The 230,417-nt window shown below is 50.8% G+C and overlaps 14 protein-coding genes, 1 long non-coding RNA gene and 2 other non-coding genes across 25 annotated transcripts; 7 read left to right on the forward strand and 10 right to left on the reverse strand.

Moving 5' to 3' along the window:
- The first annotated feature begins 14,477 nt into the window (after positions 1-14,477).
- On the forward strand, positions 14,478-67,803 carry LOC122383613 (guanine nucleotide exchange factor DBS-like). The gene is made up of 22 exons (XM_043370214.1): positions 14,478-14,544; positions 31,563-31,774; positions 39,013-39,126; positions 42,047-42,163; positions 49,861-49,986; positions 52,103-52,254; positions 53,894-54,014; positions 55,769-55,882; positions 57,178-57,372; positions 57,710-57,919; positions 59,127-59,303; positions 59,641-59,778; positions 61,141-61,326; positions 62,018-62,209; positions 63,118-63,243; positions 63,589-63,677; positions 63,965-64,070; positions 64,381-64,503; positions 64,824-64,954; positions 65,218-65,404; positions 65,765-65,900; positions 66,326-67,803. Exons 1-22 carry the CDS (start codon positions 14,478-14,480, stop codon positions 66,508-66,510), a joined length of 3,204 nt encoding a protein of 1,067 aa, XP_043226149.1. The 3' UTR covers positions 66,511-67,803.
- On the reverse strand, positions 67,688-73,472 carry LOC122383273 (PCI domain-containing protein 2-like). The gene is made up of 8 exons (XM_043369540.1): positions 73,226-73,472; positions 72,625-72,788; positions 71,673-71,819; positions 71,251-71,370; positions 69,618-69,835; positions 69,190-69,290; positions 68,701-68,900; positions 67,688-68,461 (listed from the first exon to the last, which is right to left on the reverse strand). Exons 1-8 carry the CDS (start codon positions 73,259-73,261, stop codon positions 68,236-68,238), a joined length of 1,212 nt encoding a protein of 403 aa, XP_043225475.1. The 5' UTR covers positions 73,262-73,472; the 3' UTR covers positions 67,688-68,235.
- Positions 73,473-73,766: 294 nt separating this feature from the next.
- Positions 73,767-76,432, forward strand: LOC122383275 (nucleolar protein 10-like). Its single transcript, XM_043369553.1, has one exon. The coding sequence runs from the start codon at positions 73,917-73,919 to the stop codon at positions 75,978-75,980; it is 2,064 nt and encodes a 687-aa protein (XP_043225488.1). The 5' UTR covers positions 73,767-73,916; the 3' UTR covers positions 75,981-76,432.
- A 534-nt stretch (positions 76,433-76,966) lies between these two features.
- LOC122383283 (deoxyribodipyrimidine photo-lyase-like) lies at positions 76,967-123,510 on the forward strand. Its single transcript, XM_043369564.1, has 10 exons — positions 76,967-77,183; positions 77,365-77,482; positions 77,655-77,780; positions 77,973-78,175; positions 78,534-78,692; positions 87,453-87,651; positions 95,320-95,512; positions 111,739-111,820; positions 120,900-121,059; positions 122,796-123,510. The coding sequence occupies exons 1-10, from the start codon at positions 77,091-77,093 to the stop codon at positions 122,963-122,965; spliced, it is 1,503 nt and encodes a 500-aa protein (XP_043225499.1). The 5' UTR covers positions 76,967-77,090; the 3' UTR covers positions 122,966-123,510.
- Positions 88,747-88,818, forward strand: Trnat-cgu. Its single transcript has one exon. It is a non-coding gene; the product is annotated as a tRNA-Thr (tRNA).
- Trnap-ugg lies at positions 90,094-90,165 on the reverse strand. The gene has a single exon. It is a non-coding gene; the product is annotated as a tRNA-Pro (tRNA).
- On the reverse strand, positions 91,344-93,543 carry LOC122383291 (cytochrome P450 3A24-like). The gene has a single exon (XM_043369576.1). It carries the CDS (start codon positions 93,394-93,396, stop codon positions 91,927-91,929), a length of 1,470 nt encoding a protein of 489 aa, XP_043225511.1. The 5' UTR covers positions 93,397-93,543; the 3' UTR covers positions 91,344-91,926.
- On the reverse strand, positions 99,117-100,414 carry LOC122383329 (larval cuticle protein 65Ag1-like). Its single transcript, XM_043369643.1, has 2 exons — positions 100,078-100,414; positions 99,117-99,679 (listed from the first exon to the last, which is right to left on the reverse strand). The coding sequence occupies exons 1-2, from the start codon at positions 100,084-100,086 to the stop codon at positions 99,281-99,283; spliced, it is 408 nt and encodes a 135-aa protein (XP_043225578.1). The 5' UTR covers positions 100,087-100,414; the 3' UTR covers positions 99,117-99,280.
- Positions 105,585-106,822, reverse strand: LOC122383322 (larval cuticle protein 65Ag1-like). Its single transcript, XM_043369634.1, has 2 exons — positions 106,559-106,822; positions 105,585-106,121 (listed from the first exon to the last, which is right to left on the reverse strand). The coding sequence occupies exons 1-2, from the start codon at positions 106,565-106,567 to the stop codon at positions 105,723-105,725; spliced, it is 408 nt and encodes a 135-aa protein (XP_043225569.1). The 5' UTR covers positions 106,568-106,822; the 3' UTR covers positions 105,585-105,722.
- Positions 123,511-123,878: 368 nt separating the features above from the next.
- On the reverse strand, positions 123,879-129,345 carry LOC122383298 (replication factor C subunit 5-like). Of its 5 annotated transcripts, none has more exons than XM_043369597.1 (8): positions 129,323-129,345; positions 127,969-128,109; positions 127,500-127,627; positions 126,857-127,019; positions 126,233-126,392; positions 125,612-125,823; positions 125,136-125,213; positions 123,879-124,392 (listed from the first exon to the last, which is right to left on the reverse strand). In XM_043369597.1, the coding sequence occupies exons 2-8, from the start codon at positions 128,066-128,068 to the stop codon at positions 124,220-124,222; spliced, it is 1,014 nt and encodes a 337-aa protein (XP_043225532.1). In that variant the 5' UTR covers positions 128,069-128,109; positions 129,323-129,345; the 3' UTR covers positions 123,879-124,219. The 5 variants fall into 5 exon arrangements, with proteins under 5 accessions (XP_043225532.1, XP_043225524.1, XP_043225541.1 ...); XM_043369589.1 differs by lacking the exon at positions 129,323-129,345 and adding an exon at positions 129,277-129,316; XM_043369606.1 differs by lacking the exon at positions 129,323-129,345 and adding an exon at positions 129,124-129,301.
- Positions 129,346-133,194: 3,849 nt separating this feature from the next.
- On the reverse strand, positions 133,195-138,303 carry LOC122383337 (degenerin del-1-like). The gene is made up of 2 exons (XM_043369650.1): positions 137,995-138,303; positions 133,195-135,027 (listed from the first exon to the last, which is right to left on the reverse strand). The coding sequence occupies exons 1-2, from the start codon at positions 138,239-138,241 to the stop codon at positions 133,784-133,786; spliced, it is 1,491 nt and encodes a 496-aa protein (XP_043225585.1). The 5' UTR covers positions 138,242-138,303; the 3' UTR covers positions 133,195-133,783.
- Positions 138,304-144,334: 6,031 nt separating this feature from the next.
- On the forward strand, positions 144,335-148,650 carry LOC122383347 (acid-sensing ion channel 3-like). Its single transcript, XM_043369656.1, has 2 exons — positions 144,335-144,606; positions 147,069-148,650. Exons 1-2 carry the CDS (start codon positions 144,360-144,362, stop codon positions 148,313-148,315), a joined length of 1,494 nt encoding a protein of 497 aa, XP_043225591.1. The 5' UTR covers positions 144,335-144,359; the 3' UTR covers positions 148,316-148,650.
- A 6,076-nt stretch (positions 148,651-154,726) lies between these two features.
- Positions 154,727-166,740, reverse strand: LOC122383356 (suppressor of fused homolog). 2 transcript variants are annotated; one of them, XM_043369677.1, is made up of 10 exons: positions 166,615-166,740; positions 164,790-164,951; positions 164,279-164,371; positions 163,697-163,875; positions 163,222-163,450; positions 162,697-162,899; positions 162,249-162,399; positions 161,720-161,866; positions 161,178-161,385; positions 154,727-155,752 (listed from the first exon to the last, which is right to left on the reverse strand). In XM_043369677.1, exons 2-10 carry the CDS (start codon positions 164,894-164,896, stop codon positions 155,681-155,683), a joined length of 1,389 nt encoding a protein of 462 aa, XP_043225612.1. In that variant the 5' UTR covers positions 164,897-164,951; positions 166,615-166,740; the 3' UTR covers positions 154,727-155,680. The 2 variants fall into 2 exon arrangements, with proteins under 2 accessions (XP_043225612.1, XP_043225603.1); XM_043369668.1 differs by lacking the exon at positions 166,615-166,740 and adding an exon at positions 166,271-166,368.
- Positions 166,741-167,073: 333 nt separating this feature from the next.
- On the forward strand, positions 167,074-199,619 carry LOC122383386 (GRIP and coiled-coil domain-containing protein 2-like). The gene is made up of 11 exons (XM_043369740.1): positions 167,074-167,294; positions 167,662-167,747; positions 168,589-168,730; positions 169,260-169,378; positions 190,044-191,123; positions 193,934-194,041; positions 194,260-194,433; positions 194,758-194,925; positions 195,202-195,597; positions 195,890-195,997; positions 197,121-199,619. Exons 2-11 carry the CDS (start codon positions 167,742-167,744, stop codon positions 198,408-198,410), a joined length of 3,591 nt encoding a protein of 1,196 aa, XP_043225675.1. The 5' UTR covers positions 167,074-167,294; positions 167,662-167,741; the 3' UTR covers positions 198,411-199,619.
- On the reverse strand, positions 170,079-176,733 carry LOC122383367. Of its 4 annotated transcripts, none has more exons than XR_006256831.1 (3): positions 175,291-176,733; positions 174,509-174,673; positions 170,115-170,656 (listed from the first exon to the last, which is right to left on the reverse strand). XR_006256831.1 is itself a non-coding variant. In XM_043369692.1 (3 exons), exon 3 carries the CDS (start codon positions 174,473-174,475, stop codon positions 170,732-170,734), a length of 3,744 nt encoding a protein of 1,247 aa, XP_043225627.1. In that variant the 5' UTR covers positions 174,476-174,673; positions 175,291-176,444; positions 176,567-176,583; the 3' UTR covers positions 170,122-170,731. The 4 variants fall into 4 exon arrangements, 3 of the variants coding, with proteins under 3 accessions (XP_043225650.1, XP_043225627.1, XP_043225637.1); XM_043369692.1 differs by having other exon boundaries at positions 170,122-174,673; positions 175,291-176,444; positions 176,567-176,583; XM_043369715.1 differs by lacking the exon at positions 174,509-174,673 and having other exon boundaries at positions 170,079-170,656.
- A 139-nt stretch (positions 199,620-199,758) lies between the features above and the next one.
- On the reverse strand, positions 199,759-224,930 carry LOC122383381 (CUB and sushi domain-containing protein 1-like). Its single transcript, XM_043369727.1, has 18 exons — positions 224,170-224,930; positions 215,987-216,101; positions 212,904-212,962; positions 211,851-212,060; positions 210,328-210,543; positions 207,921-208,199; positions 206,906-207,055; positions 206,442-206,618; positions 205,994-206,173; positions 205,345-205,698; positions 204,915-205,088; positions 204,429-204,639; positions 203,967-204,099; positions 203,449-203,698; positions 202,946-203,122; positions 202,023-202,202; positions 201,050-201,287; positions 199,759-200,822 (listed from the first exon to the last, which is right to left on the reverse strand). The coding sequence occupies exons 1-18, from the start codon at positions 224,261-224,263 to the stop codon at positions 200,381-200,383; spliced, it is 3,639 nt and encodes a 1,212-aa protein (XP_043225662.1). The 5' UTR covers positions 224,264-224,930; the 3' UTR covers positions 199,759-200,380.
- Positions 221,925-223,572, forward strand: LOC122383396. The gene is made up of 2 exons (XR_006256832.1): positions 221,925-222,984; positions 223,272-223,572. It is a non-coding gene; the product is annotated as an uncharacterized LOC122383396 (long non-coding RNA).
- Positions 224,931-230,417: the final 5,487 nt, after the last annotated feature.

The raw sequence follows: 230,417 nt of genomic DNA on the forward strand, positions 1-230,417 counted from the left end.
CGAAAGGTCAGGTCAGGTCACGATAGGTCACCCCAGGTCACGAAAGGTCAGGTCAGGTCACGATAGGTCATGCCAGGTCACAGGGGTTGCTTAGGTCACAACAGGTCACCCCAGGTCACGATGGGTCAGGTCAGGTCTCCGGTTAACTCGGATCATGCAAGGTCACAGGGGTCGCTTAGGTCACAATAGGTCACCACAGGTCACGGGTCACGATGGGTCAGGCCAGGTCACAGGTCACCTTAGGTCATGATAGGTAAATGCAGGTCAAACTGGTCACATTAGGTTAGGGCAGGTCAATTAGGTCACGATGGGCCAGGTCAGGTCACTGGGTTGACCTCAGGTCACGGTGGGTCAGGCCATGGCACAGAGGTCACCTAGGGTCACGATAGGTCAAGTCCAGATCAAGCTGGTCACGTGAGGCACGGTCAGGCCATTGGCGTCGTATGAGGTCACGATGGGTCAGGGTAGGTCACAAAGGTTACATGAGTTGAGCATTGAATCTGGAATCCAACATCAATCCTGCCGCTTTGCCAGCTATTTGAAATCAATTCAGAAAGCTTGAAAGTATTCCACTCACCTGTGCTCTGCCAGAGAGTAATACAAAGCCTACACCACAGACCTGCTTCGTTTCGCTGCAACCCGTTAACTGTAACCCATTCGCTTAAATCCGTTAGCTGTAACCCCTTCACTCTTTGCCTTTGTCGGCCTTGAAAGTATTGAAAGTTATTGCTTGAAAGTATTGAAAGCTTGAAAGTATTCCATAAAATGTGCATCAACACATGCTACATTACAACTCTTGAACACACAAATACTTAAACACATCAATCCTGCCGCTGTCTTGCCTCGTGTTCTGCCAGCTATTTGAAATCAATTCAGAAAGCTTGATAGAATTCCACTCACCTGTGTTCTGCCAGAGAGTATTACAAACCTACACCACAGACTGCAGTGCCCTGTCTGTTTCGCTGCAACCCGTTAACTGTAACCCATTCGCTTAAATCCGTTAGCTGTAACCCCTTCACTCTTTACCTTTGTCGGCCTTGGAAGTATTCAAAGTTATTGCTTGAAAGTATTGACAGCTCGAAAGTATTCCATAAAATGTGCATCAACATATACTACATTACAACTTTTGAACACACAAATATTCACACTGCCCTAACCACATCAAATCTGACGCTTTGTGAAAAACCCGAGCTCACCAGTGTTCTGCCAGCCATTTCAATTTGAAATCAATTCAGAAAGCTTGATGTATTCCAGAAAAGGTGCATTCAACATTGATCAGCAATAAATCTGGATATCATTTGTCCCATTCGAAGACAATGTTACTAAATGAACTTGAAAAAATAAGGCCAAATTGCTTTCATTGTATTGTAAAAACACCTGGCTTATCATTGCCTATCAAATTGTATATACATTCTATATAATGGATGACGTCACCGGAGGAAGAAAATCCAGCACCTGATTGGCTGCCGGCGGCTGCTTAACGTTGCGTGACGTCACCGGTGGGCACCGGACGTTGCCTTTTTGCAAGATACTTTTTCGCCTGGTTACCAACGCTCAATGCCGCCAGTTAAATTAGGAAATGAATTGCTTTCCGGTGTAGAAAGCGCCCAATCGGTCACTTTAAACTTGATTACATAATTAACAGATAATTATAAACCACCCTTTAGCTCCTAATCGCACAAAAATATTCAAATCCCTCTCTCATCCTCTCAGCGCGTCGCTCGCCATGGCCGCCGCGGCCGCCGGCAGAACGGCGCTGTCTTACCAACGAATTTCTGTCAATTTCAACGAACTGATTTTCACGAAAACTATCCCACAGCATTCACAACACTCACTTTTACGTCGTGGATTACTTTTCTGGACACTTGCACTTGATTTTCTATTTATTTGCGAATTTTCAAAACCGCGTATCTTCCGCTGCATTCGCCGGCCGAGAGCAACTGAGAGAATGGTGGCCGGCCGTGCACTGCCTCCATCACATCGAAATGATTACTTTACTGCACAAATCGGCCTGGCCCAGTAATTTAAACTTGATAATTTAATTAGAGGAATGTTTTAAACTATACTCAACGTCTCTTTAATCGTGGAAAGTAATTATTTCGCTATTATCTATCGAACGACCCGCCGCAATGGCTGACGCCGCCGGCCGCCGCTTCGGCTGGCTTCGGCAGCGGCCGGATCCGAGGGATCTGATTGGTCGAGCGCTCACTTGGTAGAGAGCTCTGATTGGTCGAGCGCCACTTGGTAGGCATTTTCTAAATAAAAAAGCATGATGTTTTTCAATAAATTTTCTTTACAGAATCAATTGAATGTACTACTCGATGAGAATAAAAAAGTTTTGTACGACAAAATATTTGTATTTCGTGTCGTTTATTTACGCTAGCTAGTATATACCAACGTTGGAATATTCGTTATCCTAGGGGAGGGGAGATGGAATCGAAATTTATTTTGTCTTTCTGAGCGTCGCAAACTATTTTAAATAATCGTAGTTGATTTTCCAAACACATGTGACACGGTCATTTGGCTTTATTTCAGCCACACTCGTTTCCACTCACCTGGTGTCTGGTAGGACTTGGTAGGATGGTGTATAGCCGAATCTCCGGGATCGGAAGAGGCGTGGCAGATAACTGCTCGAGAATTCAGCCGCTTAGGACGTCTTTCTGCGTAATGTTAAGTGAATGCGTCTGTCACGTCCTATCTCGCAGGCCCCAAGAGAAAAACCTCGCTTAAAAAACTGACCGCTTCAAAAAACCCGCAATCCTACTCAAATAGTAAGTAAACAAGATATCTTGGCTCGCTCCGCGTCGCTTTGACCATAAAAAGATTTGGGAGAAAATTTGGGATCGAATGGTGTTTTTCCGGTGACGATCGGACGTCTAGAAGCTTCGATATTGGCGAAAAACTTGCTGAACTTGCAAAAGTACTTGGTACTTGCCAAAGTACTCGGTACTTGCCAAAGTACTTGGTACTTGCTTGGTATTTGCATAAGTACTCGGTATTTGCCAAAGTACTTGGTACTTGCTTGGTATTTGCATAAGTACTTGGTACTTGCTTGGTACTTGTAAAAGTACTTGGTACTTGCGAAAGTACTTGGTACTTGCTTGGTACTTGTACTCGCCCCCCCCCTTGTTCCCCCGACTCTACTCCCACCCCTACACCCTCGGGATAATTCCGGGTTCGTCGGGTAGAAAAACTTGCCACTCTATCCCCCCCCCCCCCCAGAGCCATTTGGTATCGATCGGTGTTTGTCCCGTGTCAATCGGTCGTCAATAAGCCGAGATATGCACGGCGACTTATTTCAATCGGCGCCGATCATAATCTTCAGGACGGAGGTACCCACACTCATTTCTGGCCGTATCTCACTTTTCCGAGATCTACGTCAAACTACGTATTTAAAACTACAATTCTACAGCCGAATCTTCCAACTGGGGGTACCTCACTCACAATCGCACGTGATTCAGCCGCATTCCTGTGAGGCGCGCAATGTTGAAGAGATATGTGTGCACGCAGATATCTCGCAAGCCCTAAGAGAAAAAGCTCGCTGCAAAAACTGAGCGTTTCAAAAAACCCGAAATCCTACTCAAATGGATATTTAAACTAGTGGATCCTGGCTTGCTTCGCGGCGCAAAAGGTTATGAAATGATGAGGCAGAAAATTTGGGATCGAATGGTGTTTGTCCCGTGTCGATCGGCTTTCTAGAAGCTGAGATAATCGCAAAAAACCTGTTCGACTTGCAAAAGAACTTGGTACTTGCTTGGTGTCTGGAACATTCAAAAAGTACTTGGTACTGGCTTGGTACTTCCAAAGGTACTTGGTACTTATTGGTACCGGGTTCGCCGGGTAGGAAAACTTGCCACTCTACTCCCCCCCCCAGTTCCCAGTTCCCCCCCGAATTTGGTATCGATCGGTGTTGGTCCGGTGTGAATCGGTCGTGAATAGGCCTTGTTTGTCATTTCTTCCTGGGATTAAAAACGTCTCTGGCATGGCCGGCACTCGGTGATGACGTCACGGTCACTCCTGTCTTCATCGTCATTGTTTGTCATTTCTGGTCTGGATTAAAAAACTCAGCTTTGTGTCATTTCTTGCTGCAATAAAAAAATGTGACAGACACTCTCAGTCAGATGAGCACCAACACAGGTGCTGCCATCTACCGGGCGCCGTCTCCGCGCTGTGATCGGCTATATTTCTTTCGGGACGCGTAAATGGCGAAAGTTTATTGGTCTCACCGGGGCTATTGAAGATGCTCTTTGTCACGGTATCATTCGTTTTTATAAAAAAGCTTTGTGTGCGCCGTATCGAAGGATAATATGGGTAGGCCGAAGGTAGAGCTTCAAATCCTACCGATAGATGGCGCAAACTACAGTTGGTAAAATCGGGACCTGTTTTTCACGAATGGCTGGTGCATGTTTGGAGCTAAGGCAGAAGCGTGCATAGCGTAGAGTGGCCAACTATGTCACGATGATATCTAGACTGATAACAGTGTCGTACGTTGGTCGTGCTCACTACAGGGCGCCGCAGAGCGTCGAACGGAGAGAGGAACTCCTCACCCGGTTAAAATATAGTCTGAGATTCTCGTTCCGAAACCATCAAATCCTCGCCAAATAGTAATTGGACAAGATGTCCTGCGCTCGCTACGCGTCGCGTTGGCCATAATATGATTCGACGAAAAATTTGGGGTCGAGTAGTGGTTGTCCCGTGCCGATCGGCTTTCTAGAAATTGAGATATTCGCGAAAAACCTGTTTAGGCTGCAAAAGTTGGTACTCAGTACTTGTTTGGTACTTGGGAAAGTACTTGGTAATTGCTTGTTACTGGCAAAAGTACTTGGTACTTGCTTGGCATTTGCCAAAGTACTCGGTACGTGCAAAAGTGGTACTTGCTTGGTACTGCAAAAGTACTTGGTACTTGCTTGGTGCTCGCAAAAGCACTTGGTCTTTGCAAAAGTACTTGGTACTTTCAAGTGATCGATCGGCGCTTGTCCGGTGTCGATCTGACATCTAGAAGCTGAGATATAAGTAACAACGAAATGCTGTCAGCCGCCAGTGACGTCATATGAACTGTCGGCCACCAGTGAAGTCACGGCGATTGTCTGCCGCTTCGCCGTTTCTGTGGCCTGGCCGCTGGAGTCGGCCGCCCGCTAGGTGGCATTAGATGCGCCCACCAGTTAGCGGCACCTGTCAAGCGTTCCGGCCGTCGGCCAGCTTGCAAAAATACCTGTAATGTGATTTGCTTTTGAGTTTGGCAACGGTATTGATCGTTGGGGCTTAATCCTTACCAAAAGGTGAACACAGATGACTGTGTCGGGTTTACTTAGACTTTATCCAACAACTTGCGTTGAAGTTATTGCTTTGTTATTACTCTTCTTAAAGTTATTTAACTAAACAAAGATCCGCATGAATTCGTCTGGAACCGTGCTGCCATCTAGCAGCCGACTGCTCCGGCCGGGCTGTGACAGATGCCGCTAGGTGGCAGTACCGGTCCGGCGAGTCGCCGGCGCTCGGCGGCGGTCGTGACGTCACAGAAGGAGGAGATCGGAGAGCCGGCAAAAAACACTCGTATCTCTCGGCGGCAGCGTGTATTGAGAAAAAAGAGACGAATATTGCAAATCCATCACATGAGTTGATCATGCACGGCCGGTGGCCGGCATGCACTGCCGGTGGCCAGGAAAAGTTGTTCTGATGATTGCATTGAATCGCTTGAAAATATTACGGAAACTGAGAATATGCGCTGCCGGCGGCCGGCGAAATACCCAAGAAAAAGAAGGTAAATAAGCCGCACGGCTGGTGGCCGGAAAAACGTTAATCATGCGCCGTCGACAGAATGTTATCTAGCCTGAATGATAGCTTGCAGGCGTTCCTTATAAATAACTTATTTATAAGACTAATCAACTTGGACGTTTCAAGATCGTACCAACATGACGATCGTTTGCACAAAGTGCTGACCGGAATAGTGAATACTGATTATTCCATTGCGGTTCCAATGCGGGCGTCTCAACAATCTCCGTTAAAATTGTAGCTCTTTTATCATTCTCATTCAAGTTATTCGCGTTTGTTTGGTTTTCAATACTCATGAGCGACAAATCTGACATTTGCCATGTAGCGGCGGAGGGCAGAGTTAGTCGCAGACAGACGCCTGGCCGCGGACAGACGCGGCTCGCTGCTGAAAAACATCGACGGGCCTGCCATCTACCGGGCGCCGTCTCCGCGCTGTGATCGGCTATATTTCTTTCGGGACGCGTAAATGGCGAAAGTTTATTGGTCTCACCGGGGCTATTGAAGATGCTCTTTGTCACGGTATCATTCGTTTTTATAAAAGTGCTTTGTGTGCGCCGTATCGAAGGATAATATCGGTAGGCCGAAGGTAGAGCTTCAAATCCTACCGATAGATGGCGCAAACTACAGTTGGTAAAATCGGGACCTGTTTTTCACGAATGGCTGGTGCATGTTTGGAGCTAAGGCAAAAGCGTGCATAGCGTAGAGTGGCCAACTATGTCACGATGATATCTAGACTGATTACAGTGTCGTACGTTGGTCGTGCTCACTACAGGGCGCCGCAGAGCGTCGAACGGAGAGAGGAACTCCTCACCCGGTTATAAATATAATCTGAGATTCTCGTTCCGAAAGTCATCAAATCCACGCCAAATAGTTGTGGAACTAGTGGATCCTGGCTTGCTTCGCGGCGCATGGAATTGAGAAATTGTTGGCAAAATTGGCCAGTTCGAGTGATGTTAATTTCGAGTAATTGTGACATCTAGAAGTCTAGACATACGCAAAATGGTGATTTAGTGGTTAATTTGAGTTCAAAGGGGTCAAAAAGGTCATTTGAGGTCACGATAGGTCAGGTCAGGTCACGATAGGTCAGGTCAGGTCACGATAGGTCAGGTCAGGTCACGATAGGTCAGGTCAGGTCACGATAGGTCAGGTCAGGTCACGAAAGGTCACCCCAGGTCACGATAGGTCAGGTCATGTCACGATAGGTCACCCCAGGTCACGAAAGGTCAGGTCAGGTCACGATAGGTCATGCCAGGTCACCGGGGTTGCTTAGGTCACAACAGGTCACCCCAGGTCACGATAGGTCACGTTAGGTCACCATAGGTCATGTCAGGTCACGATGGGTCAGGTCAGGTTTCCGGTCAACTCGGATCATGCAAGGTCACAGGGGTCGCTTAGGTCACAATAGGTCACCCCAGGTCACGGGTCACGATGGGTCAGGCCAGGTCACAGGTCACCTAAGGTCATGATAGGTAAATGCAGGTCAAACTGGTCACATTAGGTTAGGGCAGGTCAATTAGGTCACGACGGGCCAGGTCAGGTCACTGGGTTGACCTCAGGTCACGGTGGTTCAGGCCACGGCACAGAGGTCACCTAGGGTCACGATAGGTCAAGTCCAGATCAAGCTGGTCACGTTAGGCACGGTCAGGACATTTGGGTCATATGAGGTCACGATGGGTCAGGGTAGGTCACAAAGGTTTCATGAGTTGGGCATTGAATCTGGAATCCATCACTTTTTGTTCCATGCCGATCTGACGTTCAGAAGTTGAGATATTGGAGAAACACCGCATAAGTACTTGGTAGGTACTTTGTATAAGTACTTGGTAATTGTCAGAGTACTTGGTACTTGGAACTTGGCAGGGCATAAGATTTGGAATCGATTAGTGTTGGTCCCGTGTAAATCCGACTTTTGTGTCCCCGCCCGCTGCTTGCAAACTCAGGCCAGCCTCCAATGACGTCACTCGAGGCCGCTGGACAAACAGCCTATGGAGATTCGTGGCGTTACGCTGTGCAGCAATTGAAAACAAATCAAAGAGTCAGTATGCGCTGAAAATAAGCCTTACTCGCTACTTTATCTTTTCAATTAAAGAAAACATAAGCTGCTACCACAGGCCCACACTTAAAACCTTGTCCTAACCACCTGTCTAGTACTCGCGCGCGCCACTTACTGCTAAGTAGGTACCTACCTAACCATGCTGAGAAATGAATTCAGATTGCATTCGGCTTATTTCAGCACAATGTCTTCGTCTTCGTCTTCGTCTTCGTCTTCGTCTTCGTCTTCGTCTTCGTCTTCGTCTTCGTCTTCGTCTTCGTCTTCGTCTTCGTCTTCGTCTTCGTCTTCGTCTTCGTCTTCGTCTTCGTCTTCGTCTTCGTCTTCGTCTTCGTCTTCGTCTTCGTCTTCGTCTTCGTCTTCGTCTTCGTCTTCGTCTTCGTCTTCGTCTTCGTCTTCGTCTTCGTCTTCGTCTTCGTCTTCGTCTTCGTCTTCGTCTTCGTCTTCGTCTTCGTCTTCGTCTCGGCTCGGCTCGGCTCGGATTTCTACAATTATATTTATATAAATTTATACCTATATATAGACAATTTTGAGCTTACCCCGAAAAAATGATGTAGGTATCCATTTAAAAGCATTTCAGAACAATAAGCTTCTCAGTTTGGAATGTTTTATAACCAAGCTCAATTTAGCATCATTTTATGATAATATTTTCGAAAATCTTGCCCACATACCTTTCTATATTCATGTGCAACAATATTTGAAAACTTGGGAACACCGGCGCTTGATTTTCTACTTAAATACTAAAACTGCGACGTTGGAGCCAGTCATCATCAGAGCCAGATATCAACTGTCATAGTAAAAAGAGGACAAACGCCATACTTGAAAGTTAAATAATTAATTAAAGCAAAATATAATCTACATTTCATCTCCTTACCCCACGAAAATCTTGAAAACTTTATCCTATCCACAGTGTACTGAATCACTGATCTTCTATTTATGTCCTTTCCGAGATCAACATTGCACAAAACAAACAACCGCGTCGCCATGACAACCATATCAAAGTGATAATTTTATTGCACGAAAAAGCCATACCCAATTATTCAAACTTGATAATTAAATTACAGAAATGTTTTCAACTACATTTAACATTGTTTTTACTTTGAAAAGTATTAATTTCGCTCTTTATAAGTCTCGTCCCCTTCATGACGGCCAATCAGCGCGCTTGGACGAATGACGTCACATGTGCAGCCCGCCTATGCCGGCGTCGCGCTTTGGCTGTGGCGACACCGGTGGCGGTACACGACTCTCTTACCAACGAATTTCTGTCAATTTCAACGAACCGATTTTCACGAAAACTATCCCACAGCATTCACAACACTCACTTTTACGTCGTCGATTACTTTTCTGGACACTTGCACTTGATTTTCTATTTATTTGCGAATTTTCAAAATCGCGCACCTTCCGCTGAATTCCGGCCTATGGCCTGTGAATGGCCGGCCGTACCTCTCCATCACATCGAAATGATTACTTTACTGCACAAATTGGCCTGGCCCGTTAATTTAAACTTGCTTATTTAATTAGAGGAATGTTTTAAACTACATTTAACGTGGTTGCAAGCGTGAAAAGTATTAATTTCGTTCACATCTAGCGCCGGTGGCTGTAATGGCGGCCGTTTCAGACGCGTATGGCCGGCGCGGAGTGGAGATCCAGTCACAACTAACGGCCTTGGGATGAATTCTGGTATGGATTTTGCTAAATTGAAAAGTATCATGTATGGCGCCATTTCTTCTTTACAGATGTTTTAGAATTAATTTGTTGATTTGAATAAAAGAGTTGTGCTAGGCAAAATATTTGTTTTTATCGTGCTTATTTTCGCAACCTAGTATATACCAGCGTTGGTAGCTACCAAATCGAGAGAGGGGGAGAAGAGGGAGATTTGAAATTTTCGTTTTTTTGACGGTGGCAAACAACTTGTAAAAATCGTCTCGTTTGATTCCATCACATCGGACATGGTTATACGGCTTTATTTCAGCCACACTCGTTTCTACTAACCTGCACGTCTGGTCGTTTCTGCGCCGCTGACGGAGCCCCAGTCGATTCCGCACGTGCCGTAGGACGTCTTTCTGCGTAATGTAAAGTGAATGCGTTTGTCCGAGCCTATCTCGCAAGCCCCAAGAGAAAAACCTCGCTGCAAAAACTGAGCCCTTCAAAAAACCCGCAAAGCTACTCAAATAGTATTTAGACAAGATATCTTGGCTCGCTTCGCGTCGCGTTGGCCATAAAATGATTAAGGAGAAAATTTGGGATCGATGGGTGTTTTTCCGGTGACGATCGGACGTCTAGAAGCTTCGATATTGGCGAAAAACTTGCTGAACTTGCAAAAGTACTTGGTACTTGCTTGGTACTTGCCAAAGTACTCGGTACTTGCCAAAGTACTTGGTACTTGCTTGGTATTTGCATAAGTACTCGGTATTTGCCAAAGTACTTGGTACTTGCTTGGTATTTCCATAAGTACTTGGTACTTGCTTGGTACTGCGAAAGTACTTGGTACTTGCACTCGCCCCCCGTTCCCCCGACTCTACTCCCACACCTACCCCCTCGGGATAATTCCGGGTTCGTCGGGTAGGAAAACTTGCCACTCTACTCCCCCCCCCCCCCCACACACACACACAGAGCCATTTGGTATCGATCGGTGTTTATCCCGTGTCAATCGGTCGTCAATAAGCCGAGATATGCACGGCGAATTATTTCAATCGGCGTCGATCAGAATCTTCAGAACGGAGGGACCCACACTCATTTCTGGCCGTATCTCACTTTTCCGAGATTTACGTCAAACTACGTATTTAAAACTACATATTCTACAGCCGAATCTTCAAACTGGACTTGCCAAAGTACTCGGTACTTGCCAAAGTACTTGGTACTTGCTTGGTATTTGCATAAGTACTCGGTATTTGCCAAAGTACTTGGTACTTGCTTGGTATTTCCATAAGTACTTGGTACTTGCTTGGTACTGCGAAAGTACTTGGTACTTGCACTCGCCCCCCGTTCCCCCGACTCTACTCCCACACCTACCCCCTCGGGATAATTCCGGGTTCGTCGGGTAGGAAAACTTGCCACTCTACTCCCCCCCCCCCCACACACACACACAGAGCCATTTGGTATCGATCGGTGTTTATCCCGTGTCAATCGGTCGTCAATAAGCCGAGATATGCACGGCGAATTATTTCAATCGGCGTCGATCAGAATCTTCAGAACGGAGGGACCCACACTCATTTCTGGCCGTATCTCACTTTTCCGAGATTTACGTCAAACTACGTATTTAAAACTACATATTCTACAGCCGAATCTTCAAACTGGGGGTACCTCAGACCGTGGGAACGACTCGGCTCAGCACTGCCGCACGCGCATTCAGCGGCGGCTTGTCGATTTTTCGAGTGTCGGCTGCCGATCTCCCGAGAGCCGGCCACCTGTCAGCCGCCGCTCGGCTCTGTGTTAAGCATATGGGGACGGCGAATTTCTCCCGGAGGGAAGCACCTCGCTCACAAAAGCACGTGAATCAGCCGCATTCCTGTGAGGCGCGCAATGTTGAAGAGATATGTGTGCACGCAGCTATCTCGCAAGCCCTAAGAGAAAAAGCTCGCTGCAAAAACTCAACGTTTCAAAAAACCCGCAATCCTACTCAAATGAATAACTAAACAAAGTACTTGGTACTTGCTTGGTATTTGCATAAGTACTTGGTACTTGATTGGTACTTGTAAAAGTACTTTGTACTTGCTTGGTACTTGCGAAAGTGCTTGGTACTCGCAAATGTACTTGGTACTGCACTTTTGTATGTTTCGACTACCTGGTCTGTTTTGTATGTTTTGAACGTTGTATGTTACGACTTCCATGTATGCTTTGATAAGTGTACGCTGCGGTCTTGTATGCGCTAGACTGCGGTTGTACCGCTAGGTGGCAGCAGCCACCGGTCCGGCCGCCCCAACTGCGGTCCAGGTGGCAGCAGCTGCCGGCAGACTCGGCAGTTTTTCCCGTCGTCGGGCGGTCGGCGGCGAATCTCCGCAACGGAGGGACCGCCAGCGAGTTTGTCACGTGAATCAGCCGCATTCCTGTGAGGCGCGCAATGTTGAAGAGATATGTGTTTCCGCGGGTATCTCGCAGGCCCTAAGAGAAAAAGCTCGCTGCAAAAACTGAGCGTTTCAAATAACGCCAAATCCTAGTCAAATGGATATTTAAACTAGTGGATCCTGGCTTGCTTCGCGGCGCAAAAGGACATAAAATTTGGGATCGAATGGTGTGGAATTGAGAAATTGTTGGCAAAATTGGCCAGTTCGAGTGATGTTAATTTCGAGTAATAGTGACATCTAGAAGTCTAGTTATGTGCTAAATGGTGTTTTAGTGGTTAATTTGAGGTCAAAAAGGTCATTTGAGGTCACAGGGGTCAAATAAGGTCACTTTGGGTCAGGTCAGGTCACGATAGGTCACCCTAGGTCACGATAGGTCAGTTCAGGTCACGAAAGGTCACCCCAGGTCACGAAAGGTCAGGTCAGGTCACGATAGGTCACCCCAGGTCACGAAAGGTCAGGTCAGGTCACGATAGGTCATGCCAGGTCACAGGGGTTGCTTAGGTCACAACAGGTCACCCCAGGTCACGATAGGTCACGTCAGGTCACCATTGGTCATGCCAGGTCACGATGGGTCAGGTCAGGTCTCCGGTTAACTCGGATCATGCAAGGTCACAGGGGTCGCTTAGGTCACAATAGGTCACCACAGGTCACGGGTCACGATGGGTCAGGCCAGGTCACAGGTCAACTTAGGTCATGATAGGTAAATGCAGGTCAAACTGGTCACATTAGGTTAGGGCAGGTCAATTAGGTCACGATGGGCCAGGTCAGGTCACTGGGTTGACCTCAGGTCACGGTGGGTCAGGCCATGGCACAGAGGTCACCTAGGGTCACGATAGGTCAAGTCCAGATCAAGCTGGTCACGTGAGGCACGGTCAGGCCATTGGCGTCGTATGAGGTCACGATGGGTCAGGGTAGGTCACAAAGGTTACATGAGTTGAGCATTGAATCTGGAATCCAACATCAATCCTGCCGCTTTGTCTTGCCTCGTGTTCTGCCAGCTATTTGAAATCAATTCAGAAAGCTTGAAAGTATTCCACTCACCTGTGCTCTGCCAGAGAGTAATACAAAGCCTACACCACAGACCTGCTTCGTTTCGCTGCAACCCGTTAACTGTAACCCATTCGCTTAAATCCGTTAGCTGTAACCCCTTCACTCTTTGCCTTTGTCGGCCTTGAAAGTATTGAAAGTTATTGCTTGAAAGTATTGAAAGCTTGAAAGTATTCCATAAAATGTGCATCAACACATGCTACATTACAACTCTTGAACACACAAATACTTAAACACATCAATCCTGCCGCTTTGTCTTGCCTCGTGTTCTGCCAGCTATTTGAAATCAATTCAGAAAGCTTGCTAGTATTCCACTCACCTGTGTTCTGCCAGAGAGTATTACAAACCTACACCACAGACTGCAGTGCCCTGTCTGTTTCGCTGCAACCCGTTAACTGTAACCCATTCGCTTAAATCCGTTAGCTGTAACCCCTTCACTCTTTACCTTTGTCGGCCTTGGAAGTATTCAAAGTTATTGCTTGAAAGTATTGACAGCTCGAAAGTATTCCATAAAAGGTGCATCAACATATACTACATTACAACTTTTGAACACACAAATATTCACACTGCCCTAACCACATAAATCTGACGCTTTGTGAAAAACCCGAGCTCACCAGTGTTCTGCCAGCCATTTCAATTTGAAATCAATTCAGAAAGCTTGATGTATTCCAGAAAAGGTGCATTCAACATTGATCAGCAATAAATCTGGATATCATTTGTCCCATTCGAAGACAATGTTACTAAATGAACTTGAAAAAATGAGGCCAAATTGCTTTCATTGTATTGTAAAAACACCTGGCTTATCATTGCCTATCAAATTGTATATACATTCTATATAATGGATGACGTCACCGGAGGAAGAAAATCCAGCACCTGATTGGCTGCCGGCGGCTGCTTAACGTTGCGTGACGTCACCGGTGGGCACCGGACGTTGCCTTTTTGCAAGATACTTTTTCGCCTGGTTACCAACGCTCAATGCCGCCAGTTAAATTAGGAAATAAATTGCTTTCCGGTGTAGAAAGCGCCCAATCGGTCACTTTAAACTTGATTACATAATTAACAGATAATTATAAACCACCCTTTAGCTCCTAATCGCACAAAAATATTCAAATCCCTCTCTCATCCTCTCAGCGCGTCGCTCGCCATGGCCGCCGCGGCCGCCGGCAGAACAGCGCTGTCTTACCAACGAATTTCTGTCAATTTCAACGAACTGATTTTCACGAAAACTATCCCACAGCATTCACAACACTCACTTTTACGTCGTGGATTACTTTTCTGGACACTTGCACTTGATTTTCTATTTATTTGCGAATTTTCAAAACCGCGTATCTTCCGCTGCATTCGCCGGCCGAGAGCAACTGAGAGAATGGTGGCCGGCCGTGCACTGCCTCCATCACATCGAAATGATTACTTTACTGCACAAATCGGCCTGGCCCAGTAATTTAAACTTGATAATTTAATTAGAGGAATGTTTTAAACTATACTCAACGTCTCTTTAATCGTGGAAAGTAATTATTTCGCTATTATCTATCGAACGACCCGCCGCAATGGCTGACGCCGCCGGCCGCCGCTTCGGCTGGCTTCGGCAGCGGCCGGATCTGAGGGATCTGATTGGTCGAGCGCTCACTTGGTAGGGAGCTCTGATTGGTCGAGCGCCACTTGGTAGGCATTTTCTAAATAAAAAAGCATGATGTTTTTCAATAAATTTTCTTTACAGAATCAATTGAATGTACTACTCGATGAGAATAAAAAAGTTTTGTACGACAAAATATTTGTATTTCGTGTCGTTTATTAACGCTAGCTAGTATATACCAACGTTGGTATATTCGTTATCCTAGGGGAGGGGAGATGGAATCGGAATTTATTTTGTCTTTCTGAGCGTCGCAAACTATTTTAAATAATCGTAGTTGATTTTCTAAACACATGTGACACGGTCATTTGGCTTTATTTCAGCCACACTCGTTTCCACTCACCTGGTGTCTGGTAGGACTTGGTAGGATGGTGTATAGCCGAATCTCCGGGATCGGAAGAGGCGTGGCAGATAACTGCTCGAGAATTCAGCCGCTTAGGACGTCTTTCTGCGTAATGCAAAGTGAATGCGTTTGTCCGAGCCTATCTCGCAAGCCCCAAGAGAAAAACCTCGCTTAAAAAACTGAGCCCTTCAAAAAACCCGCAATCCTACTCAAATAGTATTTAGACTAGTGGATCCTGGCTTGCTTCGCGGCGCAAAAGGTTATAAAATGATGAGGCATAAAATTTGGGATCGAATGGTGTTTGTCCCGTGTCGATCGGCTTTCTAGAAGCTAAGATAATCGCAAAAAACCTGTTCGACTTGCAAAAGTACTTGGTACTTGCTTGGTACTTGCAAAAGTACTTGGTACTTGCTTGGTATTGGCAAAAGTACTTGGTACTTGCTTGGTATCTGGAACATGCAAAAAGTACTTGGTACTGGCTTGGTACTTCCAAAGGTACTTGGTACTTGCTTGGTACCGGGTTCGCCGGGTAGGAAAACTTGCCACTCTACTCCCGCCCCCCCCCAGTTCCCCCCAGATTTTGTATCGATCGGTGTTTGTCCGGTGTGAATCGGTCGTGAATAAGTCGAGATACGCAAGGTGAATTATTACCATCGGCGCTGATCAGAATCTTCAAAACGGAGGACCCCACGCTCATTAACTGCACGTCAATCGGCCGTGTTTCACTTTTCCCAGATCTACGTCAAACTATACGTATTTAAAACTACATATTCTACAGCCGAATCTTCAAACTGGGGGTACCCTCGCTCATTACTGCGCGAGAATTCAGCCGCATTCCTGTGTCTTTCTGCTAATGTTAAGTGAATGCGTTTGTCCGAGCCTATCTCGCAAGCCCCAAGAGAAAAACCTCGCTGCAAAAACTGAGCCCTTCAAAAAACCCGCAATCCTACTCAAATAGTATTTAGACAAGATATCTTGGCTCGCTCCGCGTCGCGTTGGCCATAAAATGATTAAGGAGAAAATTTGGGATCGAATGGTGTTTTTCCGGTGACGATCGGACGTCTAGAAGCTTCGATATTGGCGAAAAACTTGCTGAACTTGCAAAAGTACTTGGTACTTGCTTGGTACTTGCCAAAGTACTCGGTACTTGCCAAAGTACTTGGTACTTGCTTGGTATTTGCATAAGTACTCGGTATTTGCCAAAGTACTTGGTATTTGCTTGGTATTTCCATAAGTACTTGGTACTTGGTACTTGCGAAAGTACTTGGTACTTGCACTCGCCCCCCCCGTTCCCCCGACTCTACTCCCACACCTACCCCCTCGGGATAATTCCGGGTTCGTCGGGTAGGAAAACTTGCCACTCTACTCCCCCCCCCCCCCCACAGAGCCATTTGGTATCGATCGGTGTTTATCCCGTGTCAATCGGTCGTCAATAAGCCGAGATATGCACGGCGAATTATTTCAATCGGCGTCGATCAGAATCTTCAGAACGGAGGGACCCACACTCATTTCTGGCCGTATCTCACTTTTCCGAGATTTACGTCAAACTACGTATTTAAAACTACATATTCTACAGCCGAATCTTCAAACTGGGGGTACCTCAGACCGTGGGAACGACTCGGCTCAGCACTGCCGCACGCGCATTCAGCGGCGGCTTGTCGATTTTTCGAGTGTCGGCTGCCGATCTCCCGAGAGCCGGCCACCTGTCAGCCGCCGCTCGGCTCCGTGTTAAGCATATGGGGACGGCGAATTTCTCCCGGAGGGAAGCACCTCGCTCACAAAAGCACGTGAATCAGCCGCATTCCTGTGTGGCGCGCAATGCTGAAGAGATATGTGTTTCCGCGGGTATCTCGCAGGCCCTAAGAGAAAAAGCTCGCTGCAAAAACTGAGCGTTTCAAAAAACCCGAAATCCTACTCAAATGGATATTTAAACTAGTGGATCCTGGCTTGCTTCGCGGCGCATGGAATTGAGAAATTGTTGGCAAAATTGGCCAGTTCGAGTGATGTTAATTTCGAGTAATTGTGACATCTAGAAGTCTAGACATACGCAAAATGGTGATTTAGTGGTTAATTTGAGTTCAAAGGGGTCAAAAAGGTCATTTGAGGTCACGATAGGTCAGGTCAGGTCACGATAGGTCAGGTCAGGTCACGATAGGTCAGGTCAGGTCACGATAGGTCAGGTCAGGTCACGATAGGTCAGGTCAGGTCACGAAAGGTCACCCCAGGTCACGATAGGTCAGGTCATGTCACGATAGGTCACCCCAGGTCACGAAAGGTCAGGTCAGGTCACGATAGGTCATGCCAGGTCACCGGGGTTGCTTAGGTCACAACAGGTCACCCCAGGTCACGATAGGTCACGTTAGGTCACCATAGGTCATGTCAGGTCACGATGGGTCAGGTCAGGTTTCCGGTCAACTCGGATCATGCAAGGTCACAGGGGTCGCTTAGGTCACAATAGGTCACCCCAGGTCACGGGTCACGATGGGTCAGGCCAGGTCACAGGTCACCTAAGGTCATGATAGGTAAATGCAGGTCAAACTGGTCACATTAGGTTAGGGCAGGTCAATTAGGTCACGACGGGCCAGGTCAGGTCACTGGGTTGACCTCAGGTCACGGTGGTTCAGGCCACGGCACAGAGGTCACCTAGGGTCACGATAGGTCAAGTCCAGATCAAGCTGGTCACGTTAGGCACGGTCAGGACATTTGGGTCATATGAGGTCACGATGGGTCAGGGTAGGTCACAAAGGTTTCATGAGTTGGGCATTGAATCTGGAATCCATCACTTTTTGTTCCATGCCGATCTGACGTTCAGAAGTTGAGATATTGGAGAAACACCGCATAAGTACTTGGTAGGTACTTTGTATAAGTACTTGGTAATTGTCAGAGTACTTGGTACTTGGAACTTGGCAGGGCATAAGATTTGGAATCGATTAGTGTTGGTCCCGTGTAAATCCGACTTTTGTGTCCCCGCCCGCTGCTTGCAAACTCAGGCCAGCCTCCAATGACGTCACTCGAGGCCGCTGGACAAACAGCCTATGGAGATTCGTGGCGTTACGCTGTGCAGCAATTGAAAACAAATCAAAGAGTCAGTATGCGCTGAAAATAAGCCTTACTCGCTACTTTATCTTTTCAATTAAAGAAAACATAAGCTGCTACCACAGGCCCACACTTAAAACCTTGTCCTAACCACCTGTCTAGTACTCGCGCGCGCCACTTACTGCTAAGTAGGTACCTACCTAACCATGCTGAGAAATGAATTCAGATTGCATTCGGCTTATTTCAGCACAATGTCTTCGTCTTCGTCTTCGTCTTCGTCTTCGTCTTCGTCTTCGTCTTCGTCTTCGTCTTCGTCTTCGTCTTCGTCTTCGTCTTCGTCTTCGTCTTCGTCTTCGTCTTCGTCTTCGTCTTCGTCTTCGTCTTCGTCTTCGTCTTCGTCTTCGTCTTCGTCTTCGTCTTCGTCTTCGTCTTCGTCTTCGTCTTCGTCTTCGTCTCGGCTCGGCTCGGCTCGGATTTCTACAATTATATTTATATAAATTTATACCTATATATAGACAATTTTGAGCTTACCCCGAAAAAATGATGTAGGTATCCATTTAAAAGCATTTCAGAACAATAAGCTTCTCAGTTTGGAATGTTTTATAACCAAGCTCAATTTAGCATCATTTTATGATAATATTTTCGAAAATCTTGCCCACATACCTTTCTATATTCATGTGCAACAATATTTGAAAACTTGGGAACACCGGCGCTTGATTTTCTACTTAAATACTAAAACTGCGACGTTGGAGCCAGTCATCATCAGAGCCAGATATCAACTGTCATAGTAAAAAGAGGACAAACGCCATACTTGAAAGTTAAATAATTAATTAAAGCAAAATATAATCTACATTTCATCTCCTTACCCCACGAAAATCTTGAAAACTTTATCCTATCCACAGTGTACTGAATCACTGATCTTCTATTTATGTCCTTTCCGAGATCAACATTGCACAAAACAAACAACCGCGTCGCCATGACAACCATATCAAAGTGATAATTTTATTGCACGAAAAAGCCATACCCAATTATTCAAACTTGATAATTAAATTACAGAAATGTTTTCAACTACATTTAACATTGTTTTTACTTTGAAAAGTATTAATTTCGCTCTTTATAAGTCTCGTCCCCTTCATGACGGCCAATCAGCGCGCTTGGACGAATGACGTCACATGTGCAGCCCGCCTATGCCGGCGTCGCGCTTTGGCTGTGGCGACACCGGTGGCGGTACACGACTCTCTTACCAACGAATTTCTGTCAATTTCAACGAACCGATTTTCACGAAAACTATCCCACAGCATTCACAACACTCACTTTTACGTCGTCGATTACTTTTCTGGACACTTGCACTTGATTTTCTATTTATTTGCGAATTTTCAAAATCGCGCACCTTCCGCTGAATTCCGGCCTATGGCCTGTGAATGGCCGGCCGTACCTCTCCATCACATCGAAATGATTACTTTACTGCACAAATTGGCCTGGCCCGTTAATTTAAACTTGCTTATTTAATTAGAGGAATGTTTTAAACTACATTTAACGTGGTTGCAAGCGTGAAAAGTATTAATTTCGTTCACATCTAGCGCCGGTGGCTGTAATGGCGGCCGTTTCAGACGCGTATGGCCGGCGCGGAGTGGAGATCCAGTCACAACTAACGGCCTTGGGATGAATTCTGGTATGGATTTTGCTAAATTGAAAAGTATCATGTATGGCGCCATTTCTTCTTTACAGATGTTTTAGAATTAATTTGTTGATTTGAATAAAAGAGTTGTGCTAGGCAAAATATTTGTTTTTATCGTGCTTATTTTCGCAACCTAGTATATACCAGCGTTGGTAGCTACCAAATCGAGAGAGGGGGAGAAGAGGGAGATTTGAAATTTTCGTTTTTTTGACGGTGGCAAACAACTTGTAAAAATCGTCTCGTTTGATTCCATCACATCGGACATGGTTATACGGCTTTATTTCAGCCACACTCGTTTCTACTAACCTGCACGTCTGGTCGTTTCTGCGCCGCTGACGGAGCCCCAGTCGATTCCGCACGTGCCGTAGGACGTCTTTCTGCGTAATGTAAAGTGAATGCGTTTGTCCGAGCCTATCTCGCAAGCCCCAAGAGAAAAACCTCGCTGCAAAAACTGAGCCCTTCAAAAAACCCGCAATCCTACTCAAATAGTATTTAGACTAGTGGATCCTGGCTTGCTTCGCGGCGCAAAAGGACATAAAATTTGGGATCGAATGGTGTGGAATTGAGAAATTGTTGGCAAAATTGGCCAGTTCGAGTGATGTTAATTTCGAGTAATAGTGACATCTAGAAGTCTAGATATGTGCTAAATGGTGTTTTAGTGGTTAATTTGCGGTCAAAAAGGTCATTTGAGGTCACAGGGGTCAAATAAGGTCACTTTGGGTCAGGTCAGGTCACGATAGGTCACCCCAGGTCACGATAGGTCAGTTCAGGTCACGAAAGGTCACCCCAGGTCACGAAAGGTCAGGTCAGGTCACGATAGGTCACCCCAGGTCACGAAAGGTCAGGTCAGGTCACGATAGGTCATGCCAGGTCACAGGGGTTGCTTAGGTCACAACAGGTCACCCCAGGTCACGATGGGTCAGGTCAGGTCTCCGGTTAACTCGGATCATGCAAGGTCACAGGGGTCGCTTAGGTCACAATAGGTCACCACAGGTCACGGGTCACGATGGGTCAGGCCAGGTCACAGGTCACCTTAGGTCATGATAGGTAAATGCAGGTCAAACTGGTCACATTAGGTTAGGGCAGGTCAATTAGGTCACGATGGGCCAGGTCAGGTCACTGGGTTGACCTCAGGTCACGGTGGGTCAGGCCATGGCACAGAGGTCACCTAGGGTCACGATAGGTCAAGTCCAGATCAAGCTGGTCACGTGAGGCACGGTCAGGCCATTGGCGTCGTATGAGGTCACGATGGGTCAGGGTAGGTCACAAAGGTTACATGAGTTGAGCATTGAATCTGGAATCCAACATCAATCCTGCCGCTTTGCCAGCTATTTGAAATCAATTCAGAAAGCTTGAAAGTATTCCACTCACCTGTGCTCTGCCAGAGAGTAATACAAAGCCTACACCACAGACCTGCTTCGTTTCGCTGCAACCCGTTAACTGTAACCCATTCGCTTAAATCCGTTAGCTGTAACCCCTTCACTCTTTGCCTTTGTCGGCCTTGAAAGTATTGAAAGTTATTGCTTGAAAGTATTGAAAGCTTGAAAGTATTCCATAAAATGTGCATCAACACATGCTACATTACAACTCTTGAACACACAAATACTTAAACACATCAATCCTGCCGCTGTCTTGCCTCGTGTTCTGCCAGCTATTTGAAATCAATTCAGAAAGCTTGATAGAATTCCACTCACCTGTGTTCTGCCAGAGAGTATTACAAACCTACACCACAGACTGCAGTGCCCTGTCTGTTTCGCTGCAACCCGTTAACTGTAACCCATTCGCTTAAATCCGTTAGCTGTAACCCCTTCACTCTTTACCTTTGTCGGCCTTGGAAGTATTCAAAGTTATTGCTTGAAAGTATTGACAGCTCGAAAGTATTCCATAAAATGTGCATCAACATATACTACATTACAACTTTTGAACACACAAATATTCACACTGCCCTAACCACATCAAATCTGACGCTTTGTGAAAAACCCGAGCTCACCAGTGTTCTGCCAGCCATTTCAATTTGAAATCAATTCAGAAAGCTTGATGTATTCCAGAAAAGGTGCATTCAACATTGATCAGCAATAAATCTGGATATCATTTGTCCCATTCGAAGACAATGTTACTAAATGAACTTGAAAAAATAAGGCCAAATTGCTTTCATTGTATTGTAAAAACACCTGGCTTATCATTGCCTATCAAATTGTATATACATTCTATATAATGGATGACGTCACCGGAGGAAGAAAATCCAGCACCTGATTGGCTGCCGGCGGCTGCTTAACGTTGCGTGACGTCACCGGTGGGCACCGGACGTTGCCTTTTTGCAAGATACTTTTTCGCCTGGTTACCAACGCTCAATGCCGCCAGTTAAATTAGGAAATGAATTGCTTTCCGGTGTAGAAAGCGCCCAATCGGTCACTTTAAACTTGATTACATAATTAACAGATAATTATAAACCACCCTTTAGCTCCTAATCGCACAAAAATATTCAAATCCCTCTCTCATCCTCTCAGCGCGTCGCTCGCCATGGCCGCCGCGGCCGCCGGCAGAACGGCGCTGTCTTACCAACGAATTTCTGTCAATTTCAACGAACTGATTTTCACGAAAACTATCCCACAGCATTCACAACACTCACTTTTACGTCGTGGATTACTTTTCTGGACACTTGCACTTGATTTTCTATTTATTTGCGAATTTTCAAAACCGCGTATCTTCCGCTGCATTCGCCGGCCGAGAGCAACTGAGAGAATGGTGGCCGGCCGTGCACTGCCTCCATCACATCGAAATGATTACTTTACTGCACAAATCGGCCTGGCCCAGTAATTTAAACTTGATAATTTAATTAGAGGAATGTTTTAAACTATACTCAACGTCTCTTTAATCGTGGAAAGTAATTATTTCGCTATTATCTATCGAACGACCCGCCGCAATGGCTGACGCCGCCGGCCGCCGCTTCGGCTGGCTTCGGCAGCGGCCGGATCCGAGGGATCTGATTGGTCGAGCGCTCACTTGGTAGAGAGCTCTGATTGGTCGAGCGCCACTTGGTAGGCATTTTCTAAATAAAAAAGCATGATGTTTTTCAATAAATTTTCTTTACAGAATCAATTGAATGTACTACTCGATGAGAATAAAAAAGTTTTGTACGACAAAATATTTGTATTTCGTGTCGTTTATTTACGCTAGCTAGTATATACCAACGTTGGAATATTCGTTATCCTAGGGGAGGGGAGATGGAATCGAAATTTATTTTGTCTTTCTGAGCGTCGCAAACTATTTTAAATAATCGTAGTTGATTTTCCAAACACATGTGACACGGTCATTTGGCTTTATTTCAGCCACACTCGTTTCCACTCACCTGGTGTCTGGTAGGACTTGGTAGGATGGTGTATAGCCGAATCTCCGGGATCGGAAGAGGCGTGGCAGATAACTGCTCGAGAATTCAGCCGCTTAGGACGTCTTTCTGCGTAATGTTAAGTGAATGCGTCTGTCACGTCCTATCTCGCAGGCCCCAAGAGAAAAACCTCGCTTAAAAAACTGACCGCTTCAAAAAACCCGCAATCCTACTCAAATAGTAAGTAAATAAACAAGATGTCCTGCGCTCGCTACGCGTCGCGTTGGCCATAATATGATTCGACGAAAAATTTGGGGTCGAGTAGTGGTTGTCCCGTGCCGATCGGCTTTCTAGAAATTGAGATATTCGCGAAAAACCTGTTTAGGCTGCAAAAGTTGGTACTCAGTACTTGTTTGGTACTTGGGAAAGTACTTGGTAATTGCTTGTTACTGGCAAAAGTACTTGGTACTTGCTTGGCATTTGCCAAAGTACTCGGTACGTGCAAAAGTGGTACTTGCTTGGTACTGCAAAAGTACTTGGTACTTGCTTGGTGCTCGCAAAAGCACTTGGTCTTTGCAAAAGTACTTGGTACTTTCAAGTGATCGATCGGCGCTTGTCCGGTGTCGATCTGACATCTAGAAGCTGAGATATAAGTAACAACGAAATGCTGTCAGCCGCCAGTGACGTCATATGAACTGTCGGCCACCAGTGAAGTCACGGCGATTGTCTGCCGCTTCGCCGTTTCTGTGGCCTGGCCGCTGGAGTCGGCCGCCCGCTAGGTGGCATTAGATGCGCCCACCAGTTAGCGGCACCTGTCAAGCGTTCCGGCCGTCGGCCAGCTTGCAAAAATACCTGTAATGTGATTTGCTTTTGAGTTTGGCAACGGTATTGATCGTTGGGGCTTAATCCTTACCAAAAGGTGAACACAGATGACTGTGTCGGGTTTACTTAGACTTTATCCAACAACTTGCGTTGAAGTTATTGCTTTGTTATTACTCTTCTTAAAGTTATTTAACTAAACAAAGATCCGCATGAATTCGTCTGGAACCGTGCTGCCATCTAGCAGCCGACTGCTCCGGCCGGGCTGTGACAGATGCCGCTAGGTGGCAGTACCGGTCCGGCGAGTCGCCGGCGCTCGGCGGCGGTCGTGACGTCACAGAAGGAGGAGATCGGAGAGCCGGCAAAAAACACTCGTATCTCTCGGCGGCAGCGTGTATTGAGAAAAAAGAGACGAATATTGCAAATCCATCACATGAGTTGATCATGCACGGCCGGTGGCCGGCATGCACTGCCGGTGGCCAGGAAAAGTTGTTCTGATGATTGCATTGAATCGCTTGAAAATATTACGGAAACTGAGAATATGCGCTGCCGGCGGCCGGCGAAATACCCAAGAAAAAGAAGGTAAATAAGCCGCACGGCTGGTGGCCGGAAAAACGTTAATCATGCGCCGTCGACAGAATGTTATCTAGCCTGAATGATAGCTTGCAGGCGTTCCTTATAAATAACTTATTTATAAGACTAATCAACTTGGACGTTTCAAGATCGTACCAACATGACGATCGTTTGCACAAAGTGCTGACCGGAATAGTGAATACTGATTATTCCATTGCGGTTCCAATGCGGGCGTCTCAACAATCTCCGTTAAAATTGTAGCTCTTTTATCATTCTCATTCAAGTTATTCGCGTTTGTTTGGTTTTCAATACTCATGAGCGACAAATCTGACATTTGCCATGTAGCGGCGGAGGGCAGAGTTAGTCGCAGACAGACGCCTGGCCGCGGACAGACGCGGCTCGCTGCTGAAAAACATCGACGGGCCTGCCATCTACCGGGCGCCGTCTCCGCGCTGTGATCGGCTATATTTCTTTCGGGACGCGTAAATGGCGAAAGTTTATTGGTCTCACCGGGGCTATTGAAGATGCTCTTTGTCACGGTATCATTCGTTTTTATAAAAGTGCTTTGTGTGCGCCGTATCGAAGGATAATATCGGTAGGCCGAAGGTAGAGCTTCAAATCCTACCGATAGATGGCGCAAACTACAGTTGGTAAAATCGGGACCTGTTTTTCACGAATGGCTGGTGCATGTTTGGAGCTAAGGCAAAAGCGTGCATAGCGTAGAGTGGCCAACTATGTCACGATGATATCTAGACTGATTACAGTGTCGTACGTTGGTCGTGCTCACTACAGGGCGCCGCAGAGCGTCGAACGGAGAGAGGAACTCCTCACCCGGTTATAAATATAATCTGAGATTCTCGTTCCGAAAGTCATCAAATCCACGCCAAATAGTTGTGGAACAAGATGTCCTGCGCTCGCTACGCGTCGCGTTGGCCATAATATGATTCGACGAAAAATTTGGGGTCGAGTAGTGGTTGTCCCGTGCCGATCGGCTTTCTAGAAATTGAGATATTCGCGAAAAACCTGTTTAGGCTGCAAAAGTTGGTACTCAGTACTTGTTTGGTACTTGGGAAAGTACTTGGTAATTGCTTGTTACTGGCAAAAGTACTTGGTACTTGCTTGGCATTTGCCAAAGTACTCGGTACGTGCAAAAGTGGTACTTGCTTGGTACTGCAAAAGTACTTGGTACTTGCTTGGTGCTCGCAAAAGCACTTGGTCTTTGCAAAAGTACTTGGTACTTTCAAGTGATCGATCGGCGCTTGTCCGGTGTCGATCTGACATCTAGAAGCTGAGATATAAGTAACAACGAAATGCTGTCAGCCGCCAGTGACGTCATATGAACTGTCGGCCACCAGTGAAGTCACGGCGATTGTCTGCCGCTTCGCCGTTTCTGTGGCCTGGCCGCTGGAGTCGGCCGCCCGCTAGGTGGCATTAGATGCGCCCACCAGTTAGCGGCACCTGTCAAGCGTTCCGGCCGTCGGCCAGCTTGCAAAAATACCTGTAATGTGATTTGCTTTTGAGTTTGGCAACGGTATTGATCGTTGGGGCTTAATCCTTACCAAAAGGTGAACACAGATGACTGTGTCGGGTTTACTTAGACTTTATCCAACAACTTGCGTTGAAGTTATTGCTTTGTTATTACTCTTCTTAAAGTTATTTAACTAAACAAAGATCCGCATGAATTCGTCTGGAACCGTGCTGCCATCTAGCAGCCGACTGCTCCGGCCGGGCTGTGACAGATGCCGCTAGGTGGCAGTACCGGTCCGGCGAGTCGCCGGCGCTCGGCGGCGGTCGTGACGTCACAGAAGGAGGAGATCGGAGAGCCGGCAAAAAACACTCGTATCTCTCGGCGGCAGCGTGTATTGAGAAAAAAGAGACGAATATTGCAAATCCATCACATGAGTTGATCATGCACGGCCGGTGGCCGGCATGCACTGCCGGTGGCCAGGAAAAGTTGTTCTGATGATTGCATTGAATCGCTTGAAAATATTACGGAAACTGAGAATATGCGCTGCCGGCGGCCGGCGAAATACCCAAGAAAAAGAAGGTAAATAAGCCGCACGGCTGGTGGCCGGAAAAACGTTAATCATGCGCCGTCGACAGAATGTTATCTAGCCTGAATGATAGCTTGCAGGCGTTCCTTATAAATAACTTATTTATAAGACTAATCAACTTGGACGTTTCAAGATCGTACCAACATGACGATCGTTTGCACAAAGTGCTGACCGGAATAGTGAATACTGATTATTCCATTGCGGTTCCAATGCGGGCGTCTCAACAATCTCCGTTAAAATTGTAGCTCTTTTATCATTCTCATTCAAGTTATTCGCGTTTGTTTGGTTTTCAATACTCATGAGCGACAAATCTGACATTTGCCATGTAGCGGCGGAGGGCAGAGTTAGTCGCAGACAGACGCCTGGCCGCGGACAGACGCGGCTCGCTGCTGAAAAACATCGACGGGCCTGCCATCTACCGGGCGCCGTCTCCGCGCTGTGATCGGCTATATTTCTTTCGGGACGCGTAAATGGCGAAAGTTTATTGGTCTCACCGGGGCTATTGAAGATGCTCTTTGTCACGGTATCATTCGTTTTTATAAAAGTGCTTTGTGTGCGCCGTATCGAAGGATAATATCGGTAGGCCGAAGGTAGAGCTTCAAATCCTACCGATAGATGGCGCAAACTACAGTTGGTAAAATCGGGACCTGTTTTTCACGAATGGCTGGTGCATGTTTGGAGCTAAGGCAAAAGCGTGCATAGCGTAGAGTGGCCAACTATGTCACGATGATATCTAGACTGATTACAGTGTCGTACGTTGGTCGTGCTCACTACAGGGCGCCGCAGAGCGTCGAACGGAGAGAGGAACTCCTCACCCGGTTATAAATATAATCTGAGATTCTCGTTCCGAAAGTCATCAAATCCACGCCAAATTGTTGTGGAACAAGCGGCTGCGCCACTTGCTTTGCTGCGTGGTAGGAAAAAATTGTGGCACTAACCAATTTGCTTTCGAATGGTGTTCGTTTCAAATCGATGTGTTGGCTAGAAGCATAGATATGGACGGAAATGTGAAGATAATGAAAAAAGAGCTGTTCTGGGGGCTTTGTTGGATGAAATTTGGCTGATACGGGGTCAAGATGGGCCAAAGGGGTCAGCCCCGGTCACTTTGGGTCAGGCCAGGTCACATAGGCCACCTCTCGTCCGATGGGATCAGCCCGGGCCACTGTTCTACTTTTGCCTCCACCACTACCCCTACCCCTACCCCCTACCCCTACCCCTACCCCTACCCCTACCACTACATCTACCACTACCACTACCCCTACCACTACATCTACCACTACCCCTACCCCTACCACTACTGCTACCCATACTCCTACCCCTACCACTACCCCTACCACTACCCCTACTACTACCCCTACTACTACCCCTACTACTACCCCTACCCTACTACTACCCCTACCCCTACTACTACCCCTACCCCTACTACTACCCCTACCCCTACCACTACCCCTACCACTACCCCTACCACTACCACTACCCCTACCCCTACCCCTACCTCCTACCACTACCACGACCCCTATCACTACCACTACCATTACCTACCACTGGGTCATGTCAGGTCACAGGATCCGGCAATAAGTATTACAAAAAAATCAGATTTTAAAAGAGCTTCTAGCCCTGCTCCAATTCTTGCTATTACATAACTCTTAATCGTATTTGTCGGAAATGGCGCTTTGTGGCATATGTGGCGCATTGCGACAAACGCGGCGCATTTTCACCCGGCGATTGAGCATGCACCTTGGCACCAAATTGTACCCTTATCGGGCCATATTTGACAAAACTGTGCGAGCTGCGGCAAAAATGGCGCCCTGTGACCAATGTGACGCATTGCGGCAAACGCGGTTCATTTGTACAATCTTATCACAAACTGTACCCATTTAGCAACAATCAACACATTTTTTCGCCACCATTTATCAAAATCAATAATTTCACCATCCTTCAATGCGAGGCACCCGCCACCGATCGGCATGCATTTAGTCCACAAAGTTTGTCGACCCCGGCTCTCAATGAAGATGTACGAACCGATCAAAATTTCATTGGCGTTCTTCCAGCGCGCCCCACGCGCGAACCGTGCACCTCAGCGAGTCGGAACCTAGAAAAGGCGCTGACCCGCTCTGTCACCTATAAGGTGTGCAAATTTCAACCCCCTACGATATACCGTCTGCCCTGTAGGCCGGCTAAATTGAACCCACTACACGGCGTGGCGGACAGACAAACAAACAAACAGATGGATCCTGTTCAAATAGTAAGATAGATTTACCTACACATGATATCTTTCGTTTATTTTGAACTGAAATGGCGTGATATTCCGCGATGGACATGCCATCGTCGTCGCAGTTTATAAAAATGACCGCAGCTCTGCCCGTCGTTTGACCGGAGGGCTCTCGCTATACCAAGTTGGGTTTGTTCGCTACAGGCAGCTGCAAAAAATAGTCCGCCCTTGGTCGCTGGTCCGTATAGCAGAAAGTTTTGCAGTCGATCGTAGAGCTGGAACCATCGTTTTCATCTGGCCGTATCTCTGATATGGACCTCGCGTCCCAGGCGCGACTGCCCCAGATAGGTCACCGGGCTTCCTCTTCGCACTATTTCCGCCTCTGTGGACCGTCGGAGGGGGGGGGGGGCTCCGGAACAATATCCGTCGCCCAAACAGCCGTCAGCAGTGACACGGAGCAGGGCGGACGGAACGCACCGACACCGCACACAGCGCGCCGAACGAGAGGTGCGCACAAACCGTAAACAGATTACAGCACCCGGCCCGTCGCCGGCTGCGGGCGGCTGCTGGGCGAGGGCACTCTGCGGCTGTAAGTGCAGCGTCGGAGGGATGGTGGACACCTGGCTGGCGCCGAGACTGTGAGGCTCCCCGGACTGAATCGGGTGAGCGGCCCGCCCCGGGGGTGGTCATGCACCCCGTGATTCCCCCCCCCCCTGGCACGTGCCTTCGCTCGGCCCCTTGTGACGTCACGGAGGGGAGGCGAGCAGACCGTGAAGGCACGCCGGACGCTGCCGCCTGACGCCGGAGGGCATGCAGGGCTCCAGGAACCACACAGTGCGGTACAGGGGTGAAGGGCATACACCGTGTCCAACACCTCGTGATAGCATACACAAAGGCAGGTAGGCGTCGACTAGCCAGAATCATCGCCAGGTGGCGCATATATCCTGACTAACTGGCCCCAGTGACAATGGGTAGCGGCATCAACAATGGGGAGCGGTTGCTAGAAATTCTCGGCCGAGTGTTATTTGTTTCGAGAACGAGACCGCTGATATGATGAGAATGTGGTTTACAGCGTTCCTTTATTCGTGGCCGCCCGTTTAGATCTCCCGGTGAGGTGTCCGACACAGTTCGGCGAAAGTGGAATTACTGTCATAAAACAAAATTTAATTGTCTGGTTGTCAGCATGCGCTATATGCGTCGGCCATTTTTATTTCATTATTTTTTGTACTTTGTGTATGGGCGTGGATGCTATCAATGACTGAATTTTACGTCCCGATGGCTGCTAACGTCACGAATAAATGCGCTTACAATTTCATATCAACCTATCATCTTGTGTTATCAACGTGTAACAAGCGCACTTCTTCACTCACTTTTGCACAAAGTTCTCCCGCTGGCAGGCATACCATTTTAGGTACAATACGCGATACGTTCGTTCATACATTAGCCGACGTATAGTTTTGCGTGCTATGAGTGACGCAATGTGATAGAGATATTGTGAACAATCTTTGAATGGATCTTACCGCTATTTTCTTTGATGTATTTTGTGCAGCCCAGCGGTTATGTATGACAAATGACCTTGCAATAAATCACACGGTGCGATAATATATTCCAACATCATCTGTGCCCATTGAGTATTTGACAAGGCACGCAGCATTTATTATGGTCCTGGCTGATGATCGACCTATTTTCGTATCTCCAAAAACCGCTAAATCGTAATTACACTGCAGTTAGGTATAATGTAGTTTTGGATCTGTAATATCCCACTATGAAAGAAAAGAATCTCTTTTGGATGTATAGTAACTAGACACTAGTATCGCTTGCTAACTTGATGTGCTAAAATCCCTAGTCTATCTCGCAATGTCGGCATCTAACGGACGCTATTTGCAGGACTGCTAAAGCAGATACAGCAAAGAAAAGGTCGTAGTTCACATAAGTTTTCGGACACGCCTGGGCTACAGTGCCAATTAACAAGCTCAGATCGAAATCGGCAAAACGTGACGAGATACACACCGATTACGTCTCTGCACTGTCACCATTTCCGGGCCTCGCTGTTTTTCAGAATGTGGTGTCTATTATGACTTATCTTATAGCTGCAGCTGAAAATGTGATACATATGATTAACATCCCAAGCGTTGCACCAAATGAACGTCTGATCTAGACGTCTGATCTAGATCTATACCGACTGGCCCACATCTACGCTAGGGGTAAGGTAGGGCTGGCCTACGAGCCGCATCTAAAAATGGAACCTGCGCTGCCGCGATCAGGTTATTTCACAGCCCGCATCCCCCGTTCGGTGCCACATGGGCCATTTTTCAAACGCCCCCAGCCCGCTCGGACGGCGTGACGTGGCCTACCAAACAGATTGGTGCTCATACCGGGCAGATTGAGACGCTAAAAATATTATTTATTTCGCAGAAATAACGAATAAAACGCGTTTAGTGTCCTGCTGGTGGTTTATGCGAGTGCTGGTGATGGCTAGTAGTTTATTCAAGCATGTCATAATTTTTAAATGATTTATTGGTGCGGTTGAATTATCAAATAGTTTTGATTATAAACAGCCAGTTGCATCTCAAATAGCGCTCGACAATGACCGGAGCTTGAACGTGATTTGTCGAGTCAATGTTCTGCGTTGTGAGAATACCAGGCCACCTAATAGTGATGCTGTCAGCACAACGTCTGCCTGCCTGACGTCTGATTCTGTCCGGCCAAGGTGCTGTCTGGGTTGTCCCGTCTGCCCACTATCTGATTGTCTTGTTTTACCAACGGTTATCTGACGCTGTCGTGTCTGGACGGTTCTTGATTGTCCTTTCCCTCAACCTGTGTCCAGCGTTTGATTCTGTCCCATCTCTCCTCTCCATAAATTTAGCTGGTTTTTGGTCTGTCCTGCACCAATCCGGTATCTGACTCTCCCCACCCCCGGCGTCTGCCCGATTCTGTCTGACTGCCCTGCCCCCTCCCTCAGGTGGCCGATGTTTGGGCTGCCCGGTGCTCACCCTGCCGGACCCGTCGGTCACACCGGACCCGTGCTGGGTGTCGGACGACGAGTACCGACAGCTGGTCATCTACCTGACCTCGGTACCCGTGCTGGAGGAGGCCGACCAGGGCTTCATACTGGTCATCGACCGGCGACAGGACCGATGGAGCTCCGTCAAGGCCGCACTGCTGCACATAGCCGTGAGTACTTAGCCCGCGCAGATGTCTTATGTCCGGCGTCCGGCCGTGTCCTATAACGCACTGCCGTGAGTGAGTAACCCGTGCGCGCTCTGTTTTCGGCACACATACTGCTGTGAGTACCCTTGCCGGCGGCATACGTCCCGTATTCGACGTGCTGCTGTGAGCTACACACACACTCGACAGATGTCCTGTGTCCAACGTACTTCCGTACACCGCTGTGAGCGCGCGCTGCACCCTGCAGATATATTGAACAGGCGGTGAGAGGACACATACTGGGGCACCGAGCGGAGAATGCTAACGTGCTTCTGATATTCACTGGGGCTTCCTTTTTCTTTGGATTGACCTAAGCTGGAGAAATTGATTATTGATTACCGTAAAGTGGGGCTATTTGAGACAGTGGGGCTATTTGAGACAGCATTTAAAATCGCTATAAAATGAAGAGCGTTTGATTTTTATGTGATATTTTTGCTCAGGATGGTGTGGAATCGAGCAGTGAATCGCCTGAGCAAAAATTAAGCATAAATTTCCAACGGTTTTTATTTTATAACAATTTTAAATACTGTCTCAAATAGCCCCACTGTCTCAAATAGCCCCACCTTACGGTATTGATTTTTACATGGCCCCACACTTCAACATGGCCCCATGTATTAATGGCCCCTGTTGAAGTGTGGGGCCATGTAAAAATTATGTATTAGAAAAAGTAAGCTTCCGTAATGGGCCGATATGAGACGGTGAGTAACGTTATAGTAGCGTATAGTATACGTTATAAGTAACGTCATAAGTCGCGTTTTTTCGAGCCGCAGTGATTTGTGATGAAGATACCAATGTTAGGTATATGCTTCACTTGGCTTTAACTTCGATCTCGTTCATATTCATCAGAACCCCGTACCTAGCTGGAAAATCTGACTTCCACGACTTGATTCAGAACCAACAGATACTAAGGGAAATAACTTCGTCATGATTTCAACTGGCTGCTCGATATTATCGTCAAAATCACTTCCAGAAACACTAAATCTCGCAGCAGTGGCACGATAGCGCTGCAAACCTATCAGTGGATACGGGTCGTTAAAATAATTCTACTAAATATGTTCGCCGTCTCGTCATTAATAATAGCTCTCTCCTCGATTGGCTTCAACGCAGCACTTTTTTTCATCGAGCTGTGTATGTAGGTTCAAAATACCTCAATAATCTAATCTCATATATATTTTAGAGAGCGCTATATTGCATCAGTTCGATATGAGCTAAACACTCCCATGCCGGTGAGAAAGTGAGATGGATAGCGGAACAGTTTGGCGGCTGCTTCTGTGACTCACAGTTTGCTCAGCTGTGCTGTGACAGCGAAGCCGTTCGCGCGGTTCGCTGTGGCGCTGCGTGACCTGTGAGCTCCCGATTGCACTCACCCTCGCTGCTGACTCATCGTTTTGGGGGCTGAATAATTAAATGAAACAGAACACGATAGGCCGGTTTCAATGAGGAAGCCTAACATCGAAGAGAAGCGCTGAATTTGAAGCAGCTTTCTGCGATCTCGTCGCCACATGGGTGCCCGTTTGCCCGCACTCCCCGTCTCCAGCTCCACGTTGTCTGCCGACCCGGCTGGTCACTGGCTGGCAGCCAACTTCAGCTAGTCCGTCACTCGGCCTCCCACCTGTCAAAACAGCAGGCCCTCCCCGGAACTGGACCGGCGGAGGATCGCAGTAAAGCCGGATTCATATGGTGCCGATCAACGCCTTATGATTTTATTAGTTATTGTCATTTTATTTCATTTTCCGTCATGCAATTTCCAACACTGCCCCTTCTTCTTCTTCGAGTGTTTACTTCGAGCACGAGTGCAAACACAATGCATACCTATATGACATAATGTTTGATGATTTTGAAGCACTGCCGATGCCGTCGAATCTCAATATCTTTCCATTCATTGCATTTGCGGTCGACCCTGCACCAGTTTGCAGTAGAAAATCCCGTTCTGTGTCGTATATAGATCGCCGTCCCGAGAACTTTGAATGCTTCAACCGAAATAGACACCGAAGTTTTGGAACTTGTGACTTGTCCGATTTCGCCCAGTTCGCCCACACTCAAGACGCGGTCCTATATTGTTGAACTTTCATAGTGCCGATTTTAATGGTTAACTACTCACCGTGCGATATGTTGCCGAAGTGAACTTATTTTATTTTATATTTTTTAAGGCTAGAACCAATTTGTTTGAGGACATGTGAATTGTGTATTGTGTAATGCATGTGATGTAAACAAGCTAATATACCTATCACTTTTCGGTCATCCGTTTTGGTTTGTACCATGACGGTATGGCCCGTCGATGCTGATGGCAACGCAGAAGTGGCTTCGTCGGGACGATGTTCAATCGATCATGATCAATGACGGAGCACCAATATGCCGGGCTGGCTCGACCTCATAGTCCCGGGTCAATCGATCGCCGTGGCCTGTGACACCGTTCTCGGCCTCAGCCCGGCCTGCCGGCTCGGCTCATAGGGCTGTGTCAATAGATCCTAACGGGCGCTCTCGGCTCCGTGGAACACCGCTGCGGCCTGCATGCTCCGGTTCCTACGCGGCCAACGCTTCCATTGCTTCCGCCATCGCCTTCCCCAATCCCCATTGCTATGGCCAAGGCCATCGGTATTGCCATCCCCAATCTCCATCGCTATTGCCATCCTCAATCTCCATCGCTATGGCAACCGCCGCCTTATTTCGTCATCCCTCAATGGCAGATGGCGGTTTCTACATAGTGCCTCCTCTGTCGCCTTGTAGGACGGTTTGTTCGTGGTCTCGGCGGGCCTGTCTCGGCGACGGAAACAGCTGCTGCTCTTAGCTAACCTCATCGGCCCAGCTGCGGTGGGCAGCGCGGGCGGCGGCTTCCCTGTTGGTCATGGAGCCTCCCCGTCCCGCCCTGCCCCGCCCCCTCCTCCCACAGCCCCTGAGGCGACGCCCCAGGGCACGGCGCGGCCGACTGACTGGGCGCCGGGGGGGGGGGGGGGGGGGCAGGGGTCACAGGGGGCGTGGTCGTTGACCGGCGCTCGGGGAGGGCGGGGGATGCAGCTGGCTCAGTGGACTCTGATGGATGGAGTCGGTAAGCAGAGTGGCGTATGGACGGAGTCGGCCGAGAAATATCGGGAGAAATACTGCACACTGAAAACAATTTAACCCAAGGCCCGCTAGTAAACCGGTGTTTTGCAGGTACCCCTATCCGCAACCATTTTTAACCACCCTCCAAGTATTACAGTAAGGTCCCATTGCAGTGTAGTCGTCCCTGCTCTCAGCGGACTTGTTCGCTGACAGCGGTTATATCCGCTCAGAGCAAATACGACTACACCGCAATGGGACCTAGCACTACTCCTGGGAGGGTGGTTAAAAATGGTTGCGGATAGGGGTACCCGTAAAACACCGGTTTACTCGCCAGCCTTGGGTTAAATTGTTTTCAGTGCACGGCGGCGAAAAGCTCACTGACGGAATCAAGATTCCTATGACTGAGACATGTATTTTTTTTTTTCAGGAAGGCGAGATAACTCAAACGATGACGGTTTGGTTCACTGATACTAAAACACAAACGTTTCTCTCGATCTCCTTGCTCTCACTCCCTCTCTTACTTTACCTTACCCCCAGTCTCCTGACCCTGACCTCCGGCACACTGCCATCACCCACTGCCCTGTCCCGCGCCGTCCCCCCGTATCCTGTCGCAGACTCCGACGTCTCGGTCACGCCGGGGATGTCGGTCAGGCCCCGGCGGCCGGCCGGTCTCAGCTAGTGACCGATGAGGGCGCCTCTCGGGCCCCATTGACCGGCGAGGGCGCCTCTCGGGCCCCCATTGTCGGCCACCAGGACCGGATGCCGGTATCGATGGCGGCAGCAGACGTCTGGCGCCGGCCGATGGAACCAGAGACGGACCTGCACGCCGAATGGTTTCCAGGGTGTGCTGGAGCGATAACGAAATATAATTGGATGAATGGATGCCCATAGAACATATAGGTATAGAGAGATAATCGGGTGGGATGTTATAGCTGAAATATAGTATATTAGAAAGAATGTTGGGCTTGTGAGTGATGATGACCAGCTGGGCAAACCGTGACTTCTCCGTAAACAGCTTACTCTGACCGCAGTCCCCTGAGCGTTATCTGCTGGCTTCATAACCCCAATGGCTCCGTATTCGGTGGTCATTGGGTCAGTGGTCACACGGCCTGTGCTGGGACGAATGGAACGAATAATTGATTCTGATCCAAATGCCTGCCTTTATTGAATATTTCATGCAGATCGTTTCGATATAACTAATCTCGCTCGGCATTTGCATACGATGAACAGATTTTGCCCGGGATCGACGCCAAGAGTTGGTCTGAATTGACCCGATACAAACTACTGTGCCGAGCAGCAGTCGTTACTGCACAGCCTCCGGTGGGGTTTGCCCCATTGCCATTGCTATACCCACTTTGAATCGACTAACAGACTTAACTTCATAGTTGGCGGAGCTGCGGGACCGAGGCCGGGGGCTGACCCGGCGGGGCCGCGGCCGTGACATTTGGACCGCGGTATAATTCAGCCGCGGCCGGGCGCGGTCGACACGTGAAACCCGCGGCCATTGTGTGCGGTCGCCGATTGTAATGTGCTCGACGCTGGAAGCTGAGTGACTCTGACGGGTCGGAAAGACATGTGACCCATTTGGGCCGATTCCCAGAGCCGTTGCATAAGAGATAAGTTCTCATGCGTTGTTTGAGTCGGCTCGGCTCATTCTCGTTTGTGCTGGTTTAAGTCTGGAGGGAGCAGTTTAGGTAACCTGATTACCCCGGCTGCCATGATCCTTGTGAAATATGTGGATTGTGGAAAGCCACCTGGGGCGTCGGTGGTAAGCGTTATGTCGGCTGGTTCTGTATGGTTTTCAGCTAAAGGCAATTAGCATCTTATAAAAATGCAAATTTCTCCTTAACCCGGCAGGCGGTGGGCCTACCAGCCACCTTCCGCGCGGTGGGGGGGGGGGGGCATTTTTGCCCCCCCCCGTATCTCCGAAACTACTGGACGGATCCAGAAAATTCAAACGGCGTTCGATAGCCCTGTCAAATTTGTTGAGGGAAACCAAATTTCATTGACCTCGGGGTCACCGATGACGTCACAGGTCAGGTCAAAGATAAAATGTTTCACCGTTCACGGGGCTTCTAGGGAAAGCGCTATAACACCGAGTAAAACGCATTTTGTCGAAAATCAGTGATAAGGCGTCAGTTGTCTAGTACATATGTTGCTATTAGACGTCACTGGTCATACCAGGTCAGGTCACAGGTCAGGTCACCAAAGGTCACCAAGGGTCACCACATGAGCCAACTTTACTAAGGTTATGCGATGCATGTTTTATGGCCAGTTTTTCATTTCCAACTCAATGGTGTTGGTTATAAGACCATCAGGTACGGTTAAGGTCACTTTCTGGTGGAGGTCAGGTCAAGGTCAGGTAAAAAAAGGTCAAATTTCAAAGTTGATATTTTTGCATAAAATGGGTATCTATTCGATGCAGCTCGTCACGGGGAGTCTAATGGTGGTCTTTGTTTTGCGCTACGAGGTCTAGAATTGCAAAAAAATGAGTTTGAAAATTTGCCGTCATCAATTTTGAACAGTTTTTTCACTATAACTTGGCCAAAAAAAGAGGTATCGATCTCAAATTTGGTATGTAGATAGAAGGTGGTAGGGACTATCACATATATATTCCGTTTTTTTTCGAAATTCAAAAACTTTTTGGATTTTTTGGCTATTATATTCAAAAAATCTATTTTTTAATTTTTGGGGGTCAAAATCCAAAAAATTCGAAAAACCGAAATAGCAGTTTTGTAGCCCTTTTGATTCCACACCTTTTATGTCTGAAACATTTTTCTGTATCTCTAAAGCTGTAGGCCTGACAGCTCTTCCCGCAAAGCCTTTTTTTGGGTCGAAAATGGCAAAAATGACGTCACTCTGACGTCATTAGCGGCCAACCTATCATAGCCTTTGGAAAAATTTTTGGTCACCATGTGCGCTAGCTGCTCCCGGGAGGGTACTGAAAGTTTGGTGACGATCGGCGCAGCGGTTCTCGAGATATATTGAAAAAAACTAAAGGGGGGGGGGGCAAAAAAATGCCCCCCACCGCCTGGAAGGTTAAAACAAATAACACGAAGTAAAAATATTCTGTTCCATCTCCGAATCATGACAATCTCTGGACGCTGATTTTCGCTGCCCTTCTACCCGAAACCGCTCCTGAATTTGGGTAAGCCTCTCCCGCTATCTGTTAGCCCCCATCACACACCGGCCCGTATCGGCGACCTTGACCGCCCGGTCGTGTTGTGACTGCCCACTTTCCCTGCCAGAGCGGGTCGGGTCGGGAGGGGTACGGTAGGGGATCACGTACTGTTACGCCCGCGGCACTGATCGGCTGTGGAGGGTCGCGGGCTCGCCTGGCGCCGCTGTCACGTCCCATCACCTCCATAAACCCCTTCAGAGTTCCAGACCTGTCACGGCGGTCGTACGTCAGACCCCCATTACCGGTCCTGGTCAGATGGGCGACCTGACGGCTAGAATAGGGAACAAGTCGCCGACTTTTTGTCATCGAACCTTTTTTTGCCTTGGTTTGTCTCGTTTTCCCCTTTCGATCGTCCTTGCTGGCTTGACCTAGCTCTCACTCTCTTCTTATCTCGATCTAGTAATAGGTCCACCACTTTGAGATAAACTCTCTCTGCGACCATTTAACGCTAACACAAATGGCTAAGCTCCATAGATTTGCCGACTGGACACTGTCCCCTGCTGTGAAACTGCCCGAGGACAGTTCATATCCCACAGCAGGGCTCGTCCATTTGGCGGCCGCTCGCTGTCTGTCGGGCTCGGTGCCTCGCGGCAGACACCCAGTCGCAGCGGTCGGCGCGGCGGGCCGCCGCGCCGCGCTGGTAGTTTTTGTGGGGCCCTGCAGCTGCTCCTTTACGTCCGCTCGATGGTTGGAGCTCAGATATATTGCGAGGTCTCTGAGCGCCAGATACAGGCACAAGCATCCTTGTCAGAAAGCTCGATGTTAGTAAATCAATTGTAGGTCAAAATTGATTGTCTAATGTCGCAGCAATATAGATCCGAATTATTCGTGCTCACATGCTCCACATCAATGACCACATCCGATCAAGACATGCATTTTCTTGAAGTGGAAGGCATGACACTGAACCATCATTAAATCTCCCTTGTGTTGACAATTCGAGTGCGACGCTATCGTAACTTGATGTCTGTCTGTCCCGTTTCAGACCTTCTTCCCGGGCCTGATCACGGCCTGCTACGTGCTGCGGCCGGCCAGCTTTCTGCAGCGCACCTGGTCCGATCTCAGCTACAAATTCAGCCGCGACGACTTCAAGTTCAAGGTCAGTGAGTCCGTGAGCGATCGGTCCCTCTCCGGCCGCCGGCGAGGACGTCACTCACGACCGTGATGTGACTGGGCCGGCCCGTCCGCCGTCCCCGTCCTCCCTCCTCTCAGCGCCTCCAGACGGCCTTGTAAGGTCACGAGGCAGTCTCGGACGCCTTATGTCGGCCACTGCTGATCAGCGATCCGTGCTACAATAAGACGATTGTGCAGAGCTACTCAGCCAAGACGGCGGGCGGTTTGACTGTGTGGTTGTTGTCGAGGCGTTCATTGTGTGGTTTTACGTGAGATGGCGGCCCGTGCCACGGACTTCGTTTTGGCAGGTCATCAGTGGACTGCAGCATTGATAAATGACCCAGTGACGATGTGCTGAAACGCAGATCCGACGGGGCGGCTGGCTGGAATCCATTGGCCGTGACACACATTTGGCGCCAGCGCTATGGTGGCTTGTTGTTTTACTAATCGTGTCTGATTCCGACCAGGTTCGTCGTGTCGTGGATTATGGGGAAGCGGACAAATGTAAAACCGATTGACTTGATGCTAAACGAGCCATTTTTGAACGGTTGTATTCACTTTTCATGGGTAGGTACTCAGTTTTGTGTAAATAATTGTGCCGGCCTTTCGATGTAATCGCACACCCAGCCCAGGTGCAAATACTAAAAGGAATTATCCGCTATAGTCACGCATAATTAGCCTTGCACCATTCTCGGACATAAGATTAACATGTCAAGGGAAAGTGCGTTCCATCGAGACTAAATGAGCTGCTGGCTGCTGCACGTCATCGCTTTATATGAATCAGATACATTTGAATTTCGAAAACCGTGCTGCATGGCTGCATACATGGATGGCTGCATCGATGAAAGAATAGTTTAACTTCGGCCGATTAATACCCCTTGAGGAGCATGAGCATTGAGCATTAGCGTTCTTTTCCCGAAGTCAGTAATGGGGAATACATTTCTGGACGCATGGACGAGTCAAGTATTTTTTATTGAGCAAAACTTCGGTATCTCGTACTTCGTAGGTCGATCTTTGTTTGATCAGGACCTCAAATGTTGCTATTAAAGGTAGTGTGCCAGCTTTCTTGGACCATATGGAGTTAATGACCCGGATAAGGAGAACCGGATTTTTAGAACTTATCCATACCTTCAAAACTTATGGAAACGTCTTAAATTCTTCAAATTTTGAGTACCCCAGTGCGAAATTCGCCCCGACGGGTTGTCGGTCGTACCCCAACCACATTTCACACCACTATGAACAATAAATGCACACACTAAAATCGCTATTACCGATAGGCTCATCCAATCAAGTTTCGATAAACCCGTTCATCATCATCTCCTGCGGTTTCGAACACGCCTGTTAGGTGGCTTCTGATGCTCGTCGAGGTCGGAATTTCCAAATACGCGTGGTGCGTCGGGCCGCGCGCTCTGACTTCGGCCAAGAAAAATGCGTCAGCTGATCATTGTCATTTCTGCCACTTGCGTGTGGTGTAATGGGGTCATAACTTAAGAGACGGCTGTTTCATATCAATTATTTTACATAAAATCATATTTCAAACCACAAATTAATGTTCGACAGCCAAATTTAAGAAACAATACCAATACAGGCTTACAGTTTAAGGCTCGACATTGTGTTGTCTACGATTAGACAGCTGATAACTCATTCCCGTACGTCGTATGGTCGTAACACTATAATGACCTTTGCTTATTGTCACAAGTGCGCCGCATTCGCGATTGTTGCCCGACGCCTGTTTGCAGGTGAGCCCACTACAGTTGTTATACATATCTAAAAACCGATAAACTTTTAGGCGAAAAAGGCACTATTCCAGGCCCATTTTTGATTTTTTTTGCGATATTAGGTAAAAACAGAATCTTCTTATCCTAGGAAAAATAAAACGGGAAATCTTTCAAAGGTGGCACACTACCTTTAACTAGCAAAGACATTCAAATTGTACCTATTTGGGATATTTTGAGCTGTGTGCTCATTTTTTTATCTAATGCGTATCCTTATTACGGAGCGAGCGAAGCGAGCGTAGTCTTTCCTTAGATTAACGGAAATTTCTGAGTATGAGCGGCCGGCCGGCCGACCGGCCGGCCGGCCGTGGTCACGCTTTTGCGAGGCTTATATCTCAGCAACCACTTGACCGATTTACACGCGGTAATTTTTGTAGGGTAGCTTCATTCCTTCTACCGAGTATTGGACTATTCCCGATGCATGTGGGTGACCCCTTATGCACGTGCCACGTGCAAAACGAAGAGGTGTCACTTTTGTAACTGTTGCAATATCTCGGTAACTACTTGGCCGATTGCGCTGAAAGTTGGCATGTAGGTAGGCACCCACTAGGCACTGCATATACATGTGCCAGAGTTGGGGTGCTGCTGCACGTGCGCACGTGCAGGGGTCGTTTCCAGATCTCGAGAACGGCTGGACCGATTGCGCTCAAATTTGGTACACGGTTAGGGACCGGTTAGTAGGGTGCCGTGCACAAGTCAGTTGGGACCCATTTTGCACGTGCGCACGTGCAGGGTGCCGCTTCCAGATCTCGAGAACGGCTGGGCCGATTGTGCCCAAATTTGGCACATCGCTAGAGACCAGTTAGTAGGGTGCCGTGCACAAGTTAGTTGGAGGTACCCCCTCGCAATTTCGCACGTGCAAGGCCCACCCTCTCGCTCGCTCCGTTAGTCGCCCCAAAAGGCGTTATACTGGTATTTTCATAGATTCCAAAGCGGTCCGTTTTGTTATAAAGGAACTAAGTTAGAAGTCATGCACCGGTGCGTTTTTCATTAATTCCTCCTTATACTGACTATATGTGCCTGTGTTGTATCACCCCCACCCCGTTGCCGTCTACACTGTCGCTGGCCTCCTCCCCCTCCCTGGTGGTGATCGACGCTCTCACCGTTTACACTGCCCCTCCCCTCCGTCAGGTGGTGATCTGCAGCTCTCTGGCCGAGCTGCACTCGTACGTGTCTCCCGACCAGCTCACCAAGGACCTGGGAGGCACTATCCCCTACGACCACGAGGAGTGGATTCAACAGCGGCTGGTACGTTACCGTCACGGCGCTACCTCAGCCTGTCCCGGCCGGATCGCTCCGTTTAAACTGCCGTTCATACCCGTCTCCCGAGCGGCATATTCCTAACATTCGGCACTTTCCCCTCCCTCACGGCCGTCAGCGCGTGTTGTCCTCATTGTCGCATGTGTGATTTGCACATTATTTCTTCGTGTATCGCTGTTTTCCTCTGAATTGTGTAGTGTACACTAAAAAACAAGGCAAAGTGTCAGTGAAGGTATAGTTCATGTTATTGTGACCACTGTACGGTTTTCCATATTGTGTTTAACATTCAATGGATAATATCCGGACTAGGATTATCGTGGAACTTCCCCTACAGTCATAACAGTCAGTCATAACGCCAATAACAGTCATCGATTGTTATTGGCGTTGTGGATCCTGAGACCTGAATGTGCGGTGGTATGGCGGTGGAAGGGAACCGTCCTACGCGCATCACGGCTGTCCGACCCATATTGCCGCATCATGCAATCAGTTCCTGTGAGCGTGATTATCCCACATGTGTTACGGGTCGGCGTCAAATCACATCTGTGCAGACGCGTAGCCTACATTCGGCCGTCACTGCCGGTGTGCCACAGGCCCACCCCGCTCCCCGTCCCATCTGCCCCGCTCCCCGCCCTGCCCTGCCCCACTCCTCGCCCCCTCTGCCCCACTCCTCGCCCTGCCCTGCCCCGCCCAGTACCGTCCGAGAAAACTGCATGCCTTCGCGTCCGGTCATGAATAGCCGAACTCCAATCAAGCCGTGGCTCATCTGACGATGACGACCGTTTTCGGCGCCCCGAGGACCTATGAAGTATCAAATAATAAAAGAAAAGCCACAGCTCTGATGAGGGCTGTTGTGTTGCCTCTTCACAGTGGCCTCGTGAGAGGCGGGCGGCCGAAAACGATCACCGGAACTGCCGGACATGTATTCTGGCCGCCGCACAACAAGATACCAAAAAAACCACGTGACCAACCCTACGCCGCCATTCTCCGGAAGTCCACCCCGGACTTAGTAGTGGGCCGATGCCGGTGACTAAACACGAGACGAGAGGGCGGTGAGCGTTCTTACAATCATAGTGCCTATCAAATAAGAAACTAAGCACGACTACAACGCGTGGGCATGAAACGTCTACATTTTACAAATCACATTGGCGCCGGTTCGGAATTTGCAATCAGCTGACACGACTTGGGTCTTCCCTAAAAATAACAAAGCAACCTCGCACAATTCTGGCGCAGCTGATACGAACACTGAACAGCGCAACTAAATTCACGACACAACACCACCCCTCTCTTTGAGGGAAAACACACCCTATGAAAACACCCAGGCACAGGTACGGTGCTGAGCTAAACTGTACACGCGCAAACTCGCCTAACCTACGGCGAGAAACGCTTCCGCGGCCTACGCACCCTACGGCTGCGGCGCGGGGCCGCATGCTCGTCAGAGGCGGCACCGACTGGCGCCGCTGGGACAGGACTGGTACCCCTGGGCGGCTCGGGACACACATCATCGGTAGGAGCGGGGTCCACGGTCACAGGGGCTGGGTCAGTAGGCTCGGGCTCGCCCCCGACTGGGTAAAAGGTCACCGGCACCTCGCGATCAGCTTCCCCCGGGCGGCCCGGTACCAGGCGCCTGGCATGCACCCGCTCACCTGTGGCCAGCCTGTAGCTGACCGGACCGGTCCTGCGGCTCACCTGCACAGAGCGCTGCCCCTCGACCCGGCCCGTCCCGGGCTTCCGTACTCGCACCCAGTCGCCGGCTTCCCATCGCGGGGCGGCCGTGGCGGTGCGGTCATACCGGGCCCTGTAGGTCTCCTGGTACGACTGGTGATGCTGCCGGACAGCTCGATCCTCGGCAGCACGGCCGGACGGGGTCACATCGGACGGGGTCACATCGAGAATCGTCCGCGCCTCCCGCCCCCTCATCAAAACAAAGGGCGACACTCCGGTCGCCGGGTGGACCGTGACCCGGTACTCACCCAGGAACTTTCTGACAAACGTCGAGCGCGGCTCCCTCGCCAAGCGAGCCGACTGGATGGCTTCCTTAACCGTCCGGTTCAGCCGCTCGACCATGCCGTTGGTCTGCGGCGAATAGGGCGAACTAAACGTCTGTTTGACGCCCATGCGACCCAAAAACTCGGCGAGTCGGCCCGACCGGAACGCAGGGCCGTTATCTGACAGTAGCTCCAGCGGCACACCTTCGCGAGCGAACACTGTCTCCAGGAACTGGCAGATACTGTCTGCCGTCGCGTCCTGGCAGAGCGCGACCTCCGGCCACCGGCTGTACATATCGACGAGCACAATGCCGTAGCGCTCAGACGACGGACCTCTCATGGGACCGATCACGTCCACCATGAGGCGCTGCCACGGTCCATCTGGGAGTGGGATGGGCTGGAGGGGCGGCCTCTCCCTCCGCACGTGCCCATCGTGCTGAGAGCAGACCTCACAGCTCTTCAGCAGGTCACGCACCTGCCGGTCCAGGCGCGGCCACCAGAAACGCTCACGAAGCCGCTGTTTTGTGCGGACCACCCCCTGGTGGCCCGCGTGCGCGTTAGTCAGAACGCGCTCGCGCAGCGCCGCTGGCACCACCAGCCGGTCATCGCGGAGCAGCAGCTGGCCGTGTACGGACAGCTCGTCCCGTACCTGAAAGAAACCAGCTGCTCGGGGGTCAACGTCCCTCTGGCGGGGCCACTGCCCGGACACGTACCCACGGACGACGCTGAGACACTCGTCGGCCGCCGAGGCGTCACTGAGCTCCTCCTCAGAGATGGCTGCTGCCACCGTCAGAGCTGCAATCTGGAGATCGTTATCATCCGGCCACCAGGTCTCGGCTACCGGCAGCCGTGACAGGCCGTCGGCCACGGTGTTCCGCTCCGAGCGGACGTACTCAACGTCGAAAGAAAACTCGAGCAGGCGGGCCTCCCACCGCGCGACACGCCGGCCGACGCGCGTGGAACCCTTGGGACCGAAAATGGTACACAGAGCCTGATGATCCGTGCGCAGAGTGAATTTCCGCCCCCAGAGATAGTGGCGAAACTTCTCACAGGCCCACACCACGGCCAGCGCCTCCTTCTCCACAGTGGAGTAGTTACGCTCGGCCGGAGAGAACGACTTAGACGCGTACGCGATGACCCTGGGCGACCCCGAGGCGTCGATCTGCGTCACACACGCGCCTGCTCCGACGTCGCTGGCGTCGGTCGTCAGCACCGTGGCGAGCGCGGGGTCGAACATACCCAGCGCCGGTGACTGACGGATGGCGTCCTTGACGCGCTGGACGGCGCTGGACAGCGCCGGCGACCACTCGAACTTGTCAGCGCGCAGCGCAGCTCGCAGCGGCTCGACCAGGTCCGAGTACCGCGGCATGAAACGGGCGTGGTAGCCCGTGGCTCCCAGGAAGGCGCGGAGGCCCTTCTCGTCCTGTGGCTCTGGAGCCTCCAGCAGCGGACTGATCCGCCCTGGGTCGATCTGCACACCGGCCGCTGAGATCCTGTAACCGAGGAAATCAATGTCACGGCAGCCGGTGGCACTCTTGGACCAGTTCACTTTCACACGGTGGTCCTCCAACCGCCGCAGCACCTGCTTCAGGCGAGCGTCATGCTCCGCCTGGGACGGTGCGTGGATGATGATGTCGTCGAGGTACACCTCCACCCCGGGGATGCCCTCCAGCATCGACGTCATCACCCTCTGAAAACAAGGGCCGGCACTCGCCAGACCAAAGTTTACACGGCGGAACCGGTACAAACCCTTGTGGCTGACAAACGTGGTCAGGTTCTGGCTGTCGGGATGCAGCTCCAGCTGGTGGTACGCGTCCTTCAGGTCCAGCCTGGAGAACATCAGCGAACCACGGAGCCGATCGAGAACGTCCTCAATCCTCGGGAGAGGATGACCATCCGTGATGACCGCCTGGTTCACCCTCCTCATGTCCACGCAGAGGCGGATGGCACCGTCCCGTTTCCTGCCAACGACCAGTGGTGAGATCCAGGGAGACGCGCTCACCTTCTCAATCACACCCTGGGCCTCCAGCTCATCAATCCGGGCACTCACTGCGTCCAGCACAGCCAAAGGCAGGCGGCGCAGTGGCTGGCGCACTGGTGGTACCCCTGGGTCAACTGTCACTCGGTGCTGGTACCCAAGGATAGCGGGTTGGGCCCCCGGAGAGGCTGGTAGCTCGTCAGGTGGGCTGGTGGGTTGGGCAGGCTCAGGAGAGGACACACAGGTGGGGTTGGTGGACACACTGCACACACGGTTGCCCACAATACAAACATCAAACACTTCCATCAGGTCAAGGCCCATCAGAGCGCGTCCTGACGGCACAACATACACTTTGACCAACTCTGTTTTCCCCCGGCATGACACATGAACACTTTTCACCCCCAGCACATTTAGCACGCTCCCCCCGTAGGCACAAAGGCTCTCCTCGGCTGCCCCGAGATCACCCTGCACAGAGTCCCTCGGCAGGATGGAAACTGGAGACCCTGAGTCCACAGTGAAAGTTACCTTGAGCCCCTCTACCTCAGCATCAAGGGTCAGCGGCACGGCACTAGCCCCAACAGCTAGCACCTGGACACTAGAAACCACACTAGCACCGCAGTGCTGGGCAAAGTGGTTGGTCTTACCGCACTTGGAGCACTTCCTACCGAACGCTGGGCAGCTGCGGTCACCTCTGCGATGTCCAGGGCGCCCGCAGCCCCAGCACTCAGGGCCTGCTGTCTGCTGCTGTGGTTGCTGCCGTCTCGGCTGCTGCTGCCTCCCCTGCGGAAGCTGCTGCCGTCCTTCCTGCTGCTGGGCTGGGACCGGGCCGGAGCGTCTGCGTCTGGACCCCCCTCGCTGAAACTTCTGTGGCTGCAGGGCCTGGACAGGCACAGGCACGGCTGGTCCCTCGATCACCCTTGCTTCTCGTTCAGCAGACTCCAAGGTGTCGGCCAGAGTCAGGGTCTTCTCCAGAGTCAGACCTGACCCTTCCATGAGAAGCCGCTGCCTCAGCTTAGAGCTCACGGTTTTCTCAATCACCTGGTCCCTGATAAACTCGTCCATCTGGGCACCGTACTCACACGTGCTGGCCAACTGGCGCAGCACGGAGACCCACTGGCTGGTGGTCTCACCTGGTTGCTGCCCCCGGCTGCGAAAGCGGTAGCGCTCAACACAAACATTCTGTTTGGGAGCGAAATGGGCCTCGAGGCGGCGCAGGCACCATTGGAAGTCGTCCTCGCTTTCCAGCTTCTCCATGGGTGGCAGATTCTCAAACACCCGCTGCCCCTCCGTCCCTAGACAAGTCAGGAGGACAGCTTGGCGACGTGCGGGAGGGAAAGCGTCACCTCCGACCGCACACAAAAAGTTCTCAAACATCCTGACCCACCGAGGCCAGGGAATCGCCGGCTCAGCTCCAGCGGTGGGCAAAAACGGCGCGGGAGCCGCCGCGAAATCCATGGTGAAAAATCACTGTTCGAAGTCCTCAGTCGCCAATTTGTTGTGTTGCCTCTTCACAGTGGCCTCGTGAGAGGCGGGCGGCCGAAAACGATCACCGGAACTGCCGGACATGTATTCTGGCCGCCGCACAACAAGATACCAAAAAAAACCACGTGACCAACCCTACGCCGCCATTCTCCGGAAGTCCACCCCGGACTTAGTAGTGGGCCGATGCCGGTGACTAAACACGAGACGAGAGGGCGGTGAGCGTTCTTACAATCATAGTGCCTATCAAATAAGAAACTAAGCACGACTACAACGCGTGGGCATGAAACGTCTACATTTTACAAATCACATTGGCGCCGGTTCGGAATTTGCAATCAGCTGACACGACTTGGGTCTTCCCTAAAAATAACAAAGCAACCTCGCACAATTCTGGCGCAGCTGATACGAACACTGAACAGCGCAACTAAATTCACGACACAACAAGGGCTTTCGAATTCCGACGTTTAATTAAGTCTTCCGAGATGGGCCCTTGGTTTTACTACTGACTATTTATCTCGAATACTCCTACAAAGACGAACGACTTCCGTTTGTGGTGTGGTTGAAAACGCCCTTGGGAAGCAGCTGTGTCATCGCTGGTTTTAGCGCGGCTTCCCGAAAGAGCAAAGAACAGCCAAAACATGCGCTCTGAAGCAGAAGATAAGTTGAGTGTGTTTGCTAGCTTAGCTAGCTCGATGACACCTGATAGCTCGAGCATACAAGGAAGTTAGGTGGAAGTGGATATCGACGTCTTTTACAACACCTGTCCAACTTTATGCTCGGATAATTCTGCTGACGTCCTTGTACACTTTTTGCTGATTGTGTGATTCGGATAAGAATGTCAGGGAGTGTTCGGTTCCGTCTTCTCCAGTGTTTGGCTAAGAACAGTGTGTCCCCACACCATTTGGCACACCTCACATGACACACCTATAATCCCTGGTAACATGATACCTAAGCTGATTACACGCTCACTATCACGAATTCAGTGGCCGAACGATCCTGACATCAAAACATGTAAAAAAGAAATGCGAGGAAATCTCGCATATAATTATAATCACTAGGGGAGAGTGGGGTGGGTTGTATCAGTTTTTACTCCGAGACCCATAACCTCGTAACTATCCGTGATAAACTCATTATTTCCATGCTATCTCCTTCCTTGATTCTTCTGCTTTTTTGTGCAAAGTAACTTTTCCGCTACCTCTACTAGTTTTTCTTCTACGGTCTGCCGAATAGAACAATGTTTTTGATACAACTTGCCCCATGCCTTGGGTGAGTTGTATCACATGGTGGGGTAATTTGTATCACTATTTCACGTTTCAGGGAGTGTGCTTGCTACTGGTTTTGAACATAACAACAACATTAAATGGGGTTAATACAATGTATATGCTCAAAGGCTTCACTTTTATTGGACCAAACTTAGGTCAATCCGAACGAAACATCGAAACGAACGAAACATCAACAGACTAAACGCAAAAGTGGCCCGTTAAGAGCAAAGCAGCCAACACATTGTGCCGAAATGGAACGAGTATTGACTAGCTACCTACAAACGCGAGCCAGGGCTTAGCTTTCGCGATCAAAAGCAACATACCTATACATGCATACATACATACATGTTACAACATACCCCACCCGGCTCTGATACAACATGTACCTCGCCGCCATCTTGGAAAAAAACATCCTCGTGCTCAAAAACAGCGGACAGCTGGAGAAATCCATTTTCACTCACGCAGCCTTAGAACCTACCCTCACCACCGCTACGGAGATCTTTCAAATTCGTGCACATCTAAATGCCCAAAACACACATTTTCCTGCAACTTATTTTTTTAGAATGACATTAAAAAAACATAAAATCGGCTCTCACCTCGAGACGCGTCCACCCAGCCACACGACAGAACAGGGCAAGATGGCGCCCGGAAAACCTCGTCGGCTGGTCGTGTCACGAGCGCTATCTATTGGATAAGTTTGGCACAATTCGCCCTGATACAACTTGGACATGATACAACTCACCCCGCTCTCCCCTATGTTTCAGTACTATGCCGCCCCTATAATCAAATCGCATCCTACACGGAGACCTGATTAGTAGCCTTGTCTCATGTGTCACCTGTCAGCTGACTGTATCTCCTGAGTGTGTCACCTGGCCTTGTCAACTGACCGTGCCACCTGACTGTATCACCTGTGTTACGTGACATTGTCACCTGGTTGTATCACTGTTGTCACCTGACCGTGTCACCTGACTGTGTCTCCAGGAGCTGGAGAAGTTCTCGCTGCGCTCGCAAGAGATCTCCGACTCGCTGGAACAGTTCCTGTCGCGGCTGCAGCAGACAGAGTTTCCGCACGATGTCGGCACCACGGAGAACATGCTCAAGAGCCAGGTCAGTCCAGGGTCACCCCGTCAACCGCTGCGATCCTCCCCCCCCCACCCCCACCCTCCAAGTAGTCCCAGTACACTGTCTAATCTTCCCGACCCCCTTCCAGCTTTGCTCAAGCTAATGCCTCAGGCTCCATGCCCTCCGGTACAGCATACCGGCAGGAGCTCGACGCTGGTGCCATCTAGGGGCAATAATGTAAGGTTATTCTTTCTATGAGCACTTGTTCGACACCCGCTTAGGAACAAACGGTGCTCACTGCTCAGTGTTGTCCCATTTGATGTTTTCAAGAGAAATCGCTATCTCCGAACTTCTCAGGACCGAAAATGCCAGCTTTAATGCTTACCATGATTGATTATATTGACTTACGATGATCTCGTGTGCCTAATTGGTCATATTTTCAAGTTCCGATCATTCTTACGAATGGATGCCTTAGTCAACAGTAGTCCTTACAGTCCTCTTCTCCCCTCTCCTCTTCTCTCCTCTCCCTGAAGATTGCTCTCTTCTCTTCTCCTCTCCTCTCCTAATCCGTCCCCTCCTCTCTCTCTCTCTCTCTCTCTCTCTCTCTCTCTCTCTCTCTGTCTCTCTCTCTCTCTCTCTCTCTATCTCTATCTCTCCCCGCTGCAGCCAATCTACCCTCACCGAGTGTCTTTTGCCGAGCTCACCTCTCGCTCTCCTGCCTACCGACTGATCCTCTTACACCCCAATCAGCCTGTCCCACTGACCCCTGCTGCTCTGTCCTCTCCTCCCTCTCTCCAGTCCTGGGAAGATGGTCACGCGGACGGCTTAGACCGGATACAGAGAGGATCTGAGATCGCTCGGAGCTTCCACGGCTCTACTTTGGCGCAGTGATGTTTGCGTCCATCTTCGTCCAACTTGCAGTCGATATGTCAATCTTACTCCACTGCACTGACCTACAACTTCTCTGTGAATGACGCATAAGCGTCTGGACGTTGGCCGAGGCATTATGGGCATTCAAAAAGTCGGGAGATGACTGGACGAAGTCGCCCGCACGCTGATGGCTGCTTTACCGCTGGCACAGAGTGAATAGCCCGAAAGGCCTCAGAAATGACCTCGGCGGCAAAAGCCATATTTCTAGCCCGTCTATGATGTGGTCGGTTTCCATGGAGACAAGACAAGGTCGAAGTCCTGCCATTAATGGCCATTGTGCGGGCAAGCCGTTTTAAAACTTGTGGAGGAGGCAATGTAAATTGTCGTGATAATTACATACCGTCGGCAGCCATGTAAGTCGAAACATTTCTGTCATAGCCCTCGGAATACAACTTGGTGAAATGGACACTACCTTATCGTAGTTCTAGTTAGTTTCGTAACAAGTCGAGACGGCACACAATCATGATGCGTAGAATACAACCGGCCGTCCGAGCCATTTAACGAGTTTGACCGACTTGGCTTCAGGGCAAACAATCATGGACAGCTCATTTTTCATCCGATTCTCTTTATCAAGTTCCCGCAAAGTTCAAGGTAACTTTTATAATTCTTATTTATCAGTTCGCACAGTTGCCGCATTTGTTTCGCTCGGTTGGCTGTTTCGCTCAGTTAGGGGAATGGTGGAGATACATTACACGGCCTTATCAGTTGCCGTAGTAGCGGTTCGGTCGGTTGGTTCGATGTATCACGGGTATATATTTCATGATCGGCTCGGCTGCCGCCCCGTCACAGCGCCTCCCACGGCCCAAAATAGTCGCGAGGCGGCGCGCCTGGGTGTGACGTCTGCTCATGAAGAGCTCTCAGACGGTCTGAGGGGCGGTAACAGCTGCGGCGATCGGTCGTCATTTCTAGCTCGGTCGGCTCCACTGGCGTCCGTCTTTGGCGGCATCCGCCTAACGACGGTCACACTCCCATAAACGGCACGCTCTGAGCTCGGAGAGCCGGCTCATCATCATGTCAGTCGGCGCCGTCGCCTTCTTATGCTGCCGTCGCCATTGGTGCTGGTGCCGTTGCTGCTGGTGATGATGGTGATGGTGATGGTAATGGTGATGTTAACGATGATGATGATACCGATGGTGTGAATGGTGATGGGGCGTATGATAGTAATGGTGATGTCACTTTTCCCATGACGCATGCCCCTGACAATTACGCCTTTATCGCCCCTCGCCGGCAGACCCAGGCCTACTCGAGCCTCAAGTGCGAGCTGCTGGCGGCTTCTGAGGCCGGCGAGACCCTGCTCTCTGAGATCCGACAGTCGGCGGTTCGCAGCTCGGCCGATACCGACTACTGCCCGGACAAACTCATCAACGTCACCGCCGTCCAGAGGTGGGTGGCAGAGGGGGAGGGGGGGGGAGGAAGGAGACGCGAGGATAAGGAGGGGGGGGGGAGGGAACGGTAACCCGACCTGGTAAGTCTGAGGCCGGGTTTGTTAGTCTCGGGTGCGTGGGAATAGAGCCTGTTTTCGTAAATGAGGCGGTGCTGTGGCGTTTGCGTATTTGTTGAGAAACATCTTTTATTGCTTTAGTTGCGTGCGAAGTTACATAAATGTCACTTGTCACCTGAAAATGTCACGTTCAGTTATTAATGACCTTATTAGTGATGCATCGTAAAGATACGCTACGCGTCGCATGGCTATAGGACACCAGGCAATGGACCAGAAACCGCTGCCGTCCCATAATTTTTATGCTTGCTTGCATGTTCAAGGTACAATTACATAAATCCATACCTTATAATCGCACACTTTTTTAGAGAATGGTCTTTTTCTATCATTTTGTGTGTACTCGTATGTGAAACCAGGACCGTACCTATATATCGTTCCCTTTTGTTTTACGGCTATTTGTGGTTTTCGAGCTCTCACAAACAAGGAAATAACTCACAGCTGTTTCAATTTAGCCGCTATCCGTTTTGGCCAAGCCATTGATCAGGCTCAACCTGTCTTCTTGCGAAATGGAACGTCGTATCTTGAATAACGCCTCCGATTGTTTTGTGCTGCTGTCGCATGCATTCATGGAACAGCGCTATTTTCCCTAACCGATAGGCCTGCAACTGACATGTTATTGGCCAAAAACCTATTCGATTGACTTCCATGGAGGGGTCGCCTGACGTAGCCTGTAGAGGGTGTGGCTGTTTCTAACTGCAGCCGCTAGTGTAACTAACCACTGCTTCAGTGGACGGACTGTGACCTTTTCCGCCGAGTTGACCCGCCCCGGCGGACCTCCGCTCGGCGGCTGTCGCGCAGTAACGACTCGAGTTTGTGGCGTGAACTGCGCCCCGAAATACTCCGGTGCCGCGTTAACGTCTGGTTCCCGGCCCAGTGGGCTAGACCTAGGTGGCGGGAACTCGTAAGATACAGACGTTACTTTTACTATAAGTATATATCCTCAGAGTCACACGGCCTCCTTCATTCGATGTCTTGTTAGAAGCGAAATGCATACCCGTGGCATACCCGTGGCGAAATACCCGTGGACGTACCAGAAAAAAATATGGTGCTCCTTGTCGCAACATCCCTTGCCATATGGATTTTATATTACTTTAAATGTGTGATGTAGCCTGTAGGGCTATGATAAGCGAACCAAATTTTCCTGTAGAGGGAACTCTGGTTTATATGCAGTCTATACCTACCAGAGAGAATTGCGACGCTGCTCGTCTACTCAGTAAAGACACGGCTCGACTTGACCTGGGTTTGAGTTGGTGGGTTCGTCACTGGGTCAGCGGGCGTTAATGAACTCCATCGTGACAGGGCGGCTGACACATTGACGGCGGCGACTTTGGTGGTAGGGAGGGAGCTGTCCTGAGACGTCCATCTCTCCCACCGTTAGTGGCTCTCAGTCGATATCTCCCGGCGTATGATGGTCATGTACCGGCGCTGACAGGCTGGGGCAGGATTCATCCTAAGGCTTCACCTATTAATAGTGGCCTCCCAGGTGATATTATCAGTCTCTGACGGTCGTCTGATTACCTACAGACTGCTGGTGCAGCTGGACGAGACGGCATGTCGGTTCGAGGGCTATTGGAGCGGATACGAGCGGAGGCTGCGCCGGTGGCTGCAGCTGCGCCGCTTCGACCACGGCTTCCGAGAGTGCCAGGTGAGCCGCTCGGGGCGTGGCGGGGCTGTGTGAGCCATAGTGTCAGTGGAGCTGAGATTAGTTCTGAGCGAGCCGCAACGGTTGTCAGGTGATGAGAGGTTTAGTGCCTGGTGGGCATAAACGGCAAATTATTTGTGATATAAAGAATTCTGGATGAGCATCGAAGTGCTATTATGAGAGATGGTATTGGATATCCAGGCCTAGATGATCCTCACTTAGAGCCAACTAATGATCAACCCGTGCCTCCATCTCATGCAGAGTTTGACATTTTGCTCCAGACCAAGCAATTCCTGAACTGTCTACGAATGCGATGTTCCTCTGCTGTTACCGCCTCCCCCTGCCTGTAACAGCGATTTATTCTGATGTTGAGCGACTTGTGTAGTTTAATTTGTCAAGTATCTGTTAACGGACATGGTGATCATATGTACGATATGTGAGGTGTGATGCGAACATAATATCGGTTGTTTATATCCATCTCGCGAACATGCATTTAAGTCACACGTTGAACTCCAAGACAGGGTCCGCATTCATTGAAGGTGTCCGATAAACCCTTCAACACAAACTGTGAACAACATGTTTGTAAATCAACACACCTATTGCACACTACTTAGGCGATGATGGCTGTCAATGCTGATGCCGAGTTATTCGCGAGCCTTCGTTTGTTTTCGTAACCGAATCACAACACTCGGGAGTGTGATAACGGACAACCGGTGGTCATAAGACATGTTATCTCTCTCCGTCTCTCTCTCTCTCTTTCTCTCTCTCTCTCTCTCTCTCTCTCTCTCTTTCTCTCTCTCTCTCTCTCTTCTCTCTCTTTCTCTCTCTCTCTCTCTCTCTCTCTCTCTCTCTCTCTCTCTCTCTCTCTCCCTCTCTCTCAAAGCCCTTCACAAGTCGTAATTCCCAGTTTGTGGGCCATCAACCAGCCGGGATGTCATCTCGAGTGCTCCTTCAGCCTGCTCTAACCCAGCGTTATGACTTATTACCTACCTATACCGTACGGCAGCCATGCCTGCGTCACACCACGAGACATCGTGCCGTGCCAGTTTGTGCCGTATAAGTGCCGTGCCCGTGCCGTGTTTGTGCCGTGCCCGTGCCGTGTTTGTGCCGTGCCCTTGCCGTGTTTGTGCCGTGCCCGTGCCGTGTTTGTGCCGTGCCCGCGCCGTGTTTGTGCCGTGCCAGTTCCGTGTTTGTGCCGTGCCAGTTCCGTGTTTGTGCCGTGCCCGTGCCGTGTTTGTGCCGTGCCCGCGCCGTGTTTGTGCCGTGCCCGTGCCGTGTTTGTGCCATGCCCGCGCCATGCCCGTGCCATGCCCACGCCATGCGCTGTCATTGATTGGCCGCTATGTTTACGGCCGTGACATGATCCAGGACCGGCAGTGGACCGTTACTGACCGACCACACACCCTTCCAGCCAGCGCCCAACACATCGATCGAGAACGAATGTGTGCCTACATGATGGATGGTCCTGATTCCAACGGCCTAATTCGGAATGCGAACCATGTTTCTACGATTATTGAAACAATTCCTGGTCGGACTCTGGGGAACACCGAATAGCTAGTACTTTGCACTGTGTGAATGTTTTACATGGGTCGGTGTAAAAATAACCTTGTCTCTAAGCTCTTCATCGTTAGTTTTATTTTCGTTTCTTTTTTTCCGCCAGCTGACGCAGCGCTGTCGAGTCCTCTCCTAGCTCAGCGCGATGTGCCACCTCGCTCAGTCCCGCCCCACCTCTCACCCTCCCCTCTGCTCCGCTTCAGACCGAGTTCGAGCACCTGCTGAAGCGCGTGACGGACGCGACCGACGTCGGCGAGTCGGTGGCGCACGTCGACCAGCTCATCAAGGAGCACGCCGCACTGCAGAAACGCTGTCTGGTACGTGCTGATTAATCTCGGGGGGGGGGGGGGGGGTCGTCAAACGCTGTGTGGCATGTGTGATGTGATAATCATTCGCAGGGGTGACGCCCAATAAAACGCTGCCTGCCTTCGAAGCTATAAGACAGGACAGGGATGCGGTTTTGCGATTACTGCTCGTAGTCGAAACACTTGGTCGTATCAAACCTCGTCTTGAATATTCTCACTGACGTTATGATCTATCATTCTTAGTACGTATATTCTCAAGAATATACAACTTTTACTTATCACCTACCAGTATTTCTGCCGAGTATCAATCGCTGGATGTTAGACTGTATCAGCCATACAGATGTAGTATATAGATACTCCCACATAGCCCCCGATCACCACTGCCCGGTTTGGATACAGCACCACCCAGCTGTCTGGCAGCCGGTGACCCGGAAGGGCGATTGTCTCGCGTGTCACCGGTGCAGTCATTCGCGTAACGCCCGTGTGAGCGCCGCCACCGGGTCTGGCTGGGTGATGGGTCAGCCACAGCTGTCAGAGGCTGAGACAGACCGCGCTGTTACCATGTGAGGCGGCTGGCGGACAATCGACAATCGGTCCTGTGGGTGATGGTCGCATATATGTACCGGTCACGCCCACTGCAGATCCTGGATACTGGTCCCAGGTCGAAATTAAAGACGGTGTAAGATAAGCCGTGTTTAAAGCTATGTATTTGTGAGGCTGGGGAAACGCACTGCATAGGTAAATACGAGATGAGCCTAGCTTTGACGCTCGGTAACGTCTTCGCGTAAATTATGTATAAATCGGCCCATGTGCTCCAATTTACGAAACAAGCCCTAAGACGAAGCGGAAGCTCGTTGCCCGTATCTAGTGTCGACGAGTGGCTGCTAATTGGGCAATAGACGCCGCTATCTCGCCGAGGCCTCCCCGCCCGCTGAACAAAATGAGCTCATTACGTGCTAATTAAACCTTGCGACACGGCCGGAAGCCAGAGAATGACTCCCGGTGGGCGCTACTAGGCGTGATATTGCTGACCGGCGGACATCAGCGGCCGGCAGACCCGGACGAGCAACTTTTGGTGCTTCTGATTAGCATGCGGAGCTTGATGACCACTCCGCGATGGTGGGGGGATGTTCCGGAGCGACCGGAGAGAAGCGCCTGGATTTAGACCACTTAGGTGGCGCACTTATTTGAAATCGTACTAAATCAATCCCTCGCTAGCTAGCTCTACGTATTTATTGTTCTAACAGTGTAGCGTCACTCACCACCCATAATCCGTCCCCTGACCTCTTCCTCTCTGCGACCCCCAGGAGACGCAGCAGCAGGCGGACGACCTGCAGTCGTTCGGCCGTGACCTGCAGCTGACCCCCGGTGACCTGGGCTGCGAGGGTGTCGAGGCGCGCTGCGCCGAGCTGCGCCGGCTCGCCGATCTTACCTCAGACAAAATGCAGACGCGCGCCCAGCTGCTGAAGAAGTGCCGAGATCTTCAGGAGCGCGTGGAACGGGTGAGTTTGTTACGTGTGGTGCAATGGATCCGGTTGTAATATCAATGGCTTCGACATGCATGCCGCCCGTGCCGGGCTTTACTCTATTGAAATAACAATACAGTCAAAGCACTTTTTATAGCAATGCTAACTTTAGGCATTTCAACCACATCCACTAATCCCTTTCTCGCTCCTCTTTCCTGATTCCTGCGACCTCTGACCCCATACTACCTTTCGTGGACACTGTCCTGACCCATTTAGTTAGCATTATCTAACACAATCTTACCCTACATGAATGTCCCTTATTGCCGGAGTTCTACCGCTACTTAACGCCCCCCCCCCCCCCTCCGTCCGCCAGGCGAACGCGTGGTGCGCGCTGGGCGTGGAGCTGCTCACCTCTCAGCAGATCGAGAAGTGCTGGACGGCGCCGGAGCTGGCCGAGCGCGCCCTCTCCGAGATCGACTCGTTCCTGGGCTCGGCGGCCGACCTGCACCTCCACTCGCCGGTCGAACTGCGCGCCGCCTTCCAGGACGTCAGCACGCAGCAGACCAAGGCGCTGGTCCAGCAGGTAAAGTATATAGAGACGCAGCAGACCAAGGCGCTGGTTCAGCAGGTAAATAGTAGAGACACGCAGCAGACCAAGGCGCTGGTTCAGCAGGTGAATAGTAGACACACGCAGCAGACCAAGGCGCTGGTCCAGCAGGTAAGGGAACGGTGGATCAAGGCGCTGGTCCAACAGGTAAGACACGTCAGCACGCAGCAGACCAAGGCGCTGGTCCAGCAGGTAAATAATAGACACACGCAGCAGACCAAGGTGCTGGTCCATAGGTGAGAGACGTCAGCACGCAGCAGACCAAGGCGCTGGTCCAGCAGGTAAAGTATATAGAGACACAGCAGACTAAGGCGCTGGTCCAGCAGGTGAGGGAAGCTTGGCCTGTTGGACTGATACCTTGGTCCAGCAGGTACAGGAAGGCAGCACGCATTACTGATAAAGGCACTGGTCGAGAAGGTAAGTGATAGTGAGAGTCAGCATGCGCAGACACCAGTCAGGCAGAGTATGGTGGCGGCCCAGTTATAGGTTAGGGTGCTGGACGATGGTAATTCCGACATTCTTCTGTCGCGATTCCGATCTGAGATCGGTGATTGAAGTCTATACCCTTTCTTGTCTCTGTGTGTTTGACTGTACTCCCAGCGGGTGGGCTCAGTTAATTTGTGGTCGTCTGGGTGTCTCGTGTGTTCTGTGTCGTCTCACAGTCGCCGAGCGCTGTAAGTTCTGCCGGCTGCACATTACGTGCTCCGGATTGATGCTGGTCGGACCCTGAAGTACCTACGGTCTGGGGAGACGGGGTCGTTAGTGGTGTTGGGACTCATTGAACTCGCTCTGAGAGCCGCTAGGGCAGAGACACGGCCGCTATTATGAGGGCCTGTGGTTTCGACAGGAACAGTAAAGCTACCGTTGTTTGGAAATGATGTAGGCTCTGCATTGACGTTGCTATGGTAGGTACCTATATGTAAGCTAACCATTGCGCTCAGTGCCCTGTCCTACTACTTGAACGACTGTTATTTGAAAGGACTTTCTGTTAAACATACGCGCATTAGCCGAACGTTTGTTTCTTTGATCCAACCGAATCTGAGCCAAGAGCCCTGGGTGAGTCTTAGCTGAGCTGTCGATATTCTGAGGTGGCATCCTATTCTGTTAGTCAGCGTTATGTAGGTTTGTGTCGCTGCCGAGCGCAGACAGTCGTGAGTTCACCTCCCCATGTCTCTGCCGACAGGTGCTACAGCGCATTGATGACGTTCAGACCATGTGCGACCGTCGGCGGAACAGCCTCCAGCGGTACACCGCTCGACAGAGGCCCGTGCAGACGGTCAACCCCGAGCCGGCCGTACCGCTGGACAAGGTCAAACTGAGGTCACCCAGGGGCACACGGCGGGCTCGGCGCAACGGAAAGGTCAGGACGAAGGCAACTGGTATTGGTGTGAAACCAGGGACTCAGGTGGAGGATAAGGACATTTGCTGTATGTGTTATTCGAATACTTTAAGCCAATGCTGATCTCCCGTCTTGCGTTAAATGAAAGGTCAACGGAAAAAGACCAATGGAATTGGATACTTACTTGTGACCCAACGTCAATATGAAAACCGATTGCAATTGTCGCTCTCGTTAGAATTTCTGAAGCTGTGAAGTTATGACTATCGATCATGAAGTATCACCGCTGCTGAATATTTCATCCCTCTCCTCTCCAACTCTCTAGTCGTCACCATCTGACCCCACCTCCCCCGTACCACAGGAGAACGTCAGCCCGTCGAGTGCGGAGGAGGTCGAGTCGCGCGACCCCGAACAGCTGGCCGCGCGGCGGCAGCACATTGTCACAGAGCTGCTGGACACCGAGAGGACCTACGTGGCCGAGCTCAACCAGATACTCAAGGTGAGATGACTAGGAGTGAGATAGGTAGAGGGTGATTTGTTTGTTTGTTTTGTTGGGTTAGGCCCTTTCGGTCCAATGAGACCATTTCAGAGCCGGGAGGATGATAGGATATAGGGGGAGACATTGGTCTGGGCAGGCACCCTAGTGAGTCGCCGGGGCTGAGCCCGTCCAGAGGACAGGCCACCCAGCCCCAAGGCACTCACTGCACCCGGCTACGGGGTGCGCTCCCTCGGGAGCAGCGGTGCCGCTCCAAGGGAGCAGCCCGCATGAGATAAAGTTGCCTGTCCAGCCCGGAGGGGGGTTGCGGCGTGGAGGAGAAGGATATCGGCAGTATCCTGAGGATAGAAGCACGGAACGGATGGTAGAGGGTGAGCTGGTGAGATGGGGTGGTGGTGTGGTGAGTGGTAGATATAGTGAGCAAGAGACATAGTGAGTGGGTTGGGTGAGGTGTGTGAGAGGGTGAGCAAGTGAACGTGTGAACGGGTATTGAGGGAGAGGATGGGATCGTTGGCGCCTAGCGGTGGAGTGGTGAGTGGATGAGATGGTAAGGTGGTGATCTGGTGAGCGGGTGAGGTAGTGAGCAGGTGATAAGTAGTGAGTGGTGAAGATGTGATACGAATTACGCACAATGATGCATTTGTTTGTGCATTGTCGGTGACCAAAAGGTCGCACCGGTGTGGCCTGTCGTTTCGACGGCTGGTTAACTTGCGGTGAATGCGTTTTATTCCGTCCACGATGCATTGCACAAGCAAAGAAATACGAGTTTAGGGGAGTTAAGTTGCTGCAACATAGCTTCAAACACGAACGTTGCACCACGTACTACGTAGTATTTCTTCAAGGGCGAGACAGCCACGTAAATATGCTTCTCAGCCATGAAGCAATGCAACTAACTAATCACTTGATCTTAAGAAGGTGTTGTAGAAGATCATGACTATTGTGTAATCCGATGTTTTAAGCCGACTATGTTAAGTCGCGGCAGCGTCTGATCTTGCAGATCAGACCAAGGCTGTGTCCTTGTATTATATCCTGTTTACCTTCACGGTTCACAATGTGTCGAACCTGGACCTTAGTTTCTGCCACCATGATCCCTGCTTCCAACCCTGGCCAATGTCTCTGATCTACCGACAAAGACGGACGCCTCCAGACTTCTGATCACTGATTCCAGCATCAGCTAGCTCTTTCTCTGACCCTCAAACCCGCTCCCTGCCCTAACTCTAGCTTCTGAGCACGATCTACCCAAGCTACTGAATCAGACCGATGTCAGCGTCTGAACCTACCGAGCTCGGGCGCTGTGAGTTCAATTTACCCCCAGCGCTGACCCCGACCCTCATCTCTGACCGTGACCGCACCGTGCCCCCACAGGGCTACCGTGACGAGATGCTGAGCTCTGAACTGCAGCAGCTGATGCCCATCCAGCTGTACGGCAAGGCGGACGTCCTGTTCGGTAACATGGAGGACATCCAGCGCTTCCACAGCTCCGTGTTCCTGCGGGACCTAGAGGAGTGCAGCTCGGCACCCGAGCAGATCGGGGAGTGCTTCGTGGAGCGGGTCAGTGACGGCTGGGTGTGCGGGGGAGAGGGTCCGTCACTCGAGTGGGGCGGCAGGGTGATCCTGCGGTAGGGTGTGTTATGGGTTGTTTCTAGCTTTGATCGATCGGGTTCAGAAGCTGGGTGGGGCTTGAAGGGCGGGTCAAATAAGGGGCTATGACCGTTTGAAAGTACGTTACCTGGAGGACGGAAGAGTGTAGGGCTGTACTGGACGGGTCGCTAGGCAGCACTTGGGCTGAACGGTGGTGCTGTGTACATAGACAGTTCTGTAGTTCTAAGACTATACTCTCCCGGCTGAAGGAAGGCCCACAGAGGAACGGACGCTTGGCGGCATGGTCGCTTTGAATGCGATCAAGCGGTGATAACTGGTCAGCTAGCACTTCCGAAAGGGATGTCATAAACGTGGGCCGTTCGGGCCAGATGGGTCATTTCCAGGCCTGATGCGGGCATTCAGGGATGTATTACCTCAGATCTAAGGTCGTCATAAGACCTCACCGTCCTGACACACGGACATTTGCGGAACCTCTTAGAGCCTGTAATACTGACCTGCTGATGTGCCTTGACAACTAACTTACCAGGTGACAGTTCATACGCCTGACACGTTGAACGTTTCTTTTGAACATTTACCTTTGCCGATGTTCTGAGCTGCTTACACAGTACAGCTGACCGCCCCTTGCCCTGTCACCCTTCAGAAAGAGGCGCTGCATCGTCTGTACAGCGAGTACTGTCAGAACAAGCCGGCCTCAGAGGACCTGCGACGCCAGATCGGCGACACCAACTCGTTCTTCGTCGAGTGCCAGCGGCGGCTGCAGCACAAGCTGCCCCTGGGCGCCTTCCTGCTGAAACCCGTGCAGAGGATCACCAAGTACCAGCTGCTGCTGAAGGTGAGCCGCTGAGCGTGCCGGAGGTGCTGTGTTGCTGGTGGTTCACGGCAATCTTAAAGTGACGCGTGAGGCGGGGATTGTTCGCAAGTTGCATTGATGCTGAGGTGAGCCCTTCATTCAAACGGGCCAAATTCACATTAAAACTGTCGATTCTCAATCAAAAGTTGGAACAACTCTCATAACAGGTCTGTTTCCATGGACCGTATAGATCCAGTTGTTGATATTGAGATAGGATCGATTATAATATTGCATAATATTGATAATATTGCGATTTGAGGATCAATAGCTGAAATACACCTGGAGCCAAGTAAGTTCGATCAAAGAGACTCTCACGGCGTCCCGGTGAGTAGCAGCTTCGTCTGTCTTTGTGCCGGATATAGCCCGCTACAGTCACGTGTCGGTCGGTACGTGCCGATGAGCCGGAGGGCTGAGCGTGTGGGCGTGGGCCGCACTCCCACTAGAGCACGTGCAGACGGCACAGGGGGAGGGTGGACGGTGATGAGACGCGTGCCGGCTGTTGGAGACGGGAGGTGGGCGGAAACGGAGCGACCGTGAACGCTCGGCCTACTACAGAAAAATCCGGCCACGGGGGTGGTATTGGTGCCTGCCACCGGTACTGGTAGCACCCTTCAGATGTGATGAAAATTGTGAACGTGATCGGCTTTGCTGAATGGGTTACGTAACTTCCGTTCGCTCCGAAGCTCTGTTCGCAAAGCCGTGCTATTTTATACTTTGAGACGGCGTCAACAAACTTCAATCACATTACAACTGGTCGTACTGAAGCATCTCCCTGCCTATGAATGTCTCATGACTTCGAATGCATATTTGATCGACGCTGAGCATCCCTGGATACGGCCCCGGACAGTCTCCCGCTCACCCCACTGAGACCCTACCTCGCGCCGTTGCAGGACCTGCTGCGCTGCAGCGAGGACCCCGACTCGTGCAAGCAGCTCACCGAGGCGGTCACGTGCATGCTAGACGTGCTGAAATGTGTCAACGACTCGATGCACCAAGTGGCCATCAGCGGCTTCCCGGTAAGTGCCGTTCCGAACCAGATCGCTTCTGATGTATGCTTTATTGTCGATAATGCCGCCCTTGATTTAGTTTTTGAGGAGGTTGTCGCCTTGTGGCTTGTATGTAATGCGTGGTGTTCGGCTATGATTTATCAAAAGTACCGTTTATGCATACAGTCGATGATATTCATATTGTTTTAGAAGTTGCTAAGTTGTATGTCAAGCTAATTTTTTTTTTCGCCAAAAATGATGTCGATAATTGAAACGGTCAAGCAACCATATCAAGCTTTTGTGCGTTACAAGATTCTTAGTGCGTTATAAGTGGCTACAGCCGCATATGATAGCATATCTTTCGCATTTTTTCAGGGCAACATCCTGGACCTGGGTCGGCTGCTCCTTCAGGGGTCGCACACGGTCTGGATCGAGAACAAGAAGGACCGTCTCCGGGACCTAAGGTGAGTGAACTTCGGAAAATGCTCTGCAGGACGCGGGTATTCCCTATCTTACTTGTTATTAATTCGTGCCATATGTTATTACATATAGTCGCGTTCCATTTAGTTTTATTCAAGGCCCTAAAAACAGTTTAATTGTTGAACCGTGTTATGAATATGAGTTGTAAGGCATCGTGAGTTTTTTCTTTGTTTAGCAGACTTTCACTGATTTATGTGACTTCACCGACGCTGCAAAGGCTCGTTCATTTTGCCTGGTTGGTTCTGCTCACCGTTTATGCCCCGTTTTACAGATTGAAGCCCCGCCAGCGACACCTGTTCCTCTATGAGAAAATGATTCTGTTCTGCAAGAAGAAAGGCGGCGAGAGGCCCCGGTACAGCTTCAAACATTGTCTCAAGGTAATGTAGATTACACTGATACAATCCGATTACCGTGCTGGGGAATGATAACGTGTTTGTCCGGCATGGAGTGTTAGCTGGCAACACACCTACCTACATCGTGGCTTATTTTGGTTTTTAAAGACCATGTAATTCCCGTCATTACACAGTACTTCTCCTGTCGACAAATAGGTGCGTACGGAAAACCCAAGTCATATCGTTTACTTAATGCATTGTGCAAATGTGCACTCAAACCGTGATCCATGTGGCTCCAGTGTGTTGTGACGTGCGTTTCCTCACCGTACTAATTAGTTCCCGTGCTGCCCACCAGATGTCTCAGGTGGGGCTGACTGAGACGGTGAAGGGGGATCCGAAGAAGTTCGAGGTGTGGCTGCCGGGCCGAGCCGAGGTGTACACCATTCTGGCCACATCGGTGGACGACAGGGAGACCTGGGTAGGTGCCGCCGGGGTGAGCGCCATGAGCTCCCTAAATTGGTGGATATATTATCAAGGGAGACCTGGGTAGGTAGCGCTGTGAGTGGGCCGAAGTTAAGCTTTTTTAGGTCTAACGACTGGCTCACTGAAGTGGGAGGAGGTTGAATGTTTCTAAAAAAATGTGTATTAATTTGTCCATGCTTGGCGATGTTGTCCTATCTTCAGATAGGGAAATAATCAAACGACAAACGACAAACGATGCCAATGCCTGTCGGTCATCTGTTCAGGCTGGTAACGACTCTCCCTCTGGGCTGACGACCGTGCTGACTGTGTCCACAGGTTCGGCAGATCAAACGAGTGTTGATGGAGCAGCTCGAGTTCCTCAAAGGAGAAAATATGAAACAGTACAAGGTCCAGAAGGGCAACAGCATGGGCAGCAACGGCACGGCCATGTCGCCCACCACACACAAGTGGGTAGATAATGGATTCATTTTTGTATTGTGCCGTTTTCATAATGATGAATCTGGACGTGTATCTGGTTTAACTTATGAAACTGTCAAATATGAACAGAAATAAGCTTCCACAGAATATCTCCTTATAAGGGAGCTGTGACAGGACAGGACCCATGAAATCGAAATAGTATTATAGCTGCTTCCATTATTCATTCCATTAGCATTAGTCTCCCGCTGTACACCCATCGGTTCAGTCTGAGACCTTCCCATTCCCTCCTCAGACCGCTGCGTCAGACGGCCTCCTGGGAGAACGGCTCTACGGACTCGCCGCCGGGCGGTGTGGCCGGCTCACGGGGCCGTATCCAGAGTGTCGACTGGTCGCCGCAGACATACGGCACGCCGGCAGAGGACGGCTGGAGCAGCGAGTACAGCAGCGACGACGACACCTACCCGGACAACGGCGGACAGGTGCGGAACCGGCGGCGGCGGGCAGCAGAGGGGTGTCTAGTCTAACGTTAGGAGCTGAATTCCAAGCGTCAGGGATCCAGAGCCCAGGGCCGGTGTCGTGAGACGGCTGGATGGAGCCTTTCAGGCATTATTTGGCTGGTGTGAATGGTGCATGGTGTGGTTTAGTTGATGATTTTGCTGTCAATAATCCCACGCATTTGTTTACTGCGCCCTGACAAGCGATCTACTCTAAAAACAGACGAATATCTCGACGTCGCCTCCTGCGCTGTCTCTCCAGTCCCTCTGACTATAATGCTGATTCCACAGCCCCTCTGACCGTCCGTGTCCTGACCGTTGATTCGCTTCTTCTCCCGCCGCCAGTACAACCGTCACAGCCGGTTCCTGGTGCTGGCCGACTACCAGGCGGTGGGCCTGTCGGAGGTCTCTCTCAGGGAGGGAGACACCGTGGAGCTGCTCAAGGTCGGCTGTGCCGGCTGGTGGTACGTCCGCACACCAGGTTAGTGCGCCGCGCCCCGCCGGCAGGGAAGGGACCGGTGGCCCGCGGTCGGTCACACGGGCTGGCTGGCTGCCATTCAGTCAAACAGGGAAGTGATGTCGTGCCTCGTGGTCGCATAGTTATTTCAGCTGGCTGTTCTTATGACTAAGTTCACTTGTGAGGTTATTTTTGTTTTGGGGATGTTTGAGTTTGCACATTACAATATATCTGTAGTGCCTTGCTCTCGTGGATAATAATCCCATGAACTACCTGGTTACGATTTCGTCTACATTCTTCAACTGTCCCGTACGCTGACCCATGAAGCATACCTTCCCTCTACCGGCTACAGGCGTGGCCACCGAGGGCTGGACGCCGGTCTACTGACCTGTAACCCATACCTGACCTGTAACCCATACCTGACCTGTAACCCCTTCTCCCGGTTACAGGCGTGTCCACCGAGGGCTGGGCGCCGGCCACCTACCTGGAGCGGCTGAGCAAGCGGCACTCGTGCGGTTCGCCATCCGTCAGCTCGGTGGAGAGCGGGGTGATCGAGATGCGGCCGGCCGCCAGCCGAAACTCGGTCGCCTCCAACCTGAGTGCCCCCAGCGAGGTCGACGAGGACCTCAAGTGAGCGCCGGTGGGAGAGGAAGACCGCGCCGGCGGCGGAGCGTCTTAGAAGGATCTCAGAGCATGGGAGACTGGCGCGGGGAGTGGCAGGGTCCGCCGAGTAGGGTTCGACGGCGAGCGTGAGCCAGTGCTTGTGTTCTGAGAGTGAGCTTCAAACATGCCAACTGGGAGGGAGGCGGACCAGCGGATGTGAAGATAGAGCGACGATGGACCTCAGGAGGCGCGATCCGAGGGTGGAGGCTTCCAGTGCTAAAGTTCGATTCGGAAACCTCAGGCGAGTCGCGACAACCGTGACGGACAGTCCGGTGTGGCATCTGAGAACCCACGGCTTCCTCCGACTCGCAGCCTTCCTGGGACCTGAGCGTAGCCTCCGACCGCCGGCACTGGGCGCCCATCCATGTCTTTGGTCTCGGCACGGGTAGAGGCCAGCCCCGCTCAGTCGGCCTGCTGCCGGGGGTGGCGAGGTGCGCCAGTAGACGCCACCTCACTGGTTCAGGGCCAAAGTTTTCAGGACGCGCGGTCCTGCGCCTGCCGGCTCGCCTTTCAGTCTCGTCTGCCCGTGGTCGGCGCGGACTCTGGGTGGTTCGGTGAGCCGCGAGGTGGCGTGCGGGTGCCAGAGATGGGGCGCCGCCTAGAGCTGACCTTTGTGATACTGTACAGACCGCGACCGTGCGTATTTGTGTGTTGTTGGTGAGCAGTTAACGCCTGTGATTTGTACTGTATTTGATGGTCCCGCGGCGCGGTGTCTGACCGCCGACACGCAGTATTTCCCGTCTATTCACCGCGCTGTGGCGCAGAGCGTTCACCCACGCCAGGTATTAGAACCAGGACAGGGGAGCCGACCACACACACCAGTGTCCCGCCCGCTCTGTCAGACCATTTGACCCATTGAGTGAATTGTGACACGTGTAACTACCCGCGTTTGTGACAGGCGTTTGTAGAGATTTGATGAGTTTTCTTGGATGTCCTTGAGATGCTGGAGATACTATACTCCGTCAACCTTCTCAGCTAGTTTACAGGCCTGTACATTCTCCTACTTCTTACGCCTTGTAAGAGCTTTGAGATTGCCAATAACGGCTTTTATGGAATTTTAGATGTATCCTGTCAGCCACGGTGTAAAAACAAAGCTTTAACCAAGTCATTGCGTTGTCTGCTTCACGTCTTACCAGAATACCATGATGTGAAGGTGATTGATGATGTATTACACTTGGCAATGTAATGATGTGATGTATGTCGCTCCAGTTTTCGCACAGTTGTCAACGAACACAGTGAGGCATAATACAATGAATGTGTGACACCAGTCTGTACGCACAGCTACTGAAGTGTCGTTAGCTGGGCAATATGGCCACATCACATAAACCCATGAACGTGACGTTAATGAGGAGATACGTCACAGCGACATCACAGGGACAGTGGTGAACACTGAACATCATCCCGTGGAACTGATGTAATGCATCAGTTCAGTCCACCTCCTCTCACACCCTACACTCGCCCTTCATCTTAGGCACAAGGTTCGGCCGGGACGAGGCATAGTCATTAGTCATACCGCTCAAGACAGGGGAGGCACGCCATCCTACGACCCCTTCAATGACACCCACTGTCCTACAGACCCACGCACCCTTCCATCTTTCACAGTCGCCGAGCCACCCACAGCACAGCACCAACCCCGTGCTATCACGGAACGGCACCACTCAGCACTCACCACTCACGAGACGGAGCTGCCCGACGCTCACGAGACGGCGACACCAGCGCTCAGTGCCGGGAACGGTTCCTTTTTGCTGAGCACCAGCTTCTGGTGGGCGTGGCTGATGTAGCCCTTCATGCGGCCCTCGTAGATGAGGTTAGCCAGGATGCAGGCAGTCTCGTCGGCGTCAATGTCGGCGTCGGCGCCGGTAGCCAGCAGCGCCGCCTGGAACTTGGAGATGTCGATCTGCACGGAGCCCGTCAGTAGGAACCTGAAACACGCGGTACCGATGCCTTACAACATGTGCAGCTGATGGACGGACAATGATAGGGCGGGTCATCGGTGGAAGTTGGGTGCGATATCATGTCGCAAATAGAGCCAGATCGTGAATGCGATACATGTTTTTTCATTCTAATCAAGATTAGAACAAAGCCACGGATGCCGTTTGGAACAACAGCCATTTGGAACAAACCATACGACGCAACGCTACACGCTCTGCTCGTCACTCACACTTTTTTGAAGAGGTTCCTGTATGTGATGGTGCGCAGTTTCTCCAGGATCAGGTAGATGCCGCACTTGATGAAGAACGCCTGGTGGGCGGCCATAGCGGCGGAGAGCCGGCGCGGGTTACCCTCGGTGACGGCCTTGACCACCTCGCTGAACTGCAGCAGGTTGTATTTGACCAGCAAACTCTCCTGGGGCATGTGACCCTGGAATGCAGACGGACAGACGTGTACAGCTCGACGGTAGGTGGTTGGGAGGTTGGAAAGCACAGTAACGAATAACGATCCATGATCGCAGCTCATCGGCGTGACGAGACTAGGGTGCCGGCATGCGTCATACAAGACTCCCGTACATGTGAAACAGTTCGAATCGAATATGCCGAATAGCCGTTTTAAACTCACTCCATCCGTTTAATTAGTGAAGTCCAACGGCATTTTAGAAGTTTTAAGACCGACCGAAATTATTGACCATCTCTAATCCTGTTTCGGCACTCACCAGCAGCATTTTGACGGGGATGAGGTAGATAAGAATAAGCCGCTTGTTCTTCTGGCAGTCCTTGTGGCAGCGCAGAAACGCAAAGTGCAGCGCCTCCTCGGCTGGTGATGTCAAAACATTGGGTCAGTGGCCTGCGGCACCAGAATCTCGCAAACGCGTAAGCATGACGAACAAGACGAGACATTACTGCAACATTATGCCACCATGCTCATTTCACTAAATTAGGATCATTCAATGAATGACGCACTTATGGAGAAGGTTTTGCGACATCGTACGTCCTAATACTCATAATAACGGACAACGGTCATAACACATCATATAACACACGATTTGTGATACCAAAACGACACAGATTAACATTGAATGGTTGTTGATATGACTCTATCCAATGCTGAAGCGTCCGCGCCGCCGCGGGCGCCCATACTGACCTGCCTTGTAGTCGCAGTCGAACATGGCCTTCCTGCCGGTGTAGTAGCGGTACGTCACCAGCTGGCTCAGCGAGAACTCCGTCTTGAACGGCAGCGACTCGATGGCGCGGATCAGCGGCTTGCACAGGTGCAGCTTGTTGACGCGAAAGTAGATCTTGAACAGTTGGTTGACCAGGTTCAGCATGCCCCACCGCTTCGTCTCGTCCATCTCTGCTCGCCTGCAGACGCGCGCACGCAGCGAAACACGTTAGCGAGATGGTAAACCGGATGGTAAAATAGCTGAGCACCGTCCGCCGTCACAGGCTTATACTAACCTGTCACTGCCGCGACCCAGCACTGTCTAGTTTCATCTATCTCGGTAGATGAGATTTGTCACTCCCCACTGCATATCCCTAATCCATTTCTTAACACTAGATGCCGGCAGCGCTCTTGCGTTGCCTTGGGCCAGAATTGGAGGTACGGTACTGAAGGCACACACCGGGCCAAACCACCGAAACCCAGACTGAGCTTGGACTGAACCTGAAACCAACCGAAACATCCCAAAAATGCTTGGAAGCACGTGAGATTGGTGTGAATATCTACCTACAGTAAGATATGCACGTGCATAGTTCATGTCCCAGGCACCCCACTGCAGTCATTTTCATAGCATCCTGTAGCATGTGTCTAGTTCTATCAGTGTACCGACTTTTGTGTCGCTATCTCGACGTTTCCCGTGATCAGAGGATCCATCGTCAAAACCGTTAAGCGCCCCCCGCACGCGCAGCTTGCACCCCTCGGATATTATCTCGCCGAAATGTCAAGATTCAATGCATTTTTTCTTATGACCTGCAAGTTTTGAACCAGTTAGAGCCGCCGTTTACCCTGCAGGCGTGGCAACGTACGAAGGGGTGCAATCGGCTTGCACGTGCATAGCTCATGCACCACAGAGTTTAGCTCAACCAAATGTGCACTATTTTGGAGGCCTTGCCTGGGACTACAATTGAACCGATTTTGAAGTTGATAGCTCAAAATTTCTTGGAGCCAGAGGACCTCACGTCAAAACGGCTTTCCGCCACCAGCACGTGCAGCCTGCACCCCTCGCAGACGGTGACCCCCCTGGAAACTGGTTCAAGGTGTTACCGATGTGTCCCGCCAGTGTGGCTTTGTCCGTGACCTCGGGTTGACCTGTAGCCTTGACAAAAAATTTCGTGTCACCGAAACTTTGAAGTGGAATAGCATGTGCCACGAAGCACTGAGCGAACCGAGGCCAGCATCAAAAGTTTACCTCGCCGGTGACGAGTCGAACGGTACCACGTTGGTCCCGATCGGTCCACACATTTTGACTCCAGGTCCAAAAAAGCTTGGACAAACTCACATACATACATACTGACAAACAGGCTCAGCCGAACTTTTTTTTCAGCGACCCACCAATGGGAATTTCCGGATGCAAAAGCATGCTATCGCATGCTTTTGATCCTCCAATTCTGGATAAGTCCATTCCCAAAGTGCCTTCTACTGAATACCTCTGTCACAGCTACAGTTCCACAGTGCCTTCGCTATCACATGTCTCCGTCAGTCTCTCACAGTGTCTTCGTCCGCCCTAGCTCCCGCATGGTCTCCGTCACTGTCTCTACAGCAGTGTCTCCCAACTCACGTGTCTCCGGCGCAGACACGGAAGCAGCTCATCAGCCCCTCTGCGGCCTTCTCCAGTACCTCTCCCGGGTGGCCCTGGCCGGCCCTGGTTCGCTCGGCGTCCGCCGCCGCCGCCACCCGCCTGGGACCGAGGGCAGACTCTGGTCAGAGCGATAAAAAGCAGCATTCAGAACCAGCGCCTCCGCGATTTTAATTTAAAAACAAAGCAAAGCTCACCAACGATGCCCCATCGGCCCTGGAGATACCAAAGGATCGGGATTCAGGGCGATACCAAACAAATACCCTTTGTTGGCGTCATTCCTCCTCCCGCACACCTGAGGTCGATACGCTCATCAAGTACTGTCGTCGTACCCCCCCCCCCCCCCAACTCAGGTCAAGGTACACACTAAGCACTGCCCCCTCCCCCCTCCCTCACACACTGACCTGAGGTCGAGACAGATGGTGTTCATGACCGGCAGCGCCCAGTTGTCGTCCTTGTGCGTCACAAACACCTTGGCGAAGCAGGAGACGACCGCGCTCTGGCAGCGGTGCGCCTCACTGTAGTCGTTGTTGGACACCGCCCACACACATCTGGGCACAGCGGAATCAGGTGCGCGCGTGTAACTCGACAGAAGCCAATATGGTAGCCTGGTGTTCAATAAACGTTTTAATAAAATTTATTTATCTTGAAATGTACATTGCCCAGGTCTCGCGGGTTTTATAGCGGTATGTTTTGCCCCTATGAAATTAAGTAAATTTTCGAGTATACCTATTTTCTTCGTCTTAAGCTTTTAAGGGTTAAAGATGCAATCAATTTATTCGTACACACTACACAGTACACATGCCTGCCATGATCCTCTAAAATGACTTCATCACTTCATCGTATATCGATTAGTTTCCGAGATATAGCCGGAAACGTAAAAAGGCAAAGCACACCGCTTACAACCGCGAGAGCCGTACATGTGGCGGCGAATAAGCAAAACCGGTAAACCAGGCTCTGTAAGTATAACACTGTATAATACCGCATTTGATGATCGATAAACGTTACCATAAACAACATAAGGTTGCCGCTTGACGAAGTAACTCAGCCACGCGACAAACTTCTTTGAGTCGTACGAATTAAAAAGCGGTTTAAAAGTGACAAAACGGTTGACGTGTTAAATTAAAATCCGGTAACTACGGTAACTGTATTATATGCCAACCACACAACAACAAAAAAGAAGCCAACATAACCAGTGCAACAAAATGTCAAACTAGTCACATCATCCCATTATAAACAGAAAACTTTTGTCATTCCCTATTCTTCGCCTGCCATTCGCCCTTCGCCGCCAGTTCTCATCGCCCGTTCTCCGGTTCCCGTCAGTTATCCCTCCCCACCGCCCTTCCCCGCTGCTACCTGAGGTGAGCGGCCACCAGCTCGTCCAGCGGCGAGTCCAGGACGTCCTGCACATGGTCCTCGGGGTGCTCCAGCTGCAGGCGGCTCGACATCACGTGAGGGTGACGCAGGGAGAGCAGTTCGGCCGCCTGCGGGCCGCGCCGCCGGCCCCATGCTGACGAAACCTGACCAACACAGGGAAAGCTTGTCAGACAGTGTTGAAGCTACAGACTTGGTCGGAGAGGCCAACATAACCTAGCGTTTTCGTTGTAGTTAATTCAATCTTATAAGTGTCACACCAATGAGATTACAGTTAGTTCAAGTTAGTTTTAGGTGGAAATTGCTGGTCAGCTCAACTGCATGACACAGTATTCTTACTAAACATGAGTTTCTCTATAGAATGTCTAATTATAGGAATTAACTAATGTCTGAACCGGGACAAATGGAAACTTGAAATGTGACCCTGATGAAGACTGATTGGATTTTAGCCACGAGGGAGGGACCTGCCCAATTGCCCATGCAGTATAATGCAGCATGCCAGTTGCCACCATGTTCGGAAAGCAGTCTGTCCTTGTCGGTGCCACAACTAACACACAACTGAACTTAGTTCATTATTATTTACCTGGCCCAAATAGGCATTAAGGCTCATGGTAGCCATCAGAAATGTATATAAGCCGAGACGATTACTTAACCTCAAAAATAGACTAATTAATCCTGATTTCCACCCAAACTGATTGGGATAATTATCCTAGATATCAATAAAGATATTATACTGCTATGATATGACAACAAGAAAACGAAGAAAACAAACTTCCTCTCGCCAGCTCGCGTCAGTAATGTCGGAAGTGCATAACTTTTGTAAACAAAAATGCTTTGGCAGCATTTGGCACCAAAATCACTTTTATTTTGGCGTAATTAAAACTTACGCATTTTTCTACGTTTTATTTTTCTATATTTTGTAAATATCTAAATGTTAAAGCTGTCTTTTTGCAATTATTCGTTATTTAAAAAGCAATTAAAGCAATCTAATAGAATTTAAATGCAATAAAACAAAAAGTGAAATTTGAGATTTGAAGGAATAAAGTCAGGTTGGAAAATAACTTCAATAAAAGGTAGCTGCAAATATGACGCGTTTGGGTCTTTCGTGGTGCACCTTTGCCCGCTGTGCACTTTTGCACGTGGATCATCTGCAGTGATACTATATATGGCCTTGGCAGTGATTATTTGTGTATTTGATTGTTTCTCGGGCTGTGTGCTATTTTGTAATTTCATTGTTGTGATCTTTTGATAACTAAAAGCCCAAGAAATTGAAAATGCAAGTCTCGAATCCAAACAACGTCAAGATATACAACTTGACAGCCGGAAAGTCCCTGCCAGACTGGCTATCTGAAAAGAAGAAACGTGCGTTGTTGAAGAAGGATGTCGAAGTTAGTCGAAGAATTGAGCTTATTCAGGATTTTGACATGCCAGGAGTAAGTTCCTGCATTGGTTTATCACCGGACAGGCAGTACGTGGTAGTGACTGGGATGTATAAGCCAACAATGAAGTGTTTTGATTTGCATGAGCTTACTTTGAAATTTGAGAGATGCTTCGACAATGAAGCTGTCAAGTTCACTTTCCTGAGTGATGATTTTTCTAAAATCATCTTCCTTCAGCAAGATAGATACATCGAACTGCACACTCAAGGTGGCAGATATTTTCGCCTCAGAGTTCCAAAGTACAACAGAGATATGGCATACCACAAGGAGTCGTGCGATTTGTTCATAGCATGTGCTGGCAGTGAGATGTACAGGCTGAATCTAGAGAGGGGCTGCTTCTTGAGTCCTCTTCAGACTGATGGAACCTGCGTCAATGTCTGCAAGATCAACCCAGTTCACCAGCTTCTTCTGGCTGGCACCCAAGAGGGGAAGATAGAAGCATGGGATCCACGATCCCGCTCAAGATGTGGTATCCTGGACTGTGCCTCTGGGGCACTCGAGGCAAACACAGACATGGAAGGTGTTCCGAGTGTCACTGCGTTAGAGATGAACGGAGGCCTGCAGATTGGTGTGGGTCTCAGCACTGGCCAGGTTCTCCTGTATGACATCAGATCTGACAAGCCTCTGCTGGTCAAAGACCACTACAATGAGCTGCCCGTCAAGGACATCAGGTTTCACTCTGGCATGGATCTGGTGATGTCCATGGACTCCAAAGTGGTGAAGATCTGGGAGAAGGAATCTGGAAAGCCGTACACCTCTATCTCCTCTGACAAACAGCTCAACAATCTCTGCACTGTGCCTGACACTGGACTGCTCTTCATTGCTAATGAAGCGCAGAAGGTCCAGACATACTACATTCCATCCATTGGTCCAGCCCCCAAGTGGTGCAACTTCCTGGACAACCTGACAGAGGAGCTGGAGGAGTCAGACGTGACGACCATCTACGACAACTACAAGTTTGTGACCCGGCAGGAGCTCGATGATCTGGGGCTGACACACCTGCTGGGAACCAATCTACTCCGGGCGTACATGCACGGATTCTTCGTCGACATTCGGCTCTACAAGAAGGCCAAGTCGGTCGCCGATCCATTTGCGTTCGACGACTACCGGAAGAAGAAGATCAAGGAGAAACTGGACGCTAAGCGCGACAACCGCGTCAAACTGGACAAGCTGCCCTCGGTCAACAAGGACATAGCGCTGAAGTTGATGCACGGTGCCAAGTCCTCCAATGCCAAGAAGAGGAAGACGACTCAGGGCCTGCTGGAGGACGACCGCTTCAAGGCGATGTTTGAGAACCCCGACTTCACGGTGGACCGCGAGTCTGACACGTTCCGTCTGCTGAACCCGGTGCTGAGCTCGCTGGAGGAGCAGCGGGCCGTCAAGGCGGAGCGCCGCCAGCGGCTGGCCGAGGAGCGCCGCCTCCAGGAGGAGCACCAGCGTCAGGAGGAGCTCGAGCCCGAGGGCCGGCCCAGCTCCGAGGAGGAAGACGACGATGAGGACGAGGACAGCTCCGACGGCGAGGGCTACGTCACGGAGCGCCAGCGGCGCCAGCAGCAGCGCCAGCTGGAGCGGCGCCAGCGGCCCGCCGAGCTGGTGGCCAACCCGGCCGCGCTGCCCGTGCGCGTGCTGCAGGGCGACAGCGTGCGCGAGATCACCGGCGGCGCCCGCCGCGAGCGGCGCGTGCCGCTCGGCGAGCGGCTGCGGCGCCAGCAAAGCGACGGCCCCGTGCAGCATGTGTCCGGCTTCGGCAACCGGCAGATGACGTTCACCTTGGCCGGGAAGAAGAAGCGCGACTCGCGGCGGCGTGAAGAGGCGCTGCGCCACCACGCCGAGCGCCGCAAGATCCGCCGCTCGGCCAGCTCCCTCGGCAAGACCGCCGGCGCGTTCAAAAACGCGTAACGGTCGTGGTAGCGTTGTGCTGGCGTGTGTATGTGTGTATTTGTCGCGGTTTAATGGGTTTTGCGTGAGATAAAGGACGAGTATGTTTGGATGGTGTTATGACTTCTGGAGTGCCTACTGCCTACAGCCTACAGCCTATGTGTCGTTGCGAATGCATTGTGTCGAGTTGAGTGCTTTAGATTGGCAGACATCGGTATTCGGTGCGATGCTGCGATTTTATGTTGGAAATGTATTGTAAAATGTCGTACGCTGATGTCCCTCATGGCCGTTGCGGAAGTCGAGTTTGTTGGTAGATCATTGCTGTTTTGGGGATGAAACGGTTGACGTGTCCCCCAGCTGACTGACGAGGAGGGAGGGACATGTCGGCATCGTGTTCCCTTTCTTGAAGTGTCAGATACCTTTCATCTAAGGTATCGACTTTGTAATACAAAATAAATGTGGACCACTTGAAAGCTTCTCACTACGTTTTTTTTTTCACCGTTGCAGCTAGTCTTCTAACGCAACGATTTATCAGTTGAGTAGGCTAGATCTTATTTGGTGGGGTCAGCTTCATTTCTGGGTCTACTCTGTTGCCTTATTCTTCAAGTACACGAGCCTGATGCTCATCACAATGAGCTATGGGGTGTGTATTGCGTACCGAGGCGAGCTGGGTGAAGATCAGTGACTGACACGCGTTACTTCTGCAGGTATACGGCCCCGGCCCCGGCATTACCAAATGCGCGCTAGGTGGCGCGCTACGGTAATTAACATCTGCTATAGGTGGCGGAAGTGTCGGTTAGCAAGGCCAAAATATTGGTCTGGCTGGAATGAAATGATCGATATACCGTGGAAATGATCTTGAAATTTGTCATTCTAGATTTTCGCAGCTACCGGGAGATTAATTGATTGCTACTGCTGCCTTTCATGCTGAGTTTTTTTACGCATCACTCGGTTATCGACTATCGGGGCAGCTTCCCCACTGTGAGTCAGCTGTTGCCGGTTACGTAATCATAGTTGTAAACAAACGCCCCACGTGCTGACCGATTTGTGCTACGAGGCTGGATAAAAACTGGCGATTATTCGCTATTCGGCGGGCGGCATTTGTTGCTTTTTAAGCTTTTTACTACAGTGATGGCTGAGCCAGCATCGAAGAAACAAAAGAAGGATGACAGCCTCTCACAGAGCCAGAGCATCCATCAGCAAGTTGAGGAAAGGCGAAAGGAGGTTGGTATCCGCTGTGGCTGTGGCATATTACTCTGTATTTGGCTAGTTTTCTTTGACTGGCAAACAACTGTCATCCCAATGATGGTGATGTTATTATACATTTGCTTTAATCCTGGTCCCTGGAGCTGGTGAAATCCGTGGAGCTTCATATTGACACTAAATATTCCTGCTTGAATTTCAGTTCGGCAAGCCTGGCTGGAAGTTCAACAAGAAGCGGGTCAAGGTGTTGACTGCTGAAGAAATTCCAGACAAAGCCAAGAGTGTTGTTTATTGGATGTCAAGGGATCAGAGAGTTCAAGGTATTATTTGATGACAATTTACTTTTGCAAGCTACAGCAAGTAATTTTCCGAGTGCCCACTTTTTCAGCAGATCAATGTTATGGGGGTTGCAGTTCACTTTCTTCAGCATCCTTGTGTCACTAGCCTACATGACTTTTGGGTGTTGTATGACATATCTTATGTTTATTTCAGACAATTGGGCATTTCTGTTTGCCCAAAAATTGGCTCTCAAGTTCAAACTGCCTCTACATGTGTGCTTTTGCCTGGTTCCAAAGTTTTTGGATGCCACCATCAGACACTATGGTTTCATGATGAAAGGTATGTTAATCTGCACCTAATGCTTATTATGAGCCTGCTATCAGTTAAAAAGTTATTTGCTTGTCCAGGAAAACATATCTGGTCAGACCAGCTCCCTCTCCTCCCCCCATTCACTGTAAAGATACATAAAGACTTATCCCACTGCCACCATTCACTTTCCCAGGCCTTTGATGACTCTGAGCCTGACTCCAGGTCTTCAGGAGGTGGAGAAGGAGTGCTCCCAGTTGGGTATCAATTTTCACTTGCTGGTGGGACCGGCCTCCAACACCCTTGTGCAGTTTGCGAAGGACCACCAGACAGGGGCCGTGGTGACTGATTTCTCGCCACTCCGGGTGCCCCGCCAGTGGCTGGATGAGGTCATTAAGGCCTTGCCGAAGGATGTCAGTGTGTGCCAGGTGAGCGACAGCGTGGTTTGAGCGTGAAGTCGGGACTGGATCGTAAGATAGCGGGAAATAGCTCAATGGGATAAAAAAATTCGCTGCCAAGTGCCATGGATTGGTTTCGTGCCGAAACGATAAACATCGCGTGAAATGAATCAATGAATCAATAATATTTCGATATTTCAGTGAGATGATAAAGTTCATGTCGTGAAACTAATACCGTTTATTCCCTCATTAAAATTTGCTAGTCCACCCTCGACCGGGTTCGGTACGTTCACTCACCTCGCTGAACGCATCCACGATCCACCCCAGTTCCCATCCCCCTCCCGTTGGTTCTCCCCTACAGTGACCTTCCCGACGCCTCTCCGTCCAGGTGGACGCCCATAACGTGGTGCCCTGCTGGGTGGCCAGCGAAAAGCAGGAGTACGGCGCGCGCACGATCCGGCGCAAGATCATGGACCGGCTGCCCGAGTACCTGACCGAGTTTCCGGCCGTTGTGCGCCACCCGCACCCTGCCCAGCAGGCGGTCAAGGTCGGTCGCCGCACAGCCGGTGGGCGTGGTCGGACCGGCTGTCCGCTCGTAGATTCGTTCATTCATTCATTCATTCATCTAACCATTCATTCATTCATTCATTCATTCATGTATTTATTTATTCATTCATTTATTCATTCATTTATTTATTCATTCATTCATTCATTCATTCATCCATTCATTCATTCATTCATTCATTCATTCCTCTGTCGGTTTCAATGTCTCATGTTTATTTATTTTAACCGATTTGCTTTTCGTTCCATTCTACATTTATGACTCATGTCGCCGTTTCCCGTCCGTTTTACGTATTGCTCATCGTAGTTCAATAAATATCAGCGTATTTGCGTCGATCTTTTAATCCATGGAACATTCTTTTCACAAGTTACTCGTTTTGTGATTATCTAAAGACATTGTTTACACTACACAACAAATATTTCACCTATGTGTCGTCTTTACCAGTGTGTGCCCCCATGAGTCCAGATTCCAGAACTGCTGTTGTGTGCGTCCCGCCCCTGTCCCTCCTGACGCTCCCTATCTCTCCTGACGCGGTCTCATGGCTGTCTCCTGACCCGTTCCCGTCCCTGTCTCGTGACCGTTCTCTTGCTTGCATACTTGCTTACACTATCGGGAATTTTGAAAGGCAACTCGCCTGTAGGTCCCGCTCTCGTCGAGCTCGTGACTGGTGGTCATCTCTAGTCGTGAGTAGGAGTCAGGTACATCAGATTGGCCCAATGCATGTCAAGTCTGGATTTGAAGGCATTGAGGGATGGGGCCTGGACAACTGTTGCAGGGAGGGAGTTCCAGTCGTTGAGCGCTCGAATAGTGAATAGTTGTCTTCTGGCTCGTGACTTGGCGTGTGGTTTGTACAGCTTCCAGGGATGGCCACGGTTGGACCTCGTGGACGCAGGCTTGACAAACTTGTCCGAGTCGATAACGATCTCGTTATGCAGCAGCTGGTACATTCAAATCATGTCACCACGGCGTCTTCGGTGGAGCAGTGAAGGAAGCTTCAGGCATTTCAGTCTCTCAGTATATGGTTTGCTCCTGATGCCGGACACTAATCGAGTAGCACGCCGCTGGACTCGCTCCACAAGCTTGATGTCTGCACGATTGAACGGGCCCCATATGAGGTTGCCGTATTCAAGGTGGGGCCTGACAAATGCCTTGAAAAAAATCGGCAGGGTGATCTCGTCCAGATTCGAGAATGACCTCCGGATCAGAGACAAAATCTGTGAAGCCTTTGATACAGCTGAGGAAGCCTGCCTCCTGAACTTCAGCTCGGGATCGATGATGACACCCAGATCTCTCTCAGCTGAGGTGGAGGCGAGGCAGACACCGTTCATAGAGTAGGAGTGACCAGAGTTCTTGGCCCCGACGTTCAAGGACGCACACTTGCTCTGGTTGAACGCAAGCTGCCACTTCTTGGACCAGGTGGTGAGAGCATCAATGTCGAGCTGGAGCAGGGATGCATCACTGGGAGTATCAATCATCATCATCATCATAGTTTATTAGGCACCAAAGTTGGCAAGAAAGTAAGAAAAAAAGGCACACACAAAACATCACACAAAGCATGACAGTGGGTGAGCAGGGGCCACACATTGATGTCGCAGGCGACACTCACTCCCGCTCCGGGCATGTCAATAGCCGGAGCAGGCGGCGAGATACTTGGTCCCGGCGACTCATCAGGAAGGCAAGCGAGTCAGCTAGGCCATCGGGAGCCCGTTGGGGGTAGATACGGTCGCTGCACGGCCGCCCTGCTGCCACCCCGAGGAGTGCAGAAAGGTTGCAGTCACACATCTCATGAAGCTGTATCAGTAATGAGCCCACTAGCTCAGTCGGGCACATAGCCAGCTTGGTGATTCCTGACAGCAGCGCCTGCTGCAGCCGGTGCTCTGAGCGCATCGCATCTTTCAAAGCGCGGAAACACGCTGCCCGCAGCAGTTCATGTGCTGGTTGGATGTCGGCAGCAGCGAGAAGCGCCGAATGGTGGGCGGAGCGAGGCAGGCCAAGAACCACCTTGATGGAAGTCGCTTGAGCGGAACAGAGGATCGTCATGTCCCTTGCATTGAGCGGGGCGGCCACGCAGCCATATGTGAGCGCCGGTTGAATGATAGTCTTCCACAAGAAGCACTTGTCGGCTGGGCAGAGGCCGGACGTCAGCATACCAGCAGGCGCGAGACCGTACAGGCTGGCACGAGCTCGAGACGCGCGGTGCTGGACGTGTGGCGCCGCAGATAAACTCCCATCCAGTACGACACCGAGGTGCTCGGACTGCTGGCGGGTGGAGAGCTGCTGGCCCGACAGGCTCCATCTTGGCACTTCGGATAGAAGCTCGGCGCCGAAGACCATGCAGTGGCTTTTGGTGCGGACGGGCTCCGGGTGGACGAACTCCAGCCTCCAGGTCTTCGCAAAGTCATCAACCACATCTAGTAGAGTGCTGAGGTTTCTGGCATTGGTGGACAGGAGTAGCAGATCATCGGCATAGCAGACAGCTGGCACGTGGTGACCATATAGGTCAGCACCGAGATCGCTTACGTCCAAGGCGGCTACGAGCGGGTGTAGGTAGGCGTTGGCTAGGATAGGCGAGAGAATAGCACCTTGCCTGGTGCCCCGGCGGATCCTGAATGAGTCGGATATGGCACCGTCAAAGGCAATGTGAGCCTGAAGTCGGCGGTACCAGGCAAGCATGAGCAGCCATGAGTTCGGACGAAGGTGTTGCGCCAGACGGTGGAATAGCCCGTCATGCCAGATCTTATCAAAACACTTCCTGGCGTCCAAGTTTGCCGCGTAAACTGGCAGATCTCGTTGTCGGCACCACTGAATGGTCTCGAGGGCCAATATGGATGCTTCGCTGGTGCCTCGCTGTTTCACGAATCCCAGCTGAAGGTCGTGCGGACAGAAACTGGCCTCAAGTTCATCCAGCAACAGCATCTCCAGCAGCTTCGACGTGCACGACGTCAGGCTAATAGGCCGGTAGTTGTCCAGATTGTTTGGATCAAGCTGGGATTTCTTCAGAAGAGGCACTACCACGCTCTCTGCAAATGTGGCCGGCACATTGCACGAAGACAAACAGGCCGATAGAAGCTGGGCCAGTGCCGATAGCAGGGGAGGAGAACAGCCATAGATGAGGTGTTCCGCCGTCACGCCGTCCGCACCCGGTACCTTGCGCAGAGGGAGGCGGCGCAACAGGTCGGCAACTTGACTCACGGTGACCGTCCGAGTGGTGGCCAGAGTGGAATAGCGTCGCGCCCTTTCTTCGACTGCAGCAGCAATCTGAGCCTGCTCAGAGTCTAGCAGGGAGGGCTCGTCCGCGTGCACCGCCTCGAAATGTCTTCCGAACTCGCTGGCAGTGCGACCACCCCCAGGAGGGAGAGGGCCGCGCCGAGAGCGCTGAACCCGTCGCCAGAAGGCGTTGGTGTTCCCATTGCGCTTGAGTTGGTGCAACAGACGGGCCTCTTGCTGCACGGGGGCTAAGGCTGCTGTGCGGCGAGCTTTCCGGTACTCTCTTCTAGCTGACTGGTAGCAGGAGTAGACCGTCGAATGAAGAGGTCGACCACAGCTGGTCCAGACATGGAGCCAGAAGCGTACTCGGTCACGTGCAGCTGCTGTGGCAGGGGTCCACCATGGTTTTGGCCGGCGCCGCTGTTTAACACAGCCTGCCTCTCTAGCGGCGGCGAGCAGGCAGCGGGATATTGTTGAGTCCAGCGCATCGAGCGAGGTGCCACAACTAGGGAGTTGAGTCACGAGCATGCCGGTAAGAATATGCTTGTAGTCTTCTAATCTGTCGACGCGGTCCCAGCAAAGTAGATCGGAATCAGGCACAGGAGTGGCCCGAGAGATGGCGCGGTGCGTCGTCTCCGTTGGAGCTGCAGTTGCCACCAACAGCCGACAGACGAGCGGCTGGTGCGGGCTGAGGTTTTCTGGATGTGGAGGCAGAATCTGGCAGCCAGCTACGCGCGGTAGCAGGGAAAACGGTACAGCGATATGGTCGATGTGACTCTTGCAGTCGGCGCGTGCGTATGTGAAATTCACCTGCTGGGGGAATAGAAATTCTGCAGCCACGAGTTCATACTGGTCGAGCAGCTGCTGCATGGCGACACTGTGCCGAGTGAACCCTCGAAGTCGTTGCCACAGAGGCGGACGTGAAGTTGCTGGGAGACGCGGTAGTGCACAGTTGAAGTCACCGGCTACAACCACCGGAGCAGAGGGACGCAGCGCCATGATTAGAGCGTCCAGCTTGGCAATAACACTGTCGTACTCCTCCGAGTTACCGGCTTGCCCGTCCCAGTACGGCATGTAGCAGCCAATGACGGTCAGCACCGGGCGTCCATCCATCAGCACCGTTACACCGCACAGGCGGGGGTCGTCACAGCTGCAGGATTTGAAGGTCAGTCCGGGTCGGCGGCGACATACGAGAGCAAGGCCTCCGCGTCTTCTGCCCTCACCCACGCCGGGAGGCACCTCCATTGCGAATGACTGGAACACCAGTAGTTCACTGTGTCCAGCAGAAGTGAAAATTCTTGGTGCGTAAACCTCCTCCGCTCGAGACAGCCAGCTTTCTGACAATACTAATATATCGCAGAGTGGCAGAACATATTCATCGATATATTTGAACGCTGACAGCAGACCCTCGCAGTTGTAGGCACCGATGGCGATGGTCGCGTTTTCGGGCAGTTCGCGATTAGCGACGCCGCGGCTGGGGTACCGTGCCGCCGAGCCGTGGCCAGCTGTTGTCGTCTCTGGAGTCCCAGGAGGCAGGTGCGCTGCCAACGTTTCGATGCCGCGTTCGGGCATGGCCACGCGCATAGGTCCACTCGCCGTGCTCGTGAGAGTAGCCTGTAGTGGGCGCTGCGTCCCACTGAGTGCGGTTAGCGGCGGGCTGCTCGGTGGGTTGGTGCGGACCTGGATGACTGGACTGGTGCGTCGCGGCTGTGTAGTGGCTGGCTTGGACAGGAGTGGCAGGGACTCGAAATCTCCTTCGTCGCCGTCCGTTGTTATCGGCTTTAGGACGCACGCTGAGTCCCGTCGGCCATCGCGCAGAGTTCATGACGGCATCCGATCGAGACTCGGCGGTCTCGAACATGAAGGCCGCTCCTGGAGCCGACGGGCCGTCTGCAGGCAGACGGCGGAAACTGTATACGTCTCCAGCCACCGACTGTACTAGGCCACGCACGGAGCTATCAGACGCGTCGGGGCGAAAACCCCAAACAATGAACTTTTTCTTTGCCGGCTGCTGGGTCACTCCTGGGGATAAGACCAAGTCAGAGGCCGCCCCAGCGCCCGTCACAGCGGCGAGTTCAGCTGGGCGCTGATTATCCGACCTTGGCGCGTTCAGCTGCCGGCTCGCGGTGGAGCCGTGGGTAACTGTTGGCGGAGGCGGAAGGTGTGCTGGTGGGTACTGCGCCCGTCGTGTATCTGTCGCTGGCAGAACCCCAAAATCCCGTCTGGCAAAGCGCTCGTCCCCGCCCAATTCATCGTCATTTTCAGAATCAGAGTCGCCAGCTCGCCAGTGGATTCTGTCTGCGATGGCTTTGCCGAGGACAACAAGGTCAATGGCAGCGGCGATATCCTGGGCGGCCGGCGGGCTCGCCTGGCTCACCTGGGCGTCCGGTGGGCTCACCTGGGCGGTCGGTGGGCTCACCTGGGCGGTCAGTGGGCTCGCCTGGGTCGCCTGGGCGGCCGGTGGGCTCGCCTGGGTCACCTGGGCGGCCGATGGGCTCGCCTGACTGCTCACCTGGGCGGCCGGCGGGCTCGCATGGGACATCTGGGCGGCCGGCGGGCTCGCCTGGCTCACCTGGGCGGCCGGTGGGCTCGCCTGACTGCACACCTGGGCGGCCGGCGGGCTCGCATGGGACATCTGGGCGGCCGGCGGGCTCGCCTGGCTCACCTGGGCGGCCGGCGGATTCGCCCGCTTTACGTGTGTATTGGTAACCAGATGGTTATATGTCTCTGACCGGTTCGATGACTGGTGGTCCAGCATATCGCGCAGTAGGTCCTCCAGCTGGTCAATCCTGGCGTCCCGATCAGCACACGCACGCTGCAGGTCGTACAGCTGCTCTTCAAGCCGCTGGACTTGGACTCGCTGGGCATCGGCGGCGGCAGCACGACGACGAAGGTCCTGCTGCAATGCTGCGGTACAACTTCGTGTCATCAGCAAAAATCTTGATGCAGGACCTCACCGCGTCGGGGATGTCGTTGATATATACAAGGAACAGAAGGGGCCCTAGTACAGAACCCGGTGGCACCCCGCTGGTGACAGGAGACCAGGTGGATTGACAACCTTGCACGACGACTCGTTGTTGCCGATTGGATAGAAATGACCTTATCCACTCAAGGAGGTGTCCAGTCACACCGTATGCTCTCAGTTTGACGAGTAGGCGTTCGTGAGGGACGGAATCGAAAGCTTTTCTGAAGTCCAGATATATGACGTCGACCGGGCTCCCGTCTTCAATCGCACGGCTCCAGTCATCCAAGACTTCCAGTAGCTGAGTCGTGCAGGATCGGTGTGGGCGAAAACCATGCTGGTGACGCGACAACAGTCCATTCGAGGTGAGGTATGCCATCAATTGGTCCCTTATCAGCGACTCCATGACCTTGCACGTCACTGCAGTTAAGCTAATTGGACGATAGTTCTCTGGTCGTCTTCTGTCTCCTTTTTTGAAGATGGGCACAACTGTGGCAAGTGTCCAGTCGTGGGGAACACATCCTTCATCTAATGACTTGCGGTAGATGGAAGCGAGAGGAGCACTGATGGAGTTGGCCGACTCAGACAGAATTCTTGGGTGGATGTCGTCGGGGCCAGGAGAGCTCGTGGTCTTCAGGGATGCCAGCTTCTGTCGGACTATTTCTGGAGAGATGGACACATCGCTGATGTTGAGTGAGGTTTGCTGCCGGGCGAGTTCGGGAACTTCATGTTCCTCAGTAGTGAAGACACTGGAGAAGTAGTCATTCAAGATGTCGGCTTTTGCTGAGTCGTCACTGACTGACCTGCCTTCGGGGTCAAGAATATCTCCGATGCCCGTCCTCACTTTCAGGCGTGAATTCGTGTACTGCCAGAAGGCCTTTGGATTGGTTTTGATCTTGGCCGCCAGTTGGAGCTCAAAGTTTCTTCGCAAGCTTCTGGTGAGGCTCCTGAGCTCGTTTCGGCAGCGTGCAAATCTGGCATGATCAATGGGGTCTTTGGTTACCGTGTACTGGCGCCACAGGGTTACTTTCTTCTTTTTGAGCTGGTTGGCCTTCCCGTTGATGTATAGATTCTTCTTCCTCTGACCTGCCCTAGCAGTGGGAACAGAGGCCTTGACAGCCCCAGCAACTGAGTGTTTGAAGAAGTTGTAGCTTTGGTCCACATTCAACTGGGCCAACACACCCCAGTTAACATCGCTCAGCAGTGCATTCAGGGTGGAAAAGTTGGCACGCCTGAAATCCAGCTTCGGGATGTCAGATTTCCCTGGGCCAGCATAACAATTCAGGTCAAACTTCAGCAGAACGTGATCGCTGTTTCCTAGACCAGGCATGTAGTTTAAATTGGAGACCATTCCTGCTTCATTGGTGAGAATCAAGTCCTGCACGTTACAGGCTTCACCTTGTCTATATCTGGTTGGTTTGGAGACATGCTGCTCGAGGAGACAGTCGTTGAAAGTATGCACCAGTAAGTGAGAGTAATGGTTGTCAGGAGCGGTTGAGAAGCCACTATCCCAGTCGACATCAGGCACATTAAAGTCCCCAGCAATAAGCAGATGGGATGAATTCAGTGAACACACCTGTTCAAGAAGGTCTGCAAGCTCATGCATGCTTTGGAGATTGTTTCCTGAAGGACTTCGGTAGATGCACCTAACAAGCAAGATGTCAGAGTTCATCAGTTCAAACCTCACCCACAATTGCTCCTCGAAGTTGTGGCCACTAAATTCAGCTTGAACAGCCTGTAGATTGTTTCTCACATAGATACAAACACCCCTTTTTCCACTAGAGCCGAGATTGGGTTGGTCAGGCTCAAAGTTACAATGTAGAGTGAAGCCAGGGATAGACAAGATGGCTGGAGAAATAGGATGAACTTGTGCTTTCGGGATGACCTCAGTGAGCAAGATTACATCAGGTTCGTTACCAGCGATGAGCATGCAAAGGTCGTCCTTCTTGTTAGGGAACTGGTCAGTGTTCGTATAAATTACTTTTAGTCCCGTTTTGCCATGCTCCTTAAGGTGGGAGGCTAGTCATTTTTGACCGCCTCTCTGGTGAATGCTGGTTGGTCTAGCACTTGGAGTTGGATTGAGAGCATCGGCTGAGGCTGAAGCAGACTCCTGGTTGGCTCGAGATTCCTGTACAGGGAGAGTTCCTTCCTGGCCAACAACAGTGCGTGGCCCTGGAACAGGAGCTTGGGGTGGCACTGAGTAAGTTCTCGTCCCAGTTCTCGTCCTCTGACGCCGTTTAGTCACTGCCCCGTCTGTGCTGACGCGGTCCCGTCCCGCTTGTAGGTACTGTCTTCTGGTGCGGTCCTGTCCGTGGCCTGGCTCTCTCCCGACGCCGTCCTGTTCCTGTTGTGTCCCTGTTGGCTCATTTCCGTCCCAATCGTCCCTCCCTTCTGAAGCGGTCCTGTCTCTGCCGTGCGTGTGTCCTGACGCGTACCCGTCTCGTCCGTGCCCCCTGACGCGTTCCCGTCCCTGCGCTGTCAGTGCTGATGCGGCTCCTGCCGTTCCTCTTCCTGTCTCCTGACTCGGCCCGCCCTTGGGGTGTCTGTCCACTGACGTGTTTCCCACTCTCCGCCAGCCGGTGGACTGGGCGGCCGCCGAAGCTTCGCTGCAGGTGGACCGTTCGGTAACGGAGGTGCAGTGGGCGCGGCCGGGCACCGCCGCCGCACTCAGCCAGCTCTCCGAGTTCTGCTCCGGCCGACTGCGTCTGTTTGCCGACAAACGCAACGACCCGACCGTGGCGGCGCTCAGTAACCTCTCGCCCTGGCTCCACTTTGGTGAGTGCACCACTGCAGAATGGCAGCCGCTCCCGGCACCGGCGAGTTTCCACTCCTACGGAACGGAAGCGTACCGCCCTGGCGGATGACGTTACAATCACGTGAGGGAAATCGTTTTTACGGAGCGAGCGAAGCGAGCGTAGTCTTTCCTTAGATTAACGGAAATTTCTGAGTATGAGCGGCCGGCCGGCCGGCCGGCCGGCCGTGGTCACGCTTTTGCGACGCTTATATCTCAGCAACCACTTGACCGATTTACATGCGGTAATTTTTGTAGGGTAGCTTCATTCCTTCTACCAAGTATTGGACTATTCCCGATGCATGTGGGTGACCCCTTATGTACGTGCCACGTGCAAAACGAAGAGGTGTCACTTTTGTAATTGTTGCAATATCTCGGTAACTACTTGGCCGATTGCGCTGAAAGTTGGCATGCAGGTAGGCACCCACTAGGCACTGCATATCCATGTGCCAGAGTTGGGGTGCTGCTGCACGTGCGCACGTGCAGGGGTCGTTTCCAGATCTCGAGAACGGCTGGACCGATGGCGCTCAAATTTGGTACACGGTTAGGGACCAGTTGGTAGGGTGCCGTGCACAAGTCAGTTGGGACCCATTTAGCACGTGCGCACGTGCAGGGTGCCGCTCCCAGATCTCGAGAACGGCTGGGCCGATTGTGCTCAAATTTGGCACATCGCTAGAAACCGGTCAGTAGGGTGCCGTGCACAAGTCAGTTGGAGGTACCCCCTCGAAATTTCGCACGTGCAAGACTCACCCCCTCGCTCGCTCCGTTAGTCGCCCCAAAAGGCGCTATACTGGTAAATTAAATTATTCATTCTATGCTATGCCATCATCCACATTCTACATCAATAGAATATTCTATACAAAATAGATTACCTGCGAAAATGTTGACCTGGGATATTGACTGGGATATTGAAGTCAAATTGTGCCGGCGTTGCCCCGATTTACTCTGCCCAAGGCTGAACTCATGAACTCTGTTGGTTTGAACTTTGGAGCAGTGTCACCGCCCGACGGAACATATCCATCGTTTGGTGGCCTTGCTGCTTTTGGCCAGATTTCCTTTTGCGACCGGTTGTCTTGCCAGCCGCCTTAGCTCAGGGGCAGAGCACTTGTCTCGTAAACAAGGGGTCGTGAGTTCGATTCTCACAGGCGGCACTTTTGGGTGTCTTTCGCGCAGGCGCAGTGTGCGAATTATGAGTTTCATGTTAGACCGATATAGGACCTAACATAGGACACATCCTGGCTGGATAGGGTCAGACGACATAACCTTCCCTGGGCCCGCATGGGCACTACATTGGCCCATCTTGAACCCACCTGGCTATGTGTGTATTGTATGCCAGCAATACGCATGCATGTATGCATCAACATGAGCATCAAACTGCTGACCAAAAAGGGGATTAGAGTTAAAAACTGTTGGTCAGTTATGGCTCAAGAAGAGTGGGAAAGTATAAAAAACATTAATTATCTACTGCTGTGGCAGATAGAGGATGCAAAATAACCATCCACGCAAACTGCTCTTTCGTGGTGACTTTGGGAATGGAAAATTGGTCTTGAAAATTGGAGGGGAGAGTGGAAAATGACTTGATGAAATGAAATGTGGATGTCGTTTCCCACCCAAATCGACAAATTTTCGGACACTAGCATTGCTGAAGGTGGTGCGGAAAAGATTAGTGACACTCATGGCTGCGAAGTCAGAGTCGGTGTCGAAGTTGAAGTTGAAGTTGAAGTTGGAGTCGCCAAAATCCTGCCGACTTTAGAGTCGGAGTGAACACTGCATGGCTCAGTCAGGCCCCACTGCTCGACAATATTACGCTCGTTGACCTTTCCTAGTCACATTCTGTCGAAGCTCAGGTCCTACTCATTCTTTGGACCAGCAATTTCAGCGGAAAAGAGCAGGACACAGCTTCTGTGCCAGCACCTGCTTTTAGTCCTGCAGCTATTTATTAAGTGTTTTTGCAATTCAATGCCATGGAAAAGCTGAAAAGCAAAAGATCGTTTCAGGCAAGAAAAACCTCCTTGACAAAATCTACTATCATGTTATGGGCTTAAGAAAAATGTCTGGGGTTCGGAGCTGGAGTCGCAGTCAGAATCGGAGTTTGAGTCACCAAAAAAGTCAATCGACTCCACAGCCCCGAGGACACTGGTGACTACTGACGGCCGTATTCACTTTCAGCAGCAGTTACCCGGAACGCTGAACTGCTCGTTTGGACGGAAGGGATCGGGCCTAATCGCAGTCGCGTCATAGCAACATAGCATCCATTTTAGTCATTGAGAAACGAAACTCTGGCGAGCTTAGCACTCCGGCCCCCCAGTTGCTCACAAATGCAACACCCGGCCCGCGCTCCCAAAAGTTTGCCCGCCCCTGGCCTAACGCAGCAAGCTCCACTTTTTGCAGACACCGGCGCGGCGGTATGGAAAAGAGAGGAAAATGGGCTCAGCCGGGATTTGAACCCGGGACCTCCTGCACCCAAAGCAGGAATCATACCCCTAGACCACTGAGCCGCTGGGGTAATGTGTGTCACTTTTGCAAGAGTTTGTAACCAGCCTTGTACGCTATTGCTAGTCCAAGCAATGTATTGAATTTGGTAGGTCGTTTGTTGTTTGTACAGCCCTCTGCAAACTGCGTGGTAGGTATTCTTTTTTCGACAAAACCGAGAATAACGCGAATACTATGCCATCGGTCACTCGGAAATCGTAACAGTATGACGCGCGAGACTTCGCACCTTAGATTGGCATTATCATCGTGTTCATTTTCTATCCAGTTTGGCAACAAAATCCAAAAGTTTATATTTGCCCCCAAAACAGACTTATGCATTTTGTTGCCACTGAAGGCGTATACTTTGTCTAGTGATGGACCTAATCGAAGAAGTGGAGCATGGCGCATCTATTTGCAGTGAGTTCCGACCGACTGATAACATAGCCTTTGAGTTATCACCGGTTTTGTCGAAAAAAGAATACCTACCACGCAGTCTGCTGAGGGCTGTACATGAAGGCATGCTGTTTTAGGAACGAAGATTGTTTCATTTGATGAATTCCTATCATTCCAAGCCCCTACAAAGCACACGAGATCTACAGCCGAGTCTATCAAGGAGACAGCTTTTTCTGGAGGCAGGTGGCGATAGTGTTCAGTCAGACTGCCCCGCCGACAGCAGTATAGAGGACACCACTGTAGCCCTTCCATAGACCTATGGCATGGGTGAGGAATTCATGGATTGTTGCAGTAGCGAACTGTGAACGAAGTACGTATGGCTAATTAACTCTCGCACTTATAGGGTGGGGGGGAGGGTTCTAAAGGACCCCTTCCTCAGTTTTTCGCTGGATGTGTAGATTACCTATAGATACATACGCCCCTGATGCTACGGACGTGTGCAAACTGCTGCACTGACGGTGTTGCAGTGCTATCTGAGGCTGCATGCACGCTGAAGTGTGGACGGGCCGGCTCTTGACGACTATCGGCGTCTGCCGATGCTAGTCGGCAGTGGGCCGCAAAGGCGGTGACTATTTATTCCTTATTTATCGCATTGCGCAATATTTGCTGATGTTGAAACTTGAAAGATAGATATTGGTGCTCGACAGTATCAAAACTGCTGTTGTGACAGGCCAATGACCCTCCCCTAAGTCCCCTAGTCTGACCATGACTGTTGTATCGTTCTGTAAATAGGAGGTATCTAAGGCTCAGATGTTACAGAGTCAATATATTGAAAGGAACAATAGGTGTATGTGGACCAGCAGTGGTCCCAGACATTCCAGTGGCACTGAGCAGTGGACTTCAGCTGATCATGCTGAGTACTGTGAACTAGATTCCATCTGATTCAGATCGGGCTTCTCATTGGGGGAGCGAGACCTAGAAAGTATGAGGCCATTGAGTCCTGAACGGTCGACTTCATTTTCTTATTCTCGTGTAAAGCTGTAGGAATCCAACGACCAACGTTGTAGTCTGCGCAGGGCAATATTACTATGTAGTTTTCAAAGTCACTGCACACAGTTCGCAATCAAACTATCGGAATCCATGTCAGTCATCCTCCATCCTAGATCCATCCTTCAACTGCAGGGCTGGATTTTTTTTTTTTTTTTTGTTAACACGCAGCTGTTACCTCGTCTTTTTGCTGTTTGAAGCTCCATCGCCGCTTTTTTATTTGGCACACCTCTGTTCGTTATGCATTTGTTTCTGTTACATATCTTTTTACAACGACTCCCGTCCAGCGACCGAACAGTGTGATCGCCTCCATCGTTCTGTTCTTTTCGCTTTGCGGCGTAACTTAGTTACAGTTTCTCCACCTTGACCATGATGGGCTTTGTGGTCGCGAACAGCCCGCTGCCGGGCAGGTACTCGAACTTGGTCTGGTCACACGCCAGGAACCGGTATCGGCGCAGGAAGCCGGCCAGGAAGAACTTGCACTCGACCATGGCGAGCCGGGCGCCGAGGCAGGCGTGCGGCCCCAGGCCGAACGGCATCCAGCTGTACTGGTGGCTCCGGTGAGCGTCTTCCTCGAGCCAGCGGGCCGGCCGGAACTGGCGCGCCTCCGGGAACAGCTGCTCGTCCATGTGGAACACCGACATGGGAATGGTCACCGAGGTGCCGGCCGGCACGCGCAGGCCCTGGTACTCCCAGTCGCGTGTGCACACGCGGAAGTGGCGCACCAGCAGCGGCGCCATGCGCAGCACCTCCTTGATGAAGGCCTCCAGCTTGGGCAGCTGCGACACCGACTCGTAGGTGAGCTCGTCGAGTTCCTGCGCCTCCTGGGCCACCTCCTCGGCAGCCTCCGGCTCGGTGGCCAGGAAGTAGGCCGACTTGTTGAGCGCGGTGCCGACGGTGTCGTAGGCAGCCATCAGCATCTCGGCGCCCTGCAGCAGCAGGATCTCCTCTGTGAGCCGCAGCTGCCGGTACTCGGCCGTCGGCACCTTGTTGTCGATCGCGTCCATGATGACGCCCACCAGGTCCTGCCGGTGCACGCCCTCGGCGCGGCGCTGCTTGATGGAGCGCCGGATCATCTCCAGGAAGTATCGGAACGCCGGGATCAGCTGCCGGCCGGCCACCCGGTTACCCAGCGACGGGAACGAGGTGAGGATGTACGTGATCAGCGGGTTGGGCGTGGCGTCGGTGGGCACGCCGAACGCGGACGCGTGCTTGACGAACACGCTGTTCTTGTCGGCCACGTCGGGCACCTTCATGCCGAACGAGAACTGGGCCATGACGTCGAGCGTCAGCGGCCCGAACAGGTCCGCCTGCGCGTCGATGACGGGACTGTCGCGCAGCTTGGCCTCCATGCGGCGGCACGCGTCGTCCAGACACTGCTGCATGGTGGGCGTCATGGCCTTGAGGCGGCCGCTGGTGGTGAGCGCGGGCGCCAGCAGCGAGCGCAGCACCTTCCACCGGTCGGCCGTCATCATGTCCATCTGGTCGCGGCCGTACTCAAAGTCAAACAGCACCGGACGGTCCTGGAAGTGGTCAAAATCCTTGATCATGATGTGCTTGGCCATGTCGACGTCTGCGACAAACAGCTGTGCCCAGGGGCCCTCGTACAGACCCCAGAGTCGGCCGTACTTGCGTGCGTTCTGGAGGTCATCGGACACGCAGAACGACTCCCATGGCTTCAGGATGCTGCCGATGAAGGGGTACGGCTTGATGACGGGCACGCCGAGCTTCTCCAGGGAGCCGAAGTCCTTGGTGCCGTACCAGTAGACGAGCGCCAGCAGCAGCAGCGCTGCCAGCAGCGCCGTTAGCGGGTCCATGGCGCTCCGCTCGGGCCAGTCCTCGCTGCACGCGCTCACGACACCGACTGGCCGGTCGCACCCCGGGGCGGCCGGTCGGCAGAGAGGCGTCACCGACTGCTGAATCGCCGCGCCCCGCCCAGCCGCACTGCCGCTGATTCAAGGACGAAATGATAGTGTCCGCTTAGCCTTATGGAAATCGAGATTGACGCTCAAGGCCGGAGGATGATATGCGATTTTTAGATCCAACGCGTCATTGGGTTTGTGTATTTCTTTTCGGGTGGTGCCTTTGTGATGGCCATGAGTCGCAGTCCAATAATGCGTCGATCTCTGGATATTGTATACCGATGCGTCATTTGATCCCCTGCGCCGTACCGCCGCGTCCGACCATACAATAACGTGCGGTCGTTGGCCCGGCTGTGACCTCGCTCCGCCGGGAGGGGAGACCATCTGACGCCTGTGCCACGCTGCCAAAGACGCTGTCACCACTCGGCAGCTACTTCTTAGCAGATGTCCGGTCGGCGCTGCCGTGCTGTCACCATCGCTTAGCTTGGTGCTTAACGAGTCCCTTACACCGAGGAGTCCAGTGGACGACTGAGTCCTTCCCACCAAGTGCAGTATATGACTGAGTCTCTCATTGAGTCCACTGGACTGCTGAGTCGTTTTTATCGAGTCCAATGTATGTTTGAGTCTCTGATACCGGGCCCAGTGTTTAACTGAGTCTCACATCGAGTGCAGTTTGTGACGAGTCCCGTACACCGAGCCGAACACGACAGGGTGCGGTCAGCTGCAGCCAGTACCCGGTGATGTGGTACCAAGGCAGTACCCGGAGATGTGGTACCAAGGCATTACCCGGAGATGTCTTACCCAATCAGTACCCGGAGGTATCCATGTCTCCGCCGGACCCACTCTGGATACCAATGAGGCAGAGAGAATGACATAACCGTGACAGATATTCATAGGAAAATAAGACCGATACGATGTGGCTGCAGGTCACTATGATGGTAATGATGAGCGGAAAAGCAGCTTTCCTATACGTTATACTGCAATGCATATTTTTTAGTTATCGTACATGATGCGCATAATGCGCAAGGATTGGTCGCGGAGGAAGTGCACAGTAAATTATTCGTGTCTGATGTCGGCGATATTTCTTCAGGGTCAGTGTCGACTGGAACAGCCGTATATGCAATGTGCATCACCCCCCCCCCCCTCTTCCCGCCACCGGGGCAGCCGGTGGTCTGTGAAGGGTCAGGAGGGACGCTCTGGCGCCGCCGGCCGTGGTGGACTCAGTAGCCGCAGTGTGGCGTCCCGCACTGAAGCAGGAAGTGGCAATAATTGAGCGGTCCATGACTGGGGAGTGATCTCAGTGAGCGCTGCCAGGACCCTAACTACATGACTTGCGCTTTGAACACTGTGTATAGTGTTTAGCACTGACCTCATTGCATCGAGCCGAGCTCACTGGCAGATCCATTTTCTAACCTAACGAGTATTTGCCTGATCTGAGACGCTATTAAAATATTTTCTTAGATCAGCTGTCTTACTCCAAAAACCTGTCCCAATACTGTGATATTCTCAGGGCAGCCGCCGCTTGTTTAAGTAACTTTCCTAGACCTACGGTTAGCGGGGTCCTTGCCGACCTGTCCCAATCCTGCAGCCCATTGAAATGAGTTGTGGGGTACTGGCCTACGGTGACCCGGGGGCAGCTGCCGCTGCTCCACTGACCCCTTTCCGACCTGCCCTACCCGCAGAACTGCTATCGTTGCTAACTACTGACCTCTGCGCTTTACTGACCTGTCCCGTCCACTGACCTCTCCCCTCCACTGACCTCTCCCATAGGTCAGTTTTCTGACCTCTCCTCTGCCATATCGTTAGGTCAACTGCCCGCCCAGTTGGCAGTGCTGGAGTTGTCATTACACTGACCTCTCCCCTCTGTCGTACCCACAGGTCAGCTGTCCGCACAGCGGGCCGTCCTGGAGGTACGACGCCTCCGCAGCCGCCACTCCAAGGCCGTGGAGGCGTTTGTCGAGGAGGCCGTGGTGCGTCGGGAGCTGGCCGACAACTTCTGCTTCTACCAGCCGCACTACGACAGCGTGCAGGGCGCCTACGGATGGGCGGCCGAGACGCTCAAAGTGCACAGGTCAGTTGTTGAAGGGTGCAGAGGGCGGGTCAGGTCAGAGACGGCGGGCACGGGTCAGTTCGAATCGGGTCTACAGCCACCGGAGGCAGACGATGGATCAGTTGAGTTGCCTAAGGGTGATGTCAAGTCATTGGAAAAAGTTTCGGGACTCAAGGCCGTCAATCGCAATGCACAGAGGCAATGATTGGTGACCGATTGGTGAAGTGTTGACTGTTGGTGATCGACATATATTCAACTGGCGGGCAATTGGTGAATCCTGGTCGGTGAAGGTCGATGAACAACTGATGAACGATTCGCATTTGAACCGTTTGCATTGGTGACCTTGGTGACAGTCACGGTCGAGCGATTCCCTCATCTCATGGATGTGGGATCTGTTTACGACCAAACGGATATCGGATTCGTCGGCGGTCCGGGTTCTGGTGATAAACGAACCAGGCTCTGCTCCAAGGACGGGTATAGGGCTGCTGAGTTGAACAGGGTGACTGTTAACGGGTGCGCGAAGCCGCTCCGCTAGGTTTAAACTTTGGCTGGACTGCCGGGAAAATGTGTGGAGACTGGATGCGTTAAGGAAGTGAACTGCTCAAGTTGTTGTTGCTATGCTGGACGCTGGTGCTACGCTTCACTTGATGCGATTGGAGCTGGCACGGCCATTGCGAAGGTCTTTGACAAGATGTTCAAGTGGGTACACATTTCGACATGCGGTACGGCCAATCAATTATCTCTCGTTGCCGTGAAGCCTCAGATAGTTGAATCCTGACTCAGTGAATCGAAACGATTCCCTGCACGGGCGATTTTGGTACGGTAAACATTGTTTCAGGTGCTTGATCCTATTCTCCTACGCGGCCTCGACAGAGAGCTAATGCGTAACATTACCCTTGGAGGGATGGTATACGTGCCTAGAACCGTTACGGGCCCGGTTCGTTTCAAGGCCGCCCCGAAGTATGTTGTTATGCACGCTACATTTGAGGGCGACTTTGCAACCTCTCCATTGCGGATCCTAATTGGCTGATAGGGTCACCAATATATCGTCTACTCGGCCACGGACGTGCCACGATAGCCCGCCCACCGCACCACCCCTGGGCTTCAAACACGGCTGATCACCACAGTCTCGGCAGATCCCAGTGGCATGGACCTACGCACTTCCTGCGGCGCTGTTCGTACCCAGTCGGTTGTGAAATTGGCTGCTCCGCCGGCGTGTGCCTGTGGTCTGAGCCGGCCTGACGGACCGCGGCCGGCCTCAGGGTGGAGAGGGGCCCTGCCGCCGCCGCCGCTGACCCTGGGGAGGGGAGGGGGGGGGGAGGACGGGGAGGGATGACGACAGGTGAGCCATGTCCGTCCCCCGGGGGCGGCTGAGGATCAGCAGACGGCGACTCTGGGGGCTAAGCGACAGGTTGAGGCGGCACTGAGTGCTGATGAGGAGGTTTACATCTAGGCCATGGATTTAATTATACTAGCTATAATGTATGTTATATTTATACAGGATTAAAATTGTACAGAGCGTTTGAAAGACGTTGACGTCCATTGATGATGTAAATGACGAAAGTAATTCATTTCTTTCGTACTAACAGAGTAGCAGTCATGCTGTGAAGTACGGGCTGAAACAAAAATTTCAGGGCCGTACTCCACCAAGAGTCTTTTGGGGCCGGAGCCTTTAATTCATTGTACAGGGTGTCTCAAAAGTTCGTTCACACATTTCCCATGCCCATAAAGCATATAAGAACCGGCCAAAAATCTAAGGTTTTGGTGTATGTGTGCACACTAGACAAATATGCATGCTTTGACAACTGATTCGGAAGGTTGGAAATCAAACTATTTGCTGTATCTCCAAAAATATTTGTCCATACCGATTTTCGTCGCTCCGTCAGCTGCCGGAGGCTGATAAAAGGTTACCAGCTTTCAAGTTCTTGTAGGGGAATCCCCTGCAGTTTCTGCGTCGGATTTAGGTTTGACGAGCTCCCCGGCAACATCCGCTTCTCCCTGAAAGCCGACAGCTTGCATCGACACCATCCGTGAGTATTTTGTAGGTCTTCTCTGGCGCTAACTCCTTCATGAATGACTGGCGCCGACCTCCCAAGCACCATTTTCCTTTTCAAAACAACCCCATTCCTGAACAAATGGGAAGTGCCAGGGGCAAATTTTTCGCAGCATATCGTAGAAGAATGTGTCGGCCATCTGTTTCTTAGACACGTTGTGCAAATTTTGCCAATCCCAAACGCTCATCATTCCCCATGACAAGATCTTCACTGGGTTGCGGAGTGTTTTCTTCAGGAGAGGTTCTGCTTTGTAAACGGCCAAAACCTGTCCATCGTGCGGTTTTGTCGGGATTTTGTGTCTAAAAGAAAGCTATTCGCTCCAGATCTGCCTCTTGAAACTTCGTAAGATAAAAATTTACATTAATTGACACTTTTGGAGGATCAGTTGTCCTTGGCATTGACGATTTTCGTGTTATTTTCCCCCAAAATTTAGCGTTATAGATATAATGAACAATTTAAAATGATACTTTGTCTTTATTTTACGATGACCTGCAATTTTTGAAACTGGGTAACCTCTGTCTGTGAGCTTCTTGTCAGTTTTCAATAGTTATGACTTCATTTTAAGCTGCTTTCCGGAGCACGAGTCTGCTGCCGTACGAGGGTCGTTCAAAACGCTGTTAGTCTCGCATGGTTTTGTCCTTCAAAAATTTTAGCCACCGTTTTTATTAGATGATCATCATGTTTTACTCATCCTCGCCGACAGTTTGCCATGGGTCATTTCCGACTTAACCATTCCCATTACTCCTGAAATAGAGAGTTTCTCAGCCGACCCGATTTTGCGACCTCCATTTTCATGCCTGACCCATGGTCAGAGATGAACCCTTTTTGTGAGCTCATGAAGGGTCGAATGCGCTTGAAAACACTGAGACTGCTTGAGGAAGGTTGTTACGAATGCCCATGCAAAATTTCGACCGTTAATTAATTGTTGATTCAGAATTATTGACAAAAAAGCATGGCTGGTACCTGTGAACGAACTTTTGAGACACCCTGTATTTCTTGGTCAGTGGGTAGTAGGTAATCGGGGTTAGGGCACTGCAGTCTCAGCCTTTTTGTTACCGCTACCCAGAACCTGAATTGAGATACGCGGTATTCGTTACAAATACCTAATCAATATGAAACATTTACTTACCCGCTTATTGCCAGAAAGTGGCAACACAGGTTATCGCACTGGCACTGCAGTTGACAAATTTTGATTTGGCTCGATCTCTTCACACCATAAAATCAAAAATAAATCAGGCCGAAGTAAAGTTATCGAGTTTCCCAGAAAAAGGAAAATGCTCTACTGAACCATCACTCATTCGAATGGGATCAAAAAATGGGTACATTGTGACGCAGTCTCCCACCTCGTTGTATCTCTTCATTCTTCAAGGTAAATGACATCGCTTTATCATAGATCGCTTATCTTCAATCAATATTCTTTAAACTACATTTCACAGTTTTAGATATCGAACCTCTTAGCAACCGGCAAAATGTTTAGAAACTAAGCAATCTGTGAGGAAGCGTTAGGAAAGGGATTTTCATTGGGTGTCCTAGTCCATCATTTGCACCATTTGTAGACCGAAAGAAGCACCTCGTGTAACATTTTTCATTTATTGAGCGTCATTAGTCTCTGTTCAATGATTCAGCACACAATATGAAAATTTTCTATCACAAAACGGGATGGAAAATGGAATGGAATTTCGATGTGGTGATGTCTCGGCGTTGTCGATCGTGTGTCTGTTCGTCTGCGGGTGGTCTACTGGTTCTTCTCGGCCTCGATCTGGGAGAACTTGGCGAGGGCGGCGGCCTGCGCCTCGGCGTTGGGGTCTGCGGGCGCCTGCGGCAGCGCGTCGCTCTGCGCCTGGAAGCCGTTCTCGTCGGCCACCCAGTCGACGCGCACCTGGACGTCGTTGCCGTTCTCGTCCTGGGCGGTGAAGGTGTAGCTGCCCTGCTGGACGGTGCCGACCTTTTCCTCGTCAAACTGCTTCACCTGTCCGGCCACGTCCTGCGACGACGGGTCGGAGGTCTCGTAGCCGTACTGGAAGCTGCCGTCCTCGTTGGTGACGGACGAGCTGCGCAGGAGGCCGTAGTCCTCTGGCGTCTTGAGCTCCTGCGGCCGGCCGGCGGCCACGGCCAGCAGGGCGGCGAGCACCAGCTGAAACAAACAAACAGACGATATTGTCACCATTTCAATAAAAATACACGGGGAAGGTTAAAAAACTTCACCGGAAGTTTCACCTTCGGATCAAGAACACTACTCTTTAAAGTCTTTCATACATATGTAGAAGGGGGAATTCATTGTGTTTTTACGAGAAATGTCTTAAGAGCAGTATAACTTGCAAACATAGCAATAAATAGGTATCCCTACTCATTCCATAGTCATGTAATTCAAGCCTACATTGAATTATTGTATTTTCAATATAACCTTAAATTGAGAAGACTTAAACCAGATATAAGAAATGACAAAAAAAAAAACAAATAGACAGAAAAAAAACGTCCCTTAAGTTCCCTATCCGTTGCTATTTAGTATCATCCGCTGCTGTCCCAACTCACGTATTTCATGTCGGTGAGTGTGTGCGGTGACGGTGAGCTGCGTCTGTCCAGAGTCCGCCGACGGTCTGCTGCGGTGGGGCGCCGCGGCCGCCTTTATACGTGGCTCAGGTAGACGACATGGCCCCGGGCACCACCGCCGCCGAGGCCAGGCGCTCGTGGCTCGTGCCGCCCGACACAGCATCTATGTGTGTATAATATAGGTGTGGGGATACCGGATGGCAAACGACGAACATGCTGGAGGACACGTTGCACCAAAGTCCCCGTCCGTCGTTTCCATCCTCAGGATGTTCATATCCTTGTCCTCCACGCCGCAACCCTCGATCCGGGCTGCACAGGCAACTTTATCTCATGCGGGCTGCTTCCTTGGAGCGGCACCGCTGCTCCCAGGGGAGCACACCCGTAGCCGGGTGCAGAGAGTACTTTGGGGGCTGGTCGGCCTGTCCATTCGGACGGGCTCAGCCCCGATGACTCTCTAGGGTGTCTGCCCAGACCAATCAATACGATTCCATGACACGTCTAAATCGATTTAACGAAATTTTGCGTGCGTTTTTCTCGGATACTATTCACCCCGACCCCCTGCTCTACAAGGGTTAACCCGCGCCCTGGTGGAGGGTTATTTTGTTCCCCCCCCCCCCCAGTCTTTTCGCATTATCTCTAAAACTAATGCGCTGATCGTCGCAAAAACTTTCAGTATCCTCTCGTACGTAGGTACGGTCCACAATAGAAGTAATGTGGGGTTTCAGTCATGGTTATGTTCTGCTTCTGAAGCTTAGGAACGATTAACCAGACTACAATGAAACTTTGAATGTAGCTTATATGCATCGTCACCCTTGCAGCTGCAACTTTAGCTATTGACATCTTCTTTTCGATCACTCCGCATTAACCCGCGCGGGGCTGGGGTCTCCAGCCGAACGCGCGGGGCTGGGGGGGGGGGGGTAAATTTTACCCCCCTGTTATCTCCCGAACTAATGGTCCGATTTGGAAAATTCAAACGCCAATCGAAAGATCTCATCACCAACAACTAAAAACATGTACTCAATTTAAAGTTTGAGGTCAAGGTCAAGGTCAGGTCAAGGGTACAAATTAAAAGTGTCTACAGTATCGGCCTTGCACCGTAGTTGCCGAAGAATGGAGTCATGGACTGAGACTGATTGCCCAAAACGTGGTCTTAGGCTACCAAGACAATATTCGTTGCATACAATATCATTCAGAGGTCAAGGTCAAGGTCAGGTCAGATCAGGTAAGGTCACCAAAAACAAAATATAGAAAAGGGCATGTGCGACACATGTTTTATGGGTCATTTTACTCATAGAATTCAATAGGCACACTCAATAAGTGATATGGACCACCGCTGGATGAATTTCAGGTCGAGGTCAGGTCAAGTGAGGTCAAATTTTGAAGTTGGTTGTTAAGGCCTAAAAAGGTGTCTATCTGATGCAGTTTTTCACGGCAAATCGAATGGTGCTATTTTTGTTTCCGTACGAGGTCTAGAACTTTCAAAAAAAATCATTTTTCAAAATTTTTGTGTGTCGTGACGTCATAAAATTTTGAATAGCTCCCACATTTTTGAACCGATTCTTCAAAAAATTGGTATGTAGGTGCACATAGACCACTTCTCTGACATATATTCCGGTTTTTTTATACACTCAAAATTTTGGATTTTATAGCTATTTTCCCAAAAAAGTCAGTTTTTTTAGAAAAAAAATTGGGCCAAAATCCAAAATTTTCAAAAAAAAACCGAGATAGCCATTTGATAGACAAAATAGAGTTACGTATAAACTTTTTTGTTACGTCTTGTTTCCTTTAAAAATGAAGATGTTAGCGGCGTTTGAAATTTTTGCCGTTTTTGAGGCGAAAATGGCGAACATGACGTCACTAAAACGTCAATTTCTCAAAAAATTTCCGACAGATTTCGCTCAAATTTTCAGAGAACGTGTCAAATTGATGTAAGAAAAGGTACTGAAAGTTTGGCGGCGCTGCGCGCCGCCGTTTTTGAGATATTGCAAAAATTCGCGAGGGGGGGTAAAATTTACCCCCCCCAGCCCCGCGCGGGTTAAACAATCGCCAGTCAAAGCCAACCGTTGAGATTGGTAAAACCCTACATTACTTTAGCGGTGGGCTGTACATCAATTCAACAACTTGTCAAAAACTTTGATAGGTTGGCCACAAATAACAGAGTGACATTATGTTCAGCCATTTTCGACCCCAAAAAGAGTTTGAGGGGAGAGCATACACTTTTAAAGATATAGAAAATTGTTCAATATCAAAAAGACGTGCATCAAACAGGGCTACAAAACTGCTATAAACTGCTATATATTAAAACTCGGATTTTTTATTTTGACCCCCAAATCTCAAAAAAGTAATTTTCTGAAGAAAAAATCTTTTAAAATGCCGAAAATATTCAAAATTTCGACAAACCAGAATATATGTTATAGACCTATTGGTCTGTTATCCACCTGACAAATTTGAGCTCAATGACTCTTTTTCGGCAACATTATGGCTACCAACTGCCAACTGCCAACTGAGCTACGGGACAGGCCTGACCTTGACCTGACCTTGACCTGACCTCCACCAGAACGTAACCGAAAATGGTCCTGATTGTGACAACACCATTGAATCTCTTCTTTTCTCTTTCTTCTCTTTTAGCAGCTTATGGTGAAGACAACCAACGCTCTGTCCTGATTTTCGATAACATGTGTTTTACCTGATGTATAACGCATTCCCTAGAAGGTGTAAACGGTGAAAAATGCATGCTTTGACCTGGCCTGTGACGTCATGGGTGACCCTGAGGTCAATTGAATTAATTTTCCTTTGACGGTTTTTACAGGGCTTTCGAACGCCGTTTGAGTTTTGCGAATCTGTCCAGTAGTTCCGGAGATTTGAGGGGGGGGGGCAAAAAACAGCCTCCCCCAGGTTGCGTTATAATCAGACCCCACGGCGCGGGTGAAATGACATACGCACGAGATTTTACGTGTATGTCAGGTTGTCATTGAAGCTAGGGGACTGTTTTTTTTTTTTGCTTTCATGACCTGACCAGGAATTTCGGACGAATTGATATAAAATATCAAAAGTAAAAAGTTGATAGAACCGAATATTTTCTACATTACACAAATGTCCTACCTTTATGTCACCTAAAAAGAGTTTCGCAATTACACCTTTGTTGCCATCCACCCGGCCTTATCACACTACCTTTGATTTCCCTCGTGGTTTCATAAAAATAGTGTTTCAAAATTCGTAATTTAGCGAAACAATTTACGTTGTGCTGGGAAATTGACTAACGTCCGGCTGGGGCTCCTTGATTTTCACGATTTTCTGGAGATATTAACACCACCATTTAATTCGGCTATGAGGCCGCGTTCGAGAGCGACATGGGGTAGGCGCTGTTCAGCAGAGCGTCGTGGATCATGAAGGAGATATATTGGCCCTATTTCCAGGTCAGTTCAGAGTTCAGGTCACTAGAATTCATAAAAGGTTAAAGTTTGCTGATTTGGACTCTTTTAACCCTCGCCGGCCGAGGGGGGGGGCGGGTGCCGCCCCCCCCCCATAGGGTTTTTTCGCGATAGCTCCGAACACGCTGGCGATAGAGAGCTGAAACTTGGCATACCTGACCTTTGATTCAAGCCGGATCTTTTGACACCAACCGCATTTTTGAGTCAGGTCAGGTCACTGACCTATGCCGTCATAAGTGAACCTCTGCACGGTCTTCAGATGTCGCAACTTCGCAACGCCCTCACTGCCAGAGGAGATGTCACAGGGAAATGAAACTTGCAGGATCTAGTATCCATTATGAGTCTCACAATTTGTATATCTCAGATTTTTCCTAAAGGTCATATCAGGTCAGGTCATTTTCGTGACCTCACCATTACCTGTAAGTCAATGGGGAAAAATGAAAACTGCTATTCTGGCGCCGGGAACGATCTCCAACTATCTCAAGCACACAGAATCGTGATTTGATGCACTCCTTGCAAGATTAGATGCGTCACTTTTGCAATGTTGACCTTGCGTGACGTCATTTATGACGTCATCAAGGTCAAATTCGTTTTTCGTCAATAACTCTTGATCAAATTGAGCTAGCGAATCGCGGAAGCCACCAATGGACTCAGGAAGACCTGCCGAATCGAATGATATGCGACATGACCTCTTTCGACCAACTTCGTGACCTGGGGGTGCTGACCTGACCTTGACCTGAGGTCAACACCCCAAGTTGACCTGACCCGAACAAAAAGTATATCATTCGACGCGCCTGAGCGAGGCGAACACGATGCTGCCAAAATCGCGGCTCTGCGGCCGTTTTTTGCGAAGTTATTCATCAAAAACTGAACCGTACCTTGGGGCACTTGACCTGACCTCAGAGGTCACCGGTTGACCTAGGACCTTAAAATCGGGTACCAATCTCTGCGTCTCGTAACGGCGCACACGCTCGTTTTTTTCGCGACGCGCTAGCTCCACCAAGGGCGAAACGGCGAGGGGGGGGGGTCGTACCCGCCCCCCCCCCCCCCCCTCGGCCGGCGCGTATGTAGAAAACCAATAGGTCCGGCGAGGGTTAAATCATGGCACATAACTCGGGAACGAAAAGAGTTAGGACGCTGCGGGCTCTTTCCGTTGAATGCTTTCTGGTTAAACCTAAGGTTAGTCGTTTAGCATCCGTTAAAATTTTATATTTTTGCATATTCTTTCAGCAATCACTTTTTGTAAGACCTATACGGCAGAAATTTTATCGGCATAAATGTACTGTGTGACTCTCGTTCAGACGCATCGAGTTAACTATATTCTGAGCTTAAAAAGTCGACTTGAAAATTTGACGTACGTTTAGGGTCAATCTGATAGGAAGAAGTCATTTTGCATGTCAGTCGATATGTATCCTTAAGGTGAACAGTGAACATAGCCAAAGTGAACATATCCGAATTCTCATATTTCCAGCCTGATGAATGGCTTTCATGACCTTTGATGGTGTTCTGTTTGCTCGATTCATTATTGAATCTGTTCCTGTAACCCGTTATTTGAAGTGTTCAAAAAGGCGCAGTTAAATCTTATCGCATTGGTGCATGATGGAGAGGTCGTAGAATTGACCTGACAGCCCACTGATTTCGAGATATTTGTTAGTGCCCGATATTATCTCTATCAATCGCTGAAAGTGTTAGCATATCGTTCAGTTAGTACGGCGAGCATTATATTTTTTTCTGTAAGGTTAGGTCATTTGAAGTGATCTAGTGACCTGACCGTTCAAAACCCCGATCAGACATTTTTAAAACTTGTGCAGGAAAGATTTATGAGTAGGTTTGCCAGTGACGAAAGCGCAGAGCGCCGGCATGTTTCTTTGATAGACATATCATATCGACGTATTTAGTTTGTGCAAATCTTTTAAATGCATTGGCGTGACATTGGGAGCTCAGTTTGACTAATTACTTTACTGTGTCGTTGTAATAGCGGCATTGCTTTGATTCCTCAGTCACTAGATGTATCTTGACTTGCACATAACCATATCTTCTCCCCACATTAATGCACACTTTGTGAATTTTAGATGTATTGAGCGTCATCAATCCCTGTTCACATGATCACGGTTGGCAATGTTTCACATCAGCTCACAATGAAATGAAATGGAATGTCGGCGTTGTCGATCGTTTGTCTGTCTGTCTGTGGGTCGTCTACTGGTTCTTCTCGGCCTCGATCTGGGAGAACTTGGCGAGGGCGGCGGCCTGCGCCTCGGCGTTGGGGTCGGCCGGCGCCTGCGGCAGCGCGTCGCTCTGCGCCTGGAAGCCGTTTTCGTCGGCCACCCAGTCGACGCGCACCTGGACGTCGTTGCCGTTCTCGTCCTGGGCGGTGAAGGTGTAGCTGCCCTGCTGGACGGTGCCGACCTTCTCTTCGTCAAACTGCTTCACCTGTCCGGCCACGTCCTGCGACGACGGGTCGGAGGTCTCGTAGCCGTACTGGAAGCTGCCGTCCTCGTTGGTGACGGACGAGCTGCGCAGGAGGCCGTAGTCCTCTGGCGTCTTGAGCTCCTGCGGCCGGCCGGCGGCCACGGCCAGCAGGGCGGCGAGCACCAGCTGAAACAAACAGACGCGATATGGTCACTACTTATTATAGAAATTCATGGGAAGGTCTAATAATTCCACGAGATGTTTCGCCACTGAATCACGAATAAATTAACCTCAAAATTATCAAAAAAGTTGCGCTAAACTATTCAAAATATTTCATAGAAACGGGCAACGCAACGTGTTTTCCACTTAACGCGTCTGAACACCATATGACTTTGGTGTTTTTGGTTCAGCAATCGTTCGCACCAGAGGGTTAAAAACTGCCGACACAGAACAAAAAAAAAAAAAAAATGTCCCCACTCATCCGATAATCAAGTTGAAAAGTAACATCGAGAAATGGCAGCCACAATCTAACCCCCTAAAGGCTACAAAACTTTAAGCCCTTGTAAGAAATACTCAAACGTAAAACACACAGCCCTCCCATGTCCGCTGCTGTCCCAACTCACGTATTTCATGTCGGTGAGTGTGTGCGGTGAAGGTGAGCTGCGTCTCTCCAGTGTTTGCCGACGGTCTGCTGCGGTGGGGCGCCGCGGCCGCCTTTATACCTGGCTCAGGTAGACGACATGGCCCCGGGCACCGCCGCCGAGGCCAGGCGCTTGCCCTGCTAGCTGGCAGAGGGCACCCTCTGGCAGGGGTAGCGCCAGGACGAGCGGCAGGGTTTCCCGCGCCCGTCTCTGGCCCGCCGGAGATCTGGGAAGGCCACATGCCGGGCTGGCTAGGGCACGTTTAGGCCACAGTGTCAACGTGATATGCTTGGGAAATAAGTTATGGTAACGAATAGTGTTTGTCTTATGTCTATTTCAAACAACCTGCGGTTACGTGTTCAAATGAGGACCAGTTTTGGGTATGGAGACTTGGCTAAGTTTGCATCTCTTGTTCGGCCGAATCATTTGCAATGTAGGCAACTGCTGAACTTGCAGGATATTTCTCATCAGTTGTGTTATTGTACCATTGCTAAGAATGAAATTCAATATGTTAAAGTTGGCTTGTTGCACATTCGTGGAGATGACAAGAAAAGAATCAATATCAATAGGCAATAGCCCTGAACCATCAACATGGTTCAGGGCTGCGGAGTCTATGGATTTTAGGGTGACTCCGACTCCGACTCCGACTCCAACTTGGGCTTCAAAAATCGACTCTGACTCCGACTCCGACTCTGGACGGGTCTATTAACCCGCGCCGGGCCGGGGGTGTTGTTTGAACCCCCCCCCCCCTGCGGTTTTTCGCAGATATCTCAAGCGCCGCCGTTTTTTGCACACCTGTTTGTGCATCTTTTTCGCACATGTTGTGAAAATTTCAGACCAGGTCGCTCAAGGTCAGGTCACCAGGTCACGCCAAGTGACCTCACCTAAAAAAAAAAAAAAAAATAGAATGCTCGTCATAGCTACACCGACGGAACGATTGCCTTGAAACTTTCAGCGATTGATAAAAGTAACAGTATCTATAAAACGTATATCTCGGAATTTTGATATCAGTGACCTAAGGTCAAGTCAATTTGGCGGCCAATTATAAGTTAATGGGAGAGAATTGAAAAGTGTCTCCTTTGCATTAACGCCATTCTAGACACTCTCAAACATGGGGATGCAGGTAAAATTGACATACTGAATCGAAAAATGGCACCTGTGACCCCTCGTTATGTCCCCGAGGTCATCTCAGGTCACGAATAGTAGGGTAGGGTGGGGTAATTTGAACATGTGGGGCAATTTGAACATAGTGTGAATAACAGAAAATTACGGAAAATCCATAAGTGGCATGACAATAAGACCAATGAGAGAAATTATCGTAACTAAAAGGGCTATCATATGAACGGGGTTTAAAGTTTCAGGGAATGAAGATGTTGACGCACAGTGTAAAAAATCAATTTCGCAAGGGAAAACGCCTAACAACACGTCATTGCAACTTCATTGCAGCGCAAAATCTTGCATTGCTAGCGCCTAATACGCAACGGCTTTTGTTGTATAAAGACCTAATCAGTGCCTTCAATCCAAGAAATTTGCTTTTGAACCCTCTTTTTTTAAATGGCAAAATAACTTTTAGCGTGGGGTAATTTGAACATAGCGTGAGAATTTGAATGAAGACAGGGATAGCTCCGAAAAAACAACGCTCCCAGTTTTTTTTTTTTGCCAATATTTTCGACCCAAGGCAGTAGCAGATAAGTTATGCCAGTTTTAGAAAATTTACGTCTAATATCCGTCTTATGTCCGGCATGTTTGTTGATTTTCCTTTCAAAAATGTTAAAGTCAACTATTTGTCCAAATATGTCCGAAAATTATGCAGCTATCAACACTCAAAACCGTCATTTATATTGCTTATCATGTAATTTTACCAGCCGAAAAGTGTTCATTATATTGAGAGCTTAACAAGCTTTCCATTCGCCAATCAATGCTATGCACGATTACTTTATAAAAAGCGCTGAAGTGTAGCAAACCATCGTCCAATGTTGTCCAGTCTGCTACCTTTGTCCAACCAATTCCGAATTGGACATTGGACAAAATCAGAACTCCAAATGTCCAGGTTTCGATTGGCACCACTTTAACAGATGTAGTACGATTGGTAGAGTTTTTATCGAACAAAAATGATAGACGTTCTGTTAATTGAAGAGGGGCGAATTCTGTCAACTGACCGGTGTGCAGCGTGCAGATATTGATACTCTGCAACTGTTATTTTTTGCTGTTGTGTTGATTTTTTAAGTGAAGGTATGTTTAGAATTGTTCTGCCTATTTGTTTATGGGTCAAACAACATCGGTGCTGGCGAGACTATCGTTTTTATGACAGGTAAAGGCAGTATGTTCAAATTACCCCACGGTGGGGCACTTTGAACACACCGTGACTTGGTGGAGAAGTGAGGCTATGCTATTCAAGGTATGCTCGGCTCGTCCAAAAATGAGACTTGCATGGTGAAAGCAAGTGACACTTGCGCTACTGAAGCAGTTTTTCTTCATCCAGGGTTGAACTGGAATTTGGTACAACGGAGAATACGTAAAAATATGTTCAAATTACCCCACACTACCCTATCTAACAATTTTTCGCTAATAACTTCTGATTGGAGCATGCTAGAGCGATGAAAACGCCTTAGATGTGTTCAGCTCGACGATACGGATCGACTGATATGCAACATGACCTTTTCCGGTCAGATCATGGCCTTGGCCTGAGGTCAAATTTTAAGTTGACCGAAGGTCAAATTAAAGTATATTCGAAGCGTCTCGACGAGAGGAACATGATGCTAGCAAAAGTAATGTCGTGGCTTCTTTGAGTCAAAAGTTATTGCCGAATAAACACTTTTCGTATAAACGGCTATTTTTGGAGTTTTTGCCCTCTGGATGCTAAACCGTTGACCTGAGGTCAAATCTGAGGGCATGTTGGCGAAAGAGCGTTAAAAGAGCTATCGAATGCGTTTTGCCGTGGCGCTGTAGCTCTATCGGTTCCCGAGTTAGCCGTTGGCAGTTTCCAAAATGTTGGAATAGCCAACATTTTACCTTTAGTGACCACTGGTGACCTGACCTTTGACCTGACCCAAAAATGACTGGAGTGTTTTTGTCCTCATTTTGGACGCTCTTTCGATTGCCGCTTACCGCGTGTCGCTACGTGACCCAGGAGCCGAGTTAGAGGAGGAGGGGGGGGGGGTTGTTCAGACACCCCCGGCCCGGTGTGGAAGTCTCGGAGCACCGGCCCGGCGCGGATAAAAATCCATATGATATTGAAGTTCATAATGGAGATGCTTTTATCTTGCCTGAAACGATCCCTTGTGCGTTCCAAGGCTTTGCGTTGCAAATATGCATGAACAATACCATGCATAATTAAATAGCAGGTTTTGGGGAATTCACCGTCTTCTGCTTCCTTCCCTGAAAACGTTCGTTCAAAACAACGAATTGACCTTTTTTCGACAAAATATAATTTGAAGCGCAGTAACGTCAATCAAACAGGTGCAGTGCATGGCGTTGAGCCATGCATGCAGCGTTAACTCCGACCTCAGGTAAGATTTTAGCGACTCCGACTCCGGGCTGAACTGTCGACTCCGACCGACTCCAGCTCCGACTCCGACTCCGCAGCCCTGGACTTTCAATTGATCAGTGATTGCAGTTTAAATCGACTCCCTTTGGTGCTCACAAAAGTGCGAAATACGACGCTTCTCACCTGAGATTTGAACGTTCATTTCAAAGCATATGGAAGTTTTTATTTCAAACTTACATTGAACGTTTTCATGAAATTGATGTGTTTCATACAACGATATAAGCGAGCGATGCTTGTTCCAGAACATTATTTTTTGTACCTAATGCTGCTGTTCCTCAGCGACAATGAATTCTTAGCCTTGAACTGTTGCCAGAAGAGTCTATCTTTGCTTGCGCTGTGTTTCGAGGAATGGTGGAGTGATTGTTGAATCTCCAATCGATTCATGGTGCACACTTTACAAGTCCGATAGGCGGGCTGCCGCTAGGGGCTTTTACCAAAGGCGTCCCATTATCAGAACATGTGACGCATTCCCTTTCTCGATCAGGGTATGCCCATGCAGACCCTATGCAGCCCGAGTGCTCCGTAGGTAGATATCCGTTTGTGCCATGGCGCTTCTGTTAAACACTGAATGTATTATCAGAGGCGTGTATGTATCCTACTGCATAATGCATTCAGGATGTTGGTAAAAGGTATACGTACGTACCATTCTTTTAAAAACATGCTAAAACAACTTTAAATCATTGAGTCATCGATTTTTTCTCAATGTTAGCCTCCAAAATCAGAACTGACACCACCAACCCTTTATCTATTATTCTCTCTTCCTCTATATTGGTCGGGACGATAGGAAGCCGATGACCAAGCCTCCATAAGACATGATAAAAAATGCTGAAATACTTTACGGGATGTATTATTGTGTTCAATCCCGCAATAGATCGTTGATCTAAAGATCAAAATTCACTGCAGAGTTATTTGTGCCTTGATTCATGTTAGACTGAACAATGCCTATGCTAAATACGGCAATGACAAAGGGCGACCATGACATGCATTCTCTGGTATGTCCGTCGCAGAAGTATCACCGTGTTGCAGTATGTAAATTCGCCGTGAGCCGGTATCTAATGTCACGTGGGTGGTGGACGGCCGGCTGTCCACGGTCTCGGCCCCGGCCCCCTCGGGGGTTCAGTGGGGGCGGCGCGGGGCCCTGGGACCCGGCTGACCCCAGGGACACTATGGGACAGCGAAAGGGCGCGAAAGGAGTATCGCGCTATCGCAAACCGCTAGCAATGGTAGCATTCGCGGGGGAGGGTGCATAGAAAGACGAGAACGATGCATTGTATAAGGTGACCTGCGATTGTGTTGGTGAATGCTTTTGTGTACTGTGAGAGCATGTTGACAGTTATCTCTAGCATTTATGAACAGCCTGTATACGGTCCTATCAAGGTGAAACGAACATTCATATGTTTCCCTCTATACTAATGTGAGTGACTCCGGGTAGTCTCATTAATGGCAGACGGGGGTAGGAGCTCAGCGTGCAGTGAGGTCGGTCGAGTTGATTCAATTGTTTCCCTTCCAGTTCCAAATCATGTTGTATGTCACACTCAGTCCGTCCTGTTCAAAAACAGTAATTTTACCACCGCTGCATCATGTGACGACCCCCCTCCCCCCTGTCTGTCGTCAGTAAGGACAAACGAGAGTACCTGTACAGCCGGGAGCAGCTGGCGGAGGCGCAGACCCACGACGACCTCTGGAACGCTGCCCAGGTGAGACGGTGTGAACAGTCCTCAGTGCTTACTGGACGTGAGGCTGCCACTGGGAATGGACTCTGGGCTCGTGAGAGATGCTCCCTGGGATTTGATGTCTCGGACTTGAGCCATCGGGTATTGAAGGCTGCTGAGAAGAACCAAGTTACTTAAGGAGACATTTGTTATTACGGTTATCTTTTTACTATATTAAGTTGGGCGTCATGGAAGACTCGATAACAATGCAAACAATATTCACGTTAATTATTCGAAGTGGTGGGAGTTGGAGCGGTTTGAGCTGGCGCAGTGGCTCAGCCGGCGCCTCCGTGCCGGCGACCTTGGTCTGCCAGCCCTCGCCCCCGCCCCGCCCCGCCCCCGCCGCCCCTGCCCCCGCCGCTCCGCCCATCGTCCGCCGGGGGCGGGAGGATGCTCCGCTCGGACACGAAGCGGAGGGAAGGAGCGGCGGCCCCTGTACTGGAGCGGAGGGAGGGAAGGGAAGAATTGCGACCCCTCGACCGGCGCGGAGGAAGGGAAAAGGAGAAACGCTACCTTGCAAAAACCGGCGCGGAGGGAGGGAAGGGAAGTTAACCCGCGCATGACTGGGGGGGGGGACTCTACAGAGCCCCCCTCATGTTTATCAGCAATATCTTCGAAACCGTTTGACGGATCAACACGAAACTTGCGGTACCCTCAGAGGCATCAATTTGACACCTTGTGTTAAAATTTCAACTTCCTAGCTACCATAGTTTAGCCGGAAATGACGTCAGAGTGACGTCATGTCGGCCAATTTTCATGCAAAATACTGAAATACGGCAAACGCTCTCAAGAGCTCTGTTTTAAAGCTAGATCCATTTTCTTTGCATGAGTGGACTACAAATACACGTAGCTATCGAACTGCTATCTCCAATTTTCGAAATTTTGAAAATTTTGAAAAATATTCATTTACAATTACAAAAATATATTTTTAGATTTTTTTTCAAAATGTTTTTGACTTTTCGCAAAAACCGGAATATTTGTGATAGAACACACACTGATGAACTACATTTGCAAGTTTTAGCCCAATATCTTCAAAAATAGCCAAGTTATTCGCATTATTGTCAAAATTTTACAATTTTATGTTTTTTTTTCAAATCCATTTTTCAGTACCTTTTTGACGTCGTACAGCAATATAAATGGCACCATCGTGTTCCTGAGCTCAAACTGCATCTGATAGGCACCTTTTTTGTTGAAAAATTTCATTTTCAAAATTTGACCTTTTATAACCTGAAAGTGACCTGACCTCCGGTAAATTCAGCTGACAATGACCTCAAATGACACAGACGACACTATTTTCGAAATCTACGAGTAAAATGGACCATAAAACATGCGTCACGTGACCGATACATGATATACAATTTTTGTGACCTAGGATGATCTGGCCTTGACCTTAAAAATTCGAAGTAAAAGTTCGATACCCTCAGGGTATCTAAGGCATCCGTCAAGGAGTGTGTAAACCAAAAATGAGCCTGATCGGACCAGCGGTCCGGCGGTCAGAGCCTAAATTGTGAACTAACAAAAATGTCGATAATTTTTACTTTGACCTGACCTGTGACGTCATCGGTGACCTCGAGATCAATGAAAATAGGTTTCGCTCTCGACAGTTTTTCTAGGGCTATCAGACGCCGTTTGAAGTTTGACGATCGGCCCAGTAGTTTCGGAGATAGGAGGGGGGCTCTGGAGAGCCCCCCCCCCCCCCAGTCACTCGCGTTATGGAAAATACCCCAGTCATGCGCGGGTTAAGGAGCGTATCCCCTGCTAGTGTGGGCGCGCAGGGAGCAAGAAGGGAAGGAGGGAAGGGAGCAAGGGGGAAGGACCGCAGCCCTTGTACTGGCACAGAGGGAGGGAATGACTGCGGCCCCTGTACCGGCGCGGGGGAGCGAAGGAGGGAGGGAGCGGCCCCTGTACCGGTGCGGGGGAGTGAAGAAGAGGCCCCTGTCGGCACCGGCTCACCTCGCCGCTGCAGCCTGATCAGCACACGGAGCGGCCGGCGCCGGCGGCGGCCGTGACACGGCCAGTCGCCGGTTATGTGACGCCGCCGCTGTATGTAGTGTGTGTTCAGCACACTCCCCCGCTGACCCGGCCTGAGGACGGCCGGACGACCATGACGGATGAACGAGTGGCGCTGGAGCGGCGCCGCTGAGAGGGCCGCGGGCAGGCAGAGGTGGCCAGCGGCGAGCTTCCGTGTCCGGTCTGCCACATGACTGTCACATACCATATGACAGGACACCACCTACGGGTGTCACGTGGCGTCTCATGTCACGTGGTGTCTCGTAGCTACACGGCGTGTCCCGGTATGAGATGACATTTTCTGGAGTTCGAATGTCAACGAGGCGAGAAGTTTGCCTAAAAGTTTATCTGATGAAGCGTCCTTTGCCAAAGCTGTACAATGCCCTAGAAGTTTCTCAGACATTTTTCAACTTTTTATTGGCGTTTTTAGCAGAAGCTCTGATTTCATGCTCCTTTGTCGCATGATTCACTGGGCTTTATACCGTCCTTCGTCACAAATCATTCAGCTTTATCTTGCCGGCCATGCGCACGTGTTTTTGTCTGTTTTTCTTTGAATAGATCAGAGATTGCCTTGTTTATACGTGCTGTTTACTTGGACATGAGGGCGGTGAACACTCGGCCCTTGTCGTGTTAGATCTTGATGTAAACACCCTGGCCGCCAGGTCATATGCACAGAAGGTGTTGTCGCGATGTTTACAGGTGGCCTGTTGTGACCGCTGCCTCGTCCCAGCGATCTGGCAGATTCACTCGCTGTGTCAGTGTCAGGATGCATAATAGTCCGACGGCCATGGCCCCTATTCGTAAACATCGCGGCGCCTCAATTTGAGACGATGGGGCCTGCATGATACAGCGTGACGGCAACCCAGCTACCTGTGGCATCGGACCTGGATACATCTGATGCATCTGCAAGTTGAGTCACCCTAATATGCGCCTTGAAGATGATCAAGGCTTTTTGCTGCACGTCATTCGCCGTTTTCTTTGTATCTACCGGATGTGTACGTCTCCTGCGGTGTTGTCCGTAGCTGTTCTCTTCGCCTCGTTCTTTGTATCGGCCCGGGCTCTAATCAGGGAAGTGGTCCTGCGCAGTTTGCTCATCGATTCGTCTAATGGCTTTAATTGGTTTGCCCCAAGGTCAGGGGCGGACGGCCACCCGCGTTCCGACCGCCCACACTATTGTCAGGTGGCTGTGAATGTGGTTTGGAAGGTGGGATGGCTGCGAGCTGCGTCGGTGTGGGGTGGGGATCACGTTCAGAACAAATCAGAGGTCACGGTATCGCCCAGGGCCTTCTCGACTCCTGTCGCCGACGCTTCGGTACCGCCCACCGCCTTCGCAGTTACCGCCGCCCGCTGTTTCCCGCCGCCTCCTCCGTTTCCGCCGCGGCACCTCCGCCGTTTCCGCCTCAGCTTCCGCTGATGGCACTGTCACGCGTCCCGCCGTCACGCCCATCAGAGGCCGTCTGTTCACGCTAGGTCGACTTTTCACGGCTCACACTTCCCGATCGTGGCCTCACGAGGAAATGGTGCACGACGGAGCGACGGTCGTCAAGTTAGATGTAAGTGAATCCTAATCTATAATCTAAGATTCGGAATCAGGTGAGCCCCTACGATTTGGACCAAACTTGGTCAGTGGATAGTACGTAACGTCCTGATTACGATGCACCCAAAATCTAAGCTCGGCCCGCCATATTTACGAAGTTACGGATGTTTGAATTTCAAGGTCATTCGGGAGAGCCCCTGCGATTTCCGTCAAAATTTGTGTACGGACACTCTAGATGCCCCTCATTACGAATATCACAAAATTTAAGCTCGGCCCGCCATATTTACGAAGTTACGGAGGTTTGAATTTCAAGGTCATTTGGGTGAGCCCCTGCGATTTCCGTCAAAATTGGTATACGGACATATTACATCCTCCTCATTACAAATATCATAAAAGTTAAGCTCGGCCCACCATATTTTTCAAGTTACGGAGTCACAAAGTTACGGAATTTCAAGGTCATTCGGAGAGCCCCTCCGATTTTCGTCAAAATTTGTATGCGGACACATTACATGCTCCTCATTACGAATATCGTAAAAGCTAAGCTCGGCCCGCACTATTTCAAAAGTTACTGACGTTTGAAACTCACTGAAATTCAAACATCTCTAACTTTTGAAATAGTGCGGGCCGAGCTTAGCTTTTACGATATTCGTAATGAGGAGCGTGTAATGTGTCCGCATACAAATTTTGACGAAAATCGGAGGGGCTCTCCGAATGACCTTGAAATTCCGTAACTTTGTGACTCCGTAACTTGAAAAATATGGCGGGCCGAGCTTAACTTTTATGATATTTGTAATGAGGAGGATGTAATATGTCCGTATACCAATTTTGAAGGAAATCACAGGGGCTCACCCAAATGACCTTGAAATTCAAACCTCCGTAACTTCGTAAATATGGCGGGCCGAGCTTAAATTTTGTGATATTTGTAATAAGGAGCATCTAGAGTAGAGTTGCAAAGTTTCCCTACCGCACTACCGGCATGCCGGTAATTTTTCACTACCGCAGGTTTTTCGTGGTATCTGGCATGTCTTGCCGGTAGCATGCCGGTATTTTTGGTTTTGCACACACAAAAAAATTATTAGCATACGATTCAAACTTTGGACACTAAGAGGTTATCAAATTGTAACAACAGCAATCTTTGCCACTGCAAAATACATTTTGTGGTAGAAAACACATTGCTAAGGGTAGGGGTACATATGGACCTCAGCATTTCACAGGTTTGGTTATAATTATAATTGTCAAGAACCTACTGTGGTCTATAAAAGGAAGAACACACATTCATGTTGCAAAAGCACGATCAATTAGTAAGTCTAATGGTAGGTAATAGGTATAATACAATAAAATAAATAAATGTTCATGACAACATTTCATAGGGGAAAAGGCAGAATCAAAACACCACAAAACACATTGTTTGGAAACTGGCCTTGAGTCATGAGATGTGGTCTGAGATACGCCACAAAGAAGTTGACACTGAAAATCCATCTGAAAAGGCAGGTATTAGGTAGCCCTGAGCCTGACTTTGGTCCCAAAAATGAAATGAAAATTAATGAAACTGGCAGTTTGCCTTATCTCTACAAGAAAACACAATATGCAGACAAAATTAATACAAAGTTGAAGTGGTGCAAAATAATAAGAGCTTAGAGAACCAAGGATTGACTTTTAAGATCCTCTCTCCCCTAATAAAATGATGTGAGATGATGACGTAATAATTATTCATATGCCCTTTTGGTTGAATTACTGAGGGGAAATGAATTTTCTTGTAGTTAATTGCACTCAAAATATTAATTTCATTAGAAAAAAATATCGGATCATTTACATCAATAAAGTCATTCACAAGGCAGTGTGTTGCAGTCCAAAAACTTTTTTTGCAGCAGTTTTATCAGCTGGTTAAAAGCCTCTGTTATGGCGCATCTGTGTTTGGAGAGTATCGTGAGATTCGATGGGGGGCATCATACCGTTTTTATACATATTATTTGGTGACTGTTCTCAGGACAAGTGAGTTATTAACATATATTTTTACATGATTCGTATATTATTCACGAAGCAGCAAGCCATGGCGAATAGGAAAAAAACAGATGTTGATCTCGCTTCCTCAGTTAGGAACATGGCCGAATTGGAATCGGTAGGTAGTTTTTATGTTGTGGTCATCTATATTTTGAACATTTGGTTGATGCCTGAAACATTTTAGGAGAGTGTGGAATAATAGAACACCTGTGACCTGTGAAATATAAATGTGATTACTGCTAACTGTCCAGTCTTCAGAAACACATTTCAGTAATTCAAGTTCTTTTTGTCCTTGCTTTTTGATGATAGTTTAATGCTTTTTGTAGGCAATACCTCTTTGATTACAGGTTATATTTCAACAGTTATAGATGGAGTTGGGTTTCAAAATTGTGGGTATTTGTAGGGCCAACTGAGTAAAAATCAGCCTGCTCGTAGTTGTGGTTGGACAATGGGTGGCTACTGGGTGGGATGGGTACCTACTGAAATTGTCAAAATGTGGCATCTCTTGTAGGGGTAAGCTGGAATCAACAATGCAGGTTTTTTAGTATGCCGGTAATTTGGTGGTGTTTTTGCTTGGGGCGTGGTAGCATGCCGGTATCCCAGAAAATTTTTGTGGGGCGGGGCGGTGCCGGTAGCAGCCTTTGGGGGAAACTTTGCAACTCTAATCTAGAGTGTCCGTACACAAATTTTGACGGAAATCGTAGGGGCTCTCCCGAATGACCTTGAAATTCAAACATCCGTAACTTCGTAAATATGGCGGGCCGAGCTTAGATTTTGGGTGCATCGTAATCAGGACGTTACGTACTATCCACTGACCAAGTTTGGTCCAAATCGTAGGGGCTCACCTGATTCCGAATCTTAGATTATAGATTAGGATTCACTTACATCTAACTTGACGACCGTGACGGAGCGCCAGGGATGGTTTACGTGTGGGCTGTTCGTGGGTGAAGTCCGCGGATAATGGCCGTTTGAAGTGTAGGCCGAGACAGCCGGGATGGAGTCGTTAGGTGCTGAGCTCATGACCGGCATTGGGCCTGTGCTTGTCGGTTGTCTTCAATCTCATCATAAGAAGGTCTGGAGATAAGGAGAGATCCGTGTTTTGGTTCATTTTTCTCGCTTGCTATGGCTTTCGGAATTTCGGCATGACATGTTCCTAACGCCGGCTTCTTCGTAACAGGTGCGACCCCAGATTTCTTATTCAGACCATGTTCGCGGCCTGTACAATTGTGATTTGTAAGCGCCTGTACTATGCGCCAGTGCAGAACCTCTGCCTGTGATTCAGCACCTTCATCCAGAACCGAACGCAGTATCAGTGCAATAACCAGCACCCAGTCAGTACCGTATCACCGTCCTTAGACTGCCACGCTATGCGAGACCCGCCCGGTGTTGAATCGGTGTCTGGACAGTCGCCGGGACCAGTCACGTGACCGTCCTAGGCATGCTGATTGTGACCTTGACATGTGGGCATAGCCGACATTGCGACACTGCGAGCTGATGTCAACAGGCTCTGCCGAATTCGCGGCTCTCGGACGGCTAAGCCGGGTAATGGTCAAACTGGCGTGTCCTTGTCTTCAATGTCTAGCCTGCTCCCAGCGCCCGCCCATCTGCATACCTAATGAACAATGACGACGTTAAACGTAGAAAACAGGGATTGGCGGTAATTTTATTCCGTATAATGTTGTGTTTGTTAATTCATCGATTTTGGTGCATAGGACAAAGACTGAAAACGTCTTTGTTGCGTTTTCGCTTGACAGAGTAAAATAGGTATTGTTCATCTTCAAGGTGTGTTTATAAACTAAATTTTCGATCAGAGGAGCATACGCTCATAGAATTTGATGAAATAAATTATGCAATAAACGATTTGAGTGCCTTGGAATAGTATATAGTGTTAATAAACTAATTTTTTGGATCAGATAAACTTCCATCGTTTTTATCTTTATTTTTAGCACGTCAGAGAGGGCAATTCGTCCTCGTTCGTCCTTGCACCTGACTCAATGTCGTCATCAATGTCGTCACCAATCCTGTTACGTGCATCGTCGTCATGTTGCTGTCGAGAGAGGCCCGTCATAATCCGCTTATCCTCCGTCACACACAATGAATGACCGGTGATGGGGGCCAGCCTAATGCGGTGACTAACAATGCCATACAAGATGTTTTCAATCTTGCGTAGTGTCTTGTAATGACAATTGACAAATCGCTCGGATATTTTAGTTTGATAAATTTATTCACCGGTTTTCAATGAGTGTTGCATGCTGAACGATTTTTCAGCTTTGCGCTTGTCCACGGCCTAACCTGTCCCTCTCCGGGTCAGCCTTATGGAGCCCAGCTGGCCGCCTGGCGCCACGAGGGGTCCGCCCTCCCCTTTGGAGCTGGGCTGGCCGCCCGGCACCACGCAGGGTCAGCCGCGTCGGTCACCGTCCAAGGGCAAGGTCATCGGACCGCCGGCCGTCGCCACCCGCCGCCTAAAGACGCCCGCCTCCTCTGTATACTGGCTGTTACCGAGCCTCCCCAAACAGTTTCCACGAACTGAGCCGACCAAAAACGATCAGCACCGCCGCCCGGGTGACAGATGACTGCCGGTGGACCGGGACCACGCCGGGTTCCGCGGAGCTGAGTAGAGCTGGGCTCGCCCCCGCCCCGATCCGACCGGCGGGTGGCAGCGGCGCGGCGGCCCTGAGCTGCCCGCCGCTGACGGGCTGAGGGCTTTCACAGTAACTGGCGGTCGTGCCGGCAGGAACGGGAGATGGACGCCATGAAGATAGGGTGGGATGAAAGGATGAGCATGTGCAGTCATCTTTACTTGGGCAGGAGAGAGGACGAGAGAGAGAGAGAGAGAGAGAGAGAGAGAGAGAGAGAGAGAGAGAGAGAGAGACGCCGGTTCCGCGACCGTCGGGTTTCTCTGAAGGTGACCCCGGCGAAGGTCAATGATCACCCATCCCCGCACCATTTCCTTACCGGACTCGTGCGGGTCATCAATTTTAAACCAATGAGTTTTTTTTTATTTTGTGTTCATCGATCAGTTTAACAATAATGAATCAAGTAGCGAATGAATAACGAATGGTAGCTACATACGAGTATATGCTATGTAGTTATTAGTGACATTAATTGGAGTCTGGAATGTGTAGAATTTCGTCAGACCTGCCCTGTGCTGCACGGCAGCCTGGTCGGTGACTGGATGTGTTTACTCGCCGGTCCGTCTCTGTGACATGAGTAAACCACTGCCCTCCTCGGCGGTCGGCAGTAATAACAAACATCATCCCCAGCCGGCTCCCATCCCCAGTGTCGGACCAGCGCAAATAGACAGTCGGCAAGCCGCCCTGCCGAGCCGCCGGCCTCGTTAGGGACTCGTGGTGTATATTTTGACACGGTGCTCTCTGCGCCGGCCCCTCCATATCGCCCCCGCACCCGACCTCTGACCAATGTGTTTACCAATTAGCAGCTGCTGACCGGCGCATGACCCGTCCCGTGACCTGCCCCGTGACCCGCCCCGTGACCCGTCCGCCGCTGCTCCCCCAGCTGCAGCTGGTGAAGGAGGGCAAGATGCACGGCTTCCTGCGCATGTACTGGGCCAAGAAGGTGCTGGAGTGGACGAGGTCGCCGGAGGAGGCGCTGGCCACCGCCATCTACCTGAACGACCGCTTCTCGCTGGACGGCAGGGACCCCAACGGATACGTCGGTGAGTGGACTGCGGCGATGTGCGGCGTTTTCGACACCAGCGGGCGCGGCCGTGGTCAGAGGAACGTCCGGTGGCGGCGGCAAGGACAGCGAGACGGGCAGTCAGGGTCTTGTAGTGCGTGATGGGGTCGGGTTGGGTGATGAATGTAGCGACAGATCGGATATAATGACTGATATGCCGTAGATGGGTGGAACATGGTGGCTGACAGGGGGTAGCTACAGAAGTAAGGTGTGCAGGCTCGGCCAGGGGTGTCAGAGAGCGGCGGCGGCCCCGGCCGGGCGGGCACCCACCTCTCACGTGACGCGGCGCGCCGGGGTAGGGCCGACGAGCCTGCTAACCTTGACTGGAGTGAGGCCTCCGAGCGGCGTCTGCCGCCGCCGGCTGCAGGGCCGACCCGACCCGGAACTGACGCCGGGCCGGGGAGGACGGACACGGCGCCCGTCTGGCGTGGATGGTCGGACGCGAACGGAGGGGACACGGAACGGGAGAGGATGGGATGTGGGGGTCTAGAAGAGAGTCGATAGGTGATGGGACAAAGCATCACGAGATGGGCTGGACGGCACGGCACAGCACGTGGGTCACCCGGTGCCGTCGGCAGAGAGGCTATCCATAATGGTACCCCCCCCCCCCCTCCGAAACGCTGGACGCACTCAGAGAGACTTTTCAATTCTTTATGCCGGACTTTTCAGACGCTCCTTTTTTCTGAATGGTAATGTTTTTGTTTGTTTGATTTTAGCCTCACGAGCAACTTTTTTTGGAAAGTAACAATTGCGCTGGTGTGTTTCTAGAAGTTACACAATGAAAATAGCAAACGACTTGAGGCGCTGCTAGCCTTGCCGGACGCTTATGGCCGCTATAGCATCTTTTTGTGCCACTCCGATGTTGTCCTGCCTAACTTCGATCGCGATATCTGATCCCTGCGCCTCCCCTGGCCAGCCTGCTCTCTCACGAGGGTTAATCGCAAGCTCGGTTTCTCGCGCTGTTCGGTCACAGGCGCTAGCTCCCGTCCCAGGGCACAGGTCGGTCGCCGAGCCCAGGCCGTGCGCCTCAGCCAGATCGAGCTGCCCTTGAACCGCGCGGCGCCGGCGGCTCCCGCAGGGCGGAGGGTGTAGACTCTACACTGTAGAGAGAAGGGCGGAGGGCGTAAGGAGGGCGGTCGAGGGAGCACGGCGGGGCCAGGGGCGGCGAACTGCGTGCGAGCAGCAGGGAGAGCCGATCACTGCAGGCCGCTGACCTCTGCCGTTCCGACCGACCGGCGTAGCGCAGCCAGCCGCCGCCGATTGGCTCCCCGCGCCGTTTATTTCCGCCGTCACTGCGCCGGCCGTGTCGGTAATAGGGTGCTGGCGCCACCGTGCTCCTGCCTGAGCCGCGGGTACAGGGTTCAGACGGCTGTAAAATGCCGTGTGCTGCGCAGGGGGCTCTGCTAGTCACCGATAAGGCGTCAGCTAATGCCCGCTGAGTGCAAATTTGCACAGTCAGATGAGTGTATGGCCATTCATGCCCATTGCACAATCCACAGAGATTGAACTAAACTGATAAATCGTGTGTCGGTTGATATATTCGTCTTAATTTGATTTGATCAAATGATTTTAACGAACGCATGCGTTTTATCCGTAATCGTATTGGATATAGTAATTCGATTTGCCAATTGATTTGCGCCAGCCTACCACGGCCGGGGTTGCCCGCTGTTGTTTGCTGTGCTCGGCCCTGACCCCACCCCCCTTCGTTCCCCTCAGGTTGTATGTGGTCGATCTGCGGTATCCACGATCAGGGCTGGGCCGAGCGACCCGTCTTCGGCAAGATCCGCTACATGAACTACCAGGGCTGCAAGCGCAAGTTCAACGTGGACGCGTTCGTGGCCCGCTACGGCGGTAAGAAGCACAAGTACGTGCCGCCCAAGGAGTGAGGCGGGGCGCGGGGAGATCCGGCGCCACTGCCGACGTTCGGGCCGGGACAGCCGTGGTCCGACGGGACGTGACCGTTGGCACGGTCAGATGTGAGTGGTGGGACAGAGTGTGTGAGTTAGAGTGGTGTCTTGAACCCGCTGTTGTGTAGTTAGCGCGGCAGCTTAGGTTCTTGTGTCACGTGTCATGTCTCAAGAACCGTGCTAAGAGCGGTTTGTGGTGCGGTCTTCATTAGTCAGTCTTTAGTGTAACCACCACAGCGTCTCCACGGCCGGGACCGCACCACGGAGCGCTGTGCTGGTCCGGTACTCCGCCCTGCCACCTCACCTCTCAGGGAACGGAATGCCGATCGCAGTGGCGATGCGTTTTTGCGCGGTTTTATTCCGTACCTGCGGTTCTCCTAGCTCGTAAACGGTCACCTCTCGACCCCTGTGGAGGGGTGACCTTGAACCTGAAACCGCCGCCATTCTCGGCTCCTCGCCGTTCGTAAAACACTGCCCCCAGTTCGGCCTTTCGCCTCTGCATATTTATTGTCTTGGTTGTTGGGTTGGGCGTGGATGATCGGTGGCCTAGATTAGGATATGCGTTTTTGTCCATGCCATATTGGCGCTTTTAGTGATTGAGCATGCCTTTTTTCCTCACAGTCAGTTGTTGCCCAAACAAATCGTATATTTGTTGTCTGTCAGTGCCTGAATGACTGAGCTGAGGTTGTTAGTGTAAAGGAAGACCATGCAATGAACAGTCACTCTGTTCTATTAGTTTCGCCGAATCTCAATCCCCAGTCCGATTCAGACCCTCTTTTATATGTGTGATCAAGCATTGTTTTCGCTCATATTTGCTTGATAGATGTGTTGTTTTGGATGCACGAATGTACAACAACATGATCAAATTAGGTCAAGGCGCTTAAATACATCGTTTTTACAAAAGCACCTTTATTACGACACCGCACTCAAGTGCCAACAGACCTGTGAAATACGCAGTTGGGTACTCCGATGGTATACTAATCAGTAATCACAATACTCCGCCCGGCAATGTGCCGCCAAGGCAGCCGGGCTAGCAACAGATTCCTCCGTAAGGACACTATGATGAATACCGTCCTTATGCATGCTGACGTCATCAGACGGGATGTATGACGTCATACACCTCTCCAGTATAATCCGGCTGACGTTACCGGGTAGCCATCAGTCATCCGCCGATGACGTCACTCGGCGGCAGATCTGACGGGTGATGTGACGTCACTGTGTGTCCCTATGACGTCACGCGGTGGCCGCCTGCCTGCCGGCCTCCTCCGCCACCTGGTGTTTGGCGATCTGGAAGGCGGCGACCAGGGCGGCCAGCTGGAGGCTCTCGGTAGCTCCGCGGCTCAGGTGGTGCTCGATCTCCCCCAGACGGTACAGCACGTCACATTTGGCCGTCGACGGCAGGTCAACTGACGGGGGGGGGGGAGAAGGTCAACTGAGGTCACACATGGCTCCCGACGGCAGTTCAACTGACTGGGGAGACGGAAGGTCAACTAAATGAGGTACAGGACGCCTGATGGTATAGCACGTCACATTTGGCGGCTGATGGCAGGTCAATTGAGGTACGGAAAGTCAACTGAGGGTGACGGCAGAGGGTGTACTGAAGGGGAACAGCGGTTCGACAGAGGAACTTCAAAGCACGGTGCCGAAATGCATGCAGAATTGGAACTCGGCCGTCCTTGTTCTGGAAGGTAAAGGTAGTGGTGACTTGGGCTTGTCTCGAAAGTGCACAGAAGATGAAAGGGTGCCACAAAACCGTGCATATTTAGCTGTAGTTCGCGACTCAGTAACCGAATGCGTGAAAGAATGGGAGGGAGTGCAGCGCAACTAAACACGAAGAATGCGTGTTTTCTCTTCACAGCTCCCCGAAAGGAAATGATCGGATCACGTCGGCGCGGCAGTTCGTTCTGCCGGGGTAGATGACGCTAGCCTCGGATATAGATTACAGATGGCTCAACCCCTGTGGCATACGGCGAAAAGCTGCGCACTCGGACTGCTGTAGGACAGGATATGAAATTCTGTGAGGGGTGCGATACTGAAGCAGTTTGTGAACCGGTGAGGAAATACGTAGCGGACCACTTAGTGAACCTCTAGGCCCTAGGGGGTGCTGTAATAGATCAGTTTGTGAACCCCTGAGGGGCACAGTACTCACTGCGGTGGACGAGTTTGTGAACCTCTGTGAGTACGTCCTGCAGCGCCAGGCCTTTGTGCGTTTTCAGCTCTACGATCTCTGCCGGAGGGGAGGAGGGACGGTGTCAGAATGTGACGATCAAGAGACGGTCTACGATACCATAGCAGACCACCGCACTGTACAGCAACTGCGACAAATGTGCAATGTTTACTTGATTTAGTTTTTAATCATCGGTGCTTCTAGAATAGCATTCCCAGGCAACAATAACGGTGGCTGAAATCAGCTCAGCCTAATGACAAATAACTCAAAGTCGAACCCGGCAGGCGACCGTACCTCATAGTTCAGAGCTGAATCAAAGGTATCGCTAACATCCTCGGGGCCCGCAGCGACACAAACCCGCGATAGTCGTCAGCCTATAGCCTGCCTCTGGCGTCCGACCTCAGCTAAACCTCGTTCCGAAACTTCTAGCCTCACCCTGGCCGGCTTCCCTAACGTACTGCGTAGCGCAGTGGCCATGTCCTCGTTCAGCATCCAGTTGACAATGGCCGTGATGTCGGACGAGTGCGGGTGGCCGATACACGTGTATACATTGTCCTCCGTGACGGAGCCGAACGCGATCGCCGTGGCCTGGAGGATATTGAGCACGCGCCGCATGTCGCCGCCGGCCAGGTCGAGCAGCGCCTGCCGCCCGTCCGGCGACAGGTCCACGCTGTGGGGGAGGGGGGCAGTAAGATATGAGCAGCGCCTGCCGCCCGTCCGGCGACAGGTCCACGCTGTGGGGAGGGAGATCGAACAGTAAGGCATGAGCAGCGCCTGAATTTCTTCCGTCCAGCCACAAACCACGAGGTGGGGGAGTGGGCCAATCATGAGCTACACTGGGGATTAGTGGGGTTCGGCCGCCTACTCAGCCTAACGCTCATCACGCGACAGATCCACACTGCGCATGTGAAACAAGGCAGCCTCGGGGAGCTGCGAAAGAGTGGGCTACATGATATAGGGTGGGCCATGCAGTGGGATAACAGTAGGCTGCATATACACTCTGCTGTTTAACCAATCGCCACGTGACCCCTGCACTCACCCTCTCCCCTCCTGTTTGACCACGTGACCCCTGCACTCACCCCTCCTGTTTGACCACGTGGTCGAGTCGCGGCGCCACCTGCTCCGTCGCCAGGGGGCCGAACCGAAAGCGAGTGCAGCGCGACTGGATGGCCGGGATGATCTTGCTCAGGTAGTTGCAGATCAGACAGAAACGCACGTTATCTGTGTACTTCTCAATAACTGGCGGCAGATGGTTAAGCGCAAGTGAGGTAGAACCAGGGGCTCAGACCTCATATTCCCATTCTCCAACAAACAAACAAAAAATAATAATAATAACTGAGTGAGGGGAACGAATATCTTTTCAGACACAATCGAAAAAGTTATCGATAAAGCACTGAAATATTAACGAAAACGGCGACAAAAATGAAACAGATTTATAGATGTGTTCATGACACATTTTTCGTCATCAATGACACTGACACCACTTCCAACAAACAATCATCGAACACCCTTAGCATCACTCGTCTCACCGTTTTGCAGACCCTCTCCAGCCTCCCCTCCCCTCCCCATGGCAAAACTCCTTCTCGCCATCCCTGGCTGACTCCCTCTCCCTTCACCTGCCCTCATCCCCCGCTGACCCCCCCCCCCACACACACACACACCCACAACCCCCCACCCCCACCACTACCCCTCGCGACACTGACTGCGTCGCAGGGCGTTCTGCGCGTCCTTGGTCATCGCGTCAGCCTCGTCCAGGATGATGAGCTTGAAGCCGCGGTTGAAGATGGTGCGCGTGCTGGCGAAGCTCTGGATCTGGTTCCGCACGGCACCGATACCTCGGTCGTCGGAGGCGTTCAGCTCCAGGACCTGAGCGCGTGACAGGGCTTAGCTCAGCGTCCAGCGGTGACAATTGGTGTCAGTTCTAGGATCTGAGCACGTGACAGGGAGAGACGGTTTGGGACCAGCAGAGTTAGGGTTAGGTCAGCAGGAAGACACGATGGGCAATGGTGTTAAAGAGAGCACAGTGTTGACAACAGCTAGTAGCAACGCAGCGTCCTCAGAAAGCTTCAAGGCAACTATCGTGATAAATCACACAAATGGATACACTTGCGAGGGTAATTACGGAATGCCTTGAATGTCGTGGAATATTCCTATGGCATATTATGTCGTAATTGATGCAATATTTCAGATCGAAAAGTAACAGAAAATCGTCCGTTATTTATCGCAACTCAAAAACATTATCCACGGAGGATCGGTGACCAAGAAAAAAGAAAACATTGAAAATATTCCATGAACAATCAAGAGGCACCAATATTCCGAATTCCTGGCACACCACCCAGTACTCACCATGGCCTGGAACTCGCTGGGCTTGTACAGCTGTTTGGCGCAGGCCAGGATTGTAGAAGTTTTGCCCGTTCCCGGCGGTCCGTAGAACAGCAGGTGCGGGAGCGCATCCTCCTTCATAAATCGGCCGACTAGCCGCACAAGAACGTCAGTCGACATCGAACAGATTGAGGGAGCTTGTTTTGGTTATGCTTTTTGTTGAGAGAACTTCCATGAGAGAAGTACAAGCTATCAGTAAAAAAGATGATAAACGAACAGTCCAAAAAAGGGATGCTAGACTACACAGAAATAAAACATATTTGACTGAGCTGCTTCCTTTAAGAAAAAAGGCAATGATTTGTGATATCTATATCTGTCAAAAAAAATGGAACAAATGGAATGAAAATGAAAAAACGGTCTACCATATGAATAAATATGATTTATTGATGCATGTTTTGACTATGTGGTGCCTCAGATTCATAGTTGTCCTTACTTGTCTTGATGATCTCCTCATGTGATATCAGGTCTGACAGCTGCTTAGGCCTGTACTTTTCCACCCAGGGCAGATTGTCAGTCTTCTCCTCTTGAACCATTGCAGAATCTCAGAAAAAGGACAACTTTGAGCAGATCAAACCTGGTAAAAAATATACTCTATGGGTCATCTTTATCAATGTAATAGCTTATGCAATTCAGTTTGTAGAACACCCAGGAGCAGCCTGTGGTTACTGGTTGGTGACTGCATTCTTAATTCTACCATCACTATTAAGTGTTCATAGCTTCATAGATCACTATTCACTGCTATGTGTGGCATCCCTAGATAGTGATAAATGGAGCCCAGACACCAGGGTAAGAGGTGAAAAGTGGATATGAAAGATACTCAATAGAACTGAATCATTTAGCTCACTTCATAATGATCAAGAGAAAGATACCATTGACAATCAGTTGATGTCACCATCAAAGAAACTCAATCTTTCTTTTTGGCAGCAAGAGGAAGCACTGCAGCACAATTTGATGTTGAAAAGCCTTTCCACATTATATGTGATATATTTAACCAGATTAGTCAGCTGAAGTCTGGTTGGTAAATTGGCAGGTTGTAGATTGGTAGGTTGTTGTTTTTATGTTTAGGTTTAAGGTAGGTTGTAGGTTTATAGTTTATAGGTTGGTAGGTTCAAGGTTGTAGGTCAATAGCCAGCAGGTAAGGTTAGGTCAGGTTAGATTATGTTTTTATCTTCACAGTACCTCATCTACACATTAACCGGTCAGTCTTCAATTAAAAAATCTTGTTTTAATGTTTCATGACTGTCAATTTTATTAACTTTGAGCATATAGATTATAAAATATTTTTCAACTTTCAAGTGCCAAGAAGCACGGAATCAGAAAGGCAATTAGCCTATGCAAACTGAAATAAGTGGGCAGACCATCAAGAGCATGATATTCAATAGGCATTTCTTAAAATGCAAGCAATGTACGGACAAACACATAGCATGAGCCACAACTGTTATCATTTCATTATCGTGTAAATAGTATGCTATTTATTACCTACTTAAACCTTAAAACAAAACAATTGCAATGGATTGCATCTGACATCTTTTGAAACAAGGCCATAAATGCAATTAAGTTTGAGATTGAATAAGTCTAAAAACCACACCTAGTCCTAGACATCAGCAGTCAGTGCGTGAATGATTTCAATGGATTTTACCAAACCATCACAAGCTCATCTATTTAAGATTAAGAAGGGACGAGTATTTAACGATCAAGGGCCAAGGCCTTCACGCCTAAGATCAACCTAAGATGAATTTACCGCGAAATGACGATGAAAATTACTCTCTATATTGGTTATTTCGTACGTGAATGTGAATGTCACTACTGCGCTACATATGTAGACGTTTGAACAACCATGGCGCCAAAACAGACGCTATTCCACTGCTAATTTTGCAGAAACAAGCTTGTGGCAAAATTAGCATCACTTCAACTTGAAGGACATTTGGATAACAACGTACAATTTATTATTATGTAATTTTGGAATTTTGTGAAATCAAATGATATTGGTAATCTTGCAGAGCTAACTTGTCGTTTCCGCTAATCGCTATTGAAGCCATAGGTGGGGCATGGTAAAAATGCGAGGGATGTTTGTATATGTAGGCCTACACTGTCTGTGCTTTTCAGTAATGTTGCAAACGGCAACGGCAAATGGCGCCCAGTGGCGGCGGAAGCAGGGGGGCAAGGGGGGCAGCTGCACCCTAAAGTTATGGAAAGGGGCGCCTCGAAAATCTGTAGAGGAGGCAGGAAGTTAAGAGGTGCGGCAGCCATAAAGCTGAGCAGTGCGACACCGCAACTGATAAAGGCACTTGTGACACGAAGAGGGTGGCAATGACGTGGGAAAAGTATCTTTTGATATGCTGAAGAGTGGAGGGCATCCTTATCTGGAACAAATGCAGATGCTGCCGACCCTGTCGAATATATTCTTGCCAGGCGATAAAGGCTAGGAGGGCGCAGCCACTCGAGAAGCGCGCCATGCGGAAGAGGGGCGCGGCGCCTGTGTGTGGGACGAAGTTATGGATTGTTGAGTGTTATGGATTCGGCGCCTTATTCACTAGTCCACACGAAGGTATTGGAACCGTGGAACTCTTTTCGATATGCCTTATTCGGAGAATCTTATGATATGGTGATGGGGTTGTTTCTAAACGAACATTATGAAGGTTACATTTACGCTATGGAATGTACCTAACTATTTCTCGTTACATAAAAACTGTAATTCTGAACGTGTTAACAGGTACAACACATTATCAAACGTCTCTTCACTGTTTGTGTTACTACAACCGTGTATATGGTAAGGGGCGCCCAGCGGGAAGAGGCGCTTCAATATCGTTTGCACCCCTATCCTAGAATACCTTCCGCCGCCACTGATGGCGCCGCGAATTCTTGTGCTTCATCAGCAGCTCCATACCTAGGTCCTACTATATGTAGAGAACCGCAATTAGTTTGTGGGTGTGGCCCGTGACCCGTGTGGGTGTTCGGTTCGGTAATCAGCAGCCAGGGCTGCGGAGTGGATGCATTTTTGGTGACACCAACTCTGGTTCTGGCTTTCAAAAACCAACTTCGACTCCGACTCCGACTCCGACTCCGGGCGAATTGTCGACTCCAACCCACTCCAACTCCGACCCCGACTCCGGCTCCGGTTTCCAAAATAGCCGACTCCGACTCGAACTCCGGTCACAAGTACAGCTGTCGACTCAGACCGACTCAGATCCAGACTCAGACTCGGCAGCCCTGCCGGTATAACCGCAAATCCACCGTCCAAGCACGGGGCGCCATCTGTTTCGGCCCCAAAACCAAGCATTCCCTGCCCAGGCGCGCTAGGGAGGAGGTTTACGGTGCCTGAACACCGAAAATGCCTACAATTATCTGTCTATGATCACTGAGCTAAGCAACTCTGTAGTCTATGCGACTGACTGTGTTCCGCGCACCTGCGCGGGGCGGTCATTCGCCCCCCCCCTCCCCCTTGATCTCTTTCGTAAATAGCGGGAAAACCTTTATTAAATTAATTTGCCTCTCCGGCCCATAATAAGTTTAGGGGATCCTGCCTGTCCCTTATTTTTCACAAATACTCGTATTATCTAATTTTAGCGCGAATGACACCATTCACGACTAACTCTGTCTAACTACCTAATGCACTGTTTGCCATTTGATGATATGTCATATGAAGGTCGTCTGCATGAAGTCATCAAAGTTCAACTTTTTTCTCAAATAACGTCCTATACAGAAAAGAGGCGCAGCCGTGCGAATTATCTCATTACGTGCTCGTAAGAATTGTACCTACCTAGACCTTGTCCGCCTGCGTCCCATGTCGTTCCGCTTCTTGCTTCGTTTTCGAGATCTTATAGGCCGACGGGGGGGGGGGGGCAGATATCCCCCGTACCTAATAGTTGCGAAGTTGGGCCGGGACCCCGCAGGTACGCGGGTTACCACAGAAAGTATAGCCACCAAAATTTGGATCATAATTCATACAATCATACGGTTTATTTTATAGCAGTTGGACCTCTTTATTCTTTTGGCCTTGGGGCGACGAACGAGCGAGCATCATAGTGGCGAGCCAGGAACGTGAATACCCGCGAGGAGTATTGTACTTCTCACTGACTCGCGCACGGTACCCTACAAACCCGGTCTCTAACGGTGTGCCAAATTTGAGCACAATCGGTTCAGTCATTCTTGAAAAATCGCCGTATGCGATTTCCTCAGTTGTTTCAAATACGGTGACCCTAAGTGAGCTTGAGGGGTCAAGTTAACGTTTTTGCCTATTGCACCCTAACTCAGCAGCACGGGACCGAGCCAGGCGAAATTGCCGCCATTCGATCTGCCGCATGAGTTTTCATCAGCCGTTTCGGATATTGTAACCTCGGGTAAGTGATAGGATTGCTGACATAGGCGAACACTTTGAGTTGACCCTCGAGGTAACCAACCTTGAGGTCACCATATTTGAAACGGTTGATGAAATTCCAATATCAACTGGTGCGTGATGTTTTCGACGTGCTACTCTTGATCTACCCAAATCCCAATATATGACTGAAATTGGCGGAGGGTTTAAATTGAGTCCTCAAGGTCACCCAGGTCACCTGAGGTCACCCTTTTGAAAGGGCTGATATAATCGCGTGCGCGAGAAGTGTGTCGAGTTAGATGACTGGTGCTGCGCACGAATACTCTCTGCCTCGTAAGTCGTAGAAAACAAGTACCTACGCAGCTCCACGTTTGCCGCTGGTCTCGCCGTCGCCGGCACTGCGTCGGTCGGGCAGGATGCGGCTAAAAATAGACTCCTGAGAGCCACACGCAGGCTGTGATGTTTGGTTCAGCCATTGAGCAACGGTAGACATCCGCCCTGCATCTAGAGTTGAGCTGAATGTAAACATAGGAAGTCGCTTAAGTGAATCATACATTTGACCACTAATAACAATAGCTCGATAGGTAATCTCCTTCGTTGCCGACTGCCGTAGTCGCCACTTTTTATACCAACATGTAGTTATTTTGTTCATCTAATGCCGGACCTCGTTTATTGTGAAAATGTGTCGTTTGATAAACGTTTACATTCACGAAGGAACGGCGGGCGGATCCTGCTACATGATGGACAGAAACGGAGTTGACGACTTCGCAAATATACAATGACGCCAAAACAATGAAGCGCTAACGGATGCATCCTCTTAACGGGAAAACCCTCCTGCGAGAACTGTGCTCCGACTCGCTGACCCGACAGTCGTTTCCCTTTGTCTATACCGTTCCTTGGCCCAGAGCGGTACAAGAGCTTCCACGCTGTGGGTGCATGAATCACGAGGAGAGCCGGATTTGAAAATACCCAAATATTTATCATCCATGACAAATTGATGTTGACGTCATATAAAAATATATAATATCCGAAAACGCCAATAAAGATAACAGTCTATCCAACTTTTTCCGAGCAGAAAAATCGTCACTGCGGTCAAAATACGGCCGGTGAGGAGTGCATGCCAATTCCTATAGACATACGTACGTATTTACAAACGATTAACGAACACAGAGATGCATTTGTCCTCTGTAATTGCACCATAATTCGCCATGTTTACCAAAGAGGAATTAACAGAATCGCCACATAGCGACAGCGCTGAATGGCGATGATCTGCGAGAGAAAGAGCCCTGCAGATTCACATATAAAGTAAGGAAACAGCGAAATAAAACAAGAAAACGAAGCGTCAAAGAATCAAGTGCCGAAATAGGCCACATATGTATTTTAAAGCACACGAAAAAAATGTGTTGCTGGAGCAGATCTTAATCACCTGCGAGATCTCTTCAAATAACTACTACATGACATAATGATGTAACCTACTGCAGGTTCTTTTTACGTGCAGACACGACAGGAGGTGCACAAAAGCTGGCCAAATGTGCGATGTGCATATATGTAAATACTGCACACATACACAACTTTCATCACAGTTGGAAGCGTCACTTTATCACATTACATTACGTTGTATTATTCATTTTGACAGCCGATAAGGCGCAGACCGAAAGCCGGGGCTGGGTAGCAAGTCCAACTTGTCTATAAGATATCTTAGCGTTTCGGATATGCTTGCCGATCACATTACTTCTTTCCGTTTCGTATTTTCAAGATTTCAATTATTCGGATTCCGCAAGCTTCCGTTAGAGTCCTGCTCAGTGAAACTGCGCAGCCCCGACGGCATTCAGGAGTCAGGACATGACCCATGACTCTCTCTGGGACATGACTATGATTCCCTTCTGCTGAAGGTATTCGGGACATGACTCTTGCTCTCTCCTGTTGACCTCATTTAGGACATGACTCTGGCTCTCTTATCTCGACGCGACAGGCAGGAGGCGATGACGCAGTCGACGATCTCGACGAAGGTGAGCAGCGATCCGCCGAGCATGAGGCCCAGGTTGCCGCCGACGTCGGAGATGAACGCGTCCGCCGAGTACGCCTCGCGCTCGGCCACGAGCTCCTCGACGTCAGAGAGCCTCAACATCACGGCTCCGATGGTGGCGTTGCGCGCCTCCGGGAACGACAGGTAGATGCTGGTCTCCTCCGCGTGCCACTTTTCGTGCTCCTCCAGCTGGTACTGGTCGGCGCGGCAGGGCGGTGCGCACAGGCACTCGGCCGTCCACGACAGGAACGCTGTCTCGTCCACGCCCTGGTGCGTGTCCATGGAGGCGGCGCTGAGCTCCTCCATCGTGGCACACGAGGTCGTGTCGGGTGGGTACGCGGTCCGGGGCACCCAGGGCACAGAGCAGGGTGGCCCCTGGTCGGCCGACGGCGGCGCGCCCGCTGTCATACTCTCCATCATGCAGGAGCCCAGGCACTGCTGTTGGGCGTACAACGCGTCGCGCTTAGTGCTGCACCCCTTGCCCTCGCCGTTGGGAAGGGCCTCCGTGACACGCCGGAATACCTTCACCTCGTGCAGCCGGTTCCCGAAGACCTTCACCGAGGCGGTCAGCCCCGAGAGGAAGAGAAAGTCGTTGAAGTGCACGTCCTGTGGATGAAGGTATACGTGCCAGCCGTTGTGCTCAAATTCGTCCAGCGGCTCAAGCTCATGAAACCCCAGCATGAGCTGAGCGCTGACCAGCCGCCTGGTGACCGTGACGTTGGTGTTGAAGGTGGTGCACTGGCCGTTGAGAAGGGTCGGTGCGGAGGCAAGCGTCCCAACGTCGGTGCAGTTGCTCCCGTTCACCATGCAAAAGAACACCATGTCGTCCCAGCCGTACGAGGCCTCCGCGTAGAACTGGTCGAGTCCGTCGAACGAGCTCCAGTTGAGTGTCTGGTAGCCGAGCCGGTGCCAGCTGGGCCAGCTGGCCGCCCCGGCCGGCTGGTGGCGCAGTACGACGCTCTTCTTGAACCGGTTGCCGTGGCAGACGGTGACGGCCGGCAGCGGGATGTCCGTGACGGTGCGGCGGGACCAGGTGCGCACGGTGCCGCCCTCGGTGAGGCGCAGCACGCACAGGCGCAGCTGGACGCACAGCCACACCAGCAGGCAGACGATGATGGTCAGCCAGATGGCGCGCCGCAGCCAGAACGCCGCTGTCGGGGGAGGGGGGGGGGGACGAATGGAGGGACGTCAGCTGGACACAGGCGTCCCGACAAGCTTATAATAAGTTAATAACGTCCTGACATTCTTACGTACGATGTAAGCATTGGATGGCGTAAAAATGAGCCGAGGTATCTCATCGCGAGCGGTATTGTTTGTTGGGAATTATTGTCAACAACTCAGCACACGATTACCTTGAAATCTCTAGATTTCCCTTCTCACGAATATTTCTTGTTGCAAGTGTGTGGCGTGGGAATAATAAGTAGCGAGCAAATTGAAATTTTTAGAAACTCTACAGGTATTACATTTTTTGTTGAATGTTTAGCCGTCTAGATTTTTTTTATAAAAATTTGTCCGAACTTTTGATGGGAAGGATTCACAAGGACAGAGCCACCGCTAAGCGAAGCTTGTTGCGATGACCCTGCCCTCTACCCTCCGATCGCGCAATTCCGATTCTATGGCAGAATTTGGAGTCCAAAGTTTAACGTGCGCACAAAGCCGCGCACGGCCGGTCCCCTCGCTGACTTCGCCTGGCTGCGGCCTGCCACCAACCGCAACCATACCTGTCAGGAGGCCCATAAATGTCGAGCGCCCGTCGCGCTTCGAACCCGGACTGTTATAACCGGGAACGCGTGCTCTCACCACGCGGAGTCCAACGCTCTAACCAACTGAGCTACGGGACCGGCTTAGTAGATTTATCGGCTTAGTTGCATTTATTTGTTACAAATGTTAAAGATCAGTTATTATTAGCGACATTACATGTAATTTAAATCGAGCTAAGCCCCACTCGCATCTCGTAGCCTTTTCATCGCCAATTATCATCCCACCGAGGCCACTTTACCACAAAAGGGCGACCCATTTGCGGGGATTCTGAGAACCTAACGTAAAACATTCGCTGGATAGTACATAGACTGTGCCGCAATGTCACCGTCGGTGAATATATGAACCCAGCTAGATAAGCGCCACGGCCACGCACTTGGCAGCGCGAGCCTTCTATTTCCAGAAAAACCGCCCTGAACATGCACCAGTCAAGTCACCAAGCCGGCCCCGGCTAGGTTACCGCGTGTTACCATCCTGAACATTTTGTCTACCTACAGGTAAAATCATCATGAGTATCGAATGAAGGACGATTTTCGAAATTTGCTCTCATGACTCTTATACAAGTATACTCGTATATACTTATACTCGTAGCATACAAACCATCTAATTCAGTTGCTCCAGTATCAGATCCCGTTTAAAACCATACCTACCTACACCCTAGCAGGCAGGCATGCTAGACGGGGTTTCCAACGGAAGCACATATCCAACGAAAGCAAACTTATTATAGGTATTAACCAGTCTACAGTGTACCAGTGTAACCAGTGTACTTTGCCGAAGGTATGACAAGTAATTAAAAATCAGGCATATAATATGTTTTACTCATTTTGTTAGCTATCTATCGCATAGTTGCTGCGGCCAGTTCATCCTATCGGCAGGCTTGCACGCCTCTCCTATGCGATTATCAGCACCTCTTCAAAAGAATGTCTTTATACACATGCTTATAAATAGGTTCTAATACAAATGTCGAACCAATAGCGCTCATTCTGTCGGTATTGTAGAAGTGTTAGCGGTCGTCACGTCGCGACACTGAAGCAGCAGGGTTTAATCAAAGCGATGGCATCGGTTTTACGACATTGATACGCTCAGTAACGGCATCGGAATTGCGAGAGCGTTACTTGCCATTTTGCTCCATTTGGCTGAACTACCGCTGTTAAATCTTTCAGGACACAATTTGTGCTCATTGATACCTAGACACTACCTAAACGTTAATGAAAGTACAAATGACGTTAGACGTACGTCATTCCATGGGCAAGGATATAAAGATGATAGTATATAATGGCCGTTTTCACGACGGGCTATCTGGCGAATGCACCTGATTTGACCAAATCTGCACCTAATTTCTTTTACAGCAAATATCTTCATTTTATGAATTTACCCCGCGTTCGATGTCTCCCGGACGACGAAGATTCTATGCCGTCCGGGCCCAAAATGCCGTTCGATGTCGCGCGGACGGCAAAGATTCTACGCGACGTCACGTAGAATCTTTGCCGTCCGCGCAGAATCTTTTGAGCGTACTACGGTGGGCAGACAGGCAATGATGGCGCGTATTTCAAAAGCGGCGCGGCAGCTGTTTGCAGAAGTTGTTGACATTTGTGCTCGGTGTCTATGGAAACGTTAACTTGGGCCTTTTTCGAAACTGACGCACATTGTGTAAGTGGCGCACAAAATGGCCGGTCTCGTCGTCCGACTGTGTGCTTCATCGAACGCAAAATAGAATATTCTGCGCAGAATGTTCTTCGTCCGAGGACACATCGAACGCGGCCTTATTTCAGTGTTTTAATCGATGATGCCATCTGATAATATGACAAAGCAGGCATATAAGCAATTAGTAAATCCCTAGCTGATAACTGCTAAGAAACACACTGAACCTGATTTGACCAAATCTGCACCTAATCTGTACCAGATGTGCACCAAATGTGTACCAGATGACCGTCGTGAAAACGGCTAATAGATCCGTCATGGATACCGTCCCATTATTGTTTGAACGGAGTTATAAATTGGTTTGTGTGTTTGAAAAATAACGATTCAACAGTTAAATGTTAGAAACATAAAAGTGTATGAATCGAAACAATAAAAATGGTCTCGAAAATGTAGGCAATAAAGCCGCAGCCAATACAGTTCAGGATATTAGCAGAAACCTCTAGGCGATGTGGGAACTGCGTATCGAATACACGAGCTTTGGACCCATGTTGGCGTTTTTTTTTTCACGGCATGTTCAATGTTCATAGAAGTTAAGAGTACTGGGTAACTTAACCTTTTCATTTTTATGTGTTTTTAAGCCTAACATGTAAAAACAAAAATCATTCTCAGCCTTCAAGCTACAAATGGCTATTAGTCCGCATTTTGAGGCCGCTGCTCACCCGGGTTGAAGACGAGCGCCATGCCGGTGATGCTGAGCTGGTCGACGGTGATGCCGGCCGACCTGGGCCGCCGCTCGGTGCCCGTCCACCGGTGGTCGGCCCTCTCCCGGAACATCTTCACCCCGTCCCCGGAGAGGGGGCCGAGCGCGGCCTTCTCGGGCCCGGCCGGGCCACCGGTCCGGTCGGGCAGCACGATCGAGATGACGGTGGAGCCGGAGTGCGGCCCGGCCTCGCCGTCCGGTCCCATGGCCGCCGACGCTCGGAGCCGGAGCCGGAGCCGCCCGGCCTGCCGCCACCGCCGCCCCCGACTGGCGCGGGCCACACCGCGCTGAACGCGCTGTTGACCACCGCCGCCGCGGGGGCGGCGTGGGAGGGACTGGGGAGCGGGGCATTACTTACAGAAGGCTACTGTGGTGTTTGCCAGCACGGCGTAATGATACCCTCTTCATCAGACTCTATCAAAACACGATGTCATTGGGCGGAAGCATGCTTCTATTGCTCAATAGTTAACTGAACCTGAAGACAGAAGATTGGTTGAAAACTCATTAAATCATGTGGATGGTCAATTTTTCATGCACCAGGGAAACGATTATATAGAGATTATTCATAAGACAATAAAAAACTTGCGATGGACATATTCGGAAAACCGCAGTGAGGGGTGGCCGGTGTCCTCCCTCCTCAGCCTTTGGCGGGTATTGCGCATTCGTGTGTGACATCACATGTAACACCGTAAGATCAAAATATTCAACATCAAAGGACGGTCTCCAGACTTATCCCACCTCAAAATCTTCGAAGATCAACACATCTTTTAACACAGAGCTTTCGTTTTAGCTGTATTTATCTCTGTAGTGTCCGAGCTGCCGTCGACGGCCGATAGATGGCAGCAGCTCTACGCCTGAAGGTAGGCTGTGCCGCGGCGCAGGCAGGCTTGGCGGCGCAGTTTCTTAGTGCCTGCTGGATTGACGCAAGATTACTTTACTAAATATTACGGATTGACACGCATGCACCGAGACAGTTTTCAGCTGTATTTTAGGATTGGCATTTGGAATATCCTTGTAAGTAACATCAAGTCAGGCCCTACAATTCTAAGCTATAAATCAGTTTGCTGCATGGTCTACAGTAATTTGTTTATCAACAAGAGAAAAACTACAGGACCTGAAGCGATGCGAACATAAATAATTACGAGCGAGTACGAAGTGCGAAGCGAGTCTTTTCAATAAAACGGGAAATTTCAGTATGAGCGGTCCGGCCCGGCCCGGCATGTTAATAGACTTATATCTCAGCAACCTCTAGGCCAATAGGTACAGTCTGTCTTAAAAGTACCGCGCAAAGTAACGGTGGATCCATCGAGCCTGACCGAGGAAGGACTGCTAAATCTGAGTCACCGAAGCAATGGACATCCTCGTCCATTCCCCAGGTCAATTGGTTCGGTGACTTTCAAATTATAGCAGGCCCTTCCTCGGTCAGGCTTGATGGATCCACCGTCACTTTGCGCGGTACTTTTAAGACAGACTGAACATACATCTGCGGTCTCTTAGCTGGGTAGCCCCATCCCTTTTACCCCGTAAGTGACTACTCTTGATGCTGTATCGATATCTAGGTATTGAGAGAAAAAAAATCCAGGGCGTACAATTTGTAGCTATCCGTGTCCTTATTACATCCTGCGAATTTCAAAGGGCTTGGTCATCCCTCCTGTGGCTCTGACACGGTGGCAAATTGGAAAAAATGATTTGAGGTCGGGTCATTCAAAGTGGCCTGGTGACCTGACCTTGAGAGGTAGGAAGCAATAACTTGCACAAAATGTGTGAAATTCATGAGAAAACAGTCATATCAAATTTGCTATTTACGAATACCTCAGGGGGCCGGGTAACCGCTTCCCCCCTCGGTGGGCCATGGCGGCGGTTGAATCAAATATTGACTTTATTGAAATAACATGAATAACAGTGTTCATTCACCTTAACCCTCGCCCGCACATGCCATTTTCCCATCCTAAAACGCACATGGGGGTTGGTTGTCACCCCCCATCCCCGCGCCACTTCGTTCCTACTGAAGATAGAGCTTCATGGCAAAGACCAACAGATTCGTCGGGAAGAGACAAAGCCAATGGTACCCAATTTTACCTCATTAGGTCAATCATTGACCTTCCAGGTCAGGTCAAACTATAAAAATGTTGCTGTTTTGGGCCACCGTTGGAATATCACGTGCGGTGCCCAGGGGCGCGGGAACTACTTTCCGACTGGGGGGCACACCATAATAGAGATTAACCTAGGGTACCCCCAAATCTAGGTTTCTCACCGGTTTTAGGCCACTTATTTTTCACCCCTCGGATTTTTCAACAAAAAAAGAAAACATTTGCAAAAAAAGTGTGTTATTCCGTCTCAAAGCTGTGGGGGCACCGCCCCCACGGCCCCAGAGTTGGGGGGGGCAAGCTGCCCCCACTGCCCCCCGGCTCCCGCGCCTATGGCGGTGCCCGACGGCGCTGCCGTTTGTGGTGCCAAGCCAGCTAGAACAGCTCTTTATCACACTATCCGACTAGGTTTTCACTAGGGTTAGGGTTAGTGCATTCGAAATGGCCCTCGTTTGCGATTTCCTGACCGCGAGAGTGTTTCAGCCAAGGTCAGGCCAGGCCGGGCAGGGCCCCTCATGCTCAATACGAGTATTATTTTACAATAGCCGTTTTCACGACGGCCATCTGGTACACATTTGGTTCACATCTGGTGCAGATTAGGTGCAGATTTGGTCAAATTAGGTTCAGTGTGTCTCTTAGTAACTATCAGCTAGGGTTGCGCTAATTGCTTATATGCAGACTTGTGACAGCTCAAGAAAAAAGTGAGCTCGCTCAGCTCAACTCCGTCTTATCCGCTCCCGCTCAGCTCCCGCTCAGTTTAACGCGGTACAGCTCAGCTCACGTTCCGCTCAAACCGGCTGCGCTCCGCTCACGCTCAGCTCAGCTCAGCTCAGTTTCCGCTCAGCTCAGCTCAGTTTCCGCTCACCCAGCTCAGTTTCCGCTCAGCTCAGCTCAGTTTCCGCTCAGCTCAGCTCAGCTCAACTGAGTTCCCGTTCAGCTCAGCTCAGTTTCCGCTCAATTCAGCTCAGCTCAGTTTCCGCTCAGAAAAAAATGTACCGACGAAAAAATGCACGGACGAAAAATGTACAGACGAAAAAAATGCTAGACGAAAAAAGTCGGACGAAAATCTGCGGACGAAAAATTGTCCGACGAAAATCTTCTAGACGAAAAAAAAACTCACGGAATCATCTCAACTAGGCGGTGTTTCACGGCCGAGAGCAGCACGCCCACGCCGCCATCCGCTCTTGGCACCCTGCCAGGAGCTGACGTTACATTTTGGGGTAGTGTTGGAACTTGGAGATAAGAGTTTGTTTATATCTCCATGGAAACCCCATTTGACACGTGTGATAGCAGCGTGCTGTTATCAGTGAAACCTATAACACCACCCTGATCTCAACCAAGGCAATGTCAACACCATTAGAATTCATAGTCGGCGTGTTAATAAGGGAGCTTTTCCCATATAATGGACATCAGAAGGTGAGAGTTCCAGTTAGCGCCTCTGCCCCACCCCACTTTCAATAGGATATGGTTGCTTAGCCCACATTCAACCAACGAAGAGGAACTTTATTTGCTAATTCCTAATTGTAAATATTTTATGCAGAGGTAAGAACCCTTATTGATAAAATTAATTTAAATACCTGCTTAAATAACAAAGAGAAGAATGCTGAATTGTACATTGCGGAGCAGAGTGTCAAGGCGAAGCATCAAAGCCTGACAGTAGGTATTCATCTTGCAGTCAGACTTGAAACTTGAGACTGGCTGTATTAGCTTGTAAATTGGCCAAGACCCTGGTCTTCCAATTTCCATGCAATATGGGTTTAACCCGCGCCCTGGTGGGGTCTGTTTATAACGCGACCTGGTGGGGGGGGGGGCTATTTTTTGCCCCCCCCCCTCGTATCTCCGAAACTACTGGACGGATCCGAAAAATTCAAACGGCGTTCGAAAGGCCTGTCAAATTTGTCGGGGGAAACCAAATTTTATTGACCTCGGGGTCACCGATGACGTCACAGGTCAGGTCAAAGATGAAATGTTTCACCGTTCACGGGTCTTCTAGGGAATGCGCTATAACACCGAGGAAAACGCATTTTGTCGGGAATCAGCGATAGGGCGTCAGTTGCCTAGTAGATATGTTGCTGTTAGAGGTCACTGGTCATACCAGGTCAGGTCACAGGTCAGGTCACCAAAGGTCACCAAGGGTCACCACATGAACCCAACTTTACTAAGGTTATGCGATGCATGTTTTATGGCCAGTTTTTCATTTCCAACTCAATGGTGTTGGTTATAAGACCATCAGGTACGGTTTAGGTCACTTTCTGGTGGAGGTCAGGTCAAGGTCAGGTCAAAAAAGGTCAAATTTCAAAGTTGATATTTTTGCATAAAATGGGTATTGATTCGATGCAGCTCGTCACGGGGAGTCTAATGGTGGTCTTTGTTTTGCGCTATGAGGTCTAGAATTGCTGAAAATTGAGTTTGAAAATTTGACGTCATCAATTTTGAACAGTTTTTTCGCTATAACTTGGCCAAAAAAAGAGGTATCGATCTCAAATTTGGTATGTAGATAGAAGGCGGTAAGGACTATCACATATATTCCGTTTTTTCGAAATTCAAAAAACTTTTTGGATTTTTTGGCTATTCTATTCAAAAAATCTATTTTTTGATTTTTGGGGGTCAAAATCCAAAAATTTCAAAAATCCGAGATAGCAGTTTTGTAGCCCTGTCCATTCTACAGCTTTTATGTCTGTATCATTTTTCTGTATTTGCAAAGCTATAGGCCTGACAGCTCTTCCCGCGAAACCCTTTTTTGGGTCGAAAACGGCAGAACATGACGTCACTCTGACGTCATTTCCGGCCAACCTATCATAGCCTTTGAAAAAATTTTTGGTCACAATGTGTAAAATTGATGTCCGGGAGGGTACTGAAAGTTTGGTGACGATCGGCGCAGTGGTTCTGGAGATATCTCGAAAAGTCTGGAGGGGGGGGGGCAAAAAATAGCCCCCCCCCCACCAGGTCGCGGGTTAAGAAATTAAGCTTGATTAGTGATTACTATTGACTTCTTTAGAGTTTTGATATTTTTAAGTGCGATCACGAAGGCAGTGTAATTGCTCACTCCATAGCTAGCTCATAGCTGAAGCATCAAAGCCTGAGTTAATTTCCAATCATGAACTGAAAAGAATTAGAACTGGATCAGCTCTGCTCAGCTAAATCAGCTCAGCTCAATCAGCTCAGCTCAGCTCGGTCAGCTCAGCTCAGCTCAGCTCAGCTCAATCAGCTCAGTTCAGCTCAGCTCAATCAGCTCAGCTCGCTCAGATCAGCTCAGCTCAATCAGCTCAGCTCGCTCAGCTCAGCTCAGCTCAGCTCAGCTCAATCAGCTCAGCTCAGCTCAGCTCAAGCTCATTCAGCTCAGCTCAGACAGCAGCTCAGCTCAATGCATTACTGAGCCGGCTCAGCTCACAGCTCAACAATTTGGCAAAATGTTGAGCCGGCTCATGAGCTGAGCTGATTTTTGAGCCGGCTCAACTGAGCTGATCACAAGTCTGCTTATATGCCTGCTTTGTAATATTATCAGAGAGTATCATCCATTAAAACACTGAAACAAATTCATAAAATAAAGATATTTGCTGTAAGAAGAGATTAAGTGCAGATTTGGGCAAATTAGGTGCACTCGCCGGATAGCCCGTCGTGAAAACGGCTAATATTACTTTACTCATACCTAATATTACTTTACAATATTACTTTACTTTACAATCTCATACTCAATATTACTTAACGTTTTATACATTCACATATATAATGTATAAAGGAAGAATACTGATATTTTTCTTTAACTTTAACAGTTTGCTTCGCTCGCTCGCTCGTTACGAGGCTGTTTAGCGTGCGAGATGGAGCGATACGCGTGCAGCATAAGCACCATCCTGATCTGACCACCAGCACGACCAGACTTTCAACCAAACGAAAACACGTGTGCCCAGCTGTTTCTGCCTGACTCCACTCCTATGCACTCACATTTACTCACCTTCTGCCCACATTCATCCTAAGAGTGGAGCGTTGGGTCATGGGTGACCCATAGGGAGCTAGAAAGATGTGCGGTCAAGACGCAAAGGCGCTGCACTACATACATCAGGCTTGCCCCTCCGGCACGACACCAGCCCCTCTGGCGCTGTTTCGGTGTCGGCTCGGGCCGCTGCAAGGTGACGTCACCCCGGCAACGGTCCTGGCCGCCGGGCGGGCGGGCCGAGCGGGTTACGGCCGCCCGGCGCCCCTCAGTTCACCCCGGCGGCGGCTCCGAGCGCCGGCGGCCATGGGACCGGACGGCGAGGCCGGGCCGCGCTCCGGCTCCACCGTCATCTCGATCGTGCTGCCCGACCGGACCGGCGGCCCGGCCGGGCCCGAGAAGGCCGCGCTCGGCCCCCTCTCCGGGGACGGGGTGAAGATGTTCCGGGAGAGGGCCGACCACCGGTGGACGGGCACCGAGCGGCGGCCCAGGTCGGCCGGCATCACCGTCGACCAGCTCAGCATCACCGGCATGGCGCTCGTCTTCAACCCGGGTGAGAGACATGGTCGGCGTTGAGTTGGACGGCATACATACTCTCCAAAATATCTAGATGCCCAATTATTTTTTTTAAATCAGATTTTGCTTCCCTGTGCGGCACTGTGTAACAACAAAAAAGTTTCTTTGATTGGTACCCCACGCCAGCAGACCGGGGGAGGGGATGTTTAAACACCCCTTTGTGTTTAAACTCATTGTTTAACCTCACTGATATTTTAAAAGCGTTTCATGCTTCTTTACTGCCCATGTGAAAATCACAGACCCAGATCGCTCAAGGTCAGGTCACCAGGTCATGTCAAGTCACCCTTTACCTCAGAAAAGTTATAATGCTCACCATGCTACACTGAGTTCAGAGTTGACAACCGCTTAAAACTTTCAGCGATTGATCAGAGTAACAGCACGCACAAACACTTTATCTCGAAAGTTTGATATTGGTGACTTGAAATCTGGTCAATTTTGCGACCTCTCCATTGTCAATGACAGTCAATGGGAGAAACGCTCTCAAACATCTGTTACAGTTGAAAATGAATTTGACACAATGAATTGGGATGTTACATCCGGGAAGTGGCCCTTTGTGCCCTGGAATCATCTCAGGTCATTAAACGTCTCCATGGTAAAACGATCAAAACACCTTAGATGTTTTCATCGGTTTAGCTCTCTGGAGCTAAACCGCTTATCTCAAGTCAAATCCTAGGACACATTCCAAAATAAACGTCAAAATAACTATCGAACGGACTTTCCCGCGGCGATGGAACTCTATTGGTTCACGATCTATGCGCTGATTAAAAAAAAAATGTTGAAATAGCCAAAACTTGACCGCTGAATATCTCTGGTGACCTGACCCCAAAAAATGAACTGACCTGACCTGACCTTACTTAAACACGACCTGACCTGACGTCACCCGACCTAAGAATGGCAGAGCGAAGTTAGACGGGGCGATGGGTGTTCAAACGCCTCCCCCGGCCCGGCACAGGTTAAAGGCTGTTTAGTCTCCTTTATATTCTAAAGAACCGACAATATTTCGTCCATTTCGGATGCTGCACAAAAAAAATAGTTTGTGCTATAAAATGGTACAAAGTAACGGCTATTCATTGTTGCACTTTTACGTGTAAGACATAAGTGCTTACGTGGTCAAAGTAGCCAGCATGTGCAATGTGCATAATCAAAAGATGCGGATGCGAAATACAACACACATAGGTTAAATGTAATAATACGATCAGTACGACATTCTTACGCTTGGTGATCCTCACAGGTCTTGTTATTCTGGCAACGTTCTTGCCTCATAGCAAAATCAGTTATAAAATTCCGTAGAAACAATGCGGTACCTGTAATTCGGGAGTAAAAGTTGTTATTTTAGATTCTGGACTCAGGGTTCACGCATCAGTCCGAGTCGTCACTGAATACGGGTATCGTGGAGGGTCGAAACTTTTTTTTTAATGCCAGTCTTTTGCCCATCTCATATCAAGGCTAGGTGTAGATACTGTAAAATTATTAAGCAGCAGTAAAATATCCGGTAGGTTGGCATAGGCGGCGGAACGGGGAGGGCACCGGGGCACCGTGCCCCCCTTTGATTTGGGCATTTTAACATTAGCCCTATGGGCGTTGCATGGAAAGAATGGGACCAAAAGTCGGCACTGCCCCCCCCCCCCTTAATTGAAGGTGTTCCGCCGCTACTGTCGGTTGGTATGCTTTAGTTGGTGCTTTGACCCAAAAACCCAAATAAGTAAATATTATGACCATACCAATCCCATGGCAGTGATAAAATCGTGTGTAATTTAGGATCACCTATTCAACGATGACATTTTCTCAATTAACGCCGGTCTTCGCATTTTTTGGCGCAGAGGAATGTCACAGAGGAATGTCCAGCTTTCTGCACCATGGGTTCAGAATGCCTATGTCCTGTTCCAACTGCGCCGGACTGGCACTCTTTACTGAATGAACGAACACTCGAGCAGATATGACCGTAAAGAACCGTGCGCGTCAATATTTGGTGCAAACAACAATCGTGGAAATGGTTCAATAAAACGAGACTAGAGAAACATACAAAGCAGCACAAAATTACGTACGCTGGTGACTGTCAACATTTGGCAGGGTCACATGGTTTCAATCAGATATGTGAGAGGTATGTCGTGCGATGACAAGACAAATAACTATATTGACACGACGTTCGAATTCAATTCGATTGGAATGGTGAAGCCGCAAGGGACAAGGGTAGCACCGGCGTGGGCACCACAGCGATAGCTTGTCATCGTTATTTGTTCCGCGCGCATTTTTATGAAACCTCCAACAATACGTGCGTCGTGCAGTCAGGCAATAAATCGAGAAAAAATCGGAGCTCATCACCACATATTACCAATAACAATACCAATAGCATCATGGTCTGTCGGTAAAGTGGTATGATCAAACCCACACGCTCATCTCAGCGTTCGATGTTGACGTCCGTCTGCGCCTCCCCAACAGCGGCGTTCTGGCTGCGGCGCGCCATCTGGCTGGCCATCATCGTCTGCCTGCTGGTGTGGCTGTGCGTCCAGCTGCGCCTGTGCGTGCTGCGCCTCACCGAGGGCGGCACCGTGCGCACCTGGTCCCGCCGCACCGTCACGGACATCCCGCTGCCGGCCGTCACCGTCTGCCACGGCAACCGGTTCAAGAAGAGCGTCGTGTTGCGCCACCAGCCGGCCGGGGCGGCCAGCTGGCCCAGCTGGCACCGGCTCGGCTACCAGACACTCAACTGGAGCTCGTTCGACGGACTCGACCAGTTCTACGCGGAGGCCTCGTACGGCTGGGACGACATGGTGCTCTTCTGTATAGTGGATGGAAGAAACTGCAAGGACATCGGAACCTTCCGCCGAGTGCCCACGCTGCTGAACGGCCTGTGCACCACCTTCAACACCAATGCCACGGTCACCAGGCGCCTCACCACCTCTCAGGTCACGCTGGTGCTGGAGGAGAAGGAGCCACTCGGCGAGTTCGAGCACAGCGGCTGGCAGGTGTTCCTGCACCCGCAGGACGTCCGCTATAACGACGTCAGCTTCCTGTCCGGCCTGGTGGCCACCGTGAAAATCTACGGCAACCGCATGCATCAGGTGAACGTCCAGCGTGCCATCACGGACGAGCTGCCGCACGGCTCCGGCGACGGCTGCAACAGCTCGGCGGACGCGCTGGCCGGATACCAGCGCTGCATAGCCGGCTGTCTGATGGGGGCCATGCAGCAGCGGGCAGCGCCCTCCGGCGAGCGCGACCAGCCGCCGTGCGCTGTGCCCTGGGTGGCGCGGCACGTGTACCGCTCCGAGCCGCCCTCCTGCCGCACTATGGCCGACCTGGAGCGCTCCTCAATGGGCACACACAACGGTGTAAGCGAGCAGGCGTTTGTGGCGTGGTCCTCCCGCTGCCGCTGTCCGCTCCCGTGCCGCATGGCCCGCTACCGGATCCAGAGCCAGGAGAAGTGGCACATTGAGGAGACCAGCATCTACCTGGCGTACCCGGAAGCGCGCGGAGGCACCCACGGCTCGCTCATGCTCTGGCTCTCCGAGGATGAGGAGGTCATCGTCGAGCGCGAGGCGTACTCGGCGAACTCGTTCATCTCCGATGTCGGCGGCAACCTGGGCCTCATGCTCGGCGGCTCGCTGCTCACCTTCGTCGAGATAGTCGACTGCGTCATCGCCTCCTGTCTGTCGCGTCGAGAGAAGAGAGCCAGAGTCAAGTCCTAAATGAGCTCGGCAGGAGGGAGTCAAGAGTACTATCCCGAACACCTTCGGCAGCAGAGAGTCAGAGTCCTGCCCTGAAATGTTCTGAACACCGTCCGCAAAAGACAGTCAGAGTCATGTCCTGAACACCGTCCGCAAAAGAGAGCCAGTCATGTCCTGAGCTTCGTCGGCAGAAGCGAATGCAAATGTGGAAGTAGGGAATGCCGTCTCGTTTGCCTAATAGGTCGAGCGTGTGTTTGAGTCTGTGATATTGAAAAAGCGGCGATTTCGGGGGTATATTTTTGAGTTGTGGTGTAGTTATCAGTTCACTGCACAAAGCTCGTCTGATGGATGCCTTGGCGGCCCACAGACTAGACCAGGGGTCGGCAAATGGTGGGGCATGCCCCCTTTGGGGGTAATGACGCCCTTCGGCGGGGGGTAATGAGGGCCGCTGAGAAAGCCTCATCTTTTTTAGAATTAATGGCTCCCTTGATGGGACAAACATCGCAACTGTTGTGCCCCAGGATTCAAAGATTAGTCGAGGTCAAACGCACAAAGCATGAACTGATTAGCTGGCGCATGTCAATTTTCATGTAGCTGCTCACCATTCCGTACAGTCGTTGAAAGTAACTGTCATGTACTAACCGGCGCTCTTCTATTGGCGTTTTCACAGTCACTAACGCAAGGGAGAGGAGTCGTCCATTGCACCCTGACCTGAGCATCTCGGTCTCTGAGCTGGAGCTTTGCAGAAAAATTGAGCGTGTTGCCCGTGAAGATAAGCAGCCGCTGCTACCCAATTTAAAGGTCGTTGGTCATTGGGTGACCTTCCATAGGTCAATAACAACTGCCGAGTAAATCGGGTCCCGCTGTAACTTCTTGAAGTGAGATTTTTGGCCTGCCATGATCTCAAGAAAGATCTCACAAATCAACGGTTATTCGGGTTAAGGGCATGCCATTTTCAGGACAGATAAAAATGATCGGCTCGATGGTACAGTTTTTTTTTTCGTGATCCGACCCTTTTAACGTGATCTATTCCCGAAAAATACCCGCTACCCCTATCCGTATGGGGGTTAACCCGCGCCCCGCTGGGGCTCCTGGATTTCCACGCCCTGCTGGAGGTGGAGGTTGAACACCCCCTACTAACTTGGCTCCTGGGTCACTAGCGAAACGCCGTAGTCGGCGATCGAAAGAGCGTAAGAAATGATGAAGAAAAAAATATGGTCACTTTTTAGGTCAAATCAAAGGTCAGGTCACCAGAGGTCATCGAACGTAAAATTTCGCTAATTTCCAGGTCAACCTTTGACAGTTTTCGACAAACTGGCCCATAGCTCAGGAAAGGATAGAGCTACAGCGCTGCGGAAAAACGCATTCGATAGCTCTCTTTAACGTTTTTTTCTGATGCCTGCCCTCAGATTCAACCGAAGATTAACGGTTTAGCCTGCAGGAGACAAAAACTGCCAAAATGTACGTTGCTTGCTGATAGTTTTTCTTAAATAACTTGTCACTCAAAACATGCGCAAGAGCTCACTTTTATCAGCATCGTGATCCTCCCGTCGAGAAGCATCGAAGGTTTTGTTGCACATCAGTCGATCCGTATCGTCGAGCTGAACACATCTAAGGCATTTTCATCGCTCTGGCATGCCTTATACCATTCATGACCTGAAATGACCTCAGGGACATACAGCGGGGTTACGGGTGCAATTTTCCGGTTCAGCGGTCATGTTTACTTGTAAATAAGAGTGTCACAGTGTTAGGAATGACACTGGTCCAAAAGAGGCGCCTTTCAATTTTCTACCATTTACTTTGCGTCCTCTCCCATTGATAATGGGAGAGGGCGTGTAATTGACCTTAACTTTGGTCACCGACATCAAATCTCCGAGATACAAATTTTGTACATGCTGTTGCCTTTATCAATTCCTGAAAGTTTGAAAGAGATCTGTCACTCAATGCAGCTAAAGCAGGCGTTACAGTCTTTACTGAGGTGAGGTCACTTGACGTGATCTGGTGACCTGACCTTGAGTGACTCTGGTCTGAAATATTCACAACATGTGCAGAAACGATGTATGATCGATTGTTCCAAAATGGTGGCGCTCTGTGCCAACGTTTTTGAGATATTTGCGAGAAACCGCATGGGAGGGGGGCCTGCGGTTTCTCGCAGATATGGTACCCAAAGAGTCACGGAAAAGTATGGAATTTCAGCAACCTTGGTTGTATCACCAATTATGGGGTCTGGTAGGTGGGGGTAATGGCCCTGCCTGGCGCCAAAAAAGGGGGCACGACCCCGGAGGACCTGCCGACCACTGGACTAGACGAAGGACCGGGAGGATATGCAGCGATTTTGATGGGAGCACATCACACGTTCAGACTTACACCGAAGGCGGGCAATCGCTTGCGGCGTGTGATTTGTTTTGAACCAGCTTGTGTGGTGTTCTGGACTTTGCACGAATTATTGTAAAGGTTTATTGGCATTTAAGAGGAGCAAGGGCCAACATGTGAAAAGGTCCAGCTACGGATATCCGCCAAGACAGCCCCCCCCCCCATACAAATTCAGTCCGGATTCAGGCCAGATCAGGGACGCCTCGGATCGACTGATAGTGGGGAAGTCGCTACAGGTCATGGAAAGTCGGTTGGTGCCATTTTCGGTGCTCTAGCTCCACTGGTTGGGCCACAACCTGCTGTTAATTTAGGGGCCGGGCCAATGTCGACCTCTGAAGGTCAGACGTGACACGCCTGGTGGTGCCACCGAATTATTTGGAGTGGACCACGTATTGCCTACCACAAGGACGTATGTTGTAAGGAGTTTCAAGTCGGTCCGAGATGCCCCGAATCTGGGCTGAATCCGGACTGAATTGGGGCTGAATATGGGCAGCCTCAGTGAACAGCAACATTGGCCCCATCTTCATATAGGTACCTAAGTTAGGACGTTCACCATCACATGTAGCGAGTAATGGATCGATTTTCTGAAATACCTTAACATGATAATATGAATATTTTCGACGTCTTGTGCTCTGAAAATCAACCAGCACCAGTACCCCATCTGGCTAGAGCCATCGCATCAGCCGTGAGCATCCGAGCAGGCTTTCGTGCCCATGCATTGTTACACATGATAAAAATGAAAAAATAAACTGAAATGTTTACAGATGGTGTCGAGTCGACTGAAGGTAATTCACACAGACAGCTGCGAGTTGTAAGTAATAAAATGTAGTAGCATAGATTGTGCCATAAATATGCAGCATACTGCACGCCCATCCACTGCATTATTGCATTCTGCAATCTGCAGCTTGAATTTGAGCAGCTTACGGAACAACAAGTTTGTGACGCTATTACTGCTGTTATCCACCAAAATCACTTGTTGACTACCGGCTGCAAAGAAATGGCATATCCGATCGCCTTGCAAATTGCACTGAAACTACCACTGGGGCAAAACATTAACGATAAAAAACTAGCATGCCCCTAAAAAATACCCATCGTTTGGGTCGTTCGGTTATTCACGTCGACACGCAACGGCCAACCTACCCAACGACTTGATCCTGCAATGCACGTTCCCTCTTCTTACTTTGTCCGAAGGTCACAAGTCACAACCCACAGCAACCTTTGGGGAAGTTACAACTACGTGGTTCCAGCTTCCCTCGGTCGACAGCATACTGCGCCACACGGCACGGCGGCATTGCGGTACAGCCTATCTCCAGGAAACACTCACTGCTGTCATCTATCAGGAGAATGGGGTAGCGCGGCCCGGGGCCCAATTGGAACAGGTGTGGATGTTTGCATCAACAATAACAGCAAACGAAGAGGGGCATTGTCCCAGGCGAACAGCCGCCTGCCCGGGCCACCTAGTCCTTCAGGCACCCGCATTCATCTGATTTACGCAGGACTGCACACGAAAGAGACAGTTATCGAGAGGAGAACGTTCCCCTTCCGCCTCCACTCCCGAGTTGAGCGGTCAATAGCGATCACTTGACCCATGCCCCGGTACAGACATGCATCACTAATAAAAACAACAAAACCATCACATATATCCATACCTAGAATGAACGAGGGAAGACAAGTGTTTATGTACAGCCCACCGCTAAAGTAATGTAGGGTTTTACCAATCTCAACGATTGGCTTTGCCTGGCGATTGTTTAATGCGGAGTGATCGAAAAGAAGATGTCAATAGCTAAAATTACAGCTGCAAGGGTGACGATACATATAAGCTACATTCAAAGTTTCATTGTAGTCTGGCTAATCGTTCCTAAGCTTCAGAAGCAGAACATACCCATGACTGAAACCCCTCATTACTTCTGCTGTGGACTGTACATACATGTGGTCAGACACATGTCGAAAAGCACATCAGTGACGTGAAAGCTAAATGTATAATGTGCGACGCACGCGCCGGCACATGCCTACATGGACTTTGTTCATAAATCAAGCACACTATTAATTACCGGGCTGGATCATGGGTAATTACTAGTTGTCCATCCACAACAAACATAAACGCGATCATCTCTGGTGTATTGGTACTAAACACGTTGATAAATGCACACACACGCACGGGAGTAAATACACACGCGGGGGTAAATACACACACTATCGGGAAGACACGGAACGCTGCTATAGCTGCCGCCAGTCGGGTTAAATGCACGGTGGGTCATGGTCACAGGTAAAATATACACGCGCTACAGCGTTCGACACGCAGCCACGACCCTGGTGTTTGTCTCTTTTAGACGGAGCATGTGCCAGAACGCTGTTCGTCTGGCGTTTTCTGTCTGCTCCTGTCAGGAAATAGAGATTCAGTTCGACGCACGCCTACCACTTATTGTCCGCGGCTAGACGATAGACGATTTGGCGCATCGGCCGCCTAGACAGTCTTGGCGCACTGGGGACCGTAATAAGGCACAACGGCGTCCGTAATGGTATCTCGGTATGATCGTAACTAGCCCTCAGAGGAACATTTTTGAAAAGCAAACAAATGCGTTAAAATGCAAGCGCCGCAGCCGTTAACACTGCAAACATAATGTGGAGCAAGGCAGGGCGGAGCGCTAAATCACAGTGGTAGATAATAGACACGGGAAAGTCGCATGCACGGGTCACGGGGCATAAACAGCCTATCGGGTACACTCGCGGAGTTAGGCACGGCAAGAACACAGCACTCGTAGACGCACTCGGCATTAAATGCAGTCAACGACGGACACACCGGCCGCCGTACAAAAATACACATCCAATTTGGCAGCACAATTAATAGGAGCAATACCATTCACATTAATTGGCACGTCTGTCGCACGCCGTGGCTCCCACCGCTACAAGAGCGTGAAATGTCCCTCACTTATAGAAGTCGAGTATATATTCGCCAGGTTTTTCGCACGATACTCTCGCTAGCCGATTAAAGGTAGTGTGCCAGCTTTCCTGGACCGTATGGAGTTAATGGCCCAGATAAGGAGAACCGGATTTTTAGAACTTATCCATACCTTCAAAACTCATGGAAACGTCTTAAATTCTTCAAATTTTGAGTACCCCAGTGCGAAATTCGCCCCGACGGGTTGTCGGTCGTACCCCAACCACATTTCACACCACTATGAACAATAAATGCACACACTGAAATCGCCATTACCGATATGCTCATCCAATCAAGTTTCGATAAACCCGTTCATCATCATCTCCTGCGGTTTCGAACACGCCTGTTAGGTGGTGCGGTAGACCGCGCCCAAAGCCAGGGCCCCGGTAACGTGAGGTAGCCGAGTCGGGGCAGCGTGCGCTGACCCAAGCCGGGGCCGCGCGTCCTCCCGGTGTCATGTGATAGCCCGGGACTGTCCGCGGGGATGCGGTAGACCGCGCCCAAAGCTGCGGCCCCGGCTTGGGTCAGCGCACGCTGCCCCGACTCGGCTACCTCACGTTAACGGGGCCCTGGCTTTGGGCGCGGCTTCTGCTCATACTTTGTGGTGCGGTGGTGGTGCGTCGGGCCGCGCGCTCTGACTTCGGCCAAGAAAAATGGGTCAGCTGATCATTGTCATTTCTGCCACTTGCGTGTGGTGAAATGGGGTCATAACTTAAGAGACGGCTTTTTCATATCAATCATTTTACATAAAATCATATTTCAATCCATAAATAATGTTCGACAGCCAAATAAAAGAAACAATACCAATACAGGCTTACAGTTTAAGGCTCGATATTGTGTTGTCTACGATTAGACAGCTGATAACTCATTCCCGTACGTCGTAACTCTATAATGACCTTTGCTTATTGTCACATGTGCGCCGCATTCGCGATTGTTGCCGACGCCTGTTTGCAGGTCAGCCCACTACAGTTGTTATACATATCGAAAAACCGATAAACTTTTAGGCGAAAAAGGCACTATTCCAGGCCCATTTTTGATTCTTTTTGCGATATTAGGTAAAAACAGAAGCTTCTTATCCTAGGAAAAATAAAATGGGAAATCTTTCAAAGGTGGCACACTACCTTTAACAACACTCGCAGTCACACATACAAACAGGGTATCAAAATCGGCATGGCGACGGTGCGGTGAGATCAGCCGGTACTCGCCAGGCGAAACGGCCGGTGATATCGCTTACTAGAAAGGTGAGCATTGTTTAAACGTCGTTCAAAATGGGAGATTCGCATATTTTAACGTCTTTGACGAGGATGTGTTACTGAGTAAAAACTGGCCTAAAAAGGTAAACAGAAGATATAAAAAGGCAATAAAAATCAGCACAGCAGAAAGCGTCAAAATACATAATCAATTTCACCAATAGTTAGTATCGTCAACTACCAACAACTGGTGTATCGGCGGCAAAACAATGCCACCAGACCGATACCGGAAAACGCTTCGATGTCTTCCTTCGCCTAAGCCGGGCCTAGTTATTACCGTCAGCGTGGCAATACGATTCGAGTGACCGCCTATGACAGCAGCGGAATACACCGCCCGGGGCAATGCCACCTGCAGTTATCCCTCCTCGCGTCCCCAACCGTCTGCCAGTCTACTGTCTAGCGGCCGTTCGGTGTGAGGGGTTCATTACCCCGTGGACCACACGTCATGTCACTACAGACAGCCGGGACGATCGCGGTGCCTGGTGTGAGCGGTCTCAGCAGCCGTTCACACGGCGGGTAGCGGTCTGTCAGAGACTGACGAGTCCGAGCAGGGGCGGGTCCCCCGGCGGAGCACTGTGGCCTATAATTAACACTGACGACCTGAACACTGCCCACTCCGGGACGGTCACCAGGGAGAGGGGTCAAACAGAGCGCATGACAGCGCGACGGTCACACGCAGTCAGACGGTGACACATAGTGTCATCTACTGACAGTAGGAGTGACACCTCATCACCGAGTGACACCGAGCGCCGCTCACAGCCCGGCGAGGACCGACCTGTGACCGGTGACAGGGCGGTGACAGCTGGTGATACACCAGGCGGCCGGTCAGACGGGGTCGGAGACGATGGTGACGGCCAGGTTTTCGTCCTCCCAGCTGAAGGTTTGTGGTAGCACCACCTGGAAACAGGAGACACAGGGTCCAGGGACATCAATCGAGTGACCCGCACACACCAAATCGTAGCCACGGTATCAGACTGAATGTACAATAATATGTACAGTCTACATGTGTATAGAATAAAGCAGAATATAGGTACGTCGTGCAGCAAACGCATCTCGTCGATAGGAGAAGATAGCAATAGAGAGATACTATACACGAAGAGATAAATGTAGACAAACAAAAAACTAGTCATTCAGGTTGGCCAAGTGATATAAATGGGAATTAATGCAAGGCCAGACGAATAAATCCCAAGAAACACAAATACGTCTGAATGAATGTCGCAAAATAGAACTGACTGCAGTGAAGTACGGATGGCCACAGAAGGCAGTAACACAGAAAACTGTATAGTCGAACCACAACACAAAGCATGTTCCGTCTATTTTTGCTGTTTATTTTCATTTAACATCAAATGCCCAGGACACAAATAACTCCCATAAAATAGCCTATCCCAACGTAATACGACACAACTATTGCATTCAGTCATCCAAGAGCCGTATAGTATCAGAACATTCCCTTCCAGGCTTACAGTGAAAGCTATGACATTGACACTAGAGTAGACACGCGCGCCGATAACGCCGATGGAGGGGAGGGTAGGGGTAGGGAGGGGTCACCGATACTGCCCGCCCGTATCGTCCATCGTCCACCGGTACCGGACCGTGCCAAATGGCCCCCATTTCAGGCGAATAGCCGGTGTCGTACGGAGGAATTTCACAGTGCGTTGGAGCATTGCCTGCACAGAAACGGCGAACTTGGGCGAAGCAAATGAAAGTGCCGATTTATTGGTCAGTACGATTCAGGAAAGTAATTGGCTGATTGACACGAAAATGCCATAGAATAAATGCAATAGAATGGACGGGTGGTCCATTCTTTGCAGAAAGCACCTCCATTATAATAAATGCGCATGAAGCTTATGGCACAAAGTAGCTATGTCACTATTCGCCGCGAGCGCATTTCGTTTCGAAGAAGGAAATGTATTAATAGATTGAGGACTGCGATCGAGCTGTCATTAAGCAAAAAATATAATAAACAGGGTTGTTAAAAACCCAGGGTTTTTGGTGAAAAACCCAAAAACCCTGGGTTTTTGCAAAAACCCAGGGTTTTTCATGGGTTTTTGGTGGGTTTTTGGTGTTTTTGGTGGGTTTTCGTGTTTTTTTTTTGGGTTTTTGATATTACTGGAGGCTTTTTGATATTTTTGTTCACACTTTGGTTGTTTTAGCTGTGATGTTTCATTAGGCCCTATGATCGTTGCAACCACGGTGGCTAAAGATAGTTGCAACTAATTTTACCAGACGTGTTCTATATCAATGTTTGTACCGTGGTTGCCATGGAGACCTGTTCAGATTCATTGGTTTGTTACGGGGTTGCTATAGAAACCTGAGTTCATAGAACAGCCCAAGCAAATACCGTTGCCTAGCAACCTCTTCGTCGGTCGCACTTCCGCCGCGCTGGGAGGGAGCGCACGGATGCGTAAAAGTGATAATGCCGCCGAAACCACAGTATAAACGCTCTTATTAACCGAGTTTCAGAGTCGCCTTTCTTGCCCTGCCATCCGAAATTTTGACTACTTATGCATATTTTGGACACGGAAATCGCTACAGGAGACATTGATGAATGTATCGGTGTCCAGTTGTCCACGAAGCTATGCGCAGATCAGGCCACAGGCGTTCTTGAATATCGCGGATGTTCCCGATCTTCAGCACGTAAATGCCCTCGGGTGTTCTCTTGGTTTGGCGACGTAGGTACGGGAGCAGCCAGACTGGTATGAACTAAACTTTGTCCCCCCCCCCCTGCCCCAGCCTAGCCGGCGGCCCGCTGCATCTCGCGCCTTATGTTGCAGGGCGTCTATAACACGAGGCGCGCCCGGCAGCCTCCGCCGAGAGCAGCGCTGACACCACACCACATAATTGCAGATTCCCGCCAATCCAGAGGAGTGGTCGACCTCATCCAGTCCACGTACTGGTGCACATGGACAACGAAACATTTTACTATTGTTTCCTATTAGTTGCTTGCTTCAGTTCCCATTCTAAATATAAAAAGCAGCTTAGAAACCCAAAAACCCACCAGGATGGGTTTTTACTTATAACAGGCATTGATTCAGCGTCTCTGTAACACACTATAAGATGCTAGCATAAATTAAACATTGAATTAGGCCCAAAGCATGAAATACTGAAATGTAGAAGTGATTGTGGTGATCGAAACAATTCAAAGTTAAGGCAAAAACCCACCCTGGGTTTTTGCTTTCAATTACCCACCCAAAAACCCAAAAACCCAGCGGGTTGGGTTTTTGCTCGTAACAACCCTGATAATAAATGATCAGTCCTTTCATGAATATCACAAACGAAAATTATAAAACACTGGAGACATATTTGGGTAAATTCACCATAACGGATATTGAGTGTATAACAGCAATAAATGCAATTTTTCTAAACTGCTTGGCATACGAGTATTTCTTTTAGCCATTAACTACACGCTGCTGTACTTTGCTGGTCTAAATGTACCAGCAAAGTATGTAAATGTAGAAATGTGTATGTACATTACATTACACATTTTTCTTTTTCACTATGACCTACCGTTAAACAGACGGATGTCCCCATGACATGCAGGTATCCTTAATCATGTGGGACTCTCCCAAGAAAATTACAGTTGAGCGGTACATTGGGCTATGACATTTGAGACTAGGTCACTGGCTGACTAACACCCCACATGCTATCAAATCCATCAAGTACACTGCAATCCTTAGCATGTACAAAGGCATGATTGTCCTGAATGGTAATTTTAATTATTGCATTACATTCTGCAAAGGCATTCTACCGAACGCCGACCAGACCAAGAGTCATATTTGATCCCACAGTCCAGCTTCCAGCTCATTATTCTTTGAATTTAAGATCGGAAAAGATAAAAGGGACAAAGAGCGGAATAATAGCTTCATATAGCTTTAACCCTCGCCCCGTTGGGGGGGGGCCATTTTGGCCCCCCCTGTGGTTTTTCCTGAATAGCAAGAAAACGGCGGCGCGCAGCGCCGCCAAATTTTCAGTACCTTCCCGGGCATCAATTTGACACCTTCACACCAAATTTCAAGTCTTAGGTCACCTTAGGTCAGGAGTTATTGAGGTCAAACTGAGGTCATGTTCGAGCAAAAATGAGCAAAAAACATGCAATATTGAAACGCTCACCAAATCTACAGTTATCAAGCAATTTCAAAGTTCTTTATACGGTCTAGTAGACAAAAAGCGGCGCTACAAAACTGCTATCTCGGATTTTCAAAATTTTTGGTTTTTGACCAAAAAAAATTCAAAAAATTGATTTTTTTAGAAAAACTTTGAAAAAATCCAAAAATTTTCCGAATTTCGAAAAAACCGGAATATATGTGATAGTCCCAGCGCTCTTCTATATACATACCAAATTTCAGATCGATATCTCGTTTTTTGGCCAAGTTATAGCGAAAAAACTGTTCAAAAATGATGACGTCAAATTTTTGAACTCAATTTTTAGCAATTCTAGACCACGTACGGCAAAACAAAGACCACCATTGAACTCCCCGTGACGAGCTGCATCGATTCGATACCCATTTTATGCAAAAATATTAACTTTGAAATTTGACCTAATTTGACCTGACCTTGACCTGACCTTGACCTGACCTTGACCAGAACGTGATCTAAGCTGGCCTCAAAGGCTGCCTGACCCATATAATCGCATTTGTCATGTAAAATGGACCATAAAACATGTATCACATGACACTTTCATATTGTGACCCCCCCGTGACCTGACCTCTGTGACCTGACCTGGTATCAGTGACCTCAAATAGCGAAATATGTGTTTGAAGAACATTTCCCCATCGATGATTTTCAATGAAATGCATTTTACTCGATTTTACAACGCATTTCTTGAAGTGCCTGTAAACGGTGAAAATTGGACCTTTGACCTGACCTGTGACGTCATCGGTTTGACCTAGGTCAATAAAATTGGGTCACAAGGTAGTTCCCCGTTGGGGCTATCCAACGCCGTTTACCGCTTGTCGCTATGTTGCGTGGTTCTCGAGATCTTAGGGGGGGGCCAAAATGGCCCCCCCCCCCAACCGGGCGCGTTGCTCGGCAGAGCCCAACGGGGCGCGGGTTAAAAAGGGGGCTAAATAGGCACGAAACAATTGTGAGCTGTTTGTACTAGCAAGTAGCAACATATTGGGCTGTATAAAATATGAAAGTCAATCTAAAATGCTTAAATGTCAGTGTCAGTGTCCATCTTTGCGATCCCCACGCATATACCTACTGACTGTCAATAGGCTGGCATGCGGTAAACAGCTTGCGGCTTTGTTACCCAGGCAATGACTTAGTGCGAATTTAAACATTCTCGGTCGCCTAAAAAAAACCATGGAAAGGTGGATGAGGTATAAAATTGAATGTCATATAAATTATGTTAAAAGTAGATTGAGCAATAGCCAAACAATTTTTGTTATCGCGAGCGTAACTGACACGAAATAATAACAGAGCTCCTAGATGATTTTCAGGAACATGTTAATATCGTACTCAGAGCAAGACACTATGATGCCAATTACGCAGACAAGGAACATGTATAACATGCAATTAAACAAATTGAAGTGGTCTATGACGACTGGTGACGGCAACACTTTGAGAACTAAGCGTGGTACTTCAATAGCAGTACCGGGCTCGACATGTAAATGACCATCCTTTGAAGCGATCAGAAATGAAATCTCATTACGATATTGTTCAATATAAACATATATTAATATTATAAAGACAAGCACCGAAAGACGATCAGAGGAATTGGTTGCCAATTTACTAAATGAACATACATCAATGAGAATAATCCCATTACTATTCAGCGGAAACTTCAAGAGCCAACGCTATCGGTTAATGGCGCTACTGAACACACCGAATGTTGGCAACGCATCATATAATTAGCGTCGCGACGCACACCTTAGTGCGCTAGGAAATAAGCTCGGGTTGTCATAATCAGCTCATGCACATCACTACACACAGTCGTTTACGTAACCAGTACTAGCACTCCATTCGCCACGACTCGGCAGGACTACAACTTAGCCTGTAGCCCATCGTCACACGCACATATCGCGTCCGTGCTGCCTTACAGTAGTGTTTACATCCTTACTCCTCATTTTTGGTGTGACACCTACACCCGGACCTGGCCGAATCATCTCATCCTCTTCCACGTCGCTTCTCGTCTTGCTTCCTCTTTTTCTTGGAAAAAAGAAAGCGACTCACCACTCCGTGCCGCTCCTTCATGTCCCTTTCCCCACTCCCTCACTCCCGCCACTCCCCCCCTCTCTCTCTCTCTCTCTCTCTCTCTCCCTCCCTCCCTCCCTCCCTCCCTCCCTCCCTCCCTCGCTCCCTCCCCCTCCCTCCCACTGACCTGGTCGGGGTCGGAGAGCACGTTCAGGTCGCAGAGCATGCGGTCGACGAGCGCCGGCGCCAGGCGCACCTGGAGCCACCGGCCGCGCGCCACGTACGGCTGCGCCTCCGTGCACACAGAGCCCTGAACAGACGGCGATACCAGCGTGACGGCACAGTCGCCCGCCATCGACTTGAACGTGAAGTGGCGGCCGTGCTTCAGGCGGCCCCTGCCGCGAGAGGAGAGGGGGAGGTCAGAGAGGCCGGGGGGGGGGGGGTATTAGACCAGTCAGTGGGTTCTCTGAACTTCATGCGCACACGATGACCCCAGCTTCACAACGCATTTTGGATCAAGTTTATGCACGCTTTAGATCGATGAACACGCGGCATGCATTCATGAATTGCATGCTGCGTGCATTTACAGACACATAAAATGAGACAAATCCACGAAGATCTACATTCGCTACACTGTCTTGTCTTCTAAGCATTCGGCAGTGTCCCTAGCTCCATAGAAGGCGCACGTCCCATCCCCTTTCCCTCGCTCGCGCGGCTATGCTCTCTCACCGCAGGGCGAGCGGCAGCATGAGTCCGGACTCGAGGTTGAAGCTGAGGTGCAGCGATTCGAGCTTGTCCAGCCGGTCCGAGGGCGGGATGTCGGGAGTGTCGGTGGCGTCGCCGCTGGAGCTGCTGCCGTCTGACGCCCGGCGGTACCTGATGGGACAGTAGAGAAGTCACAGCTCCAGGTGAATGTTGAGGTAACCGTGCATTATCCCCTTTTAGGTCCCGGTTGTTCAACTATGATCCCAGAATCTTTTTGAAACGAAAATTGCATAACAGTCTAATCAATCGTCCATGTCATTCCAGTGTGATCCACTTTCATAATCATCATAGTTATGTATTGATTGGGGATTCAGTGCAAGTCACAAGACCTGAAGGCCCCGGACGTCTCATCAAGCTCATTGCATGCTGGACTTGCTCATCACTCATGCCTGTCCTACAATAACCCTGCCCATCTGTACCACGTTATCCTATCCTGACCCCTATCACGCCACGCACAGTTCACGGCCCGCTGAGACAAACTCAGTGTACTCACATGGCCTCCAGCGGCTGTGCGCCGGCGGCCGAGCCGCTCCTGCCGGCGCCGCTGTTGACCTGCAGCAGACCGCGCTGCAGTGTGTCGCGAATCTGACGGCGCTGCTTCTCACTGACCTCGCGGGGCGCGTCCTCCTGATCGGCCGCCGCGTCTGCCGGTCGGGAGTGCGGCGCTCAGCACATAGCGGCACGGGCGACCGCGGGTGTCCGGGAAACGTGCCGGCTTTAGACAATGCTCAACCTCGGTCATGGAACTCGCATGTGATCCAGAAACAGCCGCTGTTCCGACATGAATGGGAACGAGCATAAAAGATCATCAAACTGAGAAAAGCCAGTAACTCGAAACTATCATTCCCATTATACGCAGACGTCATCAATGAACAGAATATGGATAGCAATATGCATCGCCCATAAACAATCCTGTGACAGACTCTGAAGCGCCCACTAACCGTCGTCAGCAGCCGCCGCGGTTCCAGCCGGGTCAGCCGGGTCTGCGGACTGGCGGCGCGCCCAGCTCAGCCAGGCAGACACACCCGACAGGTTGGAGCCCTCCACATCAATACCGCACTCGACCTCCTCACGGACGGCCGGCTCCAGCTCAAACACCGACTCTCCGCGGCGCATGTCAGTCACCAGCAGCGGTCCGCCCGCGCTGCCGAGGGGCGGACGCCAGGTTACAATCACGCACAGCAGTGACAGCACAGAAAGAAAGGACAAAATCGCCAGGCAGTGGGGAAGCTGGACCGAAAGGTTTAACATCAGCTTATGGTAAGAGAGTGAAGGCTTCTTATATTTTACCCCCGTGACATGTCAAAATAATTTACGATGCCCTCAGTACTATCCGATTCAGGCTTGAGCGAAACAAGCAACATACCTTTCAAATCAATACGCATTCGCAAGCTATAATCCCATCAGCGCCTATCTTTCTGCGTTCCCTTAATATTCCCCACCCCGCGGCGGGACTGGACTCTCACCCGCGGCAGCGTTTCATGATGTCCACCATTCCGGAGCCGTTCCAATGCTGGACAGCTTCCAGCTCCTCAGGCGTGATGCCCACGATCTGTACGAACTGGACGGGCCCGAACGGCGTGGTGACCTGACCCAGGTCGGGATCAGACGCCAGCAGGATGTGCTGCAGCCGAGACTCGCCGCCGTCCAGAGGCACGTGGTAGGACACGTGGTCACCGCTCACCAGCAGGTTACCTGCAGACGAGGGATGCGGTGAGAAATAGCACGTGGTCGCCGCTCATCAGCACGTTACTGCAGTGAAGGTCGTAGTTCGTACACCACTTTGAACTTTCAGTGGATTCGAAAGGCGCTGAGATAACATTGCGCTAAGCTAACTAGTATGCAGGCCCACTGTGCTCTGAACGAGTTAACATTGAACAAAGAACATGCTCTCAAACACTGAACACAGAATATCTTGTTGGTCCCCGCCGCACGGCTCACCCGACTGGAGGACGTATTTGGCGAGCGCCTGCATCATGGCGGCGGGCCAGGTGGGCGGCGTGGTCTCGGTCGGCTCACGGCGCAGCCGGAACGTCAGCTCCAGGCCCAGGCCGCTGGGTGTGTCGGGACCGCTCGGCTCGTGAAGCCGCCCGTCGCCGTGCAGGTCCGACAGGCCGAAACTGGCGACACAGATGAGTGCAGTGCAGGGGTACAGAATGATGGGATGAAGAGGGGTGGTGTAACAGGTGGTGAGGTAATAAGCGGAGGGTTAACGAGTGGTAAGATAAAGAGTGGAGGGTAACAAATGGAGGGGTGACGAGTGGAAGGGTGACGAGTGACGAGACGAGGTAATAAACTGGGGGACGCATTGTGAGGTTATGGAGGCTGCAGCGTACAAGTTCCACCAGCCTTCATACTATAAGGGAAAGGATTTTACACTCATCCAAAACTACTGATGCACAGATCTAGTGACATGTATGTACGTGTCAGATTCGTTCAGTTCCTTTTTATACAATACTCCTAACTCCTAAGAGCACAATTTCTCTAACCTTCTACGACAGGCTCCAGCCATTCAGCACTCACCTGACGTAGTGCCAATGGGGTGTCACGGCCTCGTCCGTCCCTCCGTCGTGCCAGTACATGCTGATGTAGTCCAGAGGGTCCGGACCGCCCAGCCTGCCAATCACAGGAGAAAACGGTACACTGTCAGTGTGGTGCTTCGAAAGGCGACAAAGAACAACCCCCTCGAAGGAAAATTAGCTTGGATGGAAATGTTTTACAGCCCACATATGACAAGACAGTGGGCAGAAGAATAACAAATTGAGTAAATGGTGGTAACAAATTGAGTAACAAATTGAGTAACAAAAAGTAAATGGAGTTATATGGTGGAATAAACGAACAATTTTTCAATCCCAACGTGGACTGGTTATGTCAAAATAGGTTGGGCGAATAACTGATATAATGACAAATGCTTCAGGTTACAGGTGATCCATAAGCTGACCCACTATAAAAGCCCGATTGTACCTGGCCAGTCTGCACTGATAACCCACAATGCTTGTTTATCTGATCAGTCCCGTGTTTCAGAACGCCTTACCAGTATTTTCGGACGGCGGTGATCTGCAGAGGGTTCAGCTGGTCCGGATAGAGGCGGCTGCACGCCTTGTACAGGGCACACAGCCCCGGCGGAATGCACGCCTCCATGGTCTTACTTCAGTTACTGGTCAGATGAGCCTGTGTGGTGAACCTTCAGCAGATTCTGGAAAAAGGACAGTGGGTCAAGTGACTGAGCTGTAGCAAATGTGACTCATATATTGAGTGACTGATCTGATGCTTTTTTGCTATAGCCCAAAATTATTTGATGATTTGTAACTGTAAGGTACCGCCTACCGGGACTTCAGAGGTCATTGGCGCCCCCGTCAGATCATTAAAATGAAAGAAAGGTGTTAAAATAGATTGCAGCCACTGTAACCATTTATATCTTCAGCATAACTCTTGGTATCTATGCACTTATCTTTGTCCAAACTTATTCATTCAACTACAAAGGGTAGGTACTGAAGACTTCTACATTTTACCAAAGTGAGTGGGTAAGGTTAGCACTGCTTTTGCTATTTTTGGCTATTTTTAATACATTATATTTTATTGCAATCTATTCTCTCTATCTTATAAAATTCCACAGTCTTTTCAACCTTATGATTCTGCTGCACTTCATGGCGCATTAACATCAAAATTACATCATTAGTATCACTTCGATCTTCGTAATACTGTTAGTGTGATTGTGATATATTGAAAATAATTTCCCATTTCAGCATTTTCATGATTATCTTCATGTTAGGTACTTAGCATGGAGAAATAGATTCTGACTACATGACATGAGTCTTCTGGTAGGTAAAGGTCAGAACTATCACCAAATTTTTGCTTACAAAGCCAAGCTTGATTTCATTCTTCAAGATCCTGCTGACTTTGACCAGAAATATCACCTTCAACCATCCACTTTATTTGTATTAACTGCTCCCCTCAATCCCCTTCCTCCCACTAACATTACCCTTTATGAGTGTGTATCTGTGTGGGCATTCCAAGGGTGCAGGAGGGCAGGTGACCAATGCTTTTTTTCTCTAGGGTATTTTAATATGTTAATAGCATGCTCACTCCACCGATGTTTTCTTTTGTTTTTTCCTTACTCTTAAAAGGGAGTGCCACAACTTGTCATATTAAGTTTGGTCTGAGGCAAGTCTGAGGGCTGTTCACGGGCCCTGTGTGCGGTCGGACCATACACAGCCTCCAAGCTGAAGCTCCACCCACTGCGTCCCTACGTCAGCCTTCCGTCACCGCACACAGCGATCGCTGTGGCCGGTCGGGACTAGCCACAGCGGACCGTCCACCGCACGCAGCCATGACGTCAGAACCCCTACCCATCCCCTACCCCCACGCCTGCTGCACACACCGCACACACCGCACGCAGCAGTGTGCGGTGCCGTGAACACCCTCCGGAGTCCGGTGTCAACGTAAGGTTCTGTGCAAGTTGTGTGTCGGTGTCGCTGGGATAGAGGGAGGGCAGTGGGCACACTCCTGGGTTACCTGTTCATGGAAGGTGGCGTAAGAAAGCAATTAAAAGAAATTGTTCAACTGATGCGTAAAAATTTGAGATCCACAACAACTTGAACAGCTAAGAAGCCTGAAACAAAAATTGGTCACGGAAACTCTATCACCTTTAGCTTTGGTTTATTCTATACCTACAATCGCCCCTAGCCCAGAAAGAAAACAATAAGCATTGTAAAATTAACAAAGAAAAAGTAATGTCACAGTACATGCATAAACCTAACTACCACAGTGATTAAAAATTGCTCCAACTACCCTATATCAATATAAGGCCATCTATAAGGCCATCTATATCTATAGATGGCCTAGCAAGTTGCACCTACCAACAAAGCCACCCAGCAGAAAAATTGCTGAAAATAGACAGAACCTCAGAACCTCAACGCCGGCTACGCGTGTGCTTTTTCAGTATTTTTGTTCTAAACGTAATATTTTCGATCTATCTCGCGAATAAAGGATTGATTTTACATTTTGATTTGGCAGTTTGGATAAACAGCAGCAGAATTACCGTAATTAGAACACTATTGCGTCATTACTTGTCACTTCAGCGTCAGTAGGTGGAGTCCACGTCGACGTGCGTAAACAATAAACTTGAGTAAACAGTCTGTGGATGTTTCTAATCATTTTTTTTTTCGGGTTATTGAACATTATTGCTGGTGAAATTGCTGATAGACTAATTATCTTTATTTTCAACTTTTTCGAAGTGTGTTTCAGCTGTTTGAAACAGCATTCATCTAATCATAAAATATGTCTGGTCCTGCTGAACTGAAACGCATTCATCCACTTTATGCAGAATCTCAACACCTAATCACGTGATAAATTTTGATTATGTTTCAATGGATGGATTGTTGCAAGGCCACATATAGGATCGTTGAATGTTGATGCCAGCAGGCAGGGTCTTGTTTTGCGGGTCCTATTTCAATTTCTGGGCATTAAAGTGTTGGTTCTAATCCAATGATTGAAGAGGAAGAATGTGGAGGAGGATGATTGCTGAGTGATTTGGCTTGTGGGTACAATTAAAGTTCAGTTTTTCAACAATGATAGATAGGATCTGTGATGCTCACTGACTGCAGCTTGCTTAGCTGGCTGGAGTTGATCCAAGGATGCTCTGTGGCAACAGAAGTAAAGCAATTGGAATGAAGTTTGCTACTTTGAATGACAAAGAACATTGAATAGCTTGAACCTTACCTGTGCTGGTTACTGAGGCTATAAACCTTTGAGTATTCTACTGAAGAACTGAGCAATGGGACAGATCACTATGGAGGAGTTGAATTCAAATCATTTGAAAAGTTGAATGGCCTAGATGAGTTTTATAATAATTTTCAGCTTAGTTGCCTGGCATGTTTTACCAACTTTCACTTTCTGTGTTCCAGAGAAAGGGATTGCCTAACTATACCAAGTTCATACAAATTCCTAGTCTACATGACAAGCCACTAGCATCAACCAGTGAACAATGAGTGTAAGTTTACTTAGGTATCAACCTTGGTTTGCTTACACAACCCTCTTTGTTTTTGGTTATGAACTTCTTGCACAACATTCGACATCAATGCAGCTTTTGTCATCCTAACTTTTCAGATTCTACCAATTTTTCAAGACACATGACTTGTTTTCAATCCTATTGACTGATTTTCTGCTCTGCTTCTCTATGGTTCTCTGTGTGGTGAAATGGGCAGGTTCAGAATGTCTTAATTCAATCTGAGCTGTGTTGTTATAATATCATCACATACTGCTGCCAAACTATCTCATGAGCATAAATAACTATGACAAATTTGGGCCCTGATTTTCCCTGTATCATGCTTCCTCTTCTTCTCAGTTCCCAGTTATTTGTGTTTTGTAGAGCCCACACCTTCACTCATCTGGCTGGTTTATCCCTTATCTGACTTAATCCCTTATTGCTGACCCCATCATTCATTGCTGATTCCATCCTCTATTGCTGACTCCATCTTCATAGCTGACTCCATTCCCACTTCTGATTACATCCCTCATCTCTGGCTTCATTCCTCATCCCTGACCTCATGTCATCCCCCATGGCTGACTCCATCTTAATAGCTGATACCCCAGCAGCTCCCCAGGAATGACTATCTCTATCTCCAATTCCATCTCCATCTGTGATTCCATACCCATGTCGCCATGTCCTATTCCATACCCATCTCTGATTATATCCCCATCCCCACCTCTCATTCCATCCCTCATGGCTGACTCCATCCTCAATAACTGAGTCCACCCTACTCCACTCCTGACTCCATCTTCATCTCTGGTTCCATCACTCATGTCTGACTCGACCTCACTCTGACTCTCAGGAGTGCGGCGACTCGACGCCGACCTCGGGGGCGACCACGCCCAACACGCGCTCCCGCATAGAGGCGCTCCCCCGCGAACAGCTCGTGCAGAGATGCAAATCGCTGCTAGCCATCGCCCACAAGGCCAAACTGGCCAAAGATGGTAAGGCAGTGAACGAGGAGTCGATGGTGATATTTATCTGTTAGATGATCCTCGCGTTTTTTGCTGGAGAGGTTCGGGTGGACCACCACTTCGGTTTTTTCGCGAATTACGCACCATAATTCGCAGCTGAATAATGTTTTTTCTGTCAATGTTCTACTGAATTATCGGAAAATGGCATCGATTTCTTTTAGCGCCTTCCTAAGCGTTCTAGAACAGTTTTTGTCCTTGACCATCCCCTACCTTATCGATCGATCGGGATTTGACGTTTAATGGCCCTCAACTTAGTGGTATCAGTACCTATTTACGTGAACGAAAAGAAAAAAACATTGAAGGAACATATTGAGAGCTGTTGAGGGTGCTTCGTCTTTCTACCTTCCCATTTTTCGAGATAATTGACTGTGGCCAAAAACGTCCTTCCCGCTGCCACTAAATTGGCTGGGACCCCACTCCGGACGCCGGTTAAGTGCCTATCAAATGTAACCCACGACTCGGGACTGTCTGTATAATCTTTCACTGTCCGCTGTTTCAGAGGCCGCTGAGGAAGCAGCTGCGTTCCGTCAGAAGCTGCTGACAAATGAGGCGACACTTGAAAAAGTGCAGAATGACTTCAAACGAGTCAGCACTGAGAATGGCGAACTCGTCAAAGAGGTGCGTCTTGGTGTTTATCCTCACCGTGGATAAATATGTTCCTGGGCGATATCGTCCATTATGAATAATTGTCAACATGTTTGGATTCCCTCCCCGTAAATCAATTGTTTATTGCCACTAAGACGGTCACGGCAAGGCTTGCGTGTTTTGGGTGACAAATGTTTTCATTTGCTGTTCGCTATGACGATATTATGGTCGTCTGGTATGAAGAGGCACAAACAAGAGCCACTTTCTTACTGTAGTTCCGTTTTATTAGTGGAAGATTTGATAGGTGCATTCATTCCTGCCAGACGAAAAAAAAACAGTAAATTTCATTTTCTCCTTCCAGAAGTCGCCGAGGACCATTTGACCCGAGTTGCTTTTGGAATGCCTACGTACGGAAAATCGATCTTGAAATAGAATGGGTTCTCGCTGTCTTATTCCCAAGGCCATAGAAACTACAGGTAGCGACAACACGCGTTTGACCTTGAATTCTGCCGGCCGGCGGGTGACGTCACTGGCGGCGAGCCACTCGGCGGCCCCGGCCGGCAACGTACTAAAACCGCTTATTTCAAACCTCGTAATGGTAAAGTTTGTCTTAAAATGAGATGCATTTAAATGCATTACAAGGTAATATGAAAGCAACCTTACCTTCTGATATGCCACGACGGCTCTTATTCACGCATATACATACTGTTGACAATTCAACTTGACTCAACTCTCAACTCTCAAATAAATCCGAAAAATCTCCGACACAGACCTGGAGACACGTGGCTCAAGCCATTTCAATGCGTATATATATTGAATCAGACGATTCCTGCGCACCACATCACATTTCTCAGGCCACGTCGACGACCGTCGAAACACTAAACCACTGCTAAAAAATAGTCGCTGAATCGCTGCCAAGAGAAGCGTTCACTAAATTCCGTAACATCCTCCCCCCTGAAATGCGAACTTCAGAGGGCGCGTTTCACACAGGTACGGAACCGATCTTACAACGACAGATCCATAGTTCACAGCGAACAAGACTGCATCACTTAATTCAATTCAGACAGATTCAGACAGAGAATCTGAGTCAAACGCATCAGTCTACAAACGCAAACGTAAATCGATTCACCACTCTTCAAACAAACAAACGCCAACCTCGACGCAAACGACATCAAACTTGTCACATCACCAGGGCCACTTGCACCCTGCACTCTGCGAGCCACCACACGCAACTGTCAACTCAGCGCGTCCTCTGCACGCCGCCTCACTGCTCAGAGCGACATCTACAGTCGGCGCCCAACACTACCTTGCCTGCAGACGAGAGAAAAACAAACTAACACTGCTGACGAACACTGCGGTCTAACACCGCCGACGAATGTGAGCGGTTCACGGCTCAGAGGACAGCGGGTCGAGGTCAAAAAGCCTCTGGATGGGACGGGTTTTTAGACCAGACGGAGTCCGGACTTCTGCCGACCTCACCTTTCCGTCTCGGCCGGTGATCAGTCTCGTGACGACGCCATGTACCCACCTCATGCGCGGCACGTTATCCTCCTGCAGCATGACCATGGAGCCCTCGGACAGCTTACCTTGAGGCCTGAACCTTCTGACAGAAGGCGGCAGGGTCCTGACATACTCCTTGTACCAGACAGACCAAAATCTAGCCAGACGCTTCTCACACACACGAGCTCTCTCAGTCAGCGCCTTCGCATTCACACAGGCAGGGTCCTCCACCACCCGCGAGGAGAACCCGGTCCCTCTGCCCGTCAGAAAGTGCGCCGGGGTGATCGGGGGGCTCGAGTCCAGTCCATCACCAACAAACGTCAATGGACGGGAGTTAACACAACACTCAACTTCTAACAACACAGTCTCCAGCTCATCCCGTGACAGACAGCGTGACCCAAGCGACTTGCGCAGGCCCACTTTCACGGAACGGATGAGCCGTTCCCACCATCCGCCCCACCACGGCGAATGCGGTACAATGAAGCGCCACTCAGGCGCCAGATGACTGTAGACACGCTGCAGCTGCTTATCAGCTCCCCTGAAAGTAGGTGCGTTGTCAGAGTACATGATCCTTGGAAGACCGCGCCTGGCTGAAAAACGCCTGAGTGCTAGCATGAATGCCGGTAACGACAGGGCGTCAGTCATTTCAAGGTGAACGGCACGCGTGACAGCACACGTGAACAGGCACACGTAAAACTTCTTCCGTGGAAAATCGACGCTGAACAGGGGACCACAAAAATCAACACCAGTCACTGTGAATGGAGGGGACTGAGTCACTCTGCAGCCCGGCAGAGGCGCCGCCTCCTCGTTGAACGGTCGAGAATCGTGACGAAGGCAGCTGACACAGCCGCGCTTCACACCCTTGGCGATGCAGCGCAAGCCCAAGATCCAATACGCTCCTCTGAGCGAAGTCATCATCGTTGAGACACCCGCATGTTTCAGAAGAACATGCTGCTCTCTTGCCAAAAGCACAGCCAAGTGACATTTTGGCAGCAGAATCGGGTGCTTCTCCTCGTACATCAAGTCAGAGAACTCCAGCCGACCCCTCACTCTGAGAAGTCTATCGTCAGCGATAAACGGGTCGAGACCGATCAGGCGCGAGCCCTTCGGCAGCGACTGGCGCTTCTCCAACGCGCTCCATTCTCCAGAAAACGCCTTCCGCTGCTCCTGTCGCAGCAGATCGAGCCTCGCGTCAGCTAGCTCGAGAGTCGTCAGATCAGGAAGACTGCACCTGTCAGCTGGGACACGACAGTTCCGTATAAATCGACGGACCCAGCCCGCCACACGGACAGCCTTGGACATCTTACCCCAGCGTTCAACAGGAAATACTTCCTCAAACTGTGAAGTCACCAAACAGAAGGACTCTACTTCAACCATCTCCTCAGTAATAGGATCAGACACCTTCTCGTCAAACGAACACACAGCTCCGTCCGGTGTGCACAAGGTAGCACCGGGCGAGCACACGGCAGCGCCGGGTGAGCACACAGCCCAGCCAGGCGAGCACACGGGAGTGCGCACAGCCCCGCCAGGCGAGCACGCCGCACCGCCGGACGAGCACACAGCACCACCAGGCGAGCACACAGGCGTGCACACAGCACAGCCAGGCGAGCACACAGGCGTGCGCACGGTACCGCCTGGTGAGCACACAGGCGTGCTCACATCACCACCAGCTCGGTACACATCACCACCAAGGGAACACACGTCACCTCCACGGGGGCACACGTCACCTGCACGGGGGCACACGTCACCTCCGGGAGAACTCACAGAGACGCCGGACAAATCGTGCTGCACCAAGACAGACTGGTTCACGTCAGGTGTGTGACAGTGTGACAGCCAAGATGGCCCACTGAGCCACAGCTCTGACCTCACAAGCTCCTCAGCAGACACCCCGCGTGTGGTGAGGTCAGCCGGGTTACACTCCCCCGGACAGTGCTGCCACCGTTCAGGATCCGTCAGACTCTGAATTTCAGTCACTCTGTTGGCCACAAACTCCTTCCACTTACGTGGATCGGCCCTGATCCAACCCAGTGCTACCATTGAATCAGTCCAACAGAGGCACGGAGTACTGTGCGAGAGACGGAGCGCACTCCTCACGAACACGACCAGGCGGGCCGCGATCAGGCAGCCAAGAAGCTCTAGCCTAGGAAGACTAAGCTTCTTAACAGGCGCCACACGGCTCTTTGCCATCACCAGCGACACATGAAATGACCCATCCTCCAAAGGGACACGGATGTAAACGGTAGCTCCATACCCTTTGGGCGATGCATCGCTGAATGCCAGAAGCTCAGCGCCGTGGCCGTCCCTCCACGCGCTCGGCGAGTAGCGGCGCGGCACACGCAGCTCCTTCAGCACCGCCAGTCCACTCAGCCATCTGGCGAACGTCTCACGACAGGAATCCGGCAGCGGGTCATCCCAGTGCAACCCCAGCTGCCACAGCTCTTGGAAGAGAGATTTCAGAGTCATCACAAACGGGCTGATGAATCCAAGGGGATCGAACATGCGTGCGATAAAGCTGAGAACGACACGTTTTGTGGGAACAATGTCGTCAGGCAGTGACACGCCCTGGAATGCGAACAGGTCATCAGTCGGGTTCCAGATCACACCGAGCACCTTCACATGCTCACTCTCACCAAACACACCCTGCGCCTTGTCGAACAACAGGGGGCTGTTAGAGCGACACTTGGTCAGCATCATGTGGGCATCTCTCATCACACGCTGAGCCTCTGAGAGCAGCGCGGAGGCCTCACTCTCGCTGTTGGCACCCGACAACAGGTCATCCACATAGAAATTCTCACGCATCTCACGAATGGCAGGAGAATCAGGGTACAGAGACAAATGATGTCTAATCGTAGCATTTAGGAGGAAGGGAGAACTACTGACACCAAAAATGACCCTCTGTGACTTCATCACACGCACACGACCGTCACAGTCCCACAGGAAACGGTGGGTGTCTTGATCCTCGACACTCAGACCGACCTGCAGAAAGGCTTTCGTGATGTCAGCGGTCACTGCGAACGGCCAACGCCTGAAACGCAGGAGAACCTCCAGCAGGTTAGGCAGGAGGCAGGGTCCCACCTCCAAGCAATCGTTCAAAGAGACACCGTTAGGCCCACGAGCGGACGCATCGAACACTGGGCGGACTTTAGTAGAGGTGCTGCTCTCCTTGACTACCGGACGGTGGGGCAGGTAAAATGTAGGGTTCTGGGTTACCAGCTCCTCCACCGGCACCTCTGTAATCACCCCAGCCCCCTCCATCTCACACAGGGCACCATCATAACAGGCACGCAGGTCAGGGTCCCGCTCCAGCTTACGTCCCAGACCAGTCAGCCGCTTCTCAGCACTAGCTCGGTTATCCTGCAACAGGTCAACTGCACCCTCCTTCCATGGCAGTTTCACCACATAACGACCATCAGCTGATCGTTCCACAGTGGACTCGAACGTGGTCATCACATCAGACACATCACCAGTGGTCACATCCGTCACACCTACTCCCTCCAGTGACCACAGACGGCGCAGCGCCGACTCATGTATGTCACCCAGACACAGGAGCTGACATCCACCCTTGTGGTCATCTACGCCACTCACCTGACCGCTCAGCACCCAGCCGAACACAGTTCTCTGAGCCACCATACCCTCTCGCAGTACTCGCGTCTCCCCACTTACCAGTTGCCAGAACTGATCAACACCGACCAGAATGTCGATGTGCAGACTCTCACTCTCTAGCGGGTCAGCCAGGACTACACCATCAAGCTGATCCAGAACAGAGGCCGGCAGAAGTGGACGCGCGAGGGGGGCACATATGGCTGGAACCGCCACAGCTCTGAGGTTCTGAGGGGCAGATACAGAACCATGTGAACCACTCACACTCAGCTCATACACGTCACGGGTGGCTCTGGGAACCTTTCCTCCTCCGAACACAGCATACCCCACCTCCGTGGAGCCACACCAACGCGGCTGCACCTTGCGCACAAGCGCACTGCTCACGTAAGTAGTGTCTGAGCCAGAATCCAACAGAAGGTTGGCCTCAACAAGTCTCCCCCCGTGACCCTGCACCAGCACCCTTGCTACAGGGAGCACAGAACACTTCTTAGCTCCATCACATGACAGTGACGCACCTCCACCCCCCTGGGGCCCTCCCTCCGGGGCTGCATCAGCCACCACACTGAGACTCTGAGTCTGACTAGAGTCAGACTGAGGCAGAGCAGCTGTCTGCTCCCTCTCCACACCACCTACCTCTACACGGGATGGCACTCCGACACTCTTACCCATGCACAACAATGGGTGATGGTTACCTCCACAACGATCACACATCCTACCACAATCAGTGGCCCGATGGCCCACCTCAAGGCATGAGAAGCATGCGTACAACTCACGAAGCTTCTGAAATCTCTGACGGAGATTCAGACGCTGGAACACTCTACATCTCTCAGAGACATGTCCCTTACCGCAGAAAGAGCACTTAAGCTCAGATGAGTGCAGAGCTGCCCCGGAGGGTAGACCAGGGCCGGTGCCCCGCGCCTCCGTGTACACAGACGGGCGCCGGCTAGTGACAGCAGGGTGGCTGCCCCCACCTCTCGAAGATGAAGAACCGCCGGCACTGCCAGCCCGAGCGGAGACTCCGGCACCACCAGCCCGTGAAGAAGCGCCGGCACCACTGGCTCGTGAAGATGAAGATGATGCTCCAGCACCAGCCAGTCCCACGTAGACACCAGAGCGACCTCGCCGCTCCACCTCCCTCGTCAGGAACCCGATGAGATGATCAAGATCAGCCTCCTTCTCTTCGGCTTCACGGGCCCACTCCAGGCGGACAGCATTGGGTAGTCGGGAAAGGATGATAGGATTTAGAAGGACACCATAGGACTCTCCTGTAATGCCGAGGGCTTCCAGGCTTCTGATGTGGATGAGGAGGATATCTACTAGGTCACGGAGCTTGTCCAAAGGAATAGGATCAAGGTTGAGGAGAGCTTGCACATGAGAAAATATTATTAAATCCTTGCGTCCAAACCGCTCTTGCAGAAGATCACATGTTATCTTGTAACTCTCGCTACTCAATGCGAGCCCCTCCACACATCTCTTCGCCTCACCATCCAGCAACGTTCTCAGATAGGTGAGCTTTGTGACATCTGCTAACTTCGAATCATGTACTGCGACACAAAACGCCTCCCAAAATGCAGGCCAATCTTGGGGTTTTCCAGAGAAACGAGGCAGGTCCAACCTCGGTAGCTTGGGGGTCTCACCTCGGATCCCAGCACCAGAAGCTGGTGCTGCTTGGGCTGCCAGCAATTTCATGGCCCTCGCTCTCAACATGATCAACTGGTCCAACGACCCTGAAGACTGGTCGGACAGGGTGTCCTCCTCAGATTGTTCCGACTCAAGAGCCGTCTGCGCGGCTTCAAAGTTACACATCCTCCTATCAAAGAGAGCAAGCATGGTTTCCACTTCAAAAAGATCCACATCTTTGCTTGTCTGTGCGTCACTTTGCTTTGCATCTTTGCTTGTCAGCGCGGCGCTCAGGGACTCGCCTGCACGATTCAGCCACCCTCGGGCGGCGTTCCTCGAACGCTTCAAGCGCTCTATCTCCGCCATACTCGATATCAGACTGAAAACGGGAAAGAACAACTCAATAAATATTCCCGGGCAGTTTCGGCACCAAAATGTTGACAATTCAACTTGACTCAACTCTCAACTCTCAAATAAATCCGAAAAATCTCCGACACAGACCTGGAGACACGTGGCTCAAGCCATTTCAATGCGTATATATATTGAATCAGACGATTCCTGCGCACCACATCACATTTCTCAGGCCACGTCGACGACCGTCGAAACACTAAACCACTGCTAAAAAATAGTCGCTGAATCGCTGCCAAGAGAAGCGTTCACTAAATTCCGTAACACATACTAAATACGATCCTGTCAACAGTGTCCCAAAATATTTCGATTTGGGTGGGAAACGATATCCAAACAAAAATCATTTTGCACTCTCGTCTCAAATATCTAAGATCAATTTTCAACTCCCAGCTTTACTGAGAATAAGCATTTGCATTGGTCATTTTACATATTACATTTTACCTCATTATACATAAATGTATGCCATTGATCTCTTTTCCACTCTTTTTGGGCCTTATCTAACTGGGGAATTTTCCACTCTTATCCCCCTTTTTGGAGAGGAATTTTCCCTCTGACACCCAAGCCAAAACACAATTTTGGGACACTGCCTGTGTGAATTTATAAGTGGTGTTTGGGATGGGGACAAGGATAAGGATGACTGGGAGAAGGATGAGGATGTAGAGTGGGTAAAGGATGGGTGTGTGGAAGGATTCAGGCCCGCCTACTGGCTGTTGTGGTAACTTCTGCTAATATTCCTCGTGTGTCTAGGGGTATTCTAATCTGTGTCATCTGCACAATCCTACTCATCGTTGTCTAGGGGTATCGTCTTAACACTCAACAATCCTTTAGCCGTTGTCTAGGGGTATTCTGATCGACCAAAAACCATGTATCCCACAAACCCGTTCGTGTCCGAATCATCATATTGCCAGCGTTTCCACCGTCATTTCCGACCTCGAGAAAGAACGTAGAAGGTATACATATTAAATATGTATTGTAATTGAAAAGGCCGAAATAAATAAAAGCGAACAATTCAAACAAAAAGAGCCAGAAAACGAGCAATGTCACGGTAACCGTGCACTGTTCAGGTAAATATAGCCAAAGTGCCGAAACATTCAATGAAAGTCGAAACAATGATCAAGCCGAAATCATGACACCGAAATAATATTGCCAAAGAGGTGGAACTGACTCATAGCAGCCAAACGTGCCGAAATGGACTGAGTCGAGTCCCGAAACACGGTGTCTCAAAAAGGCATAGACCAATCAATCGAACTTAAAAACTGCCCACAGTACCGCGGCCATCCTGAAGTGTTGTTTCCTACGCCAGTGTGACTATATGTGCGTGTCTGTGCCTGAGACATATCTCCGACCGCAGCAGAGACCCAACCGAAGTCAGGCTCTAACCCTTTCACTCCGCCGGTCGGAACCAGTGGCGTGGATAGGGCTTGGCAAGAGTCCGGTTAGAGACGTCCGACTGGGCAGGAGATAAGGCCCAAGAACTTACATGTTTGTAGACCAGACGCACAAGGCGACCACCACGGGCGGCGTCGGGACCACCACTGCCCGCGCGCGAACCAGAGAGCAAGAGCCCGAGAGAGCGAGAAGGTCTCGAACGCGCCTATTTATACCTTCGCACATTCACCGCACAGGGCCGCGCCCGTCTCTAGCCCGTGCTGTCTCGGGGCTGGCGCGGCCGGCGATCGGCGCCATGGTATTTATATATAGCATTCACATATCTTACCAATTGTCATATCGCAATATTCTAATCTACCACCACCATGGTGCAATGTAGCATCATTATCCGCTCCCTATCGAGTATCGAACAATGCACAACAATCTGTACCGGTGTTCATACTACCCACAACGTTTAAACTACACATGCCGCCACCTGCAATTGCGTATCTAAATACCGTCACCGCTATTGCCGCAAGCATGTCAAAATAACATGTCGCTGCGTAACATTCAGGTCAACGCACCATCACTCCAATCAGTGTGCCGTGCTTTGTGTGTCGCGTATCTGAACAGCCACGCCGTAATTATCGCTCGGACATAACCATGTACCTTCTAAATGTGTATTCCTCATCACCCTTCCTGATGTTGATAACACGAAACTCACTCGATGTCTTGTTGCTGCAAAAGTACCGATGCATTGCGCCAGCTGTCCCTATTTCCGACTGTCTATCCACTGCGCGACTGCCTATCTGGAATATTTTTGTTACACTGTTCCAATAACAGGATATCGCCATTTCACGGTTCGCATAATTAATCGTTAGACGGGGTACCTTCATCTCACATTCCCTCGATGACCGCGAAAGCAACACCTCGGTCGTTCGGTTTGTCTCTCAGTTCATACTTGTGCAGAAGTAGGTGTGCAGAAGATACGAGTTGAGTTGATAAGAAATCGGTCGCACCGAAGAGCCGGCATTGCTGCTTTGCATGTAAATCATGCACTGTCCATGGTCTGTCCGCTCCATTCCAGCCAGAGCTGACAGCGCGCGCTCAGGGTCAGAGCTGAGCAGTGTACGACCCTCCCGCAACCGAGGGCTGCCGCTCGTTATCTGGCACCGATGTTGCAGCTGATTCTGATCGGCCATCACCTGTTGATAGCAGGATATGTGCACCGGAGCCAACAGCTGTGAACACAAGCATAGTCACCTTTTCCCCTCCCTGAGACCTGTTGATGAAATGGGGTAGGATAGATACGAAAGTTGATCATACTTTTTCAACTGCCCTTTCTTTCAAGCTGTATATCCAAAAGCTACCTTGTGGTGTGCAGATAATACAGCGATGAAACCACACCAGGTGTACCTTTACTTCCTAAGGTTATGTAAATGCGTGGGCACGCCATCTCCTCGACGCGCTGAAACGCACAATGACCTCGCAGCGTCCGCGCTGGTCCGCGCCGCTCGCTTCTTGAGGCCATGGGTCATGGAACTCTGGAAATGCGTAATTATGGAGATGCCCCTGGGGAGAGGCTCTGCTCTTCTGCTAGGAACACTGTCAGACCGGGGAGGTGCCGAGCGAGAGAGAGGGAGAGAGAGAGAGAGAGGGTGAGATAGAGAGACGGAGAGAGAGAGAGAGAGAGAGAGAGAGAGAGAGAGAGCGAGAGAGAGAGAGAGAGAAGGAGAGAGAAGGAGAGAACAAGCGTTCGTCTGTCATTCTGTCACTGTCATTTGTTTCTCTGTTCCGTGAGGTGTGCTTTGCGTTATGCCCTTATTGTACTCGCGATTATCTGCAGCCAGGAACCAATTTTCTCACATTCCTCCGTTTTTTATAACAAAATGATGATTACCACCTATGGGTTCTGAACCAATTAGCCTCTATGTACTCGTATTACCGCCAATGTGTTTTTGAACTAGCTTTTAAGACGATTCAATTAAATGACAATCGTGTCAAAATCGGTTGCTTCCACATGTCCACAGTCCAGTGTCCGACATCACCAAGCCATGACGATTCCGTCGCCCACGTCTATTGCCACGCCGCTTGACTGTTTTAGTTACCAGTGCATGGCCCTAAGTAAAAAAAAAAACATTTTCCACGAATTAATATTTTTATAACTATTGAACACAGACCTTCGGTCATGCCTACATGATAACGTCTGTTTCCTATTCGTTAGCCCCCGACCTCTTCGTCTTCCATTGCTGCACCAGAGCATGAATAATTTGATAACTGTAACGAAGCAATCCTTTCGACCACCTAACCACACCATATCAAAGGTTAAATCTGACCTCTGAGGAAATTGAAGACTGGACGGTTGACCCGTTATCTTGTGCTGCGTACCGCATGTCATTCACCCACTGTCCGTTGGAAATTGGGCTGGAAGTCTGTTACTTCCATGAGTTACCTTTACCCGTACTGCTGTCCCTGTCGTTTGATTCCTCACGGGAGGGTTCTGTTATACAAGAAAATGGTGAGCTGATCTGTTGTCAGAACTTCTGCAACAAATGTCCTCATCCCTACTTATTGAGTGTGCGGGGCGAGAATAGTGACAAAGGTCTCGGGGCGGCCATGGTTGCCCGGTAGTCGCACAGAATACCTCTTGAGATGCCGCCACGCCTGGGTCTCGCCTGTGATGTTTGACCCCTCGTAGGAGTTAAACATTGCCACCCTTGTATACGGTAAGCGACGTACCAGTACTCGTGAGGTGTTCCTCACGTGTATGGGGCCGACCGATCCTGGGGGCGGGGAACGAATGTTCCATTGGAGACTCACAGCATCTCATGCTGTGTCATCCCACTTTGGCTGCGTCTTAGCCACCGATGAGCTGAGATCCCGCTCGTGACATTACTGGCCATCGTAAGGGTTCGACTGAGGACACCTGCGACCATTTGCCCCTGAACGCCAACTGATCACCGTACCGTATTCCGCCTTTGCACTCTCAGGGTAGTCAGAGGACATCGTGCTAGTCGAGACAAGAGCCACCCGACCATTTGGTTGTTGACATTCTCAGAGGATGTTTTTACATTATCCCAACAGTGGGGTATAGTCACTTTGCTGTCTTAAAAGGAAACTCACGACTTTATGGGATAGCAGTCGCTGGTTGAGTTGATCTCGCCGACCTTTGTCCGACTTATCTCTGCAAACGCCCATGTCAACAGACCAGCGGTTATGACATTCAGTAGCGGTCACTGGGTAAATTGGGTTGCCAGTCCATCGAGAATTATCACGTGTTCATCCACAACAAGATATCAGAAGTGTACTACGTAAATTCAAAACCTCATCTCAAGACTTTACTGTCATTTGATATGAAAAACTTTTAACCAAAGTAACCTTACGGTAATTGACCGGTTTCCCTGTTTTGATGTTGAAACAAATGTCACCAATTGGTGGCATATTTTGTATGCTTAAATGGCTGATTCCGTCAAACCAAAAGACGAAATATTTCACCGTGCTAACGCCCCAAAACCGTCCGGTTGTTGTTAGCGACATTGGTCTGTCCTCACGACCATCCAAGATCTGGATCGCAACGCACTTAATCTTTCCGACATTTTCTGTTTCGAATTATGTCAAAAGGTTTAAATAGTGCTTCACCTGGTTCACAGAACACCTAGCAAGTTACGCCAAACCAGATAAAAGATAATCCAGCTCAGTAGCCAGATCGTCGAAGATGTACCCAAAAGATGCACCCTTGCGCTGCGCAAAATGCACCGAATTGTGCACGTTCTTTCTCACTCTCTCCTCGCCCTATATCCCTATCGGACTAAAGCGAACTGGTGGTCACCGGTCCCTGTGGACCTCCAGCGTGACCGCTGCATGAGCCGACTGAGGGGTTCTTCCCCGACAAGCTGTCTGCGAACTCGCTGTCGTCTAGCTTTTTCGATCCTTCCCCCACAGGAAGATACTTCAGTCTCCGAATCATCTCCCTCCGATAAATTCGATCGCACGTCTCCGCCCTCTCCCAGGATTTTTCATGCCCACTTGACACCTGTCAAGCCGGTTTGTCACGAGCGCTTCGCCCGTCCATCGTGTCCTAGTAGTCTCTGAGTCGAAATTTGCAATTGGCATCGCCGCCGCGAGCGAAGCCTTCCGAACGGTCGGCTTCGGGCACGAATTATAATATTTCTCGTCTCCTCCCGTCGCTGAAGGGGCCGTGGTTGGGCAGTCCACGCCAATTCCGTCATACCCCGCGGGCAGACGCCTTCACGCCTTCGGGTTTCCATATCGCTAGAACAAGGAAAACGGAAACAAGGGCAACTGATATCCTCTCTTCCAATGACTGTCGTGGGGTCACGCAGACGTCACCCATTATTCGATCTGTACCCCTCTGGCGCCTCGTCACTGGCAGTGTCCAAAACTGCTGGGCTCGCTGATCAGGCGCAGCCGAGCAGCGCGTATTGCCCACGGGGAGTTGCCCCTATACGCTATTCCCGGCCCGTAGAGTTGGGCGACTTATCCTCCTATCTAAGACTCTACGTCCGGACACTCCAAGCACCCGATCGCCAGATGACCTCATGCCAGCCGTAGTCTTTCAACGTGCTGGTGGCCCCACCTCGTGGCGGCCGAGTCGTCCCGTATCACCGTCACATTAACCCCGGTGCCTACGTTAGGTATCAGTGCCGAAATTATTATAATAACCGTATCCGCCTGCCAAGTAACAATTTCCGTCTGTGATTGTCCTGCACATATCCTGTGAGAGATTACGTCAAAACCGTCGTTACGTCTGCTCCGTCATGGTAAGCTGAGCTTACTTCTGGTCCTCACACTTTACTCTTAAGTGTTTCAACAGTAAATACCTAATATCCCTTAAATCTCCGTCGACCAAAAGTTTGTTTGATACGGGGGATGATCGTCTAGTCATTGTGTCATTAGTCACGCTGTAAGCACTAAACATTCACATCAATTCTCATTAGGGTGGTCCACATCTACATGGTAAAAAATAAAGTTCGTCAGATTCATCGGGCCGGGTCGGAATTCTTGTCGATACTATAGTACAAGCTTCTGTGCAAAATTTCATTAAGATCGGATGATTTTTTCCCGTCCCGCAAAGCGGTCAAAGTTTCCATTGTACCTACCAGTCTTTAGTATAGGGCGAATATTCGTCTTTCAACATTGCCCAGTCGTGCCAGCGGCTATCTACCAATGAGCTTGCCTGCTCATCGCACCAGCCCTCTCTAGCCTTCTCAATGATAGATCTAGTCTTCCTGTCAGCCACAGACAGGAACGATAATTCACAATTCCTGTTGCAGTTCCTGTTCTCCAGTGCCAGTAGCAAGCCACTATATGCCAGGAGGTGCGATATGCATTACGCTAATTGTGGCTTTGCCTACGTTTGGGATCACCGCTGCAGCTGCAAGAGGCACACGCTCAATCACCGAAATGTGGCTTGTTTTGGCAGCCAGAAAAAGCAAATCCTTGCTGGATGAAACAGTCTCTTACGAACGAGCAAGTGCAGGGCGCCTCTTTCACTTGGCACTCACCATCCGTCTTCCGGCCCCGGGCTCCCGAGATCCCGTCGTTCAAGCGGTTTGTAAAGTGGTGGCAGCTCACGGAACGAGTGTCGTTCAAACCGCTCAATTACTTAATCGACTTCGCCGACAAGATGATTGTCACCTGATGCGCGTTGGTGATGAAGCAGCGGCCCTGGGATGACTGCCGCGATGTGGTGCAGTTCACCATCGTCGTGATGGACGGTGATTTTGAGGCCAGCATCCGGAACCAGTTGCCTTACAACGTGGTCGTTGGATTGCAAAGGTGATGAACACACTCAAGATCATTCTCTTCTGCCAGCTCGCGCTCACCGAGCACGAGAAGAGGACGATGGTCCGGTTCACCACCTTAATCGTCACAAGGTAGGTAGCATCGTGACTGTCTGCCCATTGATCGACCTCAGCATGGGGAACTGACATCGCCCTCCTCAAAGGCCCTCGCCGCTTACCACACGGATATCGGAAGGTAGCCGGGAAAGGTGATAGGCAAGGTCTCAAGGCCATCGGTCTCCTTCTTCGGCGTCGGGACGGCGGTCGAGGAAAAGCAGGCGATTGCCACCTCCTTGCAGCAGCGGCTAAGATAGAAGAACCCTCCCGCGTCGACATCGCCCTCGACGCAGTGGAGCGGCGCTCGCTGGTTGCTATGTTGGTCTCGGCACCGCCCTCGGGGCCAGTCACAATTTCCTCAAAGTGGACCCGGCCGAAGGGTCGTACAATGACGACTTGACCACTGCTCGTCGGCGACCGACACATATACGGGTGGTAAACGACTTTGCAGGAGCCGGGTGCTGCACTATTGCCCTCATCAGCGGCAAATTTTTAGCGCCATCGCGCACGGCAAGGAACAGTGACAGCAGTTCCTTCAGGTCGAGGAGCGTAACTACACTGGGCGTTGCATCCGGGCGGGAGATTGGTTTAGGATGGCTCGCAAGGTGGACCTCGTCTTTTAATCTGTACCGATATGCTATTTTCACTAATGCCTATTCCACTCTGACGTGTTTCTCTCCTTTGCTGTTCTTATTTAGTGACTGCCAGTGCGTATTGAGCAAAAAATGTGAACTGAGTGGGAGAATCCGTATTATCGCCCATCCCCTTATTGTTAACATAGGGAAAACTTTGGACGCTTTGCGGGACGGGATAAATTTATCCGATCAGAATGAAATTTTGCACACAACATTGTGTCATGGTATCGACAAGAATTCCGACCCGGCCCGACGGATCCTAGAAACTTTTTCAAAATGGACCACCCTAATTCTCATGCGTCACACACACATGTCACAGATCAATTAGCACGTAACACACGTAAGGTCATACTCAATTCCACAATCATGCACATCAAAGGAAAGCCAAGATTTAACCAGCAAATTTAACCACTAACTGAACTGTGATAAAAAGTCTTTAGTTTGAAAATAGCATTTACTATAATATATACCTTAAATGTCTGTTACTTTGAAATAAAATGTTACTGTAATACGTTAAACATTTCATGAACTTCCCAGTCCGGGTGTTGACACAGCCCCGGTGTTCACAAACTCTGCCCTGCTGTCCTCCGGTGAATCTGTCCGGTGTAATCGGTGTAACGTCCTGTGGTGACCTTGACCGTGAGGCGCGTAGTAAACACGTTACTACTAGCCTTGGGCGAGTGCGTGTGCGTACAGCGGTGTCCTACTTCCACCTGAAAGCTTTCACCGACCGTGCTGCACTTTCGCCAACAGAGACCCCGATAAAGTGGAGTTGCGAGAGTCGCCTGTGAAACGTTTCGGCATCCGAAGCATACCTGCTATTGAAATAATTGGACGGCAAATAAAATATCACCAATTTTGTAGGAAATCTCTGCTGTATCGCGGCATCGCCATACTATAGGCCCGATATAGGCCCTTGGAACAAAACCAACCGAGAAGAGATAACGTTACTTCCCATGCTGTAATTGGATGTTGTTGAAAAAAAAAAACGTAGTTATCCGAAATACAATCATAGGCTTTTAAAATGGAAACTGAGATACAAATAAAACCAGCAAAGAAATGTTTTAACTTCGACGAAATCCGATGCAATGTACGGTACACAACCGAAATATTAATCGACCATTATACCGTGAAAAAAAAAACGAACAGGCTGTCACCCGGCGATACTAGCTGCTATAAATGCAAGTCGGAATAAAGTCACACGAAATTATCGAATGCGGATCCTATGCCCGAAATTCCCTAAGAAACCAATTAAACCGACGTTGGCCGAGCTTAATTCTCCAGATATCATGGACCATACAACCGCAAAATTAGCCAAAAAAATTTCCCCAATATGAAAGCTACAATGTCATGAAAAATGACCGTGCCGGTTACAATAGCATTTGAAGGCGGAGCGAAATCCAGCTGAATAACGTCGAACCTAATAGAAATAGCGTTGTAATGAAAATACCCAATCAGAAGCCAACCACACTACCCAATCAGAAGCCAACCACACAACTTCCTTACATCATTACGAATCCGGAACACCTCCAGATCTCCAGCTCAAGCAGATCGAGATGCAAATCTCAGCACGCACACAACTTTTTAACAACCTGTCGGCACCGGACCACGCTCAGGTCTCTTGATCGAGCAGATCAAGATGCAACTCCCGGCACACACAACCTCCTAACCGCATGCTGACGCAGGAACACATCCAGGCTTCGTGATCGAGCTGATCAACATGCAAATTTGCACCATTACCGAAGAATATCTTCTGGTAATGAAGGCACCGAATACCCATGGCTACAGGTGTTTATAACCCTTGCCGCACGAAGAGGTCAACGCCCTCCGCGCACCTTCCCAGTCCCGTTGTCTGTGTGTAATGGTTGTGTCCATTCCGTATCAGTAACTTTCAATTTCAACCATAACCTTAGGCTCGCGGTACTGTGAACACTAACCGACCCTCAGAAGCTGTTTGTGCGTGTTTTACACATACCGTCCTCAATCACTTTCACTGATGGCCGAGCCCAGACTGAAGGTGATTACAGTTCGGAGCCGGAAGCAATGACCATAAACAAAATAATAAACAAGGCTATTAAACAACCAAAAGCCAGTAGGGCCAAGGAGATGCCCCATCTCCAGGTCTCTTAATCGAACTGATTAAGATCACATCCCGGACCAGAGCCACCAGTGTGAATTTATAAGTGGTGTTTGGGATGGGGACAAGGATAAGGATGACTGGGAGAAGGATGAGGATGTAGAGTGGGTAAAGGATGGGTGTGTGGAAGGATTCAGGCCCGCCTACTGGCTGTTGTGGTAACTTCTGCTAATATTCCTCGTGTGTCTAGGGGTATTCTAATCTGTGTCATCTGCACAATCCTACTCATCGTTGTCTAGGGGTATCGTCTTAACACTCAACAATCCTTTAGCCGTTGTCTAGGGGTATTCTGATCGACCAAAAACCATGTATCCCACAAACCCGTTCGTGTCCGAATCATCATATTGCCAGCGTTTCCACCGTCATTTCCGACCTCGAGAAAGAACGTAGAAGGTATACATATTAAATATGTATTGTAATTGAAAAGGCCGAAATAAATAAAAGCGAACAATTCAAACAAAAAGAGCCAGAAAACGAGCAATGTCACGGTAACCGTGCACTGTTCAGGTAAATATAGCCAAAGTGCCGAAACATTCAATGAAAGTCGAAACAATGATCAAGCCGAAATCATGACACCGAAATAATATTGCCAAAGAGGTGGAACTGACTCATAGCAGCCAAACGTGCCGAAATGGACTGAGTCGAGTCCCGAAACACGGTGTCTCAAAAAGGCATAGACCAATCAATCGAACTTAAAAACTGCCCACAGTACCGCGGCCATCCTGAAGTGTTGTTTCCTACGCCAGTGTGACTATATGTGCGTGTCTGTACCTGAGACATATCTCCGACCGCAGCAGAGACCCAACCGAAGTCAGGCTCTAACCCTTTCACTCCGCCGGTCGGAACCAGTGGCGTGGATAGGGCTTGGCAAGAGTCCGGTTAGAGACGTCCGACTGGGCAGGAGATAAGGCCCAAGAACTTACATGTTTGTAGACCAGACGCACAAGGCGACCACCACGGGCGGCGTCGGGACCACCACTGCCCGCGCGCGAACCAGAGAGCAAGAGCCCGAGAGAGCGAGAAGGTCTCGAACGCGCCTATTTATACCTTCGCACATTCACCGCACAGGGCCGCGCCCGTCTCTAGCCCGTGCCGTCTCGGGGCTGGCGCGGCCGGCGATCGGCGCCATGGTATTTATATATAGCATTCACATATCTTACCAATTGTCATATCGCAATATTCTAATCTACCACCACCATGGTGCAATGTAGCATCATTATCCGCTCCCTATCGAGTATCGAACAATGCACAACAATCTGTACCGGTGTTCATACTACCCACAACGTTTAAACTACACATGCCGCCACCTGCAATTGCGTATCTAAATACCGTCACCGCTATTGCCGCAAGCATGTCAAAATAACATGTCGCTGCGTAACATTCAGGTCAACGCACCATCACTCCAATCAGTGTGCCGTGCTTTGTGTGTCGCGTATCTGAACAGCCACGCCGTAATTATCGCTCGGACATAACCATGTACCTTCTAAATGTGTATTCCTCATCACCCTTCCTGATGTTGATAACACGAAACTCACTCGATGTCTTGTTGCTGCAAAAGTACCGATGCATTGCGCCAGCGGTCCCTATTTCCGACTGTCTATCCACTGCGCGACTGCCTATCTGGAATATTTTTGTTACACTGTTCCAATAACAGGATATCGCCATTTCACGGTTCGCATAATTAATCGTTAGACGGGGTACCTTCATCTCACATTCCCTCGATGACCGCGAAAGCAACACCTCGGTCGTTCGGTTTGTCTCTCAGTTCATACTTGTGCAGAAGTAGGTGTGCAGAAGATACGAGTTGAGTTGATAAGAAATCGGTCGCACCGAAGAGCCGGCATTGCTGCTTTGCATGTAAATCATGCACTGTCCATGGTCTGTCCGCTCCATTCCAGCCAGAGCTGACAGCGCGCGCTCAGGGTCAGAGCTGAGCAGTGTACGACCCTCCCGCAACCGAGGGCTGCCGCTCGTTATCTGGCACCGATGTTGCAGCTGATTCTGATCGGCCATCACCTGTTGATAGCAGGATATGTGCACCGGAGCCAACAGCTGTGAACACAAGCATAGTCACCTTTTCCCCTCCCTGAGACCTGTTGATGAAATGGGGTAGGATAGATACGAAAGTTGATCATACTTTTTCAACTGCCCTTTCTTTCAAGCTGTATATCCAAAAGCTACCTTGTGGTGTGCAGATAATACAGCGATGAAACCACACCAGGTGTACCTTTACTTCCTAAGGTTATGTAAATGCGTGGGCACGCCATCTCCTCGACGCGCTGAAACGCACAATGACCTCGCAGCGTCCGCGCTGGTCCGCGCCGCTCGCTTCTTGAGGCCATGGGTCATGGAACTCTGGAAATGCGTAATTATGGAGATGCCCCTGGGGAGAGGCTCTGCTCTTCTGCTAGGAACACTGTCAGACCGGGGAGGTGCCGAGCGAGAGAGAGGGAGAGAGAGAGAGAGAGAGAGGTTGAGATAGAGAGACGGAGAGAGAGAGAGAGAGAGAGAGAGAGAGAGAGAGAGAGAGCGAGAGAGAGAGAGAGAGAAGGAGAGAGAAGGAGAGAACAAGCGTTCGTCTGTCATTCTGTCACTGTCATTTGTTTCTCTGTTCCGTGAGGTGTGCTTTGCGTTATGCCCTTATTGTACTCGCGATTATCTGCAGCCAGGAACCAATTTTCTCACACCTGTCAACATCGATTACTCCTGTCAACATTGACAGGCGCCGGCAGATGGAAAATTAAGAGATCGTCGGCTGTGTACGCATTCAAGCTGTTATTCCCACTTTGGCTTTGTATAAGAACATGATAAATAAAAACACAGAATCGTGAATTTGACGATCTGTCGTGGTCGTTTTGATTTTAAACTATTTCGGCACTTGGATTCGTGGACCGCCGTCCAAGCTGCCCTGGAACAATATGGACATGCTTTAGTCACACACCACAGCGGTATTCACGTCATAAGTAACCACCTGTGTAGCTAGTCACCAATCGACAGGTGCTACTGCCCGGTTGGCTCACCCTGTGACCCTCGTGGTTCGTCCCGCGCCCAGGCGGCAGCCGCGGGTGGCACCACATGCACAAATGTTGTTACATACAGCTGCTGGTATCAATTTATCGCCAACAAATCGATCACACACACACGCTGACTGGGACAGACCAAGAGCGGTAGTGTGCTGCGATATTGCCAGTATCGGGGACTGCAGCTGGGATTTCGCCGGTGCTGGACTGGGCCTCACATTGAAATACATGTCGATAAGTTGACTTGATGGTAGTTCGCCTCATAAATTGTGGCAACTGACTAAGATTGGCACAGAAGGTATTTGAACATGATTTTTGGAAACATGATACACTTCGGGACTCGCTTCAGTTCAGGAGTACGCACCATTGACAATATTGTGGGAATGATTCGCTGCAGCCACGGAGGAAAATGACGTGTAGTTACTAGTTATTTTTTTTCCAACGTGTCTGGTTCTAGTACCGTATGTATATGAAAAAAGAAACATTACGGCGTGACAGTGACCAGTGTGACGCCCTCTCCATCCTGAGTGACCCCTTTCCCTCTGTCAGGTGTCCCGTCTGGAGCGGGAGCTGGCAGCCGGCTCCGCCGAGCGCCTCTCACTGCGCGGTGAGCTGGACCGCCAGAGTACGCTGACAGCCGGCCTGGAGCGCGCCGGCCGCCGCCTGGAGGCGGACAACGAGGCTCTGCTGGCGCGCCTGGAGGCAGCCGACGAGGCGCGGCGCCGAGCGGAGGCTGCCGCCGCGGCCACCGAGGAGGACCTGCTGCCGTTTAAGGAGATGGCAGACACGTTCAAGGCGCGCTGGCGCGAGGCAGTCGAAGAGCTGTCCACCGTGCGTACTCAGCTGGAGGCGGCAGAGAAGGCGGCGCAGGAGGTGCGCGCGGCTCAGGAGACGGCGCCACCGGCGGCGGAGACGGTAGAGAAGGCACGCGCTGCAGCTGAGGAGACAGCGCCACCGGCGGCGGAGATGGCAGACTCAGCGGGCGGGGCGAAGACGGCGGCGGCTGAGACGGAGCAGCCCGGTCTGCCGCCGCATGTCCTCTGGCAGCAGCTGCAGCAGGAGCGGGCGGACGCTGCGCAGCTGCGCGCTGACCTGCAGACCTCCTCCGACCGCTGCGCTGCGCTGCAGACCCGGCTGGACGAGCTGGACGAGCTGCGCCGCACTGACGCCGAGCGCTGCGCTGCGCTGGAGACGGCCGGACAGGCAGCCACTGAGCGAGTGGAGGCGCTGGTCGCTCGCGAGACCGAGCTGCAGGCGGCGCTGAAACAGCTGCGTGAGGAGAACGGCCGGCTGGTGAGCGAGGCCGCGGGCCACGCGGCGGCGCTGCAGCAGCTGTCGGCCGACCTGCTGCAGGTCGGCCAGGAGCGCGAGGCCGCGCTGTCTGCGGAGCGCGACACGGCCGCCTCGCGCGCCGCCGAGACGGAGCAGGCGCTGGCGGCGCTGCAGCAGGGCCGGCAGGAGCTGCAGGAGCGCAACGCTCACCTACTGGACGAGATGAACGCCATGAACGAGGCACTGAAGGAGCGGGGCGGCACCATCTCGCGGCTGGAGGAGCAGCTGGCGGCCGCCGGGCGCGCTCAGACCGAGCTGGCGGAGGCGCAGCAGCGCGCCGAGCGGCTGCAGGCGGAGGTAAAGGCGCTGCAGGAGGAGGCTGAAGAGGCACGTCACGTGCAGGCGGAGGTGGCCCAGGCGCGGGAGAGAGCCGAGGCGCTGAAGGAGGGTCTGGAGACGCTGCAGAAGGAGGTGGAGTCGGGCCGCGCCGCCCAGCGGGATCTGCGAACGGCGCAGGAGAGTCTGGACACTCTGCGACAGGAGCTGGACGCCGCCAAAAAGGCAGAGGGTGAGCTGAGTGCCGCGCGGGAGAGAGTGGAGGAGCTGCAGAGACAGGTAGAGGCGGCTGACGAGACGCAGAAGGAACTGGAAACCGTCAAGGAGAGAGCAGACGCGCTTCAAAAGGAAGTTGAAGCAACTCAGATAATGCTCAAAGAGGCTCAGGAGGAGGAATGCACTCTTCAGAAGGAGTTGGAATCGGCTCAAAAGGCGCAAAATGAGCTAAATGCGGCGCAGGAAACAGTCGACACACTCCGAAAGCAATATGAGGCCGTTGAACTTCAGCTAAAAGAGTCTCAGCAGAAAGATCACGCTCTTCAGGAACAGCTGACCGCATCACAAGGAACGGACGACGAACTAACTGCCCTCCGTGAGAAGCACAGTTCCACATTGAAGGAGCTGGAGACGGCCGAAGAGCGTCTGAAGAAGGCCGATGAAGCGGCTGCGACGCTGCACGACGAGGCGGCGACGGCGGCGGCGCGGCTGGACGAGCTCGGCGCACAAGTGGACGAGCTGACCACGGAACTGACGGCGGTCCGGGACGACCGAGACGGCCTGCAGCTGAAACTAGCCGAACTGGAGACCGGCGCCGAGCAGAGTATGACCATGGTCTCCACTCTGGAGGCGGAGAACGGGACACTGAAGGTCACTGTGGCTCAGCTGGAGGGGAAGCTCGGAGCGCTGCGGGACGAGCTGGCCGCTGCCGAGCAGGCCGGCCGGGACCGTGGGGAGCGCGCGGAGGCTCTGGTGGCTGAGAAGGACGCCCTAGAGTCGGAGATAAATGAGCTGAAGACGGAGCTCAGTATCAAAGCGGCTGGGGCGGACGATGTATACCACCAGAACAATCTGCTTCACGCAGCAGCAGAGAAGGCGGAGGAAAAAGAATGCACGCTAAATGACAAGATAGAGGAACTCGAAAAAGAGAATGCTGCTCTGAGAGCCAAAACCGAGAGCTTAGAAGCTGAAAACAGCGCTGCTAATGCCAAGAACAGTGATCTCTTGAAGCACACTGCTGAAGATTTGAAGAAGCAAGGCGAGGAGCTCAAACAGACGATACACGACCTGGAGGCCGGTGAAGGCCAGCTCGAGGCGCAGATACAGCAGTGTGACGGCCTGTCCACCGCGGCCGGCCCGCCCGCTCAGACCAACGGGGACCACGTTGTGGCGGGCGGCTCGTCGGCAGATGAAGGGCAGGTGGCGGAGGAGGTGGTATTGTCCTCGGCTATCCCAGCGCTGGGCTCGGCCGCTCCACAGGGAAAGCAGGCGACTTCTGGTGATGTGACCGGAGGCGCAGAGGCGGAACAAATCTCTGTCCTGGAGGGACGCCTTTCCGAGCTCCAGACCGAGAACGAGGGACTGGCGGCGGAATTAGAGCGGCTTCAGACTCAGAACGGTGAGCTTACCTCGCGCACTGCCGAGCTTCAGACAGAGCTGGCGCGGTTGCGGGAGGAGAACTGTGCTACGGCTGCCGAGCTGCAGCAGCTGCGGGCAGACACCGTTCCCAGCTCGCGGTTCGCACAGGTCGAGCAGGAGAACCGCGCGCTGCGCAAACAGCTGGCTTCCGAGACCGGCAGCCTGCAGTCGCAGCTGGAGCGGATGACGGGTGAACATGCCGCCCTGCGGACTCAGCTGGCCGGCCTGACCAGTGGCCAGGACACGGCGCGGGAGGAGGTACAGGCTCTGGAGAGGGAGCGAACTGAGCTGAGGGAGAACATCGCTCGGCTGGAGACGGAGGGTGCCGCGCTGCGGTCAGAGGTGGCGGCCCTGACGGAGGGGCGGAGCACGGCGGAACGCGAACTGACGGCGCTGAGAGAGGAGAGGAGTGCACTGGGCTGCGAGCTGACCGCACTGAAGGAGGAGAAAGCCAAGGCCGACACACAGCTCAATGAGCTCCGTCAGGAGTATGACTCGCTATCGTCCCGCCACGACGACCTGCGGGCAGCTCAGTCCGCCGCCGAGACGCGGCTGGCGGAGTCGGAACAGCGAGTGGCCGAACTGACCTCTCAGCTGGCTGACCGAACCACCGAGCTGGAGAGGAGAGAAGCGGCGGACGGCGCACTGAAGCAGGAGACCGAGACACAGCTCAGCGAGGCTCGGGGCCGCACGGAGGAGGCGCAGCAACAGCTGGGTGAGCTGAAGGAACAGCTGGAGAAGCTGACTACTGAGAAGGACGGGTTACAAACGCGGCTGACTGAGATAGAGGAAGAGAAGAGAGGTCTTCAGTCGCGACTCGCAGAGACGGAGGCGGAGAAGGGCGCCCTCCAGACGCGGCTGTCGGAGATGGAAAGCTGCAGCACTCCGCGCCCGGAGCCGCCCGTCTCCCGGCTAGACATGGTGAGCATGGTGAAAATGGTCCGATAGATAGGAATCTCACAGTGCGCTTTACTAGAATCGAGGATAGAACGTGTTCAAGCTACGGAATCGTTTCGTGTAGCGGGGATAGGTGCACCTGGGTCATGTGTTTGAGCAACGTTGACTTTTTTTTTAATGACCGTGTCTGGTTTCGGATGACAGTTTTTTTCGTTTTTCAATGTTTAGCTATTCGTCGTTCTCTTTAACCTTTAATTGATCACTGATCAGTCATCTGACCCTCCCCCTCCCCTCCCCAGTCGGAGACTCAGAGCGAGACGCTGAGCACGAGCACCGCCCTGAGCCGAGCCGACGACATGTCACGCATGCGTGACGTCGAGGACAGCATCGAGGAACGCTACCACAAGGTGAGCAAGGCCAGTGTCATCAAAGACTGCCTTGTAGACTGGCCCCATGAGTGCCAACCGTGACGAAGTTACGATCAAGGGCATGCCGATCAATCATGTGTCTGCGTCCTATTGACTGAGTATGGGCAGTTGTGTACAGACACCAATTGATACTGATGGCCGTGATCTCGTTCACGCCTCTACCTCATTCTCACCCCTCTCTCCGCCCGTGTCCTCAGCTGCGCGCGCTGGCCGTGAAGCTGAAGAAGCGCGTGGCTCAACTGACTGCCCAGGCGGCCGGTGAGGCGGACCAGCGACAAAAGCTGCAGGCCGAACTGGGCCAGGCGACTGCGCAGCTGACCGCCAGCAGGAAGGAGGCGGCCGCGCTCCGGCTGCAGGCGCAGAACCTCCAGGTGAGACCGGCAGGGGAAGGTGGAAGGGAAGGGGGCGTCAAGGATCGCAATGGAGAGCATCGTTGCATAATATTCTGTCGGCGACTTACGTGTTGAGTGCCGCAGCTCTAACGTAAAATGTTGTATCATTTTCAGAATGATTGAGGCAATTATTTCACTTCACACGGGATTTATTTAATTGAGTAAGTACCTAGTTGGTGTCTAATTTCTTAGTTTATAACTAAACAACTCTTTCAGTCCTGTTGAAGCCTCTCTCGCTCATTCAGCTGTCCTTCCACGATTGCCTAGTCCACCACCTCATCCACTGTGTCCCCCGATCCCCAGGCGCTGCAGGCCAGCTACGACTCTCTGCAGGATGAGATGGACTCTCTCACCGCCCGCGACAAGGAGCTGCAGCGAGAGGTGACCCGGGCCGGCGAGCAGCTCAGCCAACTCAAACAGGAACTCTGCGAGACGGCCGAGGCGCGAGACACGGCGCAGGCACAGCTCAAGGTCCGTGGGTGGTACTGGTTGGTAGCTGGAGGGACGGCGAACACGGCTGGGTGCTGGGAAAATGATGGCGCTGGGTATGGGAAGGAACGCTAATTTCGTTGTCTGTGTTTTATATGCAGTTTGCGGGAAGTTACGGCTATCTGACAAGTCTTTTTTTTGCATGAAACGCGTGTTTTGGTTTTATTTGTGTAACCATGTAGCCTGTAGTCACGCTGTTGCCGTCTCACGGTCTGTAGTCACCCGCTGACTGACCCTTCTCACCCTGCTGACACGCAGACGGCGACGGAGGCGCAGACCCGTCTGGAGGGACAGCTGTCGGCGGCCGTGGCCGAGCGGACCGCCGCCGAGACGGAGCGGGCGCGACTGGAGGCCCGGCACCGGGAGGCCGACGGACGGGCCGAGCGGGAGCGGCGCGACCGTCAGCAGCTGCAGGAGCAGCTCGACCGGCTGGAGCTGGAGCGCGAGCGGCACTCGGCCGACGGCCGGCAGCTGGAGCAGCTGCAGCTGACGGCCGACCAGCTGCGCGCCGAGCTCGACACGGCAGCCGCCCAGCTGGCCGAGGCCGGACGGCAGCGGCGGCTGGCTGAGGATGCCCAGCAGCTGGCCGAGCAGCAGCTGCAGCTGGCCAACGACGAGCTGCAGCGCGAACAGGCCCGCAACGCACAGCTCAAGGTAATTACCGCAGTGGGCACGGGTTGGCATCGCCGAGTGAGGGACTGGGAGCGTCCACCTAAACTGCGGTCGGTTTCAAGGCCCCACGCTTTCTTTTTATTTGAAGTTTGCTTAAGGCGGTTTCAGCTGTGAGGCACATCTATTATTTGCCCGATGCTGTTGACGTTGCTGAGTGACTGGTCCATTTACGCTGTACTATACTGTACGTAGATGACTGTTTTATACTGCAGTTTGGTGTCGGAACTCTTCCTGTCTTCTAATCATGTTCGTATTTTTCTGCCCGTGTCCTCAGGCGAACCTTCGTGAGGCTCTGAGCAGTAAGGCGGAGCTGGAGGCGCGTGATCAGGCCCACCAGAAGGCCGCCGACGCGCTCCGCAGCGACGTGGAGACGCTCAAACAGGTGTGTGCGACACTACCAGTCAGAAGAGGAGCCTTGTGTCGGGGGAGTTTAATGGACAGGTTCCGTAGGCATGGTTTGCTGGCGATCGAGTTTGACAGATGACAATAGGATTTGCCTTCCTATGTGTACCGTCATATACGAGATATTACCAAGACTTAACCCTCGCATGTGTAGGGGGGGGGGGGTCGGATGGACCCCCCATGGTTTTTCGCGAATAACTCGCGTAAAAAGCGGCCGATCGCGACGAAACTTTCAGTACCCTCACATTGATCAATTTTACACCTACCCTGAAAATTTCATGACCCTGACCCAAATGACCTTTGACCTGTGACCTCTTTTCCGAGACCATGTTTGGCCGGAATCGCGATTTCGCGTATGTCGGCTCGCACTAGCCGCGTGTTTGCAAGCTTTTCGTGGTTTCAAACGTTGAAACATGTGATTTGATGTTCCCCCGTGTGTGTCAAGGTCACTTGAAGGTCAGGTCAGGTCATTGACCTTTGGTGACCTCGGGTGACCTCGGGTCACTTTTTCGAGTTTTTCATGTTTCTAGGCTAGTTTTTGGAGCTGAATTCGAATTTAGCAACCATTTGAACATTTACGAAGTAGTTTTGGTGACTTCGTAACATGTTACGAAGCTGTCAGAGGCGGTTGACACGTACTACGAATACCCGTCACGACGCCTACTGGTTGACCTGACCTGACCTGACCCGACCTGGTCTAAATGCTTCAAGACATCATCTGTGATCAAAACTAACACGATATTCGTGATCAGCATCCCGAAAAACCTCTTAGCAGCCACACTTTACGACTTTCTAACAGGTCCCGATTTTCCCGACTTTGGGTCATTGACCTGACCTGGAAGGTCAACCAATGACCTAGGACCTTAAAATTGGGTATCATCGGCTTCCTCTCGTCACGGGCAACACGCTCGTTTTTTCCGCGAAGCTCTAGCTCGATCAGGGGCCAAACGGCAAGGGGGGGGGGGTCCAACCGACCCCCCCCCCCCCCCTACACATTAGAAGCTGGCAAACGCCGCACACATGCGAGGGTTAAATTGTTGACGATTCAAGGCAGAATGGGAATTGCTTAGTTATTCACCCATGCTGTCCTTCCCCACCCATAGGAGAAGGAGGCGCTGAACCTGGCGCTCTCGGAGTCGGCGCGCAGCACCACTGACCTCAGTCAGACGCAGAGCGCGCTGCAGCGGCGTGCCGAGGCGCTCGAGAGCCAGGTGGCCAGCCTGCAGACGGCGCTGGCCGCCGCCCGGGAGGACACAGAGGCGGCGCGCCGCGAGTTCGAGCAGTACAAGGTGCGCGCCAAGGCCGTGCTCAAGAAGGCACAAACGGCGCGCCGCGCAGAGGCCGAGGGCGAGGAGCGCGAGGCGCTGCGACTCAAGGAGGAGCGCATCGAGGCGCTGCAGCGAGAGGTAGAGCAGCTGCGTCAGGAGCGGCTGGCCGGCGACGCCGAGCGGGACGCCCTCCAGGAGGAGCTGCGGCGACTCGAGGAGCGACTCCGCCGGCTGACGGAGGAGACGGGACGCGCGGAGACCGGGCTGCGGCGAGAGCTGGAGCGGACGCGCGCCGAGCTGGCCAAGACGGTGGAGCAGCGCGGTGAGACGATCGCGGCGCTGGAGCGGCGCCTGAGCGAGTCGTCGGGCGCGGCGCAGACGGAGCGACTGCAGGCGGACGTCGCGCGGCTCTCTGCGGAGCTGGAGCGGCTGCGCGCCGAGCTAACGGAGAGACAGGAGGAGGTGGTGGCGCTGCGCCGGGCCGCATCCGCTGCCGCCGCTGCCCCCGCTCCGGCTCCCTCCGCCGCCGCCCGGACTCACCACAAACTGGCGCCGTCACCTATCGACGTGAGCAGTATGGAGCGCGAGGCGGCCGAGGGATCGGAGAACGTCACCCCTCAGCCGGCGGGCGCGCCGCGCGAGCCGGAGCTACTGCCGCTGGAGCGGCTGCTCAGCGCCGCTGACGACTCGGTGAGCATGGTGAGCCAGGCCACCGAGCTCACCACCGCCGACCGCGACCGGCTGGTGGCCGCCGAGACGGAGCTGAATGCCAGCCGGCTCACCGAGCAGCACCTCTCCGCGCTGCTGCATGAGTCGGAGGCCAGCAACGCCAAACTAACGCAGCTCTGTGACGCGCTGAAGGAGGAGATTCGCCGCGCCGAGCGATCCGAGGAGCGACAGCAGCACCTCAACCAGATGGAGTACCTCAAGAACGTCATCGTCAAGTTCGTGACGCTCAAGGAGGGCGACGAGCGCACGCGGCTGCTGCCCGTGCTCACGACTATGCTGAAGCTGAGCCCGCAGGAGGTGGCTGCTCTGACCAAGGTGGCCACGGGCGGCGACACGGCGGCGAAGGAGCAGGGCTGGGCCGGCTACCTGCACCTATGGTCCGGCGGGCCGCAGTGAGCCGGGTGCGCCGCGGAGAATATGACTATGGCGATGAATCGCTGCTACCTGGTGAGCCGTGTGCAATGCGATGAATCCTATTCTCCAGTGAACTTGACGGCTAAGCACGAGTGAAAGTCCACGCTGCGGGTCAGCATGCTCAGAGGTCAGTGAGGTAAGTGACCTTTGCTGATCGGTCAAAGGCGGCAGCTCTCGTGGTGACCGGCTACACTGTGCCGTGGTGAACCACCCTGTGTCGTCCTCCGTGTCCGGCCCAAGCCGGCGAACCATGTGCGATAACCCCTGTACGGGAGCCTTCACGGCACAGGATGACGTTCGTGCCGACAACTACCGCCAAAGGTACGGATCGAGACGATTGGTCTTCATCGCAAGGTGTGTTCGTCGCGGAACGTCACAGACTGATGACTGATGTGATACGTCACTGCTCGGCCATGTGACGTGTAATATGTGCGGGTGATGTAGAAGAGAGAGAGAGAGAGAGAGAGAGAGAGAGAGAGAGAGAGAGAGAGAGAGAGAGAGAGAGAGAGAGAGGGAGAGGGAGAGAGAGAGAGAGAGAGAGAGAGAGAGAGAGAGAGGGAGAGAGAGGCGCTCGGCGGGCCGCCGGCGGCCGCCCTGCCTTACCAGCTGTGATAGAGGGTTGTCCCCCGGCCGCCGACCTGTACTCTGCCGGCGGTGGAGCCGACAGAGGTCAGTGACCTCTGCTGACCGGTCACAGGCGGCACACCGGAGCTGTCAGAGGTCAGTGATCTTAGCTGGGCGGGGATGGAGCGGGTACAAGATGTCATTATTCTCCTCCCCTCTCTGTCCGACCAGCTTGGTATTAGCGGCACCCTTCAGTCGTCGGGGCATTTTTTGTTACAGGAATTTTTTGTTCTGTTACAATAGTTACATGATGCCTTGAGGCTTTTGCATTTCACCAGTGGTGTAGGAATTTCTTCTATCGGCCATAGCTGTTTCCCAAATACTTGTGTGATATTTTGGGGTAGCCATGCTTGGTTAAGTTTGTTACAATTATTTTGCACTGCTTTGCTCACGCTAAATTAAGTTTGTAGTCTGTTGCCCTTAAATGGCTACGATTTCCAGGATGCTGTTGATATTGTGCCTGTGTTGTGAGTTGTGATGGTCAAGTTGACCAATGCTTATTTAATGTATATCAAGTATATTTTAATCGCTGTATTCTACACCACATTTTGTGAATCGATACAACATGGATAAAGGTGGTACCGTTTTCAGTAAGTCGATTATGGGTAATAAATATTACCAGTGTGAAATAGGTCGTTTTCAGAATATGTTTAGGCTAATTCACATGAAGTTCGGAGAGGCCCAACATTCTCATCCATACACCTTGCAACAGCAAACAATGCCATGGTTGTCATGGTAATGTATTCTCCCAGATCACCCCTGGACGGTGGACTTATGGTAATCGGGAGGGGGGGGGAGGGGCGGAGAAGACCGTGTCTCGCGGCCGGTCTTATTTCTCCCCTGACTATGAACCCTTCAGTCTATGACCGCTCCTTGAAGAGCGAACACTCCGTTAGCCAGTCCCGGCATTACAGACGCGTCACTAAGCTCACGACTATGGGCGAACAACGTTTCACGGTCCCGACCCTCAACTCTGAACGCTTCAACCCGCTCACCAGTTTCAGCAATGAGGTCCGTCATCAGGCTCTCGACTGATAGCCTAAACGCTCCCAGTCCACTGCCGACAGCCATTCTCAGCATTATCCATCGCCTCACTCTCTATAATCTTATCTCGTATTCTGTCCGCTCGACCGTCTCTCGGTGCGGCATTTTAGTCCTCAGCTGGATCCAGCAGTGCAGGACGCTCACTGCAGTCCTGCCGGCTCGCCGCCCTCTAGCATAATCACAGATTTATCGCTCATAACTCGGCCTGTGTCCTACCACGGCCGGGTCCGGATACCGTGTCCGAGTCCGGATACAGTGTTCAAGAGACCATCGTATCAATCCACTCACATCTGCATCCCGTTCACCGTGACGGGTGGACTGTGCGTGCCGCTGTCGCGCGAGCCCGGCCGCCCGTTCGGCGCGCTCACGCCCGTCTCGGAGCCGCTGTTTGCGTAGGTGGCGCTCGCGTCGCTCACACCGTTCTCATAGAGGACGCTGCCGTGGTGGAGCCCGTTGGCATAGGTAGCGTCTCGGTTGGCGTACGTGTTGTCCGGCGCCGGCGGCTCCGATGTGAAGCTGTCCGGTCCCGAGGAGAAGCTGTCGTCCGCCTCGTTGTAAATGGGCTCCTCGTTGGGACGCGAGGGCAGCGGTCGCGTCTGGATGCCCTCGCCGGGCCGCACGTCGGCCGGTACCGCGTAGACGGCCATCCCTGGCAGGGTGGTGATGGGCACCTGGCGCTCCTCCAGCGAGTGGTTGTTGGACGAGTTCTTCTCCGCCTGCTTACGTCTGGGGAACAGAAAGAAGATGGCAATGTGAAGTGTGGTGCCATGTTCAAGCATAGGGAAGTGACGCAATGATGGCATAAATGTCCATGAAAAGACCAACAACACTGATCGATTGAGCTCTGCAGTTCTCTCGGGCATATCTGCCTTTACTGCTTTGGAAATGTCAAGACCTTACGGAACACTTGAAAAGGGTTTTCCAGATTTGTCCCTCGTGGAGTCCAACCTTACCTTCTAAGCCAGAAGACGGCCACCAGCACTGCCGCCACCAGGAATATCACGACAGCGGAGCCGGTCCAGGCGCCGGTGATGTGGCGCGCCTGCTGGTCCCTCTGCTCGGCAGAGCCGGCCGCGCCCGCCGCGCTGCTGACGTCACTGGAGTCGCTGACGTCACCGGAGTCACCAGCAGGCCCGCCCGGCTCGGCGGCGACAGGCACTGTCTCCGTGGAGTCCAGTTGTGGGGTGCGAGCTAGGAACACGAGCGGGCAGCGTGAGCAGGATGCTGATTCGACGACGGTAGTGGTGGAAAGTTTCCTTGATTTAACAATGGAAAAGGAAAAATATCAACGCTATACCTTTGCAGCCAGCCTAAATAGGCATGGAACAAAACAGGGCCCTGTATGCTCCTCAAAACAATGGGTGCGAAAACCCGTTGCTTAGCCAATTCCGCTAGACTCAGGCTGGTGCCAATTACATTGTATATCGCTCCAAATTATCAGGGATAAAAACACAGCATTTCAGCTGTCCGTCTGACTCTGGAATGTCATTTCCACTTTCCAACGTGTCGATCTTACCATAACACTGCCATCTTCTCCTTCCCTCCCTTCCGCCCGACCCTTCTTTCATTTATCTCTTCCTCCCAACTTTCACACTCTCAAACTCTCAGTACCTACCTCTGTATGCGACTTTTTATACAACGCTTCCCCTGGCTTACTTCTATCAACCCCGTAGACCCTCCCACCCATCTGCTCCCTACCTCCCAGACAGAGACCCCAATTCTCGTTACCTTCCTACCGCTTTACTGACCACTGCCTACCATTTTCCCTAGTCTCCCGTGTACATCACTGTACTGTGTACTGACTAATGAGCCACTCACGGACACAAACGGTGCTCATGCCGGATAACTCCCAGTACTTCCCACCTTCCCGTTTCGCTCTTCTGACCACCCCGTCCCCCAATGATTGCTGAGTGCTAATAAACTCACGAACACAGACGGTGCTCATGCCGGACCAGGTGCCGTCCCTCGTGCAGCGCCGCCGGAACGGTCCTCTCCTCCGGTGGGTGGGGAAGCAGTGGTGCTCCACCAGCGTGTCGTACTCGGTGCTCTCGTTCAGACTGTACACACGGCCGTTCTCGAGGGTAGGTAGTGGCGCGCAGTCCACAACTGGGAGACAGGGGAGGGTTACCGTACAGCCATCAACGGGGGAGGGGAGGGTTAGTTCACTTTATTGTCAGTACCCACAAAAAGGGGCGGTTCACACAGTCTGCATACAACTATCGGGTTGAGACTAGAGAGGGAGAGGCTAGGCTAGGTTATTTCGCTGCCGATACATTTAACATGGGGCAGGGACTGACGATACGTTATACAATCCACCATTGCCGCACGGGACAAGTAGGGGTGTGGGTTAGCGGCTACCGCACAGTTGGTGTTAAAATCCGGCGGGCCGCGGGGAGGAAAACGCCTGATGGGTATGCTGTACCGCACAACGGCGTGTACTTACTGCGGCGTCCATAGATGTCGCTAGTGGTAGCGCCTGAAGGTAGACTGTGCCGCATGGCACGCTTACATTTTCATTTGCTCGCAGTTGATGGCGTGAATGATGAAGCGTTTTACCTTTGACTATTCCTCAAAACTAAGAACTCAAAGAGCACAAAAACTGATGGAACGACCAGACCAACTAATGTTAGACTCATGCATGTTAGATGGTCCTAAGACGGAGTGCAAATGCAAAATAATTATTATTTGGTTGCCGTACTTTCGACATGCGCCCCGTCAGACACCGTTGACTACATAGCATGTGTACTGCATGCCGGACAGCTAAGCGCACACTGACATGAGGATATGCCAGCACCTACTTCCCACCACCCAGATCCTCTCTCGTCTGTGATTTCCCGCCGACATCTCACCCTGGCATCGCGGAGGTGCGCCGCTCCATCCGCCGGTGGCCAGACAGGTGCGGGACGCAGCGCCGACCAGCCGGTGGCCGGGCACGCAGCTGTAGGTGGCCAGGTCGCCCACCCGCTGACCCGAGGTCGACACGGAGAGGGTCTCCTCGGGCCGCTCCGGGGTGCCGCAGTCCACCTCTGGACGGAGGGAGAGACAGACGGTAGTCAGACCCGGTGCAGCTATGGACCGAAATCAGGTGATACAAATCGAATAGTCACCATAAAACAAGCTTGAAATAGCTACGATCATTGCGGCTATAATTGTGCTCGGATGGATGGTAGTGCAGTCATTACGAAAGCCAACACTTTCATGTATTTTGGATTTAGGAAAGATCAACTTATGATAGATAGGCCTTCACAATTTACATGCATGTAATCGCCCACTTCAATTACAGCTAAGGATGCATTTAAGACCGTCAACATCACAACTCCGTGAAGTATTCCACATCGCCGTCGCCTCCTACCTTCACAGGTGGGCAGCTCGCCGCCCCAGGCTCCCTCTCCCTCGCAGACACGCTGTCCGTCTCCAACCAGCTGGTATTTATCCGGACACGAGTACTCCGCCACAGCCCCGTAGAAGGTGGCGCGCGACGGCAGGCTGACGTTGCCGATGACCGGTGGCGGCGGTGGACCGCAGTCGACGAACTCACAGGAGGGGGGCAGGCCCGACCAGCCGCCCGTGTTCAGACAGGTACGCTCCGCGGCACCGGTCACCTGAGGTCAGGGAGGGGGCGCAGGCGTCAGAGGGGGAGAGGGGTGGGGTCAGAGGGGACTGGAGACTGGGGGACTATATCAGAACGGCAGGTGGGCCGAATATAGACACCCTGAAATACAACATGATAGTACTTAAGACGGCATTGATATACGCCAAGCCTCCCAGATTTATAGACCGTCGCCATGTATTGCTCAGGTTGTATTTCACTGGTTCGAGCTGGACATCGCAGTGACTTTGCCCGACCTCCGAACGTTTTCACCCACTGACCTTGTATCCCTGTTTGCACGAGTAGGTGACCTTGGCGCCGACTCTGAACGTCTCCCTGAAGCGCTGGTTGAGCAGAATCTGCTTCACCTTCTGTCTGCGGCTGTCGTTGCCCGTCACCGTGGTCAGCGAGTGGCTGGCGGTGGGCAGAGAGGGAAGGAAAGGTCACCAAATGATTTCTGCAGTTTGAACATAATGCCCAGCCCGCTTAACATTCTGACTTTCGGGAACTCAACAATCCGTTTTAAACTCTCGTTATGATGCACAATCCCAGGTATTCATCACGCCCTCTAGCTTTTTATCTGGATGGTTGTCACCGATTATCACCGTTTATATAACTGTTAATTGTTTGCAATGGTTTACTTTCGCTCAGCCCTGACTGGTCTGGATCATCATCAACCTCAATGCGCCTCCCCTGAATCTACCCACCTGACCCCCTTACGACTCTGCTCGCGGCGTTCTCACCTGGGTTTTTCGGGCTGCTCGCACCGGATCTGCTCACAGGTGGGCGCGTAGCCCGACCAGGTGCCGTCTGCCTGACAGACGCGAATCGGCTCCCCGACCAGCTGGTAGTTTCGGCTGCACGAGTACTGCAGCTCGGAGCCGAGAGAGGTGCCGCCGCTGAGGTACTGCACGTCGCCGTGCAGCAGCGCAAACGGTCGGCTGCAGTCCACGACTGTGGAAGAGAGGGAGGGAGGGACATATTATCAGCGAACGGCTGGCTGCAGTCCATATCTACGAGAGGAAGGAGGATAGGAGGGACGGACCTATCATCAGCAAACGGGCGGCATAAGTCCACAGCTGTGTGAGCGAGGGAGGGATGGAAGGGGCGTCACGGGCGGATGGAGGAAGGGTCATGGACGGCACAGTTATATATTTTATCACTCTTTTTCCCGCTCCCGTTCTTCATACGCCAGTGCCTACTGCCTATCACTGTGATGTTATACTTACAGCGGCAGGTGGGCGGCTGTCCGCTCCAGGTGCCGTCCAGTCGACACTCCCTGACCGCCTCGCCCTCCAGCAGAAAGCCGTCGTCGCAGTGGTATTCGACCGAGCTGTTCACGTGGAACCCGTAGCCGGTAACGTAGCTGTCAGCAGGCACCTCGGGCTCGCCGCAGTCGATCACTGGCCGGACAAGGCACAGGTCAGGTCAGGGGAAAGATCAGTCAGAAAAAATCGTCCATAAGATTCAATAAGAGTGAAGACTCATTGAGCCGAAAGAAATCAGAGTATACGGCAAACAACACATTTAAATGTGGCGTCTTTGTGTAAATTACCTAGCGATTAACTGCGCCGAAAACACGAAGGCCATTCGGTGCAGCCCACCAGTCTACACAGCTTAACATATCCCAGCCGAAACTGTCCCTCTCAACACACTCACGGCTGCACTGGGTTGGCTCGCCACTCCACGTCCCGTCGCTGAGGCAGCTCCTGCTCCTCGAGCCGATCATGGTGTACCCCTCTGGGCAGCTGAACGTGGCCACATCACCCAGCAGAGTGCCGCCGTTCAGGGTGCGCGTGCCGTGCGCCGGCTCCGGCGGCTGGCCGCAGTCGATAAGGCGGCACACGGGTGGCGGCGTCTCCCACGTGCCACCGAGTTGACAGCGGGTCACCGTGTCACCGAGCAACTGGTGGCCCGGGTCACAGGAGAACAGCGCCTCGGTGCCGGCCGTCAGGTTACCGCGCACCGTCACGGAGCCGTGCTCGGGCGCCGCCGGCTCCGGGCACACGGCGACTGAGGGCGGAGGGCAGGAGGGAGGAGACTGGTTAACTGAGTCGGGGAAAGCAAACGCATTTATCCGTTCCCTGGCTAATCGGATATATCCGTTTAGGCTGAATGACTCATGTAAACGGGGTAAGTGTCATAATTCTACATTCTAACGCTACAATACTTTCATACGAGAGCAGTACATTATTAACGTTTTAAAAATAGTTCGTCAAAATGCATTCAATACAAGACACGTCCTCCACCAAGCTGTCATCAGCCCTGTCCCATTACCCCATCCATACAACCACCTCTCAGTACTTACAGAGGCACTTGGCCGGCTCGCCGGTCCACTTGCCGCCGTCGCCACACGTTCTCAGTGGGTCTCCGAGCAGTGCGTGCTCTTCCTTACAGGTGAACCGGGCGCGAGCACCGAACGTGGTGCGGTCGTCCAGCATAGACAGCTTGCCGTCCTCAGGGGCGGTTAGTGGGCCGCAGTCGACGACTGGGGAGGGGGAGAGGGTTCAGAGACGCGGTCAGCGGACGGGTTCAACAGCGAGGTAAACGGCCAAACATTGTTCGAATCACAACGGCGAAACATGTTTTATTGCATCGAAATATTTGCAAGATGAGGTGGAAGCCTGACGAAAATGGTGGAAGTAGCGCGATTTTAATGACATTCTCCTCAAGATACGATCGGTCTCGCTGTACACAGCACACCATTATGAGGCCACTACCCTCCCCCGTTTTCATCAGCATGCTGCCCAGCTCACAGCGGCAGGATGGCGCCCGGCCCGACCACTGTCCGTCCTCCTTGCAGGTGCGCAGCTCGTCGCCGATCGGCTGCCAGCCCTCGGGGCACCGGTACTCGATGGTCTGGTTCACTGAGAAGTCCGTGCCGACCACCGTGGTGTTCTCCTGACGGTCCGGACTGCCGCACAGCTGAGGCCCTGTGAGGGATGGGAAGTCAGAGGACGGGAGGTCAGAGTCAGGGCAGATCAGAGGCAGACTAGGCAGTCAAATATCTGAGGTACTGTAACACCACCACCAGCCCGAGGGCTCGAAACGTCGCCCAGATTTGATCAGAGGCGTCACAAGAGCTGTCACATACCTAAACTGTCATGTCAGATCAGGTCTGAAGCACGAAAGATCAGTTGGACTGTCAAATATAGGCATAAACTTTAAGCAAAACCTCGGAGAAGGAAGAGGTCAGGCCATGAGGTGAGATGTCACTCACTGTATTCGCAGATCCAGTGCAGGTAGTCGATCTTGCAGGTGAAGTCGTTCCAGAGCCAGTCACGGCCGCCGTCCAGCACCACGCAGTTCTGTTCGCCCACGTAGCTGTTGGGCTGGTCCTGGCCCCAGCGGGGCTTCACCACCGGGTCGCCTGGAAGAGAAAGGGACGGTCGAGGTCACTGGGGACTTCGCAAAACTAAATATCGCAAAAGCTTCATGGCATTATCCTCTCTCTCTCTCTCTCTCTCTCTCTCTCTCTCTCTCTCTCTCTCTCTCTCTCTCTCTCTCTCTCTCTCTCTCTCTCTCTCTCTCTCTCTCTCTCTCTCTCTCTCTCTCTCTCTCTCCCTCTCTCTCTCCCTCCCTCCCTCCCTCCCTCCCTCCCTCCCTCTCTTCTCTCTCTCTCCCTATCTCTCTCGCTCCCTTTTGCTTGCTCGCTCTCTCGCCCCTCTCTCTCCATGTCCTATCTCTTATCTTCTACTCCCTTATCTCATTTTCATCAACATGCTATTGTGGTTCATCCTTCCCCATACGTCAGACCTCCGGCTCTCGCTAAGTGCTATCCAACGGCTTTCATGTCTCATGGAGTAGAAGGAAACGTTCCGTTACCAGAGGCGCCCAAGGTCAACCACTTTTTGGCCCGTCCCGGCTAAAAACAACCTGCATAATCGTCTTCTGTTATTATCACCTTTCATAGACCAATGTATGTCGTATACAGAGGCCTGTGGACCATGAAAATAAAATACGTTTTTCCTTTCTATTATTTTGTCCGGATGATTGCCGCTTACTTTCTACTTCATAACAGTGCATATCTCCCTCACTACCACTTCACCTTCTCCTTTCTCGACGTTCATCCATTCCTAAATCCCGTTCATCTCTTCCTCTCATGACCCATCTCTCGCTCATCCATCCCTCCCCTTTCGCTCACCAAATGTTCTTGTCCCGTTCATCCCTCTCTCCTCCCGCGCACTCACCGTTTCCCTCTCGCTCACTCCTCTCCCCCTCCCCCGTTCACTCACCGTTCACCCAGTTCCAGGCCTGGGTGTCGGGCACCTTCTGCACCCCGATCCAAAGCAGCTTGGTGGTCAGCTGGTCTGCAGTTCGCTCCAGCTGGTTTACCAGGAACTTAAACGCCGGGTCGGGCAGGGTGTGCACCAGGTCGCCGCTGTTGCGCTGGCAGTACTGGCGAGCCTCGCGGTAGTTGGTGCCCTCGGTGAGGTGCAGCTCGTAGCAGATCTGGTTGTACAGACTGAGACGCTCCAGAGGAACACTCGGCGCACACTGCTCCTTCGCGAACTCTGCCGGGGTCGAGAGGGTGGAGCGGTAAGGTGGGCACATCGAGAAAGGATATTCTGCGAGAAAAGTCTTCTGGGTTCACCGATTGACCACAACCTTCCATACGTATCTATTATTTCCACGATTGTGGAAGATCTTAACTTCACGGGACTGAATAAAGTTTGTCGACATAGCTGCAACTTTAATTAATGTTTATGCCAAGTAACTATCGTAATGATCCATTGGATCTTACTAGACCGGACTCGGACAGGGGCTGGCAGAAGCGAATTTAATGTCTTTCAGAAACGAGCTTTTACATCAGACGTAATTTTTCGCCAAAGCATTGGTGCACCTAACTATGTGGGAGAGGTATGTGCGATGACAGAAACTTCACCGTAAAATGGGGTCGGCAGACGGGTCTGCTCCAGTCGCCTTTGTTCGCCAATTCAGGAAAACGAAGCCAAAGACGACACGGGGTGCAGCGCAGCAAACGGACAATGGACGTCACTTGCACGGGGCTCACTGAATGGCTTAAAAACGACTTGCGGTGTCGGTGATATGATTTTGTCTTCTTCTGATCGGAATAATATATTTGCGATGGAATATTTGAACTCCCACGAGGCAGCCAGGTGTCCTGAGAGCACCTTCGGGTGAAAGGACCTTTGACCTCCAGCAGCTACATGTGGACATAACCTTGAGCCACTCTCGAGTCTCAAATATGTTTCCCATCGGCTAAGCGCTATTTACGACCGTTTACTCTGTGAGAATCAACAAGCACCGAACTTTAAAAAATACTCCGGTTGCAGAGATCTTACACGGCTTTGAAGGGCTGACGGGGACAGTTGCGAAATGGATTGGTGTCACTGAGCTCAGGGGTCAGCTGAAAACGCACGTTTTCCTCATTTCCAACGCTCGCAGGTATGCAGTGTCTACTGTCTACGGTGCCATGTAACAGTGAAATACCGTATGAGAGCGCTTCGCTTCCCATATGTGGTTCAATTATTCTGATTTATTAGGCAAATGTGAAACGTTAAGCAAATAGGTAGAATATCTAATAAAATAATAATATGTAACAACTTCAGTTTATTCTCGATAGGTTAGAAGATACCAGTTCATTCGTGTTCCACCGCGTCTCTCAATTGTGAACGGTATGTAGTCATAATCGGTTTCCTCAGCTGGTCTGGGCCTGGGGATCATATTAGGAAGGGTTATAATTCTTATAATTCTTGCTGTGGTTATAATCAATTAACCATACTTTTCGGCTATTTAACGTGGTGTAGTCAACAGCGATACCATTCATGTAGGTATCGCTAATGGAAAGGAGTGGAAACTGGCGTTTACTGGTTGGGAATGGGATAAGGATAAGGTGCAGTTTTGTTCCCAGGTGACAATATTCCAAGTTAGTCACGAAATGCATGTGGCGGTGCTAAGCCAGACACAGAGTAGCTCAGATTTGAAGGTCAATAACGTAAAAAATAAGCCGTGTCTGGTTCTCGCTGGCCGTTGCAACGAACCGGTGGAAACGGGAGAGCCTGACGCCAAGCTAACATCACATGTCGATGTCAGCACCTGTGCGCGGTCCAGGCACAATTTTCACACAACCTTGGATAAAACTGACAGCGACAGCGTGTGAGTAGAAGTGCGTACGCTTACCTACCTAGTTAGAAAGGGAACGAACTATATATAGCATAACTCATGCATAAATTATAAGTTGTTACCCATTTATGAAACGAGTCAGATACTTCTGTTAAACACGATAGGCAAAAGTTGAAATACACAAAACCGAAATATGCACGTTTAAAGGCCGTTTTCCGTCAGATTCTGACCATTGAATACGACCGCTCAATTGTTTGCGACTATTCCCGGCCTCTTCTCTGAAATGGTACCTACCATTAAATTTAAACATCAATCAGAGCCAAATTATAATGAAAGCAAATCTTCCGTTGGATAAACGTCTCGTAAAAAGCTGAACAGGAAAGCTCATGCAAACTGATGACTGCTACATATAAACAATAAAAAGGCGACATCGAGAAGTATCGATCATGCACTGCAGAACGGCGCGAATGCTCGTGTTTACGCGGCCCGCGGTGAATGCCCGCCCGCCGTCCGGGGGTGTCGGTAATTGTTCCCGGTAGCGGACCGGCGACTGACCTTGTGCGGTGAACACCTCCACTTCGCAGACGGAGAGCACGCCCACCACGCCCACCATCTGGACGTAGACGTAGCGGCCGGTCACGGGCCGCGCGCACACAAAGTCGTGATCCTGACCCTCGGGCAGCGCGCCCGGGAGCCACGAGCACAGTCGGTTCTGCTGAGGGTCGTCGCTGGTACCGACCCGTACCTCGACACCCTGCATCGGCTGCTGACCTGCGGGTCACAGAGGGCAGAGGTCATACACAGAGGTCAGCTCAGAGGCCAGGAGTCACATATGAACCCTGTATCGGCTGCTGGCCTGCGGGTCACATAGGGCAGAGGTCATCCACAGAGGTCACATATGAACCCCCTGCATCGGCTGCTGACCTGCGGGTCACAGAGGGCAGAGGTTATACAGATACACAGAGGTCAGCTCAGAGGTCAGGAGTCACATATGAACCCTGTATCGGCTGCTGACCTGCGGTCACAGAGGGCAGAGGTCACGCATAGAGGACAGATCAAAGGTCAGGGGTCACACGGAGGTCAGATCAGAGCTAGGGATTCACACAGAGGTCAGAGGGCACATATGCAGCCTGCATCGGCTGTTGACCTGCGGGTCACAGCGGTCAAATCAGAGGTCAAACGAGGACCAGCACCCAAAGCCTCAGCACATCGACTTATGTGGGCCAACACTGACTGGTCACTTGAAGCTACGAAAAATTGCGAGTCATCGGAGTCGCATCTGCAACAAGCCATGGAAACGATGCATAAATAACTGAATTTAGCTGTTGAGCTGTTTCCTACCGTTGCTGTTGAAACAGCTAGGTTTCGCTCGTCCTATTTACGGCATGCAGCACGAACCGCTGTCAGGCTATTATGAGCTCTCTCCACCCCTCCAGTTGAGCGGCCCCGCACTCCGGTTTCACTACTCACTACTAGGGCGTGGCCCGACCGAATGGTCCGACCTTTAAACGCGGTATCTCGGACCGAAAAATGTCCGACACGCGTGCAGTCACGCTGATCGCCGGGACTACAATGGTCAGACACGCACGGGCCCGGCGGCGCTGCTTGTCACAGGGCGAAATTATATCAGCCAGTGTTTGGTTTATGAAATCTTAGCCAAAGAGCAGTAAGCACCACAGAAACCGTTTCCGATTTTTTACCGAGGCACCATTTCGAGGTAAACGTAAAGGTTTAAAAAGGCGAATGTTGGCTGAGAGCAGGTAAATTCAATCGCATGCTGATTTGTTCTTTCCCAAAAAAAAAACTTCAGAAACTCATATTTTTGCATGGACTTTTTAAGTATAAATATCAAATAAAACAATTAAATCAGTGATTCGATGTACCGCGACCACATCGGGCAGCATCCAATGCGCCGTTCATTTCCTTTCACACATGCTAAGGATCCCTCTTTCTCCCTCTCCACCTCTGCCTTCCATTTCATCATTCCCTCTCTCATCCTCTCTCCCTTTCCCTCCCTCTCAGTCTCCCCTCTCCCCTCTCCCTCCACTCTCCCTCTCTCCCTCCCTCGTCGAACGTACCGCAGCAGCCTCTGGTGGTGACGCGCACCATCTGCACCGGGTAGCTGTCCAGCAGGTCGACCCGCCACCAGGGTGACGTCTCGTTCAGCGTCTCCGTGCACCGGCCGCCGTCGTGCAGTGAGCTGCTGTCTCCGTCGTTACCGTTGGAGGCCGGGCCGCTGCGCGCCGACGACGATTGCGACGCGGGCTTGCCCTGCGCCACGTTCGTCACTGAGGACAGAGGTCAGGGTTTCAGGGGTTTCAGGGCTTTGGGCTATGAAAGCAGAGGAGAGGCGCAGTTTTGTGGCGGCTCGTGGCCAGCCATGCGCGGCCGATGATGCGCCGAGCGGTTACGGCAATACCGCAGTAATTTGGGGTTCGTGCTGGTGGGTTTCATTGTGATTAATGGGGAGATGTGTGGTATTTGTCGGCGCGAGGCTATTTGTGGCCAAAACGGTTGGCTCACACCGGGTAAAGAAGGTGATAATTGTGGCACGAATAGCGATTGAGACGGCGATTACCTCGGATTTGTGCGTCATTACGCGAGTTGCGAGCGATTTCAGACTGTGCCATATGGTCATGGTTGTAGGTGCGACAAAGTTTACAGCGCAATGTGAAACCGATAAGCCAACGAGCCAAATTCTGAAAACGTGTGTTTGGACTTCTGTGGGATTGTGTTTTGGTGTTAGACAGATGTTACAAGCAAAAATGCTATGAGGTGCTGCGAGATCGACCACCTATTGCCACTGCTTACTTGGGTGAAGACAAACATAATACAAAAAGAACGGGGATATGAACACAGAGAGTACGAGATAAGGACCGAATGCGAGACAGAAAAATATAAACATTCACAAATCACAACAGCTGCACCCGGATGAACGATTTGTGGAGTGAGGAGCCCATCCCTTTGTAAACCTAGCGACCCTGGCGTTATGTCATGCATGACCCCCGAGGTCATGTGGCGCCTACAATGGGCCCGGTATATGTCACGCATATCGCGGCCATCCCACGGACACCCATCCTCGCCACGGACCAGCGGCGACAGAGCGACTCACATATACCCTGGCGACTTACCGCAAGCGGGTGGCTTTCCAGTCCAGGCGTCATCTGGGCCACACAGCCGGCTCTTCTCCCTGCCGCCGCGGGGCACACAAGGTCACTGGGGTCACACACAGACACCAAACACGCGCGCGCAGCCGCTCGTGTGGAACGACAAAGGTCACACAGGAGTGGGGAGAACATCAATGTTGACTGGCAATTAGACATGGTGAGGTAGCACAAATGATGCCAACCGCTGTTAACCGTTTACAGACAACAGTCACGGTGAAACGTAAAAGTGAATGCAGTCGAACGATGCAGTCGAACGAAAGCATTTATCTAAATTACGCGTAAACAAATCTTGCAGGCTTGCATACCTATCAGGTGCCAATACTCTAGTGCCAATTAACACCTTGACGTCATTAATCAGATGTAAACGGTCTGAACCTTTCCAGCGTAGTGTCCCGCCTTTGTATCAGGCTGACAGTCGGGGCCTCTGACCTCTCCATCCCGTCCCTCGAGTCTCAGCCCGCCCTCTGCCCTCGCAGAGGTCGTTACCAGAGCCTAACCGCCCAGATACGCGGGCCATCCTCCAAGGCCAGGTGCTCTTGGAACCCTGGCATGAACCAAGGTCAGAAAGAGCTATAGAACTGGCCAAATCTAGCGAAAAGGCATGAGTGGTGCGACAGAAACCAAATGGCCAATAATGCCATAGCAAAATGCCAAGTGGCAACGAGCGTGAGGCCATACTTGGTTATGTACTAAACAAAACAATCTTAAACATACACCTGCTATACCTAACATTTGTAAAGGACAGGCAGCGTGTTTCACTTTCTTGGGAATTAGAAGTGTTGGATAAGGTTAAAGGTATTGTTTATTTGGAATAAAAAGGGCATCCTGAACATGTACTCGAATGACATGCAGCATTTGCATAAACCACTAGCTTAAACTAGCATTACTCATGCCAACGAAAATCCTCATTCCGTTCATGCTATACCTAAGTGATCGCGTTTGCGTGGCTCGCGGCCTGAGTACCCGGACAGCTGTAAATACATAGGCCGAGGTGGTACTCGGTAACGGGACTCTGTGCTGGTATTTTCCGCCTATTCAATCGACCTGTCAGGGGCCCGCGCAGGCGAGGATGACGGCAATGTTCCGGAACGGGTAATCAGACATCGGACAATGCTGACGGGCCGCTGACCGGACGAAATATTGGGTGAAACGCACCGTCAGTGCACGATCGGCACTGAGACCTCGTTATCAGATAACGGATCGCGCGCGCACGCCCAATTTAAATTGTTTTCGAGCCGGTTGAGTTGCGGAAATGAAAAATGCCTGTAGGTACTGAAGTCGTCACTGCTTGCGGTTGAACTTGGTAAGTGATTTTGCTCAGCCGAAAGTAAAAAAAAAAAAGTCTTCGAATGAGAACGTTTTGTTTCATGCCATGGATGGACTTCTGAGTTTTTCCGTCTTGAGTAGATGCTTCAATCGAAGTAAAGGGAACATTTAACAAAGATATGATACAGACGAAAAATTCTGAATTGCTTTTGTAGAGAAGAGCTGAGTTAATTAGCTCATTTAAAGTAAAATATTGTATCAAAACTAGGGGTAAAACTTTAACAACAAAAAAAACGTGTTATAAATTCACACTATTACGATTTACGAACTCATGAATCTGAAATTCATGCAAACATCATCAGATCAACCACCGCAATAATTAACATTTAAGAGGCTTTTAACGGCTTCTTAAACAGCATTTATAACAGCGCATTTGCGGTTTACCGTAATTAAGACACGCCTTCATAAACAGACACACAACTGTCACAATTATCCTCTGTAAGAGGACGGCGCCGCCCGTTCCTGGCGCCGAGGTGATACCCGGATGATCTCTGACTTCCTGCCGGTCCGAGGGCGACGCTCTGCGGACCTCGGACTCCCCCCCCCCCAAGGTCACAGTATGTCCGTCATAGGGCGGGGCCCACCCGGGGGCTGGCACAGCGGCGCCGCCCCGTACTGGCATTCTGCGCACAGGAAAGGGTGGATAGAGCGGGGCTAGAGTCCGGCCGTGCTCTTTTAAACGGATCACATAGGAAAAAGAGATATGTGTGCAGGGATAGTAATGGGGTAATCTGGGCAGAACCAATAAGCCCTATCTAGCTAGCGTCATGTTGAGCCGAGCATTATTTTGAGTGAGGAGTGCAAAACGTTTAGAATGCCATGCAAGTTAGCCTCGACCTTCTGGCAATTTATTTATCCGGTTTTAGACAAGGGCCTGGGTTACATCCTGCGGCGGTCTATGCATAATGCCTGAGAATGACTTCGGTAGCGTCACTCATGGTACAGTCAGCAAAAGCAGTGGCCGTCTCTTTTGTTTTCTACTGCTCGACGCATTTCTATCGTCTCTTCCAATGAAATTGCCGACAACTAATTCTGTTTCTGTCCGTCCGTCCGTCCGTCCGTCCGTCCGTCCGTCCGTCTGTCTGTCTGTCTGTCTGTCTGTCTGTCTGTCTGTCTGTCTGTCTGTCTGTCTGTCTTTCTGTCTGTCTGTCTGTCTGTCTGTCTGTCTGTCTGTCTGCCTGGCCGGCCCGGCACGGCGTCAGGTGACAATAGCTGACTGTGCCCCCCGTCGCTGACCCGGGGAGACGTTCTAGGGAGGGAGGTGGTGTGGGGGAGGGACGCTGACGGATCGAGTTTCCCAGACTCGGCACGAACCGAGCGGTCGTGACTTCCCAGACTTTCCCGGCCATCACGGGCCTGCCCTTCAGACCTTCCGGAGACGTGGCGACGATGACGAGTCATGGTCGGTTAGGGCCCGGCCCTGACGGTGAACCTATCTGTGTAAAAGGCGGCGCTAATGCTGGAATTTGACAATTGTAGAACTCATGTTGGTGTGGCCCGCTTTCCAGATCCCTTTCATTTTCCGCTGTTGCATTTAACTACGCATAGCATGTCCGTCGTCAATAAATGTATCGTCAGGTATGTGTGGGTTTTATATGGTACCTAGCCTAAAGGCCGGATAGTTTTGTTTTGTTTTTTTTTTGTCCCAACGATACCGCACATTGCCACCGTTACAGAAGCTAGCGGACAGTGGCGTCATCACACGACCCACAGCGACTTACCCGAGCCGGACGAAGCCGGGGTCGCAGCTGTAGGTGGCTACGGTGCCCTCCGACAGCTGCTCGGAGCTGTAGCTGACGCGACTGTTGAGCTTCACCGCCGGCGACGGACATAGTCCTGTCGACAGAAACAGACAAACGTCACCATTAAACACAGCCCCGTAAACAGAAGCGGAACATGCAAAACAGCCCTGCAATCGAGTCACTCAGCGTGAAATATGTAGGTATGCCTTCCAGAATGCCACTAACACGTATGACAATGGTCTGTAGTGTTCCAATCTTTTATCGCTTTTTAATGTTTTTTTTTCTGGCACTGATCGCGTGTCAAAGATCATCCCCTCCCACAGTGACTTTATGTGTCTATGTGTCACAGGACTATGTGACCCAACTGCCAGGGAAAGCCCGGCGATACGCCCGGTCACGTGCTCTACGGATGGGGAGCACAGGCGGGATTGCAAAGCCTGTGAACCCCTCACCTGCGTGACCTGAAATGTGACCTCAAAGATGATCTCATGCTTCTATAGGAGAGAGAGTCTGTATGAATGAGTCTTTGGTATGAATGCAGAGCGTTCTCACCATTCGCCTCTGGCACTCTCGGTCACAGGCACGATCCGTTTATGTTTTGTCTTAGGGCTACTTATTTTTTTTTTTTGTAAAATAGTTAATGTTTAAGGTTTTTCGGAGTTACATATTTAAGAGGATACGTGCAAACATGTATCCAGATATTTCGGTAAATAACTCAAAAGAACCCTTAAACATTAATTACGTAGGGGAGAGTGGGGAAAGATGCCCAGGGTTTGACTATGTCATATATTATTTAAAAATGACGATCGGAAAGCCAAAACTTGGAGTTTCAACGGAAGCCGACATCATTTTTCTCCAAAAATATCACACTTTCGTGCCTGAAATATGATAACTTTTTTTGCTATCAAGCATTTTCCTGAAGAAGTGAAAGGGGGCATCTTACCCCACAGGGTGGAAAAGACGCCCCCTGGCGCTGGGTAAGATGCCCCCTGCACTAAAAGTGACATAAATAGGCACGTGAATCGCCTGAACGAATCAGTAGTCCCTTCGAGCCTGCAGTAGACACCAAACGTCATCGTAAGGGCCCTCAAAAGTAGTCGTAAGGGGCTTCAGAGGTCATCGTTAGGGCCATCATAGTCCAGCGTGGCCAAACAAGCCTCCGTGGTGGCGTTCAGAGACCACTGTGGGGCCCTTATAGGTCTTCATGATGCTTGAGGGCCCTCGAGCCCATCGTGGGGACCTCAGATGCCAGCGCGGCCCGTGCCAACGTGGGAGCCCTCAAAGGATGTCGTGAGGGGCCATAGAACCAATAATGGGGCCCACAGAGGCCGTCGTGAGGGCTCTCAGAGTCAGATGCCGCCCAAGAAGTCGCTGTGTGGGCCGAGAGACCGGCATGGGGAGCACCCGACCGTACCGGACTCTCAATAGTCCCAGATCGGCTTTTGTCTCTCATCACAAGTATGTAATACATGATTTGACGGGCTGCTTGAAGGACAGCCTACGGATTTAGGGGGGCGTCTTTCCCCATCAGGACAGGGGGCATCTTACCCCAAGGTACCGAAGTAACATTAAATCAGCACAATTTGTTAGCCATAAAACTACACCCTGAAACAAACTGTTTGGGACACAGTACACGCATGTTAATGTATCACGACTATAGCAAGGGACGCAAAAATTATCTACCTTTTTTGATATTTACAATGTTTTGACGCCAAAATATTTTTTGAAAGCAGCAAATAAAAAACATGCAATCACCAGCCAGCCGTTGCCCAACTGAGCTTTGCAAATTTTTGTGCAGTTAACAAGGCAGGCTTCTGCTTTACGCTAAGAACATTAATTTCCAGGTTCGATTCTTTGTTTCCCCGCTAGAGGGGGTGGGGCGTCTTTCCCACCCTGGGCATCTTACCCCACTCTCCCCTATCCTGAGGAAAAGTTTTTCATAATGACACTCAAGTCATATCTCAAGGAATAGTTCTCGAAAAATAAGACATCCCGGGAAAATAATTTTTCTGACTGACTTATATGTCATTTTATGCATGGTCGTTGGTGATCACTTTATAAACAAACTGATAAGTAAATAAGATAAGACAAAGACACACAATTCCTTCCTAAAAGATTGTCTTTTTGTGCGAGATGTATAATCACAGACTAGTGACTAGACTGTCCGTCATTATGTAATTGGCGTACCTCAACTTCGCACTTAGTCGGAAAATAACAGTTAGTCCACCTGGTAGACAAATAGTGGTAATTCATGAGCATACTCCAGATGAATGAGGACGAAACAAAACAATGAGCTGCAATCAGGGTGCAGTGATAATGACTGCAGAACGATACTTATATGGAAGCACTTGGACACATTGACCCAAATTGGTCCGGAAACGTTTTGCGCTCTTATACTGGAGCTAAACAGCCAGGCGGGCCTGACAGGTGGTTCCGATTACCGTTTACGGCAAATTAGATAAAGAACAATTATTATGAACTGGAGTTACGTCTTTGATCGTATAGGTCGAAGAGAAACCAGTCTTTCGCGTTTTAAATTCTAGAGTTGAATTATATGACATTAAATAAGTTTTTAAAGGAAAATATGCATAGGGACCAAGTTTGCTTTGCTGGGTCACGGTATCACAAAATGGCTTAGCTGAGCCACTGCATCATCATTCACCCGTCACACAATATTGAATCGTTTGACTGCCGTTTGCTGGACAAAACACGATATTCATATACAGCACTCCAATTGGAAACATTGAACGGCTCACTTGGTTCTCGGAAGCCTTTGCATTTTAAAATGAGACGCTTGTTGAAAATTGCTCATTAGAATTTATTCTTATAAGTGTTCTTTGAACCTGTTGTTCTTGATACTTGTTGAATTAGAATAAGAATTTATTCTTATTCTAATTCAACACACTTATAAGTGTTCTGCTCCTCATTCCCGGCTTAACCACCTATAGGACCAGGCCGGCGCGAGCAGACAGGCTCGGGCTCTCATGGAATGAGTCGACGGCAATCGGTAGTTATAACGCCGTGTCCGCACAAACCAAGGCTAAATGCATTTCTGACTGATAGGTATTGCATTGTGTACGCAGCGGAGCAGAACAGGAAGTATTTTAACCGCAGTAAATAGTCGCGGTAACTCAGCATGGTGACCCAGCCAAGCATTAAATGCCGGGTATGTCAAGCAATCATACACAGAGATCCACTTAGGAGCTGGCCTTGACGGGCTGGTCGCCAGGTACCGAGTCATGTGGTCCGGTGACGTCATTTAGCGCAGTCGCTATTTAGTCCGTCCGCCGCCATCACCCGTCCAAGGTTACGGACCGTACACGGACGCCAGCTGCCGCCCCGTCTCAGAGAAACGCCGATTGTGCTGATTCGCTCGACCGTCTCCTATTCAGATGAGTTCGGCGGCTGGAACTGGAAGAGTATTGCCGAAATTGTCCCTATAGCTCGCATACATTCTAAAACTGCATCACATAGCATGCAATGCAGCCGATGCAAAAAATATAAAATTCATTGCGCCTCCAAGCGCCGTCCATGATTAGTGATAGTCCCGCTTCTGTCCGTCGCCGCCTGCCGCTCAGTCCGATGCTGTGCCGCAGTGCACCATCCGCCGTCGGTGTTAGTGACTGCTGAGATGTTGCAGTCTCTGGCGGCGGCCGCCTGACAACTAACGGACGGAGCCAGTCACGGGACCGGACCCGGCCGGGGCGGGGGCGGGGGCGGCGAGGGCCCCACTCTCTCCTGGGGTCGGACCGTCGCCAGATCGGGCTCCCGGACCCCGCCGACGCATATCACAGAGCTACCGACAGGCATCGCCAGATCGGGCGGCTGGCGATCGGGGAGAAAGCCGATAGCTGATTAATTACTCAGAACTTACAGACAGCTTTCATCAGTAGCACATAACTACACCTTTTTAGGCGCAATTTCAAAAAGTTAAAGACCAAATTCAAAAAGTTTACATTCAAAATGCACGTGAACGTTTTGAATTTGGTCTTTAACTTTTTGAAATTGCGCCTAAAATGCTGTAGATGCAATCAAATGGGTTTGTCTCATCGCACTGACAGTTAAACTAAAGAGCGACTGATGCTGCCAGATGATAGTCATTATATGCATATGTATGTTATGCAGAAAATATACGCTTTGCATGATGCACACATATTGTTGTAACTTACAGGTACGAGTACTTCAAACAATGAAGACCTATTTAATAGCATTGCTCCGTGAGGCCCATGGTCTATATTTTCTCCGCTCATATCCCTGCCTCCTTCGCCTTCTTATAGGTATATTTTTCCACCTCAATGAATACCATGGTCAATGCCGTTATGCAGCATTGTGTGCTTTGTAACTGCATCGACAGAGACCTTGATCCAGCATGACACGGCGACCTGGCATCTTTAGACCCGTTATAAAAAGACAGCGAAAAAGTTTGCTTCGGCCCCGTGCCATGTCTTCAAATCCGGGCTCACCATTACCGGACCGGTGTGACTGCTTTTCCTTCCACGGTCGTTCGGGAGCCCTGTGCAGGTGTTGTCGCTGTGCCGCCCGTGCCCTGCCGTCCACAGGAGCCCGTCTCCGTCCCACCCACCCTCCCTCTCCAGCGCCGTGGCCCACAGCTCGGCGACCGGTTTGGGAGAGCTGTGGTACACGATTCCGGCGGATTTTTACTGAGATGCCGACTGAAGGGAGGGTGCTGCTCGGGGGAGGCCGCGGTGGGACCGCCAGCCCAGCTGGTCGGCCGTATAACACGGTCCGTTGTGGTCAGAGAACGGTGTCTGACAGGGGAGCGACAACCACTGAGAGAGGACCAGTCACGGAGCGAAGGTCAGCGCCGACCGTCTACTGATAAAGAGGCGACAGAGCAATGTCCCAACGTTTCAAATGGTCGGATATCGAATAGAGAAGAACAGACTAACATTTAAATGTGGCTGGAATTTCTTAACTTTGCCGAATAACTATTTTTAACGAGCAATGTATAATTTCGACACCAATTGTTGACATTGGATCAGTTCATGTCCAATATCCTTGAAGCGGGGTTACGTCGCTCTTGGGCATCCATCCCGAACATTCCCGCTAAACTCTGCCCTCAAACACTCCTTTCCTGTCATTCTGTCGTTCCAGTGCAGGCACAATGGCGGCCGAGCGGCATGGCGGTCGGCGCAAATGAAGCCCGGAGCCAAGGTCGGTAGGGCTACAACATGCCACGTGGCGGATGTGAGGAACAATTGAGAGCGCTGTTAGCCGGTGTCGGGGCGTTCTTTTTGGCACTGCGAGCCGGGTCGGCTGGGGGGAGGGGGGGGGGGGCTCGGGTACCGATCTGGGAGGGGGCGCTCGCGTTTGCGGTCAATCCTCCCTCACAGTGAGCGGACAGAACCGGTTCCGGTCGTCAGATCGCTCAACTCTGAGAACGGTTCTCACGGACCGAAGTCAACGTGGGCTGTTTGTTAGGACAGACTGAAATGCTCATGGCTGAGAGAAACGTTTGACTCATCGCCTGGGCTTCATTGCCGCACCTTGATACGCGATTGGACATGGATCATGACATCGCCGATGATGCCTGGATTATACCTAGTTTGGGATCTTCATCACTGAAACATGTTGGCATCATGATGGATAATGCAAGCCGGGTCCTTACTGATGAAAGTGCAGCGTTTATACGCTCCTGTAGCTAAGATACATGATAAAGTCTTCAAGACCGAGAAAGTCTGGGCTCTCACGACCGGGAGGCGAGAACAGTCAAGCCAGCGAGAGAGCAGAAAGCGCGGAGATGAATTCGCGAATCCCCTGCCTCATTTTGTCCGGCCGCGCCCTTGCCCCGCGGCAGGCGCGCCTGGGAGCGCCTCTGCGGCCGGCCGGCGAGTCGGCGCCCCAGGGCGGGTCAGCTGGCGCCGGCCCGTCTGATCGGCCGCCCACCGCCAGTGGCCCGGGAGTCGCCGCCCCGGAGCGGGCGCGCGGCGGCCGTGACACGGCAGAGGTGGAGGACATCTGCGGTCTGGTGATCCGCGCGGTGAAGGATCGTCTACCCGGACTCGACATACGTGAAGAGGACATAGATCGGGCGCATAGGCTGCCCGGTCCCAACCACCGCGTGATCGTCAGATTCGTCCAGTCCGGACAGAACAGCGTCCGGGACCAACTGATGACCCGGAGACTGGAGCTGCGACACCACAACGACCTCTTCATAAACGAGAGCCTGACCGCCCAGAAAAGCACCATCTACCGCTCTCTCTTGGACGCGAAGAGGGCCAAGAAGTTGTATACCGTCTTTACCAGGTGGGGGCATGTTTATTTTAAAGCCGAGAAGTTCGGCACGAGTACACGCGTAGAGGACACTGGTAAACTGCGGGAACTCGGGTTCGCGATTAAGGAGTAGGTTATGCTATCTCTGAACCTCCTCAGTGTTAAGCACTCGAGCAGTAGCCTAGTTGTAGCAGTGTGGTCAACGTTCTTAGTTAATTCAACATTATTTGCATTCTGTTGTATTAGGTTGTCCATTACGTGTCTTACTGTGTTTTCCTTCGATGCCTCTCGTGTCACGATCCCGTTACGAGCATTGTGTGAAATGATACCATTTTATGTTACCCTTTTGTGTTCCTGTTTTTCTCTCGGTTGCTCATGTGGGTACTGTATGATTTTTATGCGCGTTTTTGTCCTTTCTTTTGTCTTTTTTCATCCTTTGTTTTTCTTTCCCATTTACTTGGCCGCCCTGAGGCAACAATCGCCTATGCGTGTATACGTACGCGTGTGTGTGTGTACTGTGTACAGTACAGAATCCTCGCCTCAGACGGAAGCACTTGCCGCGCGCTCCACAAATGGCAAATCTGGGCAACTTGCGTGTGCCGTTCTTTGTGACAGGTGCCGTTGTGAAGATGACAGATGCAGTTTTGTGAAGTCTGATTGTGAGCGCGCCTATATAATGTAAAATATACATGAAAAAAAGAGAACAGTCAAGCGTCCTTCGGGCCTCGTCTGGAAAAAATAAGGTGGGCCTCTCCTGATCTGGAGGGGAGTGAATGGTATCCAATGCTTAGAGAGAGCATAAGCCACTGCCGTTCTCATGGTTTCGGGAGATACGAAACGGACACGACTTTCATGACCCTCGAAGGTAGCGTGGTCATGGCCGTTCTGCAGCTCCTGAGTGGGCTGGCAGATCTGTATCTGGGCGGCCATCCACCGCGCCCCACGCCCCGCTGGGATAGTCCGCTGTGCACGGTGTGTCTCCCACGCGGGCGGGCAGGGCCGGCTCTGACTCAGTGCTCCTGTCCTGCAGGCGGGTCCGGCACCGCCCTGCCGCTGCTCTGGCGTGGGACGGCGCTGGACGGGCGCCGCACCACTCCACTCTCACTGGCGCCTGCAGCCGCCGAGCCGCCGCGCCGCCGGCACCTCGCAGTTTTCCCCATTCAGCCGGCAGTGGGCCACTTGGCCAGGCCGCCGGCGCTCCGAGTGGCGAGCCGGGGAACATGCAGCACGCGCTGCGTTAGAAATGTGACCCTGGGTCGGGTACCGGCAAAAACGCCTCGCTACCCGGGCATCGTCGTAAACAGGCGGCCGTGGGAATTGATGGTCATTACTGTGAAATTCGCCTTGTTACTGCTGGTGACTGAAGCTCTTTTGTTGTCCTTCCGCGCTGGGAAAAGTGACAAAACTTATTAACAATGAAACTTCAGACGAGCACATCATGTCTGTCGATTGACCAAATTTAGTTTCCTTGTAGGTAGGTACCTACTAAAAAGTGATGGAAAGTTTGTCTAATTACCGACTATCTTTGGTAGCCAATTATGGTGCTAACTATAAATAGAAAATTTTATATTTTATGAATGGATAGACATTTCTTTATATCGGTACGACTTTAACGAGTGCATCATAATGGCTATATGGTAAATATGCAGCGGGCCAGTGACGGGAGGGACAAGTAGTAAAAGTGCGGTATTCAACAGCCGGGCGCGCCACCGGAACACTTTTTGTGCCTCGGCGAAACTTTCCAAGTCAGACTTCCACCCCCGGCGCGCGACACGGGGTAGGGTCGACAAACAGGCGCTGATGAATGGCGGAGCGTTACCCCACATCCTGCACCCCTCTGTCGGGCCGGCGGGCGCGCCCACTCTCAGCTGACGGGCCGGGTCAGAGGGCGGGGTACTGAACGGACCGGGAGGGGGAGAGAAGCTCACCTTGAACCAGCTCTGCGAGCGACAGCAGCAGCGGGAGAGCGGCGCAGAGCACCGGCACCGGCCCGGCGGTCCGGCCCGGCCGCCGCCCCGACATCACCGAGACCGTCAGACGACAACGGCCGACGTCACCATCACACGCCGTCACCGGCCGTCACGGGACGTCACGGGAGTCCCCCGTCCGGCCGGCGGGTCACAGACAGCCGCTCCGTCCGCTCCTCAGAACCAGCACGTGTACTGCCAACACCACCACTGTACGGTTCCCCTCCGCCGCCGGCGTCACGGCCCGGCCCGGATCCTTTCCGCACTGCCGCCCCGATCTCAGGATGATCCCACGAGTGGACCAAGGCCAGCGGCGCACGCTGGTCCCCTGGGATGCCCCAAAGCGGATCCCGCAGGCGGACCCACGGGCTCAGCCGACACTCGTGTCCGGATTCACGGGGATTCGGCGGCAGCCCCGATCCGTGACTCCGCAGATCGTGGCGGGTTCGGGACGATCGCTGGTCCCCGGTCCCTGCACCGCTGGTATGATCGTCACACCGGCGTTATACACGGATCGTCACGGGTCACCACCGGTGTCTGGGAGCGTCACGGCTGTCACGATCGAGCGTCACACCCGGTCACGACCGGCTGCCGTCACGGCGCGGCTTCACGTCACGTTTCTCCCGGCGGCAGTGCGGACCGTCGCGGCGGTGCCCTCCGAACTCCGTACGGCCGCGCGTCGACCTCTCTCCCTTTCACCGGCCGGCCAGCGACTGGTCGACGAGCCGACCGACCGGCCCGGCGCGCCGCGTCAGTGACGTCACTACACTCGGAGTGTGACGTCACAAACGGCACTGGAAATGTAAAAACTGACCGTGTTGCTAGTTGCTACCAACATGCTGGAACTCATATTCTCTCAGGCCACTAAACGTACATATCCGAAGGTTGGGACTTTTCAATTATTAATTAAGACAATCACTATTCTTTAGAATTGTATATGGATATCCACCTATTAGTCCCTGAGCTGGGTTATAGAGCCACAGGTAGGCCCTGAGAGCCTATGTCGTTATCTGGCTTACAGGTCGATCTTCGGGGACTGGAGTCGGAGCAAACTTCTGAGACTCAGACAAGCTGACCTCTGAGCCTGAGGCCCACACCTTCTTCAACGTTCACAAGCCGGTCTTACGAGGGCTGCCCATAAAAATCGCCCGGGAAATAACGGTCTCTGAGAGCACCACACAACCCTCTGACTGAAGACCCTGAGCGGACCTCTGAATCCTCCCCCCCCCCACATACACACACGCACGCTGGCCTCCGGGAGACCCCACGCCGGCCAGGGCCACCGAGGGGCGAAAAACCCAGCCTTGGCATTGTCCCCCTATCGCCTAAGAGTTCTTCGCATGTGTGCGGCGTTTGCCAGCTTCTAATGTGTAAGGGGGGGTCGGTTGGACCCCCCTTGCCGTTTGGCCCCTGATTAAGCTAGAGCTTCGCAGAAAAAACGAGCGTGCTGCCCGTGACAAGAGGAAGCCGATGATACCCAATTTTAAGGTCCTAGTTCATTAGTTGACCTTCCAGGTCAGGTCAATGACCCAAAGTCGGGAAAATCTGGACCTGTTAAAAAGTCGTAAAGCGTGGCTGCTAAGGGGTTTTTCGGGGTGCTGATCACGAATATCATGTTAATTTTGATCACAGCTGATGTCTTTACGCATTTAGACCAGGTCGGGTCAGGTCAGGTCAGGTCAACCAGTAGGGGTCGTGACGGGTATTCGTAGTACGTGTCAACCGCCTCTGGCAGCTTCGTAACATGTTACGAAGGCACTAAAACTACTTCGTAAATGTTCAAATAGTTTCTAAATTCGAATTCAGCTCCAAAAACTAGCCTAGAAACATGTATATTGTATGTATAGCTCGACAAAGTGAACCGAAGTCACCAAAGGTCAATGACCTGACCTGACCTTCAGGTGACCTTGACATCCACCCAAATGCATGAGAGCAACATCAACTCACATGTTTGAACGTTTGAAACCACGAGAAGCTTGCATGAACGCGCGACTTGTGTGAGCCGACATAGGTACGCCGAATCGCGATTCCGGCCAAACATGGGTTCGAGAAATAGGTCACAGGTCAAAGGTCTCTTGGGTCAGGGTCATGAAATTTTCAGGGTAGGTGTAAAATTGATCAACTCGAGGGTACTGAAAGTTTCGTTGCGATCGGCCGCTTTTTACGCGAGTTATTCGCGAAAAACCATGGGGGGTCCATCCGACCCCCCCCCCCCTACACATGCGAGCGTTTTGAGTTACTGCTCAAGTGATATGCATAAGCATTTTCCCTAACATAAATTTTATCAGCATTAAAAAATGAAAAAATGAAATTGGGAGGGGCCGGGGGGAGCATGGGCAAGTGGCATAGGATACCTACATATCTATCTTACTATTTGAACAGGATCCGTCTGTTTGTCTGTCCGCACTTGGTCTCCCCAATATATTGCAGTTCGCACCGTCTGCAATATATCCAGGCGCATCATCCTGGATGGGTAGTGGGTTCAATTCCACTCGCCTACAGGGCAGACGGTATATCGTAGGGGGTTGAAATTTGCACACCTTATAGGTGATAGACCGGGTCAGCGCCTTTTCTAGGTTCCGACTCGCTGGGGTGCACGGTTCGCGCGTGGGGCGCGCTGGAAGAACGCCAATGGAAGTTTGATCGGTTCGTAGATCTTCATTGAGAGCCGGGGTCGACAAACTTTGGGGACTAAATGCATGCCGATCGGCGGCGAGTACCTCGCATTGGCGGATGGGCAAGTTTTAATTTGAATAAATAGTGGCGAGAGATTGTGTAGATTTTCGTTGAATGGCAACAGTTTGTGATACGAGTTTACAAATGCACCGCGTTTGCCGCAATGCGCCACAATTATCTCAGGGCGTCATTTTCGCCGCAACTCGCACAGTTTTGTCAAATATAGTCCGATATGGGTGTAATTTGGTGTCAAGATGCATGCTCAAACAACAGGTACAGATGCGCCGCATTTGCCGCAATGCGCCACATTTGCCACAAAGCGCCATTTCCGACAAAATCGAGTAAGGGCAATGGAATGGCACGAATTATTCTGTGACCTGACATGACCCAGCGGTGTTGGTAGGAGTAGGGGTAGGGGTAGTGGTAGGGGTAGTGGTAGGGGTAGTGTAGTGGTAAGGGTAGTGGTAGGGGTAGTGGTAGGGGTAGTGGTAGGGGTAGTGGTATGGGTAGTAGTAGTGGTAGGGGTAGATGTAGTGGTAGGGGTAGGGGTAGTGGTAGGGGTAGTGGTAGGGGTAGTGGTAGGGGTAGTGGTAGGGGACAGGGGTAGGGGTAGGGGTAGTGGTAGGGTAGTGGTAGTGGTAGGGGTAGTGGTAGGGGTAGGGGTAGTGGTGGAGACAAAAGCAGAACAGTGGCCCGGGCTGATCCCAGCGGACGAGAGGTGACCTATGTGACCTGGCCTGACCCAAAGTGACCGGGGCTGACCCCTTTGACCCGTCTTGACCCCGTATCACCCAAATTTCATCCACCAACGCCCTCAGAACAGTTCTTTTTTAAATTCTCTTCACATTTCCGTCCATATCTATGCTTCTAGACGACACATCGACATGAATCAAACACCATTCGAAAGCAAATTGGCTGGTGCCGCAATTTTTTCCTACCACGCAGCAAAGCAAGTGGCGCAGCCGCTTGTCTATATTACTATTTGAGGAGGGTGCGTCTGTCCGTTACCGAGGTCCCGACTTGGTGCTGCTTTGCGTGGACTACAGGCCAGACCGTTGCACCTAGCCCGGTGAAATTTGCACAACTTATAGATCAAGGATGCGCGACGTGCCTTTGAGGGGTCTTTTCTCGATCGGATTGATAGGGAGCGCGTGGCGCGTGCTCAAAAAGTGCAAATTCGCGTCATAGACTTTACATGTATAAATCGGCGTGCGAAATCGGGCGAAAACGGCTAATTTTGGCCGACACGGGTCCAGTTCCCGTGCAATATCTTGGTGACCAGGGGTCCGACCGGCACGGAGAAAACAGCATCGTGTAGATAATTGAATGGGCAATGGAATCGTGTGCGATACAGAGGATAGCACGCGCCACGTGCACCGGGGAGGGCACTTTTGTTGAAAAATTGCGGTTTTTGGCGGATTTTGGAATTGATTTTATTTTTAGGTGACCGTTAAACAGGGCGAGTTGGAACAACGCCTGTTGGCAAGAGAGATGTACCGCCTATCATATAAAAATTGTGAAAAGCTGATTGATCCAAATCAAGGTGGTACAAATCACGGGAGAAAATGGTGTTTGTCAATTTTGTGTCACTTTGTTCATCAAAATGGCTTTGCTCCATGATCTGATGTATCTGGCAATAAAAAATGGCACCGTTGGAAAGAGCATTCAATTCTGACCAAGGTTAAGTCTTCATTTTTGCATGATGAGCAACAGTATTCTCAAAAACGTAAATTTTCCAAACCATTGCATCGTCATTTTTAGCGAAATTCATCGATGGCCCTCAAAAGACTTCACGCCAGTTTTCGAATCATTCTAAAGTAGAACGTATGATAATACGACACGGGCACCTCGATGCGATGTATCTTTTTGTTTCTTACAAAATGCTTGGCCGTCAAAAAGCAATCGAACGAAATGGATATCTACCAACCAAATCGACACAGACCAACCCAATACCCACGGGTCAAAAAATCCCCCCCTTCGCGTTGCGGAGCACGCGGGTAACCCTAGTGTATACCTATTATCAATTACTTTATACCCTACCTACACTTCATCTGAACCACCAGTCTAGCAATGCGGCGGTAAGCTCATTGGCTCCTAAATTCTTCAAACAATGAGATAAGATCGTATGGTGATCAGAGTTTGAAGAGAGGTGATTCGCCGGTTCGGAATGATTTCAATTTCGGTCACGGTATTTTCTACTCCCAAGTGTCTGTCGTTGGCAAATTCCAGGCGATCCAACACATGCTGAATGGACTGGGGCGCCGGGGCGCATGTTTCTTCGATACTTTATAATCTATGCTGTCCAGCCAGATTTATGTCGGACCCTCGGACCGCTTGAACTGAGCACAGTTGTTGAAGAGAAATGACTCACAAGTTACCTTTGTCATGAAGTAATTTTTCAAAATGCTACCAAATCGTGTAGTTTGGCAGCTATTTTGCGCCAATTTGGTTTCTTGTGCGTCATTGTTGTATCTTGGTCATTGTGATTTGTTTGATTTTGTATTTACTTATAAACAAGTTGCATTATTTTCGGTTGTGAGGTGTATATCGACTACAATTTCCTTTCCGAAAAATTGGGATTGAAAGACATTCATGTTTTTATTAAAGCAGCCGTTATTTCAGGGATAAGGGTAATAAGGGTAATAGTTAGTGTAGTACCGTTGCCTTTGTAATTTGTTTTCTCGCCTGTTGTCTGCATACCAATCGCACTCAAACTTAAACTTAACGGTTTATGCCAAACTTATTGCGAATTGCTTGTATTGTAGTGTCCATAGGTTTTCTGGTCTTCATCTGAAGAGTGAGTTTTTGTGCATTTGTATCATATTGTTTTGAAACATTGCCTGCCCTCATGATTTCAGGTTGAGCTTCTCATTGTCATGAGTCACAGGTGTGATGTAGGAAAAAAACATTCTGGGTCATGCTGAACAGGAGTTGAGTCACTGCTCTAAGAAAATTCAACAGTCAAAGAGCAGCAAGTAAGTTTTTCGTAGCCATAGTTGTTACCTACTCTTTTTTCATAGAGATTTTGTGTATTCATTTTCGCATGTTCGCGAGCCTGCTCTCAAATGCCTCATTTTTTACCTAGTCTTAACTCTAAGTCACAGCTCAAGTTATTTTGATGCTGTGTGCCAAAATGGTCTTTATTGTAATTCCTCCTTATTCAAATTGAAATGTTTGTAAGAAGACATATTAAAATGTCCAGGTATCCTTTTTTTAAAGAAAAAGTTTTGTCAGCTTTCAGTTATTAGGATCACAAGGTCCATTTAAGTTGGCCCAGGTACCTTGAGCATTCTTTTCATCCCCTTGAGGCAAAGGAAAGTCATGGAAATCCATTAAGTTGGTGATCAGCTAGCCTCTTCGGTGCTCTCCTAACCAGCCTCCACTTTTCTGTTACTCATTCCACCTCTCCTCTAGGCCCTAACTAATACTAAGTAAGCCCCTCTGTATCTCATATCACCACTATCTTCCTCATCCAAAGTGAGATTTGTTTTTTTTTTTGGATAAGGTAAATGGGCTTACATTATTGGACATGA

Source organism: Amphibalanus amphitrite, unplaced genomic scaffold (genome assembly GCF_019059575.1).
Source record: "Amphibalanus amphitrite isolate SeventyFive unplaced genomic scaffold, NRLGWU_Aamphi_draft 000012F_arrow, whole genome shotgun sequence".
Classification (NCBI taxonomy): Eukaryota; Metazoa; Arthropoda; class Thecostraca; order Balanomorpha; family Balanidae; genus Amphibalanus; species Amphibalanus amphitrite.

Bases quoted from the DNA above. Each gene is read 5' to 3' on its own strand.
- LOC122383613 (XM_043370214.1), top strand. From the start codon at position 14,478: ATGGCTGACGCCGCCGGCCGCCGCTTCGGCTGGCTTCGGCAGCGGCCG. The intron at 59,779-61,140 runs GTGAGATGACTA...GTGCCCCCACAG, and splicing joins AGCTCAACCAGATACTCAAG to GGCTACCGTGACGAGATGCT. The intron at 64,955-65,217 runs GTGGGTAGATAA...TTCCCTCCTCAG, and splicing joins ATGTCGCCCACCACACACAA to ACCGCTGCGTCAGACGGCCT.
- LOC122383273 (XM_043369540.1), bottom strand. From the start codon at position 73,261: ATGGCTACCATGAGCCTTAATGCCTATTTGGGCCAG. The intron at 71,820-72,624 runs GTAGCAGCGGGG...CGCTGTGCCCAG, and splicing joins CTGGTGGCCGCTCACCTCAG to ATGTGTGTGGGCGGTGTCCA. The intron at 71,371-71,672 runs GTCAGTGTGTGA...CCTCGGTCCCAG, and splicing joins ACCATCTGTCTCGACCTCAG to GCGGGTGGCGGCGGCGGCGG.
- LOC122383275 (XM_043369553.1), top strand. From the start codon at position 73,917: ATGCAAGTCTCGAATCCAAACAACGTCAAGATATACAACTTGACAGCC.
- LOC122383283 (XM_043369564.1), top strand. From the start codon at position 77,091: ATGGCTGAGCCAGCATCGAAGAAACAAAAGAAGGATGACAGCCTCTCA. The intron at 77,184-77,364 runs GTTGGTATCCGC...CTTGAATTTCAG, and splicing joins TTGAGGAAAGGCGAAAGGAG to TTCGGCAAGCCTGGCTGGAA. The intron at 121,060-122,795 runs GTGAGTGGACTG...CGTTCCCCTCAG, and splicing joins GGACCCCAACGGATACGTCG to GTTGTATGTGGTCGATCTGC.
- LOC122383291 (XM_043369576.1), bottom strand. From the start codon at position 93,396: ATGGACCCGCTAACGGCGCTGCTGGCAGCGCTGCTGCTGCTGGCGCTC.
- LOC122383298 (XM_043369597.1), bottom strand. From the start codon at position 128,068: ATGGTTCAAGAGGAGAAGACTGACAATCTGCCCTGGGTGGAAAAGTAC. The intron at 127,628-127,968 runs GTAAGGACAACT...TTGTGCGGCTAG, and splicing joins TGAGGAGATCATCAAGACAA to TCGGCCGATTTATGAAGGAG. The intron at 125,214-125,611 runs GTACGTTAGGGA...CCCCTCCGGCAG, and splicing joins CATGGCCACTGCGCTACGCA to AGATCGTAGAGCTGAAAACG.
- LOC122383337 (XM_043369650.1), bottom strand. From the start codon at position 138,241: ATGGGACCGGACGGCGAGGCCGGGCCGCACTCCGGCTCCACCGTCATC. The intron at 135,028-137,994 runs GTGAGCAGCGGC...CTCCCCCGACAG, and splicing joins GGCGCTCGTCTTCAACCCGG to CGGCGTTCTGGCTGCGGCGC.
- LOC122383347 (XM_043369656.1), top strand. From the start codon at position 144,360: ATGGGACCGGACGGCGAGGCCGGGCCGCGCTCCGGCTCCACCGTCATC. The intron at 144,607-147,068 runs GTGAGAGACATG...CCTCCCCAACAG, and splicing joins GGCGCTCGTCTTCAACCCGG to CGGCGTTCTGGCTGCGGCGC.
- LOC122383356 (XM_043369677.1), bottom strand. From the start codon at position 164,896: ATGGAGGCGTGCATTCCGCCGGGGCTGTGTGCCCTGTACAAGGCGTGC. The intron at 163,876-164,278 runs GTGAGTGCTGAA...CTGTGTCGCCAG, and splicing joins CCCCATTGGCACTACGTCAG to TTTCGGCCTGTCGGACCTGC. The intron at 161,867-162,248 runs GTGAGTACACTG...CTGTCCCATCAG, and splicing joins GCACAGCCGCTGGAGGCCAT to GTACCGCCGGGCGTCAGACG.
- LOC122383386 (XM_043369740.1), top strand. The intron at 191,124-193,933 runs GTAAAGGCGCTG...TCCCCTCCCCAG, and splicing joins CCGAGCGGCTGCAGGCGGAG to TCGGAGACTCAGAGCGAGAC. The intron at 195,598-195,889 runs GTAATTACCGCA...CCGTGTCCTCAG, and splicing joins CCCGCAACGCACAGCTCAAG to GCGAACCTTCGTGAGGCTCT.
- LOC122383367 (XM_043369692.1), bottom strand. From the start codon at position 174,475: ATGGTGGCTCAGAGAACTGTGTTCGGCTGGGTGCTGAGCGGTCAGGTG.
- LOC122383381 (XM_043369727.1), bottom strand. From the start codon at position 224,263: ATGTCGGGGCGGCGGCCGGGCCGGACCGCCGGGCCGGTGCCGGTGCTC. The intron at 203,123-203,448 runs GTAGGAGGCGAC...CCCTCCGTCCAG, and splicing joins CGAGCTGCCCACCTGTGAAG to AGGTGGACTGCGGCACCCCG. The intron at 202,203-202,945 runs GTGAGATGTCGG...CCTGTCTCCCAG, and splicing joins CGCACCTCCGCGATGCCAGG to TTGTGGACTGCGCGCCACTA.